General features: G+C 41.2%; 18 protein-coding genes across 23 annotated transcripts in view; 8 read left to right on the top strand and 10 right to left on the bottom strand.

Moving 5' to 3' along the window:
* LOC140281692 (GTPase IMAP family member 7-like) overlaps positions 1-4,723 on the bottom strand; it is a 5,924-nt gene extending 1,201 nt beyond the window's left edge. The window contains exon 1 of the mRNA XM_072376187.1: positions 4,630-4,723. Within this exon, the coding sequence (XP_072232288.1) occupies positions 4,630-4,636 (7 nt within the window). The 5' untranslated portion in view covers positions 4,637-4,723. The remainder of the gene's footprint in view (positions 1-4,629) is intronic.
* A 4,281-nt stretch (positions 4,724-9,004) lies between these two features.
* On the bottom strand, positions 9,005-41,894 carry LOC140281691 (GTPase IMAP family member 8-like). Its single transcript, XM_072376186.1, has 4 exons — positions 41,817-41,894; positions 32,695-33,372; positions 16,388-17,398; positions 9,005-9,111 (listed from the first exon to the last, which is right to left on the bottom strand). The coding sequence occupies exons 1-4, from the start codon at positions 41,821-41,823 to the stop codon at positions 9,005-9,007; spliced, it is 1,803 nt and encodes a 600-aa protein (XP_072232287.1). The 5' UTR covers positions 41,824-41,894.
* Positions 41,895-55,460: 13,566 nt separating this feature from the next.
* Positions 55,461-56,657, top strand: gprin3a (GPRIN family member 3a). Its single transcript, XM_072376185.1, has one exon. It carries the CDS (start codon positions 55,461-55,463, stop codon positions 56,655-56,657), a length of 1,197 nt encoding a protein of 398 aa, XP_072232286.1.
* A 4,312-nt stretch (positions 56,658-60,969) lies between these two features.
* Positions 60,970-68,785, top strand: ppm1ka (protein phosphatase, Mg2+/Mn2+ dependent 1Ka). Its single transcript, XM_072376237.1, has 9 exons — positions 60,970-61,078; positions 62,209-62,384; positions 63,265-63,441; positions 63,615-63,787; positions 63,875-63,975; positions 64,940-65,105; positions 66,701-66,845; positions 66,993-67,127; positions 67,949-68,785. Exons 2-9 carry the CDS (start codon positions 62,277-62,279, stop codon positions 68,078-68,080), a joined length of 1,137 nt encoding a protein of 378 aa, XP_072232338.1. The 5' UTR covers positions 60,970-61,078; positions 62,209-62,276; the 3' UTR covers positions 68,081-68,785.
* Positions 68,786-71,352: 2,567 nt separating this feature from the next.
* On the top strand, positions 71,353-88,706 carry abcg2a (ATP-binding cassette, sub-family G (WHITE), member 2a). Of its 3 annotated transcripts, XM_072376300.1 has the most exons (20): positions 71,353-71,520; positions 72,458-72,518; positions 73,895-73,975; positions 74,061-74,167; positions 78,574-78,633; positions 78,834-78,948; positions 79,254-79,406; positions 79,937-80,094; positions 80,831-80,933; positions 81,052-81,100; positions 81,188-81,286; positions 82,064-82,162; positions 83,102-83,247; positions 83,380-83,462; positions 83,890-83,979; positions 85,214-85,338; positions 85,474-85,628; positions 86,526-86,615; positions 86,761-86,837; positions 88,171-88,706. In XM_072376300.1, exons 3-20 carry the CDS (start codon positions 73,925-73,927, stop codon positions 88,316-88,318), a joined length of 1,908 nt encoding a protein of 635 aa, XP_072232401.1. In that variant the 5' UTR covers positions 71,353-71,520; positions 72,458-72,518; positions 73,895-73,924; the 3' UTR covers positions 88,319-88,706. The 3 variants fall into 3 exon arrangements, with proteins under 3 accessions (XP_072232401.1, XP_072232402.1, XP_072232400.1); XM_072376301.1 differs by lacking the exon at positions 71,353-71,520 and having other exon boundaries at positions 72,106-72,518; positions 82,070-82,162; XM_072376299.1 differs by lacking the exon at positions 71,353-71,520 and having other exon boundaries at positions 72,106-72,518.
* Positions 88,707-95,980: 7,274 nt separating this feature from the next.
* LOC140282192 (uncharacterized) lies at positions 95,981-104,687 on the bottom strand. Its single transcript, XM_072376767.1, has 11 exons — positions 104,515-104,687; positions 104,008-104,230; positions 103,293-103,487; positions 101,545-101,729; positions 101,349-101,461; positions 101,132-101,271; positions 100,139-100,227; positions 98,285-100,042; positions 97,160-97,253; positions 96,918-97,065; positions 95,981-96,160 (listed from the first exon to the last, which is right to left on the bottom strand). Exons 2-11 carry the CDS (start codon positions 104,173-104,175, stop codon positions 96,039-96,041), a joined length of 3,012 nt encoding a protein of 1,003 aa, XP_072232868.1. The 5' UTR covers positions 104,176-104,230; positions 104,515-104,687; the 3' UTR covers positions 95,981-96,038.
* Positions 104,688-107,176: 2,489 nt separating this feature from the next.
* txk (TXK tyrosine kinase) lies at positions 107,177-121,136 on the bottom strand. The gene is made up of 16 exons (XM_072376592.1): positions 120,761-121,136; positions 115,973-116,021; positions 114,505-114,586; positions 114,297-114,422; positions 114,161-114,225; positions 112,991-113,050; positions 112,837-112,891; positions 112,456-112,535; positions 112,202-112,326; positions 112,046-112,120; positions 111,198-111,369; positions 110,884-111,100; positions 109,149-109,213; positions 107,786-107,904; positions 107,543-107,700; positions 107,177-107,296 (listed from the first exon to the last, which is right to left on the bottom strand). The coding sequence occupies exons 1-16, from the start codon at positions 120,771-120,773 to the stop codon at positions 107,225-107,227; spliced, it is 1,533 nt and encodes a 510-aa protein (XP_072232693.1). The 5' UTR covers positions 120,774-121,136; the 3' UTR covers positions 107,177-107,224.
* Positions 121,137-128,511: 7,375 nt separating this feature from the next.
* On the top strand, positions 128,512-141,634 carry tec (tec protein tyrosine kinase). Its single transcript, XM_072376600.1, has 17 exons — positions 128,512-128,694; positions 129,392-129,496; positions 129,981-130,062; positions 130,698-130,826; positions 131,663-131,706; positions 131,805-132,004; positions 133,323-133,388; positions 136,343-136,397; positions 136,958-137,040; positions 137,828-137,961; positions 138,482-138,556; positions 138,646-138,817; positions 139,120-139,336; positions 139,466-139,530; positions 139,623-139,741; positions 139,896-140,053; positions 140,939-141,634. Exons 1-17 carry the CDS (start codon positions 128,557-128,559, stop codon positions 141,020-141,022), a joined length of 1,926 nt encoding a protein of 641 aa, XP_072232701.1. The 5' UTR covers positions 128,512-128,556; the 3' UTR covers positions 141,023-141,634.
* Positions 141,635-144,705: 3,071 nt separating this feature from the next.
* LOC140282165 (tripartite motif-containing protein 16-like) lies at positions 144,706-150,142 on the bottom strand. Its single transcript, XM_072376740.1, has 2 exons — positions 149,791-150,142; positions 144,706-147,258 (listed from the first exon to the last, which is right to left on the bottom strand). The coding sequence occupies exon 2, from the start codon at positions 147,120-147,122 to the stop codon at positions 145,452-145,454; it is 1,671 nt and encodes a 556-aa protein (XP_072232841.1). The 5' UTR covers positions 147,123-147,258; positions 149,791-150,142; the 3' UTR covers positions 144,706-145,451.
* Positions 150,143-151,584: 1,442 nt separating this feature from the next.
* On the top strand, positions 151,585-191,360 carry LOC140281450 (F-box/WD repeat-containing protein 7-like). 2 transcript variants are annotated; one of them, XM_072375882.1, is made up of 14 exons: positions 151,585-151,873; positions 154,138-154,699; positions 179,113-179,195; positions 179,976-180,111; positions 180,908-181,042; positions 181,124-181,247; positions 183,293-183,429; positions 183,522-183,635; positions 185,977-186,158; positions 187,608-187,833; positions 187,931-187,997; positions 188,477-188,620; positions 188,908-189,057; positions 189,145-191,360. In XM_072375882.1, the coding sequence occupies exons 2-14, from the start codon at positions 154,190-154,192 to the stop codon at positions 189,276-189,278; spliced, it is 2,142 nt and encodes a 713-aa protein (XP_072231983.1). In that variant the 5' UTR covers positions 151,585-151,873; positions 154,138-154,189; the 3' UTR covers positions 189,279-191,360. The 2 variants fall into 2 exon arrangements, with proteins under 2 accessions (XP_072231983.1, XP_072231984.1); XM_072375883.1 differs by lacking the exons at positions 151,585-151,873; positions 154,138-154,699 and adding an exon at positions 174,476-174,768.
* Positions 191,361-198,757: 7,397 nt separating this feature from the next.
* LOC140281453 (tripartite motif-containing protein 16-like) lies at positions 198,758-200,676 on the top strand. The gene has a single exon (XM_072375886.1). It carries the CDS (start codon positions 198,917-198,919, stop codon positions 200,609-200,611), a length of 1,695 nt encoding a protein of 564 aa, XP_072231987.1. The 5' UTR covers positions 198,758-198,916; the 3' UTR covers positions 200,612-200,676.
* A 3,629-nt stretch (positions 200,677-204,305) lies between these two features.
* On the bottom strand, positions 204,306-207,487 carry anapc10 (anaphase promoting complex subunit 10). Of its 2 annotated transcripts, none has more exons than XM_072375899.1 (6): positions 207,284-207,487; positions 206,702-206,817; positions 206,355-206,445; positions 206,001-206,121; positions 205,847-205,900; positions 204,306-204,811 (listed from the first exon to the last, which is right to left on the bottom strand). In XM_072375899.1, exons 2-6 carry the CDS (start codon positions 206,814-206,816, stop codon positions 204,632-204,634), a joined length of 561 nt encoding a protein of 186 aa, XP_072232000.1. In that variant the 5' UTR covers position 206,817; positions 207,284-207,487; the 3' UTR covers positions 204,306-204,631. The 2 variants fall into 2 exon arrangements, with proteins under 2 accessions (XP_072232000.1, XP_072232001.1); XM_072375900.1 differs by having other exon boundaries at positions 207,314-207,487.
* Positions 207,488-207,494: 7 nt separating this feature from the next.
* Positions 207,495-215,226, top strand: abce1 (ATP-binding cassette, sub-family E (OABP), member 1). Its single transcript, XM_072375885.1, has 19 exons — positions 207,495-207,608; positions 209,203-209,344; positions 209,427-209,512; positions 209,590-209,687; positions 209,822-209,939; positions 211,216-211,353; positions 211,432-211,501; positions 211,586-211,682; positions 211,778-211,867; positions 211,955-212,076; positions 212,173-212,297; positions 212,637-212,733; positions 212,901-212,960; positions 213,048-213,106; positions 213,186-213,296; positions 214,175-214,317; positions 214,415-214,537; positions 214,621-214,732; positions 214,819-215,226. Exons 2-19 carry the CDS (start codon positions 209,242-209,244, stop codon positions 214,864-214,866), a joined length of 1,800 nt encoding a protein of 599 aa, XP_072231986.1. The 5' UTR covers positions 207,495-207,608; positions 209,203-209,241; the 3' UTR covers positions 214,867-215,226.
* A 1,296-nt stretch (positions 215,227-216,522) lies between these two features.
* otud4 (OTU deubiquitinase 4) lies at positions 216,523-229,898 on the bottom strand. The gene is made up of 21 exons (XM_072375875.1): positions 229,540-229,898; positions 229,148-229,231; positions 227,089-227,139; positions 226,929-226,975; positions 226,330-226,402; positions 225,955-226,036; positions 225,613-225,775; positions 225,405-225,444; positions 225,201-225,303; positions 224,527-224,591; positions 224,349-224,446; positions 224,175-224,269; positions 223,930-224,092; positions 223,362-223,494; positions 222,600-222,656; positions 221,080-221,713; positions 219,692-220,375; positions 219,252-219,292; positions 218,333-218,999; positions 218,091-218,164; positions 216,523-217,766 (listed from the first exon to the last, which is right to left on the bottom strand). Exons 1-21 carry the CDS (start codon positions 229,678-229,680, stop codon positions 217,332-217,334), a joined length of 3,930 nt encoding a protein of 1,309 aa, XP_072231976.1. The 5' UTR covers positions 229,681-229,898; the 3' UTR covers positions 216,523-217,331.
* Positions 229,899-234,997: 5,099 nt separating this feature from the next.
* LOC140281449 (uncharacterized) lies at positions 234,998-252,818 on the bottom strand. The gene is made up of 9 exons (XM_072375881.1): positions 252,565-252,818; positions 250,780-251,280; positions 248,519-248,704; positions 247,707-248,393; positions 246,937-246,997; positions 246,744-246,814; positions 243,234-243,288; positions 241,248-241,433; positions 234,998-240,022 (listed from the first exon to the last, which is right to left on the bottom strand). The coding sequence occupies exons 2-9, from the start codon at positions 251,024-251,026 to the stop codon at positions 239,359-239,361; spliced, it is 2,157 nt and encodes a 718-aa protein (XP_072231982.1). The 5' UTR covers positions 251,027-251,280; positions 252,565-252,818; the 3' UTR covers positions 234,998-239,358.
* Positions 252,819-260,490: 7,672 nt separating this feature from the next.
* LOC140281689 (reelin domain-containing protein 1) lies at positions 260,491-264,086 on the top strand. The gene is made up of 6 exons (XM_072376184.1): positions 260,491-260,698; positions 260,925-261,201; positions 261,324-261,484; positions 261,934-262,016; positions 262,657-262,782; positions 263,574-264,086. The coding sequence occupies exons 1-6, from the start codon at positions 260,491-260,493 to the stop codon at positions 264,084-264,086; spliced, it is 1,368 nt and encodes a 455-aa protein (XP_072232285.1).
* A 1,899-nt stretch (positions 264,087-265,985) lies between these two features.
* Positions 265,986-276,568, bottom strand: slc10a7 (solute carrier family 10 member 7). Of its 2 annotated transcripts, XM_072375893.1 has the most exons (13): positions 276,374-276,568; positions 274,656-274,738; positions 274,433-274,569; positions 273,538-273,613; positions 273,356-273,394; positions 273,226-273,261; positions 272,494-272,577; positions 272,253-272,418; positions 270,837-270,888; positions 270,487-270,560; positions 269,585-269,730; positions 269,401-269,452; positions 265,986-268,674 (listed from the first exon to the last, which is right to left on the bottom strand). In XM_072375893.1, exons 1-12 carry the CDS (start codon positions 276,471-276,473, stop codon positions 269,432-269,434), a joined length of 1,014 nt encoding a protein of 337 aa, XP_072231994.1. In that variant the 5' UTR covers positions 276,474-276,568; the 3' UTR covers positions 265,986-268,674; positions 269,401-269,431. The 2 variants fall into 2 exon arrangements, with proteins under 2 accessions (XP_072231994.1, XP_072231993.1); XM_072375892.1 differs by lacking the exon at positions 269,401-269,452.
* A 618-nt stretch (positions 276,569-277,186) lies between these two features.
* On the bottom strand, positions 277,187-284,764 carry ttc29 (tetratricopeptide repeat domain 29). The gene is made up of 12 exons (XM_072376183.1): positions 284,673-284,764; positions 283,700-283,786; positions 282,200-282,259; positions 281,808-281,971; positions 281,482-281,658; positions 281,176-281,388; positions 280,629-280,745; positions 280,153-280,238; positions 279,207-279,298; positions 278,891-279,014; positions 278,676-278,765; positions 277,187-278,216 (listed from the first exon to the last, which is right to left on the bottom strand). The coding sequence occupies exons 1-12, from the start codon at positions 284,762-284,764 to the stop codon at positions 278,070-278,072; spliced, it is 1,449 nt and encodes a 482-aa protein (XP_072232284.1). The 3' UTR covers positions 277,187-278,069.
* Between the last annotated feature and the right edge of the window lie 1,361 nt (positions 284,765-286,125).

Here is a 286,125-nt window from a genome sequence, read left to right as displayed (position 1 = left end):
ATTATTTTTATTGCTTGTTTTTTCCACACATAGCCACACAAAATAAAACAAACAACAACAAAAGATAAACAAATCAAAATATAATGCCCAAGCCCAGCCTAAGCACATACTCACACACACTCACCTACACATGCACCCCATGGGGGAGTGTTTAAGCCGTGTGTAATTGCAAAACCAAGAAGAATTCAAGTTCATCTTAAATCCAAAATAAAGAGCAAACAAGTTATTTACTGACATATGTCATTCCTAAAGGGAAAAAATATATAATAATACAGACAGATATGTCAAGATATATTATAAATACAGTCAGACTAGGTACAGATATTTCCTCAAGGGTCCCCATGTTACCTCCCATTTATGTTGGCCTTTCACATTATTAGACCGCAGTTTCTCCAAGTGAATGACTGAAACAAGTTCATGTACCCACTTTTTGAAACGTGGTGGAGTTGGTGCCTTCCATTCTTTAAGGAGTACCTAGTAGCTAGTACTTAGCTAGTACCATGCCCATCAACAACACTGGCTGAATGTGTGAAGGCAAAGTTAAGGAGTCCTCTGAACATCCAAAAAGAGCCAAATTCCTATCAGGAGGGATAGTCCTGTAGTAAACTCCAGAAAAAAAGAACAGATCCAAAACAAATTAATGAGTGGACAGTCCCACAATAAATGTGACAGCGTACCATCAGTTAGTTTACATTTATCACACAGTGGGGACACTGAAGAGTAAAATTTATGTAACATGACCTTAGAATAATGGAAACGATGAATCACTTTAAACTGAATTGTGTCTATAATTGATTGACCACCTACAAATACAAGAAAGTACAGCCCAAATGTTGATGAAGAAGCTTTTTCAACCCACACAGAGAAATTTCTTTCTTCAGTGTGCATTATACACATCAAGGGATGGTCCTGGGCAGCGGAGGCAGTGTCCTGAGGAGAGCTGCTCAAACTCTGGGAACAGAGTGTGGGAAGGGTCCCGAAGTATGAGGGGCCGTCAGGGACATTATTCAGAATAACCTCACACACACACGTGAAATGCTCTTACATACACTACTGAAACAATCTCACATAAATAACTGAAAAATTATTTGCTCGAACACACTACTCAAATGCTCTCATACATACAAGTGAAATGCTCTCACACACTCGACTGAAACGCTATCACACACACTACTGAAATGTTCTCAAACACACACACTACTGAAATGTTCTCATACATATAAGTGAAATACTCTCACACACACGACTGAAACGCTATCACACACACACTACTGAAATGTTCTCATACATATAAGTGAAATACTCTCACACACACGACTGAAACGCACTCACACACACGACTGAAACGCACTCACACACACACTACTGAAATGTTCTCATACATATAAGTGAAATACTCTCACACACACGACTGAAACGCACTCACACACACTACTGAAATGCTCTCACACACACACGACTGAAACGCACTCACACACACTACTGAAACGCACTCACACACACACTACTGAAATGTTCTCATACATATAAGTGAAATACTCTCACACACACGACTGAAACGCACTCACACACACACTACTGAAATGTTCTCATACATATAAGTGAAATACTCTCACACACACGACTGAAACGCACTCACACACACGACTGAAACGCACTCACACACACACTACTGAAATGTTCTCATACATATAAGTGAAATACTCTCACACACACGACTGAAACGCACTCACACACACTACTGAAATGCTCTCACACACACACGACTGAAACGCACTCACACACACGACTGAAACGCACTCACACACACACTACTGAAATGTTCTCATACATATAAGTGAAATACTCTCACACACACGACTGAAACGCACTCACACACACTACTGAAATGTTCTCAAACACACACACTACTGAAATGTTCTCATACATATAAGTGAAATACTCTCACACACACGACTGAAACGCACTCACACACACTACTGAAATGTTCTCACACACACACGACTGAAACGCACTCACACACACTACTGAAATGCTCTCACACACACACGACTGAAACGCACTCACACACACTACTGAAATGTTCTCACACACACACTACTGAAATGTTCTCATACATATAAGTGAAATACTCTCACACACACGACTGAAACGCACTCACACACACGACTGAAACGCACTCACACACACTACTGAAATGTTCTCATACATATAAGTGAAATGCTCTCACACACACGACTGAAACGCACTCACACACACTACTGAAATGTTCTCATACATATAAGTGAAATACTCTCATATAATATATAACATATTTCACTATAATGTGTGTGAGGATGTCAGTGTGGTGTGTGAGAGGATTTCAGTAAAACCGGAAGGTCTTGGGTCAGTGCAATTCACGCGTCTTCTAAAGGTCCATTAAATAGGTCCAAAAAGTGGTCACAACTTTCCTTTTTGATAAAGCTTATAGTTAGGGATGGCTCAAGTAATCCTGAAACATCCCATAGTTAAGCTGCTATAGGCTTAGACTGCTGGGGGACCTCATCTGTCACACCTTTCCTCACTTTGCTCTCTTTTTCCCCCTGTTTAATTTCTCAAATGATATTATGTACATGTGACATTATTGTGGTTATTAACTTGTGTTTCCCTGTTCCAACAGGTATCCTTTGAATGGTGTTATGGTGTTTTTTCCCCCTCTTTTCTGTCTTCTCAAACCCCAGCTGGTCGAGGCGGATGGCCACCCTTCCTGAGTCTGGTTCTGCCAGAGGTTTATTCCTGTTAAAAGGGAGTCGTTCCTTTCCACAGTCGCCTCAGGCACGCTCAGGACGGGAGATTGAATGATGACAATCATGATGAGATGACAATTGTTGAAATTTGGCGCTACATAAATAAAACTGAATTGAATTGAATTGAATTGAATTTCAAAAGACAACCTTGTTGAATGTCTTCGTTAAAAGAATGTTCCTACCTTGTGACCATAGAGATACCAGTTAGAAAGAATGTAAGAATTATTTAAATTCATAAGTTTTGGCAGAAAATACTTTTCTTATATATCTATATGTATATATACATACATACACATAGATACCTCCATTAAATTAATCAGAAACACACTCCATACATTATTAATGTGGTAAATTACTATTCTAGGTGGAGACGTCTGGTTTTTAATGAAATATCAACATAGGTGTATAGAGGCCCATTTCCAGCAACTATCACTCCAGTCTTCTAATGGTACATTGTGTTTGCAAATTGTCTACATTTCTACAGATTACCTCAACAAATTAACAGCTAGAATGCCAAAGGTCTGCAATGCTGTAATTGCTGCAAATGGAGCATTCTTTGACAAAAGCACATTTTGAAGAACAAAATGAATATTTAAAAAAAAAATCATTAATTCTAATCTTGTCAAAGTCTTGACTATATTTTCTATCAATTTTGCAACTCATTTGATAAATAAAAGTGAGTTTTCATGGAAAACACAAAATTGTCTGGGTGACCCCAAACTTTTGAACGGTAGTGTATAGGTAAAATAAAATCTTCTGCCAAAACTTAGGAATTTTCATTGTTTTGAATTATTATTTGTTTCATTGGTAACCTGACATGCAGTGGTGCTCACAATATTAACTGTAATGTTTCAGTTTGGACATTTTAGGGGTCTTGAAGGCAAGAGACATGCATACGATGTTCAGCAGGCCCCAAAAGCCTGCAGTGTACAGTCATATCATGTGTTTCTGTGTTTCCAGGTTAGAAAAAATAATGAATGTAAGAATGTAGTCTTACAGGCATTTAATGAGTGCCTGTGACTCACATACCAATAGTTATAGAATGTGACCTTCATGTAAGAGTTTTGAAAGTTAGATGCAGTACCTTTAATGAACCTGGCTAACCAGAAACTCATGGGTGTAACCACAGACTGCCTGCTAGGATACGAGTTGTGTGAGTTTACAGTACATTATCAGTAATAATGTGTTCAGAGAGTTAGTTAAGTTGATATTTGTTACATGCAAGCTTAATGGTGAGATATGTGCATGTGTCGTTCAGCAGATCTGAATAGCCTGCAGTGTGTTCTATGTGAGTAAAGATGTTTAGGCTCACATGCTAACTGCAAAATGTGTGATTAGTGTTTTCACAGACAGCTGGTCTGTGTCTTTGGTTTTTACTTCTGACATGTCAGCCTCTAACTGCCCACCTTTAAGTATTCATGCCTGCTTCAAGTCTTCAACACGCTCCCTGAACAACAGCCCAACAGTGATCTACACTTTATTCCTGCCAGCAAGTGTCTTAAGTTTCCACAGATTTTGGTCCAAATAATTCTTTGGATACAACATTTTTACAGTGTTTTATATATTTGTGTACAGCGTGTACTGTATTTTTCACACATACATTCAGTATGAATGAATGAAGATAAATTCAAACAGAAACATTATTCCATCAATCTTGTATTTTATACGTCATCAACATGAATCTGTTTGATCTACAAACTGTATTTGTGTTATCAGTGCAGCTCAGCTGACATATTGGTGTTGTGCATCTAATGTGTTTGAAAGTTTTTAATTAAAGACATTTTAGCTCTCCATGTTTTCAGTCATTCAATCTACACAAAAAAAATTCATTATCTCTACTCACCTGCCATGATTTTAGAAATCAAAGTGAAAATCTGTTAGAACTTGTTCTCTGCTCCGTTCTCTGCTGTGAGTGTAGCTCATCTGTTCAAATCACTTCCTCGAGATGCAATATATAAAACTAATGCTGTTTTAGAGGCGGAGCTAGTGTCAAACTAGATTTTATGGGCTCTGGTTTGGATTTGTCTTGTTTTTTTTCTGGGTTTTGTTCTATTCTCTTTTCTTGTAGTTTAGTCATGTTTTTTAGTTATGATTTATGTCACATGTTTTATCTTTGTCGGTTTCTGGAATCTGTTGTCTTTCCTTGTTTTCAATCAGGTTTCTTGTTTCACATTTCTCACGCATAGTTTCCTCAGCCTCCACGTTCAGGTCACTCACTCATTGTGTTCAATCTTCTCAGCTGCTACCTTTCAACAATCAGTTCTCTTCAGTATTTAAGCTCTCTGTTCTCTCATAGTCACTGTCAGAACCTTGCTGTTACCACCACTTGTTCCATTTTCATTCGTTTCTGGTTTCTGATTTGTCTTGGTTTTTTTATTTTATCTCCATTTTGTTTTTATGTACTTCTGGTTTGGCCTCACCTTTTGTTTAGGTTTGAAATAAATCAGTTCAGTTTCCTTCAGCCTCTGATCATTTGCTGCATCTGCATTTGGGTCTTTCATAAACACTCTACCTCAAACCATTTCAAATATAAACTATAAACCTACTTTAGCAACCGCCTGCAAAGCTGATATCAGCTTGAAATTACTTTTAAAAGGATGGCTTCAGCACAGCTTCGTTAAAATGGTATTCTCCTGTGTTGAGTGCACGCCCTGTTGCCTGACTTATGTTGCTCTTGCAGATGTGTCTGTGGTGATTAATTTGATCAGTCATTCTGTAATATTTGCTTATCCTTAGCATTTAATCATCTTTAGATCAGCGAGCTGTTGTGTGGTTTCTGTCAAGTACCGTGGGACTCAGGACGCAGATGCAGGGTCGTGTGGTTCCAAGTGGTTTTATTAGGGTGGTAACACCCATACCGAAATCCCGCACTTTCCGACAGCCCACCATTCCGACAAGGCTTTCCGTATAAGGGAATGTGCGGTACTCAACAGGTGAGTCCCTTCTTTCGGTTTATGCTACTTATATGTTTAACACATGTTTACAGATAAGTCTTCGACCCAAAAAAAAACAACACAAAGTCTCGGCAACTGGAGGAGGAGAAGCAGACCGTGGTGGTTTTCAATCACACACTCCAATGCCACTTGTTTCAACTTCCGAAAATTTAATCCAGGAAAAAAAGGCTTACAAACATGGACCGAAATGGCTCCATAATACGCACAAGAATCCAAAAGAAACTAAAGTTAACTACAAGAAAGCAAATAAACAGCATGAAGTGGTCAAAATTGGTTTTACGCATGCCTATGTGCGTCTGTCACATGCGTCTTCGGGCTCCCACGTTGGTTTGTGGATGAAAGCCATATGTTCAGCTGTAATGTCATGTAAAAACAATCTCTACATGACATTTACTCCCAGGTGTGACCAGTTAGGTCCTTAAGATATCAACAGGCTGTATAAAGCCTTGCGCAAAGGCTGTGTGTTTGTGCCAAATGCGCAAAGCCCATCCGCGCTTCCCATAATTGGAGCGAGTACTCATAAATCACGTGAATAATATGAATAAACGTTTTTTACTGCATTTTGTTGTGTTTTATACGTTCTATGCTGTCATTTCTCTCTTCTCCTATTGGCAAGGCAACGCAAAGTGCTCGCAACTGTGTCCTGTGCAGTAGCCGTGATATCTGTAATTGCAATTATTACTTTTGCATATGATGACAGCGTGCAAAAGACGCATTGGCTCTGTGGACAGCTCACTGACACTGTAGTTCTGCTTAATCAGTTTTAGTCTCGCCAGAGTTACATTAATATCTGTAGCTTTATATTTGAAATTCGGGGGGTTTTGATAATAGATTATTAAAGTTTGTTTGCGAGGCTGTGGCCTCTGCATGTGCAGAGTTTGTGCGCCAAACTGTGCGCCGGCATATCATTAGTGCAAAATGTTTTGGGTAAAACATAGGCTATTAAAAGGAACTGTCGGAATGACGGGACGTTTGATAAAAAAATTAAGTGTCGCCATTCCGACAATTGGAGGCCAATGTCGGAATGACGAGATGTCGGAATGGCAGCATGTAACCGTTTTATTATAATAAACAAACACATCACAGCAATGCAGGGCTATGGCAGCGCAAACGAACGGCTATGAAAATCCTAAGCGCTCTCCTCCGTATCTATGGTGATAGAGGAGCGCACCTATGAAAATTACAAAACATAAAATCTCTCCAAACTGGGAGGAAAACAGAAAAGCTATGAACACTAACAAAAGACACAAAAGACACGCTCTCCTAATGAGGTGGAGTAAAACAAAAGTCGCACTCTTTACAAAAACAGAGGCACTGTGAACTGTAACGATAAACTTATAAACTCACCTTCAATGATGGCAACTATGAACGCTCCGCTAATCGGAGGCGGTTATGGAAAGTTACAACCAAAAATCACTCCTTGAAACGGAGGTAAAAAACAAGGCTATGAAACTTACCGTGTTGGACTAAATAAACTAAGGCTACGGAACATGAATAAATTACAAAACAAGACAGCACTGCAGGAGATTTGCTCACTGCAGGCTCGTGGAACTATGGATCATGAGACAAGACAAAGGGCTTGTAATGTAGCTCAAAAGGAGACAACATACTGGCCACGAGACAAAGGAAACGCAGACTATTTGAACACATGAGGGACCAAGGGGAACAGGTGGAAACACTTGGGAATCAGGGAAGACAATGAGACGCATGACACGGGAGGAAGGGAAAGTTACCTGAAACGAGAGGACAAGATTAGTGACTTTTCAAAATAAATCTGGAAATGACGAGCCAAGACATGAAACAGAACGTAAATCGTGACAGTTTCCTCCTATTGTTTTCTTCTGGATTGTTCTCAGTAGGTTTGCTTCTTATCTTTCATCAACCTTTAACCTATTGTTGTTAAGTGAGTGCTTTGCCTCAGGTTTATACTGCAGGTAATTGAATAAGTGTCATGCTGCCTCCTGTGTTGGGTGTTGTGAGTCACTGCCTGATCTGTATGTAACACCCACTAAAATGAAAACTTCCAAATAACTCATTGTCTAATATACCGTGTTATTCATGCCAGGGATCCTGGGCATGTTTTGAGGTCCTTGGTAGCTGGAATGTGACCACCGCTTGTGTTGCTGCAGCTGTGGTTTAGGCTACAGGAATGCTGCTGTTTTGCCCTACATTCATTCTTCGTGCTTTGGATCTTGTTATTTTTCATCAGTGGGGGTTACATGAGTGCCACAGGAAGGGGCTCTATTATAGTTGAAATGGGTACAGCGCCACCTATCGTACAGGGGTATGACATGCTTTTTGCCAGTGATTCGATTTATTTACCGCCATATTTCCAAGGATAATTAACCTTGCTCAGATATGGAGCATAACCCAATTATAGCTATAATCCAGTTAATCTCATGTAGACAATATGCATGTTAGCCTTCTGACTTCATTATTTTTGGCTTGACAGAGCAATCTGAGTTGGTGCGGGTTTTCCTCAATCACTCACGTTGCACTTGGGCGGAGTGCAATAGTCCCTGGTTACACGGCTGAATAGTCCAAGCACTGTTACCGCAACAGGTGACAGGCGCTTTGGCGTGAGCGTACGCACATTGTTTGAGACTGGGATTGGCCTGATTTTAAACCTTTGGAAAGAGGAATGTATTTTTACCCGCCACTCGATTGTTTATTTAACAGATTGACTGGTGTTTTTTTGTGATTTACCCTAAAGTAGTTACCATATTATTTAGTTTTGAATTTGCTTTCTGTTTCACTGTTGGTGGGAGGCCTTTCTTAGCTGTTGATCTCCACAGTATTTAGTGTTGATCAGTAGCTTGAAGGGGCTCCCTGTTATCCCCATTTTATTACAAAGTGTTTTCTTGTTTCAGAGGCAGAGCTCCCAGAGGTGGTGGTCTGGATTTTCTTGTGGCAGCATCTCCTTGTAAAAGTTTCTAATCACCTTTTTAAATAAGGAATATTCCCTGAGTGAAATTCCCAGGATGGCATTGTTGGTCTTGAATTTAGCCTACTTTACTGGAATAGCTGGGCATGTCACACAAGTATTATTATTGTTGGTAGTAGTAGTAGTAGTAGTAGTACTAGTAGTAGTAGTATCATATTATTTTCCAGAGGTTTGCTTACTGGACCTGTTGCCTCCATGACTGACCTCAGATAAGCAGAAGATAAAAGATCAATGTATGTTTTGTAGTATTGTCCGACACTATATTTTTGCGAATGACAGTATTTGCTGAAGCATGACTAATCCTCCTGGAGTACTGTAAATTAAGTGACCAGGGGGTTGGAAGATCCCAAAATCGTAAGGAAGGGCTCCAGCCCTGGCTCCGGCATAAATGTTTGAGCTCTGGCCATGGCATAGCACCTACAGACCCCTGCACAGGAACAGGGACATAGAACAGGGACATCTTAGGAGCGCTAACTTAGACCGCTCCTAAGAAGCTCTTAGCACTAAGAGCTTCTTAGCGAATCTGGGAAACGCGGCCATTGTCTACAGGCTCTGCCTTTGCGCTGGGCAGGAGCTGCAGCAGTGTGGCCCTAACATGGGCTCTGACACTGTCCCAGCAAGAAATGGGATTAACTAGAAATAGCTTGTTGGGTCCAGGTGTGGACACTGTCACAGTCCATATTACCAAGAAGAGGTCCAACCCAAGGAGCAAAAAGGCGTGAAAGACATAGGTGTCAGAACCTAAATGTTTATTATGTACAAACTAAAAGCAGCGCCATGTGCTGGAAACAAAACAAACAAGAAACATAGCTGAGCAGAAACCACAAAAGTACAGGGAGTGCTACAACAGTGATCTGGGGAATAAGGAAAACCAAAGAGCACATACAGTATGCTGGAATGGGTGATTAGGTGAGTGGAAACAGGTTGTAACATAGTGATCAAGTGACAAGACAAAGGCAACTGAGTACATTGAAGGATAATGTCAGGAAACAGCAGAGAAACCAAAATGAAAAACTCGCTTGAACCAAAGACTAAGAATTGAACAGAATTCACATGAAGCAGAAACTAACTAAATGTACAACAGAAACTGAACTAAGTCAAAGAACACCAACAAACCAAGAACAATCCAACTAAACCAGTAAAACAAGTTCAGGAAAACGAAAGCAAACTGAATGAGGGAAAACTATGATGTGATGCTTGTTCACTGTAAAACATTGAAATAACTGATTCTTATGTATCATTCAGGATTTTAAAAACATCCTGAAAAAATATTTTCTACCACATCAGGCCCTATGAGAAAAACTTCAACATTGTTGACCATGATAATAATTATGGACAACAATGTTGTTATATCAATGGAATATGTGATGTAAAACACCAGCTCCACCTTTTCATGCCTTTTTGGGGTAGAGCAAGATTTTCACAAGTCAGAAAAGAGGAACTTTTTTTGTTTGTTTGTAACGGCAACACAGAAACTCCATGAAATGGAGTTACAGAAGTAAAACAATAAACAGTAAGACCTTTGGGTCGAAGACGTGCAAAAACATTAAGCTACAGGAAAAAAAAAATCAGATAAAGATTTGTTTTCAAAAATGTTTATTGACTTTATGAGTGATAAAAAGGATTCTAAGTACAGCAGAATTGTAGCTTAAAAGGTAAAACTGGCAATAATCAGCCAACCTGGGAAAAGCCACATTATCCATATAAAACACCTGGACACTGAAGTTTTTAGTGAACACTTCAGTTAATAAACAGGAGTATGTGTTGACTTGGTTAACCACTGTTTTTAGCTATTAATGAATCATTTGGAAACTTGCTGTCTACGTACAGCAGCAGAATATGTATGAGGAAATGACTCAAAAGAAACTACACAGCCTACGGCATTGTTCCAAGGAATTTATGAAAAGGCTACACCCTATAATAGCTATAATAGGTTAGAGAAGTAGATATGAATGTGGTTTAACTGGTATGGACAACCAAGGAAAAAGAAGGATTTGAATGCCTCAAAATTCTTTCACTTTCACTGTACTGTGATTTTCTGCTGGTTGGCCAGTTGGTTGGTCATTCTCAGACAGTGATGTGAGTCCAACATCTCACCATGAAAAACTGTAACACAAACTGTTAAAAATTTAAAATCTGCTTAAGAATAGATCCTGCAACACAAAAACACCTTGTAGACACGTTAACAGGGTTTCATAAATTGATTCTTTGCAAAATGGGATTTTAAGGGTTAATGCTCTCACCAAACCCAACAAAAGTTTAATCTGTCTGCCTAAAACTGCTGATCTTTTTTCTTAGAGTTTATAGATAATATGATTTCCAACTGTGGAATTGCCTGAAAATAAACTATAACAACAGAATTGAAGAGACTGTGGAACATTATGATGTGTTTGAGCAACAACTGTTTTCTACAGAAGAATCGGATGGAAAAGGCTTTAGCTACAGATTGAATTATTGTCAGCTGAATCAAGTCAAATTAGTTTGTTCTTTTGTAGATGTTACTTACAAAAAATGACAAATTACTGACAGAATACGCACATAACCAAGTGAAAAATATATATAATATAATAATATACATTAGCCTATAGTTTGAGGGTTTGTAGATTTGACATGAAGATAGTCATACACTAAACATGGCATCCAAAATGTGAAATCTTTCATGGGTTTATTGGAACCCCTCATTTGAAAGTCTTTCTCTATTTGACTGACTGAAATGACATCATTATAACTAATGATGTCATTTATGCAAATGTGTTAATCTGCATCACTTGAGAATTTGGCTTATTTATTTACTTATTTATTTATTACTCTTTGGCTCCCCCTACAGTTCTGGGACATAATGCTGCTGTCCTAAAACAAACTTGTTTAAACCCTGTGCATGTGAAGCGTTACACTTGAATTGGTTGTAGATTTTTGTTGATTTGAAGAATGACAGAATAACACTTGCAGAAGCTACAATTAATGTCCAGAGACAAAGTTATCTGTTATTTGTTAATGTTATTCTAAAAAGAACAAAACTGTACAACAGTTTTAGTTCTGATTTTCATTTGTGAAGGATGTGCGTGAGTGCGTATGTGTGTGTGAGTGTGTATGTGTGTGTGAGTGCGTATGTGTGAGTGTGTATGTGTGTGTGAGTACGTATGTGTGTGTGAGTGCGTATGTGTGAGTGCGTGTGTGGCATCAATATATGCGTAACATAATACTTATTGTATCCTTCCTGTTACCTTCAAATTTACTAACATCTTTTACCCTTGGGGTTCAGAAAATTATTAGAGTTAATATTGTTTTCCAAGTTTGAGTGTCCAGTACTTTATGTTTGTTTATTGACTACTTAAATAAATTTAAATTGACTACTTAAATTTTTGGTGTTTTAATGGCTTTATATTATATCTATATTATAAATATATATATTTTTATATCTATATTATTTGGAATGAAAAACAATTTCTGTTATCAAGAATAGTTAGAGACATCGTGGCTGGAAATATTGCCCTTCCAGTTTCAGCAGCCCAAAGGTTTGCTGTTGCTTCACCTTTTGACTTGTACACTCCGGTCAAAATGAGCATCCCAATGTAGGCTTGCAAGTGGGTCACATCCAAGTCTTTCCAACTCTCCCTATATGCGCGGCTATCCTCTAAATTTATCATCTCAAGTACATCCTTTTCGATAGACGGTGTAATGAATAGCTCAAATGCTGATTTTATGTCTTGGACATGGCTGACAGCCTTTCTGGTGGGGCCTGGAACCATTTTGATTACATTAGCAGCACTAAGTCTACCCTGTTGTTCAAGAAGTGAGGAGATAGATCATACTAACTTTCCATTTTTGGAAGGCAGTATGTTTGTTGGTGGTTGAGAGACAGGAGGGTCAACACTGAAGGTATCAGTGACATCGGCGACCTTGAGTGTCATGAAAGGTGCCTAACGAATGAAAAAATAAATGTATTATTATCATTCTCATCAGAAGAAGATGCCTCATAATCAGGGTCCTCCTCAACATCATCCTCTGTCTCCGACACATTCTCATCCACTGTCCTGGTCAAAGAGTTGTGACAACACATCACTGACACAGACCATTTCTGAGAAGACATGCAGTTTGTGAGAGCACACAGAAAACCAAGAAGACTGCTGTGCAAGCTTTTATAAGTTTGCTCTACCCCTCATGTTGTGTGGACTAAAACTGTCTTCACGGGAACCATAAGTTCCCGCCCCCAGCATTGGCAGCTGGGATAGAGTCTGAGCAAATCAAGACTGGTTCCCGCAAGAAAGAGGCTAAAATATGTAGGAACGTGAGAGCAGACAGGTTTCGAAGCTTGAATTCATCGACAATGTTGCAACCTAGCGAGGGAACAGGCAGAGACATAAAAACCCACACGCACACACACACACACACCACAAGGGTTATGTAAGGTTAGGGCCCTAAAACTTTCTGAAGATTAAACAATTGTTTGTTATAGTGTCGTCAATATCATCCAAAAACAACCAGAACCAAGGTGTGTAACTGTTGATATTTCTTATATGTTTTACACGGTGAAAAACAGCTTGGGGTCAAATTGACCCCGAAGAACACTGATGCATACAAGCTGTGTACAGGAAATTCAAAACATATCTTCTTGTTAATTTTATGTTTACCCAGTTGTCCCCAATAAATAAGGAAAAGTCATGAAATATTAAGCAACAAAAAAAAATGATGTCAATAATTTATTTAGAGACGTTAAACATTGAATGGGGTCAAATTGACCCCAAAGGTAATAGAAGGGGTACATTCTATGGTTCTATGAATTGAAAGCATTTTAAAAGGCTGCAAACTTCCAAGATTTTTATGTGAAAACTTTAAAAAAACGACCAAAATTTTGACTGGAAAATATTTCATTTCAATGTCAGCCTGAACCAGACCTGAAGTGGCTGACTGAGGCTTCATCTGGGAGGCAGAGACAATCAGAGTAAGGTTCTAACTTTTGTTTCACTCTCTGACATAACACAGATGTGCGTGCTGCTTTTGTAGTGATGTAATGGTGAGTGAAATTTAAGGGTTGAAAAAAGCTTCTTAGAGTGTCAGTCATGAACACAACAAACGAAAACTCTTTCTCAGTTCCTGGCAGGATTTAGTTCCTGGTTTGGGTTAGAAATCAAAACCAACTGATTTTTGTTAAAAAGCAAAAAATCATCATGGTTCAAACTAAAAAAAACTTTCTTTCTACTTTTTCTCAGACACCATTTTAACACCTCACATGCACCTGCTCTCATGAGCACCAGAGGTCACATGTTCTGTGAATGTAATTGTTATTATAGTTTGTTACTGTCTGCATGACCAAATGACCCATGTAGCTCAGAGCAGTTTCTGCAGTAACTGTGTCCACACTGGACGCTTCTTTTAGCAGATCCAGACATGGAATGTTTTGGGCACTTGTTGATGATTCAAACCTAAATGCTGTGTGTAAGATCCACACAAACAACTGAATAAACACTTAACACAGCACACTGTTTAAACTGTGGTGAATGGGTTTAATTTTGAACAACAAAAAGCTTCATATTAAGAACTGGACTTTTGCTGGATTTTCCTCCACATCAGTTAGAATTGAGCTAGTCTTGGATGTGGAAGTCTCAGGCTGAAAATTGGTCCCACCCTGGCTCTGGCTCAGAATGTCACACCGCACCGTATTCAGTAAAATGCACCATGTTGAAGGTTGTATATTTTCTTCTGCCCATTCTTCATCCATGGCAGAAGCCAGATGCATGTAGCTGATGTGCTGCGACGTTGTTGTGTGACAAAGCCGCAGCACTTCAAACAATCAGAATGGAAAAACCACACAAACAGGAGAAGTTTTCTAATCTTTCCTGCCATGAGCAGAAGATTACTCACATCCAAATACATTTAAATATACATTTAAGTATCTTTGCCCTTGACCTTCTTTGTCCAAAGTTACAAATACTTTTACTGCTGTTTATCCACTGATAGCTTACACAATTATACAAAATCATAGAGTTACAATACAGCCTTTTTCATGTAGCCTAACAGAAATGCTGATCTGAAATCTCTATCAATCACATAGACATTCATATGAGAATAACTTCTGTTCAGATTACAGTACTTTATGTGGCCTAATTGAGCGAGACTATAAGCATGAAATGTATACTGAAGCAGCCTATACAAATGGTGATGTTATCACTTTTATCAACTGAGAAACATCAAGCTCTAGAATAATGACTCTTGGGACCACCAACTGATTTGATTCCATCCAACCTCTTGCTGCATATTCCAGCTGTCAGTCAGATCTGTAAATGTACATAGCTGTCTGTTAACGTTTCATCTGTCCTATGGAGTACTATAAACCATTTTCCTGATAATAACTTTTTTAGAAAGTAAACGATGATTAATTGTTCAAGATACTTTGGAAGGGTTTCAGCTTTTCATGTGTCAACAGAAAATGTGAAGTCGACATCATAGAATTTCATGTAACTGGGTTTGTTTATGTGCCATAAGGACGCTGCCTGCTCTGAAACTGTTGTTTCTTTGCAGAGACCCTGCATACTAACATTCAGGCTTAGTTATTAATGAACATACTCTAAGACAAGCCTTTGAACTCATGTCAGTTCATTTATGATCAGCAGGAAGTATCCAGTGATTTCTGCTCACAGCAAGTTAGATAACAAAGTTCTATCATTACAGCAAATCTTTTTTAACATTACAGTGTTCTACATCTAACTTAAATCCAGCTGAATTTGTATGAAAATAATGTGATTGGTTCACTTTAGAAAATATAAAATAGTTACTCACAAGCCTGCAAAACAGTTCACTCCTTCTACTTTTATGCATTTTTTTTAAAGAAATCCATCAAAATGGACCATTTTGTCCACCCATTGAGCCAAATTAAACCAAAGTCAACTTGACAACAACAGTGGCAAATGAAAAAACAGAAGAGCATTCCTCATCAAAATAGACTAAAATGCCTGAAAACTGATAATGAAGATAATTAAGATCAAAGTAATTACAATACACCAAAGGAATTACAGATGTAATAAGAAAATAAGAGCAGACCAATCAGCTCCTGTGGCGTTTCAGCCTCTGTTTCACAGATATTATGTGTTTATACCAAAGCGAGTAGCACGATTTATTATGCTCCAACTGCCACAAAATTGTTTCACCTAATCTTTATCAGCAAAAGTCTTATAAGAAATATTAACAAATTTACTATATAAATTCCCACATTTAGACAATGAAATCCCAAACCAACAGAGAATAAAAGTTTCACAGAAAGTAAAAGAAGAAAACCAACAAAATATCAAATATCAAACCAACAAAAAATATTTTGAAGAAAAATAAATCCAGTTAAAACTTGATTTCGGGATGTAAGCAACATAAATTAATTGTTTTTCTGTGAAGCTTTCCAATAGTTAAAGTATGTCGTGAATTTCTTGTTGTAAATGTGAACTTTGAAGTTTAAATCCAAAAGATCCTTCTTATAATCAGTTTAATAACATAATCCCATCTTTGTTGTTCTGAGATATTATCTGCTGCTTGCATTCTCTTTTTGATATTGATTTCAATAATTTACCCAAAATAAAAGCTCAGCGGCAGCCTAGTTTAACAGAGCCTGATTGTCCTCCATGCTTTGATATTTAATTACCATAATGTTTTTTATTTATGTTATTTACACTTCCTTGATATTTAGCACCTTTTAATTGGCACTTCAGCACACTTACCAACAGCCTTAGCTGTGTTCTTCACTGCCTCTACAGCCGGGTCCGCTTCATCAGTTTTACGACACCTAAAATAACCAACTGCTGCTGCTGTAAGAGCAGCAGCTCCAGCAGCTCCTGCCACTTTACCAACTCCCAGACCTGAAGCTGCAGCTGCTCCAGCTAACCCTGCTGCTACCCCTCTGATAGCTGGTCTCATAGCTTTCAGTACCAGGGCAACTGTACCAACCATCACAGGCACACCAAGCAGAGATCTGAACCACATTCCTGTAGTAACACCTGCAGCTTTCTTCAGATTATTTGACACAGTTTTCTTTGCTTGACTCTTTCTATCTTCCTGTGACATATGTCCTGATGAAGACTGAAGGCGTCTTTCCTCCTCTTGTATTAGTCCGTTCACTATTTGTAGCATCTCATTGGTGTAGAAACCTCTATTGTTCACCATCTCTGTTATTGTGTTGAGCAGATTTCCCACCTGGATCTGGTTGTTCCTGTATTCATCCTGCTGGTTGTTCTTCCAGTATTTGTTGTCAACCACATGGCAGCGGCCTCCACATTTCTCCAGGAGATCCTGCAGATGCTCATTTCCTCTCACAAACTCTTCAATCTTCATCCCTTTACGGAGCTGATCACCGTGAGTGAAGACGACCACAGCATGTTTGAAAGCTTCCTCATAAAAAGTTTCTTTTATTTCAGAGACAATCTCTTTCTCATGCTTTGTAAATTTCTCCACTTTAAGTAAAATGAGAAAAGCATGAGGGCCAGGGGAGCACTCGATGATGCACTTTAATATCTCAACTTTCAGGTCCTCTTCATTCCTGATATTGTCAAAGAATCCAGGAGTGTCGATCACTGTGATGTTTCTTCCATTAACCTCTCTGGTTGCACTCTGACATTCACTTGTTCCAGAGTTTGCAGAGTCATCCATCTCAAACACTTCCTCTCCAAATATGGCTTCAGCGAAGCTGCTTTTCCCAGCTCCAGTTTTCCCAAGTAGAACGATCCTTAGGTCTGCTGCAAGAAGACAGTAATGATTTCAGATTAGTGCATCTTCAATTAAATACATTATGCACACACACACACACACATGTATATATGCATGAATATACATCAGAGATGGGGATTAGAGTCGTATAACTCGACTCGATTTGCACTTAAAGCTACAGTTGGTAAGATGGAGAAGAGAGCAGACTTAGCTTGAATTTTTTTTATTATTATTATTTTTATTGCTTGTTTTTTCCACACATAGCCACACAAAATAAAACAAACAACAACAAAAGATAAACAAATCAAAATATAATGCCCAAGCCCAGCCTAAGCACATACTTACACACACTCACCTACACATGCACCCCATGGGGGAGTGTTTAAGCCGTGTGTAATTGCAAAACCAAGAAGAATTCAAGTTCATCTTAAATCCAAAATAAAGAGCAAACAAGTTATTTACTGACATATGTCATTCCTAAAGGGAAAAAATATATAATAATACAGACAGATATGTCAAGATATATTATAAATACAGTCAGACTAGGTACAGATATTTCCTCAAGGGTCCCCATGTTACCTCCCATTTATGTTGGCCTTTCACATTATTAGACCGCAGTTTCTCCAAGTGAATGACTGAAACAAGTTCATGTACCCACTTTTTGAAACGTGGTGGAGTTGGTGCCTTCCATTCTTTAAGGAGTACCTAGTAGCTAGTACTTAGCTAGTACCATGCCCATCAACAACACTGGCTGAATGTGTGAAGGCAAAGTTAAGGAGTCCTCTGAACATCCAAAAAGAGCCAAATTCCTATCAGGAGGGATAGTCCTGTAGTAAACTCCAGAAAAAAAGAACAGATCCAAAACAAATTAATGAGTGGACAGTCCCACAATAAATGTGACAGCGTACCATCAGTTAGTTTACATTTAAGAGTAAAATTTATGTAACATGACCTTAGAATAATGGAAACGATGAATCACTTTAAACTGAATTGTGTCTATAATTGATTGACCACCTACAAATACAAGAAAGTACAGCCCAAATGTTGATGAAGAAGCTTTTTCAACCCACACAGAGAAATTTCTTTCTTCAGTGTGCATTATACACATCAAGGGATGGTCCTGGGCAGCGGAGGCAGTGTCCTGAGGAGAGCTGCTCAAACTCTGGGAACAGAGTGTGGGAAGGGTCCCGAAGTATGAGGGGCCGTCAGGGACATTATTCAGAATAACCTCACACACACACGTGAAATGCTCTTACATACACTACTGAAACAATCTCACATAAATAACTGAAAAATTATTTGCTCGAACACACTACTCAAATGCTCTCATACATACAAGTGAAATGCTCTCACACACTCGACTGAAACGCTATCACACACACTACTGAAATGTTCTCAAACACACACACTACTGAAATGTTCTCATACATATAAGTGAAATACTCTCACACACACGACTGAAACGCTATCACACACACTACTGAAATGTTCTCAAACACACACACTACTGAAATGTTCTCATACATATAAGTGAAATACTCTCACACACACGACTGAAACGCACTCACACACACACTACTGAAATGTTCTCATACATATAAGTGAAATACTCTCACACCCACGACTGAAACGCACTCACACACACTACTGAAATGTTCTCACACACACACGACTGAAACGCACTCACACACACTACTGAAATGTTCTCACACACACACTACTGAAATGTTCTCATACATATAAGTGAAATACTCTCACACACACGACTGAAACGCACTCACACACACGACTGAAACGCACTCACACACACACTACTGAAATGTTCTCATACATATAAGTGAAATACTCTCACACACACGACTGAAACGCACTCACACACACTACTGAAATGCTCTCACACACACACGACTGAAACGCACTCACACACACACTACTGAAATGTTCTCATACATATAAGTGAAATACTCTCACACACACGACTGAAACGCACTCACACACACTACTGAAATGTTCTCACACACACACTACTGAAATGTTCTCATACATATAAGTGAAATACTCTCACACACACGACTGAAACGCACTCACACACACTACTGAAATGTTCTCACACACACACGACTGAAACGCACTCACACACACTACTGAAATGCTCTCACACACACACGACTGAAACGCACTCACACACACTACTGAAATGTTCTCACACACACACTACTGAAATGTTCTCATACATATAAGTGAAATACTCTCACACACACGACTGAAACGCACTCACACACACGACTGAAACGCACTCACACACACTACTGAAATGTTCTCATACATATAAGTGAAATGCTCTCACACACACGACTGAAACGCACTCACACACACTACTGAAATGTTCTCATACATATAAGTGAAATACTCTCATATAATATATAACATATTTCACTATAATGTGTGTGAGGATGTCAGTGTGGTGTGTGAGAGGATTTCAGTAAAACCGGAAGGTCTTGGGTCAGTGCAATTCACGCGTCTTCTAAAGGTCCATTAAATAGGTCCAAAAAGTGGTCACAACTTTCCTTTTTGATAAAGCTTATAGTTAGGGATGGCTCAAGTAATCCTGAAACATCCCATAGTTAAGCTGCTATAGGCTTAGACTGCTGGGGGACCTCATCTGTCACACCTTTCCTCACTTTGCTCTCTTTTTCCCCCTGTTTAATTTCTCAAATGATATTATGTACATGTGACATTATTGTGGTTATTAACTTGTGTTTCCCTGTTCCAACAGGTATCCTTTGAATGGTGTTATGGTGTTTTTCCCCCTCTTTTCTGTCTTCTCAAACCCCAGCTGGTCGAGGCGGATGGCCACCCTTCCTGAGTCTGGTTCTGCCAGAGGTTTATTCCTGTTAAAAGGGAGTCGTTCCTTTCCACAGTCGCCACAGGCACGCTCAGGACGGGAGATTGAATGATGACAATCATGATGAGATGACAATTGTTGAAATTTGGCGCTACATAAATAAAACTGAATTGAATTGAATTGAATTGAATTTCAAAAGACAACCTTGTTGAATGTCTTCGTTAAAAGAATGTTCCTACCTTGTGACCATAGAGATACCAGTTAGAAAGAATGTAAGAATTATTTAAATTAATAAGTTTTGGCAGAAAATACTTTTCTTATATATCTATATGTATATATACATACATACACATAGATACCTCCATTAAATTAATCAGAAACACACTCCATACATTATTAATGTGGTAAATTACTATTCTAGGTGGAGACGTCTGGTTTTTAATGAAATATCAACATAGGTGTATAGAGGCCCATTTCCAGCAACTATCACTCCAGTCTTCTAATGGTACATTGTGTTTGCAAATTGTCTACATTTCTACAGATTACCTCAACAAATTAACAGCTAGAATGCCAAAGGTCTGCAATGCTGTAATTGCTACAAATGGAGCATTCTTTGACAAAAGCACATTTTGAAGAACAAAATGAATATTTAAAAAAAAAATCATTAATTCTAATCTTGTCAAAGTCTTGACTATATTTTCTATCAATTTTGCAACTCATTTGATAAATAAAAGTGAGTTTTCATGGAAAACACAAAATTGTCTGGGTGACCCCAAACTTTTGAACGGTAGTGTATAGGTAAAATAAAATCTTCTGCCAAAACTTAGGAATTTTCATTGTTTTGAATTATTATTTGTTTCATTGGTAACCTGACATGCAGTGGTGCTCACAATATTAACTGTAATGTTTCAGTTTGGACATTTTAGGGGTCTTGAAGGCAAGAGACATACATACGATGTTCAGCAGGCCCCAAAAGCCTGCAGTGTACAGTCATATCATGTGTTTCTGTGTTTCCAGGTTAGAAAAAATAATGAATGTAAGAATGTAGTCTTACAGGCATTTAATGAGTGCCTGTGACTCACATACCAATAGTTATAGAATGTGACCTTCATGTAAGAGTTTTGAAAGTTAGATGCAGTACCTTTAATGAACCTGGCTAACCAGAAACTCATGGGTGTAACCACAGACTGCCTGCTAGGATACGAGTTGTGTGAGTTTACAGTACATTATCAGTAATAATGTGTTCAGAGAGTTAGTTAAGTTGATATTTGTTGCATGCAAGCTTAATGGTGAGATATGTGCATGTGTCGTTCAGCAGATCTGAATAGCCTGCAGTGTGTTCTATGTGAGTAAAGATGTTTAGGCTCACATGCTAACTGAAAAATGTGTGATTAGTGTTTTCACAGACAGCTGGTCTGTGTCTTTGGTTTTTCCTTCTGACATGTCAGCCTCTAACTGCCCACCTTTAAGTATTCATGCCTGCTTCCAGTCTTCAACACGCTCCCTGAACAACAGCCCAACAGTGATCTACACTTTATTCCTGCCAGCAAGTGTCTTAAGTTTCCATCGAGTTTAGGTCCAAATGATTCTTTAGATACAACATTTTTACAGTGTTTTTATATATTTGTGTACAGCGTGTACTGTATTTTTCACACATACATTCAGTATGAATGAATGAAGATAAATTCAAACAGAAACATTATTCCATCAATCTTGTATTTTATACATAATCAACGTGAATCTGTTTGATCTACAAACTGTATTTGTGTTATCAGTGCAGCTCAGCTGACATATTGGTGTTGTGCATCTAATGTGTTTGAAAGTTTTTAATTAAAGACATTTTAGCTCTCCATGTTTTCAGTCATTCAATCTACACAAAAAAAAATTAATTATCTCTACTCACCTGCCATGATTTTAGAAATCAAAGTGAAAATCTGTTAGAACTTGTTCTCTGCTCCGTTCTCTGCTGTGAGTGTAGCTCATCTGTTCAAATCACTTCCTCGAGATGCAATATATAAAACTAATGCTGTTTTAGAGGCGGAGCTAGTGTCAAACTAGATTTTATGGGCTCTGGTTTGGATTTGTCTTGTTTTTTTTCTGGGTTTTGTTCTATTCTCTTTTCTTGTAGTTTAGTCATGTTTTTTAGTTATGATTTATGTCACATGTTTTATCTTTGTCGGTTTCTGGAATCTGTTGTCTTTCCTTGTTTTCAATCAGGTTTCTTGTTTCACATTTCTCACGCATAGTTTCCTCAGCCTCCACGTTCAGGTCACTCACTCATTGTGTTCAATCTTCTCAGCTGCTACCTTTCAACAATCAGTTCTCTTCAGTATTTAAGCTCTCTGTTCTCTCATAGTCACTGTCAGAACCTTGCTGTTACCACCACTTGTTCCATTTTCATTCGTTTCTGGTTTCTGATTTGTCTTGGTTTTTTTATTTTATCTCCATTTTGTTTTTATGTACTTCTGGTTTGGCCTCACCCTTTGTTTAGGTTTGAAATAAATCAGTTCAGTTTCCTTCAGCCTCTGATCATTTGCTGCATCTGCATTTGGGTCTTTCATAAACACTCTACCTCAAACCATTTCAAATATAAACTATAAACCTACTTTAGCAACTGCCTGCAAAGCTGATATCAGCTTGAAATTACTTTTAAAAGGATGGCTTCAGCACAGCTTCGTTAAAATGGTATTCTCCTGTGTTGAGTGCACGCCCTGTTGCCTGACTTATGTTGCTCTTGCAGATGTGTCTGTGGTGATTAATTTGATCAGTCATTCTGTAATATTTGCTTATCCTTAGCATTTAATCATCTTTAGATCAGCGAGCTGTTGTGTGGTTTCTGTCAAGTACCGTGGGACTCAGGACGCAGATGCAGGGTCGTGTGGTTCCAAGTGGTTTTATTAGGGTGGTAACACCCATACCGAAATCCCGCACTTTCCGACAGCCCACCATTCCGACAAGGCTTTCCGTATAAGGAAATGTGCGGTACTCAACAGGTGAGTCCCTTCTTTCGGTTTATGCTACTTATATGTTTAACACATGTTTACAGATAAGTCTTCGACCCAAAAAAAAACAACACAAAGTCTCGGCAACTGGAGGAGGAGAAGCAGACCGTGGTGGTTTTCAATCACACACTCCAATGCCACTTGTTTCAACTTCCGAAAATTTAATCCAGGAAAAAAAGGCTTACAAACATGGACCGAAATGGCTCCATAATACGCACAAGAATCCAAAAGAAACTAAAGTTAACTACAAGAAAGCAAATAAACAGCATGAAGTGGTCAAAATTGGTTTTACGCATGCCTATGTGCGTCTGTCACATGCGTCTTCGGGCTCCCACGTTGGTTTGTGGATGAAAGCCATATGTTCAGCTGTAATGTCATGTAAAAACAATCTCTACATGACATTTACTCCCAGGTGTGACCAGTTAGGTCCTTAAGATATCAACAGGCTGTATAAAGCCTTGCGCAAAGGCTGTGTGTTTGTGCCAAATGCGCAAAGCCCATCCGCTCTTCCCATAATTGGAGGGAGTACCCATAAATCACGTGAATAATATGAATAAACGTTTTTTACTGCATTTTGTTGTGTTTTATACGTTCTATGCTGTCATTTCTCTCTTCTCCTATTGGCAAGGCAACGCAAAGTGCTTGCAACTGTGTCCTGTGCAGTAGCCGTGATATCTGTAATTGCAATTATTACTTTTGCATATGATGACAGCGTGCAAAAGACGCATTGGCTCTGTGGACAGCTCACTGACACTGTAGTTCTGCTTAATCAGTTTCAGTCTCGCCAGAGTTACATTAATATCTGTAGCTTTATATTTGAAATTCGGGGGGTTGAACTCACCTTCAATGATGGCAACTATGAACGCTCCGCTAATCGGAGGCGGTTATGAAAAGTTACAACCAAAAATCACTCCTTGAAACGGAGGTAAAAAACAAGGCTATGAAACTTACCGTGTTGGACTAAATAAACTAAGGCTACGGAACATGAATAAATTACAAAACAAGACAGCACTGCAGGAGATTTGCTCACTGCAGGCTCGTGGAACTATGGATCATGAGACAAGACAAATGGCTGGTAATGTAGCTCAAAAGGAGACAACATACTGGCCACGAGAAAAAGGAAACGCAGACTATTGGAACACACGAGGGACCAAGGGGAACAGGTGGAAACACTTGGGAATCAGGGAAGACAATGAGACGCATGACACGGGAGGAAGGGAAAGTTACCTGAAACGAGAGGACAAGATTAGTGACTTTTCAAAATAAAACTGGAAATGACGAGCCAAGACATGAAACAGAACGTAAATCGTGACAGTTTCCTCCTATTGTTTTCTTCTGGATTGTTCTCAGTAGGTTTGCTTCTTATCTTTCATCAACCTTTAACCTATTGTTGTTAAGTGAGTGCTTTGCCTCAGGTTTATACTGCAGGTAATTGAATAAGTGTCATGCTGCCTCCTGTGTTGGGTGTTAGGAGTCACTGCCTGATCTGTATGTAACACCCACTAAAATGAAAACTTCCAAATAACTCATTGTCTAATATACCGTGTTATTCATGCCAGGGATCCTGGGCATGTTTTGAGGTCCTTGGTAGCTGGAATGTGACCACCGCTTGTGTTGCTGCAGCTGTGGTTTAGGCTACAGCAGTGTTTCTCAATTCCAGTCCTCATGACCCACTGCCCTGCATGTTTTCGATGTTTCCCTCCTCCACCACACCTGATTCAAATGATCAGCTCGTCATCAAGCTCTGCAGTGACCTGATAAGGAGCCATTTATTTGAATCAGGTGTGGTGGAGGAGGGAAACATCGAAAACATGCAGGGCAGTGGGTCATGAGGACCGGAATTGAGAAACACTGGGCTACAGGAATGCTGCTGTTTTGCCCTACATTCATTCTTCGTGCTTTGGATCTTGTTATTTTTCATCAGTGGGGGTTACATGAGTGCCACAGGAAGGGGCTCTATTATAGTTGAAATGGGTACAGCGCCACCTATCGTACAGGGGTATGACATGCTTTTTGCCAGTGATTCGATTTATTTACCGCCATATATCCAAGGATAATTAACCTTGCTCAGATATGGAGCATAACCCAATTATAGCTATAATCCAGTTAATCTCATGTAGACCCCGCTGCATGTTAGCCTTCTGACATCATTATTTTTGGCTTGACAGAGCAATCTGAGTTGGTGCGGGTTTTCCTCAATCACTCACGTTGCACTTGGGCGGAGTGCAATAGTCCCTGGTTACACGGCTGAATAGTCCAAGCACTGTTACCGCAACAGGTGACAGGCGCTTTGGCGTGAGCGTACGCACATTGTTTGAGACTGGGATTGGCCTGATTTTAAACCTTTGGAAAGAGGAATGTATTTTTACCCGCCACTCGATTGTTTATTTAACAGATTGACTGGTGTTTTTTTGTGATTTACCCTAAAGTAGTTACCATATTATTTAGTTTTGAATTTACTTTCTGTTTCACTGTTGGTGGGAGGCCTTTCTTAGCTGTTGATCTCCACAGTATTTAGTGTTGATCAGTAGCTTGAAGGGGCTCCCTGTTATCCCCATTTTATTACAAAGTGTTTTCTTGTTTCAGAGGCAGAGCTCCCAGAGGTGGTGGTCTGGATTTTCTTGTGGCAGCATCTCCTTGTAAAAGTTTCTAATCACCTTTTTAAATAAGGAATATTCCCTGAGTGAAATTCCCAGGATGGCATTGTAGGTCTTGAATTTAGCCTACTTTACTGGAATAGCTGGGCATGTCACACAAGTATTATTATTGTTGGTAGTAGTAGTAGTAGTAGTAGTACTAGTAGTAGTAGTATCATATTATTTTCCAGAGGTTTGCTTACTGGACCTGTTGCCTCCATGACTGACCTCAGATAAGCAGAAGATAAAAGATCAATGTATGTTTTGTAGTATTGTCCGACACTATATTTTTGCGAATGACAGTATTTGCTGAAGCATGACTAATCCTCCTGGAGTACTGTAAATTAAGTGACCAGGGGGTTGGAAGATCCCAAAATCGTAAGGAAGGGCTCCAGCCCTGGCTCCGGCATAAATGTTTGAGCTCTGGCCATGGCATAGCACCTACAGACCCCTGCACAGGAACAGGGACATAGAACAGGGACATCTTAGGAGCGCTAACTTAGACCGCTCCTAAGAAGCTCTTAGCACTAAGAGCTTCTTAGCGAATCTGGGAAACGCGGCCATTGTCTACAGGCTCTGCCTTTGCGCTGGGCAGGAGCTGCAGCAGTGTGGCCCTAACATGGGCTCTGACACTGTCCCAGCAAGAAATGGGATTAACTAGAAATAGCTTGTTGGGTCCAGGTGTGGATACTGTCACAGTCCATATTACCAAGAAGAGGTCCAACCCAAGGAGCAAAAAGGCGTGAAAGACATAGGTGTCAGAACCTAAATGTTTATTATGTACAAACTAAAAGCAGCGCCATGTGCTGAAAACAAAACAAACAAGAAACAGAGCTGAGCAGAAACCACAAAAGTACAGGGAATGCTACAACAGTGATCTGGAGAATAAGGAAAACCAAAGAGCACATACAGTATGCTGGAATGGGTGATTAGGTGAGTGGAAACAGGTTGTAACATAGTGATCAAGTGACAAGACAAAGGCAACTGAGTACATTGAAGGATAATGTCAGGAAACAGCAGAGAAACCAAAATGAAAAACTCGCTTGAACCAAAGACTAAGAATTGAACAGAATTCACAAGAAGCAGAAACTAACTAAATGTACAACAGAAACTGAACTAAGTCAAAGAACACCAACAAACCAAGAACAATCCAACTAAACCAGTAAAACAAGTTCAGGAAAACGAAAGCAAACTGAATGAGGGAAAACTATGATGTGATGCTTGTTCACTGTAAAACATTGAAATAACTGATTCTTATGTATCATTCAGGATTTTAAAAACATCCTGAAAAAATATTTTCTACCACATCAGGCCCTATGAGAAAAACTTCAACATTGTTGACCATGATAATAATTATGGACAACAATGTTGTTATATCAATGGAATATGTGATGTAAAACACCAGCTCCACCTTTTCATGCCTTTTTGGGGTAGAGCAAGATTTTCACAAGTCAGAAAAGAGGAACTTTTTTTGTTTGTTTGTAACGGCAACACAGAAACTCCATGAAATGGAGTTACAGAAGTAAAACAATAAACAGTAAGACCTTTGGGTCGAAGACGTGCAAAAACATTAAGCTACAGGAAAAAAAAAATCAGATAAAGATTTGTTTTCAAAAATGTTTATTGACTTTATGAGTGATAAAAAGGATTCTAAGTACAGCAGAATTGTAGCTTAAAAGGTAAAACTGGCAATAATCAGCCAACCTGGGAAAATAAACATTATCCATATAAAACACCTGGACACTGAAGTTTTTAGTGAACACTTCAGTTAATAAACAGGAGTATGTGTTGACTTGGTTAACCACTGTTTTTAGCTATTAATGAATCATTTGGAAACTTGCTGTCTACGTACAGCAGCAGAATATGTATGAGGAAATGACTCAAAAGAAACTACACAGCCTACGGCATTGTTCCAAGGAATTTATGAAAAGGCTACACCCTATAATAGCTTAGAGGTTAGAGAAGTGGATATGAATGTGGTTTAACTGGTATGGACAACCAAGGAAAAAGAAGGATTTGAATGCCTCAAAATTCTTTCACTTTCACTGTACTGTGATTTTCTGCTGGTTGGCCAGTTGGTTGGTCATTCTCAGACAGTGATGTGAGTCCAACATCTCACCATGAAAAACTGTAACACAAACTGTTACAAATTTAAAATCTGCTTAAGAATAGATCCTGCAACACAAAAACACCTTGTAGACACGTTAACAGGGTTTCATAAATTGATTCTTTGCAAAATGGGATTTTAAGGGTTAATGCTCTCACCAAACCCAACAAAAGTTTAATCTGTCTGCCTAAAACTGCTGATCTTTTTTCTTAGAGTTTATAGATAATATGATTTCCAACTGTGGAATTGCCTGAAAATAAACTATAACAACAGAATTGAAGAGACTGTGGAACATTATGATGTGTTTGAGCAACAACTGTTTTCTACAGAAGAATCGGATGGAACAGGCTTTAGCTACAGATTGAATTATTGTCAGCTGAATCAAGTCAAATTAGTTTGTTCTTTTGTAGATGTTACTTACAAAAAATGACAAATTACTGACAGAATACGCACATAACCAAGTGAAAAATATATATAATATAATAATATACATTAGCCTATAGTTTGAGGGTTTGTAGATTTGACATGAAGATAGTCATACACTAAACATGGCATCCAAAATGTGAAATCTTTCATGGGTTTATTGGAACCCCTCATTTGAAAGTCTTTCTCTATTTGACTGACTGAAATGACATCATTATAACTAATGATGTCATTTATGCAAATGTGTTAATCTGCATCACTTGAGAATTTGGCTTATTTATTTACTTATTTATTTATTACTCTTTGGCTCCCCCTACAGTTCTGGGACATAATGCTGCTGTCCTAAAACAAACTTGTTTAAACCCTGTGCATGTGAAGCGTTACACTTGAATTGGTTATAGATTTTTGTTGATTTGAAGAATGACAGAATAACACTTGCAGAAGCTACAATTAATGTCCAGAGACAAAGTTATCTGTTATTTGTTAATGTTATTCTAAAAAGAACAAAACTGTACAACAGTTTGAGTTCTGATTTTCATTTGTGAAGGATGTGTGTGAGTGCGTATGTGTGTGTGAGTGTGTATGTGTGTGTGTGAGTGTGTATGTGTGTGTGAGTGCGTATGTGTGAGTGCGTTTGTGTGTGTGAGTGCGTATGTGTGTGTGAGTGCGTATGTGTGTGTGAGTGCGTATGTGTGTGTGAGTGCGTATGTGTGAGTGCGTTTGTGTGTGTGAGTGCGTATGTGTGTGTGAGTGCGTATGTGTGTGTGAGTGCGTATGTTTGTGTGAGTGCGTTTGTGTGTGTGAGTGCGTATGTGTGTGTGAGTGCGTATGTTTGTGTGAGTGCGTATGTTTGTGTGAGTGCGTATGTGTGTGTGAGTGCGTATGTGTGTGTGAGTGCGTATGTGTGTGTGAGTGCGTATGTGTGTGTGAGTGCGTATGTGTGTGTGAGTGCGTATGTGTGTGTGAGTGCGTATGTGTGTGTGAGTGTGTGGCATCAATATATGCGTAACATAATACTTGTTGTATCCTTCCTGTTACCTTCAAATTTACTAACATCTTTTACCCTTCTGAACCTTCGGGTTCAGAAAATTATTAGAGTTAATATTGTTTTCCAAGTTTGAGTGTCCAGTACTTTATGTTTGTTTATTGACTACTTAAATAAATTTAAATTGACTACTTAAATTTTTGGTGTTTTAATGGCTTTATATTATATCTATATTATAAATATATATATTTTTATATCTATATTATTTGGAATGAAAAACAATTTCTGTTATCAAGAATAGTTAGAGACATCGTGGCTGGAAATATTGCCCTTCCAGTTTCAGCAGCCCAAAGGTTTGCTGTTGCTTCACCTTTTGACTTGTACACTCCGGTCAAAATGAGCATCCCAATGTAGGCTTGCAAGTGGGTCACATCCAAGTCTTTCCAACTCTCCCTATATGCGCGGCTATCCTCTAAATTTATCATCTCAAGTACATCCTTTTCGATAGACGGTGTAATGAATAGCTCAAATGCTGATTTTATGTCTTGGACATGGCTGACAGCCTTTCTGGTGGGGCCTGGAACCATTTTGATTACATTAGCAGCACTAAGTCTACCCTGTTGTTCAAGAAGTGAGGAGATAGATCATACTAACTTTCCATTTTTGGAAGGCAGTATGTTTGTTGGTGGTTGAGAGACAGGAGGGTCAACACTGAAGGTATCAGTGACATCGGCGACCTTGAGTGTCATGAAAGGTGCCTAACAAATGAAAAAATAAATGTATTATTATCATTCTCATCAGAAGAAGATGCCTCATAATCAGGGTCCTCCTCAACATCATCCTCTGTCTCCGACACATTCTCATCCACTGTCCTGGTCAAAGAGTTGTGACAACACATCACTGACACAGACCATTTCTGAGAAGACATGCAGTTTGTGAGAGCACACAGAAAACCAAGAAGACTGCTGTGCAAGCTTTTATAAGTTTGCTCTACCCCTCATGTTGTGTGGACTAAAACTGTCTTCACGGGAACCATAAGTTCCCGCCCCCAGCATTGGCAGCTGGGACAGAGTCTGAGCAAATCAAGACTGGTTCCCGCAAGACAGAGGCTAAAATATGTAGGAACGTGAGAGCAGACAGGTTTCGAAGCTTGAATTCATCAACAATGTTGCAACCTTGCGAGGGAACAGGCAGAGACATAAAAACCCACACGCACACACACACACACACCACAAGGGTTATGTAAGGTTAGGGCCCTAAAACTTTCTGAAGATTAAACAATTGTTTGTTATAGTGTCGTCAATATCATCCAAAAACAACCAGAACCAATGTGTGTAACTGTTGATATTTCTTATATGTTTTACACGGTGAAAAACAGCTTGGGGTCAAATTGACCCCGAAGAACACTGATGCATACAAGCTGTGTACAGGAAATTCAAAACATATCTTCTTGTTAATTTTATGTTTACCCAGTTGTCCCCAATAAATAAGGAAAAGTCATGAAATATTAAGCAACAACAAAAAATTATGTCAATAATTTATTTAGAGACGTTAAACATTGAATGGGGTCAAATTTACCCCAAAGGTAATAGAAGGGGTACATACTATGGTTCTATGAATTGAAAGCATTTTAAAAGGCTGCAAACTTCCAAGATTTTTATATGAAAACTTTAAAAAAACCACCAAAATTATGACTGGAAAATATTTAATTTCAATGTCAGCATGAACCAGACCTGAAGTGGCTGATTGAGGCTTCATCCGGGAGGCAGAGACAATCAGAGTAAGGTTCTAACTTTTGTTTCACTCTCTGACATAACACAGATGTGCGTGCTGCTTTTGTAGTGATGTAATGGTGAGTGAAATTTAAGGGTTGAAAAAAGATACTTAGAGTGTCAGTCATGAACACAACAAACGAAAACTCTTTCTCAGTTCCTGGCAGGATTTAGTTCCTGGTTTGGGTTAGAAATCAAAAACCAACTGATTTTTGTTAAAAAGCAAAAAATCATCATGGTTCAAACTAAAAAACTTTCTTTGTACTTTGTCTCAGACACCATTTTAACACCTCACATGCACCTGCTCTCATGAGCACCAGAGGTCACATGTTCTTTGAATGTAATTGTTATTATAGTCAGTTACTGTCTGCATGACCAAATTACCCATGTAGCCATTTCTGAGAGGAGATCTCCTCTTGATGTGCCCCATTTAGCATTTCATAAAGAGCTAAAACATTCAGAGATGCCCGTAGATGTAATTTTTAATCAGTCTAATAGTTTGTACAAATTACAAGGGAACCTTTTTTACATTTTCAAGAAAAAGGACTTTGTTCACACGGTAAGTGACGAGGATGAAAAACAACTTATAAACTGTCATTTTTTATCAAGCATTTTATTTCCAAATGTAATATGTTAAAGGATACATACATCTAAATTATCAAACAACTTTGTTAGATATTTGCAGAGATGTCAACGATAGCTGCGCAAAGTTCTGTGATGTAACGCAAAGGAAGGTTCAGGTTTTTCACGTTTGCTGAGTTTCTGTGGACCGAAGTGTGTTTGTTCTCCAGTTTGAGAATATGAGAGATTTGGGGTGTTCGCTCTTTCTAACTTCTTCTTAAGGTTAGTGTGTAACCCAAGAGACACTTGTTGCCTGGTAACCACATTAAAGCCAATTAATGTCATAGTTGATGATAGTAAACAGTGAACATTCCATCCGTATGTAACAGAACTCAGAACTCAACACATCAGAATTCTAGAGAACCACAGAGCAGATATTTCAGATCATCATCACTGAGGATCAGTCTCACTGTGACTTTGAGGAGAAAGATACTTATTGCAGTTACAACTTGTACTTTGACAGATCTATGATGGAGTCTTCACGGGAAACATCTTTTTTGGTTGTGGGAACCAAACTTTCCAAAAAACATCAAGCTGAAGAATGAGTCTTGGAACCACCCACTGATTTGATTCCATCCAACCTCTTGCTGCATATTCTAGCTGTCAGTCAGATCTGTAAATGTACATAGCTGTCTGTTAATCTGTGTTATGGAGTACTAAACTATTATCATGATAATTAATACCTTTTTTAGAAAGCAAACAACGATTAATCATTCATGAGACTTTGGAAGGGTTTTAGCTTTTCATGTGTCAACAGAAAATGTGAATTCTGAAATAAGAAACAGAGTTGCACTGTCATGAAAGTACATTTCTCCATTCTCTTGCCCCTTTCCAAATCACTAAGTGACATCTGTCAATAATGCTTCATACATATATGAAGTATATATATATGTCGTTTATATTTTTCTGATCCTGCCGTGTCAGGTTATGCTACACTTCGACATATGTCCTGATGAAGACTGAAAGCGTCTTTCCTCCTCTTGTATTTGTTCGTTCACTCTTTGTAGCATCTCATTGGTGTAGAAACCTCCATTGTTCACCATCTCTGTTATTGTGTTGAGCAGATATCCCACCTGGATCTGGTTGTTCCTGTATTCATCCTGCTGGTTGTTCTTCCAGTATTTGCTGTCAACCACATGGCAGCGGCCTCCACATTTCTCCAGGAGATCCTGCAGATCCTCATTTCCTCTCACAAACTCTCCAATCTTCATCCCTTCAGGGAGCTGATCACCGTGAGTGAAGACGACCACAGCATGTTTGAAAGCTTCCTCATAAAAAGTTTCTTTTATTTCAGAGATAATCTCTTTCTCATGCTTTGTAAATTTCTCCACTTTAAGAAAAATTAGAAAAGCATGAGGGCCAGGGGAGCACTCGGTGATGCACTTTGCTATCTCATCTTTCAGGTCCTCTTCATTCCTGCGATTGTCAAAGAATCCAGGAGTGTCGATCACTGTGATGTTTCTTCCATTAACCTCTCTGGTTGCACTCTGACATTCACTTGTTTCAGACTTTGCAGAGTCATCCATCTCAAACACTTTCTCTCCAAATATGGCTTCAGCAAAGCTGCTTTTCCCAGCTCCAGTTTTCCCAAGTAGAACGACCCTTAGGTCTGCTGGAAGAAGACAGTAATGATTTCAGATTAGTGCATCTTCAATAAAATACATTTATTCACACACAAAAAAAACATATGTATATATACATGTATAAAAAATCTGAAATGGTTGTATCATAAAACTGCTTAATGGCAACATAAAATTATCATGATGCTGTCACTAAATCGTCTGGGTTTGTTTTCATATTTTAATTGAATCTCTTTTAGAGACTGCTGACTCCGATTTTCTTATTGCTTAAGTTTTTTTTTTTATAGACCATGTCTGTGAAAACAGAGAGTGTCCACTTATACACCATCAGAGCAGTATTTGAGCAGATGAAGAAGCTTTTTGAACCCAAACAGAAACATTTCTTTCACATCACCCACCATGATTCCAAATCTGTTCTTGCTCCACTCTGATTGTCGCTCTTCTGTGATGTAAACCATCACTGTGCAATATGTCATCTCTGTCATTTTCAATCAGCAACATTTCTCTGAATGCAAGAATGGAGGCAGTCCTAAATTCATGCATGTGGTTACCGTTTGCTGCAGTTCCTCTGTTTTGTGGTGCAGAGAGCACACATTGGCCTGCATGACTAACAGGAGCACTTCATGTTTACTGTTTTCACTCTTCAGTCTTTCTCTGATTCCAACCTTGATCCTCCCTCTCCTTATTGCCTTCTTTTTGTGGTTATAGTGGTCCCGCAGTATTTCCTGTGCTCTCAATAATAACTGTATTCAACCTACAGAGAAAAATTCATTATCTCTACTCACCCGCCATGATTTTAGAAAAGTGAAAATCTGTTGGAACTTGTTCTCTGCTCCGTTCTCTGCTGTGAGTGTAGCTCGTCTGTTCAAATCACTTCCTCGAGATGCAAGAAGAGGGGAAAAACGTTTTTTTAGAGGTGGAGCTAGTGTCAAACTAGATTTTATGGATTCTGGTTTAGTTTAGTCTTCTTTTTATCTGGGTTTTGTTCTATTCTCTTTTCTTGCTGTTTACTTGTGTTTTTTTGTTATGATTTTTTTTTGTTTTATGTCACATGTTTTATCTTTGTCTATTTCTGGGATCTGTAGTCTTTCCTTGTTTTTATTCATGTAGATTAGATTAAGCTCTCTGTTCTCTCATAGTCATTGTCAGATCCTTACTGTTACAACCACTCGTTCCATTTCCAGTTCTTGTTTCTAGTCTCTGATTTGTCTTGTCTTTTCATGTTTTGTCAGCATTTTGGTTTCCTTTTTTTATTGAAAGAGTATGAGCAAGAGTCTCATGCAAGAATATTTTCGTATTCTTTCTAAATTTCTCTCACTTTTTTCGTAAGAAGGTATCATACAAACACGCCATGTCAGATACAAACGCTCTTAACTTTGGAAAAAGTGTATTTAAGTGCACGTGCACGAGGATAGTAAATTTGCATACTCCACGTCCAAAATAATACCATATAAGGCTATGCTTCCTCTCACCTGTGCCAGGAAGTGTTGAGTCATGAGAAATGGCATCAAGGCGCAAAAATAACAACTTTACGGGCTCTGAGACTGAAGTTCTGCTTTCAGAGATCCAAAAAGGAAAATCTGTCATTTTTAGCAGTGTCAGCAGTGGAATTACGGGAATAATTGCGAAGCAATTACGAGTGCTGTTAATTCCGTGTCACCTGTATTTCGTAATGTCACCGAAATAAATAAGAAATTGTTTAATATGAAAATGGCTTTAAAAAAAAAAACATAACGTTTCGCCATGGCCAGGCGCTCGATGACTGCAACTAAAGCCGTGCAATAAGTTGTTGCTTCATCATGATGGCACATTGATGGGGCGGTCCATGAAGGGAGGTCTTCTGGCACCACACCTTCTGGTCTGCCTGGGCTGGTTCAGGTAGTAGGAGACCCTCGTTCATGGCAACATTGAGCTGTGTAACAGGCGAGGAAAGAACAGATGTCAGGTTGGAGAATATGCAGAGTGATGTCAGAGGTGTGAGTGGGACACTGACAAGAGGTGGTGGATCTGTAAGAAAGAGCAGAGGAAGACAACAGTAGCTGTTGGTTGCAGAGTCACAGCAGACAGGTGGATTGGAGGAAAGGCAGCAGCCATAAGCCCATTTCATATATCAATTCAGGCTTATCTTTGCAAGAAATATATTCTCTTTAACCCCACGTTGTTCCTCCCTGGCAATTCACACATGCCTACACACACACACACACACACACACACATATGTATATACGCATATATACCGTATATATGTGTATACATAGATACATAGATAGATAGGGAGTTAATTTCTTCAGAGGGATGGCAGTGAAAGGCTGTATGACCTGAAAGACAAAGCATTGGATGAGGTTTCATATTTCAGTTTGCATTACAAATAGACCATAAGAGCACCCAAAACACACCTGATCATATGCAGAGTATACACCTAAGACTGCATTATCAAAATACCTGGGGATTATGATGATAGTTATCATTATCATTACAGTTATAACTATCATTATTTCTATTATTGTCCCTATTACTAACCCAGAAGCCTATAACCCGCTGGATTTTCACACAGTGTATTTCCTTGCTTCGGATCTTGTTCATTCTCATGTTAGCCTTCTGACTTCATTATTTTGGGCTTGTTGGAGCAATCTGACTATGTGTGGGTTTTGCTCAATCGCTCACTACTGCACTCAGGTGGAGTGCAAAACTCGCTGGTTACACAGCTGATCAGTCCAGGCACTGTTACTGCAACAGGTGACAGGCACTTTGGCGTGAGAGTGCTTACATTGTGTGAGACTGGGATTGATCTGATTTTTATCCTTTGGAAAGAGAAATTTACTCGATTGTCTATTTAACAGATTGTCTGGTGTTTTATGTGATTTACCTTAAAGTAGTTAATATATAATTTTGTTTACATTTCTTTTAACTTTACTTTCTGTTTCAGAAAATTTCACTAAATTTGTGGTGAATGATGGTGGAGCCAGAAATAGCTGCATTGAGCCTCTTGCATGCTAAGCCAGATTCAGTAACCTACTGGAAGGATAAAAGGTAGCCTGTTGGGTCCAGGTATGGACAGATCCTACTGTCACAGTCCATATTACCAAGAAGAGGTTGTAGATCCAACCCAGGGAGCAAAAAGGCATGAGAGACACAGGTGTCAGAACCTAAATGTTTATTATGTACAAACTAAAAGCAGCGCCATGTGCTGGAAACAAAAAAAAACAAGAAAAAGAGCTGAGATGGAACCACAAAAGTACAGGGAGTGCTACAACAGTGATCTGGACAGAGAATGAGGAAACCAAAGAGCACATACAGTATACTGGAATGTCTATTTATTTATTTTTAAAAAATGAGTGGATTAGGTGAGTGGAAACAGGTTGTAACATAATGATCAAGTGACAAGAAAAAGGCAACTGAGTACATCGAAGGATAATGTCAGGAAACAGCAGAGAAACCAAACTGAAAAACTCGCTTAAATCAAAGACTAAAAATTAAACAGAATTCACAAGAAAAGCAAACTAACTAAATGTACAACAAATACTGGTCTAAGCCAAAGAACACAACAAACCAAGAACAATCCAACTAAACCAGTAAAACAAGTTCAGGAAAAAAAAAAGCACAGCGCTAACTGAATGAGGGAAAATCCACAGACCGTTACAGATAAGAAGTTTGATGTGGGACATGATGTGATGCTTGTTCTCTGTAAAAAAATTAAACGACTGATTCTTATGTATAATCCAGTATTTTAAAAACATCTTTTCATACCGCATCAGGCCCTGTGACAGAACCTTCAACATTGTTGTCCATAATAATAATATTATATTAATGGAATATGTGATGTAAAACACCAGCTCCACCTTTTCATGCCTTTTTGGGGTAGAGCAAGATTTTCACAAGTCAGAAAAAAGCAACTTTTTTTGTTTGTTTTTAATGGCAACACAGAAACTCCATGAAATGGAGTTACAGAAGTAAAACCATGAACAGTAAGATCTTTGGGTCGAAGATTTGCTAAACCAACAAGCTGCAGGAACAAAATAAATTCAGCTAAAGATTTGGTTTTTCAAATGTTGATTAACTTTATGAGTGATAAAAAGGTGTCTAAGTACATCAGAATTGTAGCTTAAAAGGTAAATCAGCGAACCTGTGAAAAGCCAGATTATCCATATAAGAGTTTCTTGGTGAACACTTTAAGACACAATTACTGAACATGAGTATGTGTTGAGTTGTTTAACCACAGTTTTAAGCTAGTAATCAATCATTGGGTGTGTGTGTGTGAGGGGGGGTTTCCAAACAGTGCTGTGAGTTCCACATCTGACCATAAAAAACTATCATGTGCCCTAAGGTCAGTTCAGAATGTTAGAAATTCAAAATCTGCTTAAGAATGTGTGTCCATATTTCCTGTCCCAAAGTTGATGTTTGCTATGTTTTGTCTTTGCTATGTTTCTGTCATAAAGTGTCCTGCAAGTGAATTTGGCTTTTTTATTTATCTATTTATTTATTACTCTTTGGCTCCCCCTACAGTTGTGGGCCATAGTGTTGCTGTCTTAAAACAAACCTGTTTAAACCCTGTGCATGTGAAGCGTTACACTTGAATTTGTTGTAATTTTTTGTTGATTTGAAGAATGACAGAATAACACTTGCAGAAGCTACAATTAATGTCCAGAGACAAGTTAGGATAATATTATTCTAAAAGGAATAAAACTGCACAACAGTTTGGTTTCTGATTTTCATTTGTGAAAGATGTGCACATGATATGTGTGTGTGTGCGTATATATGTGTGTGTGTTTGTGTGTGTGTGTGTGTAACATAATACTTATTGTATATACTACAGTTCTATGAACTGAAAGCATTTTAAAAGGCTGTAAACTTCCAAGATTTCGATGTGAAGTTTTAAAAACTGACCAAAATTTTGACTGGAAAATATTTCATTTCGATGTCAGTCTGAACCAGACCTGAAGTGGCTGACTGAGGCTTCATCTGGGAGGCAGAGACAATCAGAGTAAGGTTCTAACTTTTGTTTCAGTGTCTGCATATCCATCATTATGGGGAAAGAGATGTTTGGTTAAGTGGTCTGTTTGGAAGAAATCATTAAAAAGGATCAAATTAGATAATGTTAAGACTTGACCTAATCTAATCTAAACCCTTGACATGACAGCTGTTTCAGTCCTGGGTTACATTCAGTCATGAACACAAAAAACATGAGCGAAAACTCTTTCTCAGTTCCTGGCAGGATTTAGCTCCTGGTTTGGGTTAGAAATCAAAACCAACTGATTTTTGTTAAAAAGCAAAAAATCATCATGGTTCAAACTAAAAAACTTTCTTTGTACTTTGTCTCAGACACCATTTTAACACCTCACATGCACCTGCTCTCATGAGCACCAGAGGTCACATGTTCTTTGAATGTAATTGTTATTATAGTTTGTTACTGTCTGCATGACCAAATTACCCATGTAGCCATTTCTGAGAGGAGATCTCCTCTTGATGTGCCCCATTTAGCATTTCATAAAGAGCTAAAACATTCAGAGATGCCCGTAGATGTAATTTTTAATCAGTCTAATAGTTTGTACAAATTACAAGGGAACCTTTTTTACATTTTCAAGAAAAAGGACTTTGTTCACACGGTAAGTGACGAGGAAGAAAAACAACTTAAAAACTGTCATTTTTTATCAAGCATTTTATTTCCAAATGTAATATGTTAAAGGATACATACATCTAAATTATCAGACAACTTTGTTAGATATTTGCAGAGATGTCAACGATAGCTGCGCAAAGTTCTGTGATGTAATTCAAAGGAAGGTTCAGGTTTTTCACGTTTGCTGAGTTTCTGTGTGTTTGTTCTCCAGTTTGAGAATATGAGAGATTTGGGGTGTTCGCTCTTTCTTACTTCTTCTTAAGGTTAGTGTGTAACCCAAGAGACACTTGTTGCCTGGTAACCACATTAAAGCCAATTAATGTCATAGTTGATGATAGTAAACAGTGAACATTCCATCCGTATGTAACAGAACTCAGAATTCAACACATCAGAATTCTAGAGAACCACAGAGCAGATATTTCAGATCATCATCACTGAGGATCAGTCTCACTGTGACTTTGAGGAGAAAGATACTTATTGCAGTTACAACTTGTACTTTGACAGATCTATGATGGAGTCTTCACGGGTCTTTTTTGGTTGTGAGAACCAAACTTTCCAAAAAACATCAAGCTGAAGAATGAGTCTTGGAACCACCCACTGATTTGATTCCATCCAACCTCTTGCTGCATATTCTAGCTGTCAGTCAGATCTGTAAATGTACATAGCTGTCTGTTAATCTGTGTTATGGAGTACTAAACTATTATCATGATAATTAATACCTTTTTTAGAAAGCAAACAACGATTAATCATTCATGAGACTTTGGAAGGGTTTTAGCTTTTCATGTGTCAACAGAAAATGTGAATTCTGAAATAAGAAACAGAGTTGCACTGTCATGAAAGTACATTTCTCCATTCTCTTGCCCCTTTCCAAATCACTTAGTGTTTCTGATACACATTCATAGTCAATGCATTTCTCCTGTTTGTCCTTTAAGGTTCGTGTTTTTGGTTACATCTTTCAATAATGCTTCATACATATATGAAATATATATATATGTCGTTTACATTTTTCTGATCCTGCCGTGTCAGGTTATGCTACACTTCGACATATGTCCTGATGAAGACTGAAAGCGTCTTTCCGCCTCTTGTATTTGTCTGTTCACTGCTTGCAGCATCTCATTGGTGTAGAAACCTCTATTGTTCACCATCTCTGTTATTGTGTTGAGCAGATTTCCCACCTGGATCTGGTTGTTCCTGTATTCATCCTGCTGGTTGTTCTTCCAGTATTTGCTGTCAACCACATGGCAGCGGCCTCCACATTTCTCCAGGAGATCCTGCAGATCCTCATTTCCTCTCACAAACTCTTCAATCGTCATCCCTTCAGGGAGCTGATCACCGTGAGTGAAGACGACCACAGCATGTCTGAAAGCTTCCTCAGAAAAAGTTTCTTTTATCTTAGAGATAAGATGTTTCTCGTGCTCCATAAATTTCTCCACTTTAAGTAAAATGAGAAAAGCATGAAGGCCAGGGGAACACTCGGTGATGTACTTTGCTATCTCAGCTTCCAGGTCCTCTTCATTCGTGTGATTGTCAAAGAATCCAGGAGTGTCGATCACTGTGATGTTTCTTCCATTAACCTCTCTGGTTGCACTCTGACATTCACTTGTTCCAGAGTTTGCAGAGTGATTCATCTCAAACACTTTCTCTCCAAGTATGGTTTCACCCAAGCTGCTTTTCCCAGCTCCAGTTTTCCCAACTAGAACGACCCTTAGGTCTGCTGCAAGAAGACAGATTTCAGATTATTATTATTAGATATTATTAGAAAGATTATTTCATCTTCTATTAAATATATTGAACACACACACACACACACACATATTTATATATAAATATGTATATATTTTTCTTCCCTCTCCTTATTGCCTTATTTTCATGAGTATGGTGGTCCGGGAGTGTTTCCTGAGCTCACAATATTAACTGTAATGTTTCAGTTTGGACTGAATGTATCAGTTTGGACTCTTGAAGGCAAGAGACATACATGTGATGTTCAGCAGGCCCTAAAAGCCTGCAGTGTACAGTCACATCGTGCTGATGTGCTTGTGTTTCTGTGTTTCCAGGTGAGCAAAAATGATGGAGGAATGTAAAAATGTAATCTTATTGGTATTTAATGAGTGCCTGTGACTAACATACCAATAGTTATAGAATGTGACCTTCATGTAAGAGTTTTGAAAGTTAGATGCAATACCTTGAATTAACCTGGCTAACCAGTTTAGAGAGTTAGTTAAGTTGATATTTGTTACATGCAAGCTTAATGGTGAGATATGTGCATGTGTAGTTCAGCAGATCTGAATAGCCTGCAGTGTGTTCTATGTGAGTAAAGATGTTTAGGCTCACATGCTAACTGCAAAATGTGTGATTAGTGTTTTCACAGACAGCTGGTCTGTGTCTTTGGTTTTTCCTTCTGACATGTCAGCCTCTAATTGCCCACCTTTAAGTATTCATGCCTGCTTCCAGTCTTCAACACACTCCCTGAACAACAGCCCAACAGTGATCTACACTTTATTCCTGCCAGCAAGTGTCTTAAGTTTCCATCGAGTTTGGGTCCAAATGATTATTTAGATACAACATTTTTAAAGTGTTTTTATATATTTGTGTACAGTGTGTACAATATTTTTCACGCATACATTCAGTATGAATGAATGAAGATAAATTCAAACAGAAACATTATTCCATCAATCTTGTATTTTATACGTCATCAACATGAATCTGTTTGATCTACAAACTGTATTTGTGTTATCAGTGCAGCTCAGCTGACATATTGGTGTTGTGCATCTTATGTGTTTGAAAGTTTTTAATTAAAGACATTTTAGCTCTTCATGTTTTCAGTCATTCAATCTACACAAAAAAATTAATTATCTCTACTCACCCGCCATGATTTTAGAAATCAAAGTGAAAATCTGTTGGAACTTGTTCTCTGCTTCTTTCTCTGCTGTGAGTGTAGCTCATCTGTTATTTAAACCGCTTCCTCGAGATTTAATAACTGAGGAGAAAAATAATACTGTTTTAGAGGTGGAGCTAGTGTCAAACTACATCTGAGAATGTTTTAACACACGGAGACTTGAGATTTCCTCTAAAGCATTACATGTAACATCAGTTCTTAATGGGTTAAAACATTTTCAATCTACAATAGCATTGTTAGGGTTTGTGGATTGTTTGGATCAGTTCACCAATCACTTCTCCTCAGTATTCAAGCTCTCTGTTCTCTCATAGTAATTGTCAGATCCTTACTGTTACAACCACTTGTTCCATTTCCAGTTCTTGTTTCCAGTTTCTAATTAGTCTTGTTTTTTCATGTTTTGTGAGCGTTTGGTTTGTTTTTTTGTACTTCTAGTTTGGCTTCACTTTTTGTTTAGGTTTAAAATAAATCAGTTCAGTTTCCTTCAACCTCCGATCATTTGCTGCGTCTGCATTTTGGTCTTTCACATCTCACACTATCTCAAACCATAACAACTACAAGAGATGTCAGGTTGGAGAATGAGGAGAGTGATGTCAGAGGTGTGAGTGGAGCACTGACAAGAGGTGGTAGAGCTGCCAGAAAGAGCAGAGGAAGACAACAGTAGCTGTTGGTTGCAGAGCCGGAGCAGACAGGTGGGTTGGTGGATGGGCAGCAGCCATAGGCCCATTTCATATATCGATTCTGGCTGATCTGTGCAAGATATTACTGCAATAAATATATTCTCTTTAACCCCTCGCTGTTCCTCCCTGGCAATTCACACATGCCTGCAAACTGTATATTTATATGTATAGATGTATAGATGTATAGATGTATAGATAGATAGATAGATAGATAGATAGATAGATAGATAGATAGATAGATAGATAGATAGATAGATAGATAGATAGATAGATAGATAGATAGATAGATAGATAGATAGATAGATAGATAGATAGATAGATAGATAGATAGATAGATAGATAGATAGATAGATAGATAGATAGATAGATAGATAGATAGATAGATAGATTATTTGATAATTCAGAAGAAGCAGATATGAACTAAATGTACGAGAGAAACTGAACAAAAGGAAAAAACACCAACAAACAAAGAACAATCCAACTAAACCAGTAAAACAAGTTCAGGAAAATGAAAGCCACAACACTAACTGAATTAGGGAAAACCCACAGACCGTTACAGATAAGAAGTTTGATGTGGGACATGATGTGATGCTTGTTTACTGTAAAAAAAATAAACAACTGATTCTCATGTATCATTCTGGACTTTAAAAACATCTTTTCATACCACATCAGGCCCTGTGACAAAACCCTCAACATTGTTGTCCATAATAATAATATTATATCAATGGAATATGTGATGTAAAACACCAGCTCCACCTTTTCATGCCTTTTTTGGTGGGTAGAGCAAGATTTCCACAAGTCAGAAAAATGGAACTTTTTTTTGTTTGTTTTTAACAGCAACACAGAAACTCCATGAAATGGAGTTACAGAAATAAAACAATGAAAAGCAGAGGTGGAAAGTAACAAATTACATTAACTTGCTTTACTAAATCTATCATTTCACTGAAGTATGTTTTATCTCTTTGTTGCCTTCCTCTTAAGGTTTTTTGGGCACATCCAACAAGGAGGAGGCCCCACAGATGTCTGGGTTTCCTTCATGAAGCTGTTGCCTCCCTGACCAACCTCAGATAAGCAGAAGATAATGGATGGATGTTTTGTCGCATTGTTCTTTGTTATATTATAGAGAATGAGAGAACTTCCTGAGGCATGGCTAATCCTCCTGGACCTCCTCAGAGGCTTGGAGTGTAGTGGCCTCCAGCCCTGGCTATTGCATAGTGGCTTGAGCTCAGGCCATAGCATAACACCTACAGACCCCTGCCCAGGAACAAGAACTAGAACAGGACTTATTGGAACATTGTCGGCAGGCTCTGCCTTTGCGCTGAGCAGAGACTGCAGGGGCTGCAGCAGCGTGGACCTTGGCCCTGACATGGGCTCTAATACTGTCCCAGAAAATAATGCTGCTGAAGTCCAGGGAACACAAGACTCATAAAGTAGACCCAACTCCTCTACACCTGCAGTGGGTGCAGTCACATTGTGCTCAATGTGCCGACTGGGAAGCTGAAAGCTGGGAGGCTGGAAGATGAATTGAGTGGAGACAGAACAGGAAGGGGCCTGTAAATTGTCCTTCGGTTCCATTTTTATATTTAAGTTTTCTGCTATCTATGGAACTGATAGCAGTTTGAGCTTGAATGAAAATGTCCTTTCAATTAATGAGTAAAGCAAAAATCTATGGTGACTGTTGGTGGAGCCAGAAATAGCTGCAGCTGATCCTCTTGCATCAAGGTATAATGTCAGGAAACATCAGAGAAACTTAACTGTGAAACTTATTTGAACCAAAGACAAAAAAATTGAAAACAATTCAGAAGAAGCAGATATGAACTAAATGTACGAGAGAAACTGAACCAAAGCAAAGAACACCAACAAGACAAGACAAGATCAATCCAACTAAACCAGTAAAACAAGTTCAGGAAAATGAAAGCCACAACACTAACTGAATTAGGGAAAACCCACTGACTGTTACAGATAAGCAGTTTGATGTGACGCTTGTTCACTGTAAAAAAAATAAACAACTGATTCTTATGTATCATTCTGGATTTTAAAAACATCTTTTCATACCACATCAGGCCCTGTGACACAACTTTCAACATTGTTGTCCATAATAATAATATTATATCAATGGAATATGTGATGTAAAACACCAGCTCCACCTTTTCATGCCTTTTTAGGGTAGAGCAAGATTTTCACAAGTCAGAAATGAGGAACTGTTTCTTGTTTGTTTTTAACGGCAACACAGAAACTCCATGAAATGGAGTTACAGAAATAAAACAATGAACAGTAAGATCTTTGGAACGAAGATGTGCTAAACCAACAAGCTGCAGGAACACAGAAAAATCAGATAAAGATTTGTTTTTAAAAATGTTGATTAACTTTATGAGTGATAAAAAGGATTCTAAGTACATCAGAATTGTAGCTTAAAAGGTAAAACTGGCATAAAATCAGCCAACCTGTGAAAAGCCAGATTATCCATATAAGAGTTTCTTGGTGAACACTTTAAGACACAATTACTGAACATGAGTATGTGTTGAGTTGTTTAAGCACTGTTTTTAGCTATTAATCAATCATTGGGGGTGTGGGGGGTTAAAAGAAAGAGAGCTTTTCCAAACAGTGCTGTGAGTCTAACATCTGACCATGAAAAACTATCATGTGCTCTGAGGTCAGTTCAGAATGTTAGAAATCCAAAATCTACTTAAGAATACGTATCCATATTTCCTGTCCCAAAGTTGATGTTTGCTATGTTTTGTCTTCCTTGTCATAATGTGTCCTGCAATTGATTTTGTCTTGTTTATTTATTTACCAGCTTTTTAACTCTTTGGCTCCCCCTACAGTTGTGGGCCATAGTGTTGCTGTCTTAAAACAAACCTGTTTAAACCCTGTGCATGTGAAGGATTACACTTGAATTGGTTGTAATTCTTTGTTGATTTGAAGAATGACAGATTAACACTTGCAGAAGCTACAATTAATGTCCAGAGACAAGGTAGGATAATATTATTCTAAAAGGAATAAAACTGCACAACAGTTTGGTTTCTGATTTTCATTTGCGAAGCGAAGGATGTGCATATATTGTGTGTGTGTGCGTGTGTGTGTGTGTTTGGCATCAATACTTGTGTAACATAATACTTATTGTATATACTATGGTTCTATGAATTGAAAGCATTTTAAAAGGCAGCAAACTTCCAAGTTTTTTATGTGAAAACAACCAAAATTTTGACTGGAAAATATTTCTTTCTACTTTGTCTCAGACACCATTTTAACACCTCACATGCACCTGCTCTCATGAGCACCAGAGGTCGCATGTTCTTTGAATGTAATTGTTATTATAGTTTCTTACTGTCTGCGTGACCAAATTACCCATGTAGCCATTTCTGAGAGGAAATCTCCTCTTGATGTGCCCCATTTAGCATTTCACAAAAAGCTAAAACATTCAGAGATGCCCGTAGATGTAAGATAAATGATAATGTGACTGCATATTGATTAAAAAGAGCAAAATAACAAAAACACACATTTCAAGTGTTCGGCCACACAGGGGTGCTCTAATGTTACCTATCTGAGGTCTTGGGTGTGAACTTCAGTTCCACTGCAACTCCACCACACACTGTTTTAAAAGCATGACCTCTGCCGGCACGTTGTTCTTTCCCAGAACAAGTCAGGGCTGGAATATCTCCCAGCACTGCAACTGTACTTCCCTTCTCCTCTTCCAGGTCCCAGCAACCCTCAGAGCAGTTTCTGCAGTAACTGTGTCCACACTGGACGCTTCTTTTAGCAGATCCAGACATGTCCAACAGGAATGTTTAGAGCACTTGTTGATGATTCAAATCTAAATGCTGTGTGTAAGATCCACACAAACAACTGAATAAACACTTAACACAGCACACTGTTTAAACTGCAGTGAAATAGTTTCATTTTGAACAACAAAAAGCTTCATATTAACAACTGGACTTTTGTTTGATTTCCTCCACATCAGTTAGAATTGAGCTAGTCTTGGATGTGGAAGTCTCAGGCTGAAAATTGGTCCCACCCTGGCTCTGGCTCAGAATGTCACACCGCAGCGTATTCGGTAACATGCACCATGTTGAAGGTTGTGTGTTCGGTTCTGCCCATTCTTCATCCATGGCAGAAGCCAGATGCATGTAGCTGATGTGCTGCAACGTTGTTGTGTGACAAAGCAGCAGCACTTCAAGCAATCAGAATGGAAAAACCACACAAACAGGAGAACTTTGTTATTTTTTCCTGCCATGTGGAAGAAAAGCAGAAGATTACTCACATCCAAACCCATTTAAATATACATTTAATTGTCTGTGCCCTAAACCTTCTTTGTTTAAAGTTACACTTTGTACAAGTTAGCACTTTTATCAACTGAAAAACATCAAGCTGTAGAATAATGACTCTTGGGACCACCCACTGATTTGATTGCATTAAACCTCTTGCTGCATATCAGTCAGATCTGTAATAACATAGCTGTTTGTTAACATAGCATCTGTGTTATGGAGTATAATAAACCATTTTTCTGATAGTTATTACCTTTTTTAGAAAGCAAACAACAAATAATCGTTCATGAGACTTTGGAAGGGTTTCAGCTTTTCACATGTCAACAGAAAATGTGAAGTCGACATCACATGGCACAGAATTTCATGTAACTGGGTTTGTTTATGTAACATAAGGACGCTGCCTGCTCTGAAACCATTTTTTCTTAGGTTTAGGTGTTAATGCACAAACTCATGTAAAGCGGCAGCCTAATTACGATGGTTCTTTCTGCAGAAACAGGCGCCTCCTGAAGACATGATGGAGGACAATAGCTCTCAAACCTGCAGACTTTCCTGTGTAGCTTCTCATCAGTTGTCTCCAAACATAATGGTGGACATGACAGATGGGGGTAAAAGAGATGTCAGGTTGCAGAATGTGGCACTCACAGGTGTTACAGATGTAAGAAAGTGCAGAGGAAGACAGCAATAGCTGTTGGTTGTAGAGTCACAACAGATGGGTGGGTAAAAACCCATTTCACATATCAATTCAGGCTTATCTCTGCAAAAAATATATGAATCCCGCTCAATGTTTTTATACAGAAAATCCAATGTTTTTCTCCTCTAGGGGAAGAACTCATACACTTGGGTGTAGGTAGAGAGTACGGGGTCTACGGTGACATGGTTAATGTCATCTGAGATAGCAGATGTTGTGTCTGTGACCAGGCCATAGCAGAGTGCATGCAGATGTGGGATTATCTGAGGGAGGAATGTAAACAGCCACCATGTTGATGTGAAAAAAGCTCTCTTTGTCCAACAGCACACAATGTTGGTCATGCTAACATACTCTTCAAAGGTCATAGCAGGTGTACACCACCTAAATGAATAACCTCAATTTTGCTCTGAGGACAGAGGTCTCCCAGCTCCCTCTGTGTGTCATATCTGTCCCAGATTGTATAGACCAACATATTTTGAGACTGATACTGGGTTTCAGTTATTAGCTCCTTACTTAAGACAGTGAAAGTGGCTTTCACAGATGTTCAAGATGTGTAAGACATATGTTGTTGACAAAGTTTCTGTCAACTCAAGAACTGTTTGCTCTAAGGACAGGCGAAAGGACAGAAAGGAGAATGTATTCTTAATAACCAGATGCATAAGAGATCGATCCACTTTTTCACTAGTTATTGACTGTATTTTACACTGATATATGCATTAATGTGTTATAAATGTTAACGTCATTAGGGATAGACAGAAGATTTCCTGATTTTTACTTTATTTTACTGATTTATACTTTATCAAAATTTCTATCACAAACTATAATTTGACACCCTGTTTTTTTAATTTGCATAATCTTTTTTTAGCGATATATGAATGAACCTGGCATGCATATGGTTATGTGAAGTAGACTTTTTCAAATACTACAGTTAGATACGCAGTTTGTCACAGATTACGAAGTGGTTTGTCTCACTTTATGAAATCAAAGCTTCTTCTTTTGGCACAAAGATCACAAAAGGTGTAACATGTCTCCTCTGGACATGATGATGATATTTTCTCCTTGATGTAGATTTTTTTATTTTTTTTTTTAATGAGAAAGCTTTATGGTGTGATATCGCAAGGAGCTGTAGATTGAGCTATTTTTATTTAATTTTTTTAAAGAGAGAGAGACAGGTTACCCAAATTCACCAATGTGGTAGCTGTTTAGGTAGATGACTGTCACGTGGGGGGTACAGGTTGAAAGGTTTTCTAATTGGGCTATCAATAGTGTTTTTTCCAGCTTGAATATATTACCAGGCTGTGCAACCAGGAAATTAAGGTATTCGCTTAGGAGGAAAGTATGCTTATGCATGTCTTTGTTGTCATAGAGTTGCTCTCTTCTTTATAAATCACAAATATTCAGACTGAAACTCAATTCAAGATGTTTTGAAAACATGAACGGTACAGTTTGGGTGTCCCGAGAGAGGAAGTGACCTTGAAAAAATCCCACAAAATCGCAATATACACCGATCAGCCATAATATTAGGACCCCTTACCTAATATAGTGTGCGCTCCTCATCCTGCCAAAAGAGCTCTGACCTGGTAAGACATGGTCAAAGAACATGTGAATGTGTGCTGGAGTGTCTTATAATAGGACCTTAACAAAGGATCCTTTGGGCCTTTTGGAATGTGTATTGGGTTTGCTTTCCATGGATACCACCAGATCCTATCAGATTGTTATCGGGAGAGTTCAGAGGGCAGGAGATCTCCTCAGGCTTTAGCTCTTCCTAAATTGTTTTGTAAATCTCAGCACTTTACTTCTCCCTGTGATGCCATACTGTGGGGAAAAGACTGGTCTGCAGAAAAGTCTAGGTAGGTGTCAAAATGAAATCCATGTAGGTCCCAGAATGCAGGTTTTCCCAGCAGAACATTGCATTGAATCAAGATGAGAAGTGTTGCTCACATTAGCCGTCAGTGGTCGTAATGTTATGGCTTACTGCTGTGCACATCTGCATCAATGGAACCCTCGCACATATACCAGTCATCCTGATGACCCCCACACTATCACAGACGCTGGCTTGGTCCTGGATAGTCTTTCTCATCTTTGGAACATAGAACCAGACGTCAGTGTTAAGTGAAGATGGTTTTCTAAGGAAATCCTGGGCCCATGTGGCTACATCGATCTTGGTGAAATGACATTTTCTCATGCAGTGCTGCCTGAAAGCTCGAAGGTCATCCAGCAGTGGTTTCTGTTCTTAGCCCTTACACACACATCATTGTTTAAGAGTGTTGCTAGTAGAACATTTTAAATCTATTTCTATTTTCTGAAAGGAATGAAGTTCAAAAAATCATTTACTTGGACGTGTGTCCATTAAATAAGGTTTAAAACGGTTAACAAATTAAAAAGTTAGGTTTTATTGCATGAAAATGAGATTATATATGTGTGGCCAAAGAAAAGTGATGCTGGAGGAGGTAACATTACATCACATTTTTGTCACTGAACAAAATACTATAAGCATATTGCACATTTTCCAAGTAGTCTTTCTGTATTGTTGTGCCAGGTCTGCAGGGGGCACAGGCCCACAGGCTCTACCAGTCATGGGGCCCCCTGAGCTCCACCTGCAAAATGTCAATGAGTGAGACACATGCTGACATCCAAGGGCTTCAGCTTTACACTCACAGCAGTGCTCCAGCATAATCTTTGGGTAACTGGATGTTATAGGATGTTTTCCATGAATCTGATCATTTTATTGTCAATTGTAGTTTGTGACACAAACAAAAACTCATTTTCATACATTATATGTATGGAAATCAAAGAAAATAAACAAAGAAATGAAGAACAACAGTAGAACCCTGAGGAGGGGAAAAGTGGTTTAAAGAGGAGGAGCTAAAGGAGGCTACTGATGGAGGGGAGCAACTGAAGAGAAAGGCAGAAAAAGAGAAGGAGGAGCAAAAGTAGCTCTCTGCTCACTCTCTGTCTCCTTTATTCATTTATTCATCAATGTCTCCTCTGAAGCACCAAGGAGAAATAAACAAGGCTGCAGATGCTGCAGATTTATTCATTTTGTCGGCAGGCAGTTGTGACGGGACCTCTGATATCAACCACGCCTCTGTCAGCCAGTACTGGTGTCTGTGGGCTCTGGTAAGGTATGAATAAAACCACTCATAGATTGTTGTGGTATTCCTACGGTAAGTTTCTGTTTTACCCAGCATTGAGATGGCAGTGCTGATTTATTTTTCCCTTAATAGTCATTTAGAAATATGCAGCATGTCTAAACGATGAAGTGGATGGACTGATATTTTAAAAAAGGAGAGAAGAGAAAAGATTATCTAAGTTAAATACCAAACTAAATACAGTCAAAAACAGCCATAAATATGTGGCATCTTTATGAAATTAATATGACTTAATGTGTCAAATTAGGAGCTTAAAATGAATGTGTCAAGCACAGCAGAGAAAAAACTAACACATTCCAAATATAGTTTCCATGTAGTTTGTGTCTTAATAATTAATCAGGTGGTCTGGTGTTGTAATAGTGTGGACCCACTTTGATGTTTATTGGAACATTGATGGGGAAGATATACTTTTGAATATCAATAGATTATCTAATAAAAGAATGATATATAATTGGATACGTGTATTAAATAATAATAATGTGGATAAATCAAATTAAAATGAGTACATGATTAATTGAATAAGTAAATGTAGATAAAAATAAACACGTCTTTCATCATTTAGTAACTAGAAGTTTCATGAAAATTGATGGCACATGGAACAGTGGTTCCACACTAAAACATATGTTAAAGATCATTTAGAGTACCACTTTTTCATATCAGATACTGCTACTGTGTGGGATTTTATAACCATTGAAAAAAGTCAGATATGGAATATTAAATGAGTGTCAAAAAGAACTGTTCTCCTACATCTGCTTAACCAAGAAACAATAAGACTAAGCAGCATCACAGATTTATGTAGGAGGGCTGTAAAGACCTCTTAATGTAATTCTCTTTCCATCCCCGACAAAAGCAAGAACAAATCCCTGTGCTGTGATTGTGAACAACTGTAAAAGATCCCCTTGACCAATCATGCTAAAAATTCCAACCAAGACTGAACACTACTCTTGTTTGGTGCTCATTGGTCTGACAGTCTGGCAGTGCTTGAAATGTGTGTTTTTCATTCTGTAAACTGGTTAATGTCATTGTCTGAATGTTTGTGATTAATCTTGTTTGTCTTAGTAGAAGCAAGCTAGAATTTCAAAATCTTGTGGGTTTTTTTCTCTGTTTTTGATGTTCCTGAAGTGGATGAGGTGATCTGTGTCCTTGGAGCTAAGACACAGCTCCTAACAGAAAGAGACGTTTCTAGTGCACAGTAAATAATATGTTGATGTAGCTCTTCATTTATCCATGTGCCAAACTGCTACATAATGGACAACCGATGCCACCTCTTTTAATTTCCACAAAGTACAGGTCTGCAAGACAGGTCTAGCATCAAATCAGAAGTTCTATAATTGTGTTTGTGACGCTGACCCCAGGAACACTTCCAGACCCAATGTTGGGATGCGAAAGAGTTAAATTTATGAAAAACCCATACTGCCCTGTTGGTGCTTCCATGGAAGGATATAATCTACTGTAGTCACTCCACCTTCATGACATCATGCTGTTATCAAAACTTGTGTCCACAATTTAATCAATTTAATCTCCTGTGTCTCAGGGAAAAATATATGGCTTTATAAATGCCTAATTGCAAACACTGTTGAATCAAACAATAGTTAATGTGTCTTATACGGAAACATTATGCATAAAATTGATATTAGTATTAGTAACCTGTCCAACTGATGATTTATTTCTCTGTTTGTCCAGCCAGGTGCCGACTTTCAATGGAATAATTCTACAAAAACAAATTCTTTCCGATTTTTGTTGGACAGACAGATACCAGCAACATGGCAACACCCCCATATGTTTCAAAACAGAAAAAGGATGCTTTCCAGTTGCAATGTTCGAATCCAGGGATGGTTGAAGTTTCAGATGCCCTTGGGAGCACAGAGTCCAATACCAACTGGGAAGTGGAGCCTAACTTCAACCTCAGCCTTAATTTGACTTCACCAAGCAACCCTCGCATCACCACACAGACCTCAAAGCTGCATGTAGGAAACAAAAAGGATGGTGGGACTAAAGGAGATGGGAAATCTGTGATGAAGGCAGAAGTATCTATGGAAACAAAAATCCTGATGATGTCACCTAGTGCGGGACAGAAGAGCAAAATTCCAGCTTTGTCTCGCTCACCAACAGCTGAAGCAATGATCAACAGTAGTCTGAAATTTCCAGATATCAAACACACCTCAACACTTTGCCTCAAGACACAAACATATAGCAATACAGTGGCAAGTCCAAAGCCACATCAGCTCTATCAGACAGCGTTGGATAGTAGCCCCAGAACAGCAGAAAGAATCCAAACAGAAATACAAAAAATCAAATCTGCAAATGTACATTTGGCACCTGAACCAACAACAAAGAACTCAAACAAAACAACTCTGAATGTAAAAATGCAATTAAGCAGAAAAGAAGAGGGTGGAGAAGAAAATAAGATTGAGACACAATCACTGCAAACTCTGCACCTGCCCATAGGGCCAAAAGTCTACATTCAGAAAAGAGACAGAAACACAATTAGTCCGAAACTGGAAAATCGGAACCCAGCAATGCCAGCCAAGACCAACAAAACAGATCCAATAAACATGACTACCATGTCAAACCAACAAGCCAGGGATGACTCAAAAACTCATGGTTCTAAAATGTCCTCCATAACACCAAACTCACCAAATCAGAGGACAGAAGTGGGACTGCCCAGTGCCAAAACCCCTCAAGTGACCTCCCTTAGTCCAAAACCATCCATGCAAAGGAAGGGCACTAGCGCTACAAACACTTGCACATCAGGGTTCAAGGAGAATCTTGATGGAAAAGATTCAATTACTGGCTCTATATCCAAAACCAGTACAAAATCAAGTACAAACTCTAAACCAACAATCTTGGCCAAGGACAGTCTGGATTACAAATCCAGTTCAAACCCTCAGTCTCAGATGGGCTCCAGATATACTCTGGATTCTAAAAGCAGTTCAGCTTCCAAAACCAGTTTGGACTCCAAGGATAGCTTAGACTATAAAACTGCTCGTAGTTCCAAAGCAAGTCCAAATTCTAAGTCCAGGATGGCTTCCAGAGTCAGCCCAGACATTAAAAATGTTACAGATATCAAAGCAAGCAAAACCCATAAAAATTCTAAGACAGTTGTTGATTCTAAAACTGAATTGCTTTCAAGCAATTATCAAGATCCTAAATCTGTTCCGCACTCTCAAGCCAACTTAAATCTCAAAACAAGTCCATCTGCCAAACCTTGCTTTGATATAAATGAGATTTCCAGTTCTGATTTTGTTTCCAACTCTAAACCTGGACCAACCTGGTCAACCTCTTTGCAGGCTTCTGGTTTTAACCTGGACCTTCCCAAATCTTTTTCCCAATCCCCTATCTCCAGGGGCAACCTCAAGATTTCACCTTCTAGTACTAAGCCTAGACCTGACCCTAAGCCTGGATCACATACTTCCCAGTCTGGACCAGTTCGATCTATTTCAAAATCAGCTCTTGCGAATTTGTCCTCACCTTTGATGCTCTCCCCTAATCTGGTATCAACCAAGCGGAGTCCTGAACCTTGTCTTGGGAAATCTATTGGCTCCAGTTCAGCTGAACCAAACAGAGAGGACTATCGGAGCCCTGATTCTGTTCCAGGTAATTATTGCCATACTTTAAGGTGTTGTTGAAAACTGATATCAGCTGAACAAATTATAACTTGAAGTTGATTATTTGATTAGTTAAATAAGTCATGTTTGCAGAAACAAAAAATATTTCACCCTGCCTCTAAGCACTGTTAATCACTGACACCTCTACAGTTGCTGTTTTTATCAGCCTGCCACTTACTTGACAACCTCCTCTGTAGGGTGGGGCATTGGAAGGCACAGCAGAGAAGAGTTAAGTCCACCTTATTCTCAGGGTTAGCAACATCAACTTTGAGGTCCACTTGCTATTTTTTCAGTTGAGATTGATCTCTCAGATCATAGACAATCAATTTTCAGTCATTCAATAATATAGTAAATTTAAATATCAGCATTGATCATCATAATCACCTAGATCCACAAAGATACCTTTGTCTCGGCTGTTATTCTTGGTGTATATACTGTGGGGGTCTTGGAAGGGTCAACAAATGCTATGCTCCATTTGTCTAAGCCAGTTTGAGTTTGGACCTGAGAATGATGACACTCTGTTCCAGTCAGAGGTCAGAAAACTAGAGGGATTTGCTCATAGTTATGATTTCTGACCAAGCTCGCTAGTTTTCGCAAATCAAGTTAATAACACATTATGCAGTATTTTGCACATAAAAACACTGTGGTGACGTGTTTGCTGGTTGTTGGAAAGTACTAATGGTATGTCTGTGACCAATCTAGCTGGACAAAAACTGACAGATATAGTAATGAATGCTTTTTTATAGAAGCTTTCACCACTTTTTATGAGTGAGAGAACCATCTTGAACTTTAAGGTAAGGGTTGGTAAGGTCCCCCTTCGGCTTTCTGAGTCAGAAATCTAACTTTGGGAGGGGTTTCCATTAATTTTACTGCATGGTTAGAAGGAGATAGCTGCATTTGGTTACGTACACCACTCAGGATCAGTACATCCAATGCACTTGACCTTTTAGGTCAAGATTTTATGGAAAATTGTGGAAGACGACAGACTGTCACATTGAAAGGCTTTGAAAACACTAAGGGAAGATTTTTTTTAAAAAATCATGGAGTCAGAAAGATAAAATGTGTCCTTAGCTTGTCAGTAATTTCTTTGGTAATATTTGTCTCTCACTTCCAGGTGTCATCCCAGGTCTCTTGGCTCCCCTGGCCACCTCCAGCCCTAAATCCAGAAAAGACTCAAAGACTAAGGAAGGATCAAAAACAGAACCTACATCACATGTAGACATGGAAACACACCCCGTCAGTCCATCCCATATGACCTGTCTAACTCTGGGTCTGACCTTTGATTCCATCACCAAAACATCAGCAAAAACAGATACCGTTGATGAAAAAGAACAGTTGAAAGGACCTAAGAGCAAAGTTACTACTTTTGGAGGCTCAGTGTTATCCCATGGAGACGTGACTGACAATACAGGATGGTCGCCTGGAGATAATAAAAGGATATCAGGCACCATGCTGAGCAAACTAGGTCACCTGGGAGAAACAAATACCATCACCGCTGGAAGCAACAACCCATCGTCAAGGGCAACGGGTGCACAGATTGAAAAAGAGGAGAAGAAGCAGGAGTATAGAAAACAGAATGATGGTCTAGGGAGTTCTTTGACACCCCCCCATCATCTTCTTTACCCTTGCACTCATACACCAACCTCCAAAAGGGTTAAAGAGACTGCAACCATGACTGACCTGTCTGAGATACCCCATCCTCACGCAGGAGAGCAGAGAGAGCAGAGAGAGGTGGGTGTTCAGGTAGAGGTAGAGGTGGTTGAACGCTCAGTTTCCACAAGCCCCAGCCTCCACTGGGGTGCTCCCACCTCCTCCCTGACTAGTATCCCCAGCTGTCAGTCAAGTAGTTTGACCTCGCCAACAGTCCCATCGTTGTGCTGCATCCCTTCCTTTCAGCCACCCCTCAAGCACATCTGCAAGATTGACATTGAGCTGCGTAGCCGAGCCCTGCTTCCCTCCTCTGTGGCTGACAAGGCAAGTTCACTCCCTACTTGTCTGCGTACGTTCAGCTTCCAGCAGAATCCCACCCTCATGTCAGAGTTTGGACAAAACCACAGCAAAGATTTTAGCACTCAGAGCATCTGGGAAGATGAAAAGGAAGAAGAGAGATTGGATGAGCATCAGGAAGAAGAACAGGACAAGGATAGAGAGGAGACTGAAAAACCTCAGGAGGTGTTGTGGGATGAGCAGGGGATGACTTGGGAGGTGTATGGTGCTTCTGTGGACCTTGAATCCCTGGGCACAGCTATCCAGTCCCACCTGGAGTCAAAGATTCGAGAGCAGGAGCAACACATTCGGACTCTGAGGAAGTCCATCTGCTCTGAAAGCAGCTTTAGAGGGTACCAGATGAGGAAGAGGAAGAATAAAACAGGAAGGATTCTGGGATGCTGTGGGAAGGCATCCACTGTGACAGACTGAAATCCATCCATAGAGTTCACCCCACTGTTACACATAACTTTAGATCAATCATTCACACACAAACATAGCACATAAAGTGTTTACTGCACTCACTTTTTATGTCCCTCCCCAATACTTAGGTACCATACACCTTACACAAATTGTTTTTCTGATCTCCGTGAACTGACAAAGGAATCTGTTCTAGATTGTAATGAAGTGCTAAATGTATTAACTGTGCTGAGTTCTACGTAGTCCGTCAGTTTAGATTTTGGCCACAAAAAGTTCAGGGATGTATTTATTTTCATCGTGGGCTATATTTAATCTATCTAATATTCAATTTTACAATCTAAGGATTCGTTTCAACAACTTTCCAATCCCTGATGTCCACTAAACATCGACTAAAAGATTATATTTCTGATAAAGAAACTAGATATGTGAAATACAACCATTTAAGAGGTTAAATCAGCTTTTAAGTTGAGTTGAAACTTTATTAATCCTGTTAAGATACATGAAATTACTTCTCCACATTAACCCTCCCTAAACCCAGCACAGGGTCACACACTCAGAGTCAGATGCCATTTTAACTGGAGTAGTGGGCAGCAATTCACAAGCAGATTTTGGGGGGTTCAAGAGCACCTCAGCCATGGCAAGGAAGTGGAGCTGTCAGCTCACCAATCTTCAAGGCCACCTGCAGGTTATTGGACAACCTACTCTACCACAGCCACCTAAATTAGGCTGCGTTGATCAGGAATCTAACCCAAGTCAACTGCTTGGAAGGCAGCTATGCTAACCACCATACCACCAACGCTATCTGTTTTGATACAAATCACCCTAAATTTTGGATTAAGTCATAATAGAATGAGAAAGAATACTAATACTAATACTTGCTTTGGTCCAAACCAGGACATTAGATTAGATAGTATGACCACACCCTGTGTGAATGTGATTGGATTCTTGTTGCAACCCAACTGTTTTTTCCTATGTCCTTACAAATTCCCATTTAGCAAGTTAACTTCATGACATTTTTCAAGAAGGTCAAGAAATAGTGCTTTGGAAAAGATTATAGGAGGTCATTTATTTGACTGTTCGACTGCACCTATGGTTTTAGGAAACACTGAGGAAACACTCAGTAAGGCAAGGCAAGGCAATTTTATTTGTATAGCGCATTTCATACACAAGTGCAACTCAATGTGCTTTACATAGCAGGAAAATAAATGACAGAATAAAAGGATGAAAGGATAAAAAGATAAAAATGTGCAAAGACACCTAAAACAAAGCAAGACAATAAAATAAAACCTTCTGTAAAATTTACTCAGCCGGAACCAGAAGTAGTGCAAGGTAGAATTAATAAAATGCTTTGGTAAAAAAAAGGATAAGACAAGTAAAAAGGAGATATAAACACTCAGGAGTATCTGTAACTCTAACCATTGGCACCCATCATCACATTTCATAGGCCTGACTATGAATCGTTAACAGTCCCATTCCAGATGACCTTGAGGTTCTTGATGGTTGATAGGGAATAAGAAGATTTTTGGGCCCAAACCATTTAGGGATTTGTAGACCAGCAAATTAATTTTAAATTAAACTCTCTCACATAGAGGAAGCCAGTGCAAAGTACAGTACAGCTGAGAGGTGGTATAATTTTGATATTTAACAGGGGTGCATCCCTGTTGTATGTGTCTGTTGGTGTTAATGCGTCCTAACATCCACTGCTTCACTTTCTCAGCATTCACGTTATGCGTGTTCATCAGACAGCAGCAGGAGTCAGTACTTTGGTTCTCTGGTATTCGAGATTCAGTTTTAAGCAGCTGTGCATGTTGACATTGAGCAGAGACTACAGCACCTCTGTTGCTACTAAATATTTGATCCACTTTTTTACCAAACACTGCACAAAGCACTTACCTAGCAGCTCAGAAAGTCTAAAGCACAAAGTTAAGTTATTGTCATTTCCTTTTTTTCTTATACATACTTTTCTTTTTCTTTCCCTTTTCCCTCTTTCTTTTCCTGCCTTCCTTTCCTCTTTCTTTCCTTATACATACTCCCATTTACTTCTTGCTTCCCATTCTTTAATCTTCTTTCCCTGTGCACATTTCTTTTCATTTCCTTTAATTATGCATACTTCCTTTTTTTCTTTCCATACTTTATTTCCTTTTGATTTTCATTCCTAATGCATATTTCCTTTTCTTTTCTTCTTTGTCCTAAATTTCTTTCCCTTTCTACTTACTTTGTCCCCTGCATTTCCTTTCTTAGGTTCTTTTTCTTTTTCCTTCCTTTTGCGTACTTTCTTATTTTTGGATTTGTACTCTATTTTTTCCTCTCATTCGTTTTTCTTGATTTCTTTTTGCATCTTTGTTCATATTCCCCTTTTCCTCATTTAACTTTAATTTCCATTCCCTTCTCTTCTGACTTTTTAATTCCCTAGATTGTTTTTCCTTTCAGCCCTCTTTTCTTTTTCTTCTCCTTTACCTACTTGTCATCCTGTCCTTTTTCATTTTCCTGTCTCATTTCTTCTGTCCATTTCTTTGTTTCTATCTTTTCCTCTTTTTTCTTTTCTCACCTGTTTTTCCTTTGCTTAATTTTTTCTCTCCTTTAGCTTACTTTTCTTTGCTTTGTCCTAATTGTGCTTTTCTTTTATTGTTTTTATTGCCCTCTCTCTGTTCTCTCTTTCATCGTCACTACACTCTGATTAGTTGTCATTACTTAATGCAGTAGCAGGCCTACTCTGTTTGGGGTGGTGACACCACAGATTTTTTACATGAGTCATTTTTAGTTTCACTAGTGTAACATACCTGAATGTAAACAGTTCTCTTTTTCTAATCTTTTTTTGCTTTTATGTGGTCATATTTAAGGCCTCGGTGGGTAAGTTTGTACCACCTATTTCACCCTTTCAGTCTCGTCTTTTCATCACCCTCCACACCTGGCTTTTCTTCTGACTTTGTCATTCTACTCCAAACTCCTTCGTAACTTCTCCTCCTCATCCTACAGAAGAGGGACTCGTGTTGTTGATGGAGCCGGATCTCTTGTTTGAATTATTCAGAAACATTAAAGTCACCCTTATATTAGCAACTCCGTCTCCCATGTTTTATTCAGTTGGTACTTCAGATATAACACGGAGAACATATTCACATTCTACAGTGAGGATGTTTTATTAAAGTGTTGCTGAAAGCCTGTTAAAGCTTAAAGGCTAAAAATCTGCAATGCAATGCAATAGCATTCAGCAATCATACTGTGATTTCTTTGATGAAAAATTAGCAATAACTTTCTATTTATTTCAATGTAAAAAGGTGGCTTTAAAAGATCAGAATCATCAGTATATTGCTGTAAATGCTTGAATAATATATGTCTATTTTTATATGTGATTTAGATAAAGAAAAGAGTTTGTGACTTTGCTCTCATTGTTTGGATGAAAAGAAAAGTGATAAAACAGACAGACAGTGCATGTTACAGTCATTCTGTCTACACATTTACACAAACAACACGATTTAACAATAAATCACTCAAATGGATCAAAGATGAAGTATTTCGTTCACAGTACCCGTGAATACAGAGACACCAACTTCTCATATTGAGTACTGGCCAAGTCCATTGGCCTCGGCCAATGGAGAGCTTTTGGATGTCATTCCTTTGTTTTGGTCCTAACATCTAATGAGGGTGGTAGAACCTCTGTATGCTATATACACAAGTGTGTCTTCCTAAACTCTGTCATGTCAGTGAAGATTTGCAACAAGTGAAGGTCAATAGTATTCTAGAGACATCAAAAGCATCATGAAAGCTAACAGGAAGCATATCACTCAATTTGGAGGCACATGAGAGGCAGAACTATTTAATAAATTAAACTTTTGAGGGTTTTCAATTAAATTTGCAAAGTTTTAGAAATAAATGTAAATAATCAAGTATAATCTACAGAACCATAAAGTCTGTCATTGGAAAGGTCTAAATGCATTCTGAAGTCACTGTCCATGACGTCTCTGCAGTGTTGTCAGCTGGTCAGAAGAGGGAGATGTAGGATCACAGTGAGCAGCACTGAGCCACACTAAACAAGTTACACTGGAGTCAGAATCCTATAAATGTTTGTTCACTTTACATTGAATACACTTTCTGATCTTTTTCATAACACGAGTAAGATATAAACCTGGTTGTTTATCATTTTGTCATAAAGAAAATCAAAATATAAATCTTTTATACGTTGTGTGTTCTTGCAAAGGTACCCAAGTGGAGTTTTATATCAATAGAAACCGGTACACCCTCCACATGCGTTCAGTGCAGACGTCAGGGCTTCTCGTGTTCTGATTGGAGCTGTCAGTCAGTTTAAATCCCTTCGAGCTGCCTGTGAGCCACAGCAGGAGCGCAGCTGATGGCTTGAGGCATCTGCAGATGGAACACCACCTGTTGCCAAGGCAGTAAGCGGGAAAATCACCAGTTGAAGAAAACAAAACAAACAGGTGCGTGGAATTATCACAATAATCTACAACTGATGACTTTCAAGCTTTACTCCCATATGTGGTTTTGGTTTAAATGACAGAGCACAACGATGATATTTATCAAAATATTTAGTCAATTAATTAATTACTTGATTATCCAAAATTGTTTATGAAATTAATAATTGCTCTAATTTGTTGAGACTGTCTTGTTGCAAATTAAGGACTATGGGTTATTAGCTCAAGCGGGCATCATGACCTCTATTAAAATACCTAGGAATAGGAGAGTTGCCTCATTCCAGAATGTGTTTTACCTTTGTTGGTTCTCTTTTGCATTGCATGAAATTGTCCACAAAAAGGGATATTGTACAGCTATATGTTCAAAAATACAAAAACAAGTTCAGGTCTTACCGGAACAAATTTTGTCCAAGGAACGTTAACTTTCAACCTCACTGGTTGGTTTTGGTTAGGCAGTGAAAAGTAGATGTGTGGTAAACTGACTCCCACTCCAAAAATAACCTAATGTGCTCTGATTGGTTAGTTCCAGAGGCTTGATCAGAACGAAAAAAATCATCTCCAGCCATCATCAGTTGAAGTGAACTCAAGTGAATAATAGGCTATGAATCCCGAAGGTAAATTAGATTACTGCAGGATCGTTGTGTTTTGTAGTACCTATGGAGTATTAACAATGATGCTGATGAACTTAAGCAACATTCTTCTTCCTATAATAAGTTCTGAGGGCTGCTGAACAGCTTCCAGATCAGAAGGTGCCTTTTTAAGCTACTTCTTTAGTTTGTTAGAGTCATTTGCCAGGTTTCCACTGCATTTTTTTATTTATATTTAGAAAATGTGACTAAGAACCATTTAATAGAATGGGTAAGAAAAATTTAAAAAGTCAAGGAGGACTACTGAGGTGAAAAAACCCTGTGGTTTTATCTTCGTCAGCTTGTATAGATTATGACTCTGCCTTCACTAAGTACTCAAAGATTCTAAATGTTCCTAAAAGTCACATTTGAGACTGCAAACAAACAGCCTATATGGTAGTTTATTCCTGCGATGTGTCAGTTTCTCACGATTATTGGTACACCTTCGATACTGCTACTTTAAGTTCCTTATTAACTGTAAATTGTTTTCCTCTTTGTCGTTTCTTTCAGAAATCTATTCCCTGGCCAGGTTTTTCTTCCTCTTATAAAATCATCACAACTGTAGAAAGCAGTCAGCCATGTCATCTGCTTTGCTGTTGAATCTGTTGCGATCTGGTCGCTGCTCTATTGCCAGACAAACCCTGCTCACTGTGCGTTCCTCACCGGAAACCTCCACACATGGAAAGGTGATTCTGAATCTATCTATCTAGCTATTATTTTCAAATAACCAATTGCAAAAAAGGGGAAAAAATAGATTTTTGCTACAACTGCCATAGATGACTTGGTGATGGCCTGTATAAAAGTTTTGGCAGTTTGATCTTCTGGAGCATTTAGTTGTGTGTTAACACAATGTCAAGGAGGAAAGACATCAGCTTTGCCCATCAATTTGGGAGGGCTTATAAAGCCATTTCCAAACAATGTAGAGTCTGTTGTTCAGCACTGCTACAGAGCTACATCTCAGACTCTACAGGCCTCAGTTAGCATGTTAAATGTTGAAGCCCATGACAGTACAATTAGAAAAGAACTGAGCAAATACGGCTGGTTTGAAGGGGTTACAGAAAAAAGCCTCTTCTCTCTAAGAAGAACATGGCAGCACAGGTTAGGTTTCCAACGTTGCATCTTTACAAACAACAAGACTTCTGGGGAAAAATGTCCTTTGGATAGATAACCAAAGTAGAAATGTGTCATAATGCACAGCCTTACATTTGGAGAAAAGAAGATGGCAGTCTTTAAGCAGTCTGTCATACATAAACCCATAGGATTTGAAGAGGTTGAACTTTGCTTTTCGCATCACTGGATGTGACTAAAAAAAATGTGTCAGTTTCTTTGCCATGTATACTCCTTCAATCACCCAATTTTTCAAAGGTAACTATTATTTTACATAGTGGAAGGTGGTCTCACATCTCATTTGTCACATAATTTCCCATAATGTTCAAGGCCCACAAGATGCTTTCTATTGGTTTCTATCAATCATTTTTGCAATACAAAATGTCTTTGAACAGGTTTTTACCTAACAGTTGGTACACATCAGACTTAACTTTGTTTTCCTGAATGATTGTCCTTCAGGCAGGCGTATCATTGTTGGGTGTGGTGGGTGTACGGCAGGCCAGTGGCTCAGTTCGATTTGACAGTGACGGCAGCGGTCGGCCAGTGACTTGGGACTCGTTCGGTATTTGGGACAACCGGATAGAAGAACCTATACTGCTCCCTTCCAGTATTAGATATGGGAAACCAATTCCAAAAGTATGTATTTTGATTGATAAATAAGTAGATAGATAATTGTGTGAATCAATGGCATCACAGTGGGATGAAGGGTGGAAAAAAACAGATAATTGGAAGGATAAATACATGAAAGAATGGATTAAAAGACAGAGTACATCATTGGTGTACTTAACACGTTTGTCTTTGTACCTCAGGTCAGTCTGTCTCGGGTCGGGAGTGCATCTGTTTTGGGTCTCAGGAAGCAGAATGAGGATCGTCTCCGTATCGCCCATATTCACGATAACCTGCTGTACTTCGCCGTGTTCGACGGCCATGGTGGCCCACATGCTGCCGACTACTGCTACACCTTCATGGAAAAATTCATCAGGTTGATAATCTATCTTTTTACTGCTGAAATAAGTGCCACAACACACTTAACCACCACATTTACAAATGACTGAATGTTTTCGTACAGAGATGCTCTGGAGGAGGACGATGATCTGGAGAGAGTTTTAAAGAAAGCCTTTTTAGATGCTGACAAGGCTCTGCACATGCATCTCAGCTACTTCAACAATGGTGAGATATGCTTATACAGATGTAGTAAATTTACCCCAGGGTTGCTTTTATTCATAAAATGCTCCATTAGTTGTCAGATACGCATAGTCATAAAAAAAATTAAAGCTGGACGGTTGACTTTCAGGATAAATGAAAGTCAGAAAGTTCAAATGATCCCATTTCTACAGGTTTAGTTCAAATTCCTTGTTATATTTAACGATTGTTGGAGCTACACAAAAAGGCACCAGAAGTCAAAGACAAATCTGGGTCTTGGAACATCTAAAAGCTGCTGATTCAATTACCTTAGGGTACAGCCTGGAGCATAAGGCAACTACACATCAGATAAATCATTCAAGCATTTATATATAGTAAGCAGCATTTTATCATTTATCCTGCAGTGTGAAATTAAGCACCTGGCCTATTCTAGCATATAATGATTGGACTCATTTTATCTAGATTTGAGTGCATGAGCAGCCATCTCAAGATAATATAAAGAAAGAGAAGGTTTGACCTTTTCTTAAAGTCTGAGCTGCAGAAAGTTAGCTTTTACTTTTGATTCAACATCCAAAATCTCTAGGTTTCAGTGGTAGGTAAATCTGAGAGGTATCAACAAAAAAAAAAAAAGTAAAAATACTATGTCTTCCCTAAAATCAACCCAAGCTCTACAAGCATGTAGAATGTAAACAAAAGATGCACTGATTGTTGAATTGTATGAGAAGATTTTGGAAGGGTGTTGACTTTTACAGATTTAAGAGCAGTTAGCAGTTAGTTTCATGACATATCAAATCAACACATATTTATCAGACTACATGGAAACGATGAAAACATACTGCTTCTCATCTGTCATCTCAAAAGATCTCTGCTGCCCTGTAAAAACACAGCAAAGAGTACTTTCTTTTGAGTGCATAGCCATTAGCTTGAGAAGGAATTTCTTTAAGCTACCGCACATTAATTGAAAAATCATGTCTCATATCCTCCTCCCCAGCCTCCTTCCTGACAGCTGGTACCACGGCAACAGTTGCTATGTTACGCGATGGCGTGGAGCTGGTGGTCGGCAGTGTTGGTGACAGTCGGGCAATGTTGTGCAGGAAGGGACGAGCAAACATGCTCACCATCGACCACACACCTGACCGCAAAGACGAGATTCAACGGTACACGTTTCCCTTTAATTGAATTCAATTCAGTTTTATTAGTATAGCGCCGAATTATAATAAATGTATAACAAGGCACTTCAAAGATACAGTCCATTTCAAGTCAGTTATGATCCAATTCACTGTAATACAATCAATGCCAATTGATGTCTCTACTGCACTCGATTTTTTTATTAGTGCTAAAAGGTACACTGCAAAAAGATTCAATAGGTTAGTTACAAAGTGTTTATTCTTATTTTTTGCTACTCTTCAGAACAAGAGAATTGTCAGTGTGGTGGTGGATGCTCACTTTTATCATAAATCCCTGGAGCTCTAGATTGAACAGCAAAGAGGAAAGAGCGCAACAGACAGGTTCAGGTTTCCCAGCAGCAGCCAGTTGGGCCTTTGGTATAAATAGACTCCTAAATGTGTAAAATTGGAAGGACCTCCTATCAGTAGCGGATATAAGAGCAGAGCTGCGGGCCGACAGGTTTGGGATTCCCTTCAGTTAAAAGTAGCCGGTGTTATGTAACAGCAGAGCGAGCCCACATTTAACATCAATCAAACATGCAAACCCTCCGGTGCTCAGTTTCTGCGTATGTGAAACACTGATGCACAAAGTCAAAGACTTAAATTGTCTTTAAATGTCAGTCATTTGGAGCCAGTTCCAGCAGCTGTCATGTTTAAATCATATCTAAATTAAAGGTGGTTGCATCACACCTTTTCTGATGCAACATGAAGCATTTAGTTGATATTCACATCTTCAGGATGTCAAAGTTTTGTAGTTAACACTACGCTGAGCCTTCTGTAAGATTAATTTAAAAAAAAAGGTAACATATGACTAGCTGACTGAAAGAATTTTTTAAAATCTACACTCCCTCTCGGGCTTCCTTTACCCTATGTAACAGCTCCAGAATCTCTTACAGGAAACCAGCTCACCGGAGCCAAACTATTTAGAAACAACAAAAGCTGGCCGGCCTTGTCTGGAGAACTCATGTCATGTAGCTTTGGTTTCATTTTGTTATGAATCCCAAATATTTTGTTTTGCACATGTCACCTCCATCTTCTCTCTCTTGTTAAGCGTAATTTTATGCTGCATTCTTACCGGCTTGTAGATATGCAACCTAACGCCAGTCCCACTGTGTAATGGTCATCCTGAATTTCTGACACTGACAGATTTTTTTTTCCCAGCATTTCTTTGATTGCAACAACACTATCACCCACTTAGCTTCTCAGATGGCACTGTGTGACTTCAGTTTTCAAAAGTCATAGGAAGGATACCACTATGATTATTTTACTTTGGTCAACTTCTGTCTAAGACAGTTCTGTCTCAAAGACTGTAAGCATAAATAGCTTGAGTTGGTTGTTGAACTTGTGTGGAACTGGCAAACATCCGTAAACCTGTTGAGTGTTTCACATCTGCAAGAGTCTATTTTGAATACACACAAGAAACCCATTATAATACACTGTCAATGTGAAAAAATCCAGAAGCATCTGAGAACTAAGGGAAGACTTAAAACACAACTGTGGAGATGGACAAGCGTCTGGTGTAGCCCGATACAGACCCTATACTTTCACCCGACAGTAACTAATCTGTTGTGTGTATCTGTGTTAAGGATCAAGAGGCTGGGTGGTTTCGTGACGTGGAACAGTGTGGGCCAAGCGAATGTTAACGGGCGACTCGCCATGACACGCAGCATTGGAGACTTCCACCTGAAATCCAGTGGTGTGATTGCAGAACCAGAAACACAAAGGCTCATGGTGAATATCAGTGCAATGTCATGTGACCTCTGAGCCTCAAGTCAAGTCAGATGCGTTGGATTTCAGATGTCAGACTTAAACATATTGAATTAGTACATCATAGTACATTATGCCATTGATAATCAGATAATCTGTTTCTCTCCACAGATCCAACATGTCAATGACTCCTTCTTGGCTTTGACCACAGATGGCATCAACTTCCTGCTGAGTGATCAGGAGATCTGTGATGTCATCAGCCAGTGCCAAGACCCCACTGAGGCTGCTGATGTCATCGCTCAGCAGGTAGATATATTCTTCGTTAAAGATATTTGAACACACCGTTATACAGGTGTGCTTGTCATATTTGATGTAAATTTAAGAATTCGTAGAACAAAATCAACAGTAATTGAATTTAATGAACCATTAGTATATGTGATATTTACTGAGGCTACCATGAAGAATGGCTGGAAACCACTAGCGTAAAGGATGACACAGAAAGGTTCATTAAAGTGCCAAATTGAGTGTAAATAAGAGTGGGCCTAATTGTGATCCTTGAGGGACACCTTTATCCATCCATATTGGTTTGCAGCAACAGCAACTTGATGAGATGGAAGTTCCAGATCTAAATGTTGATGAATATTTTCAGTCATCCAGGTCATGGTAATCATACGAGCTTGAATACGGGCAACCTCTCCAAGAAGAAAAGTCCAGTTGACTTAGATCTAAATCATCTAGATTATTCTTTTTATTAAGTTGACATCAGCTGTAAAAGAGAAAACGCTTTTATGAGTTTCCAAAACATATTTTGTCAGAATTGTAAGAACAAGTGGAGAAAGATAAGACTGAGACTACTCTCTGTAGACAGAGACTTAAGATGCCATGAGTTCCTTTGTGTCTGCATCATTCTGGGCATCTACATCTGGTTTGTGTAGAAATGGCTAATAGCATATGAATATTGTCCTTAAAAACTTTTTTTGCACCTTCTATTGGTGTCTTTATCAACCCATTATTTTTACTATTATGAAATTAAACACGTGCGCACCAAACTGTTACACATAAAATTGCAGTATAATAATTGTTTGGACCAGTATGGAAAGCTGGAAATGATGAAATATGTGTTTCAGGCTCTGCAGTACGGCTCGGAGGACAACGCCACTATCGTAATCATCCCGCTTGGAGCCTGGGGGAAACACAAAAGCTCCACTGCCATCTACAGCATGAGCAGGAACTTTGCTTCGAGTGGCCGATGGGCGTAGACAGCACACGCAAAATGACCGAGCTTAACCTGACTTTCACTTGAAGTGCACAAAAAAATCCATTTCTAATTCAGAATTATTCATAAGATCCCAAGATGCTGTGGCCTCACAGTATCACTGCATTAGTTCTCCGTTGACTTGTCAAAAGTGTAAATATAGTGTATAATAAGATATGTTGTACATACAGAGAAATTTCCAACAGTGTTTGTCCAGTTTGTCAGATTTATAATATCATGTGCTTTGCTTTTTGGCAAAACATTTCAATGTCCTAAGTGTTTTTTGCGTCAAAGTGACGGCGGATGTGTTTTCCCTGAATACAAGTAAATTTGATGTCAAATCCCCTAAATGTGAACTTGTCTTTGAAGATCAAGCTCCAATAATTTAAACGAAGACAAATGACAGCAGATTGTTTTTTGATACCAATGTCTAATCTCCCCCAACTGCCCTGACTACTTAGGTCTTCCCCTCCTTTTTGCTGGTTGATTGTTATTCCTGGATCTCTGTAAGGAAATTGGTGGGGTAGGGCCAAGTAGAGGGGGCAACCTTTATATACCATATAAAGGTACAATCACAAAAGTTGTATGGAATATCTAAAACTCTGTCAGATATCTACCTGCATCTGAATGTCGACCACCTCCAGACTTCTGACCTTTGGGCTCTAATTTCTAACCAATGGGAAGAATAAAGTTTGACATGTTAAACTTGGCTTTGTTTCCTTTGCTTTCTTCTGATGTTAAGGTTTGTGTTGACGGTGCAGATTTACTGATGCCGCACTATCAATGGTTATTTTTTTCTTTCAGTTCACATGTAATCAGTCAGGACACCTGTTATAATTTAGCATTACGTGGTGCTCTTATGTAGATGCTGCAGATAAGAGTAGAATCACACTCTTTGTAGGCAGATACAGCATTAAAAGTAGGTGCACCCTGCATGAGGAACAAAGTTTCTAAGTTAAATGAATGTAAAAATAATAAATGACAAGTAAAAATGTGGCATTTCAACTAGACCTGTCATAGTTAACGCGCTAATCGTGACGCAATTAAATTAAAAAAATAACGTTTAATCCCGGCCTTAGCAATTGGCTTCATAAATAGAAGAAAAGTCACTAAGAGTTCAGAGTTCTGAATCTGATGTGTCTAATGACTGATGTTTTTCATTAATTTAACTGTCATTAGGCCCTGTTCTGTTTGTCGTTTGTTGTTTACTACCACTTCAGTTTTAAGACCACATCGTTGTGGCATTTTATGTGCTGTGTTTTTTAAATAGACATGTCAAGTGGGTCTACAATGCCCTTTTTGAATTTGAAAAAAAAGAAGTAAAAGATAAGACATTTTTTCTTTGTGTTTATTTGATTCTAACTGTATTCTTAATATAGAGATTATAAAATTAGACAGCCAACCGTGTTGCAGGGATCTCAGGCTCTGCCAGTATGCGAGCGTTGAGATGATTGAGAATAAATATAGGAACCACAAGGTGACAGAAGGTGCAACCAAACATATACTCACATTAAAAGTTAAGTAAGCACAGTGTAACAAAATACCCCCCAAACACAGGGACACACTGTTACTGGACACTTAAACCCTTGTGATAGATCGCGTGTGTGCTGACCTTCAGGAAATGCCTCGGTGTAAGTAGCCTTGTGAGTGTTGTGTTTTGAACTCGTGGCTATTTTTGTATGGACCAATTTTAGTGTGTGACCTTTACATTGAGGACTTTTTAGGAAAGTGAGGACATTTTGGTCACTCTTCACATCCTAGCAGAACTTTAAGGGACTAGCACTTTGGATTTAAGGTTCGACTGTAAATATGCTGTACTTAAACTGACTTGATTAAAAAAAAAATTGTTGAAATTTTATTTACACTTCTTTTTCTTTTGTGCTTGTCAGCACATCACTGAAGACTTGGTCTATTTGGGGCAGTAAAACAACAACATGATGCTAGAAGAGCAGTTCCTTCTCCTAACATCTGACCATTTAAAACTAAAAATAAACATTCACAGTTCTTGCAAATGTAGATGGTGTTTTATTGCCCTCCAGTGGTCAGATGTCCCAATTACATGTTCATGAATATGTTTAAAAGTCATATTTTAAGAAAAAAAAGCATGTCGCAAATCCATTATTTGTTGTATTTTATGATGACGACTTGATTCGGGCTGAGAGCAGTTCAAACTTTTCCATTTTTGATCATGGCCATGTCTGTTATTAGAAAAAAACTCATATTTTGACTGAGCTTTTTACCTCTGAGTGGTCGTGCTGTAGTTTTGCCGCAGTGAGGGTGAGAAATGCTCTCTTATTAAGGAAGGGAAACAGAGAGAAAAGGTTGGGGTATGCCAAATGAAAATTAATGGCAACAGGTCTTATGGAGGGATGAATCCTCCCCAAAACCCAGACCTCAACATTATTGAAGCAGTGTAGGTTCATCCTGACAGAGAACGGAACAAAAGAGGAAACAAGTGCTTTGGGAAGTCCTTCAAGAAGCCTGGAGAACTATTCCTGAAGACTATTTAAAGCAATGACAAGAAAGCTAGGATTAGAGGGTCCAGGCTGTGTTGGAGAATAAAGGTGTTCAAAGCAAATATTGGCTTTCAAGCTGTTTTTTCTAAATTTTCTGAGTTTCCACGTCTGCACGTGTTTCCATTCTTCGCTGTAAGTGCCTCATGTTTTCCGGGCAACAGTTAAATAAGTGATGGGATGGATCAGGACGTGGCATAGTTTTTGGGTTTTTTTTCTAAGTTGGTTGTGCTCACATAATATCACAGAGCAAAAGTTTTCCAGCAGATGATAAAGAAAAACGGGCTAATAACATCCGGTGGTCTGTTGTGGGGATGTGAGAGTTCCCGTCACTTCGATACGTGAGTAGTGAAAGTCTCTGCGTGGAGAAGGTGTCTGATTTACGTCTTACTCGCATAAGAAATAATGAAAAGTGCGGGCTGAACCGTGGCCAGGTTGATCACCGATCGCCTGGATTTCACGAGTGTCACAATTAAAACGGCAGGGAACAGAGAACGAGCGGATGGATGGGTTTTCTGGTGATTCATTTGGTCATAATTAGATTGAACAGGATGTGAGCGCTTCTGTGACTTCCTGCGCGGCTTAAAAGCGGCTGGAAACTCAGCGTTGCTCTGTCCCCGCCCGCTCCTCTTCTGCTCCGGCCGAGACTGCACTGCTTACCGCAAGAAATCAGCTCGTCCTGCTGGTGTAGGGTTTGGTTTCGAATAGCGGACGGTTTCTGCCCTGTTTTTTCATTTTTTTTTTTTTTATCAGGATCTTTCTAAAGCGTGGCGTTTAAGTCTGACGGTAACGCTACGTGTTTTATGGCGTGCCAGATGTGTGCCAGACTGCTGCGGTGATGGTCATTGTGTTGATTATTTAACCATCACTGATCTAAAGGAAGGACTCCGGACAAGGGAGGGGGGGGGCTGTGCTTCTGAGCAGACGCATGGTGAGAGTATTCTGCTAATTAGAACACAAGCGCATGATTTATTATCATCAACATTTACTTTTAAGCCCCCTGATTGGCTTCAGATGTCCTCTGCTGAAAAGATTTCAGTTCTATTTTCTTATTATTTATATTTAGTAAAACTGTTCACTCTTACAAAGCTCATTACATAAAAAACACAGAGACAGAATGGGCAAAAAAGAACAAAAAAAAAGAAAAAACGTTCAAGCAGTAACAGGGTTTGAAGCTGAGCCCACACCAAGAAGATGGTGGGTTGTCAAAAGTGTCCCTAAAGTTTCAAAATTCTGACCGAACCTTGAGGGTAACTGTGGTTGAAATGGAGTTTATGGCTCACAATTCAGGGCATATCATCCTTTAACTGGGAGATCATGTCAAGTGTCCTTTGGCAATATAACAAATCCCATAAACTGTCTCTCATGTATCATCACTATGTGAGTGTAATACTGTGCTCTGATTGTGCGTTAGAAAATGCGTCTTGTTAGATAAAGCACTGCTGAGAAAGATAAGTGATACTAAGTCAATGTATCTGTTTAATCATAATTTTAACATGAACAAACTGGAGTAACCCAAAGCTCTGGTAGATTTACTTTCAAACAAAGCTTTATTGTTCGGCAAAAATGTTCTGCAGACATGATCACAATGACAAAAAGCCTGTAATAAATTGGTTATGTGAGTATGAAGCATTAAGTAGCTTTACTTTTACTCTTTGCTGTGCTTTTTCTGATGAATGCAGAAGTTTAAGAGGAGTAAGCTGCGGACAGCGTTGCCCTTCTCCCTACTTATCTTATCACGCCTTGGTCATAAAACCAGGCTTACCAAACACACACATGCGCACACTTGCCGTACACTAAACAAACTGTTCTCTCTGTCAAACACACATTGATCTCTGCAGTGTGACTCTCTGCACTCTCCCCCTCAGTGTACTGTGGTTTGGATGTCTGTAAGTGGCCGTTCTCACTGGGATTGACTGACTTAAGCAGGTAAGAAATAACGTATTTGACTTTTTTTAGCAGCCGCTTGCATCTTTTCAAACAGATTTGTCTGAGGTCTAAACTTATGTAATGACTTATGTAATGAGTAGAGGATGGTTTACGCTGAGGGAAAACAGACAATTAGATTTAGCTGCTTTGGGGTTTTGGCATTTTAACACACAAAAAAACCATGAAGCCTTTCGAAGGGGTTTTCACCCACATAAGCCTCAGCTTCAACGTGATTGAAGATTCTAAGGGACTTCTCAAAGGTGAAAGTAATCCTTACCAGAAAAATAAGTATTACTTATTTGTTCAAAAACCAAAATGCAGAGGTTTTTATCAAACTTGATGCACATTTTCTGTTGAATCTGGATGGAAATGCAAACAGACTCTAAAGCTAAAGTACAGGAGCGTGTGGCCAAAAGTTGCCCCCTCATCACTGAAAGCTTTTAATCATTTTAAAAGATATCAGGAATCAACAGGTCTGCTCTTTGAAAAACAACACTGAACATGAACTGTTCATGTAGGAGCTGCATTTTTGGGCATATAACACAGCCTATCTGTAGTTGCCAATAAGCAACGTTGAGATTTGCAGTAATTATTTCTCTTTTCACTTAAAAGTGCAAGTTGTGGTTTAAGAATATCAGTGATTTGAAGTATAAATGTACTTTTTGGAAAGGATATAAATATACAATGGTTCTAGTCCAAAACTGGTGTTTATGTAGCAGAATACTCCTCACTTCCTTAATGTAGTCCGCTTGCAACTGTATTTTTATGTACAAACACATAAAACGTCTTGTTAACGAGCCATCGCCATAGTAACAGTGGGGAGATTGATTTATATTTGTGAATAAACTAAGAAGATATCTGATGTTGCATGACAAAGCCTCTGGATTTCCAGTCCACGTATGAACATTGAAGCTGAAGTCAGAGAAAATTTGAACCTTTAAGTGCATTCTCATAAAACTTTGGTTTCAGTGCCCAAAACTACATCTGTGTTTAGAAAACGGGTGCAGATGCACAGAAAAATCTGCTGTTATCAAATAATGCGGTTTGGGTTCAAATCGTTCTGAATGAATATAATCACAACTAAACTCAAATGGATCACCATGCTCCGCTCCTCCAAGGTTCACGCTCTTTGCATCTTTTTGTAAAAACAGTAAAGCATTACTGTCCAATAATACAACCAAATTAACCTAAAAGCTGCTCTCATTCACATACTGTTCTGTTTCCTTCGTCAGACATGTTTTCTTCTCTGATGTTTACCTGTGAAAATAGCTGGGATTCATTCAGCCACACCACTTGTGCATTTGCAGAAAATCTTTTATTTATTCTAATGATCCACCTTAATGTAAATGAAGTGTTAATATAAAGTGTTTCTCCAGTGCTTTGGGTGCCGGAGGACAGTGAGAAGGATGTCACACACGATGACCGAGACTGGGCTAAATGGAGACTCCAAACACAAGGTAACTTCCTCTTTTCACTCCGGCATTATGCACTTTAGTAACAGAGGATGTCTTGGGGTGAATTAACTACTTTTCAAACCAACAGAAGTATGGCGCCACTGTCAGTTTCCACAATATTTACTACAAAGTGAAACAGAGAAGGGGCTGTTTCTCCCGGAAGACCACGACCAAAGACATCCTCGTTGATCTCAAGTGAGTACACTGTACGCTGTGTCCAAAACGTGGGGTCAGGGGAGCACAATGGACCATTAATCATCTTAGAAGTGTTATGTTTAAATTGATTTCTTAAAGCCCTCATTAGAGTTAAAGAAAGTGAAGAGTAAAGCCAGCTTCTTTGGTGAAAACTAAGAAGACACCAACAGGGACGTTTTGGTTGAGAATAAGTGAAAATGTCTTATCTTGCCATATCTTTGTCAGTTTTGACAGAGCGAAAGGGGAGAAATAACATCTGAAAGTAAAAGAAGCTTCCTTTATTGGCCCACAGAATCTTTATTTTGCCTTGGAAAAAGCATCCAAATATTCTTTCTGCAATGGCATATGTAAGCGAAAGGTCGTTCATCCTGGTGTTTGAGAAGAAATTACACGTGAGAGCTAAGGCTTGAATCAAAGGCTGTATTTCAGAAGGCATTAGAGACGCTTTTCTACGTAGGAGACCATGACACAGCGATAAAATTTCGAAGCCATTTAGCTCCAGCTCCACCACGTGCTTGAGTTACAGCATTTTGAAACTATTTCCTGCTGTTCTATTTAGTTGCCACGACTTAAATGATCAATTGAGGAAATGAAACTGTCGTACTAAGCTGTAGTATCAACTCTTGGTTACGCTTGTGCCACATATCATAGTAAAATTTTGTTTCAGTCAAAAAAAAAACCTTGAACACCGTCTAACACGTCTTAGATCAGCATTCTGTCGTGATGAGATTGTGATTGAGATTTCATTGTGGTGCTGCAAGAGTGGGCTCATCTCACATTTTTTTTACAGAAACACACTTTTACTTACACATTTGGTGTAAAATGGCGTAGGACCATTTGACCCAACCTGTAACAGACTTTATCGTAATATGCAGTCCAAAATACTGACATACTGTTTCTGCTATATTGTTGTACATACGGTACACTCTTCTAGTTCAAAAGCTCCTGCTCCACAAGACATGAGTGGTTTACATAAGACTGGTGTCAGTGTTGTACAGTTTTGTTATATGCAGTCATGGTGCAGTAGTTGCATAAATTCTATTCCTTCCTGAGAAGGTGGGGTATGCCGTCAGTTTGGTAAACCGATGTTCCACAATCTTCATTAACAGTTATTGTGTGTTTGTTCGTCTACGTGCCATCGTTGGCCCACCTGGGAAGCAAACGTGACACGATCAAGCCTGTTCTGGATCAAATGCTCTCACATGTTTTGAGGAAGGAAGTTTCATTGGTGGGGAGACTCAGGTTTCCACTTTGCTTCTGGAACACACACATATGTACATACATAACGTTGTCAGAGGACAATAACTCTGAGCTTAAACCAACAAACAGGCACAGCGGCAGGATGTTGACCTGCCTCGATACCTTTGCAGCTTCACGATGTGAGAAAGTTCAAGTGTTAAAGTCACAGAAGCTTGTTGACTTTGGATTTTAGTAACTTCAAGATAACCACTAGATCTGCAAGCATACTAAAGATGAATCTGGAGCCTACAGTATGTTCCTGTCTTTTAGGATATAAATGAGTGCAAGAGGCAAAAAAATGGGAATTTGTCTGGTATTAAGAGAGAATACTACAACCAGCAGCCAAGAAATTTCCACCTTCTACTCGCGGCATAGTTCTGGTTTCCAGCTGTTCTGCCGTAAAATTGGACAGGTTTAAAACATTTTTGTCCCTACTAGTCATTTAGACGACAATAAAAATTTAAATTACTTCACTTTTCCTTTAAGAACAGTCAATGCAAATGTGCGGCTGTACAAATGGTAATGTTCTTTGGTCCAAAACTGAAACATCTCAACATTTTACTCAGTCAGTCACGATTCTCACAAGATTTGGTGACTGACTTTTCAGCCTTCAGTTGTTTCGACTGAAATGTCTCAAAAACTTAAGGATGGATTTTCTTGATTGTCATGTTGGTCTCTACCATAGTGTTAGTGTTGCTCTTCTCTGATAAATCCAGAACTGAACACTCAGGATAAAGTTCAGTCCAAGCCTTTGCTCCACTGGTGTCAGAACTTACCAGCAAGTCATAGACTCTAAGAACCCATTAAGTCGGATTGACTCCCAAATGAAGGCTTGTATGCTGCAGGGGTCGGTATGCTTATGCCATGGAGAAAAAAAGCATTTTGATTAGTCTTTTGAAAAGAGTGCCTTGGAGTTTTTTCTTCATTTTAGTTCAAATGTTTGCTTTGTGGCTCAATCACCAGCAGGTGATTAGTATTTGATTGTACAGTGTTGTGAAAATAGAATTTTCTATGTGTGTGTGCGTGCGAATGTTATGAAAGCTGTAATCAGTCAAAGGGCACTTTATGTCTCTTTACAAATACTTTATGGTTTGAATTTCCTATTCATAATCTGTAGTGGCTTGTATCTTTGGTAATATACCCCTACGTGTGTAATCATTGACAGAGTTGAAGGTAGGTTCAGCCTGTGCTTTAATGAATCTGTTCTCTTGACAATGAAGCTGGCTGCTGTGACACCTTTCCACGCCGTTCCTTCGTCACCCAAGGTGTATTTCTATCCTCATCTTTATGTGATCGTGAATGTCTTGTCATAGTTCTAGAGCTGGAATTAATTTATTCATATTCATATTCATATTCATATTCATATTTATTCATTTTGTCATGTTTTCAGAGATTTGCTGACAAAATGATATTTGGACAAAGGGAAGTCATCTCCCTGCATATGTCAGAGGCTGTGAAAAGTTCAAATGATGAGTGATTAGTGTTGCACAACAGCAATCAGAATCAGCAAAAAGATTGGAAAAATGTCCATGAAAGGCTGAGAGGTTAAAGTGAAAGAATCGTCCATGGCCGCCATTCTCATTTGGTTTTTAATGTCCAAAACCCGAATGAACATCCTCCAAATGTGGTGAATCTGTCATTTTTGCCAGAGGATTTAATGTGTAAATGAAAAATGAGAGAAGAATTAACTGAGGTTAAAAAGGCGAAAGAGAGAGCCATCATAAAGGAGGAGAGGGAAAAACTGCAGCGTCACGATAGCAATGTATGACTTTGCCGACTGGATGATTTGACATGTTGGTGGGGGGGAGGTGTTGTCATAGTGTTTCAAAACTGCTTCAACTAAGCTGGCACTGCTTTCTCAGTTTGCTGAGGTGGTGGAAAAAAAAAAACGGTTTCAGTTCCTCGAAAAATAACACAACTTGGTGCTAATTATCCGGTTTTAACCTCCCAGTAATGCAGAACTAAAACTGCGTCACCGTTAAGAAACGTGGGAGAAAAAAAACTGAGGAAATGCAGAGATGTGCAGGCAAAAGAAGCACCTCTAAAGAGCGGAAATCATTCTGTTCTTTCAGCAGGAGATCTTCGTCAGTGTCGGCAAAAGATAATTAAATGTTGATCAGAAATGAAAAGTAAAGCTTCTAAATCACCTTTGTTATGTCATCGGTTTGCTTCAGCATATGTGTATGATGTGCCCTTCCATTTAAATGTTTTAAATGTGATAATAACCTGAGTTTTTAGTTGGCAGATTCAAAATTTGTCCAGAGTGACAAATCATTCAACAGTCATTTACTGATATTTCTCCTCTTTTCAATGATCTTGTTCTGTTGCTGAAAGCGGTTTGCATCAGTTGTGTGTCGGGTTAACCGAATGATCCAACAGCCTCAGAATAATCCAGAGTTGAGAATAATTCATGCGACATCCCAAACAGATGAAGTGAAAACCTGACAGATAAGGTTATACAGCGGTATGTTGCAACACAAACAGTTTCTTAGACGATCCTGTTCTGTCACACGTCGTATTTGATTGACGTCGGTTTAGCATTTTGGCTCTGAATTGAAGAAATCTCAGTTTTACGTGTGACTGATACCTCGCCTCCTCTCCCTCTGATGGGAGGGACAAAGATGTGAGAAGTCAAGGAATGTGACAATTCAGAAGTGAGGCAAGGGCTTGGTGATTGCTGTATGGCTGAAGTATGAGCAGGTGACTGGTACTTGACTAAAACGTCTTCTTATAGTGTGAATGTTATGGAAACTCTTAACTGGTCAAAGGGCGCTGTGCGCTCACATGCAGGCAGTTTATAGGCACGCACCGGTATCTTTTGTATTTTACAGTCTGTGTAATCATTGACAGAGTGAAAGGTGGATTCAGCCTGTGGTTCACGTGATGGTGAATTAATAATATATATTAATAATAATATATATAAAATAATATTTTTGGCTTACAAAATATTTCCACCACACTGACCTGACCACAACATGATCATGTGATAAAAGTTGAATTATGTAAAGCTGGATTCAAAGCGAAAGGAGGCACCTTGGAAGAATGTAAACAGGATCGTATTTTTTATTTGTGGGGGGGTCTGGTACTGTACAGTAATATAATGGACACTGTCGCTGTATATGATGATAGCTTTTCCCTGCTGTTAATGTTTCCTCTGTGTTTCTCAGTGGGTTCATGAAACCAGGCCTGAACGCCATCATGGGAGCGACGGGAAGCGGCAAGTCATCGTGAGTGCTGCAAATATGTTTCTTATGAGAGAAAATGTTGAAGACATATGCGAATACGAGTCAAGTTTTCATTCAGATTTAGAAATTCACCAACCATCGCTCATCTGTTAGTGTTAGCAGTTTGTTCATCTCTTAGCTCCCTTGCTGATTCTGTATTTCCAGTCTCTAAACCAGGCTTCCCTGATCTGTTTTTCCTTCAGGTTTCTGGACGTTTTGGCTGCCAGAAAAGACCCTTCGGGCCTGTTAGGAGAAGTCCTGATCGACGGAGCTCCTCAGCCTCCGAACTTCAAGTGTCTGTCTGGATATGTGGTGCAGGTGGGTTCAGCGAGCAGGAAGTCAGGCAGGAAGTGAGACCTGCAGCAGCCAGCCCAGAATTTCTTTGATTCAGGAGCGTTTCCTGGAAGGAAGAGGCTGCCTGCAACAATAAGACCAGCTTCGCCCAAATCTGTTTTAGTCTGATTTAAAAAAAAAAATGTTTTAGAGACTCTGAGGTCATAAATCAGAGGAAAGGAAATGAAATTCAATGTGGAAAGATGTTGTTGAACGAAATGTTCATCCAGGATTGTGTAAATGTTTGAGTTTTTATATGTTAGTTTTAAGCCGCAGCTTCCTGTCTGCAGGACGACGTCGTGATGGGAACTCTCACTGTCCGAGAAAACTTTAGTTTCTCAGCGGCTCTCCGTCTTCCATCAAGCATCACTCAGGAGGAGAAAGAGCAGAAAGTCAACAGGCTGATCCAGGAACTGGGACTGGGAAAGGTGGCTGACTCCAAGGTGAGGAAGAGAGTTCGCAAAAGACAAAGTGAGCACAAAGAAAGAAAAATAGGAGAAAAGATTAGCAACAACATAGGCGGTAACACCGAAAAGGTCAAAGGAGACAGTAAGTTAGTAATTAAAAGAGGATGAGGGACAAAAAAGCCCAAGAACCATGACACAGATACAAAAAAGTTATTTATAAGACAGAAAAGCCATGAGATGAAAACAAAAACATAATGGAAAAAAAAAGAAAAGTAAAAAAAAAGCATGCAAGTTGTACACTGATCATTCCAGAAGGTACAACATAAAAGAATAAAAGGCTAAAAGGAAAGAAACGGTCAAGAAAGGTACATAAAAGATCATGGAAGGCGAGGAGCCACAGACAGAAAATATAACATTAATAAGTAAGTAAATGGTGACGAGGGATGGGATCAAAGACACATGAAAAAATCTAAAACAAAAGGAAAAGGAGAGGTAGGAAAAACACAAAGAATTGAAATGCTGACTGAAAGGGAAGACCATAAAGTGTGATACCTGTTTTTGTGCAGGTTGGCACTCAGCTGATTCGCGGGATCTCCGGTGGGGAGAGGAAGAGGACGAACATCGGCATGGAGTTGATCATCGACCCGTCGGTCCTTTTCCTGGACGAACCCACAACGGGCCTCGACGCCAGCACAGCTAACTCTGTGCTGCTGCTGCTGAAGAGGTGAACACACCCACACATTCGCACTCCTGTCGCTGCGAGCATCCCCGCTAAACCTGATTCTAACACCAGCCCTGAAACCCTAACCCTAACCCATCCTGTGCAAGGTATGTCCCAAAGTCGGCTCAGAAGTTCTCAGTTCCACATCCAAAAACAGCAACTAAAAGATTAAAAATAAATCTGTATTCTCCAAACCTTTTGTCCTTAAGCTACAAATAAGCGCTGTGGACTGTGTTTAACATCAGAGGGTTGCTTACAATTTCTCAACATCTGGCCACTTTTACAATAAAACCTGACAGCATTGACTTTTAGAAGGTCCCAGTTTATTCTGTTTTTACCACCACAGTGACTAGAGACTACATGACGTCTGGGGGATATATTATGCCCTAAAACAGTCCTGGTTGGAAGGTTTTCCTTTTGAGTTTACTGGTACTTTGGGCAATTTTTGACATTTAATTGCTCATATGAAGGAGCACAGAGTACTTTTTTGGTGATACTTCCAACAAAAGCTCGTTTTTTTTTTTTATTCCAGTGATATTAGAACGATGGAACTGTTTTCAATTGCACTCCATGAAATAAAAAAAAAAACCTAAAATGAACCTACAAAACAACTTTTTTGCTAGTGCTTGAACAAATAGGAGTGTATAGGTGACATACAGCAAAGGAAATATCATCCAAAATACTTAAAACATTGAATTTGAGTTAAATCCACGTTTCTTTATCCTTTCCAATTCTGTAGGATGGCGAACAACGGCCGCACCATCATCCTGTCCATCCATCAGCCTCGATACACCATCTACCGCCTGTTTGACAGTCTCACTCTGCTGGTCAGCGGCAAACAGGTCACCACAGCCTCTGTTTTTAGATTTTCAGTGATTTGTTCAGTGATTTTTTTAAATTTTTTATGGAAAGAACCATGTTTATCATTTTAACCGTTGAATGTGTCGTTACAATGGTCAGGTTTACCACGGCCCGGCACAGACAGCTCTGGAGTACTTTTCAGACATCGGTAAGAATGTGAACTTGTGTGACATTTTCAAAGCGATATTGAATATTTGGGGATGTTTTGTAACTCAGCTGGGGAACTGTTTTCAAGGATACACCTGCGAGGCCCACAACAACCCTGCTGACTTCTTCTTGGATGTTATCAACGGAGACTCGACCGCCGTCGTTTACAATAACATGGACGAAGAAGGTGGGTTTGGCGTTTTTCAGGATTCGCAGGAGACGGTGAAAACACTGGACGTTTTCAGCTGAGGCAGTTCGGATTTTGAACAAGATAAACCTTTAGAAATCCCATTGTAGTTGTAGGAAGTTGCAACAACCCTTAGCTTTTCTCCAGCCATGGCCATAGCAGCTGAGGTCCAGCGTTTTGTGAAATCCTCTGGCTTCTCAAAGTGAAAATAGTCACTGGATCCTTCAGCAGAACAAAGCAAAGTAGGAAAAGGTAGGAGGAGTTATCAGGCTGTGACTGATAACAGGAAGGGGAGCAGTTTAAAGCGGACTCTGTGTGTTTAACCACCCTTTTTATAGACCCTTTTATAAAACTTCATTAAGGTCAGTTCAGTTTTTAGGTAATTTCTTTTTGTTCTCCAGATTTCATCATTAGCTCTTCTGTTCTCGTTTACACACTAGGGAGCGCTGCAAAGAGCAGTTCAACTTGATTTCCTATAATCCTATTTAAAACATTGCAGAAAGAAAAAATATTTTTGCTGAATAAAACTGTAGGGAGTGTTCCCTGAGGAAAAAATAATGACGATTATCCAGGCAAACCAACGTTGTCATCTAGATTGCACACAAAAGGCTTGAAATGAAACTGTTTGGCAAAGATTAAATCAAACCAAATCTTGGCAAAGTAGAAATGCAAAGCTCTCCCCTGTTTCTGGGCCCTTCAACCCTCTAATGACTGTCATTCAGACCCTATCATTTGGACTTGGTTATCTGACTTCAATCTTTCTTTGTCCATGACCAGATGCAGACTCCGTGTCGTTGTCCAGAAGAGGAATCGAGGACAAACTGGTGGAGGAGTACAGAAATTGCCAATTCTTCAAACAAACCAAAGCAGAGCTGGGTAAGTACAAAAAGGTTTCAGTTTTAGGTCCAAAACTCCTTTTAAAGTGTGCTGAAGTCTCTACCAATAACATTTTTAAGATTCTTGACACAAAAGAGCAACATCTGAAGTAAAGTCCATCAGATCCCTGCTAGGTGTAGTTAAAAGAAAAATAGAAGACGCGATACGGCCGCACGGCGACACTAAACAAGCATAGAGACAAAGCAACCACAAGGAGACGCCGACAAAATGACCACGAAGAGACACTAATGGAGACAAGAGGTAAAATGATCAGAAAGACACAGAAAGCACCCATAAATACTGTAAAATACAAAAAAGACGAAGATATGTGAAATCAAGGAGATAGAATGACATCAAAGAAGTGCAAAAGACACAAAAAAAAATAGAAACAATAGTAATGTCCTTTGGAGGGGCAAAATTAAACAAAATAAGAACAGACTGTTCATGGCCACAGACATGCACAGAGATGCCAAACACCCACATAAGAGTTGATTTTTGTAAAAGCTGTTAAGCGTAAGAGTGTAGAAATACAGCCGAATTTGTGCTCAAACCACAAATTTTCTGACAGCGCTGAGATTGCAAGCTATCATGTTTTTTTAACTTGACCTCAGCTTAATGTAAGAGAAAAAGTGTCTCAAACGAGATTTTATCTTACTTTTGTAGTCCTTTGAGTGGCAAACACAGTGCTTGCAAAACTGAGCAACCACAGAGACAAAGATAACGGAGACACTGAAAGTGTTTGAATTCAGGTTGTATAATGATAATGATAAACAATTATATTATAATTTGATCATAAATGGTAAAAAAAAACTTCATGGAGATTCAATTTCCTCAAAACTAAGACTTTACGGGACACCTAATGAACATAAACATGAACTGAGGAAAGAACTTGCAGAGATGTTTGCTGTGAACGAATTTGTTGCACCTTCTGTGTCTCAGAAAGGATTGTTCAGGGAAAGCAGGCAACCCCCTCTGCTCGCACCAGAACCATCACCTACAACACCGGTTTCCTGACCCAGTTCAGATGGGTTCTCAAGAGAACAATCCGCAACCTCCTGCTCAACCCTCAGACCTCCATCGCTCAGGTAGGCAAACAGAGCAAGCTGATTGGCCGATATCGGACGCTTAAAGTTTGTAACTGTAACATTCAGTTGTTGTGGTGGCTGCAAATTCACTGTCGTAGCTTGTTTTAATCATTGCATCTTCATGTCGTTCAGGTTGCAGTGACGCTCTTCCTCGCTCTGGTTGTCGGAGCCCTTTTCTTCAACGTCAATGACGATCAGAGTGGCATACAGAACAGGTATCTACTCCTTCATTTACCAGTTGAGCAGCGCTGATACTGTGGGTACCTCTGTTCTTTTTTTTTTATGTTTATTTCACATCATTCGCACATCACAGACAACCTGCAGCCCATGCAAACACGTTTTACAGGACAGGCTAGAAGCCAAATGAGGCTTTTAAAGATACCGCCCCGAAATATCTTTAAAATTCATTCAAACAAGAAGTCTCGCAAACAATAAACAGATCAAATACTTGCTGAAGAACTGAAAGCAGCAGTACACATAACTGTAGACATAGCTGAAATACTGCTAATGGTTACAGTGTGTGCCAGCCAGTGTGTGTAAAAATGGATGTATCACATGTGCTCAAAGTGAATTACGTAATTGAATTTGTTGTGTGCTCGAGTCTGTACTGTGTCAGGTCGTTTACTGGATGGTTGTTTTCAGGGTTGGCGCTCTCTTCTTCATCGTTGTGAATCAGATGTTCAGCTCGCTGTCGGCTGCTGAACTCTTCATCTCAGAGAGGAAACTTTTCACGTGGGTCTGACACACTAACATATGTACACTTATGAGGACATGGTGCAGGTTTTTGGAAACCAGCCCTTTAATGAGTTATTCAAGATTTTTGGAGGTATTTTTTTATGTACCTCTTTAGTCAGGATGAGAAGAACCAGGTCAAATTGACAAAACTTTTTAACAGTGACATTGTGGGGACTTGGTATCCATCTTGGGAAGTCATCTTGGGATTAATCAAGTCAAAGTTAACTATTGAAAGGGATGTGAAACGTCACTAGAATTGTTGAACTTTTACTTTCATTCTGTAGGTTAAAAAAAAAAAGAGGCCAATCTGTGCTCAACATGTGAGTAAACACTGTGGGGACCAGCTGGGGACAGATATCAGGTCCCCACAAGGTCACCAATTAGTAAAAACATTTTTATCCGTGTGTGATTATTATTAGTTAATCTTACAGCGTTAACAAACAGCTGTGGGTATTCTGATTTTAGATTGTGAAGATTAACAATCTTCCTTGTTTACAGTTGGTTTCAGGAATTTGTTTGGGGGGGGCAGCAGCCTCACATTCTTTCCAAGAATTAGATTAGGGAAAATCAATATCAGTGTGTGCTCTTTGTATTGGCATAAATCTGTTTAAACCCCTGCTTTCTATTTCATTTAAGACCCCACAAAGCTCGCTTTTTTTTAGCTCTGCTTTTGCTGTAAGCATGGGCCATATGTTTCAACATCAGTCTCATGTCTTTATGACCTGGTTAGAATAGTGAAATAAAATCCCAGAACCAGAACAACCAGTAGCTTGGCTCTGTTCAAAGGGCAAAATTAGACTTCGTAATGTCTGTGACAACTATTCCCTCGAAGCATTTAAGTTAAAAACGGAGCGTGAACAGCAGTGTGATGGCTCTGAGATTTTGTAATGAGCTTAAACTGTTTGAACAAGAACAGCAAGAAGTAGTCCCAACACCAGCTTCACACACAGTGGTCGGATTGATATCAATGCTCACGTCTCGCTTTGCTGCCCTCTACAGGACAGCAGTGAAATCTACAACATCCTCTGATGAAAACACCTCGTTTTTAAACACTTTGAAGCGAAACACGTGCCAGTTTAACGTTTTTCGTTTAATGATTACACAATAGATACATACATTTGCACAAAAAAAGAAATTCAAACATCCCAGCGATGCATGTCTTTGTTTTGTATGTTTTCATGGAATACTTTTAAATCTTACAACTTTTCAATTGTTTTTTCTTTGCCTGCAGTCATGAGTATATCAGCGGTTACTACAGGGTTTCTGTGTATTTCCTGTGTAAGATCCTGTCTGACATCATCACACTGAGAACCATCCCCGCCATCGTCTTCAGCTGTGTTGCTTACTTCATGATCGGTGTGTAGAAGACAAACAAACCAAAGAAAAAACTATTTCCATATGTACTACTGCTACTTTTGAATGAATCTCTTTTGTTTTGTAGACGTTTTTACAGACTTTGTTAGTTAGGCGCACATTTTTGCCTGTTTGCAGGTCTGAAGGCCACAGTCGCGGCCTTCTTCACCTTCATGTTAACCGTTGCTCTGGTCGCCTACACCGCCACCTCCATGGCCTTCGCGATCTCAGCCGACCAGACGGTGGTGGCCATCGCCAACATCTTCATGACCATCACCTGCGTCTTTATGATGGTGAAACCCGCGCATCTACATAAAACGGCGCACACTAAAGAAGCTATTACTTTATGCTTGTGCAATCCAATTTTCCCTTCAGTCTTCAGCTGAAATCATGATCATCACTCAGATCCAGCAGGGCAGGCAGCATAAATACCCACCTTAGTGTGGCTGACAGGAAAACACTAGTGTTTGGATCCCAAGCAACAACACAGTCTTCAATTGTGAATTGAAGTCTGTGAATATTGATGAAAATGTTTCCTTTTAGGCTGTACGTTAACCAGCAGGTGATTAAAGGCATCTTTTATTCTCTATGACACATTTATTTTATCAAACGTTAAATGACTCAGTAAACGTTGATCGCTCTAATCAATCGTCTCTGCCTGCCAGCAACTTTCAGGGAAATCGAACACTTTGGCCCTTGTAATGAGTGTCGCTGCAGTGTTTTGAACCAACTGACTAATACCGGAGTACAGTGAATTACAATAGTCAAGACAAGCACACATAGACCTGATTTTTGAGATGATCCTAAATCGAAAAAACAGAGCTGAATGTGTTTGCCTTGAGTATCGAAACTGAAGCTGAGATTGCTTCAGCCTGTTCGATGTATTGATTATGGATGTTCCCATATGACGATGTGCTGCTTTTGATGAATGTCTAAAGGAAGCTAAGGACTCTATTGATTGTTACAAACTTCATTCACATCATATAGCAGAGTGTAGTACTCACACAAGAAAAATAAAACCGTCATGGCAATTATTAAAACAACGCTGTTTTTTGTTTTTAGAGATAGACCAGCGCACTTTTGAGTTGTTTTAAAAAGAAGAGGGAGTGGAATACAAGTGAACTGATCTCCATTTTTATCATGCAACCCTCCCATGCGTACTGCCTACTTATTTCTCATATTTTCTGTAGATCTTTGCAGGCTTGTTGGTGAATCTTCCCTCCATCGTCAGCTGGCTTGCTTGGTTAAAATACCTCAGTATACCCAGATACGGCCTCAGTGTAAGTATGCATACCTACATTCTAATTTGCCCTCAATAGATAGTTAATCACCCTGTGGGATGATATCTGGGAATTAAAAGATACACGTTTAAAGCTCGGTGCAACAAGATAATGTTCATGTCGATTGATCTGTCTCCCTCTGCAGGCTCTGCAGGCTAATGAGTTCCCCGGGCTGAATTTCTGCAAGGAGTTGAATAGCTCCTCCATTCCTCCAGGATCCTCGTAAGAAACGCTGACACACTCACAAAAAGCCGAGCAGTGATACTAACGCCTGATGTGGTGTCTCTGGTCCAACAGTAACCGCTACGCAGTGCTGTCAGAGATCAGCAGATTGCCACACTGATTGCTCATCAATGTACACACCAGCATGTGTTGTTCTCCCTCTGAGGTTGTGTTTACCTAATTTACAAATCAGAAACCAAAGAGGCTGTGCTCTCTTTTTCACATGGTTAGTGTTACTTTTTAGATAAATGTTACCCGGTTTGTTAGCTGGTAAGCTACTGTTTATTACGGAAGCTAGGAGCAGCTATGCTTGAAACTGTTTTTTAAATCTCATAATCTCTAGCTATTGAGACGAGGTTTCTCAAGAATAAGGGTTAATATATGTCTTCCAGTCACCACAAACAGTGGGATGCTATTGTCCTACGTTTTGTCTCAATATATCTGAAAATGTGTCATTCAGTGAGCTGTTCAGGTCTGCAGAGGAAGCATACATCACTCCATCACTGTGTCTTTGCCTAACTTCAGCTTCTCCTCAGAAGTGGAAAGTTGACATTTTTTTGCTTTTGCTTTTTTCGTTACTACAGACATCAAATCTCTTTGTACATTATACAGTTCACTAAAGTGAAGAAACAAGTGTGCTAAGAGGAAATATTGACCAAATTAGCAGCAGTTTTAAACAAAATGCAGAGGAACACAGGGAAGTCCGGAATTTATGGAGCGATATATGACGGAGGAATTATGATATATATTCTCAGTATTAACCGGTCAGATATATTTACGTTATATGTTGCGTGTTTTAACATCTTCGACCGTAAAACGCGTGACTTTTAAGCACACCTCGCAGATTTTCCCCTAAAAGCGAGACCGATAGCCTACCAGCTGTCTGTGACCCAGCTGCAGATGTTGGAAATGTAAGTAGCTGTGAATAGTAGAAAGTAGCTGTGCAGTGAAATTGCCAGCAAAGTGTTTTTCAGTTTGATGAGTGGTCTGACCTCTTATATAAGGGTTATTAAGTACTACAGGTTTCTAAACAGGAAGACCCTGAGGAAGAGAGGGGCTAAGTGGAGTCAAGTGGGTCATTCCACACCCTAAAATGATCCATTTGAATAGAGGTGGAAAATACGCTGTACACACTGTACTGTGTCTGTTATTTTGATAAAAGCATGTCACCAACATTTTATTAAGACCTTAGGATATTGTGTCAGCTTATGAAAACAGAGCATACTGTGTTCCCTTTAAAAAAGGTGAATCTGCCAGCCAATCACTGCCCACCTACTTGAACAGTTAAAGCTCTTCTCAGGCTGTCAATAACATAAACTTTGTTTGTCTCCAGCTGCACAGGAGAGGCGTTTCTGGAGGAGCAGGGCGTCGAATACTCCCCCTGGGGCCTCTGGCAGAATCATCTGGCTCTTATTATCATGACCATCTGCTTCCTCATCATCACGTACCTCAAACTGCGCTTCATTAGGAAGTTCACCTAGACCTTTATCATCACCAGAAGTTGTGACAGGAAGCTCTGCAGCAAAAGTGCTACTTAATACTGATTTTCTTTTTTTTTTTCCTTTTTTTTTTTGAAGATATGATTTGTAATTTTACCTCAGTTAGGTCGAGAGTGGCATCCAGTTGATTCATGTGATGAAATGAGCTGGGATCTGTCAGATGACGTGTGTGCAAAATGATATTTCTTATTTCTGAAGATTGTGGAAAAGGAAGTTATTCACTCCGTGTTAATGGCTGTATCGCATTGTGTTGTGTATTATCTAAACTGTATCCTGATTATTGCACTTTAAAAGCTCAGAGCCACGCAAGTGCATCATCATTTTGTATTTATAAATTTGTACAAAATAAAACAGAATTTTCATTTGAAAACCGCTTTTTTTTAATACAAAATATTTATCAGGAGGGAAAAAAAGAAAAGAGAAGCAGCAAATTCTCTGTTAAATCTGTTTTAACAGATATTGTTAGAAAGAGAATGTGTACAGCTGAGCAGAAGTGATCTGGAACAGAAATAGAAACCCAGAGTCCTCCTTAAAGGGATACTCTTTTCTCTTTTTTTGATGGGTTAAGTGTTCTCAATTTGGACCAATCGGGAACAAATCCTGATGGGCGGGCTGAAGCTGAAAGTTACGCAGAGGAGAGTCATGAGAAAAGCTCATTTTTGTCTGTGTGAAAGAACTAAAAAAATTTCAAAGAAGTTTGACCAAATGTGTTATTGTGGTTTTTTACACAGCTTCAACTTCAGCCTCAGACAGTTGTTACGTTGTCATTAAATCTTCTCAATAGCAGAACACCCAGGTTGCGATTCTCTACGGCAACTGGTAATTGTTTGATGCAGAAGTGATTCGGCGTGCTCGAACCACGAAGAAATTTTGTTTTCAATGGTGAAAAATTCCCTCCTCACACGGCCCTCTTCTGAGTAGCTTCTTAGCTTGAGCTCGTCTGTCAGGAAACCATCTGATTTTCCAGCCTGTAAGCACTTTAACCACGTCTACTAAAGAGGAGACTGACACAATTTCAAATATTTGTCTCTAAAGCCATGCAGAACGTATACGTTTGTAGTTGTGACTTAAAGGTTTCAACAGATGAGGAAGATTTATTGACACTGGAAAACTGTTCCAATTCAAGGCTCAATCTCCCTTACCGATTAGTTACTAACAAATTAAAGTTAAAAAGTTACTAAGCTGGGTAGCTGGTAACAGACTAAGAGGTCTGGAAGCAGAGAAGTTCAGGAATGTGTTCAGGAGCAGATCAAACTTCCAGAATGCTGTTAATTGTATATTATATTCATTTTTCTGTCTATGTACTCTGTACAAGTGCATTACTGGCATCAATTTTTAAAAAATATTTTTTTAAACACAGTGGAGTTGATCAGTGTACACTCTGAATCCTCTTTTTGTGCACGTTAAGTGTTTAAGTAAAGGTTCAAACTTGTTAGAAATCGTATATCAAGAAGTACAATAAGCAATCACCTTCTCCAATTACCCAAACACATCTATTGGATTTGTGTTATTTTCTGTTGCGTTTCACCTGAATGGAAGCAAACATGGTTGTTTGAAAGCCTCTCAAGCAGCAGATATGAGTTTACTCCTCATGGTGGAACTAGTGGAAAGCCTTAAATCTTACTAAAGATTCTTCTGTGCGGCACGAACGTCTGTATTAAGTGTAATTTGAATTTATCCGATTTTTTTTTTTGCCTTGCCCACCATCTGCACGAGACTGACTGAAAACAATCAGCCTTTTTGTTCTGGATGTGACTACATGATGGGAGGAGATCACGAATGCGGAGTAATCAGAGTGCTATGGTTGACTGTACAGTGGGTGTGTGCATGTAAACAGACACTCTCATCCATAGCAACCCCTGCTTTAAAGAGCATGAGTCTCAAATGTTAGGAAATACACTTTACTAACATTAGTAATGGGATACAGGCAGAGAGCTGCTTTGTGCTGTTGAATGAGTAACTGTATCCATAAACTGTTTAACATTTATGGAGCAAAGCTCCAACCCAACAGCTGAGGCAACAAAGAAAAGCTGCTTTATCCCCCTCAAATTAAATCAAATGATGGTTTTTTTTTTCACACTAATCCTACAGATGTGTTTGAGTGAATCAGAGAAGGAGGTAGCGTGACGTGCTTCTTCAAATTTCCCTTATTGTGGCGTGCAAATGTTTCTGTGTTCACAGCTGTGGGACATTTGCTGCCTCCATTGATGTCGCGCAAGAATGTCTGCGACAACCTTCCCTTATACAGTGGCCAATTATTTCTGTTGAGTAAATGCTCTTAAATATCATCTTCAAAATACACTTAAAGCACCAAAAACAAGAGAACTCCAAATGCTGAGACACATTTAGGAACAGTATATAACTTTAAAGTTGCTGCTGGTAAAAGTAGTTCTAACGTCTTTAAACTCGTGAGCTTCATCTGTAATAATTCATACTGCTTATGCTACTCAAAAGAAACCGAAACATGTTAACTGAAGTCGTTGAATAGCATAAAATGAAAACTATCAAGTAAAAATAACCTCCTGATTCTGTTATTTCTCAACATAACTGCAATGCAGACTGTGTTCTAGACAATCTGAGTCACATCAAGGTGATGATTTCTCTTTACAGCACACGTGTTTTAGAAATCGCCTTCCTGTAGATCAAACAAAGCTTTGGGGTTTAATGCTCCAGTAATCTGGGCTGGAATATAATTACACAAGTTACTGTTGTGAGGTTTAGCAAGATAGTAACAAGAACATTAAAAAAAAAAAACCTTGTGGGAAACTCCATCACAACTGATGACAAGGCGACAAAAGCTCTCAAAAGCCAGATTTTTTCTGGCTTATTGTTCAACAAACATGAATGTTTCAGAATGTATCATCATGAAACACATTTTGGAACATGGGCCGAATGAAACTGAAGAGTTTGGGAACAGACAAAATAATATATGAGGCCTTGTTAGGGTCGTTTTATCGGAAGTGGAGTGTTTTGTCTGGTTCAAGATGTCAGATGTATATTTCTGTGGTATCCAACCACCAGATTACTCAAATTCTGCAAATGAAATTTCTGCAGTCCTCCCTCATACGAAGCCTCGTCTTTCTGGTGCAAAAAATAAAGAAAACGTTTTGCAATGGATTACCACCCTCTGGTTTTCCGAGTAACCACACCCAACAGAGTAAAACATCTACTCAGTAGAAAGTCAACATGCGGCCTTATCTTTGTCTTCGTTACGATGCAGTTTTGTTTGCAAAATACAGGAAAGTTTCTCTGCTTTTTTGGTGTCATAATGTTCCCTTAAGAGCGACTTTGCACGTTAGTTCCTCTTCTTTCGTAGCAACGCGCCAAACAGAACATGAGCTTATTTTACTGAGAGGTCACCAGGGTCAAGCTGATACTGGAGCTCCCTCTGCTGGACCGCGCAGGAAACAACTTTCACAATCAGATCTTTATGGCTTTATGCCTGAAGCATTTACAGACTGCAGTTTTTTAATTAAAACTGGGTACTGATGTTTGAAATTTCTCCACGGTTGAAAGTAAAACCAACAACTTTATGGTAGAACTGTAGCAACAGTTATGGTGTGTGGTTGGATGGTACCTGCCTTGTTGTTTTGAAAACTTTTCCTTTTCTCCCCTGTGAGCAATGCTCGGAAAGCAAAGCAATGGACCCGCAGTTCAAATCCAGTATGAATGAATCACACAAACCTCAAACACATCCTCACAAATCTTGCCTTGGCAGAGCAAAGAGACACCCCAGGGACCTTCCACAGCACAGCAAATCGAGTATTGTCGTGAGGGGCCTGCAATCAACTCTGGTGACTGAGTTGCATCTGGATTCCACCTCATGTAGCTTGTAGCCCAAAGTTATCGAAGAGGCAGTTCAAAACTAATGTTCAAACATGGGGGAAACCTCGAATTTCAGTATCCCATTCCAGTTAATACATTTAAAATCTGTAAATGCCTCATCTGATGGAATCCAGATGGACCTGTCCAACTGGTCAAAATTCACTGTTATACTCGGCATGAAACTCAGCAAGTTAATAACTTATAGTAATTTACTTATTGTATGACAAATTATCTAACCGTTTCACTACATTATGCGAGGTAGGTATCATTTAATCTTATCCAGACACGACAAAATCCAAGATCCAGACAATTTTAGTATTTTGGATGTTTCCACTTTTATAAAACAACTTGGATATGGATGGAAAAAAAAAGATTGCATCTCATGAAACAAAATGTGGAATAATCTCCAGTAAAGGCTAGAGCTGGAAAACACATACTCTTGTGAAGCAGGGTGCTTCTCTGAGGTTTGATGTTGCTCCTTAAAGCCCCCTTGAAGGAGTGCAGTTTGACACAGAAGCAAGGATTTAGAGGGTTTTACTCTTTCGCAACTCAGAACCACAAACCCTGTCAAAGCTGCTCTGAGTAAATTTTAAAGTCTAGACACTATCCATCCTTTCCCTTCGTTTCCCCTCCCTCCCCACCTGCTTTATTCTTCATCACCTTCCTCTGTCAGTCTGCAGTCTGTCTTCTTCCCTTCTACTCCTTTTACTTTCTCCTGGTCTTCTCTAATTTCCACCTTTTCTCCTCGCATTGCTGTTCCTCCAACAGAAGCCATGCCTCTCAGTTTGACTTCTCTGCACATCATTTTCCTCCTCTGTTTCCTCAGAGTTTACAACATTGGCTTGATCCAAGGTGAGTGCAGAAAAATCTCAACTATTTCCCTCACCACTGATCCATGTTGTTTGTTTGTACTGGATATATGCAGTTCGCAAGAAAACAAACTACGAAAGACGTTGATACAGGGGGCACACGTGCAATTGTCGTAATTTGACCGTTTTTTAAGTTGTTTTTGTTTTTTGGACACATTGTCTTCATGGCAGTTTAGCAAACAAAAGACGGAGTCAGAAGAAAAACACACCTTAGTGGTGTCTTCATGAAATATGCAACAGACTGACAGATCAGATAGCAGCACAGACACCTTAAGACAAACCGATCGGTTGACCTCGGCACTGATAAAGAAGAAGTTCACTGTTGAGTACTGCAAGGTTATCAGGGGGCACAAACTAATTCAGGGCAGTTGAATTAATTAGGGTAATTTGCTTCATTGTCAGTTTTATATCATTTTAACTATCTTAGTCAAAGTCAAATGGAAACACATGCGACGTGAAAAAACTATGCTCAGGGTCTATACATGCAAAACTGAATTTGAAGTTAATGTTCTGGATGTTTCGAACCTGCTTTCAAAGATCAATGGCTCCCGAGTAGCATTAGCTTCCTCTTAATCCCTTAAAATTTCTGTATTACGTTTAATACTTACTAGACACAAAGAAATCACGACTTACCACAGCAGGTTGTGAGGTTAAACTGTAAGAAATGTCTAATAAAAAAGATTAAAGTTATATGTAGGTCGGTCAGGAAACATCTGTAGCTCTGCCTAGTCATAAGCAAACATCTAGAAATTACTATTAGAAAGAGAAAAATAGATAAGTCCAACCACATTTACTTGAAAAAGCAAGATAGTAACAAATGAATTATTAGAGAAAAATAGATAAGTCCAACCACATTTACTTAAAAAAGCAAGATAGTAAGAATTGAATTATTAATTCATGGAGAAATGTGTTGCCATAACCTGGCAAAATCTGTATAATGTAGTAGAAGTCTAAGGTGTGCTTTTTAATGCTGTATAACTTGAAATATTACCAGTTCACATCTTCTATTGCCTGTTTGTGTGTCATGCTCTAAACTCTGATTTTCAGTTCTGATTGCAAGTATCTTGCCAGCATTTAGGGTATATGAGTGTGCCTGGAGAAAACAAGCAAATTTCCTCACTGCTTGATGTTATGGAGTTGATGTCAGGTAAAGGACCAGGGAAGACGGCAGCCATTACACCTCTATGGTAAATGTACAGGTGGACATTGAAATTATGGACATTCTGTCTCTCCTGAAGTCAGAAAGGAAGTTTAGTGCCCATTAGGTCATTTTTCAGGATGATAAAGCATTTTGCCAAAGAGCAAAGAGTGTTCCAACTTTTCGCTGGGAAATAAATCAACATAAATCAAATAAATCAACAACTCAATGACATGACCAACAAACAGTCTGGGAAGACGGAAAATGCACAATACTGAACCTGCCATATATAAATACCATATTGTATTTCTATCTGCTCAGAGGGTGTAGTTTTTAAGTATTTTTCCACACTGAACTCTAACCTCGGTATCTTGTTTTTATGCACATGCTGTGGGATCAGCCTCTAAAATCACTTCTGTCAATTTCTACCCATAACCAAATGTTAAACATCTGCCCACAACTGTTTTTTTTAAAGAAAAAAAACATCTTCTTGTGTTACAGTGTCTCACAAAAGCTGCTGCATATTCATCATTAAATGAAAACACAACTGGATGTATGTGGAAGTTGCTTTTGTAAACTTACCTCTGATTTCTCTCCATTAGCTCAGTCCTTTTCCCCTCTGCCGGGATTTGAGCTTCCAGAGATTGACGGTTCTGCAGTCGATGACACCTGCCGGATTGTCCTTGTCAGCACATCTGATGCAACCAAACCAGCTACTACAACCTCACCCATCACCAGGAAGGTAAGTGCTTGGTCAGCAGGAATAAGCAACATGACCCCAAATAACTTTTAAATGTAATTTTAGATTTGCAAAGAAAATGTGTATTATTTGTTTTTATACATTTTATAAAGTCACAGGCACCTAGAAGCCTCTCAAGGCCTTTAAGCTGATTTAAACGCTCCCGTTACTGGACCTGAGCTGTGAATCTCGCAATGATCTCAGTATTAGTCAGCATTATATCTAATGTCTGTGTTAGACTAATGCAAGAGAAATAAACACAATTTGATATATTCAATGTGATTTTACAGCAGGTGGTGATTACAACCAAAAAGCCAGCTGTACAACCGCTGCCACCACGGAAACCAGCAACCAAAGCGCCAATCAGGACACAGCCAATTGCCGGAGGAGCGATCCCTGCCAGCCACTCCAACCCCACTCTCAGCCTCCTCTACTACCTCCTGGCCAATAGCAGACGTGGTGTGGCTGCTTCTCAGCCAATAGGAGGTTACCGCACGGCGTCCAGTAGCGATGAGTCGGCAGCTGTCTGGAAAATAGGCTCATTTTCTTCAGAGGACTCAAGCGATGAGTCTTGAAATCGTACCATGGGCACATTTTGAGCTGGTTGTTTTTATGCTTCGTGACTTCAGTTTTTAAACCGATTGACTGAAAACAGTTTTCTGGATCATTTTCTCTTTTTAACAAGTCATTGCGTCAGGTTTTTCCCACTAAATATTCGGGGAGATAGAACAGTAGTTGTTGGACCCACCAGTTGTAACGAAGTTTGTGTATTAGTTCACGGCCATTTGCCCAAAATCAACAAAACTCAGTCGGTTGTTTGCTTTCCAAAAACTTCTTTTTCTTTGTCATTCAAAAACATTTGCATTAATACAGTGATTTCTGCAAAACAATTATTCAAACTGTATTTACAATTATGTTGCATCTTTGGTGCTTCAAATGTGTTTTGCATAATGAAACAAACCATCTGTTGTGTGACTAAAAAAGGCTTCATGGTTGTGTTTCACTGTAGATTCACCATCCTTTGGTTGTTTAATCAGAAAAGTACGTTAGAAAGATTTTACAACATACAGAACAGTGTGAATGGAAAGAATGTAAATCAAGAGCATTTCAGAGGCAAAAGCAGAAGTGCATTTATTGCATTTGTTTCTGTGTGTATGTGTCAGAGTCATGCTGCTGTGCTTCTGATGGAGGACTTGGCTGATCTGGATGTTTGTCTTTCCCTTGATCCTTGGAAGTCCCTTTGTTGTGTTTGCCTGAGGATATATCACATGAATGATCACTTCATCTACTATTTCCCACAATTAGATATCGGCTGAAGTAACAATAGATATGGTAGCTTCTATTTTGGACTGACAATTAGAATGTTTGGTACACATATTGCAGAAGAGCCTTTGTATAAAAATCTTTGTAGTTGGTGATGTTTGATGTACCAAATGTAAAATCGTCATAAAACAGAAAATTTAAGTGTTATGCAGTCTGACTGTAATCGTGACCAACTTCTGGTTTATTTCTACTCGGCATGTTTTTTCTCACTGTGGCTGTTTGGGCCACGAGTGTTTCACTGAATTGTTCTTGAAGACAACTTTCCACATCTAAAATGATGTATTCCTGGTTATTTTTTTCATGCACAAAAACATAAAACCTGCACGATGGAGATCCTCTTTTTCAAATCATATGATTTAATGTTTTGAAACACTGCTACCCAAAAGGAATGGCTTCTAATTGCTCCAAACTGATTCGTTATCATTGAGGTATCAACTCTAAATTGAGGCCGGATTCACATTTACGCATTTCAGGCTTTAACAGAAAGGTTTTCTTTCACTGGAGTGATGTCTTGCGTTGCTTAATTCAACTCTGGATCCATTGCTTTTCTTAGTAAGCATAGCTTGCAGTGGAAAACTGAGGATGGTTCAACTTTTCCAAACAGCATCAGCCAATCAAATCACAGATGTGTCCCAAATGTCTGTCCCACAACCCTCAAGCGTTAACGCATTATGTTTGTGTGAATACCTTCTCTTCCTCTGAGCTCCGGCAGCAATGAGCTTCTTAAATCTGGGAAATGGACGTGTGATTTGTTTTTGGCCACAGCACTGCTGTTATTACCAAGGTCACAGTGGTCGGACAGGAAGGAGTTTTCACAGACGAGACTGTTTTCTGACTTCAGGAAAGACAGGATGTCAGTCACTTTGGAGGAGTCATTTCTCTACTCCTACTCTAATAAGTTAGAGACACCAGCTTAAGTCATTCATTACCTGAAAGGTGAAGGACCCTGTGATGTGGCTCGACCCAAACTGCTGAGTCTGTCGACCATAAATGCCACTGTGATGCTTTGGTTTGTCTACACACCTGCAACACACATGGAGAGAACATACTGTACCAACAGGAAGCCGCTGAATCCAGGCCAGAAGGCATGAGAACCAAACAGCACACATAAAAAAACAGTTTGTATTTCATGTCATAATCTCTCACACTGGATGACTGTGCAGTGACATTCTGTGATGAGTCATATTTTCAAGAATTGACACTTCTGAGAAAACACATTACTCGCTCAGTGCATCCCAGCCCCCATTGCACCAGTATCATGTTTTAGCAGGTCTTATTCTCAGCTTTTACAGAAAAACACTGAGTTGAATCAAAGATATTTGTAAAATTCATGGAAAGATTAATTGTATCTTGACTCACAAGACATTACATGTCAGTGCATTCTTCTGTTTGGAAGAAATCGGGTTTACGTTGGGGTTATCAACGCAGAAGTTTGAACTCATTTCTGCATGTGGCTAGAATATCTCAATGATTAACACTTTAATGTACAATACAATTAATTTCAGTGTGGTGAAAAGATCTGATGTGTTTCATAATTGAAGCTAAATTAAAGGTTAAATCCCACTAAATGGCACAGCTGTGCCACATGCTGAAGTAACTATTTACCTGGAGTCTCTTTTTACAAGTGAAGGTAAAATGCAGAAATATTACAGCAAGTTTAGGCTCTATGTAGTCAGAACACAACTCGTATACGGTAGCCTACCAAGTATGTAGGTTGTTTTTCAGATTTTAAGACATAATACGTCAATGATGATACCGAATGGCAATTCCTTGACAGTGAAATTCAAACGCTTCTGCCGCTGAGTGTACAGAGTTTTGATCACTTTGTGCAAAAATCACACAGCATGGTGAATTTGAAGCTAATAGAAGTTGGAAGACTTTTTAGAGTCAAATGATTCTTCCTTCTTCCCAATAAGAAACATAATAAGGGGATTTACATTCTAGACTGGATTTAGAGATTAAATTATAAAATTCAGTGTTTCTTCCTAAAAGGTAGCATTAGGGCTGGAATGGGTCTAATTTCCCACACTAATGTTTCGCGCTGTGAGACCTACCTAAGATTGTGGGTCCCCGGATGGAAACCTGCTCCCCACCTAAGGTGATCGTTGGCAGCTGAGTTGACGACAGAGAGGGAGGAGATGAGAGACGTGGAGGACGGATGGAGGAGGAGAGGAGTGGAAGATGGCGGCGGTGGAGGAGGAAGTGTAGATGACTCAGATACATTGAAATCAAATTCTTTAAGGTCTGTAACATCCATATTGTGAAGGACGAAGCTTCTTGTCAAAGCTTTGTGGTCGGCAGACGTGGCTAAAGTCATATCTGCCATGTTGGATCTATTTGTTTTGTCATTGCTCTCTGGGTTGTCGCTTTTCCTCTTTGTATCTGGACCTAATATAGTTTTTGGAGTCTTGAGAGTCCCTCCTGTCCTCATGTGGTTTCTAAAAGATCCAGGCTTTGTTAGTTTCTGTTTATGTTTAGGAACTTTCAAAGATTTTGCATCCGATTCAAAGTCACTGCTGCTGTTCCCTTTTTCGCCACCTGAGCGTCCAGCAGCCTTCACAGTCTGGTTTATTAACGGCTTACTTGATGGCATAATAGATAAAGGAAAAACTAAATCTTCCTCCTTTTTTGATATTTTAGGCGCTTTCAGAACAGTGGTTCCCACAGATGTCTTTTCATTCAGTGTGGAGGTTGATGTCATTCTGTCTTCTGATGCGATCTTAGTTCTCTGCAAACCAGTGCAGGTCAAGGAGAACTCTGAAGATTTAAGACCTCCACCTAAAGCTTGTGTCATCAGAGAAGGGTTTCCGGTGGCCATCATCAGGCATACGGTTCCCTTCTTCATGTCCTCGTCTTCAGTAAGTTCCTTGTCTTTTGAAAGAGCCTTTGAAGTACAGCCTGTTTTGGACACCAGCGAATTTGCTATTCCTTTAAGTAGGGCAACAGTGTTGTGGGCAGGACTTGTGTCTGTAAAAACTGTGGCTGGCTCTTCTGAAAAATCTGACGTAAGAGTCCTTAAAGGAGTGGTTGGCAAAGTTGAAGTGCTCATGTTTGTTTTTGGACTGCTATTGGGGGTAGATTTGGATGGTGCCAATATGATGCCTGATCGATCAACAGTTGATTCAAAGGCAGCTTTGGAAGATAAATTCAAATTTTGACCATGAGTGGTTGAATTTTTTGACAATTTGGGCACTTTTGAGCTTGACTTTTGAGTGTCCCTGCAACTCTTCCCAAACTCGTGGCTTGGTTCAGATTTAGGTATTGTCCCTAGCTTCCTTGAGTTTTTCTCAGCATCTAAGCCACTATAGTCCGTGTCCTTTATATTTTTCAGATGGTCTTTCCTTGGTTCCGGAGATGCAGCACTTTTATGTTCATTTTTTGCTGCCACTGGGATTTTCTTCTTGTCGCTTGGATCCGATTCAGATAGCAGGGCTTTAGTTGACTTCGAAGTCTCTGCCTCCTTTCTCAGCTCTGCACCAGTGGCTTTTCCTGGTTTACTTTTCATAGCAATGGATGACTGCCCTGCATTGTGGAGACACTTGTTACCCACAGTTTTGGATTGCTTGGACATAACTGGTTCTGAGATATTGTGAATGGTTTTAGACATCTTTAAAGGTTGTTTTCCTTTTATTTTCTCTATCTTTTCCTTGTGTGCTTTCTCATCCATGTCCTCGGGCATTTTCTTGTCCTTGCTCCTGCAGATTTTTTCCTCCCCGTCATCCTTTTCTTGTTTCGGGGTTTTGATTATTTTGGGAAGGGTGGAGTTTTCTCTGTGCTCTTTTTGTATCTTCGCATTTAGCTCATCCAAAAATCTGTGCAGATACAGAGAGAGAAAGATGCTTATTTTTCAGACACATGACAGATAACAAACTATTTTACTTTTCAACACATTTAAAGTAAATAAGTACCTGATGTTAAAAGAGTCTTGTGTGAAGAGAGGATGCTCTAACAGCTCTGAACACTGAGCTCGTCTTTCTGGATCCATCTCTAGACACCTCTGAGAGACAACACAAAGGTATTGTTGTTAAGTGGGAAAGAGTAAAGAGTCTAAGCTTTGGCAGCCATGTTAATCCAACACACTGATGGTTGCAACAAGACAGCGCATCTTCAGGACTGTCTACGATAGCACAGTAACCTGGCACATCGCAGCATGTTGTGCTGTGTGTTTCTTAAATCAATTCAAGAACTTCGACGAGTGGAGAAAAAAGAAGGGGCAGGACCAAAACTGTCAACTGCTGATTAAAAGTACCTAAAAATTATGTCCTTAAGAAATAAGGAAAAATCCAGCAAAGATTTAACACAGGACAGGAAAGATGTGTCTAGAGCCTCAGTTAATCTAATCTACTGTTCACTGAAGCCTCATCGGAACTGGTTTCAATGGAAGGGTGGCTGTCAAGGAGCCAAGAAGAGAAACTGGTAGAAAAGGCTGAGGACCTCATCGTTATTGAGGCAGTGTGGGATCATCTTGACAGAGAATGGAACAAAAGGCAGCCAACATCCAAAGAAGAGCTTAGGAATGTCCTTCAAGAAGCCTGGAGAACTATTCCTGAAGACTACTTAATAAAATAACAAGATAGCTTGTCTAAGGGGGCGTAGGTTGTGTTGAGGAATTGGGTGTCATACCAAATATTGACTTTCAAGCTTATTAGAATTATACAAACTCTGTTCCCTATATACTGTATTTCCATTAATGTTTGCACACGTCTCAATAATAATAATAATAATAATAATAATAATAGGCATGCAAATGCCTTTTGCAAATAAGTTCACATCACCTCACAAATATCACATTCATGGATTTAGATGTTCTATGATCATCTGATTATATGATTTCTATTCTTTCAGTTTATACATGTGCATATTGGCATTTAAGTTGATAAACTTACTAAGCTAAACAGTACCTGAGTCAAGTCCATGGCAGTGGGTGTGACTGTGGGGAAGCGCTGCTGCAGTGGCACCGTGCCTGAAGCTTCAGGCAGTTTGACACCAGAAAAGACAGGATTTCTGTAGAACAGCTCCTGGTGATGAGTCACCAGGTTACCTAAAGCAAGGAAGTCAGAGCAGAGTAAGCATGGGGAAAAGAAGTGGCAACCTAATGATGCTGCTTTAAGTGCTTACCAAAGCACTTCACGATGTGGTATATTTGGTCAAGGTCGGAGTCTCCAGGAAACAGTGGTTGGCCTGTTAACATCTCCATTAACAGACAGCCCACAGCCCACACATCTACTGGTCTACACAGAAAAACAAATCTATCAATAGTTTTAGTCACAGCAGTTTACAGGTAACATCCTTAGGTCAATACACAGATACTTACTTTCCGTACTTGATGTCTCCCACCAGTAGTTCAGGGGCTCTGTACCAACGAGTGGCTACGTAGTCGGTATATATGCTGCCTTCAAAGGGCAATGCCATGGTGCGGGCAAAACCGAAATCACAAAGTTTGACCACACCCCCCTGAGAGATGAGGATGTTCTCTGGTTTGATGTCACGATGGATGACCTGGAATGAGGGAGAGAGAATCCAGATGCAACATAGTCAGAAATCTATTGTGTTTATATATTTACATAACCTATTAACATATGGAACATCAGTTTTGAATAGATTTAACTAAAACTAGCCAGCCCACTTTCACAAATGTGTGTAAAAACTACTTGGGTCCATGCGTCCAGAAATAAGAAAACTGAGATACTAACGTTTTTCATAGCCTGTTGTTGTATGTAAGAAAACATCAAGATGACGTGATGCAACCTGTAACCATTTATTTAATCACATTAAAGCCTAATGATTTGATTTTTATCCATACCTCTAACCATCCATCCATCTATCCATCCATCCATTTTCTAAACCTGCTTCATCCAATTCAGGGTTGTGGGGGGGCTGGAACCTATCCCAGATGCCAGTGGGTGAGAGGCAGGGTACACCCTGAATGGGCTGCCATCACAGGGCCAATCAGAGACAAACAACCACACACACTCACAGTAACTCCTAAGGACAACTTAGAACAACCAGTTAACCCAATATGCACGTTTTTGGCTGGTGGTAGGAAGTCTAACCCTATTTTGATTAATATCTACACGTAAACATGCATTTCTTAATGCCTAACCCTGCCAACCATAATGGACAACATCAAAAAAGTGGAAGGTCGTTACTCCCACTTGGTTGTGTGACCAAGTCTTTGGTCTTTGACAAACATCTAACAGTTGTGCAATATCACGTTACACAATCCGTGTTGCTTAGGTTATCCGACAGAAATAGAGCAGAACAGCACATGATAGGAGGCAGAACTAATCGCAAGCCACTAAAGTAACACCTTTTCTCCTCTTACAATTTCTGTCACTGAATTACTTTAATCACCCTAACGTTTGACTTGAGTATCATTGCATCTGATCAGTTTTGTTTTTGATCAGGTATTTCATTATTAAAAAGGTGGTGTATGTTTATATGATTGACAGCTAGCTGATAGACAGAAAGGTAATTAGCGGGACAAATTAAAACTGTCTAAAGCAGTCAAGATAGACCAGAGACTGGGCTGTATAAAGTCAAAGGATGTGAACTGGCATTTCTTGTTAGGCGTGTTCAGTTCATATTCTCTACTGTACAGCCGCAAGCAGGGGGCAGCTACATCTATTTCTACAACATTTTGGCTTCTGTTCAATGGAAGGAAGTGATTTTGCATGTTTCAAAGGAGTTTTTAGAGAAAGAAGAAGTAAAAAGAGAAAAAAGAATTTACTCTTGGCCAGCAACATCTCTTACAGAGCAGCACCGACATCTCGCTGGTCAGCCATTAAGAGCTGCTTGCCTGGCGGAGTTGGCAGGACTAGGTTGACCAACCATGGCAACGAAGATTAGGATGTTCAAACAAAACAAAAACAGACACACCGATGCAGTGACATGCCTATGCTGGGGTTCTTGTGGAGAAGTAAAGCAGCATCTTTCAAAGTTTGTAAATTTAGGCCAACTCTGAGACTGCCTCAGCATCGGCCCAGCTCTAAAACGCGGTTCGAGACCATCGAGAACGTTCTCAGACAGAGTTAGAGAGAATGTTCTGTCATTTATCCTCACATTTTGCTGGTGGCAGAAGTCAGCAGCTCTGAGGATCTGGTACAAGTACTGCCGGCTGGTGTTCAGGTCCAACCCACTTGGGTTTTGCTCCAGATCGTCCAGAAGTGTCCGGTCCACGAACTCGAACACCAGATACCAGCGGCGGCGGCGCTTCCACACCTCTAGGAGGTTCACCAGGTTGTCGTGACGCAGTTGCTTTATGGTTTGAGAGACAAATGTTTGTGAATGTAAGCAGAACATGGTTTCCCTGTGGTCTTGTTAAGTCATGAGTACGAACACCAAGAACACATCCTTTTGATGTGGTGTTGATCCACCAATAGAGATCCAACCCACTGAAACCTGGACTTTCTATGGCAGGGAAGTTTGAACTCTGTCAAAGAACCTCAGGTCTTAACACCCATCCGTTTCTCCAACATTCAACAAGTAGCACAAGAGAACTAATCATTCTCTCACATCTATCCTTTACCTTGGTAAAAAATATTTTGATCATTTTTTTTTTCATCTTTAAATAAAGAGTCATACTACAACAATAGCAAAACCAGCACTAGAAAACAGCTAAATCCTCAAGTTGTGATGGGTTTGTGTGTCTTGTTATTGCCAGGTTGTGTCTGTGTTATGCTTCACTCAGGTTTCAGTCTCATACAGACTTCCCATGCTTAAGTTACTCCTTGGCTAACTGATTGACTGACTGTGTAATGGATTGATTAACAGGTACCCTGAGCAGCTTGATCTCCCTGAGGGCAATCTTTTTCACCGTCTTGTCCTCATCGGAGTCCATGAATTTCTTGATCGCGACAAGGCGGCCAGAGTCTCGGTGGCGGCACTTCAGCACGGTACCATAACTGCCCTCTCCAACTGGACCCAGAGACTCATAACGCTCCATCACACTCTTACTCTGGTGGGACAGGAAAACCCCTTCAATGTAACCTGTAAATAAACTGACAAATGTAAAGGTTATGACAGAGATTGATCATTCTCAGGAGAGTGAAGCAACCAACTGATTCCCTATAGTAGTTTCACATATAGCCTGATATTTTTTTTTAAACATTTAATAACTTTTGTATGCAAATATTCTAAAATGAATGCAGCCAATCCAGCTGTGAAATAAGATGAAATACAAGGCAGCATAAATGTCCACCTTGATGTTTATTTTTAAATTAAATAAAAACTTGGTGAACAGCTTAGTGAGGTATCGGTAAACTTACAGATGTAGGACACGCACCTATGGATGAGTTGCGCTCGCGCGCACTCTCGCACGCACCGACACACCGACCTGGCAAGTGATCTGCTTTTATCGCTTTAATCTGCGTGCTGACATCCATCAACGTAAACACTGGAGCAACGCCGTCTGCGTCCGTGAGTGCCTCCTTGTGTGAACGTGTCTAAGTCACCGGAGACTACCCGACTCGTGTGTGTGGGTCTGTCACCCAACGCGTTGCCATAGTAACGCCCTCCTGTCGCCTGTTATCGGAAGTTTTTTCTTCTTCCGCTTCTTCTGAAAATGTGTTCAGCGTGCCTGTTTGTGTGGATTTAGCGGAGCGAGTAGAAGTGGGCTCGATCGCCTCTGTCTTATCTCGGCAGACCTCCTGCTGGACTTTTTACGCATCTTTTGAAGGTTTTAATGAATTCAAACGTTTTTGTAAAAGCTCGTATTCAAAGGTTTGTAATTTCTTAAAAGTTCCCTAAAACAAACGTTGTGGTCGGTCATCATTTCAAGTTCTAAAGCTCTGCAAAAAAAAAAAAAAGATTCATGATAAACATGTCTATTTGCTAGTGTCTTATATGCAAATCTACATTTGCTATTGACTACTTTGCTTTATATGATGCAAGCAGTGGAATCTTTTTTGTTTTGTCTTTGAAAGTGTCCTGATGTCTGAACTTTAGATATATATTTTACCCTTAATTCATTTTCTCAAGAAGCTTTGCCTTTTGCCAGTTCAGAGTTGTCCATTCATCCACTTTCTATGCCTGTTCAATCCAACTCCCAGCTGTTGGGCGAGAGGTACACCCTGGACAGGTTTCCAGTTCATCACAGGGCCAAAGTGTGACCTAGGGGCAATTTAAAGTCACCAGTTAACCTAACATGCATGTTTTTGGACAGTGGGGGGAAGCCGGAGTACCTGGAGAGAACCCACGCATTCACGGGGAGAACATGCTAACTCCATGCAGAACGGCCCCAGCTGGGATTCAAACCAGAAACCCTATTCCTGTGATGCTAATCACCACACCACCGTACAGCCCCAGTTCTTCTTAAAATCTTATTAGTCTTGTCATCCTTCAAGGACAAATGTGGGTCATAAGAAAACTGCAGCTGAGTCATCCCTGAGTCAAACATGTTTTGCTGTTTGGGAAAAGATGACTCCAACAGGAGCTCTTTGTCTCCATCTAATGTCGCAATGTTGCCTCTCCTGCTTCCTCCTTGTAGTGTTTAAAGCACATGATGCACCTCCAGAAATATTTCATGTATTCTCATTCAAAGCACATTTGAGCTCATACATCATCCAAAAAGGCTTAATCATAAATACTGATCATAATAAAGGAATAATGTCAGTCATCAATTCTCCTAAGGAATCTTTGACTTGTGTAGGTGCATTATTATACTGTTTTTTTTAGTTTTATCTAAGCATGGAAGCCTGGGCATCCAGGCTGCTGATTATAGTTCCACTTAAGTTTCTATTCATCTCAGGTAGTGTGAGCTTTTATCAGCATACAATGTAAAGAAACCTAGCATATCCCAGCTTTATTTGGAGTATTCTCCTGCCATCAAAACCACAATAAGACCTTCTTAAGAATAAGGCAATAAGGCAGGTGCAAGACATAAGCTGCATACTTCGAAAAAATACAATCGTAAATGTTATACTTATGTTATTGAGACAAAACCTCTTTGGAGCAGTCCAGGTTGCCTTCTATCCAAGCACTGAGGAGCATTCAGGCACAACTTTATAACTTCTGAATAGGTGCAATGGATTACAGATGAGTAAACTATCATCAACATGATAAAACTGCTCCTTCCTTTCTTTGGCAGGGTCTCGTGCTCAGCTAACATGAAGAGTTTCTACTTAAATAACAGAATGGGCAATAGGGAGGTGGTTGCTGTGGACAGATTTGTTAGTAAATGCTGGTTAGTTTCATCTGTGTTCATTTAGATTTTCTTTGTGCAGGAAAGTCCTCGGTTATGAGCACTGGAAGTAAAGCAAATTAAGCAGAATAAATGGAAGTCATGAAAACGCATGTTTATTAAAGCAACGTAGGAGTGAAAATGGATGTACATTTTAAACTGAGCGATACATTTTTCTTCCATCTAATCAAACGAGGGGTGATACAATCAAAAAAAAGCCTTGTTTCATCATTTATTCTCTATCGTAATCATAATTTATCATTTGCAACACAAAAGCTGTCATTTATCAATTCAGTCATGAAAATGCTCTCAAACTAATATCAGAAATGATCTGATGAACTTACCTACATGATCACTTACTACTTTTTTTTTAAATGTGCCTCCATTTTTTGTTTCAAGTGCATTTTCATCCCCGTAAATTTTATCAGCTCATTTTTGGCACCCCTTACACTCACACTATAATAAAAGTATTCCATTGCATAACTCTCTCACAAACTTTTCCATACACACAATTCTGCTACTAGTTTGTGCCACAAATCCATAAATTTATATAAACAATAGTTTAATGTGTGCAAAACTATCTTTACATTCCAAGCAATCTTTTAAATGTATAACCTTACATGCAAGTTGTTATTCTATCAGTGATTGTATAGTAAAGTATAAAATTTTGTTAAAATATATCATAAGATGATTTAAAGCTTCATTTAACGACGAAAACACTTTGATAAAATATATACATATATTTACAACAATAAAATATGGAATGTGTTCAGTCATGAACTGTTTGATAATCAGTATTAAAAGAATATTTGTGCTAATCTGGATTTTCTGCAAGTTTTCTAACTTCATCCAGGAGCTCTGAGAAGGGCGGTCGACCCTGAGCCGTCTACACCACCATCGAAGAAGAAGAGGAAGTTGTGGAGGAAAACAAAGATCAAGGGGTTAACAACAGGTGAAATCATCAAATGTAGCTATACAAGAAACATGCCGCATTTAAAATAACATTTGATTGAACTGATCAGACAATTAAGTCTGATTTGTGTTCATTTAATATCTTCACTTTTCTTGATAATGGATTATTGAACTTTCATGCTCTACAAAGCATGCATTGAGTTAATGGGTGAGCGATTACCTCATGCCAGCAGCGGTACATGATGGCGTACACCAGCTGTGAGGCACGGTGGGGTCGGTACAGCCGGACCCCTCTGGTGATGTCATTCACTACTTCCAAGTTGGAGCGGTTTTCAAACGGAGTACGACCCTCCGAGTATATCTCCCACATCAGCACGCCTGCACACAGATACATACATGTCAGGACTCACTGTTAATAATACCAGAAGTGCCATGGAGTTCTGCTATTGCTATGGGTCTTCACCGAAGGACCAGACGTCTGACTTGCTGCTGTATTTACTGTAGTGAAGAACTTCAGGCGGAGACCACTTTACTGGGAACTTTGCGCCACTGGAGCTGGTGTACTGGTTGTCGAGAACGTATCTGTTAACACAAGCATAGAGTAAAAATACAACTCAAGAGCTCTCGTGGTTTTGGTGTTAAATATTTTGGGGAAATAATGTATTTACTGGAGCTGATTTAAATAAGAAAATTGATACCACTCTTATAATTCTGTAAGTGGGCCTGAGCCAGTAGCCAATTAGCTAGACTGAACTTGGCTTGGCTTAGCTTAGCTTAGCTTAGCTTAGCTTAGCTTAACACTTAGACTGGAAACAGGGAAACAAATTAGATTGACTCTAACAATATCAAAGTTCACCTGAAACTGTCTCTTATACTAACCAATTTTTATATCAAATGTTTATTACAACAATTCAAAACTTGATGCAAGTAATTAGACATTTTATTAAAAAAATAGAGCACTAGAAACTCGTCATGTGGTACAGAAGATGTACACTACTTGTGGCCTGGAAACAGCAGTTATTGAGCTGACAGAATGCGTGAACACTAGCTAGTGCTTATGTTTGAAGCTCGTTATTCAATTTTCTTACACGTTGAGAATGCCTGGTACTGATACTCTGAATGTCTGAGAACGATACTCTGCAGACATTTCAGCCATGAAATGGCAAGCTTTTTTTTTTTACTGAGATGCAGAATTTGAGAAATTATTCATTAATGTGTATCAGAACCATATTTGATACTTATTGCTCAGCCTAAACAGCAAACATGTTCGAAGCTATTTTGTAATTTAGCAATTTTTTTAAATATTTGCTACATTGGGGCCACCATTGCTCAAAAAACTGTTATTTGGCATATTTTATTTAATTGGGGTACTATTACTATTAATTCATTATTAGTCTATTGGAGGTTGTTATACAGTTACACTTGATACAGAAAAATATAATTTTGCATAGATTTGTGTCATCCAGTTTGGATTAGTTACTGTGTTGTGGTGGGAAATTACAACATTTTCTCACACAAAAAATAATAATTCTATCCATCACCTCGGTTTATGCAACACGTAACTGTAAATATTCAGTGTGTAATTAGCACTGCTGCATTCAAGCAGCATCCAGACTGCATCAGCAGCTGTCTGGCCCTACCTCTTCGCGACTGCTCTATATAATATGCTGGGTGAGTCAGTGAACAAGTGGACAAGCCAAACACACCCTTTGTCTTTGTCTTAAAGCAAAGCTAAGCTACCCAGCTGCTGGTTCTGGCTCTGCATGCTTCATATTGTATAAACAAAATTCCTTATGTGGAAATGTGACATAAAGCGGCCTCTTTACCTGGTCATTCCAAAGTCGCTGACCTTCACCACGTTGTGTTCATTAACCAGGCAGTTCCTGGCTGCCTGGATGATAGAAAAATATACAGAAGACAAACATTCAATTCAAAATTGCCCCCAAAGCAACAAAATCTATTGAGCATAAGATTTATCTTTCATTGTGTACATTTTTTAGCCTCATTAAAGTAGCTGAAGTTCACATGTCAAAGCTGCTGAAGTGAAAGCTGAGCTAACTCTTTCTTTTGCTCTTATTTTTACTCCTTTATGATTTAGGTTCGGGCCATTTTTAAGTGGCAGAATTTTCAACTCTCAAAAGGGATTAAAATCATCGCTCTCGTTAGTTTAAAATTCCTGGAATAAAAAGTGGGTAAATTAGCTTCAGTCAATGCTAACAGATAGCCTAAGTCAGTGCAGTCTGCTTTTTAGTTCATTTTTTTGTGGTTTGTTTGATCTAAAGACCGTATGTTATGCTTAATTAGTTATATTATTTGGGGGGTGTACTTGAATAGACTCATGTGTCTTAATATTAAAAAAAAAACCCATCAAAACAGTAGAGGGAATGAGGCAATTGCTTTGTCTTTAGATACATATGCATACACTCTATGAGACGCTCTGCAGTGCTGACAAGACGTGATAAATGACGGCCTTGAAGCAGTACGTGCTGGTCCAAAATCTTGTCTGACTTTTGCCATGCCGGACAACGCCACCTTGTCACATGACATTACTGCCTCACAGGTGCAAGATGACTGCAAGCGGATCAGGTAAGGCTATGCAGCTGCTCTCCACTAGTTGCACCAAGTGGGATTTACCTCCACGATGACACAACTCTGCCTGGATTGACGGAAGGCTTTACTAATGCACATGACACGTGTCAGATTTTTATTCTCAGGAACCACAGATCATTTATTTTACAGTGTTCATCTCAACTTTGAAATAAGAAATTGAAATCGTAAAAATGAAGTGGTTACAAAAGATGAATGCTTCTGAGAAAGCTGTGGGACAGATTTCCTACTCAACTTACCATTAGTTGTCAGTATATCATCATCAGTCTCCCTGTACTGAAAACAAATAATTTAACTCCACACGGGTTGCATGGATGATTCGGACCAGGAAATTTAAAAGGAAAAATCCATTCAAAGAAAAAGCTAAAGAGGTTCTTCTCAGATTTGGAACTGGAAAAGTCACTTTATCTATTCAAATAGACTCCAATTTTATGATGATGAATTATATCTATCCATGTAATAAGTTCTATCGAGATCCAAGCTAACATGCATGTTACTGGATGGTGGGAGGAAGTTGGAGATAACCTACACATACACATGCAAACCAGAAACCACACAGAATATTGGATTTGATGTTGCTATTACTAGGAAAGAAGTACAGAGAGCACTCTTGCTGAACTAATGACCCAACTGGTATTTCCACGAAATCAGTGCAAATGACTCGCAAAGCCATTTTATATTTTATATTTCACATTTCACGCCACCTGCAGTTCTCATTGGCACATAAGGCACCCAAAGGTGCACCTGAACGCACCGTTGTTTAAGACGTGCCAAGTATCAGAAGTAAAGCCTGTGACAAAAATGAGGAGTTTCAGCTGTGTCTTTTGGGGATAAATAACTCTTTGGGTTTTGAAACATTTAACATGCACCAAAAACTATAGAACATCCACAGTGAGGAAAAAAAAAAAAAATTATTTCTAATTTCTTGCTTAAGTCTTTTTTGTGGAGACTCACCAGGTCTCTGTGGATGAAACTATTTGACTCCAGGTACTCCATCCCCTCACAGATGTCTTGGCACATAGACAGAAGCCACGCCTCCTTCAGTGTCCTGCCCCTCTGCCGCAGGAAATTTAGCAGGCAGCCATTCTCCATGAACTCAGCCACAATCAGCAAGGGACGCTGCTGTAAGCAAACGCCATAGAGCTGCACCAGTTTTGGATGGCACAGCCTCCTGACAGAGACAAAAAAAAGTCAAGAGGAGTCCATTTTTCCCCCTCGTTTTTGACTCCATCCAGTTTTTATTTTGCTGATCTTCCCTTTGTACTCACGTCATGACTTTGGCCTCCTCAACAAAGTCCTCCTCGTACATGGCTCCCTCCCGGATGGCCTTGATGGCCACTCTCTGCTGAGCCCTCCACTTGCCAAGTTTCACCACCCCGAACTGGCCACTGCCCAGCTCCTTCATGAAGGTCAGCTCACTGGGATTAATCTCCCACTTCTCTGGAGGAAGAAAGAGGGGAGGGCAAGTGTGGGAAAATCAGAAAAAAGAGACAAGCTTTGTTAAAACCACTTCATTCTTTTATAGTTCTGTTTAACACTGTTGAGCACATTTCTCTACCTTTTGGACACTTACTTTCATGTAAAGTCAGAATGCAACATTTTAAGACTTGAAACCTGCTCAAAGTGCACTCGTAAAAATATGTTTCTGGTTCGTTGTATGTTTATGAGAACATGCAAGCTCAGGCTGCAGACTGCTCTGAATACTCAGTTTACATATCTCCTACTTTTGTGATAAGCTGGCATTAGCTCCTCACAGATTTCTGTAAATGCCTGATGCAGGCGAGATCAAAAAGTACAGACAGTTTTGGTCACAAGAACTGGGTGCTGCCACTCAGCAGTCTTCCAAAAGCTGGTCAATCAGTAGAATGTGGGCTTTTAGGGAGGGGCTTCTTAAAGAAACAGCAACCAAAATCACCTGAAGGGCTACAGCAAAGACCAGAGCCCAAATCAACAAATATTTTATAAACTTTAAATCATACAAAGCTACCTCTATGCCTCTCTTATGATAATAATTCAAAATATTTGTTTCACTTTGCCCAGTTTCAATGGTTTTATTGAGTTATTATTGTTCAACAATACACGGCATAGCTTGAAGTAAAAGTGTCTATGAATTTACCTGAGCTAAATCCAGCTGTGGCTGGTACACACCTTCCCATTGGTCCTATTGCATATCGCAACCTGGTCACAAGGCCTGCAGAAAGACACATTAACTGAAACATGAAGCGTTGAACTGTTGTTGATTTATGCACACATAATGCAAGTCTCTACCTACCTGCTGCGTTGTGTTCGTGGTAATGTATCACATCTGGTATGCAACTGAAGGTATGTTTTTCAGCCAAGAAGTATTGGCCGGTGTCAGTCATTTTGATCTGGTAATGTCTTGCATCTCCATTAGGACTGCACATAGAAATTAAAGTTTTTCATTTTATTACTGTCTGCATATGTGGATCTCCACTGTATTTGTTTTGCAATTCCTAGACAAGCTCATACTTAAACATTGAGACTGCATGTGGCAATATGAATTACCCCAATGTCTTGGTGTAAACTGACACAGTGTAGACTCCCTTTTGACTAGACTCCCGGACTACGAAACCACCCTCTTTGTCCTGGAAATAAAACAAAAAAAACATCAGGAAATAATAGGTATTTGTTAGAATTCTCAATTTTTAGTTTTGTTGCAAAAAATCACATTCTTCTAAATTTCGACTATCAAAGATTTGATGCATTGATTTGCTATATTTGAGCATTTGTTCTATTTTGTCAGAAAAAAAGCAATGAAATTATCAAAGGAATTTATAGTTTTTCTTGAGCTCTACCTACTGCACACATTAAGAGTGTGTATCCCAGCCTTTTTCAGGCATAAACACAATTAAATGCAGATATTGCGATAGATAAATGGGTGAATACCTCCTGCCTTAGCAGCTGCTCTGCTTCTGTCCTGGTGATGTTCTTGCAGTACCATCTCCATGAAGGAAACGATAAAAGATAAAAATTATTAGTTTTTAAATTTCCGATATCACTTAATTGGAGAGAAAAGGGAGGAAAAAAATGTGAGACTCACGAGTTTGCTTCAATTTTGTTTTTTTCCGTCACATAGTTACTGGGGATGAAGCCTTTATTCCTGACAGAAACAATGCAAAAAGGAATGACAGTCTGCTGATTGAAAACATTTCAGGAATGTTTTGAAACTGATAATGTTAACAGTTTTGCAGTATGTACAGACTGAGAAATAACTCTGGCGATGTTGCAAAAATTTAATTCAGTTTCCGTAAATCCCGTGTTTGTATAATACCAGATAATAGTCTTCTGAATACAAGGAAAAGTAGGTGAATTCTGAAACATTGACACCAATATTTTATCTTAAACATGCAGCAGAGTCTAAGAGTACAGCCTGACAACATATTGTGAATCTGCCATGAAAGGAATTACACATGTTACTCATGAGTCATATGAATACTTCAGGAGATCCAAGTTTGTCTCCTTTCTTTACTTTGTAAATTAACCCTTTTTTTCAGTCACTGTTTGGTTGGGTCTAGGCATAAAAATCTATTTGGTGAGACTGATGTATTAAAAAGTAATTAATTAGGGTAAGGGAAACATATCTAATTAGATTAGCTATTTAGCGTTATCCATTAAGCACCAACTGCATAATCAACTGCTTAAAAGATAAGAAGAGAAGCCAGTACAGCAAAGAGGGGACATTCCCTTTGATATCCATTACACCATCCGTTATTATTCCTGCTACAGTCCCAGCATGATGTAACAAACTGTTATTTAGTCTCTAATTTATAGGGAACCTTACACCATTCGTATGCTGGATGTTCTTGGGGAATGTTTAGAAGATTAACCAGAAACGATTTTTTGATAATAACCGTGCACGCTCACACTCCTAGAGACCTAGAGACAACCTAACATGCATGTTTTTGGACGGTGGAGGAGAAGATGCAAACTCCACGCAGAAAGGCCCCAGCTGGGAGTGGAACCAGGTACCTTCTTGCAGTGAGGCGACAGTGCTAACCATCACGCCACTGGTGCAGCCTTCAACAAATGTCATCAACACTAATACTTCTGTTTTTGTGGCTATTTCACATTTTGCTGCAGGTAGAGTAAGATATCTTAGCCGTGAGGACATTAAGTAATCACCTAATTTTTAAGTTTACAGCTTACACATGTCTGAAATGTGTTTAAACTGTGTCTGCTGGGTGATTTGTGTAGTTTTGATTTAACGTACCCGTGTTTGTCCTGCGCTCTCCACCATAGCTGGTCTTGCTTGTGGAGGATGACATACTCCTCCCCCTGTGGACACAACCCATTGCATCAACACACCGCTTAGTTTACGTGTGTCTTTTGTGCCTGCGTGCATGTACCTGTTTGAGCGTGAGGTCAGTGTCCTCCTTGGCAGTGAAGTCGTACATGGCGACGACGTTTAGCAGCCCTTCACCATCCCCACTCTCTGGTGGGGGGAGGGGGAGTTTCTTCCTGGACCTGTCAACCTGAGAGAAGGAGAAAGCGAAACAAAAGTCAATCCCTGGAACTGAATAGCACAGGGATACTCTGAAACACGCTCCATCTTACCGGGCAGGCGCGCCCTGGGTATCGTCTGCTCCGAAAACAAAGAGAAGTTCTGCCCTCCAATTCCAAGTGTGTGCTGATCTCCCTGAAATCAGATCATCATACAATCGATCAGTTTATCTGTCATTTGTTGTATAAAACCTGTCAAATGTTTTTGTTTTACAACTAGAAAAATGTCAACATTTAGATAATCAACTTTTTTTATAAATGGATTATATGTTAGCTTTAGCACAGAGGACAACCATCAAGTTGCATTTACATCAGGCTTTGTTCAATCTGTTTTCATCTGTTTGCTTCCTTGGTACAAATACAGTATATTAATACAGCCAGGCTTCCGATAAAGCTGTCTCAATCATGTTTTTCCGTCCCTCTTATCAGACAGTGAGTCTGACATGTAGGCTGAAAAGTAGCTCATTAAGAGCATGTGTCAACCCACTGTCACCATCAAAGCATGTCAAGACTGCTGGTCTTCTGCTGATAGTTACAGTACTGTCAAAAAGTCTTCAGCCTCCCCACTCAGTGACATTCCAATGTCCTTGTAGTATATCCTTGTGAGGTGTGTCCATAGCCACTCTTTGTGATTATCTGGCTACGGTCCCATTGAGTTCCCGATGAAGACTCTTAACATTGATGCTGTGGAGTTTCAAGCACTCCATGTGTGCAGCATTACAGTCTGGAGTGTCAGTTCTGTCACTCAGTGGATGGTGCTTATCTCCTCGGGTGTCGCTTCCAGTTCCCCTCCTAACTCCACTCATGTATTGAGCCATGTGTTCCTGTTCTGTCCGCTGTGGTCAGCTCTCAAAGTCTGTAAGTGTTGATCTTTGCCTCCATGGGGATACTGCCCCTTACTGCTCTTTGTGTTGTTCATCTTGTAATCAATCAGCTCTATGATCACCACATAACATACCACACCATCCTCTAGCAGACTTGTCAAGAACTGCCCTAGTGTTAAGGTTATCAGGGCTTTGTAATGGGTCTTGGTTCTCATCCTCGGACGGTGGAGATGATTTGTCCTCTCTGACCCGACACCTTGGATCCTCCTTGCTGCAGCATCTTTGTTCCTCATCCATCCTTAGTTGTGGTAGCAGATTCCATTTGGAATATTGAGTCAGAGGTTGTTTAGATGTTGTGTTTCTAAGTATCTATTGGCGCCACATCCTCTGCATATACCCTCTCACAGGGATTGATGGAATAGTAGCATTCCAACAATGTGAGATTCTCCATTCTAGTCCATGAATGAAGACTGAGATGGAGGTCATACCAGGAATAAACCTTGGTCCATCAACATTTAGTGGCACTTTCTAAAGATTTTTTCCTCAGTTCTCTTTTTTTAATGAGATCCAATTTTAGTAGTTAGCCACAGCACTAGGAAATGCTATTTTGTTTCACATCCTCAAATAATCAACAACAATTGCTGTTTTGATCAAATCCATTCAGAAAATGTAAAAGCCCCTTGGGTTTTTAGCATTACCTGGTCTGAACCGAACAGCAGCAGCAGATTACAGAGCGGATGGAGTGATCTGGAGGAGGAAACACATAAGAGGAAGATTTGTTTTAATGGAAAAAGCAAGTAGATCTTACCAACAATAATTTCTCCTCGAGCGGAGACACTACATTCAGTTTTGAAGGAATAGTTTGACATTCTGGGCTGCGATGTCTGAAATTAGGATTTAACGAGATTAGCTCATGTGAGCATAACGAGTTGAAACGAGGAGAAACATAATCTGGCACTTGAACGTATCGGATAACATTATTTATGTCGTGTGAAACTCCTTTTTGCTTCTCAAAGGATGGAGAGCATTCAATGAAGAGGCCACCCAGTACTCTTTTGATTAAAATGGACAAACGCCATTCCTAGGGTTTTTTTGTCATAAGATTGTAGTTGCTTAATTTTGATTCACATTACAGCTTTCAGACCACGTTTAAAATTTTGGTCCGACTGTCATAAAACAGGTGTTCTGCTGCAGTTTTGCTGTTATTCTGATATCGCTCTTTTTTCCCCCCAACTCTGAAACTTTCATAGTAATGGAAATCTCTCAGATAATGATTTAAGTACAGACTTATTCAGATCTTATTTCAATCCATAATGTAGCCTATTTGTATTGAGAGTAAACATACAGTGAGATTTCTGTAAGTTTGGTATTTCATAACACAAACCAACCAAACAAATACCAGACGTCCACGGATATGTTTTTCAGGGCAAAATCAGGTTTGCCCAACATTGCCCTTATTTAGCTTTAAGCAGGATCTTAAACAGGGCATCATTGGTCTACAACTGTATAAATGAATAAAGATGGAGCAACTTTAAATCTTTCTGGAAACAGATTTTAGAAAATGGTTCAGGTGAAATAAACCAATTTTGGTCCATTTGTAAATGGCTGAAACCAGATATTTCATATTAGTAACATCTGCAACTGCCATCGCCATTGTGGTTATCTTAAGTTCCTGCATTAAATAAGGAAAGATGCTCATAGTGTGTGTTAGGGGGACTGGGATAGTGTAGTGGTATGATTGCCACCTTTCGTGAGGGAGACCTGGGTTCAATACCTGCATGAAAGGTACTACCTCCAGTAGGGGTCCTTAGGCAAGACCCCCTTACCCTACCTGGAAGTTGCTTTGGATAAAAGCATCTGCCAAATGCATAAACATAAAGTAATGTAGCATAATGTACTTGTTTCTGTACCTTTAGCTGAGCAGGACATTGCTTGATGTGAAGTCAATAGGCTAACAATTCACGATGTAGCGGTTTGAGCTCTCTCACATTCACTGACTGTACCACCAGCTGTTTAAGTTGAACTTTTTCTTTTTGTGTGTCTCTGCGGTTTTAAGTAGGAGGTCTTTGTCAGGAAGTATAGTTTCCTTTTCTGCAGAATTAACACTCTCCCTGCCTCCACAAGTCTTTGCGCATGTTTCTGTGGACAAATGAGCGAGCGTACGTGTACATGTGTCTTTGTGTCTATGTGGTTATAGAGACAGTGGGCTACTTTACTTCCTGTGTGAGCCTGAGAGAGAAACTCAAATGCCTGTAATGTGATCTAAAGCTGACTTGTATGACTTGTGCTTGTCTGAATGTCCCTTCATTCAAATCAGCCCTGATCCAAACAACAGCACTCCAGAGTTGATGGCATCAGAAGGGACTCTTCTGATGGTTTGTGGTGAACCGACATCCCATTAGCACACTTTCTATGATTTTTCTGTCATGTTTTCAAAACATTTTAGACAGTTGACCTATGACTGTGCTTCCTCTATAAGATACAGTAAATACAACAAATAAATACATCATACAGTGAATACATCAATCAATTAAGATTCTGAAGCCTTTTTTGTATGATATTTACTTTTTGTGGTGCAACGTAATCAACTTAGCTTTGAATTAGTTTTATTTAGAAAAATAGTCTAATCTTACCATCATCTCAACCCATTTTCCAATATAAAACAATGTCTAAGCTGCTTTATTGTGTTCAAATTTACATGAAAATCGGTTTAAATATTATCTTCGTTCTGCAAAATAACACTGCCTTAATAAAAAGATTAAAAAAAAGTTAAAGCACTGTACAAAAATCTAGAGCCATCCTTCATTTCTTGATATTTTGTCTTCAATTTTGAGATTAACATGCTTTATTTTCTTTATTCTGTTTTTTCTTTTAAAGCAGTTTAACACGGACCTATCAATCATTCGAGCACGAAAAAACATCAAACTGGAGGGATGAACCTGTGTTCTGTTCATGCCTCAGCAAGGACCAAATTCAAATTGAATCTTCATGCACTTTGTTGCTATCAGCCTGTCACAATGACACATAATGTATTCCCATGACTTTAGTTGCATAAATGAAAAATGCCAAAGATAATACAGTCTGACAGATATGGAATAGTATTGTTGAACCAACAAGGTGAGTCCCAATAAACTATTAGCTGAAAATTTGGCAAATCTCAGCACTGGGGGCACTGCATCCTTAAAAAAAAATTGCGGAAACTGGACAAGTGGAGGACAAAAGAAGAAGAGGCAGGCCTAAGATTATCTACAGCAGTTTCAGTTTTAGAACGCGGTGTTATTGAGAAATAGAAGGAAATCCAGCAAAGACCTGCCGCAGGACCTAAGAGGCGCTTCTGGACCTTCAGTTGATCCATCTACTGTTCACCGAAGCCCCATGTATGATCTCAGTGGAAGGGTGGCAATCCAGAACCCATTCGTATGGAAGGGAAACAGTGATAAAGGCTAAATGTATGCCAACTGGCACAAAAACTGAACAGAAGACCAGTAGAAAGAGGTGTTATGGAGTGATAACTTCTCTCCAGAACAAAATGCCAAGTAGAACATCTTGGGCATTGTGTCTTGATTTAGTTTTGTGTGACTCTTTAGCAATTTTCTCATCGAAACATCCCTATAGGGTGCTACTGGAACTGTAAACGACCCTGTTATCTGATGCTTGTGAATATAGCACGTGTGCCTGATACTGCCCTAGTTACCTCTTTGTTTTAGCAGGTGCTCGGTGTCCATAATTTGTTTGCATATTGGGAGTGATTTCCCCTGGGAAATACTGATGGTGTTTGTTTTCATGACCTCTTCCTGGTAGAGATTTGAGGACTGAAACTTTGTGTTGTTAAAGAGAGTTTTAATTGAAGGAATGCACACAGGTCTTTAGTTTTCCTTTCACTTTTGGTAGATTTTAAAAACAGAAGTTGAAATATTTCCAACTGAAAAGAAAGGATCTGAAAGCTGTTTGAGTAACATTTTGCAGTTATGTCTTTTCATAACATGGCATTATATTCTTGTTGAGGCTCTGATAATTCAAAAGGTCAAGTACATGATTTTATTTAGGTCATCTACTAGATGAGGTCTACTTTAGTCACAAACCACTCAATTCTTCTCACACTGTACACTGGCAGCACTTTTTGTCACCTTCTGACTGAAAGGCTCCATTTTAGCTTCTGCCTCTTTAAGGCCCTTACCTTTAACTCAGTTTCCTCAGTGTGTCAGTCAGCTATGGTAAAATGTGTGACAGCTACTTATCCTTTGAAGCTCCAAACAAGCCATTATGCAGACATGATTTAGTTGTGTTTAATCGTGATGTTACGAAGTAAAGGAGGGAAAGCTTCAATTGCAAAAACAATGTTTCATAAAGCTCAGAAGGAATGTTTTCTGTGGGTGAGGACAATTCCCTTTGATGTGTACTTTGGACTTCGTAACTCCACAAACCTTTTAAATGTGCAAACAGCTAAATAATATACTGAATCGAGGAAAAAGGTAACATGTATGATATGTCCTTTGTATGGGTCTAAAAGGGAAGCAAGACGGAGGACGTTTAAAGCATTTCGTCCCACCATTGCCATGGGCAATGTTAGATCACTGGCAAAGAAACTTGACCAGAACACAAAGGGAGTGTACAGCTTTAAGAGTGTACAGGCAGACAGAGACTACAAATAGGGCTAAAAGTGTAAAGAAGGTGGGAATGCAGCACTTAATAACACTACATGGTGTAATCCTGGACATGTTACTGAGATTAAGCATTTGTACACCCTGCTTCTGTCTTTGTGGGGAAAAAATGACTAGTGGACTCAATCTAAAACTCTATCATGTAGTCAAACCTTCACACCTGCGTGAGAAACAGAAATGAAACTTGAGCTACTGAACGTTTCTGTAGACCACAGGTGTTACCTTGCACACAAGTGCATCGCCTGCACTAAATATGGAGCTTTAAGCTTACATTTTCACTTTGTCTGCACAGTCAGAAGCACAACAGTAACATGGTGAAATGAAATCTGAAGCCTCTCTGTCCCCTTTGTGCTCTTCTCAATCTGATTTGCCTGATCTGAATGGTTTTAGAGGCAAACACAAAGCCCCAGAGTTCAGGCTCAAGAAATATTGTACTGAAGCTTGAAGGCTGTTACACACGTGTACGTCGCATCTGGTAAATTAATGTGTGTAAGTAGAAAAAAACATGTTTATTTAAAGATAACGCCCTATTCATCAGGAAAGGTTGGGTTTTTTTGTCTTGTTTTATGTATTTGTTTCGTTTGAGTCTCAGTAGTTTATCTTAACTGATGTTCCGCACAAATGTTTGCTCTGTAGATTTGCCTAACGCTGGTTTTGTTTGGTTTGGTTTTGTCTGCATCCTGCCACAATTTTGAAAGTTACAAAGTTCTTGCAGCTCTCATAACCCCATCCTTAAAGCTCTGTGCATTGTGTACGTCCCCCTACCCCCCCACAAAGGATTGATTCGGTATTCTGTCTACAGTTAGTGTGTGAGCAGGTACTTACTTGAGTGAATCATGTCTGTCTTTACGTCTCTTCTGTCTCCTCTGTTCTCCTCCTACTGTTCCTCTTCCTCAGCTCCAGTCTTTCTTCTTCAGTTCGACTTTTTGAGGTCAGCTTCGATTCCTCTGCATCGATGAAGCTGATGTGATGCCACAGGTGGGGAACGACAGAGACGTAGAGGAAGAGAGATAGCGGCAGGTGGGTGGAGGAAGTAAAGACGGCGAAGAAGAGAAGACAAACGAAGATATAAAGAGAACGAAGAGGAGGTTCTATAGCTCATGCTGTTGTCAGCCTTTGGCCACATCAGTCAAGTTTTAAATGTCTGCTTTCAACTGAAATTGCTTATTTGCACACCATTTACAGAGTGGGAGAGAGATAAAGACTATGAAATAGAGAGGAAGTGAAAGAATGACGTGCATGAAACCACAAAGCACCCGTCTGCGAATAAATCCAGGAAGAACACACACATAAAGTAACACTCATCAAGAAACAACAAACTCCTGTTGAACAATCTGATGTTTTAGCTCAAAAGGGGCTTTTTGTTACTGACTAATTATCAGAGTTGGTGGCTCCCTGAACATAACATTCAAACTGACATACAGTCATGTGAAAAGGAAAGTGCCCCCTCTGTCAGCTGTAAGGTTGTATGCATCAGGAGAGAATGAAAATCATCTCGTCCTCACCAGGTCTTAAAATTGATTAAATACTAGTTCAGATTATCAACAAACTAGCCAAAATGCAGAAGCAGTGAGTGAAAAAAACTACACTTTCACAGCTTTTAAAGGAATTTTGTTGGTCTGGAGCATTGAAATGCATGTGTCAACACAATGCAGAGGAGGAAAGACATCAGTTAACTTAGCGAAGCAACTGTTGCGTCCCATTAAGTCTGAGAAGGTCATTTCCAAACTACTTGGAGTAGGGATGCACCAATACCGATACTACATTAAAGTTTTCCAATACTACAGAATCGATACCAGTGTGACAAACTGGCACTAAAATGTGCCAGTTGTATTTGGGCTGAATATGCCTAAAGAAAAGAAAATGTGTTTAATTGTAATAACTGTAATGGCCTTCATTAGTACTGATATCGATACTCGGTGTCAGTAAGTACTTGTACTTGTACTCGGTTTTAAAAAATGCGGTATCGGTGCATCCCAAATTTGGAGTCTATCACTCTACAGTGAGATGAATTAATAAACTACAGCTGTCAATGTTCCCAGGAGTGGACACCCCAGCATGTTCACCCCAAGGTCACACTGTGCAATGTTCAAAGAAACTGTGAAAAACTCAAGAGCTACATCTCAGACTCCGTGGGACTCATTAACGTGTTCAATGTTAACTTTCAGTAGCGTACAATTAGAAAAAGACTCGACAATCATGGCTTGTCTGGAAGAGTTACCAGGAGAAAGAGTTTTATCTTTAAAAAGACCATGGCATAACACAGATCAGCACACACCCCTCATACCAACCGTCAAGCACGGCGATGGAGGGGTGATGATTTGGGCTTGCTTTGCAGCAAATGAGATGACCACGAAAACCTCTGTATACCAAGTCTAAAACAGAATGACTGAAAAAGAAAATAATCAAAATGTTGCAATGGCATAATCCAAAGTCCAGACTTAAACCCAACTGAAATGCTGTGGTGGGACCCTCGGTGAGCTGTGCATAAGTGAATGTCTGCAAACCTCAATGAACCGAAGCAATGTTGTAAAGAAGAGTGCGCCATCAGCCCTCCACACTGATAATGTCACATGGAAATATTCGAATGCAATATTCGAACATACAAGATAAATATGACCAGCATAAAATGTTGTGTAGCCTGTCTCAGATTTGATTTTAGCATGTTGTTTTTATCTTTTCCCTTTATGTCTGTTTCATTTATACCCATTTCACTATAATCAATGTCAATGTTACAATGCTATGGGTCCAAAAGAAAAAAAAACGATCATGGTAAAGAATCCCCTTATGTCTGGCCATCATTTGTCATCAGCCCCCTTATTTCTTCAAGGGCTCTGGTCCTTGCATCCTGACACTACAAACAATGACACGAAGAAAGAAAGCTGATGGAACAAAAGTAGCTTTCCTTGAGACGGAAAGTCTATTTAATGACTGCTTTATCTTAAAAATGACCACCAGCACACTGATGAGAAGGACTGAATCTAGCTGACACCAGAGAGGTTGATGGGGAGTGTATTGGAGCCACAGTTTATTAGAACCTAGTGGCCATCGTTAGAATTGCACAATAAGGCACTTATAAGGCATCAGGTGATGACTATGTTCATTTAAGTCTATCACATATTTAGGCATGCAGTGGATACGGTAAAAACAATGGTTACATATTAACTGTTATTAACTGTGTAGTCAGGAAGTGTTAAGTCTCTGCAAGTCTCTCCTTCAAGAAAAGAACTGAAACCGGGTGCGGAATGGCATGAGGGGAAATAAAAGCAAAAACACAGTCGAGCTGTTCTTTGTCTGAAGCAGTTTAAAGAGCAAGTGTATGAAGTTGGACAATGATTAATTTTGGTTTTATATGAACCCAGAGGTGCGCTAATGTTTCTTTCAGTTATTCCATCTGCCCACACTGTACTGGTTATTGACCCTTGTGGGGACTCGGGTTCAAACACTGCATAAACAGGACTCAACCTAAACTTCCTGAGTGTGTCTAAAGTTACCAAAAAGTTCCGATTTTCCAACAGATTTCTCCTCTGAGAAACAGCACAAACCTGCCCTCACTGTTTATTGCATGGATCTAAAGAAAAAAAACCTCTATAAAAAAATGCCATTGCACAACAATGATGTAAGCGTGAGTGTTCGTTCTGAGGTAAATACAACCATGACAGCGAATTCAGCAAAACGATCAGAAATAAACTGATATTAACTTCTTCCTTCTTTTTTTTTAACAACTATCAGTTTTCCTCATGCGTCTTTGTTCACTTGACACACTGCAGCTCTAAGTGTCTCTGTTTTCAAAAGCCTTCTCACTTTCGAGCCTTTCCCCTAAAACCTCTTCATTTTTACCCAACTGTTATCATTTACCAAAACAAGTTTCTCTAAAGATTTGGTCCCGAGACCAGAGGATGCTCCTGGTGTCACGCGTCGTCCTCAGAAAAGACAGAAGCGAGGCGCAATTTCGCGTCGCAGATGTAAAACATTTTCCACTCTATTTTAGGGACTGATTTGACTACTCAAATGATCTCACACCCTGCTGACCTCTTTCATCACTCTCTCTCTAACTCTCTCTCGGTATCATTCCGGTAGCGCAGTATGAGGAAGTTTCCAAAAGTGTGCACTAACTGGCTTTATGCGCGACTTCGCGTCTCAATCCCGAGCCTCCTGCACTCGGCGACACGAGATAACTGAGAGAAAACTGGATGATGAATCGCGAGGGTAAGAAGCACTTTTGGATCTGTTGTCGCTGACAGCAATATCAGGAAGTTTCGGTAAATTAACTGCTGTTGCGCAAATTCTGTGGCTGAGAAGAAAACCGCGGACCGACGCGACCTGGGGCTCAACCGTGACTTAAAAACAGAGCCTCGGTAAGGACTTGTCGAGTTAGGTGTTGGAAGTATAAAATTACAGTAATGAAGCCTCTGTAACTACACAGAAAGTCCATCAACTAACTATCGCTACGGCTTGGCAAGGACACCAAATGCAATAGTTTAATATGACTGGCTGCACCAGAGAAAGTTAATGTCTGCTTAGTCGAACCAAGGGAATATTTTAGAATATCCGTGAATCTGAAGGTAAACCAAAGGACCTTAAAGCAGGTGAACAAGCTGCGCGTCGACAAGGTGCCGCGAGCGCGCCTGTGTCTCCACTTGTCGGCTGCGTTCACGTTTTGTCGGAAACATTGGCGATAACCGTTAGTTTTTTTTTTACTCCTTCTTTGGACAAATTAAAGACAAACAATGGCACATGTAATGCCATATTGGCACAGTAATTACATTAATCTACGAAGCCAGTCACATTTGGCCTTATCTAATAGTGTGGACTCGGTGTCAGCACAGCTCCTGAAACTCAACAACAAATACATGAGATGTGACCCAACTCTGCATATTCTTTTTATATTTTGGTCCGTATGTCCATTGCAGCGCTTGACCCCTAACCCACTCATACCTTTGGTTTATGTCTGACCCACATAAAACTTGTTATGAAGCCAAAATACCAGAAGTAGCAATGTGTATGCTGTGTGAGCACCACAACATGCTGGCATTGTATATTTCTGCAAATATCTTCCATTTTTTGACCCAATGTTTGCTTTGTGATAACATTTTACTTTGCATGTGTGTTTAATCAGCATGTTGCCTTCCTGCAAAGAGATTCAGAATTTCCATTTTCAACTAAAAAGCTTGGGACTCCTCATAAACTAATTTCTTCTCACTGTCTCTGTAGACATAGCTCACATTGAATCATTCTGGTACATCTGTTAATGTATACATATATGTGAACTTGGATTTATGATTCCGGACCTGAGAAATGGGAGTTTACAACCAGCGCTAGCGCTTTAGCCCCATCCTTAGTCGGCCTCTCTCGACACGCAACTTTTGGCTTATCTTTTTTCAAGTGAGATTCATCACAACCCTGTTTCCTCTACCCCTCTCCTTCCCCCATACGCACAGATGACAGGCGTTGAATGAGGTTCTGAAAAAACCAAGCGGTTGATGGAGTTTCTTCTCTTATTTGGTGACAATATTAGGGATTTACTGGCATAAATGCAGAACAAAATCCAATGAAGACTTGATTAAACGCCTGCACATGTCCTCTCGTAGAGACATTGTAAAGACAGTGTCGAGATTACACATGCAAATCCTGCAGATTCTGCTCAACACCCAGAACTATTAAACAGAAATGCATCTTTGTTCTTATCAGTCAGGCTTATGGACATAGGAATCAAACAACAGAGAACTGGGCTTAAGCTTGCCATCTTGATGTGGGAAACTTGTTCTTCACTTGGGTATTTTCAGTTCATGCTGTTTTCTACTTCTGCTCTACTCTATTCTGGCTGGCAAATACCACTTTGTGGTAACCAGGCAACACACACACTGGTTATATTTACATTTATCTCTAAGCTATGGTAACTAGTTATTTTCAGATAGAGCTCGTTAAGATAAAAATATAAGTCAACTAATACATTGATTTGGCTACTCTTTAGATTAAGATACCCAGCAGTATAGGAAATAAGTAGCTTAAACTGCCATGTTAAAGTGACATATATATTAGTGAGTCAATTATTATACTCTGAAAATATTAGGTATGTGCTTTTGAAATGGGCAATGCTACCTAAAGAGTCTATTTTAGGTACTTTTATGGCTTACTGTTGGATTGAATAACCAATCTAAAGAGCTCTATGAGAGGGTGCTGTCTCTCTCACACTGTGGTATGCTTTCCTATTGTGGGCATTTTTATTAAACTCTAGTTGCTTGTTTTTTTGTTTAATATTCTTACTCATTCATCTGCAGTGCTTCTCTCCTGCCTCTAACCTGCATTCAGACTGGACAAGACTCATGTCTGTGAACTAGCCTGCTTGGAGACGGCCTTTAAGGACAGAAACGTCTTCTGTGTTGACTCAGCAGAACTTTATATGTGCTGAGCGTGGCAGCCAATGGGAAGAACTGTCAGTGTCGCTCTGCTATGATGTGATGATGTCGACGGTCAATATTCATTCCGGTTACGTGTACAGTTGAGTTGAACTGCTGTTACAGCTCAACCTGGCCATTTTTATTCCTTATCCTAGGAGGTGAATGAAGTTATTGACTGAAATATGTCCGGCACTATGTAGTTAAGGGACAGTGTTTTTAAAAAAATAATAAAATCAATGAATTCTACTGCTTCTAACTTTCCCTGTGGGAGATTATCGTAAATGAACGTACACCCGAATGCATCGCATAGATGTTGCCTTTAAGTGACATGAATGGCGATTTGGTCGGATTTTCCTGTGGTTGTAAAATCGTGATTTTATTAGAGCCGAGCGACAGCCAGGAAGTGCATTACCCAACTGAACAGTTAGTTTTAATGGTCTAATTTTTGGTCTTCTGACACATTTAGCTGACCAAAGGAACAGAACGATATGGGAATGACACTCAGCCGGTTTTTTGAAAATATTTTGCAAAAAGCACGTACAGGGCTCCTAGCCTCATTTGATTTGTGTTTACACATCTGGGAGTTATTCATCGCATCTCCTGGATGTGTCGCTCTGGTTTTTGACGAGTTCGATTTCTCACAGCGTCAAGCGAAGTTTGGTTTAGGCTGAACTAACTCAGTTGTTGGATTTTTTTTTCCCCAGAGGTCATGTAAACGTGCTGCAGTTGTCCTTTCACATGTGTGGAGTAAAACATTGACAGGGAGAATGTATGTTTGAAAGCACAAGCTTTTCCCAAAACAAACCATAACTCATATATAGTGTCTTGAAGCGCAACATTTTGATTACTAACTGTAAAATGTAAAAATTCCCCCTGAACTAATTTGAATTACATTTGTACAGTTCTGTTACGTGTATTCAGTTTTTCAACAGCGCAGATCACTTAAGAATTTTAACTGTATTCGTATTTTGTAAACTAGTTCACAGGAAATGCACAAAAAGCAGCGTGTGCACGAGAACTCGGGGCTGGGGGATCTCAAAAGTGCAACTCAATGTTTAACAATCAACAGCCTGTCAATTTACATCGTCTGCTAACTAGCTAATTGGTATCACCTGCTCTTGTTCTGTTTCCTTAACAGAGACAAAATTATCACAAGCAGTTACGATAGCATTTCTAACATTTATTAAGATAACATGGCTGTTGATGTTCGCATCAGAACTGCATCGGACAATATTAAAGGCCCAGTGTTTTCCATGTTGTGACGTGTAGGGTTTTAAATTGCATAAAGTTAATGCACCCTACAGTTAATGCACCCTACAGTTAATGCACCCTACAGTTAATGCACCCTACAGTTAATGCACCCTCCCTTGGTGTGTGTTTTGCCTAAGGTTCCCTAAATTTTCATATTTGTTGCTTGAAAGTCTTGAAATAGATGAAAAACATAGCGGCGAGTCTGACAAATGCCATCAAATGTCAAGTTCAACTGAAAATCAGACAAAACGAAAGCGTGTAAATTCCCTAAAGTGAATGACTGCAGTTTTTCAGAATGCAAGAGGATGTGAAAAATAATGTTCATACAGAAACTAGAATACAATGCCTCAGTCAGTCATTTGGCTGGTCCAGATTTCAGAAGTGGCAACTGCCTGAGCTATGAGTGAGCAGATTTAGGAGACTATTTCTTTTTCTTTTGAAGTCTTTCTGTCATCGGCTGCTGTGTGGGAATGACTTCCCGTCTGTGGCCACACTCATTATACAGATCTGATTCCATATAGACGGAGGCCCACCTCCCTTAATCCGCTCTTTCTTCTGATTGGTTGTCTTTCAGAAGCAGCTGACGTTATCAGCTGTAGCTCCTGCACTCTGTGTGAGTGTGTGTGTGTGAGTGTGTGTGTGTGTGCTCCGCTTCTAGAAGACAACTTTACTTAAACAGAAAATGTTCTCGACTCGATAGTAAAAGAAAAAAAAAAAGCCCTCGTCAAGAGTAGTTTGTGGCGTTAACTTTTGTTTCCGTTTCAGAAATATTTCCCTTTTTTGGAAATTTAGGTCCCTTTTGACACAAGCCTCTAATGTGACGCATATGTTAGATTTGACAAGAAGTGTAGCAGCTCCACTATAGAGTTAAAACGTGGGCATCTCTCCTGTGCTCAGAGCCAGGAGACGCTGACGGAGGACGTAGACGGACGTAGACGGAGGACGTAGACAGACGTAGACGGAGCCAGAATGAGCGCCGAGCTGCTTTTGGAGGAGACACTGATCAAGCGGTCGCAGCAGAAGAAAAGGACTTCGCCGCTGAACTACAAGGAAAGACTGTTTGTCCTCACCAAGAGCAGACTGACGTACTACGATGGAAAGGCAGAGGTCATTGTTCTTTCCTTTTACTTTTTGCTTCTGGTTTTCTATGTTCTTCTCAATCCAGGGTTGTTGTTTCGTTATCATTTCATCATCATCATTGGGTCCTTACGTTTTTACAACAACATACCAAATGTTTACGAGCTTTTAGAGAATCTACAAAAGGCCTCTTGAGTTGGATGAGTGAATCAACGTCTCTGTCGCTGCTGTCAGACACGACTGCTCTCACATTTCACACGCTCGTTCTCACGCAGCGAAAAATAACGTCACAACTTGTATCATTACAGCATTAAAAGAAGGAAGCATCTGGTGAGTCTGCAAAATTGTTTGAGTTTAACCTCGTATAGAAAAATAAAATTTTTGATTCTCAAGCAAATTCAGAGGAAAGAGAAACTTTGATATTTCACACGGAGTTTCCAGTTCACGCTCAGCTTGTTTTACAAGGAGGCCTGGCACACACCCACACATCTGTACAGTGATCGAGAAGGCAGTGATAAGCAAATCAAATACGCTGCTGGAGGAAATGACAGTTTGATTTGGGTTTCTTTTTATAAGAAAGAAAGAAAGAAAGAAAGAAAAAACCTTCTTGATAACTCATCTGATAAGCCGCAGATCAAATACAAAATTGGGTGCGCAAGAGTAAGTCACAAGTCTCATATGTGCAGGAGGGAAAGAGCTTTTTATGACACATTGTTTCCATCAACAGAAGAAGTTTAAGAGGGGCTCGATCGAACTGGCGCGCATCAGATGTGTGGAGATTGTCAAGAACGGATGTGGGAGTATCCCCTGCCAATACAAATACCCTTTTCAGGTACAAATATACACACAAAACCAGAGCTGCATGTTCTGCAGATGCAGCTGCCGCTCGAGTCACTTTAAAATCATTCCTTTTACGGTGTTTAAGGGAGTGCTTGGCTGCAATAAGTGGTACGTGTGCCTTGTGATCTGTCCTAAATTATTCTTCACCCGCAGACCACTTCCGTACCCTTTTTATGCCAATGATTTGGTCAGGTTGCATTGACTCCCCTCTCCCTTGCGCCCTGCTTCTGTTTTTCTTTTTCAATCCGTACAACAACCTTTGTAGTTTTTAGTAAAATGTGCTTTTCGTAATATTTCACAGAGTATTCCAACTTTTCTTTGGAATCAAGGCTCTAGTTAAAAGCCACAAAATGCACCTCTAACCTTGAATGTGCTTCAGATGTCCTTGTTATGCATCACAGTCGAACTAATTTACCGTCCCCTGGAACCTTTTTAGCCAGATTGAAGTTAATTATTGTCTGTCCGTTTGTGTTTAGGTGGTGTACGACACCAACACCCTCTATGTGTTTGCTCCGAGTCAGAACAGCAGATTCCAGTGGGTCCACAGCCTCAAAGAAGGTGCTTTTCTTTTCTTCTTCTTCTTTTTTTTTTTTTTGGTCCAAAAGAAGAAGCTGAGGAGCATGTTCAGGTGGCCTGTGTGAGAGATGATAGTGTCAGGTTTTACATGCCAACTGCAGGAAAGATGTTTTCACACTTTAAACCACAGATCAGTGACTCCTTTTCACATACCAGACTGCAGCCCCCTCTGTTTTCCACTGCTCTGTACGTGAAATGAAATGAGACGTATTTCATCCGCTGTTGCCTGGATTGCACGCTGTTGTTGTTGTTTTTTTTATTCCAAATTCTAACATTCTCCAGCTGCTCAACAGCTTTCACAGAAGAAGCTATCTGTTCAAAATGGGGTGTCATCCTGTCAGACACTGAGATTTAAAATGCGGTGTACTGCAATTTTTACTTTCATGTCAGCACATGCAGGGCGTTTGGTCATAATAAGCAGAAAAGAATGGATTGGAGTCCGTCTGAGTTTATGACTTTCAAGCATTAAACTGTTACGGCTTCTTTCTTCTTTTTTTTTCGGTAAAGAAAATGAGGTAAAAGACACATACCAGGATAACCTCAACAGAAAATGTCAAGCGGGAGCCTCTGCACGAGGAGCGCTCTCATGCTGTTGTGTTGCTGTGTTGTGCATCTAGAGATCAAAGACAACCCGCTGGTCTTCATGAAGTTCCACCCCCAGTTCTGGCTGGAGGGGGTGTGGCTCTGCTGTCGGCAAGCAGAAAAACAGGCACTGGGCTGTGAGGAGTACAACCTGTTTGGAGACAGTAAGACACACACACACACACACCTGTCCCACAACTCTTACCAAAGCGTTGCAACTGCTTGAAACCAAAAGCAAAAACCCCCCACAAAACATACAGCCTCATACTAACTCAACTGTTTCTGTGGCATTGCACGGTCTGACCTTGTGGTGAACTTTCTGGGTCATTCACATTTGGGACAGTTGGTAACTATTTTTGATGTCTTTCCTCCTCGACACTTTGTTAACACACACCTGTATGCTCCAGAACCGGCCAACTGCGAAAAACTTCTGCTTTTATAGAGGTGCTCACGGTCGACGATGATCTTTTAATCAAAGTTTATTTAATCAGCAGCACCTGGCTGCGCCTTAACGTCTTTTTTTTCCTTTCAATAAATAACGGCACGGTGTAATATGTGCTGTTGTTTTGTTTGAGGCTGCACGTTTTGTAATTTTAAGACCTTGTGAGGGCCGAGTGATTTATGATTCTGTCCTGATAAATAAAAGCTTAGAATTGAATTCACGTGTTTGTTCATTAAATCTCTAATTAAAAAAGCCTCCTTGTTTAAAATTTACAATGTAACGGATGGAAAATGCAGATAAAGTGTACCTGAAAAGTCTACCAAGTGCATTAACAATGTATTTGTACTTTGTTACTTATTAAGTCTGAATGTGTAGTTGTAGGAGGAGCCTTATAAAAGGCCACATGTTGTTGCTTTGTTGTTGAGTAAAATCACTTGCTCTTTGTGCACTGATCGGTAACAACGGAATCTAACAACAACGATAAAAGTGAAGATAAGACAGAAAAAGCACATGTTCAAGCTTTCCGCTTGACTTCCAATTTCTGTTCCTCTTTTTCAGTCACCAGAAAACCTTTACCCCCGATTCCTGGAAAGGAAAACAGAGTGAGTAATCCCCAAACACACACGCCTACAGATTCAGAGGTAACACACCTTTTTATTCACATCCAAAACCCACGCGCGCCTCCTCCGTCCTCCCTCAGCGTCGGCCCCCTCCTCCTACCCCAGAGGATTATGAGGACGAAGATCGGGATGAAGACGAGGAGGACGAGGAGGAGGTGGTGGTGGCTCTTTACGACTTCCCGGCGACCGAGCCGCACGACCTGAGTCTGGTGAAAGGAGGCGAGTACGTCGTCCTGGATAAGTGTGACATCAACTGGTACAGAGCGCGCAACGAGCATGGGTGAGTGTGTGAGTGTGTATGAACGATGGGTCGCATCACACAGAGAAAGTTTAGTTTTATCAAATCACAGATCATCGCAGATGCCATTTAACACCTCAGGAGTCACTTTGGTGTGAGGATGGGGGCTTCTTTGTCAAAGCTTGAGTGTAAATTTGGCTCGGAGCTGCCTCTCGGGGCACGTTGTGGAAAATATCTACAGTAGAAAAGCACGTGGCACACCAAACACCGTAGCTGATCGCTGGGAACAAGTCATTCTAAAGCTTCCACTCGGACTCCATAAGCACCCACATTTTTGTTCGTCACGTTTCTCCATCATCTTCAACTGACAAAAACAAAACCGGGCTTTTTCGAAAAAAGGAACGGCCACAACCGGTTCACCGAAAGCAAATGTGAGCACATCCATCAGTTGTAAATAGAAATACACACGGAGACCTTCACAAGACAAATCGAATCTGTATGACAAAGTCGCACCTTTTTCTGACTCGCACTGATCTTGCGGAAGTTCTTCAAAAAAGCTTGTGGGAAATTATTTATCTGCAGCCTGCGAAATTTCAGGTTACACCCAAAAACACGATGTCAGAAAAAAAGAGGTGTCTGGAGGGTGAATTGATCTCGTCCATCTTTCAGTTTCAAAAAGGATGTAGAACATGTGCTTGTGGATGAGCAGAGGGCGTGGCCATCCTACAAACTCAGGCAGTGAAAGCAATGTTCTAATTCTACATGGACGCAGCTGCCTCTGTGAGTCTTCTGTGGAAGCGTCTCGTTTAGATATTCTCTGTGGAGTTCTCATTGCACTCGGCCCGGTCAATATGATCTGGCTTTTAAACTGCTGGCGCCCTTCAACCATTTCAAGTATGATAAAGCAGGGTGTGCCTGGAGAGCAGGCTTCTTTGGGACTGATGAGACAAAGAAATAGTATAGAATAATAATGATGATGACAAGATGGCGACAGGAAAAATCCTGAACATCAAGCTTCGTAACCGTTTCCTACAAAGGAATTTGTGACGTTATGGTGGCTGCGTCCATCTTTTACTTACTATGTGCTGCTTGCAGGGCAAACTAAGGACAGATTTATGCTTTGATTAAAGTGCTTCAAGCAGTATTTGTTTTAATAAAGTCATTTCTTTGTCTGATTAATGATGGTTTAAAGTTGCAGGTTCGCCCAGTTGAACAGATGAATATCTGTTGCTCACTATTTCGCACTGTTGGGAGTTCGATCCCTGATTAGCTGCTGATATGGTTTTTGTGTGTTTCGCCACCTTTATTTCACTGCTTGTGTGTTTCTTTTGTTTCCCGGTGGCTGGTGTGTGTCTCACAGCGAGGAAGGCTACATCCCAAGTAACTATGTGACAGAGAAGGAGTCCGGAAACCTGGTGCAGTATGTGTAAGTCTGTTAATCATTTTCACTCGTTGAAGAGTTAATCTTCAATTCAAACGTCTGCAACCGGCACACTTTAAGATAAACTGTCACTGATCTTCTGTCAGTGGCCGACTGAGCTGCAAGTCCAACATCTCATAGGTTTTTATGTGTGCTGAGTGAGGATGATCAGACAAATCTCAGCTTAACAGCTGTGTTAGCGTCTTTTAAATGTGTCGTAACACAGAGTCCGAGCATTCCCCCCACATCCTCCAAGGCATTTATTCTTAGCAGCCGTGCAGGAAAGCCCGGACTGTGCTTCTAATTGATGTGCTCAGCAATAATTGCAGACACAAAAGCGCACAAACACGCATTCACTTGCCAGGTTGACTTTTGAGACTCTTGAGGCGAAGCAAGGGCATTGACACCTCCTCTCCTCTGATTGGTCTGTGGAATTTAACCTCCCATGCCCAAGTTTAAAATTCGTATGCATCATTAATTTTCCCTCAGCTATTCGGCTTGAGTGGGACCTGATAAGCATACAAGCTGAGCACTGTGTTTGAACAGGATGTGGTTTTATGTGAAAACGTGCCTTCTCATGCCGATTACAGATCTACTTTATGGAATCCCTCATCGTTGAGGACCCTCAAAATCATCGGCATCGATAAAAGACTTATCTATCGAGCCCCAGTTCCTGTTGAAAAAACAGGAAGTGGTGTCATTTATTGCTTTATCTCTACCAAAGCCGTTGACATCACTTTAAAATATCCCCACAGCCACGATTAGATCAGCTACTAAAACTTGTAATGCTGGTCTTTGTCTTCAGTCATCACAACTGTTCTCCAACTACTACTAATGCCACCGCAGCTCCTACTGCTTACCCAGCACCATGACAACAGCTGGACACAATATTACTGCACTTCGTGCTAGTAATGCAAAAATTGAATGTAGAGCTGCTACTGTTCCAGGCTTTTCAGGTGCTCTTTGTACTAGAGCTGCATTTAACTTGAACTACTGACGGCTCTTTCTGCTGTGTGCAATTGCTCCAGTTAATACTGCTGCCATCACCAAGTGGACCTGCTGGACTGAAGTGTGGCACGAGAGATTGACCAATCAGAGGAGAGGTGTCGAAAGACTCTGACCCCAAGTCTCCAAAGTCAACCTGATGAGGGAGTGTTTGCGTTGAACGGCTGCCAGAATTTAGGGAGGGTTCGGTCACAACTCTTGAGTTTCCTCTTAAAATGAGCATTTAAATTCCACAAGAGGAGGGGTAGTCCTCTGAGAGGAATGTTCTTTGTACCCACACAGATGGGATAATGCCAGACCAGCATTTACAACCCCAGCTCTCGGTTTGTGCTGAAATAAGCAAGTTCTTCCCTGAAGAATGCGTCATCTGGATGGAAGCATATTCTGCTGTAAAACCTGTACATTCCCACCAGCATTAATCATACTTTTTACAGATATGCAAGTTGCCAGTTCCATAGGAACTAATCCCCCCGATATGTGCTGATAACGAGCCGGGTGGTCCCTGGCAACTGTCACATATCCTTCTATATAACGTCCTAGATACGGTAGCAGTCCATCTTTGCTGAGACTATACAAGCTTCTGTGTTGTGTCCACAGGCTTCAAAAGCCAATGAGAGTCAGTGTTGCAGGAAAGTGGCTTTTTCTGCCGAGCTCACACTGAGCCAAGCTGTAAATTTGCTTGTTGAGGGCCGAAGCGTCGAATACAGAATGCACTTCCAAAAGCAAAGCGATGCCGTTTGCGGGTATGACTTTATATGGCCAACATGGACTGTGTGGAGCCATGCTTCCATAGAGCATATGCCTCTAAAAAAAGCTTTTAAACAGTCATTTCTTGTGCGACTGTTGTCAAATGTGGACTCGGATTCAGTAAGTCACCAGGCTGTAAAAAAAAAAAAAAGGAACAAAAGAAATTAGATCAAAAGAAAATTATTTTCTTCAGTGTCTTCAAACATTTCTAAGTCCCAGTAACACTTAGAATGATTCTAACTGTTGACAGTCAGCACGATTTCATGCACCGTTGAGTCAGACTTAATTGAACCAATGTCCTTGTTTCAGTATACATTCACAGAGACTGGTTCAGAGTGATTCAACCCCAAACGTACTTACTGACATATTAGCTTTCAAAGGAGGAGAGCATCAATATGGGTTTTCATAGCCAACGCCCGACCCAGCGTTCAATTTAATAGTAGACAAATCTAGGCTTAATCTAGGCTTAATCTAGGCTGTTCAAAGAACTTTTGATAGGCAGCTTGTCATGTGGCAGGAACTTTAGAATTTTACTGTGTAATCCATGACCACGTGCACTTTTCTAACCGTAACTATTTCTTTAACATTTAACCCCTAACCATGAGCAGGTGGGGGGGTAAAGTAGAAAATGAAGTCATCGTGGAATTAGAAAAGCAAACGGACTCCGGCGAACGTTGTGCCGAACGGGATTTGAACCAGCAGCATGTCGAAGGTTGAAAGAGTTAAAAGAGTCGAGAGTGGCAGCTCTCAGCATCAGTAGTCCTGAGGGTTTGCGTGGCATCGGTAGCTTAAGAGGGGCTGTGTCGCAGTACAGAGTAGGGAAGCAAAACCGAATGACTGCCATGAGATCGTCTTGCTGAGTCGGTCGTTCGGGGGGTTTTGACTTTTTTAATCTGATGAAACACAATATTGTGGTTAAACAAGCATTCATACACAGATATACCTGCGCTGTCTCTTTTTTCCCTCTGTAGATGCATTCTACCGTCTCTCTCGTGTGCACTCGTGTTGAATTTTAAAAAATGCCGCATGCATTTCTTTTTCCCCATAAAGAGCCCCATTAAATCACTTTTGGCTGATACGGAACATTCAGGGTGAGTCGTTAGTATTAATCGGTTCATTTTTAGTCCGAAAGAACATCTGCGAGGGACATTTTGCAACGTCGCACATTAAAGTCTCGTGCTTTACAGATGTGTGTTTATGTGTTTCAGGTGGTACAGTAAACAGGTCAACAGGAACAAGGCAGAGGAGCTGCTGAGGAAAGAGGTTAGTCCCTCGTTTCTTTTTTGTCTTTCTTCGCTCCTCGTATAACCACCTCTTTGATGCTAAACTCACTCTCGTCACGAGTCCTTCCACTTTCCTTTAATCCCTCCGATCGTAGACTCTCTTCTTCTCTCATTTAGTGCCATGTTCCTACAGTGTAAAATGAAGAGAAACAACACGGGAGGGATTCCCTGCCTTCCCCTCTTTTGCAGCCGTGTTTCTCCTCTCAACTCTCAAATAAAGAAAAGGACTTGGATATTAATGAGAAACCTTACAAAGCAGGGGATTTTTCCACAAATACTAAAAATTCGAAAATATGAAAGGTGTTCTACAACAAAAATAAGCTGCAACTATCATTATTTCCAGAACTATCCAGATTCATGGTCTGGGCTCATCTTAGATGAGGTTTTCAGGATTTAAGCATCGTGCTGTAGACCCTTAATCTGCAACTGACCATAAAGCCAACATATATATATATTAAAATACACACAGATATGTTTAGAAATCTTATGTCATTCTCAGCTTGTCTCTCAGTCTTTGTGTCTCTGCGTCGCCCCCTGCAGGACAAAGAAGGAGCCTTCATCGTCAGAGACTCCAGCACCCCTGGAACGTACACAGTGTCTCTCTATGTCAAGTCTATCGCAGGGTAATGTGCGTCCGTGTGAGTCCTGTCGTGTCAGATTTGGCGTTGAAATCCGTGTTACTGTTATGGGCGGAGCTGCCACAAAGACTGCAGGTTTTTTTAAATGTTTTTTTTTTCTTGCGGACGGCCTTTTATAGCGATTAGAAATAAGGGAATGCCAAACAGAAATTGCGGGAAACTAAGTTAAATCAGTTTTTTGCTGTAAGCGCGCTTTTCTGTTAAAATAGCAGCTTTTCCCATCATGTACACTCGCCATTTTTCTGTTCTGCTGTGGATTAAGCCTGTCCCATTGTGTCTTACCTCTTCTATTAATACCAGGATGAGTTGGATTGGATTTAGACTAGGTTTAGACTTATTTCACATTGGTTTTGGATCAGTATTGCTCTTGTTTTTTTTCCTGTCTAGGCTGTTTTTTGTCATCCTTTTTTTTTTTACCGGTTCGGATTGCTTGTTTTTTATTATCAATCTCATAAGTCTTTTAAAAGAGAACTTTTCCCATTTCTCCCGTGGTGTCGGGCTGTCCTCCGTGTCTCTTTGTGGTATCTCCGACTGACTCCATGAATCAGAAGTCAGCCCTCCAAGTGGGTCGAGCCGGATCCGCTGCAAAAGTTGTGTCTTTGAGTCGATGTCATGTTTCAGAATAAATTTAGATCTTTTTTTTTGTTCATTTTGCAGATCTGATGTGTTTGAGAGTGTGCCAATTAATCTTCCTGTTGAGTAAACAAAAGAATAAAAACTCGGCATTCTTTCATGCTGTAAAAGCTGAGTTGTTATATTGTCGTGTCTGTAGGGAGGGGAGCGCCGCTATAAAACATTATCACATCAAAGAGACGCAAGCCTTCCCCAGGCTGTTTTATCTGGCGGAAAAACACCTGTTCAGCACCATCCCTGAACTGATCGAGTACCACAAACACAACGCAGCAGGTAACACACACACACCGTTAGCAGGGAGACTTCATTCATTCATATGTTGCCATATATTCACTTAAGCATGTGCAAACGTACAGTAAATAGAACAGGCAGAAGATAAGACAAAAATAGAGTTTGTACAATTCTAATGTGCTTGAAAGTCAGTATTTGTTATCAGCATCTTATTCTCCAACACAGCCTGAACCCTCTTAGACAAGCTTTGTTGTCATGTCTTTAAGTAGTCTTAAGGAATAGTTCTCCAGGCTTCTTGAAGGACATCCCAACGCTCTTAAACTTGCAGGCTGGAGATAAAAGAGGCTGAAATGTGGCATTAATTAAGCAGAGGATAACAAAAAAATGGGTTATAATGTTTCCATAGTGTGGTTTATCACTACAAATGAGCTTATCCTAGCTGTCACTAAGCGAGAGGCGGGGTACACCCTGGACAGGTCGCCAGTCCATCACAGGGCCACACGGAGCTAAACGAGACCGTCCACGCTTGTGTAAATCTGATCTTTCTTCACGTCTGTTTCAGGTCTGGTTGCCAGGCTGAGGTATCCTGTAGGAAAACAAGACAAGTCCGCTCCGTCCACTGCTGGCTTCAGTTATGGTGAGGTGCAACGGTTGAGTGCATTTTTTCCCCTTCCCCTAAACTGCCTCTACATTCTCCGCCTTGCCTCTGAAATATTTCCCCTCCAGAGAAGTGGGAGATCAACCCAAGCGAGCTGACTTTCATGAAGGAGCTGGGCAGCGGTTATTTCGGCCAGGTTAGACTCGGAAAGTGGCGGGCTCAGCACAAAGTCGCCATCAAGGCCATCAGGGAGGGGGCCATGTACGAGGAGGACTTCATCGAGGAGGCCAGGGTCATGATGTAAGGAGGCAGAGAAGGAAGGGAGGGAGGGAGGCGTGATTGGAAAGAAATGGAGAGAAGAAATAAATAGGGATCCTAAACATCAGTCACCAACAGGTGGAGGCTGCAAAAACTAACACAAATTATGAGGTGACAGATCAACTAAAACTTTGAATTTGAATATGCCAAAGGTTGCTGCTAAGATTTCCCAAGTCAAAGTGACAGAAATGAGGAAAAATTGAAAAATGGAATGAAAACACTTGGAAATTTACAACCAACAATTATTTATCAAAATGATTGAGTGAGTGACTGGGTTTTTCCAGGAAACTGTCCCACCCTAAGCTGGTGCAGCTGTACGGGGTGTGCACCCAGCGCCAGCCCATTTATATCGTCACAGAGTTCATGGAGCACGGCTGCCTGCTAAACTACCTCAGGCAGCGGCGGGGCAGCTTCAGCCAGGGGTCCCTGCTGAGTATCTGCCTGGACGTCTGCGAGGGCATGGAGCACCTGGAGGCCAACGGCTTCATCCACAGAGACCTGGTAACGTCACGTTTGTCGGCCCTCCGTAGATTCTGATCCTACCTGTGCACCACGGAAGTTTTGTATCTCAGCAGTAAGGTGATCGCATTGTAAATATTCCTTCTAGTTACCTTTTTTTGTCTTTTTAAGGCTGCCAGAAACTGCCTGGTGAACGACGCTCTGGTGGTTAAGGTGTCAGACTTCGGCATGGCCAGGTACGCGTTTGACTCGACTTTGCTTATGACTTGCATGGGGTGAGTTGGCACAAACGTTATGCTTTATTGTCACTTAAATGCTGCCCACGCAGATATGTGTTGGATGACCAGTACACCAGCTCATCGGGCGCCAAGTTTCCTGTAAAGTGGTCGCCCCCTGAAGTCTTCAACTTCTGCAAATACAGCAGCAAGTCGGACATCTGGTCCTACGGTGAGCTCACGTTAATGTCAAGCCATCCACAGATAACAGAATTCAGTATAAGTCTTTGTCAGCCTCAGGTCTGCTGGAGCACAATGCGAGTTTAGTTTCGACACCTTCTACCAGAGAGGTTGCTCTCATACAACCTGCATATGTTTGTGTGCAGGTGTTTTGATGTGGGAGGTGTTCACAGAGGGGCGTATGCCATTTGAGCAGAGTCCCAATCACGAAGTGGTCACCTTAGTGTCCCAGGGTCACCGCCTCTACAGGCCCAAAATGGCCACGTCCGCCTTGTATGACATCATGCAGATGTGTTGGCACGAGGTGAGAAAACAAACGTTTGTTTCCGTTTTACCTTGAGATATGTGTGACGGAGGTTTCATGTGTTATTTATCCGAGGGCATTTTTGTTTTTTGATAATAATAATAATACATTTTCAATCCAAATTCCACTTTTTTTGTCCCATTTTCACATCAACTCTTGAGTTTTTACTTGTAAAATGACAACTTTATGACATTTAACATCAGTTTTTTTTTTCATGTAAATTCACAATGAGATTTTTTAATCACTTTTGTTTTAATTAAATGGTGCTTTTCACTGCATTCTTTCCTTTTAACTATTATAATATTACATTTATGAATCTGACTGGGCTGCCGTTTTGAGCACAAAGATTGATTTAAACATTGCATCTGGTCATAACCCTCATTTAATCCCGAGTATTTTAATGCACTTTCAGCCCAAGCAGTACAGTCTTTATAATTTATAAATCACACATACGGCTGTGAATATGTAAGCTGCCGAACTGGAGCCTCTGAATTATGCTAAATTCCCAGAAAATTTGAGTTGGATCTATTATTTAGGAATTACAGCTTTGAGTACTCCACGGTCAGAACATGCCCAAGAATTAGAAGCAGAATTAAGTGGTGCATTGTTAAATCGTGCAATTTACAATCTCACACCAAGAATTCAACCCGGATTTCAACCAGTGAGCACACCACTGGTTGAAAGATGATACACTGGTCAATACTCTATAGTTCGGCAGTTTCTAACATTAGTGTAGCAGAGATAACTCCTCAGTTCAGTAAAATACATTTGTTTCTTGAAGCAAGCATTGTTTAACGCACCCAATATGTTTCCTTGCAAATCTCTGAAATTGCTTTACTTCGAAAAGAACTGTATCTCGAAAGAAACGCGTCTCTCTGTTTGCAGAGACCAGAGGAGCGCCCAGCTTTCTCTAAGCTTTGTCTCAGGCTCTCTGACGTACTGGAGGAGGACATGCTGCCACCGACCTGACCACTCGCCCTCTTCCACCTCCACTCCAGCTGTGGCAGCCACGTAAGCTGCCATCTATGGCTGCAGGATCCTGCCATTGTTGAGGCAGCTGTGGGAATGACAGCAATCTGGAAAGTAATTGTGCTTTTTGCTTCTGGAACTGACGAATCAAATGGACGGTTGGAGACCAGCTGAACTCTGCTTATCCACCAATCGCGTCCGCTTATCACTTTCGATCACAGCTGCACTGTCCGGTGAACACTGATGGCTGCGTTCACTTCAGAATGATGAACGTGAGCTGACGACAACTGACGCAGAGAAACGATGAGCTCACGTTAGACACGCTAGAATGTGTCTCCTGAACTTTCCGTCTGCATGAATGTTTCCAGGAGCTTCTGGATCCATCACTGACGGAAGGGGAAAGAAACCCTCATTTCATTAAGCCTAATTTCCACTCAGTTGTATGAATTTTTTCCTGCAACAGGTAACAAATCTCACCAGGTCACGTGTCTATTTTTTGGGGGGGTTATCTGTTGCTGATCTGTTTTTGCGACATTGCTAAAATCTAATCATTTCCCTTTTTTTTTCCTTTTTAATTTCATCAAAGCGAATCTATGACAAACAATTTTACCAAGATGGAAAATATTCGCCTACAGTTGTACGAAAATTAAAGTATACTCTCTTTCGGTTCCTCTTTCCATTCTGTTCAATTCTACATATCATACATACATATTTTGGGAGTTTGCTGGTCTGGAGCATTCAGGTGTGTGTTAATACAAGTCCATGGAAGAAAGACATAAGCACTGATTGTGGAGAAACAATTGTTGCTGCCCATTAATCTGGGAAGGGTAATAAGGTCACTTCCTAACAATGTCAAGTCCGTCATTCAAGAATCAGACCACAAACCACAAGACTTCTAGAATAATGTCCTGTGGAAAGAGGGATCAAAGTGGAGATGTTTGGTCATAATGCACAGCACCATGTTAGTTAGAAACCAAACAGCATATCAGCACAAACACCTCAAACCAGCTGTCAAGCACAGTGGTGGAGGGCCGATGACTTGACACCTGGTCCTGTGGCTGACCACCTGGTCATTGTGGTCAACTCATCTGTTGATTGAGTGATTCTACAGTCAAATATCTGTCCGACAGCTAAAGTTTGCTGAAGCCGGGTCGTGCGACAGGACGATTCCAAGCAAAGCAGCAAACAAAAAAAGAGAAAAGAATAAAGGTGTAGCGATGGTCCAGTCAAAGTCCAGACCTCAACATGATTGAATTTCTATGGTGGGACATTCAGAGAGCTGTGCATAAACGAACGTCTGCAAACCAAAGTTAAGGTAACTGAATCATCAGACGTGCAGTTTTTCACACACTGCTTCTGCATTTGGATTAAATGTGACTGTATTAGAACCACCCAATTGTTTGTGGGTTTTTTTTTTTTTAAGTTTTGATGTGTAAAACCATGACTTCCTGTTCTCTGTTGACACAAACTACTCAATATATATTATTCATCACAAAATACCACAACCACCCATCACATATGGGGAAGTACGTCTTGGTTCTTCTTTTGAATTTAGACAGTCGGACTTATTCTTTTCAAAGGTGGTGAGTTGAAAGTCCCTCACATGAGCATCTTACTATTCTTTTTAAGTTGGAATAGGCACCCTTCACAAATTCAAAGGGAGCACACTGTCAGGACCCCGTAAAGTAATGAAATCCATGTGCTCAATAAAAACAGAATTGGTCTGAAAATACTGTTTATACTGAAACCCCAGAATCCAAAATGATAAGAACGTAAATATTTCACCGGTTGCCAAAGCAGATGTAAATTATCTAAATGTTCACGTGCAAAAAAGTACTTTTTTTAATTAATGTTAAAACAGTTGTTTTTTTTTTAATTAAATGTTTTCTAACACACTATACATATGTATAGTTGCCTCCAACTGGAGTTACCTCCAGCTGAAGAGAGCTCTTTGGTTTCTTTCTGACTAATACTGAAGTTTAAACCTATATAAATCAAACTGAATTGAATTCCTATTCAATCAAGGCTGGAGAGAAACGAGAAGGGGTCAGCTAATAACATTTTGATGATTTTCTCTGCCTGTCACCGTAACTGGCAATTTTATTCTTTGCAGCTTGAGAATGAAAATGCTGACAAGATTATTACAACATTATGGATCCAACAGAACACTTGACAGGGGTCATATATTTCCATGCTCTTACGCATTCACCAGAGTGGACAAACTGTCTACTTTTACTCTGACCAACGTTGTTCCACAGGCAGCAACGTTCAATAAGGGAAGCTGGAACAAAATGGAGATGTACATCAACTTTGTTATGGAAAAGTATTGTATCAATAGTAGAGGTGTCACTGAAGCCTTTGTGGTGACTGGAGCACAAGCCAGCACCAGGACACAGTGTCCTCTAAAAGCAACCGTTACCAAATTTTACCCAGAAATCAAAGAATGCCGCCCGCCCTCCATTTCAACCATCCCTCTACCTCCTAATTTACCATGTGGCTCAGGCAGATCCACACCTTGTCCACCGCCTTCATCATCTGCCCATCCTCCATCTGGTCTTCACACATCAGCATTTGCTTCTTCCCATTCAAAGATCCCATGGCATATTTTCCCATGTTTTCTGGTTCACCTGCAGTAAAAATGATGGATTTTTGTGGCGCTGCTTAAGCCAGCTCTGCACTTGTGAGCTTAATCAGTGTACCGATCTTTCCGACAGCCACCGCCACCACAGCAAGTCAAATTCCTCCTGTCAGGTGTCAATGCAGAACAAAATAAGTGTGATACGCACCTGATAAAAGTAGGTAATGGTTGTGTTGTCTCATCGTTGTGCACAGCTGTAAGAAATGAGTCACCAATATAATATCTGTATCTGTTGGCGAGTTTTACAGCTCTTCTATCGTTTCAGAAGCAGTTTAACAACTTTCAAACAAATGAAAAGGCTTATAGACAGCTTTTAAATGTAGAACTGGAATGTAGAAATGCTTCATCCAAAGACAAGTTTTTTTAAATAGTTAATTTTTGATTGTACAACAGAGATCAGCAGGTTTCATTCATACTAGTTGAAGTTGGAATCTATGCAAATTTTTCAAAATGGTATTTGTGAATTAATAAGATCACTTGTATTAATCAATTGTAATTTAATAATTTTTCAATTTAAGAACCACCAAGAATACATCTACAATCACCGGTTGCCAGATGGGCTGCTTAAACACAATACCCATCGAGAAATGGGAGGCACACGGAGGGAGAAAGGCTGTTTGTTGGTAAAAACAACACAAAGCATTTCTTCACTCATTCTGATCAGTGTGCTGATCAATTTAATGTTGATCAATTTAGCGTTTTTCCCCAATAAGCTTTCAAGTATCACTGTAGGAACTACAACTGCGTTAGCACACCCTTGATCATTTGCTGCTAAATGCCAACATTTTGATAAACTTCGCTCCAAATAAACTCTCCTGAAGAGTTACTGGTAGCTTCATCGTCAGAATTGCAGTCATTTGCCTCTCAGCTTTGCTCCACATGAAACACTTTAAATCTTTCATTTAGAGACGACTTGTTCTGAATGTGAAATCAGCAGCTCAGGCATACAAGAATTCAACAAAGTAACACGTAGAGACAGTTTTTAACATTGGCATCTGCTTGAATTTTATTATTCAAAATAATAAAATACAAAAAAAGGCTACAACATAAACACTGATAAATGTCTTCTATTTCTGTTCACATATTCAGGAATAGAAATCTGTAGGACCTCCAAAGCCCTAATTGTGATTCTTGCTTAAACACAAAATTAACCAAACAAATCTCAGTCTTTCTGTGTTTAAACAACTCCGGGCCAATATCAAATCCTCCTTTTCACTGAAATATGTGGGAAAAATTGCCTATAAACCACTGGATGTTATGTTTCCGACAACCAACTTCATAATACCTGCTAATCCTATTTCAGGGTCAATTGTAGCACTGTAACGGCTCTCCTCGCAGAGCAATATTCCAATAATTGACCTCAATCTAAACAAGACAACAGTTGGATTATGATGTATACAAGTTAAAAACAGGATATCCCATTAACATTGCATTCATATGTAGCAGACATCCTTAGAGTCACAACTGAGCCACCCCTGAAATGTCAACATATAATTCTAGTACAAACGCCACTTCATAGGCTTCTAATTTAACTCAAAATCACCTTTAAAATACTCCTTATAGTCCATAAAACATTTAACGGTTTGGTGCTCCAGTAAAACCCTGACTTGCTCCCTGCATATAACTCAATCACACAGAATCTGATATACCAAGTGTCACTTATTTGTTACCAGTGTCTGGTTTGTAGATGCAACCAGATAGACCATTTACTCATTTCTGTACAGCTTTCAGTTGTGTCTCTCTGATATGAAGAAGTGCAACGACGGTGTCTCACTGGTACATGACTTCGGACTATTTCAGTTTGATTAACTCAGCTGTGTCTCCGTCAGAGTAAAACAGAAGTCCAGCGTAGAGCGGCTGAGTGAAAGTGGTCTGGACTCTGTGGATCAGAGTCATGGTGTCAGAGACGCTGTAGAAAGACAGAACACCTGCTCTGTGGTCCAGATACACTCCGACTCTGAAGAACTGAAGACCCGAAAGCGGCGTTTTAACATTGTTGTGCCAAAATGTGTAACTGTTTTTGTCACAACATAATGCCCAGGATTTGTCATTGCACCCCAATAAACACTCATTTAGGCGCCCTGCTCTTCTGATATTCTTATATGTGACTGCCACACGAACTCCTCCCCGTCTTGACTCCACCTCCCAGTAACAACGTCCGCTAAGACTCTCTCTACCCAGAACCTGATGCCAAGCAGTGAATCTGTCTGGATGACTGGAATAAGACTGTTCTTGTTTCATATATGTTGCTTTTCTGTTCTCCTCAGATAGCAACAGATGCGCGTATGCTGTGTCTGGATCCAGTGTGATTTCACATGAATATTTTAGGAATCCAGCTCTGGTCGTTGGTTCTGGTTCTGGCAGTAAAACATCCACTTCGGACACGGTCAGTGAGATGTTTGTCCACTGCTCTCTCAGAACGTCCTGTAGTTTCTCTCTGAGCTCTGACACAGCTGCTGTCACATCCTCAAAGTACCTCAGAGGACGAACTTTGATGCTGGATGAGTGTGTAGACTCCCTGAGTGCAGACAGTGAGGGGTAGCTGTGTAGAAACTGGTTGTGATCCTCTGTGTGTGAGAGCTGCTCCAGCTCGGTGTCTTTCCTCTTCAGCTCAGAGATCTCCTGCTTCAGCTTCCTCTGAAGCTCTTTGACTCGACTCACTTCAGTTTCCTGCTGGGATCTGAGCTGCTGCTTCACATCAGAGCTTCTTTTCTGGATGAGACGGATCAGCTCAGTGAAGATCTTCTCACTGTCCTCCACTGCTTGATCAGCAGAGCCGTCGATGGCCTCCACCTCCTGTTGGAGCAGCTTCACATCTTTCTCTCGGTCCTGGATTCTCTGCTGGATTTGTTGTCGACTCCCCTCGAGCTCCTTCTGCTTCTCGGTCCTTTCTGCTTCCATTGGGACTGTTTCATGGTCTTTATGTTCATCCATTGAGCAGAGATAACAGATACTCTGCTGATCAGTACGGCAGAAAATCTTCATCACCTCATCGTGACGAGAGCAGATGTTCTGCTGGAGCTTCTCAGAGGGGTCGACCAGCTTGTGTTTTTCAAAAGCAGGAGATTCATAATGAAGCTTAAGGTGTTTCTCACAGTAAGACGCCAGACAGACCAAACAGCACTTGATGGCTTTCAGCTTCCTCCCAGTGCAGACATCACAGGCCACATCTTCAGGTCCAGCATAGCAGTGAACATCTGGAGAAGTCTGTAGTCCAGCCTTCTTCAGCTCCTCCACTAAGTCTGCTAACATGATGTTTTTCATCAAGACAGGCCTCGGTATGAAGGTCTGCCCACACTGAGGGCAGCCGTGGATTTCCTTCTGGTCCTCTCTATCCCAGTAGGTTTTAATACAGTCCATGCAGTAGCTGTGTCCACAGGGAACAGTCACCGGATCCTTCAGTAGATCCAGACAGATGGAACATGCGATGGATTCTTCCAAGTGAGCTTCTTTCTGCTCCATTTCACCTCTGAGTGGCAACAGCTGAGTTAATCTTTGTTTTTAAGTTGAACTAGTTTAACCTCTGATCTAAATAATATGTGTTTCTGCAGGGTCCTGTCAGCTCTGGCACTTCACCACTCGTCTTCAAACTGCAGATCTAAGGGAGAAGAACAATATTAAATGGTTATTACATGAACCATGGAACTTTGTTTTAACTTTTCGGTTTTAAAAAGAAATTTGATCCCTTTTTTCTTCATGACATCACCATAAAACCATTGGAATAATTCCTGGCTCATAGATACAACTCTATAGAACCCCTAAAACAAAGGAGAAGCAGCTGCCTGACAATGTACCATTGTTAAACAAACTGTGTGCCAATCAGAACAGGTTTTAGAGAGACAGAAGCTGTAACAAAGGTTTGTGTTTATCTGACCTAGCTTCACCATTTCTTGCTCCAGTTCCCTCAAAGATTGACCAAAACATACCAGTAGTTCAGAGAACCAGCATTTGCAAAGAGCATTTGTCGTCTATCATAACCGGAAAGAATTCTAAAAAAAAAAAAAGGTATAAAGCTGATTTGTTTGCTGTTAGCATGCTAATGCTAAGTGGCTACCTAGGGTACCCTGTATTCCAAACACATTTGTCAGCTGGAACTTTCAACAGTTAAGGTGAAGCTTACATTGCATCTTATTTTGGCCGAGTTATCTTACGGTAGGAGTTCATTAATTTGCTGTAACACTCCATTCAAACCAATTCAACCTACTGAAGAATGATAATGCAGTGCAACTGAGGGTGATCAGAACATTTTACAGGACATTTCTGCTTGCCAATCTCAACCTCCTGAAAGGTCAATTTAAATCAACAGATAGAAGATTCTCTCCGGGATTGCACAAGGATCCGTTCTTGGGCCACATTTCTTTTATATTCCCCCTTGATGAATAGGTACTCTTTAGGGGTCCAGAGCAAAGAACTGCTTAGGTCAGGGGCTGGTGGCAGGTTATGGAGACCAACAGAACTAACTTAAAGGCTATGACCACAATGCTTAAAAATTCAGTGGCAGGATACCCGCTAGTCTGCTTAATTGGAGAGAGATTTTAACATGGACGTGCTATCAAATAAGCAGTGTAAGAGCTACTAATTTTCCAGCTGTTTAATATTTTAATTTTGCCAGTCGCGTTTGTGAACACTGTCCAATGCACAACACGGGATAGCATTCATAACAATGGGAAGAAAGCTGACCATGACCAAGCCTCTTTTGTATCTTAAAGATCTCATAGTTAGCTTTTTTCCTAATGTAGTACTTTGCTCCCAGACAGCAGAATTGTTTGTGGTTATCAGAGTTTCTCCATCTTATCTTCCCTCGCTTAAAAATGTTCCTTTTTGATAAAACTCATAGTTGGTGCTGGCGTGAGTGACCCTGAAACTTCTCTGTAGTTATGCTGCTGTAGGCCAAGACTGCTGAACTCTCAGCAATGCACTCTCCACCCTCCTACCTTTGTATGCATGTAGATGCCGTTATTGTTATAATTGTTTGTTTCTGGTTCTGTCCCCTCAACCCCCAACCGGGTGAGGCACATGGCCGGTCTGGTTCTGCTTGAGGTGTCTTCCTATTAAAAAGGGAGTTTTCCTCCCCAATGTTGCCTGCCAGCACATGCATACTCAGTACAGGGAATTCAATTCAAGTCTGCACGACATCTACAGGGTATTGTATCCGAGCATACCAGTATGCCGTTGTTATATGGCCAACCAGCTGGATCAGAAACATTTGTTTGGTGGCCTGCATTACATAAAAAGTTATATTTCTGGGAAGTTGCATTACAAGCAGGAAAGTTACACAATGGACTACAACATTACACAGCTTTGTTTTTCCCCAGTCGAATGGGATCATTTTCCCAATTTCATGCAGAAAATGCCGCTTAGTGTTCTCGAGACAGGGCCGGGATCAGAAAGGGATGAGGACGAACAATGAAGAGGCCAGAGGTACGCGAGCCAAAGGGTCAGGGGTCAGAGGACTGTTGAGGAAACAGGATGCTGCACACCTAGAGGGACGTTGATTAGCTTCCATGAACTGAAGGAATATGCCACAATGTGACTTCTGCATGCCTGATAACGATGAGCTGCTCCTTTTTATGCTAAATAACCACATAATTCACAGCAGAACGTAAATGTGTTGGCTGACTAGCTACACATATCCTGCTGCATGATTTCCTCCTGAGAAACAACATCAGAGAAGGCAGTCAAGCTTTTCTCCCGCAGTTTTACAAGCGTTTGGCTGAAACTGGATGCATTTACATGATGGATATTCATGTAAATATGAACTCAAGTCGGGAGTTAAAGGTAAAAGTAACAGTAGATTGTCACAAAAGATATATAATTAACAATATCAGAATAAAATGCATTGGGGATTAAAAGCAGCATTCCTGTGTTGTAAGAAATACATGATGCATTGGTAACATTCCTGATTATCCTAATTTTTCGGATTTGAAGGATTGTTTATTTCAAATAACAAAGTATTTTAAACTATAAATGCACAGGGGAAAGTCAACTGGCTGTTGAAAGGAAATCCTTTTAGAAGGCCCGATTTAAACCACGACCCACAAAAGTATAAAAAGTAAAACAGTGCCTCCTGGTGGACATATCGGGAAAAGTAAAACAGGGATAAGAATGACCAAATCTTTGAAAAACATACCGGCAGAGGAAACTGTAAGATAGATTTGTCAGCCTCCAGGTCAGTCCTGCACATATGTCCTCTGTAACGTAGAAAAATAAAAGGATTCAGAAGGAATTTTTTTTAAATGTATAAAAAAAATTCAAAAGAGGAGCTGCAAAGATATGAGTCACGTGATCCTAGGTTTTAAACAAAAGGCCCCGCGAGGGTACTCAGTTTAAAATAAAAGATTTTCTGAAAAGAAAAAGAAAACTGTCAAAAACAACAAAAATCTGCCAAGTGCGGCATAAGATTTGCTGTGAAGGGTGCAACGAAAGTGCGCAGATTACCAAAAGAAACACCAACTATTCAGCCAGCAGCGTCTGTCCGCAGCACTCACCGTGTCCAACAACACTGGGGTGTGGGGGAGGAAAACACGGAATCCCAGGAAGTACATAAAGGCGAAGATGCTGAATTTTTTCCCCCGCCCCTCTCCTTCATTTTCCCGTCTTTGCCAGGTGATAAACGGCTTGATTCGCTTTAAAACACAGAGGATCGGAGTTAAGTCAATTCATGCTTTATTGTGTTATTTATTACAGACTCAAGGTTGAGAATGCACATTACATAGTTGTAATAATTAACATTTACTAATGTACGCACACCACCTTTTTCAATTAATTTATTCTTTACAGGGCTGGTGGTGTGTTTTGTGATCATTAGGATTCATTATCAGCAGCCGCCAAAGAGACGCTTTCTCGGTGGTACCGCATGCTGAATCAAAATCTGACAGTATGGTTTGACAGAGTCTATAATTCGAATCAGTTTGACCTAAATCCCTGAAACCACAGGATGAAATTAACCCATTACAAAACCACTGCGTTTTACACAGCTGAAAACACTGTTTTACCACTCTGCTAACCTTTGTCAGCCTTCATATTAATACAAACAAAAAAATTCGACCCCTCGTTTCCTTTCCTTAATAAGTCTCCTTGACGGCCACTCTTCCATTTATGATGAGGCTTCAGTGAACAGTGGAGGATCAACTGAATGTGCAGCTGCATCTCTCAGGTCTTTCCTTGATTTTTTAAAATATTTTTTGTTAACGGACATCACTCTTAGATGCTATTCATCAGCTGCAGATTTTTTTTTTTTAGGCCTTCGACTTATTTTTTCCGCTCTACACGTCCAGTTACTCATATTTTAAGGACACATCACAAACCAAGCTGAGATATGTCACGTTTCCAGCTTACAGCTCTTTGGGAATCACCCAGTTAACGCAAAAATACTTTTTCATGGCTGTCAAAATGTGTAATCTTTGCATTTTCTTGAAGAGTCATTTAAGAAACTAAGAAAGATGGAAACAAATTATGCATCTTTGCAACAGGCTGCTTGCAACAAAGCCTCCCTAGGTACAGTTTAAGAAAATCAAAATAATCGAAACATGGCTTTCATGTTCATCCATGAAGCAGATACAGATACTGAATCTGAAGAGCTTTGAGAGGGGATAACATTATTATGTCCAAATCACACAGCACTGTACAGCTGTCCTGAGCCCAGCTTAATTTATTCATATTTTGCTGCCAAGCAGCCAGACTTTCGTACAATCTGAGTTTTTTTTTTCTTCAGACATTGGCTGCTTTGTCCTCCTTTGTCGTTTTCATTTTAGTTTTTTTAGTCATCTGATCTATGGATCATTAAAGCATAAACATGGCACCCAACTATAATAAGAAAATTTGTGTCATCACGATATCGCAAAGAAAAATGAAAGAGGAAGAATGGATAGAATTTGGTTAGTGATTAAAAAAAATACATTAAATTTTTTTTTTTTTTTTTTAAATCCGTGGCGCGCACACAACACACTTGACGTCATCAAAAGGCGCCAAACAAAGACCCATGTGCAAGAGAAGAATAGAGTGTAGTGGTTAAAGTTAATTTTCTTTCCGATATGAGACAATGGACGTGAAAACATTTCAAATGTTGAAGCCAGGTGCAAAGTCGCTTTGTTCGTGTTGGAGTTGAAAACGCGGAGCATCACGCGGACAGAAGAGTTGATCAAGACGGGAGCATTAAAAAAAGGAAACCCGGTGTTTAACATGTAAGTCCGGTGAAGCCTGCATTATTTAAAGTAAGTATTCCCTTTTTGTGATTTGTTTTAGCAACATTAGGGTTCCCCGTTGATATAAGTGATAGTATAAGAGGTGCATTTGTCTCAGTGGTCGGTTAACTGAGTGGATATACACTACGGTTAGTTGGCTTTAAATATCGTAAATGAGAGGATTTACAGATAAATACTGAATTGGTTCGACTAGTTCAGAGCTGATATGAACTGTGAAGGTGATACGGCGGGGAATTGAACAAAAGCAGGAGCTGTGTGAGGTTTTTGTTTGTTTTTGCCTCACGTCCTGACTCGGTAGTTGTAGCAAGTGTCTGACATCCTTACAGAGCCTTAGTTAACGGTTCACCTGTGGAACACAACGGTCATGTGCGATTTGAAGGAGACGCTGTTTAACTCAGGCACAGAGGCGTGATTCTGGATATTAACGGACAATTAAAAACAAGCAAACAACAGAATAAGAATTCAAAAACAATAGCGGAAGATATGTGGTACTCACATAAACGGTGATAGTTTATTCCTTTTACTGAAGTCTGTCTGGTTTGATCCGCAGGTGCTGTCCCGACTCCAGTTAGTTAAATGTAATGGAATAGACCACATTTGTGTTCCAGAATCAGAATGGGTTTGGAGGAGTGCGACTGTCAGAAGGTGCGAACAAAATGCAAGTTTAAACCAAGCTTTTTGGGTACCTGTGGGGTGACGCACGAGACTGCAGCAGGTGCTCTGGAACACCTGCGTGGCTCATTAGTAATCAGCCAGAAACGGCTCCATACCGCCACCAACCACAAGAGGACTCACAGGGCTCCTGAAACAGAGCCCCAGTACAAACTGTGGAATATCAGACAGCCTAACCTCTGCTAAACGGAAGGGTTAAGCCAAGGGGGGTCAGAACGCTCTCACTTTGGAGAATCAGGAGAGATTCCTTACTGCTGAGCCGAGTTAAACCAGTGTTAAGACCAGGAAGAACAGAGGAGCGAATTATTGCCACCCAAAATAACCCAAACCTCTACGTTGCAGATTTTTTTTTCACCTATTCGCTTTAGCGTCAGACAGTTATTTATGCTAAAGAGCGTCCTTGCTGTGGCACAATCTGTGGTTTGGGTGTTGAGATGAGTGTGCAGTTCTGCGACGCTAAACCAACCATGTCACAGTAACAGGGCAAAATTCCACGATATAGCTAGATATGACATTTCGCGGTTTGAATTGTTTTTGATTGTGAAAAGTCACGCTTTTGTTGTTCCTGGACCGAGTAGCTATGAGCTTGGCTCGCATGTCAGAATCTCACAGATTCTCCAACCTGAGAGTGCTCCATCTGCGCTCTGAAAACTCACAAGTTCTCCACACGACCTCATTTGAATGACCCAAACTATTCCTTTAATCAGCAAGGATCATGCTTTTTATCTGATGCACCTCTTGCAATTTCATCAGCTATTGAGGTTGATGGTGTCATAGGATCCTCGTCAGTCATAAATCATTAGCCTCCCAGGTGTTTGCCTCAGTAGAGACTGTAGTAATCAACTTGGTGCCCTTGCTGGCTGTGATAGAAAGCTTTCAGGCCATAAAGTGCTTCCCAGGTGACTGCATATGGAGCTGAAAACCAGTCATGGAACAATGAAAGAGGTCGCCAAATCTGATAAATCATCCGCTCTTTCCATCACGGGGACGGTGCGTGTGCATTGTTTAGCTTTGGAACATATGGCGGCGGAAGGTGTTTGATGATGGCAGGCCTGCTGAGGCGGTGTTTTACTGGACAATGTACTGCTGGGAAACCGTGGCTCACTCTGGTGCTCATGCTAATTTTCGATGGGGATGCTGCTCTCTGTGCTACAAAAGGGACCACTTTTAAGATTTTTTTTTGGTCAGAAATACACATTTACGAACCACAGCGTCTCACACGGAGGCTTTGACACCGACTGTAAAACATGTTTACAAAAAGAGAGTAAGAATTATTGATTTGTTTTTTCTTATACGACTACCTTGTTTCTGCATATTACAAGACACATTTGACAGCCATTTCTCAACGGATCAGAACTGTTCTGGCAGAATGAGGGGGACTTATCCAATGGGTTATAGACTCAACATAGAGCTCTTTGGGGAAATTAGCAATGAAATTAGAAATTAGAAATGAAAAAAAATTCATATTAAATATTGTTACTCCCTGAGAATCCTTATTAGTGACTTGATAGTTCATTGAAGTCTAGTGTTTCCACAGGGAGCAATGCTGAATAAATGGTTGTTATTGATGGTTTTGTTAATAATGTCTTGTGTCTCTTCAGGATGCCTCTGTGCTGGTTGAAAAAATAAAGAGGTAACAGGAGTGGAGACAAGATGGAGGGAGGAGGACTTTGGAAAAGGAAAGAGGGGGAGGATGAGGAGAGGACGCTGGAGCACGAAGAAAGAGGAAGAGGAGATGATGACAAATCAATTGGAACTAAATCAAACAGGAGAGTAGACGAGGAGAAAGAGATAGAAATGATGAAGGCTACCTCGAGAGGCAAAGTCCAAAGGGACCTGATGGATGAACACGCGCCCATCTCAGCTGCCTCCTTTTCCTTCCTCTCCTCATCTGTGTGCCAAGGAAGAGAAGGATGCGAGGAGGAAGATGAGGTCAGAGTCTCCATAGTTACCATTGAGGACGAGTCCTGTCCATCGGAGCCTTTTGGCACCGCCCATCTCCAATCAGCCAATCACATTGTAAGAACAGAGGATGAAGGAGACAAGAAAGAGGTGGAGATGGGGGGAGTGAAGGAAGCGAAGGAGGAGGAGGAGGCAAACAGGGAGGGAAGAGTGGAGGAGAGTGCAGAGGTGACGTCACCTTCAGCTCACCTGCAACACCAGGTAGGACTCCCCTGATGATAATAAACAGTAATAACACAGATATATGTGACGTGTGCATCATGTGTCGTAATACTTTGAGGTAAACACAGTGTGTCCTGACTAAATAACTGAGTTTAACTGGAGCCTAATTAATTGATTAAATTACCCTGTAGAACACACAGTAGTTAATGGATGATTCCGGTTCATTTTAACTTCCTTATTTCCCAACAAAAAGTCCATTTTGGATCTATCGGTCATGCTCACTTTGCTCTCTCCACCTCCGCTGTGGAAATACTTTGAAATGAATAGTCAGCAAAAACTGGATGTCTGACTCGCCAGTTTCCATCTGCTTGGCGGAAGACGCCACGTTCCACCCACCTCAGGTCATGTCGACAGTACGTGAGAGAAAATATCACTCGTACAACCATCTAGTGATGAAACGTGTTTTTTCTTGGACTTATTGTTTGTGATACAGAGGTAGGCCGTTTCCTTTTCTGTGAAATACTTCAATGCTAAAATACTTTAATAAGACTCCGGCACCGTTATCAACTCTTTACAGTTTTTAGGTACATTTATGTGATGTTTTGCATTTGTTGTTTTTTTTTTTTTTGTAATTTTACTTTATTGCTGTATTATCATTTGAACTATTTCTGGAGTCGGCCAGCAGGTGGCGACAGTCCACAGCTTATCTCCTCACAGAAACAACCTCGACACCTGGCCTTGTGTGTTCTGTATACACACACACACAGACCTTAATATTCTTGGTGTTTCAGGGGCCATTGTGTCTCCCGTCTTGTTGAGTTCATAAACAAACTAAATGTCAAAATGTCATCTGTGTGTGTGTTTGTGTGTGTGTGTGACAGGCTGACTGTGTGAGAAAGTGTGCCATTCTTTATATCTTAAAAATGCAAAGTCGTAAAGGGTTAAAAAGTGAAAGTGTGCAAAAACTCAGCTTCAGTCTGAACCTCACTAGCATTCAGACAATACCCTGTGACATTAAAGAGTTTGGACACACCCACCCATTCATCTTAAAAGCGTGGGTGCCTGCAGACTCTTAACTTGTACTTTGCATTATGGCTGAGCACAGTCAGCCATTCATATGCTCTCATTGCTTGCTCATTGGTGATGTGTTTATTTCTGCGGCTCTTGATCCCTCACCAAGTGGCATAATTAAAAGCCTTCTTCGGAGAAGATGTGGAGAACTTGCCTCGGGCCTCTTATTAAGGCAGCACGAATGGCTGTAATGGTATCTGTAGCATGTTTTACTCTGTAGAAGTATGAGTTTCTTTTTTTAAAGCCTAAACATGCTCAAGAACTCATAAAAAAATCCCGTCCAGCCCAGGGAATACAAAAAAAAATCCATATTTTATGGGTCTTTTGCATCGGTGGGGTGCAGTGGCTCAATAGCGTGGTATTGTGGTAGCTTCTACACTACATTTAATGGAAAATGTATGAAAGTTGATACATGCATATAAAGAAGCTTGACAATTGAATACATTGAATATAAGTAAACAATAAAACCTTGAACTCAATACTAAAATATCATTGATAAGCTTTGATTAATTGATCAAAATGATATGACTTTAGGTAAAAGCTTCAGTATAAAGAAATATTTGTAACCACTGAGTTCCTCAGTTCTGAAACCAGTATCAAATATCACACCCGGGTTTTTTACATGTGGCTTCACATTGGGTTTGAAGCCATCAGATCCACATAGGAAGCACCACCGGCACCACTGGGTCCAAAGAGCATTACTTTAGTTTTGTTCTCATCAAAATCCAAAAAGTTCACGATGATCCAAGTTTTAATCTCAGAAACATACAGCGGTTTTAGTGAGGAGAAGAGAAAAGCTGCATTTCAGATGCAGGTAAAGCTGAGTGTCGTCAGCGTAACTATGAAATGAGACGCTGCATTTCTTTGGATTGGAGCCACAGGAGGGTAGAGGCTACAAATGTATAACAAAAATGACTATAACTAAGACGTTTGTTAAAAACGAGAGGATAGATGAGAATAGAAATGAATATATAAACACATCTTGTCAGTTTCAGAGCAAAGTCACTGCACCTCAGTCTGGATACGTCAGATAAATATCAGCCGCTGATATAAACCAAGTATTTGTACAAAGATACCAAGGCAGTCTCAAAGGCTGAATGGGAGGTTCGGAGACTAAAACCACAAATTTTATCTTGTTGTGCAAGAAATCCACCGTCTGCCTCTCAAGTTGTTTCAGTGAAGTAGGAACAGTGAGTGTTGTGCCAAAAATGTGTCCCTCAATCTGAATAATGGCCGTCATTGTCTGGTTTTTATTTATTTATTTTCCCTGGCAACAATTGTCACGTGAAGCTGTTTTTGAATTGACTTCTGGCGTTAAAAAAACTCTTAAACGTGACTCGCCTGAACTTGCGAAACCCTGCTTTAAATCACTCAAAGTACATTGGACAGTTTTAAGAGCTTGTCGTAGCAGATGGAGAGCCTGGTTAAGTGTGGGTGCGGAGCGATCTATCACAGTATCAGCAGCACAAAAAATGAGATTTGGTAATTGGCTGATTATTGGTTCTAAAGGCCCTCTGAGTCTGTCATCACATCCCTCTTTTCCTTTTCCTCCGATCTCTTTATCTAAATCACCAAACACCCCAGGAGGTGTGAAGATTGGGTCAAATCATGGAGAGAAGCTACAATACTCTGCAGTCTTGACAATGTCTCAACAGGACAACCTGTCCTTGAGTTAAGCTTTTAGGTTTTTGTAAATCTGTCACTAACGAAAACCACAACCACCCGAGGCAGCAGAGAAGAATAACCGAACATCAGCTAATCATCAGGTATCTTGTCGCGCTTACGGTCACAAACAAACTAACTTCTAACCCTCAGATTTCATATATAGAGAGGCAACGCACACATAGGACTGTGCAGCAGTCAGCATTCCTCAGATTCCTCTCACAATTGTGGGGATCATGGGATATGAAGTCTGTCCCCGCTGGGACTGTTATCTTAGCCCATAGACATCCCAATAAGCGTGATGGGAAACCTGATGAGGAGTTCTGGAGTTTTCCCTCTGATCGCCAGAAGCCACCTTGCGTTTTTTATTAAATTGAAAGCACACGAAAGCAGATTTTCAAGGATCAGATTAGGCGACGGACTGAGCGTGCGTGTCTGTATGTGTGTGGACCTATCTGAGAAGTGAGAGAATTTTAGACTTCTTAGCATTAATGTTGAGGGTACATTTAGGATCAGGTTTAAGTTGGGGTTTGGCATTTAGGTTTGATGCTAAAGGGGCTCAAAGGTGCGCTATATCAGAGAGGGTCCTCATTAATATAGTTATTAAATGTGTTTGAGTGCGTGCAACTGAAAGAAAAACTGGGGCACTAATCTGGTGAGAAAGGTTTCTAATCTAAGAGGGTTTTTTTTTTTCTGGATTACCACACATATAGGAGATTAACACACACACACACACATAGAGGTATTAGATTAATACTGTCTAATGCTCTGTTTAGAGAGTTTATCTTTGTTTCAGATCAGTTTAGTGCGTGCGTGCGTGTGTGTGTAAGCAAAGTCAGTCCATTTGTTAATTCATTCCTATGTTAGACTCTCTCAGAGACACATGACACACACACACACATCATACTAGGATCAGATGACCGGTGTGAATAGAAGCACATTAGAGCTGCAATGGCATTTCTGGTATGCGAAAACACACTTTTCTTCTCATTCCCTCTTACGGTATCCTAACTGAGGCGTCTCGTTTGAACTCTGCGTTTTGTGGAAGTCAGGAGGAAGGACGAACCCAATCGTGTCACGGTTTGTTTCCTGTCAGACGAGGTCACGCTTTTATGTCCATGTTAAAGAGCAGGAAGTGTCCATTTTCAAGTCCCGGTCATGGTCTCGCGCAGAGAAACAGCTGTGGCAAAGGTTTACCGAGAGTTTCGTGTCATAAATGCGGCTCAGGAGTTTACCACAGCGACAGACGAGACTGTGGGTCGTAGCCTCGGCCCACGTTCAGGGCGATAGGCAGGTTGTCACACCCTTCCTCTCTGAGGAACTTATCGCATCGTATTCATAGGTTTCATGGAAAAATCTCTGCTGCCCATCCTGAATACACGGAGGAAAAAAACTGCAGAAATCAGGTTTTAAACAGAACAGAACTTGTAATAACTTTTTGTGGTTGGGTAAGATTTATTCATAATGTTTTTGAACAAATGGCAAGTAACATACAGGTGAACAGGTAAGAGTATGAGGCAGCTACTCCTGGGAGCACACACTTGTATTACTATTTAAGATTTGAGGACGAAATCTCCTTCATCCGGAGGAATGCCAGCGTGTTTTCCTCAGATATTCTCATGCGCAGCCCTCCAGAACATCTCTGGAAACTTTCAGAGCTGCACCGGATGCGTAAAAGGGAATTTATCAGTCAGGTTTCCATTCACAAGCAAAGAAATCTGAGGTGAAAAAAAGAAGAGGGAAATGAAATGAATGTTTCCATTGACTGGTTTTATGCATATAAACAAGGCAGTGTAGTGTCACTGGAGCTTATCAGGAAACTAACCTCAGGGGGGAAAACAAACAACGATAGTTTTGGATATTCATAAGAAGAAAATTGAGAGAGCACCTCCCCAGGAACAAGTTTAATCTCTCTGATCTAAGGTATTCTATCCTGTCTGGGAAGTTATTGGTCCGTAACGTGTGTTTAGTCTTTGTCGGCTCAATCCGGAAACAGCTAACGAGTCACTTTTAATCTCTGCCAGGTCAGACCTGATTCAAAAGGTCGTTTCCATTTCCCTTGGGCATCAAAACATCTTTGAAACAGTATTAGTGTTACTGTGTTGTTTCCGTTCACTTTTTAATTCTTATTTTCTTTTGATTAAAGGGATATCTTCTAAATTCTCATTAGAAACTGCAATGGAAACCAGGCTAATGGTATCAATCACTACCACCTCTACAGTTATCATAGCCTGTTAGTATGACAGACTCTTCTACTGGCAGGGTTTTCAATGCCGAGCTGAAGCACAGCAGAGAGGGAGGGGGAGGGGTCAGCAAGTTGCTTTACTTCATATTTTCAAGCTAAAATTAAGCTTTGCTTTACAGCAATCTAGCTGCAGTGGCACTAATGTAAACAGTGTGGGAGGGTTGTTGTATTGGAATGCAGCTGATGTCTCAGCTGTGAAAGGCCTTAATGTAGAGGTTCTCACAGTCTCCATAGTTGTAAGGATCAAAGATCTGTCTAATTCTAAGTCAGCCTGATAAGATAAAATAGGGTTTTACTGCTTGGGTAAATTCCAGTAAAGATCAATTATTGGTGTAAAGCTTTGAAGCATATAAAGCAATTATTGTACATTTAATGACTTTTCTGCTTTGTCTTACAGCGTCTCTATTATTACATGACAGCTTGTTCACACCATAACAGATCCTTAATTAATCATTTTCAGATAAATGTGGAAGTCTGTTTCCCAATGACTTTGCCTTGTGCTGTGGTTTATTTGCAAAATGAAGCACTCTTATCTTTTTTCTCTTCTGTGTCAGAGTTTCTCCTATTGTGCTCATTTCCTGATGTCTTTTCTCGTACACATTCTCTCCGTTTGAATCTCTTTCTTTAGCTCATACACACCTTAACACACCCTCATACCATCTCAACGTGTGTGCGCATGAGGTCACATTCCAGCGTCGGGCGGCATTCCGGCCAGTCAGGTCCAGCGCACCAATCTAGCAGAGTCAACGCACTTCACACACATACGTTCAGAGACACATTCTTTGGGCTGCAGTAGCATTCCTGAAGTCTTCTGCTTGTCAGCAGGACGGTGATTTGAACCTACGACCTTCCGGTTACAGTCCAGTCTCTTTACAGCGAGCGGACTTTGCCACCGAAAAACAACCTGATGTGACATGAGCATGTCATACATGGTCTTTTTCAACTCACCTGAGTCAATGAATGTAAGGGTGTAGATGATCATTTACAACTAAGACAAATGCTTAAGCTTTCAAAGCTTTTACTGAACACTGGCAACAGTTTGGAGTTTCCAGAAGCCCCTCAAGTTGTAGGAAGTTGTGTTTGAATTAACTTTAATGGTCAACTTAGGTGTTTATGGGCAAAGTTTACATCCTTGACTGAGCATCTTGAATCAGGTATACCTTGCAAGCTAAAACATGTAAAACGAGATAAAGAATTGCCTTTATATATCTCGCACATCTCTGCATTCTTTCTCCTCTGTCCAGCTCATCTATTACAGGCTTTAGTCAACTGACATTTGCATCCTTACGCTTCTTGGACACTTCAGTGAGTCATGGTGGACCCTGAGGCGCATTTAAAGTTTGGGGATGTTTCAGCCCCATGATATTCATTCTTAAATAGCACACAGACCCAAATATGGGGAACACGTTCAATGCCTCTAGGCATTAAAGATCCTCTGTTTGTTTTCTGTTGACATGAATTGATCCCCAATTTGGCTTTTTGAATTTTTTCCTTTTTCAAAGCTCGGCAGTAGATAAGGCACATTCAAAAACATAAAACGGTGCGCAGACACGGTACGAAGATGAGTTTAAAATTACTTAGTTGACTTTACTATTTAGTAGGGGTATGACGAGATCTTGTGCTATGAGATCTCGCGAGATTAAACTCAATATTTCTCGTCACGTTAAAAATCTGTCTTGCAAAATTTGTGAGCTATCCAAACTTCTATTTGTGACCTGTGGGGGCAGTAATGCGCCTTTGCTATGTCGAGCCTGCCAGAACCTAAAGAAGGAGAAGGAAAAGAAGAGGGGGGGAGGTTGAAGCAGCAAGCAGCCAGAATGACGTTGGAAAATATCGGTATTACCATTGAAGATAATCGTTTGTTTGGCAGTTTGTTTTGGGTACGCGGTGGAAATGATAAATGGCGGCAAGCATAGTATGAAAATAATGCCGTACACCGCGGGAATTTAGTTTAAATTTGTGGAAGAAGTTTTATTAAAAGCTCATGCTTACATCATGCATGTAAAGAGTTATAATGAAACATTTCAAAATGCATGTGCAACTCAGTTAGATAAAAGTCTGTTGGTCCAGTCATATATTTTGTCACAGAAGTTTTCTTAAAATCTTGTCTCGTCTCGTGAGCTGTGTGTCGTCACACCCCTACAATACAGCATTCAGTAACTTCAGCAAGTGTTCAGATGGGAAAAAAATCTCAAATGCAAAGTATTATCAGATGATGTGAAGATATTCGCAGATATGAGATGGCCCAAAACTCTATAAAAACTGCTCTCCGGAGGAAAATATTGCAGGAGAAATGAAGGAAACACATTTACATGTCAGAGCTTTATAGAAATATTTCTGCAAATATTTGAGGCTTTAACAAGATGAATGAGTAGCTGTGAGGGAAGATGTTATTGGCCCAACCACAGACAAAGCCTTGATATTGTTTTTCAGGAATGCAGTGGTTTTAGTAGCATGGGGAGGTTTAGATTTTCTACAATTAGCGAGCATCTTGTATATTGGTGTATAGAATTTTTTATAGCCCTGGTGTTTAGGTAAAAAAAAAACAGTAGGGAGCTCATTAGCAAGGATTCCTATGCAAAAATGTGTTCCTTGTTGCATGTAGAGGGCTTTAAACTATAGTCAGAGCTACAATTTGGGGAATAACAGGATAACACTTTGTGCTTACGGGGATGTAACTTCCCATTAATTTCCCCAGAGGTTTGTGAGGAAGATGATACCATCGAAGGCTGAACAATGCTGTTCGGATCGTTGGTTGCGCACATCCTCAGAGGTTAACACCGTACATACATAGGATGCAATATGGTGGTGATTGGCTGAGCAAACGTGACCTGATATCCAACATCTGTGTGATGGTAATATGCTTAATAAACAGGCCAGTACTGAACAGCTACTCGGACCACGCAGCTGGTCGCCTACATGAAGTTAAAAGCCGTGCATATTTCTGGCCGTAATCTAATAAAGTTTAACGTTTCTTAAGATTAAAGGACCAGTCAACCAAAGTAATTGTAAGACTATAACATTTTAAGGAGTTCTTGAAAATGTTTTATGGGGGCTGTTTTTAGTTTTTTTTATATATATATATATGTTTGAATAAAGACAATATTTTACAGGTTTTAACCATTTAGTTTCAGCATTATGATCTTGTAGTATTAGCTGGCATTAATGTGTCTGTGTCATGTGTCTAAATGCATCTTTAAGTTTTCATAAAAGCTGCTGAGGAAAGTGCTGACGCACCACGACCAAACACAGGACTGGCGTCACTCTTCCAGTCTCGTATGAAGACGGTGTTGCTGTGAAATGCGGCAGCCAAAGCCCAAATCATGCTTCTGTTTCTTTCATTTTTGTTTCATCACTCTTGTCTTCTCGGACTGCACCATCACCATAGTAACCAGACAGAGACGTGCTCTGATTGCTTGGTCATTGCTCCGGTGACCCTGTGTGTGCGTGCGAGAGAGTGAGTTCAGGACACAACGAGGAACAGGTGCTCTGCTGTCCCAACTCCTCTCTCAGCGTTTTAAGTGCGTAAGGCGACACCTGAAGAAAGCCAGTAAAACCTTCAATCTTGTGTTGTTCTCGCACTCACCCGCTCTGTTTTTTCCCCCTCACACAGTTCCAGTTGTTATCCTCCCATTCAGTTTTTCTCTAAATCCTGCATTTTTCATTCATATGGGACATCGTTCCTAACTTCAAGCTTCAATTTTGACTTTTCTCCCCCCAAAAAAACAGTGTGAGATGCACATCGTCGTCAATGTTTTTGATCTTTTATGGACACTTAAGGCCTCGTTATTTATGCAAGTCTGTGTCTGTTACCCTTTTTTTCTTTTTTAGGCTTTTACCGATGCACCAACTTGTCAACTTCAGTTGAAAGTAAATCAGTTTTTACACTATTTTGTTTTTACACGACATTTTACAAGAGCTTGTGTGTCTGTGAAAGCTTTTTTAAAATAAAGTTGATAACTAAGATAGAAAAATCAGTCAGTGTTCCCTTCTTTTTTCCTCCTGTCTTTGTCTCCCTCCATCCTCCTGCCGTGATTGCTAACGTGGTTGGATCTCAATTTCACCTCTGAGAATGACTGGAGCTTAGAGACACACACACAGCTACTCATTAAAATATACATGAGCAGAAAGTCCCTTAATTCCCCGCAACACCACCGGCATTCATTATTGATGAACACACAAACGCGCGCACACAGCACTCTGCAGCGGCATTGTTTGTTGTCTTTATTAACCACATGTTGTTCGCTGCATTGCACCTCTGTAATTTGTCCCACTGGAAACAAAAGAGCAAGACGGCTTGTTAGCTTGCTAACCACAGTTTCTGTTGTGCTGACCATCGCAGTCTTAGCTACCAATGTAGATTGTCTGTGCTGTAGCTACTTCAGGCTTTTATTTTGTATGTGGGAAAAGAAAATGTGAGCCTAAAATATATCGAATCACTCTTAGAATAAACATTAAAAGTAGGCGATAAAACTATCAAATTGTAAGGCAACTGCACTGATTTCTTTAAATTCATTTTCTTGTTTCTCTGTAGGTCGTGTGAAGTTCCTGTTTGCGCTGTTTGTCTATCTGAATGTTTTCTTCATAAACAGGATGTTTGCAATAAGTTAGAGTGCAGATGGCTCAGAGGAGGCCGTCTGGTGGGACGGCACGTGCTCCAGCAGGATTAAGAAGGCAGTCCTGCGCATGGCTCCCACAGGACACACCAAACAATCCCAGAAAACCACGAAGAAGAAACTGTTGCTGGGGTGGCCGCTTTGATCGCATTAGTTACTGCAAATAGGTCGATCATTTCAGCAAGTGAAAGTTTCGAGTTACTTGGTCACAGAACAGCCAGACGCTCGACTTCTTAAGTTTCCAACAAGCATAAAGTCAGTTGTGTTTCTTCTCCCAGCGACAGTGCGTGTTGTCTGTGATGTGGGGATTTTCATAAACTTTAACTTCAGCATGAATGTAAAGTGCTTTACAGAGCAAAAGTTATAAGTATAAAATCAGAAAGTTAAAGATACAAACAGAAGGTTTAGGAGTAATTCCAATAAGTAAAATACCGCATACTAATAGAAATGTTGCATAACAGATCAGGGAAATGAAACTGAACAAACTACAACACAAAGCCAGCAGTTCTGGATCAATACTCCGGCTCATGTTTTGGAAAATCTCACTTTTTGAAGGCAAAAAGCTGTTCTGATCTGCAGATATTAGGCAAAAAGTCTCGCTTCTTCACTGTAGAAGAAAACTAGCTGAGACTTGGTCCAGCCGGTCTGAATCCAAAGACGTGGAGTTTCACCAGCTAATGAAAGGGCGGCAGAATGACCTCAGCCATTTCCAGGTGTATTTCAGGATGTCAGTGGACTAGTTTAATACCCTGCAGGCAATACTGGAACCTGTTCTAACTAGCCTGATGCTCTCTACATTGTTCTTTATGTAGATTGTCATAAAGTGCTAAGAGCCTGGAAATGAAGCGAATCTGTTTGCCAGATGTCATTTTGGATGGTGACATTTGCATGAAAGGTGTCTTCTCAGCAGTCAAACAATTCTCAAAAGGCTTTTGACTGATGTGAAATAACACAGAACCCCTTCCGAAATGTTATTTGAAATGAAATAGCCGAAAGCACGATGGTGTTTTGGTCGGTTCATCTGAACTCAAAGAAAGATGTTGAAATCTTTGCAAAGCCCGACCAATGACACACTCTTGACCCTTTGACGGCCTCGCCGTTGATTGATTGTGTTGTACTGGAGATGCCGAGAATGAACTGAGTGTAATCGAGACAGAGCTCTGTTGTACTTTACTCAGCTTCTACTGTACTCTACTCAGAACATCTCCAGAGAACAATACGAAACATCATCTGCTGAAAATCAATCTTTCACACATTCCTCTGATCCTCTCTCAGCCTTTCTTTATTGATTCTTCACACACTTGTAGGATAATCCAGCTAATACACACACACACTCGCTGTCTCTCTCACACATAAACACACACCATCTGCCTCAGTCTTTGAAGTGTGTATACATGCACGAGTGTCTTTGAAGTGGTTTTTCTGTTTCCAGAGTCAGTATTCAGCTCCGTGGATAAAACACACACAAATACACAGTCACTCCTCCGCTTCACACACCAAAAGGCTTGTAGCCACACTTCAGTATTCAACAGTCTTGCATTTTCAAGCTAAGTTTTGTCTTGCTGCTTTTTTTCATAAAACCGGTGGGAATTTCAGGAGATTTTTTTGGTAAAACGGTACTACTTTCAGAGTGGTGTGTAGGTAGAGTGCAGAGGAGGCAGGGCATGACACAATAAGTACTCTGTGGAAATTAGTGTTTTGTTTACAGCTCATTGAGAATGAGTGATGAAACTCCCTAACAACTGTCTTCGGGTTGACATCAACAGAATATGTGTTTGGAGAAGAATCCAGGATCAGTGAGCAGAGCGGAAAGCATCGTACCGGTCAGCTGAAAAGACCACGAAGCAGTAATTCCTATCAGCAAAAATGCTGGCTGTTAATGCTTTAGAGAGGACGAGCTGCTGTAGTCACACATGGTCCGACTGTCATTTTCCAGAGTTTTAGCTCCGTAGGTTCCTGGGGGATCTGGGTGTTCTCAAATGCTGTCCCTCCAGAGTATGTTAAGACAAAGTGAGGGACGGGCGAACATGGCTTAGGTGGAAATTGAAAGGATGGATAAAGCCATGCAGAAGTTGACCTATTTGCTTGGGTAAAAAAAGATTAATTTAAACTTTGGTTGTCGTATCAGGGAATTACATGTATATATATATATATTTTAAGCTGGGACTGATGCACTTTCTTTGCTTATTGCGTCGTGTGGAAGTATGGAGGCAGAAAAGGACGGTAAAGTCCATCTGCTTCTGATGCACCTCTGAACCGACAAGGAGGCAAAAATGCAAAACTGAAGCGGATCAGCCCCACATCACTGTGTCCCTACACACACATCAAGCCGGCATTGTGGATCTCCTCACTCTAACCAGCGGTGCTTTTCTCGCTCAGCCGGTTCCACGATGCCGGCTTGGTGCATGTAGGGACACAGCGATGTGGGGCTGATCCGCTTCAGTTTGTCACGTGCAAATTAAAAAGAGGAACAGCAGCAGGTTTACGAAGAGGTCTCTTTTTTTTTTTTTGCACCGATAAGGCGCATCCCATGTTCGAAAGAGGCTAAAGAAAACTGCAAAAACAACAATCTACTGAAATGCTGGGACTGTCTCATCTTTCGCTGTTCAGGACTGAAAACCATCAAACAAGAAATGGTACAGAGGCTGATGGGGTGAACTTCAAAACCAAAGCCGCACCGTGCTGTTTGGCTTCAAATGTTAATGGTTTCAGGCACGTAAGACAACAAAAAGTTTAAAAAATAACAACTTCAAGAGGCAATATATTGACCATATCTCGTGATTCATTTCATTTGGGAAACTATAACTATTATTAAATATCGGTCTAAGCCCACAAACTAAAGACCCTCGATATGAGGCCTCACAGGGATCATAGCCCACTTAATATTAAATTGTACTCAATTAATTGTTGGATTTATTCTTTTTATGTATCTTAAGAGAAATTACTCATTTTTATGTCCAGTGACCAATAAACTAAAGCTGCAAGAAGAAGTTGTGATATTGAAAAAACAGTATGTCATGATACTTTATGGCATTTCCCCAGGGAAAGGGAAGCGTGAGCCCTTTTTGGCCACAGATTACATTGGTTTACAGCACAAAAAACACAAGATTACATTGGTTTACAGCACAAAAAACACAAGAAGATATGATGAACAGCAACACAATGATTTAAGAATAACTGAGCCAAGATGCAGAAGCAGTGTGTGAAAAACTAAGTACACCTGTGCTGTTTTTGTAAGAATCAAGTGGAGTAACTGCCAGGTGCTGCTGATCAGATGCACTTCATTAACTGATCATCAGCAAGTGTGAGTACCTCTTTGTTTCTACAGTCAGAGAGAACATTTAACTGTCATTTGGCCAAACGAGACAAAGGAGATACTGGTCATAATCCACAGCACCACATTTGGAAAAATCCAAACGCAGCATATCAGCACAGACACCTCATACCAACTGATTTGGGCTTGTTTTGCAGCCACAGGACCTGGGCACCCTTTAGTCATTGAATCAACCATGAACTCCTCTGTATACCAAAGTATTTGAGAGTCAAATGTGAGGCCATGTGGTCGAAACTGGGTCATCAACAGGACAACGATCGCAAACACAGCAGCAGATCTACACCAGAATGACTGAAAAAGAGAGGCATCAAGGTGTTGCAATGGTCCAGTCAAAGTCCTGAATCAACCTGCTGTGTTGAAACCTAAAGAAAGACACGGCATTCCGCAGTTTTTGTGAAATAAAAAGGATGAGGTGCAACAAGTCAGGTGTTGTTCTTCATCTGGGGTTGTTTTTAGACCAGATGGAAACAAACCCGCATCATATCCTGACACATAAAGCCCTAGAATTGATGGACGGTGTACTTTGTGATTGAAACCCTAGATTGGTGAAGGTAAAACACATTTTTCCCCCCCACAGACCACCGTGTAAAACAGTTTACAGGACATCTTTGATCACAAACAAGGTCAGATTTTACTCTTTCAGTCTTGTTCACTAATTCCCGGAGAACACATCACCACATTTAGCTCCACTGCCTGCCGTCACAGTCTGCGCTGCTTTATTCTCTCCACGGACCGCTGCCACCGCTTTCCTCCAGCTATCATCAATCAGCTGATAACCTCCAGCCCATTTCACAGGGATTCTCCACCCCTGCTGCTACGTAACAGCACGCCAAGTGGAACGCAGCTTCTTAAAATGGACACACACACTCTCTCGAGTCCTAAACTGTGGGAAAGAGTCTGTTTTAATGCAGAACACACACATGAGTTTCAGGTTTTACAAGGCCATCAGAGGGAGAGACGCTGTGGGTCTGCATACCAGAGAGGGAGGGGGGGGTGACCTTTTAAAGCTTTGAACAGGCTGGAGGGAAACACAGATGAAGAGGAGATGGAGACTTGTGCTTTTTATCATCGATAGATACTTTGTTTTTTTATCTTCTTCAGGGCACTGCACAGTATCCTCTGTCACTGTATCTTACTTCAGACTCAGTCACGATGAGATGAGAGCTGTCTGTGGTCCACATGATCTGTTGCAGGACTCCTTTGTCTTCTTGCTGATGCAGATGGTCCTTTCCGGTGTCTTTAAGGATCACTTCTTCATCAGGAAACGGTACATTTGGGGGTCCTCAACACGTTTCTACATACTGGAAAAAAAATAAAAAGAGGATAAATGTTGGCCCTTTTGTACCCTGATTCGGTCTCCTGTTTGGTATTCAGCAATAATCTCCCTAACATATTCAGTTTATTTTCACTGAATTATTGTGAAAAAACAGATGAGCTGAGGACGAATTCGAAGCAAATTGGAAACAGAAAGAGGGACATGTTGAAATCATATTTATGACAATGCAGAAACAGAGGGATGGAGGAGGAGGAGAAAGACAGGAATTAGTAACAGCCGTAAGGGGAAAAGAAAAGTGTTAGTACAGGAAGGATCTGAGAGAAGGAAATCAAAAGCAGAGGAGGGAAGATGGAGGGAAAGGAAGGAGAAATGAAGGAGGGTGGAGCAATAGAAGGCAGCACAGAGCACTGGAACCGATCACTCAGTGATATAGAAAGAGACAGATTTACTTGATTCACTTGAGGCAAATATTGCCACAAACCCAAGTCCAAAAAAGTTGGGAGGCTGTGTAAAATGTATCATAAACCAAATATAGTTCCACAAGCCAACACAGAAAACACATCAAATGTTGAAAGTGAGAAATTTCATAAAGAATATTAGCTCACCTGGAGTTTGACGGCAGCAGCAGCACGTCTCAGAAATCTTCCTTTAACAGCAGTCTTTAAACATCTGGAACCGAGGAGACCAGTTGTTGGAGCTTTGGGAGAGGAATATTATCCCATTATTCCCTGAGTTCTGGACCCTCTTTGGCATATATTGCATTTTATGATGCACTAAATGCTTTGAGCTGGTGAAAGGTGTGTAATGCAGACGGTTCCGTCCAGCACCCGGACTCTTCTGATATGAAGCCAGGCTGTTGGAATAAATGGGGTTTACTGCTGGTAAACGCTCCCCCCTGCATGTATACTGGAACAAGGGCCATGCGGTCTGTGTCAAATGCACATTTAGGAGAATATAATTATGGAGAATGTTATGTATACAATATTAAATGATTTAATGTACAGTTTCTGTATTTATTATTATTATAACTTTTCACTTCAGTAGTTTGCAGACATTTAAACAGGGTAAACCCAGATACTAATACCCCGGCAGCAGAAGTTCCTAACTTGCAGTAAGAGTGCACACATCAGCGGTTTCTTAGCTTTTCTGTTGTGTATGCAAGCACATTCTTGTTGGGTCCAACAAGCGAAATACTCGTAAGCTTTTAATCTTTCCAAAAGTTGTGACGTCTTGCGAAGCGTTGATGGGGAGCTCTTTCTGTTTGCTTAAGCTCATTACAAACTGCAGCGTCCTTTGTCATGTTTCATATGTTTGGATTCGCTTTGCAGAGGTTTACAAAAAGACTCGGTGTGCCCTGTCTTTAAATCAAACCTCTCTTGTGTGAATCAGAGCGACGTGCCATACTTTGCGGTTCTTATAAACAAGCCCAACAATCTCAAGGTGATACAAATCTGGGGATTACACCGAATGCAGGGGGAAATGAGGCGGTGTTGTCAGTCTGGTGCCGCAAGCTCAGGGGCTGCAGGTAAAGACAGGAAATGAGGGAGAGAAGGCAAGAAGATGGGCTGAACAGGTGAGGGAAATTGGGGGTTGTTGGATGTTTTGTCTCTCCAGGCCGAGGGTGAAGGTTCAACCTCCCTAATTACCTCCCCCCCTTCACCTCCCGACGCTCCCTAATGAGTGTGTATTGGTGTGGGGCTGTGGGAGTTTTGCTGTGTCGACCTGTAGGTCAGTCAGCTCTGAGAAAGCTGTGACATCCAACCCTCCCCTGCTGGGTGTGCCACTGAGAGTGTTTGTGAAAATCACTGTTTGTGTGGGTGAATTTATGGGTGAACAATTCTACCTGTTGTTGGTCTCGCCTTTCTTCTTTTCAAAGTGCGGTGATGTCGTCGGCTCACCACTTTTAGACACTGAAAAGTCTCAACCACAGGATGGGTTAACGGGGATTTGGATTTGTCACAGCTTATCTCATTTTAACACTGCCTTGGGGTGGTTTTACACTTCTAGTTCAGTTTCCTGGCCCGGAACAAAGTGGAAGTTAGTCAAGTTTGGGTAAAGATGTTAAAAGTGACGGAGCTAGAACCCCCCCCCCCCCCCCCCCCCCCCGGAGGCAGCCGGATCAGGAGCAAAACACCTTTAGTAATCCAATGAACACAAAGCACTGCGAGGCAGGAGCACCAAGACAACAAACTTCAAAGCAGAAATCTGAACACGAGGAAAAAGCAGCGCGAGAAACGGGACTGAGCTGAAACAATAGGTGGAGGAACACACACAATAGAGTGGCATCGAACAAAGAAAACCGAGAACTATACATACAGAGGAAGACAATGACAGCCAAGACGCATGTTTGGCATCCAGCGAATTAAAACCTGGTGTGAAAAAAGGACCAAAGTAGCAACAACAGCGTACACAACGGAGAGAGCTCCACCATTTCACTGACTTTCGCTGTACGTCAGGATAAAGGGCTTGTTGGATTGAGTTAGTATTATGTTAGAATTTTTAACAGCTGAGATGTGTGAAAGGAGTCAAACTGATGACAACAGTTGGAATCACAGATTCTAACTAAGTTTCAGATGATGCTACGGTACAAAAATCTCATTTCTATATTATGGAAAACCTTCAAATGCTGATATCGGCCTCAGAAGCGTGTCGCTCTGGTTGTTCCTCTTGTTTCTGCTTTGCTCCCCTGTGGCTGCAGTGTTGTTTAAAGCGGACACTGAAGCGTCTCAATTAGTTATCGATCGGAGCCGATTGATCTGTGGAGATCGCTGACAGACTTGCAGCCGTGTTGGGGGTTTCCTACCAGGCTCGTAAAGCAATGACAGTGTTATTTCTGCTGTTGAGGCTTCGATGAAAGTCCACCTAAAAGCACAGAATGTGTGATTTACTCTCAACGTGACATCATATCCAGATGTTTCCCGCTGCGCCGCGGGAGTTTGACTGGAGGAAACATTTCACATTCATTAGGCCTGTCAGTATATTGTCAATTTCTGCATTATTGTCATTTTTCACCTTTTCTCCTCTAACTTCACTTCAAAGCTGGAGCTAAAAGAGGCCGTTTAAAGGTTCTTAGAAGTTACAGGTAGGTATAACAACTGCTGTCCAAAAGCCCCCTTAGAAAGAGTTCACTGACCTATGATTGGCCACAGTTCCCAAAGTGTTGACACGAAGAAAGATGGGGGACCTGCTCTTTAAGTCATAAGAACAATGAAAAGGTTCCTGCGGTGTGAAAGAGCCTAAAGGAAAGGTGAACACCAACCATGTGACTGCATTTACAAAACACCAAAGGACACTGCCGCTTCGACTTTGTGGTCTTTTGACTCATCTTTCGTCGTCACAGGAATTAGGCAGACTTGATTGTCAGGATTATTAAACATGGAGGACAACATTTTAGGCCAAGTTATCGCTACAAGAGTTTAACCCTGATTTTCATGTTGCAGACAGATGTTGGAGGTCCCAGAAAAATGGCCCCATAACTGAGGAAAAGTGATGGTTCAATCGGCAGTCATCAATCACGATGTTTGAGTAGGTCGAAGATGTGATTTTAGAGGGAGAAACTACTTTCTGTGTGCATTGAAACGTTAGAGACTTGTCTGCATGGCAGCAGGAACTGTTTGACAAAGATTAATTAGGTTTAAGTCTGGGGAAATACCTTGTAATGTGTGACCCCCTGTCACAGATCAGCTGTATAGTCTGAACACAACCTTAAAGGTCTCAAACACAAGCAAAGCACTTTGTGTGGTGCGAACAATACAATGATCTGGTGACACAGGAAATCTTGTTGTCTGAGCTTGGCTTTAGTTGGTCTGGGTGACATCTATAATCTGCACCCCGGTGCTGAGTTATGCAGCTCTTTGCTAGAGTCAGTCACTGAGGTTATATGAGTGCCATCGGATCGGATTAATGGCTACATTACAATCAGATTGAGTTATTCAGTTCATGTAGACACCTTAATCTGACAAAAACGGATCGGATCGGGTTACTCACGATCGAATTAAGGTCCCGAGATAACTCGATCCAAATGTACACTGAACATGCATGTAGACGACAGTGGATCGGATCGAGCGTTCAGCGTTTTTCCCGCGATCGTCACCCGGAAGTCGAAGGAGTCAATATTACTGTTGTTGTCGCCGTTGTCGGAATGAAATGCATGGAGAATGCATCGTGATGGAGATTGTGCATCGCGTTTGTGCCATAACCATGCTGATCACAAACTAAATGTAGAGGGACGTAGCTTCATCTTGCTCTTCGTTCGCCATCTTTCTCGAATGCCTGAGTTTTGTTGTTGGTGGTGAAGACGTCAACAGGAAGTGGCTTTATTAGTGATAGTTGAAATAGGTACAGCGCCACCTATCGTACTGGGGTATGACATGCTTTGTGCCAGTGATTCGATTAATTCACCGCCATATATCCAAGGATAATTACCCTCAGATAAGGAGCATAACCCAATTATAGCTATAATAGAGTTAATCTCATCATGTAAACCCAGTGAGTGCTGCCCGAAGCATCAATTCTTTTCAAAGTGAAGATTTTTTTTTAAATCCCGTTCATAGTTTGCACTCAACAAACTGAGGTTAACTTTGATGATTGTGTAATGAGCATTTGTTGGAAACCATAGCAACTATGGTGCCTCTATGTTGGTTTTACTGACGTTTTCCTTGGCTTTCATTGCCTTGTACTGCAACGTCATATTGAGAAACAAATCTACTTCATGGTTTGTCTACACAAATGTCTCCCAAGTTTTCGCTCAATGGCTCATTCATGCTCAACGTTAAATACGCAGATACTTACGAACAGAGCCTTCTGTCCGTCCCCTGCGTTCATTTTGTGCGTATTATGGTCCGTTCGGCATCCCATCTGCAGCCCCCACCTCTGTTCTCTAACATTTTCCTCCATGCATGAATGAAAATGATACTGATCTCTTGCCAGCTATTCTCACAAGCATATTTGTCACTGTACACTGGCAAAGATCTATAGAAAAGATAAGGACAACTGTGGACTTTCTCTACAAAACGCTCGTCTTCAAAACTTTCAGCCATCTTTACCGCCACTGACCTTATGACCTTTCGTTCAGTTAGATTAGGCCTTACACTGCCTTATGGTCACTTATATTTTCCAGTGTTCATCTTTTGGGATGTGCACACAGGACGCTGCAAACAAACGCAGGCTTGGCGAGACAAAAACGCTTATCCGTTATTAAAAGCAAGTATATTACTGGCCATAGCCTGGTAAAATGGTTCAGTTGTTGCCTAAAGACAATGTGACTGTGAGAAATTCTTGAAAATGTTATTTTTTTTTTGTTTTAGAAACGATATGACAAAAGTTGTGACTATGATAAAGAATCCTAACTGTTAATATCGTTAATGACCGTTGATAGTACACCGAAATATTTGATGATAGCCTTCTACGCTTAATAACAGAGGTCAAAAACCACAATTATGTGTCACTAAATGAGTTGAAACCATTCCACGGTTGTTTTTTAGTAGTAGTTAATCGCGGACTGTACGTAACTCTCCTGCATGACACACTCAGCGCGCGGCTCCACCCCTCCCTCCGTAGCACGAGGCACGGAGAGGCATGTCCCTGCGTGTTCCTGCTGGAGGTCGAGCGACACAGAGGCAGAGAGAGAGAGAGAGCAGGTCAGTCAGTGGATCCCGCAGCAGCAGCAGCAGTAGCGCGAGCTCAGCGCGGACTCCTACATTTTTTTTTTTTAACCTCTCATCGATACCCCGATTTGAGCCGATGGATCTGTGACGTCACGGACGGTCGGATTTTCCTCGCTTGTGGACCTGTTCTTCAGAACTTGTTGTGATTTCGTGTGCTTCTCGGTTCTCTGGGAGGGTCGGACGTACCGGCGCAGCAGCCATGGGTTTCTACGGCACCTTGAAGCTCATCTTCTACAAAGTGAGTATTGATTGACAGGCGCGTGAGCGGCTGCGGTGTGCTCAGTTTTTGGTCAGAGCTGTCACGCAGAAACTGAAGGTTGTCAGGCGCGTGCACAGCCGGGATGACAAGGCGTTTCCCCCCCCACCCCCCGACAGAGAAATGCCTCGTTGGCGCGTGCGTGCGTCGGTGCGCGTGCGTGTGTGGACCACTGCGGAACCGGGAGAGGGAGAGACATCTCATTTTTGTGTCTTCTTCGTCTCTCTCTCTCTCTCCTTCCTCCACCCACCTTTTTCTTCCCTTGATTCGATTATTGGTTATTGATCACTGTTGCTGCCTCTCAGTCTGTTTCAGTGTTTGGACTTTGAGCCTCAGCGGTTCAGCAGAAACTGCAACAAACTGGAGAATGTACCATGAACTGAACATGAGGCCATGTTGTCCAATGTTGCTCATTTCATTTGTGACTAATCGGTGAAACTAATTGCAGTCAATCTTGCTTTGAGTATGCAGCGGTTGATCATCATTACAGCCTCAAGATGCTGGATTAAAACCGAAAAAAAAGACATTTTTTTTGCTCCTAAACTGCTGTAATGTTGGTCAAATCTCAAAGAAGACGCAATGTTATTAAACTAAACTTCAATATCTTATGCTTGGTAACCTTTTCTGATCCAAATCACAGCAATCAATTTGAAAGATAACAATCAATAATCATGGTATTGTTCACATGCGCACAATAACACTCAAAACCCTCTTTCTCGCTTCACACTACAAAAATAAAAGAAACCGTGTAAAATACAAAGTAATTTGTGGATTTTTTTTAAGGTAAAGTCGGTTCAAGTCAGTCTTAACTTTGTGATTGAGCACTCAGTCGGAGTAAATAATGTTAGTTCATCTTTAAATATGGTTCTGAACAGCTAATGCTATCAAAAGTCTGTATACCTTCAGGTAAAAAATTGGTTTGATTCAACAAAAACCAGGCTAAATGCTACGATTGGATGCTTGGTTCCTGTTTTAAGCTTTAAAATTGAAACCTTGGGAAAAAAGGGGACATTTCTACTCACCAGAGGAGGGACAGGGCAAATTACAACAGCTATAATCTGCATTGTTTGGGTCAAACCTCAACAAAATGAACTGGAATCTAGTTCGACTTGATTATCTGTTGCTTGTTTACCGGCGCTCCTGGGAAGCACGAGATTAAAAGCTGGGAAATGTGACATTTCTGCGTCCCTCCTCTGTGAAAATATAAATAAAGGAGGTGAGTTTCCCACTGCAGCCACGGAGACTCCAGTGTTCTAAACAAATTGGGTTTATTACAGTGGATAAGGAGTCATAACACAGGGTTCAAATGACATAGATTATGCCTGTAGAGTCAATCCACATCATTAAAAACTTGAATATGTGGCTTAAGTTAGAAACCGTTGAAATCTTCCCGATTTGGCTCCCAAATGTAGCATAAACGTCCAAAACTCATCAAAGCTACAGACCCCCTGAATAAATTTAAGTGTCTTATCTTTTCATCCTCACTCAATATAGAAACAAGTTATGACAGGTCTGTCAAACTAAAGGTTTTGGTGCTTTCAGAGTGTTATTACAGGTGAAAAAACGGTCAATTGCAATCAATCTTAAGCCTGCAATGCTTTTAGCTTTACACTACAAGATTAAACCCTTGAAAATAAGATAAATTTGCTCACAAGAGAGGGACGTAAGCCCCTGTAATCTGCCGTGGGTCAAACCTCGACACAGAAGCAAGTAGAAGATGCTCAGCGCCATCGCTTAATGCTTATTTATGCTTTTCTGCAGCAGAGCACACGATTGAACTCGTGAAAATGTGACTTGTGCTCGCAGAGTACAGCACCAGATTAAACCTGTGAAAACGGAGAAAAGATATCAGAAAAGAAATGACAAAATGCAATTAATTATGCATCACGAACCCCCAAAAAAAGCTCAGCAGGAGCAGATGTTTGTCTGTTTTTACAGTGTGAAAGCATAAATAGCAGAAAATACAACAAAAACATATTAAATACATAACAAAAATGCAGTTTCTGTTGCTTTGGCATCATTATAGCTTTAAACTGAAAGAAGAAAATCTCAGAAACTGACACACAGGGCTTCTTAGGGCCAATTTTTGTGATCGAACAGCAAAAACGTAACCCTTTCATGCACTAATTATGAAAGCCTCAGTCAAGATTTTTTTATTTATCTTTAGGCATAAAAATAACTACTTTTATTTCAATTTGTACACCAATTATTTAAGGAGTTACTGAAATGTCACATGGAATGGACATTGAGGAACACTGAGGAACAGAAACAGAAAACGTGATGCCTTCATGTCCACTTTAGTGGCCTGTGTGCAACTTTGACAAAAACAAAACATTTATTTTGATTAAAAAAAAGTTTTTATTTCCGTCCACTCAAGTGGACATCGTGCATGAAAGGGTTAAGTATCTTGTGCCGTTAGCTTCAAACTGTAATAACAAAAGCAAAGAAATGCCACGTGTTGCCACCATACACAGAATAGGTTTCAGGTCACCAGATTTGTTCTACTGATACTCGTGGAGTCAACATAAGTGACTGTGGCGTAACTGCGGCGATGCTACAGCTCCACACTGTAGTGGAGCCCGATGTGGACATTTTTCAAGGCTATAACACACAGATGTGTGTTTCACCGGCACGCAGCAGAACTGAGCCGTTCTGTTTTTTAACAAGAACCACATTCCTTTGGTCTTCACCACAAAGTGAAGTTTTTCTTTGCTGGCCCAACAACCTCCTCACAGATGCCACATCTGTTGATAAAAGCCGGCGACACGGAGTCAGAAAAGCAGATTAGAAGGTGAGGCTGTGAATGAATGAAACGCTCTTTCTTCACTGACAAATCTACAGGCTGAAAACATCCAGGAAGGAGGACACACACACACATAAGCTGCCCTCTTTGTGTGTGTGTGTGTTTCAGCCCGTTAGCTCGTGCTCTTATTTTAGACCAACGCTGCACCGGCGACATTCCTCCGATTTTCTGCATTCCTGCATTCATTCACTGCGAGAGAGACACAGAGGAAAGAGATAGAAGGCTGATTCAGACCTCCGGCTTGGTTCCCTCGCAGCGTGGTTCAGCAGAGGGCTGCAGTTTATCTGCATCTCCTCGTTAGTGGGGACTCTGCCGCATACGTTGGGTCTTTTTCTGACCTCAGGGACGTCCCGGGAGCCCGCCACCGTGTGCAGAAGCACCTTGTGATTTACAGTCCCATATGAATGACTTGATAATGTCAGAGAGGATTATGCGAATGCGATTCGGGGCATGAAACCCGATTGGACTGATCAGACATACGTGTTTGTTCCATTTCATTTCCTGGTAAAGTTGGGGTTTTTTGAGTGTTTGTTTTTTTTCCTCATTGAGATTGAACCCAAAAGGTTAGAAAGTGTTTGATTAGGAAAATAAACCCATATGATGAAGAATAACTCGACTTCACAGAAACTTCTCGTTTCATTATTGACTGTTGTGTAAAGAAAATATGGTTCCAGCCTCCTAAAATGTGAGAGTTTGATCCTTTTCCTTATCAGTTAGAGTAATAACATTATTTCTGGGTTTTGGACAAATCACTTTGGGATGAGGGGGAACTGGAACTGGAACGAGCTTTTCACAATAAAACCACAGTGTAACCATGTCTCATTCTTAATAGATTTATAATTGTATTCTATTGATAAAGTAAATAATTGAAGTGTTTTTAAAGTTTCTCACATTTTTAAAGCTCGTTTTTCTGTTTTTCAAAAGGTGCCTCATTCGCTTCATCCAATGGACGCATAGCAGTTAATAAACACTTTACTTAAAAGTTAGCTTTAGCCTTTTCAGAACATATAATCACTAAAAGTGTCACATATATTTGTTTTTGAGTAAGACCTCGCAGCTGTTGAGTATTTTGTGTTGTTATCATCCACTTCTAGAGCTCCATTTATCCATCTCTTGTACCACGGATGGGTTTTCATACTGTTTGGCACTGTTTTTGTTCAGTTCATTCATTTAATGGGATTAAAACGTCCTGATCGCTTCAAGTTACTCAGAGAATGGTCTTTAGATGTCGTTTGTTTTGCTGCTGTGAATTTCAGCTTTATAATTAGCTTTAGCTACATACATTTCATTTCCGTGGACAGGTGTTATGGTGACTTCGGTCCTTTTTAGATGCAAAGACGTGTTCATCTGAAGTGGTTTGTTGTGAGGAAAGACAGGGTCAGATTAAACTGTACACCACTTACCCAACAACCTTCCTGATAAACCCCTCGAAATGTTTTTGTAGTTCATTCGGTTGTTTTCCAATATGGAGGATTGTCAGCATCTCTGAGCTTTTGTTTCGCTCTTTGTGTTTCCACGTTCAGATGAAAAGGAAGCTGGACCACGGTCCAGACGGCCGGCCATTCCCTTCAGGGAAGAAACACTGCAAAGGCAGCGGGTATCTCAGGTAAGATGTTCAGCTCATCAGCAAGTATCTCCAGACTTTAATTAAACATGTTTGAAGACGCTGGCACAACTTTGGAGTTTTTTGGTTTTTTTCCAGCGTGAGGTTCCATCTGTTGGTGGAAACGCAGCGAGATTAAAACTGGTTTTAAAGCATGAACATTAGATTTTCTTGTGTTTTGAGACGGAGCCGTTCGTTTTCAAAGACTCTACAAGTTGACCTTCATGGCCCTTGTTGCACCTCCAAAAAGGACTAACTAAATACTGACTTTAGAGCAGGTCTTTCCCATCTTTGGTAGTCATGGTAATAGAAGGCTAGGAGGGGTGTATTTAGTTAGTTGCGGTTGTCTCTACAGCTACATGTCTCTACAGCCTCCACATTGCACAAAACAAAGCAATGCGGCAAGTATCGTTAACCACCTGTTACCCACTTTGAAAGTAGGCTATTAGGACAGCAGATAGCAACTTGGGTAAAGCTAACCATTAATAAAGATAATCGAATTAGCAAAAAAAAGGCCTTCAATTGCAAATGCTAACGATGTGTTCTGTTTCAACAAACAAGTCAGAATTTTTAGATTCCCGTAGAAATTTCAGCCTCTGCACTTAGCAAGTCAGTTCACCAACTTGGAAAGTCTAAAGTATTACTTACCCCGCGGCTAACCTGGTTAACCTGGAGAGCAAAGCTCACTGGTTTTCTGTCTTTTAAACTGGGTTTTAGTCAGAGGTGATGTGGCTTCCAGTTGCAACATCCAAACATCCAGTTTTTTTCTGTCTTTCTCTGCAGTCCCGCCAGTCTGGTTCAGGCCACGCCCACCACGTTCGGGGACCTGCGGCTGGCCAATGGGCACTCGGCTCAGAGGCGGCGCGTCACTTCTGGTCCGCCTCCCTCCGGCCTGCAGGACTGGCTTCACACCTTCCAGGTGAGCAGTGGGTGTGCGATAACTGCAGAGGTTCAGTGCTCTCCTCCCTTCACTCATAAGCAAGAACACAATGGTTTTATCATATTTCGAGTCAGATAATGGCATAAGTGTGTGGGGTTTTTTTCTTAGAAATGTCTAATCTGTGGATAAGTTGTGGAAACAGAATCCAGTTTGGATTAATTTCACCAAGTTTTTGGCACCTTCAGAAAAGCTGATATAATCAGGCTTTCAATAGCAACCTACTAACTTCCTATTGAATAGTATATTCACCAACATGTAGAAATTGTGGTGTAATTAGCTAATTTACATTCATGTTCTACAATAGTTAGTCTGGAGAAACTAACATGACTCACCAGGACAAGAGTTAATTCACCACCGCTCCTGTCCTGCAGCGCTGTGAAATGCAGCCGCATTTCGTCATGTTCGGCATTTGGTGTGTGTGTGTGTGTGTGTGTGTGTGTGTGTAAATGCATTCTCTGCTTTCTTTACATGAACAGAGCGGCAGCAGAGTGCTGCCTCCAAGCTGTCCTTATTCAGCTAAAAAAAGAAACACAAGGACAAATGTGTACATAAAAAGATGCTTATGCTCACACATTCAAATGAAAAAAAAGCTTTTGTAGCTTCGGGAAGAAGATCAAACCATGTCAGAGAGTCTGAAACGTTGAAGGAGACACATAGAAAGAAATGAAGGACAGTAACGGACGCTACTTACAGCCTGTATTTCCATATATGTTTGTAATAAATCACTTTTCCTGTTTTCCCTGCTCCACCTCCCCTTTCCTCTCCCTTCCTGCAGACGTGGAGCGGCCCCGAGAGGCTCTTGGCTCTGGACGAGTTGATCGACAGGTGCGAGACCAGTCAGGTGAAGCACATGATGCAGGTCATCGAGCCTCAGTTCCAGAGAGACTTCATATCGCTGCTGCCCAAAGAGGTACAGCCAAAAAAAAAGAAAACTCGACCACGATCGGTCCGCAGATTGGCCGTTTTAACGTTGTGTTTATTATGGTTGCAGCTTGCCCTATATGTGCTGACCTTCCTGGCTCCCAAAGACCTGCTGCAGGCTGCTCAGACCTGCAGGTACTGGAGGATCCTGGCCGAGGACAACCTGCTGTGGAGGGAAAAGTGCCACGAGGAAGGTAAATAACAACACATTTTTCTCCTGTTACACAAGCCAACGGTCACTGAGCTAAACTCGCTTAATTTCTTGTTCCGTTTTGTCTCACAGCTGTCTCTTAACTGTTTTAATCATAGAAGAAATGATTGATTTAAATCATTCTTCCATCATAATGGGAACACTGTAATGCTTTAATGACTTTATGTGAATTATTCTGGAAAACAGAAAGGTGGTGGGGATTTCATCTTTCATTCTTCTCCACATCATAGTTATTAAAAGCAAGGAAAATGAATTGTTTAAATGTCTAGATTAACGGACATAGAAGTTTGGGCTGCAGCAAACAATTATTTAGATACTTTAATCATAAATATGCCAAACTGAGCTTACTGAAGTCCAAAACTGTATAGTCCAATGTCTGTAGCCTGAATCCTAAAAATAATCTATTTATCATTGTGTAATATGGGGGAGATCAATAGATTTTTACATGTTACAGCTTGTAAAGATTACCTGAATCATGAAGTCTGTGCATTTCCATAACAGGGAGATAAAATTTCACTGAAAATATAATTGAATGAATGAATGTAATGAAGGAGGATGGTAAAGTAGTTTCATTTTGTGGGTGGTTAAGTACCTCTAAAGCTCTGGCCAGTAGCAGATTGTCATTAATCTTACTGTGAAATGATGTAAAACTGCTGGTTTTCTTTGCAACTTTTTTCGTATGGCACCCGAGCAGAGCCCCCGCAGGTGTGTTTTCACAGGGGAAGCATGAAAAAAAAACGAATTCAAACCGAGGGATGAACTCACTGGATGTAAAGTGCTTTTTGACCCGAGCGTAACATGCAAATACAGCTACACACAGTCTGTCACTCTTCATTCATTCAGCGCAATGCAGTGGCTGAGTGAGTGTGTGTGTGTGCGTGTGTGTGTGTGTGTGCGTGCGCGCGTCTGGGCGTTCTGCCAGTCTGCCGAGATTCACTGCCAGCACTCAGCAGCCATACCAATGAGGCTACCTAACGTTAGCATCACACCACAGCCATACTAATGAAGCCAGCGTTAACTGCAGCTCACCAGCTTCATAAATAAGCCTAATTATTAACCCTCCTGCTATACCAGTGGGAACAATGCTGGAGTTAGCAAGAAGTCAGTGAGAATACAAATGCAGCTAGCCTTCATTAGTGGTGCCCCACTTACATACTAATGACATTAGCATTTATGTTCACTTACAGGACGAGCTAACAGCTAAAAACAGAATAGAAACTGGTCTGTACACAGTATGGAAAGCTGCAGTTGAGACAGTAGGCCAACATCATAAGAATAAAGCTAAACTGCAGTCAAAGGTCAGAGGTTAGAGCTATTAATGTTCACTTACATGACAGTCATTCCTAATCCAACTTTAGATCAATATCAAATTATGTACAACCTGCGGATAATTATTTTAGCTGTCGTAGCAATGAGCTCATTTTTGCGAACTTCTTATTTAAATTACAACAGCTAAATCAGTGTTAGCTCATATTACAGTCATGTTTCCTGGTAGATTCAAAGCTACAAGCTAATATTAGCTTATATCACTGGAATTAAGCTATTGCCTCGTTAGATTCAAGTAATACACTTCCTGCTTGTAGCTGACACTGATTTTACCAAACGAAATAAGTTTAAGCTGGCTAATTGCTAATATTTTACTGGTTTTATATTTGTAGATGTAGCTACCGTAACTCTGGAGTCCTATGAAATTACAGCAGGTGGCCCTGTTGTGGTTTTTCTGTTGTAAATTTGAATGTGACAGTACATATACATGATAATAAATAAACCAAATGGTGCTAGTCCTACTAAAATAGGACTTTTGATAGCCTGTACATGGAAGCATGTTTTACAGCTGTTGGACAGGAGATATTTGGACAGATCTCCTGTTAATTTATACGTCATATTTAGTTGCGGCAACACTGGATTTCACCCGAGTAAATCTGCTGTAACTTGTGTGATTTTTCATTGCAGCGCGGCTGTTTTTTATGCTACATTCAGACCAGTCGAAGCAGTCTCTGATCTAAGCTTTTTCTTCTTTTGTCTCAGGTATATCAGAGTATGTGTCATACCGTAGCAGAGAGTGTGTACGACCAAGTGCTGCAGTCAGCCCATGGAAGTCGGCCTACATCAGACAACATCGCATCGAGACCAACTGGAGGAAGGGGGACACGCGGGAACCCATGGTAGACTTTTACACGCACGCCAACTTTGCCGAGCATATCTGATGTGTAAACGCAGACTGTGGGGGTCGTGAAACCTGTCGAATTCTCCGTAGGTGCTGAAAGGTCACGACGATCACGTGATTACCTGCCTGCAGTTCAGCGGCGACCTGATTGTGAGCGGCTCCGATGACAACACGCTCAAAGTGTGGTCAGCCATCACCGGCAAGGTAGGATGCAGCGGCAGAGGCACGCGTGTGGAGTTTATGAACCGCCACTTTCTGCTGCTTCAGCCGCAAACACAGTTTCACGTTTGTGTCCCCACAGAAGAATAAAAACGGTGCATGCGTTCATTTTGGGGATCTGTTTGGTTTTATAGCAGCTAAATGGCAGGCAGGCTTTGTTTGTTGCATTCTTGATCGAAGTTTAACAGAGGCATTAATGTAGGCCAACATGCCTCTAATATGACACTGCAAAGCTTATATGGCAGAACAGAGAAGAAAAGAACACACTAGAAGGCAGGCGGACCAGTCGTATTAGTCAGGGTGTGTTCCTGAAATGCTGTTTAAACACAGAGACACACTAAAGCACCCTCACACAGCCTGGGGCGGCTTTGTTTGAATGCACAGCTTATACGGTGCACTATATATATGTGAAAAGAAGAGAACAAAGCCACGTGTTTTATTGACTGGTTAGCAATATGCTTGCTTAACATAAATGAGTTGGGTTTAGGTTGGTTTAATGATTTGGTTTGAGGGAAATTCAAGCACAAAGAATAATAACTTGTTTCCACACAATTCTTTGGTTTTCCCTCTATAAGGAAGTCTGTTTGGGTTGGGTCAACATGACGTCTTAGAGTTGATTAAACTTATTTACGAGGGCTGAGTCTCAGTTTAAACGGTAAGGTTGGACCTGTTTTCATTCATTTAACATGACTGACAGGAGTAACATTCACAAAATATTTGTTCAAGATTTAATAATGTTTTAATGAAGATTATGTTGACTCAGCACATATGTATTTAGTGGACTTAATGCTTAAAGGAAGCCATCTTTTTTTTTTTTTTTTTTTTAATATGGAGCTGTGACACCAGCATCCAGCTCATAAACTGCTGTCATTTATTTTCCACTATTATTCCGAGGCCGGTTAAGCTTTGCGAGAGGTCAGGAGCGAATGATGTCGACACTCAGAAAAACACATGGACTCTGCGCGTTTATCTGGTTTCGGTTGAACATTCTTGAACCCGACACACCTGTTCTCTCTTCCGTCTAGACCTGCCTGCGTGTGTGCTTATGTTTCGTTGAATCTGTTTGCACAGTGGCACTACAGGGACCTTTGTCCTTGTTGGAAACGTAAAGGCAAGTCCTCAGGCTGTAGCTCATTAGAATTCATGGCGAGTTTTAATTTAGAGTCAGTCTTAAGTTAATGTATGTGTGTAGGGGAGAGTGGAGTTGCCTTCTGCAGAGAGAAAAACACACACCCTCAACCGTAGCCTGCGGGGATGAGGTGTGCGCTTCATCGTCTGGTCTCTGTGAAACTGAAAAGCGTCCTGATTCATAGCAGCGCCATGATGAGGACGTGGCGGCTCGGGCGCAGCAGACAGTCGTGTTTTGACAAAAAGCGTTTGCGGTTTGGAGGCTGCAGTATCCTCCTCCGTCTCCGCAACAGTTGCCAAGGCAAAGTTTTCCCCACTGTTGCCGCGGCAACCACCACGACAACACCTTCAAGGTGAAACCGTCTTTTTCCCTGTGCGTGCGTGCGTGTGCGTCCTTCAATAGTAGCTGTGAAAGTGGAATAAATATTGACACGCATGCACTCGCAGACCTGCAAAGAATGTGAGAGATGCTCGGAAAACAAGACGAGAGCAGCGAATTGACCGCTTTGTGTGAGTGACGTGAGTTTGTCATTCGTGATTTATTCCTTTTCGAGGCAGAGTTGGGAGAAAATCTTGAATGGTCACGCTCAGAAACAAGTTAGCGTGCAGCATTGAGTGAGGGTTAATGCTGTTAAGTGGAAAGATTGGACTTTAGAGCGACAGAAAAAGGTCACGTGGTGCTCGGAGTCCATATTTAACCTTAACATCGTGGTAAGAACATAAGTGGATGTGGTGTTGCAGCCATCGTGCCTTGTGTTTACTATACAAGCCTGCAGGGTCAGGGTCCGTCCTCTACAGGTTCAGCAACAATATATGTCCTCAAAATGAGGTCAGCTGATTTCAGGAATAACCTGAATGAGCTGGTTTTTCCCAGTTGTAGAATTCTATTATTCCTCGATGGGACGGACACATTTGAAAATGACAGTGTCAGGATTCCTCAGACTCGGATGATGAAAGAGTGGTTCAGGGAGCACGAGACCTCATTTTCACACATTGACTGGTCACCACAGAATCCAGGCCTCAACCTCACTGAGAGTTTTTGGGCTGTGCCAGAGAAGTGATCCAGCTCTCCTGTAATCTGTGCCAGAGCTTTCGTAAAAACAAACAAACCAAAAAAATGCTTCAATCGTGTACAGAAATGAAAAGCTGGAAACTTTGTTGGAATATTCTGACATCCTTTTTCGTCTCTGTGTCTCAGTGTCTGCGCACATTGACGGGTCACACCGGCGGCGTGTGGTGCAGTCAGATGGCCGTTGCCACGGTGATCAGCGGCTCCACCGACCGGACGCTGCGTGTGTGGGACGCCGAGAGCGGCGAGTGTGTGCACACGCTGTACGGACACACATCCACCGTGCGCTGCATGCATCTCCATGGCAACCGGTAATACACTTTTTTTCCCCCTGTCACACAGACACACACTCCAGGAACACCAAACTTTATCTCCATGACAACCAACACGTACACGTATGCATGTTTTGTACTGACCTCTTGTTTCCGTAGTGATGTACGACTGTTTGTAATGGTCATGCACACACAAATACATCCGGAGCCAACACATTAGAACTCATCTACACACACTCACACACACATTCACACGCTTACACAGGGGACAGATATTATTAATTTATACAACTCTACAATACAGGCGTGTGTGCAGAGACAGATAACGCATGAGCACACACTCATTTACATGAGTGTAATAAATTCACACGCACACACGGCATTATTAATGCATGCTAACATCTGTAAAAACACACACACACACACTCTCGGGTGACGAGAGCAGCCACTTTTAATGTCACGTGAAAAAGAAAAAAGAAGCTAAATACAGGCTCAGATCAACATGCATTCCGTGTCATTGTCATGGTTTAAAATTAAATCCGAATGCAGAGGAAGCGTGTGAAAAACGACACCCCGTGAATCAACGCTCGAACCACCGTTGGTAGCAGTAACATAAAAGAATAGTTTCCTATATGATGACATTGGTCTCCCACATCGTTGTGGAGGAATTTTGGTCCATTCTTTACAACGTGACTTCAGTTCATGGAGGTTTGCAGCACTGATTTATACACAGCTGGTTTAAGGTCCCACCACAGTGTTTCAGTCAGGCTGAGGTCTGGACTTTGACTGGACCATTGCAACACCTTGATTCTTTTCATTTGTCAGACATTCCGTTGTAGATTTGCTGCTGTGTTTGGGATCATTGTCCTGTTGAATGACCCAATTTCAGCCAAGCTTTAGCTGCCTGACAGATGGCCTCACATCTGACTCTAGAATAGTTTGAATGGCGCCCAGGTCCTGTGGCTGCACAACAGCCTCAAAAGGCGGTGCTGTGCGTTATGACCAAACAGCTTCATGGCAACAGGTTCTAGAAGACTTGCGGTTTTGTTCAGATGCAACTTTACCAACCTAAGAGACATTTCCCCCATCAACCCTAGTTTTTCTAACACCTGAGTCCAGTAAACTGCTCACAATTCATCAAGTGCATTTAATCAGGGACTAATTACCTCTTAATCCTTATGGAAGCAGGATTTAGTTGATTTTTTTAAAGTATTTTGTAAGAGTAAGGGAGCAGATCACTCTTTATCATGTCCTGATACATAAAGCGCTAGAATTGAAAGAGGGTTTGCTTTGCCATTGCACACAAACAGATGAGAACGAAAGCGTAGGAACACCATCAAGAGCCGTACTAACACACATCCAGAAAAACGTATTAACAAAAGTCTCATCACACAAAGTGGAGCGGTTTTGAAGCTGAGCCTGTTACTAAGACGCTGAGCTGACGTGATTGGCCGACACTGCAGTGATGTCATGCACTGTGTTCGTCAGGGTGGTGTCGGGCTCCCGGGACACGACGCTGCGCGTGTGGGACGTTTCGACGGGCCGCTGCGAGCACGTGCTGACGGGCCACGTGGCGGCCGTGCGCTGCGTGCAGTACGACGGCCGCCGCGTGGTGTCGGGCGGCTACGACTACATGGTGAAGGTGTGGGACCCCGAGACGGAGGTGTGTCTGCACACGCTGCAGGGACACACCAACAGAGTGTACTCGCTGCAGGTAAACACATCGGTGACAGCTGTGCAGGTCATTTTAGCATCTTTCAGCTCCTCGTTTTGGTTTTTAAGTGGGTCTGTTTGTTACTTTTTCTTTCCAGTTCGACGGTGTGTTTGTGGTGAGCGGCTCATTAGACACTTCCATCAGAGTCTGGGATGCAGAGACAGGTAGAGTCACTCAGTAAAGTATGAAGATGTGACACTAACTGTATCCACTTCTTGAAGCCGTTATGACTATTTAAGCTTGGAAAGCTCGATGATGCTCACTGAAACGTTCTCAGCCTCTGAATCATATCATGATGGGTTAAACTCAACTGAACCAATTGAACAGATGGAAACGGTTCAATTTGTTTGCAGTAATATACTAAAATAAGTGTTTCCAGTATAATCCACTTTATTGCTGGTTGCATTGTTAAGATATTAAAGAGAATTATCATCAGATGTAGTTAAAACTTCAAAGTAAATCTGCTCTAACCACTTACCATTTTGACTACCTGCTGCCCCCTAGTGGTCGTTCATCCAAAACAACACTGTGTGAAATTAGCTGCACCAACAAATCATCATCATAGAAAAGAAAAGAAATGATGGTTTAAGTACTAAGGTGAAGAGGACTTGCACTAACCCAGACTCAAATGTGTCATCTGCAGGTGGGTGTGTCCACACACTGACCGGCCACCAGTCGCTGACCAGCGGCATGGAGCTGCGTGACAACGTCTTGGTGTCCGGGAACGCCGACTCCACTGTGCGAGTGTGGGACATCAGAACAGGACAGTGTCTCCACACGCTGCAAGGTGAGATAAACATATGTGTCCCGCTGAGAGCAGCTATCAGAGCAAACAAAGAGCAGCATGAAGGTGACAGTCCCTGCATGGCTGTGTGCTGACTCAGCAATGCAACTCTAAAAGCAGGATACAAAGTTTGACAAGCGCCGCATGCTTAATTACAGATAACTGTGCAGCGAGAGGCCACCCTGCATGGCGTCATTGACATCATTTCTACAAATAACCTGAAACTAATTACCTGAAAAGGCATCATGGTTAGGGTGAGAGGTCACAGTACGGTGATGTGTTTCCTACAGGACCCAACAAGCACCAGTCAGCGGTGACGTGCCTTCAGTTCTGCAGAGGTCTGGTTCTGTCCAGCTCCGACGACGGGACGGTCAAACTGTGGGACCTGCGGACTGGAGCCTGGCTGCGGGATGTGGTGGCGCTGGAAAGCCGAGGATCAGGTGAGGACCTCAGCCCGGCACGTCTCGCCCCAAACTGCTGACTCGCACCCGATGCTAAACCAATCACGGTCCTCTGATTCTCAACAGGTGGCGTGGTGTGGCGAATCAGAGCGTCCGACACCCGGCTGGTGTGTGCCGCCGGCAGCAGGAACGGCACCGAGGAAACCAAGCTGCTCGTGTTGGACTTCGACCTGGACGACAAGAGGAAGGAGACAGATTGAGGAGGATCATTAAAGAAGGACGCGACAGGAAAGCGCAAAATAAAGGGGGGAGGGGGGGTATTTTTTTCAAATAAAAAGCTGCAGAAGCTCTTACTTTTTTTGACCAAAGTCCTGACTGGATCGGGGTTTCCTCCCATCAGTCGGACAGACCGGTGTGAATGTTCCAACACGCGCTGATGGGTTGGCAGAGAAGAAGAAGACGACCTGGAAACTCAACATGGACGACCGAAGAGAACGGGCCGTGGGGTGCTGGGTGTTTCTATGGCAACGTGTGAATGTCGGACAGACCGTTGGATTGATTTCGAACAAAAAAATTGACTCCGAGAGGGAATTTCAAAGTTTTGAATGTAGCCGATGGGAGAAGAGAGACGAGGGCATTCACTTTTTTTTATTTGCTGCTGAACCAACGAGAGGCTGACAGTGATGTTCAAATCTACCAAATCTTTATGGCCAGAGAGATGAGCAACTTTTAGAGGCATCGGAGACGAGCAGTTTGGGGTTTTTTTTGTTTTTTTTTTCAGCCGATGCCAATAGAGCCTCACCTTCAGTCAGTATTGTTTTCAAACTTGAGTCGTTTTGTCCGTCTGAGACCGAATCGTTCGCCTCCGCTGCCTCTGCTCGCCGTGTTTTGTCCTCCAAGACTGTTACACGAGCGGTGGTTGGGGCAAAAAACATAGCTGGAGCCAGCAGTGCAGGAAACGCTGGTGGCGTTTGAGTCTAGTTTGTTTTCCCATCATGCAAAGAGGGAAGGACCAACTTAGAAACCACACCTGGAGCCTCACACCTGCAACAGCTGGACCATTTTAAACATTCGTCTTTCGAGCTTTACAGCAAATTCATTTAAAGATGAGAAGAGGACAAAATTATTTTGAGTTGCTTGTCACCCAAAAAAAAGCCCACAAATCTGCTGCATGTTTAATCGCTCACAGACCCAAATGTTTGGGATTCGTGGGGGAGTTTTCCTCGTAATGCTGCTAAAAGTTGAAGTAAATGAGGAAAACGTGGCAGAGACATTTTAATGACACACAGACTTGACCGTCAGTGCGTCTTAGCTTCAGTTTTGAAAGTTAAGCTCACCAGGAATCCCTTCCAAAGCCTCGTAAAAGCAGCAGAAATGTTTCACATCCCCACCATCGCACATTTTCAAGCCTGTTAAACGTCCACGGGAAAACAATCCGGTTTGTTCATCTGCAGTGGCATCGAACATCAGAAGTGGGCGGGTGCCACTGACATTTGAAAGTGCAACTGAACTCCGGGGTTCACTGAACGCTAAATTGCTCGTAATTCTTTGAAGTATTTGTCACTTCCTCCTGAAAGTTCAATAAATCCACCTGAAGCTGAGGATCTAAAATCAAAGCAGCTGTAAATGAACCAGAAAAACTCTTAAACCTGCCTTATATGCAGCCTTTTCAATGAGGAGATGGGCTACTATTTGTTCAACGGTTCACAGGTTTTTCAGCAGTATTACAAAACATCGCCAAGTCTCTTTAATGTTGACACTAAGCGAATGGTGGTCCAAAGTGATCAGATTTGCTCCAAATTTACAGCCGATTTGGAGGACTTGAAAAGCAGAATCTCTCAAACGTCACTACACTATGTTTGAATTCAAATTGCATTGAATCACAGCATTAAATATTTAACTTCTTTTATTATTTATATGGTTTGAATCGCTCTTTCATTGCTTCCAGAGACGTTCTGTAAATCATCTCGTCATATTTTTCCTCAGCTAATGAAACGGATTAAAAAAAAAAAAAAGAAAGAAAAAGATAAATAATTTAAAACGGTTCCTGGTCGCAGATATTAATCCGACAAAGCCGTTGTTGCCAGGCAACACTCCCAGCCAGTAGGCAGAGATTTTCGGCGATATCTCCCTCGGCAACAAGTGGTATTTGAGGCAGCAGAGCTGACCTTTTGCAGGTGTGAGGCTCTCCGACAGTGTAATCATGTAAAATAGTGTAAATACATAGAGGATGTACATATTGAGCTTTTTTTTTTATAAGAAAACCAGAAAATATTGTCTTGGTGGAATGAAAAGAGGACTGGATGGATGGCTATGAATCAATAAAGAGGAGTTTTTATAAAGAGCTGCCTGGTTGTCTTGTTTATATCCGTTTTTAAAGAAGAATACTTTAGTGTGATGCTGATTCCTGTGTTTTAAGGCCATTTTCTGCTTATAGCCAAAGTCTGCTCTCGTGTCCAATTACCATTACATCTATAAAATGTACTCTATTTGGTATTATAGCCCATTTTGACGATAAAAGTTGGAATTTGTCCTATATGCAGACACTGCTTTGTATTTACAACACAGTCATTTATTAAGTATTGGCTGCAAAGTCTTTTCAAAATGAATCGTACATCACCGAGGCTCATCTACTGGCACGGTAACGACAGAAAGGTAATCATTTCCAGAAAAACTGTTTTAGGTTCTGCATTTGATGTGAGTGGATGCGGAATGATTTTTGGTCAAGGAGCCTTCATAACTTCTGTTTTTAATCGAAAATCTATGACTGTGGTTGGGCAAACGGCGCTGGGTTTCGTGGGGAATTTAACAGACTGCAGCTGTTATTCTTGCCGGTTTTCATCTTTACAGATGTCCTCAGAAAAGAGATTTTCTTGAGAATGAGACATCAGTTTTGGCTAATGATACAAATAAACAGTTAACTAATCATCCTTTCAGTTCACTAATTTAATAATCATGTAGTAAATGGTGAGTTATTCAAATAAACACCAGTTAGCCTAATCAGACAAACATTATGGTCGGTTTGTTGAAAAAAAAAACCATTTTAAAACCAGATGGTTTCCAAGAAACTTTAAAACTTTCCAATAAAACCTTTTTGTCTCTCAGCCTCTCATGAAACTAGAACATTAAAATAAAAGACATTTGAGAGCTTAAACCTTCAATAATGGATGTAGATGGACTTTTTCTTCATGGTTTTTTTTTTTAGAATCATAATTCGTGCATAAATATGAAGACGATGGTGTAACGCATCACCTCAGGCCTGATGGGTAACGTGCAGATGTTGCATCAGGTCTAAATGGGTAACTATGGACAGAGTGACTCTTTCGTGAGCTTTACTGAAAAAACTACTAAATAAAACAAGTGTCATATGTAACGAATAAATCAAGATGCCTTATACAATGATTTGATAATGTATCAACAAGTTGAACAGCTTAATGAGATGATCCCTAATGCCAATGTGTTTTGAGAGGATCAGTCTCAAACAGATGGCTGATCTAGTCATAGGACTAATGCAGCAAAACCTAAGCAACAAAGTCAAAAGGCACAACGATCTATCGTGACTCTAAGACATGAAGATTCGTCAGAGTGAAAACATTTCAAAGACATTTTTGAGTGCTAAAGCTTCAAAAGCTGTGACGAAACACAGGTGAAAACCTGTAATGGGTCGGTTTCAGTACCGGGCCGTGCAGGTGTTGCACCTGTTCGATACTCATTTGTCCTTTAAAAATACTGAGTGGGGAACTGACAGCCTATCAAAAGGGGCGGCTGTAGCTCAGGAGGAAGAGCAGTCACCCACCAATCGGAAGGTCGGTGGTTACATGTCCAGGATACATGTCGAAGTGTCCTTGGGCAAGACACTGAACCCCACGTTGCCCCCCCAGTGTATCATTGGGGGTATGAATGTGTGTGAATGCTTAGAAAAAAGCACGTAGTTATGAATCTTAAGACGTGCTATATGAATGTGTGTGACTGGGGTGAATGAGGCATGTAGTGAAGCGCTTTGAGTGGTCAGCTAGACTAGAAAAGTCCATTTAACATTTACCATTTACCTGCCACTCCTATGAAGATACACTCTAATCGCCAGCGTGAACTGATGCGTTTGGATCTTTCTTTTGTCAGAAACCCCAATATCACAGATCCATGCAGAGGGTAGCCTACAGCATTAGTTTTTAATGTGATTATCTTTGCCTATAATCTTTTTCTAAACCTAAATAGGTACTTTTGGTGCCTAAACCTAACAAAACTGAGACTGGCAACAACTCTTGTTTCTCGGTCTCATGATTTTCCTCCACCCCCTCACCTGCCTGCTAATGACAGCCTTGTTGGTAAGTAAACACCCCAGAATGTTGTTTACTTTGACGGAACATCAGTTTTTGATGCCCTGGGAATGAGAGTTGGCTCCACAAACAGGTCTGAAGAGTTCTCTCTTCAGCAGACAACCTTATTCGAGTGACCAACATATGACTTCAGCAGTGAAAAATCTCACACTGAAGCCCACAATACGGCTTCAAAGAGACAAGCAGAACATTGCTGTGCTTTCAGACAGCTCCACCCCAGAAAACGTTGATCTGTGAACGTGAATCACAAGGAAACTGTCAGCATCAGTTTGCGTGAACTAAACCTATGAAAATCAAGCATACCTGACTGGAATGTAGAACTAACACGTATAATAGGTTCTCTATTGGCTGAGGGGAAAGAAAAGACAGGTCAGACAGGTCTTCATGCTGGGACTGCAGCAAAAAGACATTCTTGTACAAGGGCTAGAATATTAAAAACCTTTTGCCTTACGCTCACGCAGGCAACTGGCTCCTTTGTCAGTTTAAGTTTCCACATACTGTGCAGTATACTGTGTTCCATCAGGGAGGACACCTGCAAACTCTGCCCATATAGAACTTCCACATTGAAGGATTTAACCAACGACCATGGAGACAATAAAGGAGATCAGAATTGGCTTGATGTGAAAATCACGACATAAAAAGTGACAGCTGCAACACTGCGTGAGATTTAGGATCCTAAATCAAGCACATCGAATCCCCTACATTGTCTTGAATGGTCACTTTTTCATATAGCGTCTTGCACATGCATGGCGTTGATTTCAAAGGAGGTTCTAAACCAGGCAACCATCATAAACGATTAGTTAAAAAGAGCACACTCTGAACATTTTTTGTTAAAGTGAAATATCTGCATGTGTGTTTCTCACTGTGAAGCACAGAGGAGGAGCTATGATGGTGTGTGGGTGTCGTGGCGACCACGACGCCCTGCAGCTACACACTTTTCCATTTTGCCATAACACAGACGGGTAATATCTTTTGTAAGTAATCTTCTCAATATCCTGCTGAAAGTTTAACAAGAACGGCTCCGATATCCATTCAGCAGACAACTTCTTCCGTGGCTCCACGCTGTTTGCGTCAAGCTAAAAAAAAACACATAACCGAGTTGGAGGTTTTTAAAACAGAAGATTCTGAAAATTAGCAGTCTTCCTAATAGGAGCTTTTTGGAGGTAAAATGCTTCCTTAGAGGTAAACTCAGACCCTGGTTTCTCCCATTTTAAGGCAGGTGTGGTTTTAAATTCTGGGGCAACAAATCTCTGCGGAAATAATCAAGCTTGAACTGAGACCAACCCATTTAACAGCCTTGCGCTAACTGACAAAACGCTTTGTTTAATGCAACTTAGCACTGCTCAGTTGACATGAACTTCAGAGTTAAAGTTTCTGCTCACAAGCAGCTTAATAGTATGGTGTTCATTTCATTCAAAATCAGCCATTTAAAGAAGACTTCCTGCTTTTTCCTTATTTTAACACCACAATGAACTCCAACTTTAAACCTCCGTCTTCCTACACGTTTCCTGTCTGAACCACACAGCAGAGCTTTGTGCTGCTGCTCCGGTATGTGGGAGTCTGTGGGAGAGCAAAGCCGATAACATTATGCAACAAGAATGGGCCTCGACATCCAGAACAAGTAGCAAACAACAACACGTAGGAGGTGTGTGTGTATGGTCTCTGAGCTTCATTAATAAAATAATATCCTCCACATCCTGTTTAGCTGCTCGTTTGTGTTCAACATGTCTGAATCCTTTTCTTTCTGCTTTCAACAAACACGATTTTATGGATTTTCTATTGTTATGACACGCAGCCAATAAAATACACTAAACACGAGTGAGATCAATGTGCAATGAGTTTTTATAGCAGCCTGATAGTAAAGAGCTTCTGCGGAATGTGAACAGGAATCCAATCATCTAAACATAAGGGAGGGGAGGGGAAAAGAAGGGGGAAATTAAACAAGAAAAGAAACTGAGCAAAAGAAATTAGCGAAGAGTCGTGGAATCAAAATGAAGGGAACGGAAAAGGAAACGGAGGAAATTAATGCAAGCAAAAGAGAAGGCGTGAAAAAAAACATGAGATGGAAATGAGGAAAAAGAAAATGAAGGAAATTAAAAAGGAAGACAAAGAGTAGGAAAAAGGCAAAGTTAGGAGGGAAGGAGAAACAAGGGCAAAAGAGCAGGGGGAAAGGAAGGAGTGGCAAAGAAGACAAAAAAAAAATGAAGAAAATGAAAGTGGCAAAGGCAAGGAAAGTTACAGGCAAAGGGTAACTGGCGCAAACATAAAATGGGGATAGAAGAAAGGAAAGGAAAAGAAGGACAGAAACAAGACAGAAAAATGGGAAGATAAGGGGTGTAAGAAAAGGAAGGCTAAGGAAAATTAAGGGAAGAATGAAAAGATAGAAGAGGTCAAAAGCTGAAGAGATCACATCCGGGGATAGCAAAGCTGAAGGTAAATTAAAAATTAAGAAAAGAGGAAGAGAACTGAAAAAAAGGAAAGGAAAACTGAAGGAAAGACAGGAAAGTAAGTAAAAATCAATGTATAAAGAGAAAAGGTGGAGAGGAAAGAAGAGTGAGTGAAAGAAACTGAGGAAATGGAATTAGACCAAAGAAAAGAAAATAACCTGCGGTAAAGCTGGCAAATGCATTTCTTTCTTTATTTCTAACATGCAGTTTTAGCTCCTCACCAAGCACACATTTATTTCCACTTGACACTACCAGTGTGTTTTATGATCCACCCAGAGGAGACTTTCTATTGTGCTGTCAGAAAGCATGCGAAGTCTCATGGGTAATAGATGAGAAATGTTTTTCCAGCTGCCTTTCTGCAGGTTAGCTGCACAAATACACAGGCATACACACACACCCTAGATTTATACTGCCAAAAAAAAAAAAGTTTATTCTCGACAAGCTGAAAACCTGGACGCACACTCACACATACTATGATCTTTGTACAGCTGCGAGGACAGTAGTGCTCCACCTACAAAACAATCACAACTCACACATGTAACCACAGCCAAGAGCTACCATTTGGGATAGATTAAGGCAGAAAACAAGAACAAGTATTGTTGAAGTTCTTCCGAGATAGAACTCGCTGAATAAAAACAAGGGTCTTTGGAGAGATGCCAGAGTTGCTTGTTTTTTCCTCACCAGGTAATTCAGCCAACCGATAAAGAAGCAAATCGTTGCTACATAATGGGTGGAGGGCATTTGGGATGGTTGCTATCTCCAACTTGACCACTATATGTCAGAATATGTTACATACATTTATTTTCAGTTTCAATTACTCTTGTGAAAAGATGCATTTTAGCCCCAAACAAGAACATTTACAAGCCCAAATTCACTATTTTAGATTTACAACCCTAACCAAGTAGTTTTAATTCCTGACAAGTTTTTATTTCTTTATCTTAATGAAGTAGTTTGTATTCCTTATCCTAACCATGTATTTTTGATTCCTAAACTTAACCACAAAGTTGTGATTCCTAACCCTAACCATGTAGTTTTGCTTGCTAACCCTATCAAAATTGTTAAGATTTGCTAACCCTTATCAAGTAGTCATGATTAATGACCTAAACCAAGTATTACGATACATATACAATGAGTGAAATGATATTGAAAACTTGGAAATTGTCACGTTTTAAGTTTTCTTTTGTCATGTTTTCAGGTTTTTGCCATGTTTCTAGGTTAATTTCTTGTCATGTTTTTTCCCCTGTCACTTAGCTTCACTCAAGTCACCTGTTTTCTGTTTCACAGCTGCACCTCGTCACCAATCACCTTCCCCAGTATTTAGTTTCCAGGTTCACTCACAGTCATTGCGAAATCCTCACCTTTCCTCACGTCTTTTCAGGTCAGGTTTTTGCCCCACGTTATTAATTCAAATAACTATCCTATAGTTTAGAGTAGGACTCCTAAATAATATATTCAGGTGGGCCAGATTATCAGACCAAAAAAATTAACAGGGCCAGAAATTGTCTTTGACCAGTAACTAGAAGTTAAAACTCGAATACATCAATAGATAACAGAAAACAAATGTATGTTTTGAAAAAATAACCAAAGTGTATTATTTTTTTTCTTTTGAATTTAGTCAGCTCTGACAAAGGCAAATTAAAAATGCACAAAATCAAATGTATATTTTTAGAGGTAATTTTTTTTTGGGCAGATGTCACACTTAATTTTGTCATCATTTAATACCTCATCTAGGACCGCGAGCATGCAGTCATTCACTGTTTCCAAGTCTGCAAATGACCTTTTCTTCCTTGCCAATATCCACGAAACGCGAAGGGATGCCGCTGTAGCTCCTTCTTGGGCTGTGCATGACCATGCTATGGTTGTACAGCTCCTGTTGTAACATCCGCATTTTAGCAGTCCTCTCCTGTGATCCCTCAGGAAAGTCTGGTGTTTCTTGATGTGGTGCCTCCGCATCTTTTAACACCGCCATGCACTCATTACATATCAAATTTACGGTTAAATCTACAGTTTTCGTTTTCAATTTTTTTGGGGTGGAAAAAGGCATACTCGTAGAACACCAATTCTACTCGTACAACTTCAAAACAGAACAATGTGCTCCATTATGGTATTAATGTTGCTAGGTAACCCAGTGCTGCATTCATAGTCCGTACTACTGTAGGAATTTATTCCATCAATGTAGAAATGTCTGAAGTGCTTCTGATTTTTATATATTAATTAATTTATTCTGCCAGAACGATATGCTGGGCCACATGGAATTTGGTTCTGGGCCCTATATGGTCCGCCATTTGAAGAGGCCTGGTTTAGAGCATGCCCTGTGATGGACTGGCAACTTGTCCAGGGTGTACCCTGCCTCTTGCCAAATGACAGCTGGAATAGCCTCCCTAAATATAGTTTACCAACAAGGAAATGAAATAAAGAAACTAATGTACTTATTATGAAATATGCCACTGAATGCCATCACAGCTTTTGGTACAGTTTAAAGATGTCAAACCCCAGGAGCCCAGTTGATATTCAGACCTCAGACGCGAGCTTAGTGTTTTTAATAAAAGCAGCTATACTTTGATGGTGTAAACGTTCAAGAAAACAGAAAAGTTAATCATAAAATCTCAGGATACAAACCCAGAGATGCCAAGACCGAAATTCTCGTTGTGTAAAAAAGAAGTTAAACGCACAGTGTCTGCTTCAAACCACTCCTTTTCCTAGAACTACCCAATATCTAACTGCCCCTCCTTCCTGCAATAAAACAGAGAGATCCACCCTGTCCACATATAATTTTATTCCCTCCTTCTCATATCTACAAGCCAGGGTAGGGGATGCTCTGTAGCCTTGGCTGGCAAGTCGCTCATGAGAGGGAAAACTCCGACAAGAAAACCAATGCTGAAGACGGATGTACTGGGCCCCTGGCGCATAATGGCAGTACAACACAACTACGTTATTGAAACTAACAAGACAACAACAACATACCTACAAGCTGGGTGTGACCAAACTGTGCTACCATAGAAGAGGAGACACACCTCATTGACACGTCATTCTGAAGCCAGATCTGTTTAGATCAGATCTAGTTTTAGGTAAAAGGAAGTGATACTTACAAAGTCATTGTTACAGAGAATTGAAATGGCGCAGAGAGTAGTTCAGCTGGACCGAGAAACTTTCTCTTGTTTGATCTGTGTGGATGTACTGAAGGATCCGGTGACTATTCCCTGTGGACACAGCTACTGCATGAACTGTATTAAAACCCACTGGGATGAAGAGGAGAAGAAAGGAAACAACACCTGCCCTCAGTGTAGGAAGACCTTCAAAGCGAGGTCTGTCCTGGTGAAAAACACCATGTTAGAAGCGTTGGTAGAGAAGATGAAGAAGGCTGGACTCCAAGCTGCTCCAGCTGATCACTGCTATGCTGGACCTGAAGATGTGGCCTGTGATGTCTGCACTGGGAGGAAGCTGAAAGCCATCAAGTCCTGTCTGGTATGTTTGGTTTCTTACTGTGAGAAACACCTCCAACCTCACTATGATGCTCCACCATTACAGAAACACAAGCTAGTTCATCCTTCCAAGCAACTCCAGCAGAACATCTGCTCTCGTCACGATGAGGTGATGAAGATTTTCTGTCGTACTGATCAGCAGAGTATCTGTTATCTCTGCTCAATGGATGAACATAAAGGACATGAAACGGTCCCAGCAGCAGCAGAAAGGACTGAGAAGCAGAAGGAGCTGGAGGGGAGTCGACAACAAATCCAGCAGAGAATCCAGGACCGAGAGAAAGATGTGAAGCTGCTCCAACAGGAGGTGGAGGCCATCGACGGCTCTGCTGATCAAGCAGTGGAGGACAGTGAGAAGATCTTCACTGAGCTGATCCGTCTCATCCAGAAAAGAAGCTCTGATGTGAAGCAGCAGCTCAGATCCCAGCAGGAAACTGAAGTGAGTCGAGTCAAAGAGCTTCAGAGGAAGCTGAAGCAGGAGATCTCTGAGCTGAAGAGGAAAGACACCGAGCTGGAGCAGCTCTCACACACAGAGGATCACAACCAGTTTCTACACAGCTACCCCTCACTGTCTGCACTCAGGGAGTCTACACACTCATCCAGCATCAAAGTTCGTCCTCTGAGGTACTTTGAGGATGTGACAGCAGCTGTGTCAGAGCTCAGAGAGAAACTACAGGACGTTCTGAGAGAGCAGTGGACAAACATCTCACTGACCGTGTCTAAAGTGGATGTTTTACTGCCAGAACCAGAACCAAAGACCAGAGCTGACTTCTTAAAATATTCACGAGAAATCACACTGGATCCAAACACAGCAAACATGTATCTGTTGCTATCTGAGGAGAACAGAAGGGCAACATTAACGAAACAACAACAGTCTTATTCGATCCATCCAGACAGATTCACCTATTATTTTCAGGTCCTGAGTAAAGAGAGTCTGACTGGACGTTGTTACTGGGAGGTGGAGTGGAGAGGGAGGGGAGTTGAGATCGCTGTCGCGTACAAGAATATCAGCAGAGAAGGGAAGTCATATGAATGTGCGTTTGGATTCAATGACAAATCCTGGTCTTTACGCTGTGACACAAAGAGTTATACGCTGCGCTCCAGGAAAGTCCAAACTCCAGTCTCAGGTCCTCTGTCCTCCAGAGTCGGAGTGTATCTGGACCACAGAGCAGGTGTTCTGTCTTTCTACAGCGTCTCTGACACCATGACTCTGATCCACAGAGTCCAGACCACTTTCACTCAGCCGCTCCACGCTGGGTTGCAGTTTTATTACTACTTATTCTCCTATCCCGGTGGAGACAATGCTGAGCTCATCCAACCGAAAGATTGAAACCGCAAATGTTATTTTTATTCAAAATGATGCTGAGACAAGGCGATGTAAAATGAAATGATTCATTTTGGAAAAGGTTTGATTTAACTGTAACCATTTAAGATTTTTTTATTTCCTCTCTCCACTGCTTTTAGCTATGCAACTTTAGGATTTATATGTGATTTTCTGTAAAAACAAATCTAAATGAGTTACCCTTTGAAATGAATGGATGGAAATTTACTCTGGCTACATCGTTTATGGCAAATGTCTCATATTGGAGCCTTCCAAGCCGACTGCCTCACATTTTTCCAGCCCCATCGACTCAAATGCAAAATCAGAGTAAGAGTTTCAGAGAAAACTTACTTTATTTATTACTTTACATGCCTGTAATCCAATTCTCTGCAATCAGAAACAAAAATGTCACACGGCTGTGTGCGTGAAAGCCTTGTGGTGCTTATAGTAGCTGAACCACGCTAGTGGGGATCATGATTCTTCCCTACTTTGCAGGGTGTGAGTTAAGCAAATTATCGCTCAATCAGAATGGGTTTCATTGGATTATGATCAAAATGAATTGAACTCCAATTGGCTTGAATTGGACTATATTATCTAAGTGCCTTGAGATGACATTTGTTGTAATTTGGCGTTATATAATTATATATATATATATAAATATATATAATAAATATATATATTTTAATTGGAGGACCAGAGTTGGTCCACAGTGGGCTTGTCCTTATTGTCTAGCATCGTTTCGGAGACAATTAGATTTACTTACATCAATTTCCAGCCGACTTTCCCTGACTTTAATCCAGTCTCAACCTTAAATGTATTGATTCATACTATGGGATTTTTTTTTTTTCGTCTCAGAAAGACAGGCGATCTTCCTATAACACGATAAAGCACAAGAACCCCCTAAGGTCCATGCTAGAAAAATAAATAAAAAAGCATTTTGTGGTGCTTCACTGCCTGCTACTCCAGCTCAGAGCCTTTTCTCCATTTTACTTCAATGCTGTACACACCCAAAGCAGCCTGCTCCCCCACAGATACTCATAACTGCCTGGTGTGTGTTTGTAACCCATATTTCATTTCTTTTTACTGCACACCGAGGGCTGATTGATTATGTATGTTCAGGCTGTAGCGCTGCACTGTTCCTTCCTCTCTTAAAGTCACCATCACTCACGGAAATGCACCGTCGGACCCTAAAGATGGAAAAAATAACAGGAGCTCCTGCACAATTTAACAGTGCAACTATATGCAGCACATTCAGCTGCGTGAGCCGAGTCTCTCTGTGCTGAACACCATCACCCTGTTGTGTTCCTGTTATTTCTGTATTATTCTGTCCTCTCTGCTGTGCCCATAAGAAGAGGGAGGGTTGTGTTTGTGCTCTTAGTGAGATGAAAGCAGTCCGATGTTTGTGTGCTTTATACCGCACGCTGCCCACAGCAATTACATTAACAGTCCACGCGCACACAGAGCCGTGACTCCTACACTTGTGAGGACCTTCACTGACATAAAGCATCTCTTTACCAACTTACACTGCTGCGAATCTAATCCCAACCTGAGGCAAAGTCAGCCTCACGCAGCCCTTTAACTGTCTCGGTTCTGGCTTATTATACAAAAACCTAATGCAAAATAACCTCTCACAGAACCAGGTTTAACAGTATAAAATTATCAGGATTCATGTGAGATCAAGTCACAAACAAATGTATTTGAATACAGTCGATACTGCATTCGAGTCATGATTCTCTTTTGGTATCCAACACTGCAGCTGCCACAGTGTAGCAGCTCTTGACCTCGCTGATAAACGGGACCCAAACAAAGAAATGGATCCATTTATCAGCAGGTCACAATCACCTTGTGCTGGAATGCAAAGAACTGGTCCAACTTCCTGGTTCTGGGCTGTGCCTCCATCTGGTTAACGAGGCATTAAACCTGCAGTTTGTCTGATGCCCAGCAGGAGGCGACATCTCGAGGTGCAAGAGAAATCTGAGCCCACAGAAGTCAATGACAACATGACCCTACCTCTCACTTGACTGGTGACATCTATACACATTATCTTCCTGAGTTTATGTTCTTAATGAAAAAGCTTAATTCCTCAACAGAGCGGTGTTGATTCTGTTAATTAATGTCTTGTGTAGAGGAAAATAGTCCCTACTTTCTGCTGTCCCTCACAAGTGGGAGATCAGCTCCTCAATTAATGTCACTTTTAACCTTCTTGTGCTTCATACACAAAGTGTGAAACAAACGTGGAGGCCTATAGGTTGGCTTTAAGCTTTCCAACAAGCATAAAGTTCGCTTGTTTTATTCTGGCCCTGAAGAAAAAAGGCTGAAATGATCCGTAAACACCCTCATGGTGATGCGCCATCAAAATGGACCGAAGCAAAGTGGAAAACTGGTCACACTAATCTACACTAAACTTAAATTATTCTAGCGAATCATGGACACTTTATCCTCCGGACTAAAGAGGGGAGAAACCATTCAGCTTTTCATCAGCTCAAAATCCTGCATCTCTGATGGTATAGGGGGGCATCGGTGCCTGTGATGTACAGACTGCTGTTTTTACTTTCATGTTACAGTGTCCCAACAGTTGTGGAATATGGATTGTTAGTCACATTCCATGACTGGATGTGGGAAGTGAACATTAGAGATGCTGAAAGGTGGAAGGTGTCACTTGTTGAGAGAGAAAAGCTAGCTGTTTTGTTTACAGTTTTTATGCTAAGCTAAGCTAAGCTAAGCTAAACAGCCACTGGCTGTCCATCTTTGGACAGAGGAATCCTTTGAGTGGCCCTCTCATCAACAGCAACACGTTCAAAGGACAAATGTTTCCCAAAATGTCAGCTGTTACCATTTCAGAACAGCTGTCTGAGCTGTCAACACCTACATCCTTCGGTTTCCCTTTACGTACAAAGCGGAGAAAGTGGAAAGATTTCATCTATCTTTATGTACGGTCTATAGTTCAAACCCAAAAGCTTAGTTCCTGCTCAAAACCACAGATTCTGAAGCACAAAAAGCCACTTTTCTACGGGCACACTGCATTTAAAAGGACCATTAAAAAGCAGAGTTATACTTATACGGGTTTTGTGAGGCTTATACCAATGTTAAGATAGTAAAGAAATTCCTATTTGAACATCTATATCGGGCCCGTATGTTAGATTTATCTTGAAAAGGGAAATTACGGCTTCTTTGTTTGTCAGCTTCAAGTCAGAAATGTACCACCTGGCTCTGCCCCACCGTGACGCGTCCTCTGCTGCATGTACTGCACTCAGTGTTGTCAACAATGGCGTCAGAGCTGCCCTGCAGGACAAACTATGACATGACACAATTTCAGAATTACCCATATCTACTTTTACAGCTTTATATCATGTAGAAACACTGCTCGAATCGGCACGTCAGCAAATATATACATTGATTCCTGATACACACACACCACACCCACTATCAAATGGCAACTTGTTCCAGACTCATGGTGCATCAGGGTAACATCATGCCTGTTACTTACTGTACAAACCTGTGCAAGGCGGTATGATCTGGGGTCACTTCTCTTGGTCTCTGAGAGAGCAAACAAGAACCAAACCAGCTCTCTGTTGTTTAGGATTAAGCGAATACATAACAGCTGAGGGAAGAAATTATTACTGTAACAATTAGCAAATATAAACAAGCGAATTAGCTCCTTAAGCTTCGTTTCCTGTTTCACACAGCAACACAAGTCACAGTCTGCTACCGAAATATTTAATTCAGTGTTACGTAACAAATCCAGGAGAAGCGTTGGCACAAAAGTTGAAGGTTTACAAAGAAGATCTAAGTTTAGGACCAAGTTCTCACCAAGCCACCGTGTGCTTACTGAGTAAACTCCCGCATTCCGTATATATTTCAATTTAAAAACATCAGAACTTAATTCTATCTGGTTGGTAACCAGCGTGCGATCGATCGATTCAGTCCGTCTGCGTCTCGTCACAGTTTTCAATGAGCAGCAGTTCCAGATGTCCATCACCTCTCATCCTATTTGCAATTCCCAAACTTCCTGGTCATGCGTCAGTCCGATCACCTGATCGTGCGGTACATCATGAAATCCACAGTGGTGCATCGTGGGAACTTGCCGATGGAACTCTCCTCCACTGGCGTGTACACTTTGATCTGCCGCATGTGTGTGTCTCTGCCGTTCTGGTGGTTGGCCAGCACCGCGATCTGGATCATGAAGGTGCTGATTGGCTCGTTTGTCCGCTGAAAGACACATACAGACGCACGCTTAAGCCGCTTTTCACTACAGTTGCTTGTGACAACACATTAAAATGTGACACAGTGGATGTGTTCGGCCCTCAAGTCACTCTGTCCGTCACATCATCTAAAACAACAGTCTGTGATTTATAGTACAAACCAATAAGTATTCCATAGAATGAAACTTGTGATACTTTGGGTGACTTTTTTTTTTGTTTTTTTGTTTTTTTGCTCCCCGACTTCAACCTTTAAGGCAGCGTCAAGTCGTGTTGGCCATGAAGTCAGCCACAGTGGAACTCAAAGGCACCTGTTGTGCCTGGATCACAGCATCGGAACAGTGAGGCAACACTGCCACCAACAGGTCAAACTTTAAATTACACATCTGCACAATTTTCATCCAACAGAAACAAAACATTCGATGCTGTGCAACACTCGAGCCACGCTTCATTTCTTCACGTACTGCCAAACATAGGCTGCCTTTTGTTCCATTCTGTCGAGCTGATCCCACACTGCCTCAATAATGTTGAGGTCCGGGCTCTGGGGAGGATTCATCCCTCCATAAGACCTGTTGCCACTGATTTTCTGTCCACTTCTTGTATCAATTGGCACACCTCAGCCTTTTCTCCCTTTTTCTCTTCCCTAAGAATGGCTTCTTGAGGCTTCAATGAACAGTAGATGGATCGACTGAAGGTCCAGATGCATCTCTTAGCTCCTGTGTCAGGTATTTGATGGATTTTTTACTTATTTCGTAAGGACATCATAGAAGTTTTTTTCTAGTACTAAAGCAGCCACAGAAATGTCGTGGTTATTCTGATCAACGTCATTATAGATGGCAAAAATCAACCCCAATATTCTTCTAAAAATACTCCTCAATCTAACTTCAATTTGTGACTTTTTCAGGTTTTTAAATGACCAGACCAGGAGAACTGTTAGGATGCATCTCGGTCAAAAGGGGGGGCGCAATTATGAGATGAGGTTGGGCTGTAATTTGCCTATGTGTTATTCAAGCGGTCAGAAGAACTACGTCAGTCTGTATTTCACCTGATTCAATAGCGAGATGTGAATCCAACCGCTGGGCTCCACCATCTCCAGCTGCTGCAGAGACAAAAGGTGACAGACAAGGAGTTTCTGAGAGGTTCCGGAACTTCAGACGGCCGACTTTCTGAGCGTGCTCAGCAATTTATTAAAGAGTTACCCGGATTTCTTGAAGATTGTGGAAGTTGTTTCCCACTCTGACGGAGATCTTACTCGGGGTGTAACTCTCGTCGGACTTATAATCGGCATAAATACACAGCATCTTCACCGTTGTCCTCCTCCTAAACACAGCACATCAGATACTGTATTACAGACTATCAACTCTCAGGGATACAGGAGCATCTCCACTGAAGCACAACACGTGACACAGATATACTGAGCAGCGTAACAGCAAATGACAAGAAAACAAAATGAGCATCGTGTGCCAATAAAAACACAGGATCCTCCAAATTTCCTAAAAGTTACATATTTTCTAAATTCCATATATTCTTGCACTGAAATAAGTTCATGTTACCTGAACTGTATGTTGACCAGGTGAGGCTGAGACCCATCCGACTGCCAGTAGGTCTCCAGGTTGTCATCCCTGAGCTGATCCACTCCAAAGCCTGCATACAGGGTGGTTGTTACCACACTCGACTCATCACGCTGTATTTATAGTCAATGTGAATGAGAAAGTATACACTCTCTCTCGATTTGGTGAAATATATACTGGCACAGCGTAATATGTCATGTTTCACTAATTTGAGGTTGTGTTTATCTCATTTTTTTTTATCTGCCAAGGACTAAACGATTTGCTGTTATGTCCCGGGGCACTTTCTTCTGCACATGACACAGAGCGCATTTCTAAGTTCAGAGGTTTACCGGGTTTACAGGAGGAGAGGGACCACACCGCCTGGGAGCCGATCTCCCGGACCGTCCCAGTCCGCTCCAACTGCTTCGGGTCGGCACCTGGCGGCGTCTTGCTCGGGGTGGCCATTCTGTAACCATTGGAACAATGGCTGGCAATGGTTGGTTCTTTGGTGACATTTTGACATTTATTTACATTCAAACAGTCGTTCAGAAAGTCTGTTCTAAGACAGCGGGAAAATTAGAGATTCTCTGAGGAAAATGCGGCATTTCAGTGACACAACTAGCATCCTATTAAGCCAGAATAGAAGATACATTACTTGACAGTTTTGAGGCTGATATTTAACGTCGAACCACCGAACTGCATGAACTATTTAATAAAAAACTAACCGTGGGATTAGGGTTTCAATAACATGACACCAGATCTTTGTCTAAACGTAGGAAACGTCCACATACGACTAAATATTAAACAAACATTCTAATGGTGTTCGGTGGGGCGCGAGAGCTAGCTGCTAGCAACTAATATTTTCACATAGTTAACAGTGTTAAAACCCCTAAAGCTTAGGTATTTATAGGGAGGATGAAAGCACAACTTACAAGAAGCGTTAATAGTAGCCTCACGTGTGCCGTGTAAACACATCTGATGTGGGTTTGTCTGAAACAAATGTAGTTTTAACTTCGTTATGTTGTGCTGTCACATCCACTTCGAATCTCCCACTTTTGATTGTCCATGTCGCTTTTTAATGACGTAAACAGCGTCAAGTCGCGAGTAGTGTGCGTGTCTCCCGCCATCTTTCCAGCCGGCTTCTAGGAGAGAAACACGTTGCTGGAAAAAAAAAGAAGTTTCAACCCCGATTATTTATCTCGAAACGTTACCTCTCGCCAGTTTTATTCTAAAGCGGGACACGGGAGCCGAAGAGGGGTGAGTTTTTGATTTGTCACCCCGGATTTAGCTACGTCTTCTGTTTGTATTACCATAGAAACAAGAGGTGTTCACCGCCCGAGCAGCTGTCAGAGTGCAGGGCCTCCGTTTATGTCCTATAACGTGAGGCTAACAGCTAACTGCTAGCGCTCCCAAGTGATAGCACGTATCGGTACGTCCTTACATTCTCTTTAAAGAAGTCGATTAATTGATCTGAATACGCAATTTGGACCCCTTGCTATTCAGACAACGAAGTTTACCCCACACAGCTTCTTTTACTGGTGGAGACCCCCCGAAAAGATTGCATTTCCTCATTTAACGCAAGGATAATGCTCCAGACTACATTTATTAATCGTCCGAATAAAGATTATCGTTATCAGCAAAGCTGGGAGGAATATAATTGGTCAAAATTCAATATCTTGTGTAAATCTGATAGACTAATTTATGATTTTGGCGTGTGTATATCTCTCACACGAGCAGGTTATTTGAGGGCACATGCGGATTCGGGGCTGCTCGCCACCGCCCGTCACGTTGCGTTTCATTGTGGTGGGAGACTGAATGAAAACCCAAAGACATTACGGTAAATATGAGTGAGATTTGTTGCAAACGACGATGGATGCCTCTTCCAATTCTGTCGAACGGCTGGAGGCCTTTAAGTCGCACAGCGCTGGCCATATGCTGGTGTGACGCTATTCCTCCGTGAAATACCGCAAGGCGCAGATTGGACCGGTGTATCGTCGAGTTTTGTATCCCGTCAGATTCAGTGTGACCAGAAATGCCACTTATTGGTATTTACATATAGTCACAGATTATGTTACGGTATATCTAGCTGAATTTCGATGTTTTGACCTTACAGATAGGGTCTCTCGGTTTAAAGCTGTGATAACACTTTGGTGTAAAGGTAAGTCACGTGCCAGTCTGTGGCCAAGAGATTGTTCACATTATTTTTCAGTGTAGCAGAACCTTCAAATCACACGTCTATCAAAATGCATGAGCTTTGTTTCTGTGTTATGGCACCACCATGTTTGAATGTAAGCAGTTATGGAGATGAACCCAAACCGTTACATTACAGTGTTTGTGTCAGCTGGAAATCCTGATCTGGTCACACAACATGGTGCTGCACCAGACTGTTCACAGACCTCTAGAAGCTGGAAGCGAAAATCCACTCAGCCGGGGTCAGAATTAAAAGCAGGATCGCTTCAAATTCGGGTACGGTCAGACTCAGGAGTTGCTGGTTCAGGGCTGTGGTTGTAGATCTGTGGCCTTCCATTGTTGGATGCACCTGCTGTGGGTTTTTGTTCAGAGCTGAATGTGTTGTTTCAGCAGAGTGTGGATCCAGGTTAAAGCCTGATAACTTTCTCTACTTTTTAACTATTATTAGATAGCTTTAGTTTCATGCAGAAGCGTCTTTAAGCTTCTTTCCGACATTTGTGTTCCTTTCCCTCTGCCTTCAACTCTCCTTAACACTCGACTTTGATGTGGAAAGGGGGGGTTTTCATGTCACTCATTGAGGAATCTTCCTCAGCAAAGAATTTTGTCATAATTAACCACACGAGTAACGAATTTCCACCTTCCTGTTCGTTGCATCTTTCAGCTCCGCAGGTGCAAGCGGCCATCATTCCAGCCCTCCATCATGGCGGATAAGAACACCAGAATCGCCATTGTCAATCACGACAAATGCAAACCTAAGAAATGTCGTCAGGAGTGCAAGAAGAGCTGCCCCGTGGTCCGTATGGGTGAGTCTCTGGGCATGTGGGCCAATCGCACGATCAGACGGCGCAGAATACAGAGGCCAGATTGCTGTGTGTTTGTTTGCAGGTAAACTATGTATCGAGGTGACTCCTCAGAGTAAGATTGTGTGGATCTCCGAGTCTCTTTGTATAGGCTGCGGCATCTGCATCAAGGTAAGAAAGGAATGAGTGTCGTAGCCTTGTTTTTTGTGTTCGGGTCGGTTTTCCCTCACACTGTTGTCTCGCTGTAGAAATGTCCGTTCGGAGCATTGTCCATCGTCAACCTTCCCAGCAATTTGGAGAAAGAAACCACACACAGATACTGCGCCAACTCCTTCAAACTGCACAGGTACGCAGCTTCAAGTCTTACCGACGTTTGATTTCATGTTTATGTGCATTTCAGAAGCCTGTTTTTCTTTCGTTGCATGTAAATGTGTTTTATAGAATAACTGTGATACTGAGGTGTGTGTATGTGTGTTTCAGGCTGCCTATTCCCAGGCCCGGGGAGGTGCTGGGGCTGGTGGGGACCAACGGTATTGGCAAGTCCACAGCTCTGAAGATCCTGGCTGGAAAACAGAAACCCAACCTGGGCAAGTTTGATGTGAGTGTTTCCACAGAAGGCGTTCGGTGTGTTTGATGCCGCTGTGCTGAGGAGATAACGTTCGGGTGTGGCTTTCTTTTTGTCTGCTGGTTTTATCAGCTGAAGGTTGAGTTGTGCTCATGCTCAAGCTCCAGTCTCCAAACTGGGGGGGGGGGACAGATTCACGTTATCAAGCTTTTCTTTGAAGTAGAAATCCTTTTGAAAGAAACATTAAAGGTTTAAATCGAGTCTAATGTGGTTCGATTGAGTCGTGTGAGCTGATTAACTGCGGACAAAGGTCAAAATGATCCTGCAGTTCACCAAAGAATATTCAAGTGTTTGCAGTATAAACGCATTTTCGGATACTTGCATTTAGTGGAGCGTTTCATTAGCTTCTGTTTGATAAATATTGACTGCTGCCTCCTTCGCTGCAGTTTCACTCCTGTTGTCATCTTCAGAGGTGTTCGGTTAGTAAATCTGTTCCTTTAAACGACCATAACCTTCAGATTATGTTACAAATGCGTAACGTTACTTTTTAACTTTAACGTTCTTGGTTGTTGATGGGAGGTGGGGGACTTTTTGTCACAGTTTGCCATCAGATATGAATTCTTTGGCACCATGATAGTTGCTGGTCAGTGAATACAGTTTGCACTTGGATAAGACATAAGAGGTTTGGCACCGCTGATCTCAAATCATGGGAATAGTCTAACAGAACCGTGTTCCTGCACGTCTGCACCTCACACACCAAAGAGTTATTTTGCATGTTGCAGGGCCACCGTTGGGCTTCACTCGCTCGTTAAAGCCAAAGAGGATCAGACAAGTTAACCAACTGATGAACATACGCTTCGAAAAAGAAGACTCTGTATAAGTGATCTCAGATGATTGCAATAATTTTAAACTCAAACCAGCTGTAAGACCCATCCATCATATGGATATATGAGTTAACCAGTGCTTATTCTTCTGTTTCGGGCTTTAAATGGCATTGATACCAACATATTCGCCTCCTCTAGTCACAGAGTTTATGAGGTGAAATACAGCAAAGAGTGGAATGTCACACATTTCCTGTACCGCTATCTCTGTAGCCCAGCATTGGCAAGGAAAACAAGTTTTCTGATTTGACACCTCATAATTTGCCGTTTTTGTCTCCATTTGGTATTGAGTTAAAAAAAAATCTATTGCTGTGACAGTCCTTTGTGACTTGGGCTGTTTTTTGTATTTTCTTGCGTAGTTCTTTTGAAATTTGTTGTCCAGTTTACGTAATTTAAACACTGGGTTGATCTGTGTTAACCCGCCCCAGAATCCCCCAGACTGGCAGGAGATCCTGACCTACTTCAGAGGTTCTGAGCTGCAGAACTACTTCACCAAAATCCTGGAGGACGACCTGCGCGCTATCGTCAAGCCGCAGTACGTCGACCAAATCCCAAAAACCGTCAAGGTTAGTGACTCCAGCTGGACTCCTTTTTAACTTACCTCTGCATTGGAGCTGGTTGTAATAGCTGATCTCTGCCTGCAGGGGTCAGTAGGGGCCATCCTGAGCAGGAAGGATGACACAGACACACAGACCATTGTCTGCAAACAGCTAGGTATAAACACTGTTCATGTGGAGTTGTTGTTTTTTTACACAACAAACCAATAAAAACCCAAACATGAATTCTGTCTGTGGGCAGATCTGACTCACCTGCGGGAGAGAAATGTGGAAGATCTGTCTGGAGGAGAGCTGCAGAGGTTCGCCTGCGCCGTCGTCTGCATCCAGAGGGCCGACATGTAAGCACTCCGACGTTATAGCCTTGCTTTTACTGGAACCTCAGAGCTGAGCTCGCAGGCTAACAACCATGTTTTCTGCTCTTCTTCTTCTGCAGTTTTATGTTTGACGAACCGTCCAGTTACCTGGATGTTAAACAGAGGTTGAAGGCTGCCATCACCATCCGTTCGCTCATTACCCCGGACAGGTGAGGACTGAACCCTGCAAAATAAAACGGTTTAGATGTTCTTCACCTGTTTTTTGTTGTTGTTCATAACTCTCTTGTGTGTTTCAGGTACATCATTGTAGTGGAGCACGACCTGAGTGTGTTGGACTACTTGTCGGACTTCATCTGCTGTCTGTATGGAGTCCCCAGTGCCTACGGAGTTGTCACCATGCCCTTCAGCGTCCGAGAAGGTGAAACTCAAACACACGTGCAACATTATGCGACATAAAAGCTGGGGAAGTATGACACCAACACTCATTCTCTGTGCTTCACTTCTGCGCCTCCAGGTATCAACATATTCCTGGACGGTTACGTTCCTACAGAAAATCTCAGGTTTCGTGAGACCTCATTGGTCTTCAAGGTGGCTGAAACAGCCAATGAGGAGGAGGTGAAGAGACTCAGGCATTACCAGGTTTGTATCTACTCGGGTTTCCACTCATGTATTACGTCCCGGTGCTTTTTTATGTCCTTCTTAACCGAAGTCTTGGTGTAAATCCCGGACAAGCCCCCAAAGTCTACTTAAGTCTTAATGAGCCTTAACTTTCTCCTTCACTTCCTCAGTCTTCTCAACCATCGCTTGTGTAGACTTGTGATTTCTACTCATGTTTTTCATCAAGAATCTTTTTATGTCCTCAAAAAATCTCTTTCCTCTAATTGTGGATGAAGAAGTCATTTAAAACAGGGAAGGGGCTTGAAGGGATTTTAAGAGACGATTCTGTGTAACACGACCTCTTTCTGTGCCGATGTTCAGTATCCAGAAATGGGGAAGACGATGGGCGAGTTCACGCTGGATATCAAAAGCGGGGAATTCACAGACTCTGAGATCATGGTGATGCTGGGAGAGAACGGTAAGCCGAGTGACAAACTGAGGCAGTTCTGTGCTTTCTGCCAGCTTTAGAAAAACTGGAGCTACAATAGCAACGTTTCTTTGCTTGTCTCGAGTGCTCAGCCAGACCAACTTAACCTTTACTACTGCCATGTTTTTTAAAATTGATGGCGTTGTTCGTATCTGCAGGCACGGGGAAAACGACCTTCATCAGGATGCTGGCTGGAGGACTCAAACCCGACGGAGGAGGTGAGCATCACACACACACACACACACACACACACACACTAACCTGTAGATACAGGCGCAGCTCTCTGACCTGCATCGTCTTTTCAGGCGAGATTCCCATCCTGAACGTCAGCTACAAGCCTCAGACAATCAGCCCCAAGTTTAAGGTAAAGATTTCAGCAGTGTTGAATACATTTGGAAAAGTTGTGTCTTTATTTCAGAGGATTGAAATGTTTTTGTGTGCAGGGCAGCGTCAGAGCTCTGCTGCACGAGAAGGTCAGAGACGCCTACACGCACCCGCAGTTCATCACTGACGTCATGAAGCCGCTGCAGATCGAGAGCATCATAGACCAGGATGTAAGTGGCACTCACTCCTGGGGTTAGCTGTCAGCAGGACGGCATGCTTAGAGTTCAGATACTCGTCGGTATCTCTGCTGCAACGTTTCCTCTAATTCCAAACAGGTTTTTTTCCCCAAAAAGACTGAAATGCGACACGTTCATTGACGAGGCCGCTGTGGTGCACCTGTGGTTGTTCAGGGAGACATTACAAGGCATGACACCGTGTAAAGAAATATGAGGGGATGAGTCAAATGGCTCCTCTGGTATTTTAAGTATGAGATCCTGACAGCATGAGCAACAAAAGCAAGAAGTTCCACAGTATCGGGGTCTTATATTGGCAGCTCCGAAATGTGTTTTTCAAACAAGATACAGAATATTTGTAGCATTCGATGAATACTTAAGTGAAAATAATGATCTAAATATCTGCAGTCTTCTGAATACATGCGACAAAATAAAGTTCCTTTAGAGAAGTTTAAGCTCAGCCAAAAAAAACAAAGTAAAAGTAAATAAATGCTCCCACATCTGTGAGCCTAAACATGCTCAGTTAATTAGTCACGTTATCCGCCTCAGCAGCATATTGAGGCGACTATTTATATCACAGCTGTAGGACACACCAGCTCCCATAGATGGCTGCAAACTGCCGTCCTCCTCCAGGACATATTTGTCTCATTACACGCTGTAGCTTTAAGTGAATTGAACAGAGCAACAGTTTGTTCCTTGAAAATCTCAAATAACTTCCTCCAAGTTCTATTAGTCTATACTATTTCATCACCAGATGCAAAATCCAGACTCGCGGCACAAAGCGGTTCTAATAATAGCGTTTTGTTGGGGAAGCGCCGTCTGTTTGAGACGTAATGGGGACACTGTGATTAACCTCCTCCGTGGTCCACCTGCAGGTGCAGAACCTTTCTGGCGGAGAGCTGCAGAGAGTCGCTCTCACGCTGTGTTTGGGGAAGCCGGCTGACGTTTACCTGATCGACGAACCCTCGGCCTACCTGGACTCGGAGCAGAGGTTGATGGCCGCCAGAGTCATCAAGAGGTGCCAGACTTTCCTCCCTCCCTGTTTGTCTGTCCTGATTTTTCTGTCACACAAAGCAAAAACAGCCAATTGTGCCTCGGTGCGTCTTACCTCGCAGGTACATCCTCCACGCCAAGAAGACCGCGTTCGTGGTGGAGCACGACTTCATCATGGCGACGTACCTGGCCGACCGAGTCATCGTGTTCGACGGCATTCCCTCCAAGATGACGGCCGCCAACACGTAAGGCTCGCCGCACGTTTGGAGCTCCGGCGAGTTTGGAGCTCGGCGTGGTTTAAAAACCCGGCTTTGTTTTTCTCTCTCAGGCCTCAGAGTCTGCTGGCCGGGATGAACCGCTTCCTGTCGCTGCTGGAGATCACGTTCAGGAGAGACCCCAACAACTTCAGACCCCGAATCAACAAGCTCAACTCCATCAAGGTACGGATACAGATGGTCTCGCCTCACACGGCAGGAGAGAGGAAAAGAATTCCATCTGAATACTGAACTTTCCTCTTGTTTTTAAGGACACGGAACAGAAGAAAAGCGGGAACTATTTCTTCCTGGACGACTAAAGCCGCCGTCCCATGCGACCAACTGCGAGCTCCCGGCTGCTGCGCGACGCCTGCCCGCCGCGTCGCCTCGCCGTCTGCAGCCAGAGCGCGTTCATCAAAACCAGCGGATGTGTTCAAATCGTTGAGAAATCACAAAAATAAAACCCCCATCAGCCTTCATGTACCGGGCTGCGTTCAATTGCCAGCAATGTTGTGACGTGTAAAAATGATGAAGTGCACTGCTTCCTGTGTCTGTTGGCCCGACCGCGTGGGCTGAAGTCACGGGGGGGGGGGGGCGATATTGTGGAACATTTAAGCAGCATATTTTAACACTCAAGCATTTACAGCAAAGTGATAATAAACTGATGCTTCCTGACCTGACACGGCCTCCCTGCTCTTTTCTTTAAAGTTCAGAGATGGAGTCGAACCTTTAAGAGTCATTAACTGTGCCAGCCACAATTAAAACATGCTACCAGCTTAAGGAAACAACTTTGCTCTATTTTCAAGCTTGTTTTAAATAATATAAAGCACGGTGAGGTGGAATTCCACCATTTGATAGTAGTTCACCAACACAATAGTGTGTGAAAAAAAATGTAAGCCACCCCTCATTTCAAATATTGATTTGCTTTCAAGCAGCCAGACTTCCTGAAGGCATTTGAAAAAGCAGCCAGTGTCTAAAGATTCCAGACTTTCTTTGGGTTGTGAAGCCAAAATGATCATTTTGCACTGTTCGATTTTTTTGTTAGATGATATTCTCAGGCACTTGATCACGAGCAGCCTGGCACAAATTTACCCTATCCAATGTTGGATTAAGTGTTAAAAACAACAGTCCAAAGGACATAAAATAGAATTTTATGTGTCAACAAGGCGATTTCCAAAGAGCTATTAGCTGAAAACTTAGCATTTGTAACGAGACGTGCAGCTTTTCCATGGTGGATTTGAGGAAAGTGAATGAGAAGTCGCAGGATGAACTGTACCTGAAAGGGACGTCTTTAAGAAAACATGAAAATACAGCAAAGATCTGAGAGATGCATCTTAGATGCTTCTTTAGTTGATATCCCTCCTGTTAACTGAAGCCTCATCAGAAATGGTCTCCATGGACGTGTGGCTGTCATGGAGCTGTTATTAAGGAAGGGAAACGGGGAGAAAAGGCTGAGCTATGCCAAATGACACAAGAAGTGGACTGAAAAACAGTAGCAACAGGTCTTATGGAGGCATGAATCCTTCTCAGAGCCCGGACCTCAACATTGCTGAAGATCTTGGCAAACAACAGAATGAAAGGTCATTAGAAGGTCATTTCAAGCTCAGAATTGTACAAACTTGTTATTTTCCTAACCTACTGTATTTGCATTTGACTCCATTAGTGTTTGAGATGCCATAAATATGCATCTCGCACAATTTGCCCGTTAAAAACAGGCATTTGTAACTTAAAAAACGAGCCTCGGTGTCGTTTCCTCTGCAGAATGTGTGCAGCTTCAACCTACCGAAAGCATTCAACTCAGCAAACCCTTCCTGCTCTGTGAAAGAAAGCCTCGAGAGCTCATTTGGCAGCTTTGGACAAAATATTCTGCCTTCAATCCTTCATACTGCTTCACACACCGGCAGAATACACAACTAATTTAAGCAGAGAACCAACGAGTAATCTCAACCAAAGTTTTATTTATTCAACCACTTAGAAAAAAAAAAAAGCAAACAAAAAAACCCAACATATGCTCTGTACAGTAGTGTTTCTCAGAAAATAAAAGTAAAAGATTTAAACGTAAGGCACTGAATCTAGAGGTAAATTCATCTGGAGTTAAGGGAGAAATGAGGACAAGAAAAACCAGCAGCACAACGCACACACACACACACAAACAGCATACACACACGCAGCTTTGAATAAAACCTGAGCCCCCCCCCCCAAACGCAAACATACCACCCTTAAAGCTAACGCCCCGGCGCCGTCACCCTTTTTGTCGACCCGTTTTCAGCTCAGAGAACATTCTCGCCGCTGTTCTCTTCCAAGCGCTGCAGTGCATTTAGGCGACGGAGACTTAGACATTCTACCGCTTATTTACAGGAAAACAGTTTTGGGAATCATTTTTGCCCAAAGAGACAAGCAGCTGTGCTTTCCCGGCGATGCATCTTAGATTTATTATTTTTTCCTTCTTTATAAACCGACTGTCCACACATTTCAAGCGTGTTACCGTCTCCCGTCAGCAACGGGGTTTTATTGTTCGTCAGTCTGAGCTCCATGTTTGTTAAATCCATACATTCAAACTGCTCAGAAATGCAAACTCCAGTTTTAGCATGCTAGCTAGGCTAATAGGCTGGCTAAATTGAACAAAAACCTGGATTGTGCTGTGATTTTTTAGGGAAGTGTCCGCAGCTGCTGACTCAACGTAAGGAACCAACATTCAGATCTCAAGTGTGACGGTGAGAGAAAAAAACCATAAGGATAAAAATAAAAATAAATCACCGTCCTCTGTTGTTTTATAGGCTAACAGCTAGTATCCCCTCCCCCGACCCCGCATCCTGTAGGAACTAAACGGAACAGAGTTTAGGCCCTCTCCTGCATCGCCATGTCTTCTCCTCTGTGCCCCCCTCCCTGCATCATGGCCTCCCCTCCCTCTTCCTCCTCCTCCTCGTCCTCTGTAGCTCTTCCTCTGCCCCATGTGGTTCATGGCTGGCTGTCTGAATCCCTCCATCTCCTCGAAGTCGTCCTCAGTGCTGCAGGCCACAGACATAGGCTCCCCCATGGTAAAGGGTGGCGGGTAACCCACGTGGCTGGCCTCTGGACCCAGAGGGACGTACGGTTTTGTGCTGTTGAACTGTTTTCGGTGACCCCGGTAACTTGATGGAGAGCCAGGGCTGCTCCCGGGCTTCATGGTTGCCCCGGCGACAGAGGAATCCTTCATTTCAGTGTCTGCAATCAGTGCACGCTGAGACAGACGGACAAGGTTATTACTACACCATTCAACGGCTTCATGAACTGATGTTAATGTTGGGACTAAATACTTGAACTAACACATTTAAGAGTTGGCTGTTAGATATGAAGGTCTGGGTAAGTCGGGGAAGGAGAATACAGAATGTCAAAGAAGGGTTCCCCACATGTACAATCAAGTTGAAGTTTGGGCAGTTTGCTGGTCTGGGGCAGCATTTTAAGATCTGCTAGAGATCTTTTATTAAATGTGCTCATATGTAAAACCTAAGAATCGAAAGAGTTATCTTTTCTTATGCATAGCTGTAGAAAGTGTGTGCCATACTATTTGTTTATTGTCGAGTGGCGGGTCCACCAGCAGCACCATTCTGGTTGTACCATCTTCTGCCTCCTTCAGGGCTGTAAGAAGAAAAAAAAAAAAGAAAAATCTATCAAAAGCTGCTGAGAGATTTGCACGTTATGACCTCTGGAAGGAAAAAAAAAATACAACTACTTCATATTTAAAGACTCCATCACCCAGAAACCCAGTACGGTGTGGATATTTTAGAATAAAAGCTGTTTGCTTACCATAATTGGGAGAAACGACTATTCTTCTGTTGTTAGCGTTAGCAACATTAGCAGCACCAGGACTGTCCAGGGGACCCAGGACTCTGACGTGCCCGTAGCCAGGCATTTGGTCCCCATTGGTGGGCTGAAGTGGCTCCATCACCCCCTGTGTCACCTGGAGCTCTTCAGGGGTGGATGAAGACTGATATCCCAGAGCAAAGGGGGGGTACTGAGGCGTAGCTGAGGGGTACATAGAGTGAACTGGGCCTTGTCCTGGGTGGTAACCCTGAGATGAAGGTGGGGGACCAGAGTATGGAGGAGGAGGGGAGGGATACCCAACAGGAAAGCTGGAGTTTCTCGGTGGAGGCATCTGTTGCCATGGTATCGAGGGGGTGGGCATCCTGTGGGGCGGAGGCTGGGGGACCGCTTGGTAACCGGCCTGACTGAAGGCAGGTTCACTGGGGTTGGGCGGTTCCGCGATTGAAGTCTGGCTGTCGTACTGAGAGGGCACCGACACTGAAGTTGGAGGATACTGGGGGGGCATGCAAGCTTCCTGCTGCCTGGCTGGGGGGTTGGACGGAGGGTATTGGGGGGGCGGGGAGTGGGAGGAGGGCTTGGGGTGCATAGTGTGGGTCTGCTGCAGGGGGAGGAGGTATAAATAGGGGGCAAACATGGGCATGGAGTAGGCCTGAATGAAAGCAGAGCAGAAGCAGAGTTAAATATCCGTTTCTCAGCCGTTATTAAAACTTTATGGTTTTAAGCAAAACCTCAAGATCTGAAACTTTGCCATTTATCCACACACAAAAACGGTTAAATATTTAAGTAGTTTAAAAGCTGTCCGTCAACATAGGCTTCTGAAACGTGTCATAAAAACAAATGGCGGAGTTGCTTTGCGGCTCGTCTCTACACCAACAGAAGAGAGCTCAAGCTTTCATCTTACCTTGACACCCAAGTTGAAGAAAAACCTCAAGATGTTAACATCTGCAGAGGACAAAAGAACGCATTATATATCGGCAAATATCTTTTTTTGCAACCCCATTTTTAGGAATGTGGCTAGAATATGGTGTGGAGCCGTAGTTAGAAAGTTGATCCATCACCAAAAACTCATCTGAGACATAAAAACCAACAGCTTATAGGGCACCTCTAACCCTCTGGAAGCGTGTTATTATGAAGGAAGGAATCCAGTATCGGGACAACTGATTCCTAAACTAAAGAGGGAACATAACTTGTTGTTGTTGGGAGACATTTTTCAGATAAGTCACAGTTACTCATCCTATTCAAAGCTCATCTTCGCACTCCAAAACTGCACATTTTTGCATTTCTGACAGTGAAAATAACTTCTAATCTACTGATCTGTATAAAACACTGCGTCCGGCTCACCTTGAGGCAGGTCATCGCCAGATTTGCCGTAGGAGTAGGAAGGAACCGTAGCCATTTCGCCTTTCTCTCCTTGTGGGAACCCGGGGTACAGGGGGTCTTGATAGATCTGGGACATCTGCTGCAGGGGAACGATGGACTGAAGGTAAGGAACTGGAGGCACAGACTGTGGATGAGAGGGCTGAGTGGGAGGCTGAGAAGGAGACTGGGGCTTCGGAGGTGGAGGGGCCGGAGCCTCAGATTGGGTCTGGGTGTTGGCGGACTCGACACTGGAAAGGGTTGTGGAGGCAGAGAGAGAAAGGGAAGGATGAGGGACTTGGTAGGGGTGAGGGGGCTGGACGAGAGGGTGGGAAGCTCCTGGAAGTGGAATATGGGCCCCCTCAGACTGCGGCTGGAGGAGTGTTTGTGGCTCAGAGGCCACCTCGGTGTGGGACTGTGGTCGGTGCTGAGGGACAGTGGACCGGGCCTCTGTCTGCATCTGAGGCATCGTGACTTGGCTTTGTGAGAGAGAAGCTCGCCTTTCAGGATGGATCTCTGATACAGAGTGCTGCACTTCTTTCTCAGCCTGGGATGTGGGGACCTGGTACAGGTTTTGCGGCACAGAGTCTTGAGGGAGCATCTGGGTCAGAGCCGTCTGACTTTGGACAGTTTCAGAAGCCAGGATTCCTTCAGTTTTAGGCAAAGAATCTGAAAAAAATATGAGTAACGTGAAGACAAAGTAACTAAATCCAACACACAATTTCCTGGATATACTCAACAATCACAAAGATAATTCATAAACAGGAGGACATCTTTTGGGGAGGCCTATTCAGTTATGTTTCCGAAATCAAACTTTTATTGTGCTCATGCTTGATTAAATATGGCTCAGTGTGGTTTCTGAACATACAAGACATTAAAATGACCTGCATCCAAAGGAGGAGCAGACATACGAAGACTAGAAAACAATAAAAGCTCCCGTGAGTCAGTTTCTCTGTGTTTAAGGAGGTAATATTTGCCGTGAAATCTTTCAGTGTTGCCCATCTTTGCACTGTACAGGTGGGAAAAGAAAAGAAAAGAAAAGATGTGTTGTGATTATGCAGCAGCATGATCACGTTTATTTGACCCCACTGCAGCAGTTGTTTGATGATAGTTCCAACTGGGAAAGGCAGAGGCAACCAGACTTCCAAACTACAGCAAATCAGATCCAAGCATCTTTGATCCAAAGTCTTCATGAGGTCTTAAGAGGTCTTAAGAGGGCGATTTATTGCCAATTTGTCATGATTTTGGCAGCCTTACCCACATTACGACTCCTCTATTAAAAGTTTAATTAAAGACAAAGCATCAAGCTGTACATATAAGTTCTGTGATAATACTGATTGGAAACATCTTGAAGGTATGAGCTGATTTCTTACTTGTAGGCTGAGCTGTTGGAGTCTCTTTGACTTGAACAGAAGGAGGAATAAGGGAGGATGAGGAGGGTGGACTGGGGGAGTGAGGTAGAGAGGCGATGGGTGAGAATGAGCGTGGGAAAACCTGCGCGGCTGTGGGAGATGGAGCGATAGGGGCTATGAAGGTTGGTGGCGAAACAGAGGAGGAGGGTGGTGGGGAAGGAGCAAACGTGGGAAGAGAGGAAGAGGATAAAGTGGAGTGTGCTGGAGGTGATGAAGCAGCTGGGAGAAAAGGGGTGACAAAGGACGGGTGGCTGGTGGGGGACAGGATGGGTTTAAAGCTCAGGGTGGCGGCAGGTGGAGGAGAAGCTGGTGCAGCAGCAGCTGAGGCATAGGACGGTGCATTTGTTTTAGCAGCAGAGGTGGGTGACAGGCTGGAGGCGGGGCCTGATGCCGCGGAGGCCGTGTTTACGCTGGGCAGCGAAGCTTTAAGAGGATTCAGGGAAGCAGAGTTAGAGTTCGCAGACAGAGCAGCAGGGGGTTTTGCAGCAGGAAGGGTGGGACTGGTGGATGTAGTACTGTTTGTACTGGGAGCGGACGAAGCAGAGGGGGCTGCAACAGGTGGGCTGGAGGGGCCAATGTCTTCAACTGGACTTTTCTATTTAACAAAAGAAAAAGAAAAGAGGAAAACGTAAAGGACAGAACATGAATTATTAAAGATGAAACAACTTTCAGGTTTGTCTCCATGAGGATTAAGCTCTCTTCATGAGGCTAATGCTATTCTGCGTAATTTACCTGTGAATAAACACACTAAAGTCAAAGCACAGCATGCCTCATACAAGTCAGATTTGTACTGAAGTCGCTTATTACAGTGAGTCAGTCTGTCTGCCGTCTCTTTAGATAAAAAACACTAAACAAGTCCAGAAAACACTGTGTTGCTGTGCGATAAGGTCAGATTTCAAACTGCTACAGTTTCCCGGACAGAGGAACTTGCTCAGGAAAAAGTATTGCAATAAATCCCCATTTATGCTCCAGATTATACATCCTAAACCTCTGTCTCTTCATCGCTCATCTTAAGATATTAAAATGCAACAGAGAATTGCTGTATTTGCTCTTTGGGACATTAAAGCGATGTGTGAGGAAACAAAAATGGAGAAAAATGCAACAATTAGTCGTCACCAAATGGAAACCCAGTGCTATCAATTTAAAGTCCCTACTTTAAAGATTTTAAACTTTTTAACATGTCGATAAGTTGCTTTTGTGTTACACAACATGAGCAAACAGACTATTGGGAGGAAGCAGCTGAGGTAAGTTAGAACAAGAAGGAACTAGCAAGAAGCTATTTTGCCTCTTCCTGGTTAAACGGGAGCCAACCTCAAAAGCTACTGACACGGAAGCTAATGGAGCTCTCAGCTGACGGGTTAGCTGCCTTCGAGGTCATTACAAACTGCTGCTTCAATGTTCATCAATCACTCAAACGTCTTATCAGTATCTGGAACAATCCACATACAACCTCCCCCAACTTGTGGATGATGTGAACTCACCGTTTTGTTTCTCAGAGAGCGTCTCGTCTCTCCTCCCTTCTTTCTTGCTCCTTCACACTGGTGAGGGGAGAAAACATATTCATGGGACTTAGTAAAACTGAAAGACTGTCTCAACAAGCTCTCAGCTGGAGATCAACGAGGCTGGCTGATTATTTCCAATAATTATGCACCAAGTCGAGCTACAGTTGCGGTTCAACTTAATGGCACGATGTCAGTGTCAGTTTATATGCACAAGAGTGGGCTCAAGGTACCTGCTGGGCTGGGAGAAAACGTTCCAGAACATCGTACGTGTAAGAAAAGCAACAATCACTATGCAGTCGTTACTTAAATGGCGATTTTGGCAGATGTTATAGAAGATACGGTTGTAAAATTAGGATTTTATTTGTGCAGAGCAACAGTCTGGAAGTGACCACGGATTAACACAATTAGTCCTGATGGGCCGATTTTCAGTGAGTTTCTGACACGTCTGAAACTTTAATGCTTTTATAAAATGATGCACATTTTTCATTATGTTTTTTGTTTTTTTTGTTGCATGTGCAAAGTGTGTAGGAAATTCATAATGCAATTATCTGGGTGTGTTAAGTTTAATTTTGAGACGTTTCACTCAAACTGGGAAAATTCCTGTTCTGAAGTAGGAGCTCAAAAAAAAAAAAAAAAGCACTTTTAATGCCGCAGGTCCTCTGGTCCAGGCCCAGAAAATGAGATTTTCACTCTTAATCCGTCAGTGTAATCTAGCGTCGTTATCGGTGCGTCTGAACTCACCCCGAGGGCCGGGAAGCTTTGCTCGTCTCTGAGCTCGATCTCGAAGGACTCCATGTTCATCTCCTCCACCTCTTTGGCCAAATGCTGCTTCTCAGTTAGACTGAGAGCAGACTCTGTTGTGCTCATTGACCTCCTGTAGAAACACACATTACCCGTTTAAAAAGATCATAGATGTCTTCAGACAGCAACTTTGTACCTACATTATCAACAGAAATGAGCTTAAGTTTTAAGAGCTGTGAAAACATCAGCATAGTTTGCAGGTTCAGCAGCTCAGTGAGGCGTTTAAAGACACTAAAATGCTTGGAAAAAGACATTTCTAGAGATTCCATGAAATTCCCCTGTGGACATTTAATAACAACTAACCATGTCAAAACAAAAGGATGCAATAACAAATATAAATTAAGAAAGAAGGATGTTAATCTGGTTGTTATGTTCTAATAAAATGTTGTGAATTTAAAAAACGGACATCCTGAAACCAGTCAGAAGTGGCTCAGGTGGTTTATCACAACAACATAAATAATAATAAAGTCCAGTTCCAGCTTCTTGAGGACTATGACCACACACTGACCTGATGCTTTTCCCCCCTCCCTGCTCCTGTATTGTGGCCTGGGGATGCCACGAGTTCTGCTTCTGCAGGCGCCCACTGGAACCCGCGGCAGTTTCCTGGGAAACAGAGGCGGGTGCTGGGATGGATCTCCCTCTTCCTCTCCCTTTAGCCCTCTCCTCCCACTCTGAAACAAACACACTTCACAGTTCATGCTTGCGTATCCATTACTGGACACAGCAAAGCCGACAGAGGTGTGTGTGCCCCACCTCCGTGTCCGTTGCTGAGCCTCTTCTCACGGTTGACCACGGTGCTCCAGCTGGTCTCGCTGCTGGGAGGGCGGAGGTTCCACAGAGGGACCTGTCTGCACCCAAAACCAACTGGTGACAAGTCTGTACGACAGCCGTGGCTGAGTGATGCGGGCGTTTAGTAAAGGGACCTACTTTTTGCCCACGTCTTCGATGTGAACCGTCACCAGGCCGTTAGCAGACGCCACCTCTTTGATGGTGGCGTTGTAGCTGCGTCCCTTGCCCTCGCGAACCTGCAGGTCACGCACAGATTACATTAAAAACACTTCAGTTGACTGAGTTCGACTTAAAAGCAACAAAAGTGCGCACACACTTGGCAGCGATCTCCTACGGTAAACTGCATCCCAGCAGCGATGCCGTAGTCCATCTTCTGTTGGGCTAAAAAAAGAAAAGAAAAAGACTTTAAATTTCCCGTTTTTTGTTCCCATCAACATGTGTACGTTGGTCTTAAAGTCATTTCTGTGTCTAACTCATGATTTAATCCGACATGAGCTTAATCAGAGCTCCAAAGACTTTAAATTGAAGATACGATGAGACGCGGCTGTGTACAGAATCTGATCTCAGTTTATTTTATCGTCTCCCTACAGAATACATTCCTTTCCTCATAAGCAGGACCTGCAACACCTGCTCTACAGTCAGAGATAAACACAATCATCATACCCATTCAGAGATGCACTTCTTTGATGGCAAATGCATGTCTGTGTGTATCTGAATGAACACCCTGGGAGTTCGGTTAAACCACCATAACTGTACTCTTACTGTTAGTTCAGCTCTTATTAACACAGAGGCTGTTGCTGAGCCTAAATATGAGCACACACTCCTTGATCTTCATGTAGTCCATCCCATCCTCCTCTTTTTAAGCTGTACAATACCTCTAAAGTGCACAATGAGCGTTCCATCTGAGACGTCTTACAAAAGCTGGGACTTTTTGAGTGAATCAGAAAAATTAACAGACACAGACAGTGTGTGCGTTTTTGCGGCCGTCACCTCTTTTGCTCTTGTGCCAGACGTCGTACTCCACGTTCCTGAGCAGAGTCGGGTTCAGAGAGCGTTTCACCCTCTCCGGCAGCTGCCGACCACGGCCCCGCCCCTTTAGAGACACACACGCGCGCAGACACGTTTCTGAGTGACGTTTTTTTGCTCCAGATGAGCAGGAATGTATGGGCGTGTGAAAACATTTGCGTGCGTTACCCTGTAGCTCTGTCTCGAGGAAGTTGGTCCATTTTCCACCCTGCATCACAAAAGGCATGTGAGCCTATTCAAGTGGTTCTACTCCTTTTAATTGTCATGCAAGAAAAATCTCTTGAATAATAAAAGTCATTAAGACTGCGAGTGATTAGAATAATAACAGAGCTTCTGAGAAACAGAAGAGCTGACAGTAGGTGGTCGTGCTTCCTACCACAGCGGCTCTTCCGCGTCCACGTCGGAGTCATCGCTGCTCGCACAAGCAGCCATGCTGTCGTCACTCAGGAGATCGTGCGGTCGGCCGACGCGCTGACACAGTTGCAGGGATCTCCGGTCCACCTGAAACACCCTTTCATACAGCAGCTCGTAGAGGATGGCTGCGGAAGACATGCAGATTCTAGCTGAGTAAGGAGCTGTGAGGTCAGCTTTCCCATCTTAACATCAGTCTACAACCTGCTGGCCACCTGAGCTGCCCCTCCTCCTGTTTCTTTTCCTAAATCTCTGCTTCTTGATCCTTCTCACTCAATACTAAATACTCATGAAGTTTGACACTTACACTGACAGAGGGCGGCGCTCTTAATGTGGCTTACAGGGTAAACGCTGTCGTAGTGATTTCCGTTCAGGAAACACAACTGCACCTGAAAAATATACATTCATAGTCGATTAAAAATCACAATGCAACAGACTTCCGGCTAATTTCAGACTTGATGTTTGACACCTGCCCGCATTCTTTGGGTGTTTGTGCCCGTGAACCCGTAATCTGTTAATCCATGATGTTTGATTTCTTTCTTTTGTTTTTCAGAACCAAATACTAAAGAAAATAAGTAAGTAAGTCAGTAGAACTCCAAACACACAAAGATAATACACTGGTAACTCAGTGTGGGGTCGTAAGGAGGGAAACATTCAGCCCAAAGGATGTGATCGCTCTCACCTGCTCCTTGAAGTTGTTGTCTGTGATTTTGACAGGTGGTTTGCCAGGCTCCTGAAATATCAGAAAATCCCTCCTACAACAAAACGAAAGCAAAGAGGGGGGTTAAATGTGGGCGTTTCCTAAAGACAAAGCCCTGATGCCTCATCAGCAACTGCTTCCGAGCTCGGGAACAGAAAACAGAAAGCCTGAAACTGTGCACAAAGATGAGTTCCCTCCCTTTATTTTAAAATTTATTTTTAATTCATCCTATTTGTGACAAGCCCGTGAGCCTCTGGCACAAATATTTGTATGAAGTTTGGAAAAAAAAAAGCTCAAGCATCGTTTCCATTTGAAAAATCAATAACGATAAAGACCAACAGCAGCAGACTGAGTCACAGGATTGTGAGCGCTGCCAAGTAACAACAGCGAGAAGCAACAACCAACATTTTCAAAAATAACTCAAATGCAAGGATTAACAGGAGAGGCATTAGATACTTTATTTCACAGAAATGCGAGTTTTGGGTAATAGTTTGAGCTAAAAAAATAAATAATTAAAAAAAAAAAAGAAAGTATGTCACAGCATTGTTTAGGATCTCGTGTTCATTCAACATTTTACTTACTTGTAGATGACAGCCAGCGCATTTATCTCAACTTCTCCCACCCATTGCTGAAACAGAGGACGCCACCGTTCTCGTCAGATTTCGTTCATTCACCCACAAACGGATGCAGCGTTAAAACAAGAAACAGGCTGAAGCCTACTAATGACAGACTGAGGTTCACCTGCGGGTCCTGAAGCTTGCAGAGGTACTCCGAGAAGTCGCCCTCGATAAACTGTAACAGACGAGACGTCGGTGAGCTCACGGTGAAAGAGGCACAGAAGAACGGGACATCCCAGCTCAGATGTACAGACACAGAGTTCAGAATTAAAACAAGCTGAGAGCTGATTTTGTAGAGAAGTCAAAATCTTTCCGTAAAAGTTCTTTCTTCAGATTAATCAGCCTGAATTCGACAGAAACATGAAAACAAAAACACCCAAGAGCTAAAACTTTTGTCCGTTTTATTGAATAAATTAACTTGTGTGATAAAATATAAACTTTTACTTAAAGCATCTTAAAGTTTTGGTTTTTTTTGTTGGTCATTTCTTGTTTTTAACTCCACAGACTGAGCTGACACGACATCTGGTGAGTGTGGGCTGCATTGTGAAAATCCTTTCCTGTTTTTCAAGTAACTGTCAATTATTGTGATGTAATCTAACACTGCAGTCATGAGGACTTCCTGCTTTATTGTGACAGCAAAATCAACATCAACACAAGCCTCACTTCGCCGTATCAACCAAACGACTCATCCAAAACAAAAGAAAAACTTTGGGCCAACTCTGAACAAAATCTGTGGCGTTTGTAAAGGTTTCATTCATCACAACCAGATAACCGTCAACATGAAACTGTGACACCGCGTGAGGAAATTAAATCTTCCCCTTCAGACGCTTATAAGCGGAGGTTAACACAGGTTAACAAGACTCGTGTCTAAAAGTAGTCGCCCCGCGAGTCACATTTAGCCACCTGTGCACACAGATCAGACTGAAGGCAGCTGGCTCACAGTCTGGCTTTGCGAGACCCTGAAAAGCATTCTGGGAGATGCGGTCCTGCTGCAAAGCCATTATGTCACCGCCATTAAAGCACAGACGAGTTTTGCTTTCAGTTCTTCCCATTTTTGTTACCCATTCATGAAACCAAAACGTGCACAATCATTCCACGCTAACATATATTTCTAATATATATATATATATATATATATATATATATATATATATATTTCTAATATTTACAACTTTTAGATTTCAATGATCCCCAAAAATCAATGATCCACTTCAGCAACATTTCCACCTAGTTCCAGGACCCGGTGATTCTCAGAGGAAAGCTTGGAACACCTCTAATCTAATTCGTCTGTCCACACACTTTTGTGTCTTGATGCATGCGATTGGGACTAAGCTGGACAAACATGCTTCATTTGAACCAAACATTGTCATGTTCCATTTTAAAAGGGGAAATACTACAAAAATAATAATAATTTTAAAAAAAGCACATTTTGCTCACAAAACTTACAGGAAGTAACAGCGGAAATCATCGTCTGCCGGGACTTTGTTTCATGTTTTTCAGATCAGGAAAGGCAGATGAAAAATTACTAAAGTTGACTTGATTTATCCTATATGGGATGCAAGGACTTCAAGTAAGATTTTGTCATGCCAATGAACAATTGGGTTACTTTGCAATCCTGCCTGTTTTACCCTGTTTTAATAGCCTGGACCAGTTCAACGCGTAACTCGCAACAAAACTGTGCCCAAAAAGATGGATCAGTACCTACTGTCTGTTGCTAACCTCCGGATGAGACAAATATAAGTAGGTAGGTATTCATAAATCACTAGTACGGTATTTCCTATCGGTTTTGAGGTGTGGTATTCTGAGTATAAGACGTTACCTGTGTGCAAGTGTCAGCTCTGAGGCTATTCACCGTTTACTCCATTTTAAAGTTATGTGCTACAACAGGCATCAAGTGTAATCTGTGTCTTAATTTGCAATGGCATGATGACACATAGTTGTACCGTGCTATAAAAATGAGACACACCTCTGGGGTGATCCGAGCTGCAAAATAGTGCATTAGAGTGCAGTAAAACTCCACTCATGTGATGTTTTTCACCGAAGCATTTTCAGATATTTTAAAGGAGCACCTCGGGAAACAGGGCATAAGACATCTTTAAACAAAAAACAACAAAACACAAACTGGTTCCAAACGGGACACGAAAGCTGTTTGGTGCTGGTTAAAAAGCTCAAACTGCACATACCGCCTCGTAGCTGTCTCTGTTCTGCTTGAGAAACTCAACACATTTGGCCCGAACTTCGGTGTGAAGGCTTTGGCAATGCAGCACCTAAACGGGGTCAAAGGTTAATATAAAGAGAAACATCAAATACCACACTCCTGGCATATTAAAGGGAAAGAAATATCCCATTCACTTCGTGCGAATACACAGCGATGCGAAGAGAAACACGTTAGGGTTAGGTCCGTTTGCAAACGTCCAATGTCAAAGTGTTTCAAGTTATACAGTTCCGAAAGCTTGCTAGCGCTCATTAGCGCAACAACTGGATCAACTGGACCTTCCTCACCTGTGACACTAAGCTAGCTAGAGAGAAAAAAACATCTTTACGCAAGACTTTTCCTTTCATTTTCCCTCTTTACCTGCTCAGCAACAGCCCGAAACAAGCACGACCCGTCTTTGGCGATCTTCTTCCGATGCAAACCAATTGATTTCAAGTAGTTATCCATCAATTTCTCTGCACCCCTTTCCTCATTACTCTGCATGTTTCCGCCGCTGTCCATGCTAGCGGGGCTAACCGCTAAAGCTCGTTGGTGAAATGACGGTTTGAACGGTCAGTGCAGGAAACTTTTACTCTAAACACTGCAAATATCGCGACCGAAGAGAGTTGAAAGCAGACATATGCGACTTAAACGCTGTCAGACAGAACTATGGCGGCTGCTCCTGCCCCTGCTACCAGTTTCGTTTCACGGGAAGTGTTGTTCCTCTCGCAGAGAGCATTCCTGCGTCTAACTGCTGGAAAGTGAAAGTTTGTCTCGCAGTTTAGCAGCGGAGCTAACAGCTAACAACACGCCCCCTTCTGCTTCGCTGCATGAAGTTTCACACAGTGTTAGACGGCACTTCCTGTTTATCACAAAGTAAAAGTCAAACGCGTCAGTTTATTAGGTTAAAACAAGCAAATGGGTAATTTTTCAAAATAAAACTAGACAACGTAATGAAACCTGACACAAAAACTCGAATATTGGTTAAAAACCTCCCTGACATTCGACTGAAAACAAAGACACGATCGGATTTCAATCACGTAATAAATAAAATACAAACACATCAAGTGTATGCTTTACCAAGAGTGCTGCAATTGCACTAAATACTGTAAAAAGCCTCACTTACCCCACGTGGTGCATCAGAGCTGCACAATAACAGGGACACCGGAAATTGGGCTTCATAGAATAAAAGTTTCCCAAAGCTCCCAACAGTCTCGCCTAAATTCATTATCAATACTTCACATTTGACGTATAAGAGAATCAGAAATGTCCTTCTATGATTTCAGGCTGCTTGACCCAGTGCAGCGTAAAAGTCAGAAAATAGGAGATAAAGGTAGAAATCTGTGTGTATATTGGTGTCAGTTGCCCACTATTTTTCTGTTTTAGATCATATATTCGTGTTTAACAAAAGAAAACAAAAGGAAATGCGTATGTTCATGAGGTGAAATGTCCCACTTTTTCCCTGACAGAACTATTCCTGAAGATTACTTTAGGAAACAACAAGAAAGCCCAACTAATAGGGTTCAGGGCTGAAGAATAAAGGTTTCGGCAACAAGTATATATCCTTTTCCAGGCATAATAAAGAAAGAAAGGATGAGAAAGGATGGGTGGCTTGAGACATTTGCACATTGTGCATATCATCAATACACTTTTTACTTTTTATGAAGCACAGCATGACACTGAAGGGTCACCACCGGAAAACAAGGAGGTCTGTGTCTATCAGGCCTCTGAACATGTCAAGCTTTAATAATACATGCAACAACAGGGGAGGAGTAAAGGAGGGAATTTATCTTTAATCATTATCATTTAAAGGTATCAACCCCTCTCTCCTTTTTGTGATTTTCTGTATCCTTCATCAGTCCCGTCTCCCATATCCTCGCTCTCTTTCCGTCACTTGCGGCAGCATTGATTTTCTGTCTTGAGTGTTCAGTGCTGGGAGGCAGAGAGAGGGACCAGGTGTTGGTTGACGCTGTGTGTGTTTGCAATGTAGCCACTGATCTAGGTTCAACTTCTCTCTTTTTTTTCTTCAGTACACGCACTCTGTTAGTCATTATCAAGTCTTATTTAGTCATCATGTTCATGACAGTTGAGATCCTCACACGTATATTCTGTTGATGCTCAACTCCAGCAGCAGGGGGCGTCACACCTTCAGCTCTTTGAGCTAATGTGTACACGGAAACCTCTTTCAGTCACTGCTATTTTATGTATTACCATTAAAGGATAAATTCAAAAACGTTGTTGGTCTCTTAAAAGAACAAGGTTCTTTATTTTTTTTCAACCGGACCCATTCTCTGTTATCACGATCTCTGCGGGTTGTGCCAACTTCGTGCTCTCCGTTCCCATTGTGGAGATTCAGGGAAACAAGGAGTAAAACAAATGATTGGCACACCTACTCATTCAAAATGAATGGTAAAGTGTGTCCAAAACTTGCACTGTGTAGCAATATCTTTGACCTAGAAGGACAACATCAAAGTTTAGAAAAAAAAAAAACGTGTCCAGTACTTTAATTGTGATTACATAATCAAAAAAGTGAACAAAAAGACATGGGTCAGCTGTTCTCTGTGCATTAAGATTCTTTGATTAAGTGAAAGTAAAACGCCGGAGTCAAAACAAGGAGAAGTCCCAAATTCACAACTCAGCTTCAGTACAAAAAAAAAAAGAGTCTATTAAGAAAAAGCCTTATGCTTATAGGTCCAATGTGTAAGATGTAGAGATATCTCGTGGCTTTAACAGCAAACTGAACGCAAGTGAATACCCCAAGCTTACCACCAAATAACAGTGGCTGTGAAAAACAACAAAAATTGCTTGTTCTAAGGTGAGGAAAGCACAGCAATTCTCATTTCCATGCAATTCAACACTAATCAAAATGCAGAAGGGCTCATTTTTTATACACTTCATATCACAATATTGGATTATAGTTATGATTGCGTACATCATTTAACTGTTGCAACAGGAGCTAATTTTGATGATTTTATAGACTGCTGGGCATTTTAATCTATAATTGATGTGGCCTTCCAGGGAATGCTAATGAGGATGTGCAGTGAGCCTCATAACATAGAAACAAACAGGCTAAAAACCTTTTTTGCAAACTCATGTCATATGTCTCAATGAGCAGCTGCTTTTAGCCCACAACACACAGCTTGTTTAAGCCAAAGCTGCAGCATCTTGACCTTAAAAGGTACTGATATGGGTTGGTGGGGTATTGCAGCAGGGTTTGACACAGAGGTGAAATGACGTCTGTGAGGAAGGGAGAACCAGCATGACTGCATACACCGCATAATGCTGTTCTGTGTCACACTTCTGATTGTTAACTGTATGCTGGCATGACACAGGCTCTGGTTTGTTTAGCGTGAATGAGCAAAGTCAAGCAAAACCCACATAATGAGACGGTTTTTGTCACAATGTTACAGCAGAATCTCAGGCAGAAGAGGCATCTAAGAATAGCCATCTTCCACCGTTCTGTATGAAATACAAAAACTTTTTTTTTTCCAACTCATTTCTTTCATTACAATTTTGTGCGGTTTGCAATAAAAACCATTAACATACTGAACATGACAAATACAAGCAAGAGAGGATTGGTAGCATGCTCACAGCACTGCTGTGACTCAGTGATAAAACTAATAAACTATTTCAAATCAAAGTGCAAATCCACCACCATTAAAAAGCAGCATTCAAAATGGCAAAACTGTGAAAATGAGACAAATGTATGAAAAGTTAAACATTATCCCAATTGAAATAAGATAAATTACACCAATAAAACAAAACACTTTTTTAAAGACATGTCTTTTATGTATTTATCGCAATGTTGATGAGTCATGCTAGCCTCACAAAACTGCTATAGCATTTCTGCAAACCATTGGATGGTACAAAATACAACTGAATATTCCGTTTTGTAAAGAACTATACTTTTATAAGAGTAAGACAAGAGACTTGAAACCACTCTTGTTTTTTGCTAAGTAAAAGGAGGGTTAGCTTAGCTTAGCACAGCTACTCTTGGTCTTGCCCAACATCCACCAAGTAACACCTCTAAAACTAACTAATTAACACATTAGGTTTTTTTTTGGGGGGGGGGGGGGGGTATAAATCTTTATTAAAGCTGTACATGTACTGTCATGTTGTAATTATGGGCAATAGGCTTTTAGTTTTTAAATTCAAATAGTTTTGTGGATTAAACTACATGTTAATTAATGAGCTATTGAAGCTGTTAATGGATTTTGAGACATTTATTTTTCTTCTCCAGCTTTGTCTTTTGTAACAAGCATGAGAGTGGTTTAATTTGGTCTCTTGTAACCCCCTTAAAATAAATAGAAAAGAACATTTCCTTCACAGTCAATTTGGCCTTGTTTGGATGGAACCCTGCTAACTATTGAAAACACACCAGTCTTTATGCTATGGGGTGTCAGTTTTTTTCTTGTAAGGTTCTGTTCATATTTAGCACAAACATGCATCCTGAGTGATCCGATCACAAATGTAACAGACTATTTGTGATGTTACAGATCTCACTAATGGACTCGTCAGCTGTTTGTTGAAGTGGGTGATCGTGCAACGATTGGAAAGTTAATATTCTTTTAAAGTGATTGATGTAAAGTATTTTACAGCACAATGACCAGAGCAACTGAAATCAACAGCAAAACAACATAATACCAAAAATTGTTTCTAGATTGCAGTTGCATCATTTCAAATTTGCTGGTAGCTGTGCCTAAGTTTTCATGTATAACATTCCATTTGGGTAGAAACAATCTTGATCTTGGCACGCAACCAGTTATGTACATCCTAAAAAATAAACAAAACATACACATGCTGAAATACTTTAAGCCAGTGGCACTGACACCAGTTGCTATGAAGTACCTTGAAAAACTGGTGCTTTAACTACACTGGTAACAGACACTGTCAACCCCCAACAATGGAGCTACCATCCCAACACATAAGTGTAAATAATTGGATGAATGCTAATACCAAATGTGAACGAGGCCAAACTCTCAGTAAGAGTGAAAGAAAACATACTTTACAAGATGTCAGATAATAAAGAATCTTTGGCCCAAATATGACCCACGTATGTTGTTTTTCAATGGGTCACATTTGGCCATGAATGATTGAGTTGATTGTGACTGTGGTATTTGTGATGTAACCGAAACATGCCACACTGGGCTGCATTGGGCTCTACCAAGACTTGCCATGACCCAGATCAATTGCGCAACATCTGGCCAATGCAACACTTGCTGTAACTTAAGTTATACCTGGTTTATGGCCTTTTTGGCCATGTATCTGAGCCATAAGAGCCAAATGCAGCCCAGGTTAGGCCTAAATCAATATAGTGTAAGAGTTGTAGCAGTAAGGCGGGTTTGTACCTGTATTTATACGTTGTAAAAAAAAAGACAAATCAGTGGTACATGTTTGCACTTTTAACTGACATCCTTTCCCTTCTCTCTCCACTCACCAGCTCCTCTTCCTCTAATGCCATTTGCTAAAATCTAATAATGACCTTTGTGCAGGGCAGAGTGCAACCTTCGCGCTGCGTGACGATTTGCCGAGCCCAGAGCTGCTCCTGCTCGCTGCTGTGGAGACCTACAACATGCCAGGTAGCCATAGCAACGGGCGAGGAGGGGCCAGAACCCATGGCGACTGACACTTATCCTCCCACTCGTGTTGTGAGTGACCTTCATCCCTGGTTTCTCTCTGATATTCTCAGTTTTTTGTCTCTGTGAAACAAACTTGCATGATTTTGTGTCTCTGCAATGGATAATAGGCCTTTATAATTTTACACAGCAGTAGTGAGCAGTGTTTCTATCCGGCCATCTTATGAAATCACTGCAGCAGCGAACAGGTTAGACTCCTCCAACACCCACTACTGCACAGTAACATGATCTTTCTTCAAGTGCATGCGGGCACATTTTGACCAGAGAAGATGAGGGAGCAGAGGTGCATCAGATGAAATTAAACTTTATTGATTATTGCAGCAGCACACAGTAACAGGATACAGCAGAGAGAAAAAAGAAAACAAACGGAAAGTAAAGGTAAACGACAAAGAGAGATGAACATGGGTCTTAGAAGGTGGGGAGCTTTTAGTATTTCATGCTTCTTGGAGTGAAAATAAAGTGTTAAAATGAAACATGCACGCAGAAATCTGCTCTCAGGCTCTGCAGAGTCTAGCACCATTGATTGAATTTCATACAAAAAAAAAAAACATGAGCAGGTCTTTCTCAGAGCTGCGACATTAATGGGTGGCTGCGTTAGTCCTTTCACCACATAACTTCCCATCTGCAGGATTGTGAGGACCACATTTAATGACACACATTACCTCCACTGCACATGCGCAGGCGCTAAACTGTGCGAGAAAAACATGAATAAAGAGTAAATTTGAAAAGTCAGATTACATCTCATAAATCTGCAATAAACCACAACAACAAAAACAATAGGTCTCGTCTGGACTTTTTGAGCTAGTAAGGGAGCAAACACCAGTTCTGACTCACTTGAATGAAATCTTTGCCTGTTAGCAGGGAAGATAAGTTGATGACTTGAGGGTGAACAGTGTCACTTCAAGCTTAAAATAAGTCGGAACTATTCGTCGTCACAAGCTTGTTTCTAAAAAACGTTGGGATGCTGTGTTAAGAAAAAAAAGAAGAAGGGAAAAACTAAATAGAACGACAAATCATTTAAACCCTGTATTTCTTAAAAAAGTACAAAACCAACACACCAAATGTTAAAATTGAAAAAATACATCTTTTTATCGTTGTAATTTTGCATCCTTGTTTGTTACCCAGTGTCATGACAGAACGTATAATATCCACATTGGTCCATAGCGCAAAAATGTTGCAGGTTCGCAAGAAAAAAATAAAGAAAAAAATAAAAATAAAAGCTAAGTTCTTTTCATACCATCATATTGTCCCTAGAGAGATACAGCTTAAGTTTGGATTCATCAGTACGTCAATGTTTTACATCTCTACGTGTCCCTAGTCAATTACATCAGTTTTCCACAGCTTGCTGGAGTGTATTTGGCCACAAACGCTTTTAAAGCGACACGAAAGAAGTTTGTGAACCTTAAAACTATATCCCTCTGACTCGATGGGCATCGTTATGGACATTCCCGGGCATAAAAACTGCCCTATAGCACCCAAAGGCTGAGATAGAGCAGTTTCCGACTTCAAATTCCAGCCCTGCACCACACTGTTTTGCTTTCTGGGCTTTGGATGGCGTCTTTGTTGCCTCTTCAACATGACAACAAGTTTGTGTGTATGGCTGTACATGTGCAGGGCTCACACGGAGATTTTTTTCATGACAGTGGTGTTACATCCTAGTACTGTAGGGGAGGCCAAAGGGCGAAAAAACCTGCCAAAAGTCTCTAGTGCTGCTTAAAAAGGAAGAAGGATATGGCGGAAGGTGACAAAATACAGACCTTTGGGATGTTCGTGCTAGAGATTGCTGGTTTGAGACTCATGCTTTCCTCCTACTCGCAGTTCCTAACTTTTCTACTGCACTCTCACCCGTGAATTGTTAGATGTTAAAAGTACACTGTTAGGGTTAGAACTAATATACATGGTTGGATCTGCATGTTAAGAATCTACAGTTAGACAGATTATGGGTTGAACATTACTTTTATATTTGTGTCACATGAATGCTGTCCAACAGAAAACAAGAGCCCGAGGATATGTTACCATCTCACAATTCACAACTATGGATTGTGACACAATTTCAGACAAGCGGACAAATGTACATATTACACGTTTTCTTTTTCTTTTAAGTCAGGGCCATAAGTAAATATGCTATAAGATATACAGCAATTAGTCTCCTCAAGAGACTAAATGCTTCCCAGAAGCTAGTTTCCACGTTAGATATGTTGTCTTACCATTATTTTCAGTTAAATGTGGGGTTTCGGTGACATGCAAGGCATTGCATTCTGGTTTTGTTTACATTTTACACAGCCTCCCAACTTTCTTGAAAACAAAGCTAAAAATTGAGATTTTTATTTGTGACAATGCAGCATTTAATCAGCTTGAACAAGAAAAAGCTAAAGCTGTCGTAAGGTTCCCATGTTTCCTTCCTTTCGTCAACACTTTGCTGGGTATGCAGCATTTGAGCTCTATGAAAAACTGGATATCATGGTAATTATGGTTACGCCAATAAGACATTAATCTGTGAAGCACAGAAGGCAGCAGAACACTGCCTTTCAGCCTGGACTCACTCTGTTCAGGTTTTTGTCTCATTTCTTGTGTGAAACTCCTTGCTGGTGGCTCAAACGATTAAATTCAAACGAACAAACAAGCAAACAAAGCAGCAATACTGAGGGTCTCATCAAGTTCTCGAAAACGTAGCTTTGGGTTGTCGTTATCTTCAAACTACAGGTGTTTGTTGCCCTCTATAGGAAGGGAGGAGAAAAAATTTTCAACATGATTTTAAATCTATGACATGAATAAGATATTTGTGCACATAAGCTTGTTTTTCTCTCTATAACACCTCTACAGCTCTATAATTCATTCAATTATTATATTTCAAATACATGTGTGACACTTTATTGAGCTCTGCCAGCCACGGATCTGCTGCTAGAACTGGAAAACGCCATGAAACCTGGATCTCTGGACTGAATCTACTTAGCTGTAGGTTCCAGGTTTAGTGAGGAGAGGTAAAAAAAAATGGCTTAAATGTTCTTAACTGATTCTCTGTTTTAGTTTCTGGCAAACTATATTATAGTGCACCTTAAAGACCCTTTAGACTCCTCTGATCCCTGTGTGGTTTTGTAAACACAAATACATTATCAATATACAACACAAATATTAAAAATTTAATCACTGTCCTCCAGAAGCGATGCACCCTTAAAAATCCTAAGAGACAGCTGACTGATGCTCCTTTAGGAGGCTAACTTCAATCAATAAAACTTGATCATAACATAACTGAGAAATTAATGACAACAAATCAATCACTGAGTTATTTCTTAAGCACTTTAGGATTACTCTTGAAAGCAGATTTGATTCCAAATCAAAATCCACCACTTCTGTGCATGCCAATCTGCTCATGTCACTGCAGGAGATTAGACTGGTGCAATTCAAATAAGATGTAAATGTTACTAAACTCAAAACAAATTTATGTTCCTTCAGGAAGAAGTGTCACACCATAACTCATACTTATTTAGTACATCTTTTTCTGAACAAATACCTGCAAATACCTCATAAATCTCGGCTGTACCTCATGTTTAACGCTAATTAGCTAAACTTAGCAAATTAAGCTAATGCTATGTTTGGTTAGCCTCGAAAGTAGGAACTTGGGAGTACTGGCTGGTTGGCACTGATGTCACATCTTAGTTAACCTTGTTTCAGTGGCAAGTCTGAAAACCATCACGATATGCTCGTTGTGCTTACCGACCAGACTAGCTATTATTAGCAAAGCAAGCTAATAGCAGCATATCAAGCTGCATTTTGCAAATATAAACACATCGACAGTACTCCTGGTAGTACTATGCGACAGATATAACGAGACATAAGCTGATAGAAATGCCAGAAAAGCATTTACTATTGCAGATATCGCCACTTAACTTTTATGCGCAGGGTAGCCATGTTGGATTTTGGGTTCGAAGCTTGAGAAGTTTCTTCAAATTTCAAAATCAGACACATAACGTTCAGGGGATTTCCCTTTGAGTTTCTCTTACTGGAAAAATGGAAAATCCTATTTCCAAATTCAAACAGAACACGTCACAGAATGCTGAATAGGGCCAACATATCTGTTAGCATGTTAGGATTGTCATTGTGGGGCTGTTTCCATCCTAAAGGTGGCTTTTAGCTCTATGAACTACTGTGTCAAAACTCAGCCTCAAAGATCTTTTTTTAAAAAAAGGGTCAAAATAGAATTTTTAAGGTCAGGGTTTCTGGAGGACGAGAAAGACAGGCAATAAATATGTCACACGGTTAAATAGCTTAGAGTTCAGTGCTTATACGATGGGCTAAAGCAGGCAGGAATGCAGCAAAAATCACGAGCATGATGCAAAAGTTGAATAAATACAAAACGTTCCTTATCTGTGTGTTTTCAGTGCACTGAGTATTACAGTAGCAGTTTGACATTCTCATACATAGTGCTGAGTGACAGTACCTTGGATACATTACAGAGCTTTACATCCATCACTTTAATAGTCCAGAGGATGGATTGAAGAGGAGAGGGGATGAAGGGGCGGGAAAGGAAGAGGAAAGAAAAGGACGAAGAGGAAAAGAAAAGCCTTTACAAAGAAGTTGTCAGGCCGAGGTAACCAAGGAAAGAGTGTTTAGTGGAGAAGGACGAAGTGGAGGAGGAGGAGAACGAAGGTGAGCGTGGCTTCAGAGAGATGAGCGTTGTGATGGGGAGGAGCGGAGATAAATCCCTCCATCCTGTGCGGTCGGAGAGCGACAGCTGAAAAGGAGGAAGAGAGGAGGAGGAAGAGGCGGCGGCAGTGTGTGTGCTGGGCGGTAAATGCAGCCGCTGAACATGCTTGCTCGTACGGTGATTGTCTCTGTGCACGTACGACCGGTGCGTGTGCACCTCGCCTGGCGCATCGGCTGCTGCGTTCCCGTTCACGTGTGCGCCGTGTTTCACCTTGCAGTGCAGCCGCAGACTGTCCCGCCGCTTGGCGCTGTAGGGGCACAGGTCGCAGGTGAACGGCCGCTCCCCTGTGTGCACGCGCACGTGCTCAACCAGCTTGTTGGCTGTCCGCGTCAGGTGGCCGCACCGGTCGCACCGGTACTGGTTGCCTTGGCGATGACCCTGGAAATGAACCAGCAGCTCCTGTTGCTCTGGAAACGACCTCTGGCAGATACGGCAGCGATGCTCAGAGGTGCTCTTCTCCGGCTGGGTTGCTACGACAACTGCCAGAGCACCGCTGGAGGCGGCAGGAAGGGTGACGGGGCATCTGGAAGTCAGGAGGGGTGGGGGGTGGTATTGAAGACACGCAAATACACGCGCGCGCGCACACACACAGACAAACACACACATTACATGACAAAAGAAAAAAAACACCAAAAAAAAAAAACAGAGCACACACACCAAAAGTAAAGAGAACATAAAACACTGCAGACTGTTTAAATGACACAGTACAAATGTTTTTATTATCAATAACTTCTGACTTCCAAACTCACGTCGAGCTAATTTAAAATAATCATATTAAAGTGGTCTCATGTAATACACACACACTGAAGGATGAGGTTTCATTTATTCATTTCCAACAAAAATTTAGAGAATAGTGGCATTTCTTAGAATAGCTTGCATTGTAACACGACACAGCCACATAATCAACACCAAAAACTGTCATTACAAACACAAGACACTCCTCTTATAGGATTTTAGAATATTTTCTCTATGAAAACATGCCGTTTTTTTGGTCGTTTTTGTCTTTTGTGACACATCGATTCAATACAAAAATGATTACATACACTGGTTGAACAGGATGCACCTCCTTATATTGGGTTTGAGTGCTTAACGTATTTTATTGAACTCCTAATGAGATTTCAAAATAACTGAACTACTAAACCGGTGTAAGCTCTCTTGAATGAATGACTCCATTCCCCAGAGACTTAAGGAAGTAAAGTTGCAGTACGTAAAGACATAAACACGTGAGAAAGTCATAAACTTGTGAGACCAAGTTGTGAAAGTTTGAGAACAAAAGCATAGGTTTTGAGAAAAGAACAACATCCTAAAGTCCAACATCCTAACATTTTTTTTAAAAAACCCAAACAAAGATGTCAAGTATACAATCACAGAAAAGATCAAATATTCATACCTGAAACAAAATCTGGGGCAATTTTACTTGGAAAACGACATCATAAATTTGACCATTACAGTGTGCGACGTTTAGTGATCTGTTGGTAGAGATGCCCCTCTGCTGTGCTACTACAGGAGCCCAGAGGTGACAAACAAAGCAGGGGCTCAAGTGTGGGGTCTTTTGAGTTTTTTTTTTTTTCTACAGCCACACTCATCAGGAGAGGGTGAGGTGGAGGAAATGATGCTGATAGATGTGACTACATCCTGCACTTGCTTTAGGTCGGCTTTCTGAGCATATAACGACAGTGACGTGTGCCACGAGGGCTCTTACAGGCCGAACATCTTCTACAGACAAAACACTTTAAAAGTAAACCCACCTCATCTCTCCCGTGTCCCCCCGTATGTGCGTGCCCACGTGGGCCCTCATCTCTGCTTCCTGATTGGTCGAGTGGTCGCAAACGCAGCAGTGCAGCGAGAAGGAGCCCTGCTCCCATTGGCGGTGCTCCGTCATGTGACTCTGGAAAAGGGCGTGACCCTCGGTCTCAAAGCCGCACACGTGACACCTGAAGGAGGACGGAACAACACGAGGGACCAACTGTGTTGTCAGTAGCCATGGTAACAGAGACCTGCTTTATACATCCAGCCTTGAATAAAGGCCTTGCTGCTGCTGCTGCTGCTATTGCTGATGTTTTATATGCCTTATTTCATTTTATTTCCCCCTTTCAAAGCAAATAAAACAGCATATTTCTCACATTGTGCCAAAGTCAAGCTGTTGCAGTTATTAACTAAAAAAAATCCCCCGGAACGCAAGAAAATCAGATTAGAAAGCTCTAATTTTTATGAATACACACTGTTATTTACAGTAAACAAACTTTGCCCATGCTTTATGACATATCCACTGTGGCAAAAACAGAATCCAGATGCTTGAGTCTTGGTTTTTTTTATACACCTGAAATAACTGTATTTGGATAAGAGGGTGAAGCTGAACAGAGATGGTATTTTCAGTGAATTCAGCTAACAAAACCAAAATGACTTAACAAAAAATGAATAAATTTGCTGATATTCTGTGAGAGAAGTTGGCATCTCTTAATGTATTGGAATAGGAGACGCTTTAGATCCTAGTGGCCACTGGTGGTATTGCATTTGAAGCCACTTCCAGATAACCACGTTCATCTTTTATATACGGTAGACCGGTTTATGAGCAACGTCTTCAGAGAGCTACGCACGCAACTGAAGGGCAGAAAGCATTGATCTGCCCTTCAGTTTGTTTGGCAGAAGCTGTGCTCCTAAACAGATGTCACAAGTTGGTAAACTTTACCTGTCACACGACTAAACGCGTCAGAAATCAGTCCAATAAGACTACGCGTCAATGGTCGCTCTGCTGTAATAAAAATCTGATTTTATCTCAGGTAACTCATAGGCAACACCTGAGGGGTGAATTCAGCTGTACTCACGCATAAGATGATCTCCAACAGAGAAAGCTCGAAGCAACTGAATGTCTTAAAGGTTTTTCTCAGAACGTCTGCAGTGTTGTGGCGTTAGTATGTCACTATTCATGGTCTCGGGTTCTGACAAGTTACGAGGGTGCTGGCCAACATTAAGCAACGGGCCGGATAACAGTCAGTGGGGTTACGTGAGCGCCATTGGATCGGATTAATGGCTCCATTACAATAAGATTGAGTTATTCAGTTCATGTAGACACCTTAATCTGACAAAAAAATGGATCGGATCGGGTTACTCGCGATCGAATTAAGACCCTGAGATAACTCGACGTGCATGTAGACGACAATCCTCTCGGATTGAGCGTTCTGCGCATGCTTGAGACTTCGTCACCCGGAAGTCGAAGGAGACGATATTACTGTTGTTGTTGTCGCCAGGATGGAGAATGCACCGTTGTGCATCGTGTTTGTGCCATAACCATGCTGATGTAATGTAGAGGGACGTGGCTTCATCTTGCTCTTCGTTCGCCATCTTTCTCGAATGCCTTAGTTTTGTTGTTGGTGGTGAAGACGTCAACAGGAAGTGGCTCTATTAGTGATAGTTGAAATAGGTACAGCACTACCTATCATACTGGGGTATGACATGCTTTGTGCCAGTGATTCGATTCGTTCACCGCCATATATCCAAGGATAATTACCCTCAGATAAGGAGCATAGCCCAACTATAGCTATAATCGAGTTAATCTCATCATGTAAACCCATTGACTGTGACTTCGCTAAGGGGCAAACGCACCTATTTCACATTTTTGAGTCTTCTGTTAGAACCCTAAAACAGGCTACTTAGGCCTAAATTTTAATATTCAGGCTGAATGAGGAATACACTCAAGTAGGAGAAGAAAAAAAAAAGAAAAAAGAGTGTCTTACCTGTAGAAGTAAGAGCCACCTGTGGTTTGATGTCTGCTGAGGTTGGTTTGGGTTTCTGTGGAGGGTGGGGAGAAAAGGATAAGGGGGTTTATAATTTTGCTAACTGATTCGCGAAATAAATCAACAAATGATGAGGCCCTCTGGAAGTGATTCGAGTTAAACTTCTCAGTGAGTGCAGAATGCGTCATTTAACTTCCCTTCCATCTTTATTATACAGCCAACGGGCAATCTGGTGGAAGCATAAATCCATAACACAAACAAAAGCAGTGCACCGGAAGACAGTCATTAAAAACTAATAATAATAACAATACGGGAAACTAAAAACCCTGCAGGCGAACTAAATGCTCCAATTTCCTGAAAGTATTTATCAGGAAGTGTCAGTGCAAGGTTGATTGTGCTGGTTAAAACTCATAACCTGTAGCCCGCAGTGGCCAGACGTTGGAATAACATTAATAGCGCAGAGGATGTTGATTATCAAACTCCCGTCTGAACCTGCATCGCAACAAGTTTCAGATTTAACACTTGTGGAAGGTGTGAGGCATGGCGTCTCTGCAGGGCTCAGAAGGTGAAGTGTTAGGTTTATTTTTTAATGCCTTGTAAAGGTCACGTAAAATGCCATTGAATGTCCCATTTTACGGCCATATCATAAAACACGAAAGCAAACAAACTGGGCCAAATTGGCCTGCGGCTGTTGGAACACATGCTTCTTTAATTACTGCGTTTCGAAAAAAAAAAAAAAAACGTGCAAATATCACGCCTACAATGACTCAAAGCCTTTTTCCCTCAGTAATCTTCATTTGTCACCACAGCAATCAAACAGCTCCTATAGCTGCTAACGAGCGTCCCGCATGTCTCCACTGGGACTTTGGACCGCTCGTCTTCTGCAGTGACTTTCGAGGTTGGAAAAAAATCTGATTTCAACAAGATTTCGGCATGGGTCTGCGTCGTTTCAGGCTTCGCTGTGAATATGCAGTATTATTGGTGGAGCATGAGAAAAAATGGCTGGTAGAGGACAAAAAAAGACTTCTAAGTCCCTCTGAGGTATCAGGACATAGTGAAATAATCTGGTCCTTACCAGGTTTTAATATTAGATGCCGTAATTACAACCTCAGATGAACACATGACATATTACTCCGTGTCCTTCCAAGTCCACTCTTACTGCTTAAAAGAGGATGAATAGCGGCCAGGTGCTGTTAATAAAATGCACATGATTAATTGAATACTTCGTTTTTTCACACACTGCTGCTGCATTTTGGCTTAGATTTTGCTCAATAAATAAAGACTATGTCATTTGTCATTTGAAGTTGCATTTAGCCCCTTTTATGACCTGGTGATGACCACATCCTTTTTCATTATGTCAGTAAGCCTCGAGTGTGAACTTCTCTTTCTCTACACCGCCATGTTGTGCAACAGTGTGAGGAAATAATTTCCCATAAAAACTCCCATCCATCCATTTTCTATACCTGCTAAATCTAATTTAGGGTCGCATAGGGGCTGGAGCCTATCCCAGCTGTCACTGGGCGAGATGCGGCGTACACCCTGGACACATGCACGCTCACACTCATTCCTAGGGACAATTTAGAGTCGACAATTACCCTGACATGCATGCTTTTGGACTGTAGGAGGAAGCCTCTGCTGGAAAACGGAACACTTCCCCATGCGTAACAGTCAGCGAGCCACAGCTCTCCGATTAAAGCACTTAGAGGCGGACTAACTCATGTAAGATTGAGGATGTCCCCGGCCGTTTCCAATAATGCCACCGGAGAGCAGCTTCGGTTAAAGATGCTGCCGTAGTTTGGGGAGTTGTCGTCCTTCCAGCTTGAGACGATTCCCCGCTGTGCCGCTTTTCACTGGAACTTTACTTGGATCAGTGTTTCTGCCCGTCGGCTCCCTTTTATTCCTTCCTCCCTGACAGACGGCGGCATTTTCCATTCCTGCGTGTTACGCCGGCACTGGCAGGCAAGCACGCCGATGATGAGCAGAACACACAGCGGCTCAGTACGTGATTAAAACCAAACTGTCCCAGGAGACAGTTATCAACATTGGGAGATCTACGCCTCTTCGAGCAGAACAGCTGAGCATTCGTTCCTTCTCTCACACTTACAGTTTTATGATCTGTCCGGTGATACTCCGCTGTACCTGTGTGTGTGTAAACACACGCTTTGTTCACCAGATGTTTCCGCTTTCTGAAGAGTTTCCACGACGTATCATCGTCATCAATCACTTCCTGAAAAATAAGGCTACTTAAAAGCGAAGGATCAGCAGGATGGGATCGTTGGGACAGAGTCATGAAAGGTGATAAAACTGACTGGTTATCTGCCGTCCTGTTTCTTTATACGCCGCATTTCAATTTAGGTTTCCATTTCAGTAAATCACTGCACCGATTTCCTGTTTTCCTGGCAGGCGAAGAAGAAATGAGGGGTTGCTCAAAGCATTTGCACAGTACTGCATTTTGTGCTAAACTCTGGAGGTGGAAGTCCGGCTGTCTCTGTGTGACCCTGTGATGGACTGGCGACCTGTCCAGGGTCTACCCCGCCTCTCGCCCAATGACAGCTGGGATAGGCTCCAGCCATATTCAGACACAATTTCTGATGTGTTTAGCCATCTGGACATTTTTTTTTTTTTAAATGTGCGAATGAATAAGAGCTTTATTGGGAATTCGACTGTAAAATGCAAAAAGACGGACCTTCGGAGCACGTACAGAACGCTTTGGCCCATTTCAGTTGAGCTGAGCGTATGATTCGATCCGCAACGGCATCATCTGAGTGCGTCGGTCCAGTTTCAAAGGATTGATCACGCACAACTTTGGTCAAGCTAACGCGTTTACGTGCCTTTTTTAAGCCTGCTTTTGGTCAGACTAACGCAATGACTGGACTCCGGATCAATCGCTGAGGGGTTTCGACTAAACGTTCCATCACTTCAACGACTCCCTGACATGTTTTCTAATAGATAAACACTATTACAGAACAGGTTGAATCAGACTTAAGAGCGTAATTTTATACAGTAAAACAAAAAAAAAAAAAAAAAAAAAGAGAGAGAGAAAAGTGTCATGTCCCCTTATGGTGACGAAACAGCTCTGACCTATCAGATCTGGGACCTCTAGGGGTGTCATGTGACATGTAGTTTCAGGACATGAGTCCTGGGGAGCTCGGTGGTGTGGTTAATACTGGGCATTTAGTTCCTCAAGCTGCTTCCGAGCACTTTTTGCCCTCTTTTACGTCAAACTGTCATTCTAAGCGATCTGCTGCTCTTACCCACATCCACATGAATGTCAAAAACCAAGGAGAACACCGCTTTGCAACCAGATGACACCATAAGTGGGGCATTTATATTCATGGTAAACTGGCGCGATATATGTATGAACATAACGATGGGAAAATGAGCTGATGAAATGTAAATGACTGATGTGAACAAAATGACGGAAATCATTTGATGAACAATGAGCGGCGTCGCACAGGCCTCAGCTCCTCTCTCTGAACTAAACATGCCAAGACATGTACAGTTTATTACCATCCGGAGATGCTTGGGAGGTCGATAGAAGGGAAGAGCGGAGTTGGTCCACGTTTGCCTTGAAAACAGGACTACAGAGAGGGCAACACACACAAACACAGAGCCACGCACACACACAGGATATCGTCAGGACAGGCTGAGGTCAAAGTGCCCACATGAGATTGTTGATTGGTGGCAGGAAGTGTGCCGCTACCTAATTCTGATGGGCGGAGTCGTCCTCTCCACCTGCTGACTGTTGGACTTACCGACCCTCTCTGCAGACACACAACAGGAAAAGTCATTCTGCTGCTACAGCAGCACAAACACGAGAGCACAATGTGTCGAATCAAAGCCAAGCGATGAGCCAAAAAACATGGAACAGAGATACGGCAGCTCTACAGCTTTTTGAACTTCCTCAGCTGTCAAGCACAGGCTACTGTAATCCTTTCTTTTTATCAAGTTTAATCTGAGTGTAGCGCATGGCTTGTCCTAAATTAAGACATTTTCCTCCATCACAACAAACACAAATTGCACACCTGTTCCCGCACGTTGCGAATCCAGATAACTTCTTTTCAGCTTTGGCTACAATGTTTCTTTTAAAGGGAAATTTTGTGCTCTTCTCTGTTTTCTGGCGCCTCATAATATCAGATGACATCAGCGTGAATCCTGTTATTTTTTCATGGCAACCTTCAACAGGAGCAGCACACCCACAAAGTAAAGACAGTAAAGCTCACAAGCACTGGCTACTGACTCCAACAGGCCTGCAGAAGTTGGCCAATCAGAAGAAAGTGGGCTTTAAGGGAGGAGGGGCTTTAACAGGTTGCAGCTAAAACAGCTAATTTCAGACAGAATGTGAACTGAGGGGCTAAAAGACTAGCATAGGCCAGAAATCATGGCGAGTTTCTCTGTCAAAATCCCAATATGAAAAAATACAGACCTGAAAATGAGCATAATGGGTCCTCGACAAAGTGTGGGTTTGGTTACCTGAGAGCTGGTGCAGCAGCGTAGACGCCAGGTTCACCGACATGTCCTGCCACAGCACTGCTCTGAGGCACTGGTCGGCCATCTTGGCTCCAGAGGTGAACTGGTCCTCCATCTTAGCTCCAAAGAACAGCTGCTCCTCCATCTTTGCTCCAGAAAGAACCTGGGCTGTCATCTTGACTCCAGAGACGAGCTGGTTCTCCATCATGACCCCTGAGGGAAAGTGGTCCTCCATCTTGATTTCAGGGAGAAAACTGTTGCTCATCTTAGCCCCAGAGAAAGGCCTCTCTGCAGTTTTGGTTTTGATGGGAAGCTGATCCTTGACTCCAGTCAGAAGGTGGCTGCCAATCTCGACTGCAGAAACACTGTGGTCCTCTATTTTTACTCGATACTGAAACTTGTTAGCTCCAGAAGCGGCGCCGACTGTCGCTTTAGAGGCAGATTGGCAGCTTCCAACACAAAATCTATCCTCTGCTTTAACGCCAAGGAGACAGTGGTCTGCCATTTTGGCTCCAGGGTGCAACTGGTCAGCCATGTTGTTTCCAGATAGCCCCCGGTCTTCTGTTTTAAGTGTGAAGAGATGTCGGCTCCCCATCTCTGCGACTGGTAGGTTTTGGGCCACAGTGTCAACTTCCATTAGCTCTTCTTCCTCCTTAAGCCTCAACATGTGGCCGTTCACTTCCTGTCGCTCTGTAAAAGTTCGGTTAATTTGTATTTTTTTAGGTGGTCTTAAATTTTATGAACAAAAGAGAACTAGCGTACTCAGGTTTTAGCTACGGTCATAAATCAAATGTTTCTTTTTGGATTATCTGTACCTGCTAGTTTCCTGAGCATGTCTGAAGCCAGCGTGTCCGTGGCTGTGTTGCCGTCAGGTGTGTGTGTCAGGGATGGCGGCTCGGGACTCGCCCCCGGGCCGTCTGGTGAGAGTGCGACGCCTGGTTCGTCCTGCTGCTCCACCTCCTCTTGGCTCCCAGAATGCATCTGGGCTTTCTGTGTGGCCTCTATAGAAAGAAAGAGAGGCAAAAGGTGCCGAATTTGAGTTGAACGTAAAGCAGAATTACCTCCACTCTTTTTGTTTCAGGCTTTCCCCCCATGGTCTCAAGCTTTGCTCGCAGCTTTGGGTAAAAACGTAACCACATTTAATCTAGATAGTGTTTTGGACTAGCTTCTCTTTAACCTGTAGAAGTTTCTGTGTAAGTTGATATCTCTGACTAGAATGTAGACATTGCTGTCCTGGAAAGAGTGTTCCTTATGCTTTAGATGCAGGCTTGTCCTGGTAAAGAGGTTGTTTATTTTCACCAACATAAAGGTCTTTGCACTGGACAAGCATACAAAAAGCCACTCAGCTTGTGTTTGGGTCTTTTATCAGAACATTATATTTAACGGATTCAAACATTTGTGTCGTGTGATATGGGACAGCAGAGTCCGAGAAGCCCCACAGGGATATGCGACAGACACAGCATCCCAGTGGACTTCAAACCCAACAACACCCTCAGGCACAAAAACTCGTTCAACCCGCTGAGAAAATCGCAAACACTACTGTGTTTTATAGATGGATGCAGACACTGTCCAGACCTCCTAGCTCCATCCATCCAATTTCGCTTAATCCGTCGGTTGGGTCGCGGGGGGGCTGGAGTCTATCCCAGCGATCATCGGGCGAGAGGACCTCCTATCTATGATGCTTTAAACTAAAAAAATTCACATTTGGAGACCTCTCTTCACTGATTTTCAGCCTAGCTCCGGTGTCATTTGGCATATTCAGCCTTTTTCTCCCTGTTTTCCTTCCTGAAGAATGGTTTCCTGACAGCCATGGAGGAACAGGGTGAGGAGCTCAGTCATCTGGGAGGGGCTAAGACTAACGTTGCTGCTCCTACACACTGAAAGGAGCCAGTTGAGGTGGTTTGGGCATCTGGTCAGGATAATTTTGACTTCCAGATTGTTTCTGGAATCTCCCAAGATGGCGGCCTCTGGGAAGACATCGGACTCTCTGGCTTGGAAACGCTTTGGAGTCCACCTGGAAGAACTGGAGGAAGTGTCCGGAGAGAGGTCTGGGAATCTCGGCCTGGACTGTTGCCCCTATGTTCCGGTCGCGGATACCACCGACTTTACCATGCAGGGACGTGACTTTACCACCAGCCGTGGTAAAAAAAAATTGATAAATGGATGGCACTTCTGATGAGGCTTCGCTGAACTGGATCATCTGAAGGACAAGATGTATCTCTCAGGTCCTGTGTCCGGTCTTTTTTTTTTCTTTCAGATGCTCTTCATCTGCTCAAGACAGTTACTTTTAGGCCTGCCTCGTCTTAATTTGTCCTCCACTTGTCCAGTTTCCTCAAATATTTTCCGGACACACTGCACACTATGCTGACATATGCCAGGTTTTCAGCTAAAAGTTCTTTGAGAACCACCAAAAACGCTATTTTCTGTCTGTCAAACTACGTTACCTTTGGCATTTTTCATAGATGCAACGAAGGAAATGGGAACAAACAACGTGTCTTTGCGACAGGCTGCTGGCGACAAAGTGCCTAAAGATTCAGTTTAAAAATCGGTTATTTTGCCAAGCTGCCGGTTATGCGTCGACACAACACTGGTTCATCTCCTGGACCGGACTGAAAATGATTCAAAGCGCAGCCAAAACTTTGAAAGGCCTTCAGGAAGCCTGGAGAACTATTGTGCAAGACCATGTTAAAAGATTCCATGAAAGTCTGGACGTTCAGAGGCAACATATGAATCGTGTCAGTTTCTGAAATGAATCACACACGGGTGCCTTATGCCAGCCTTTGAGTGCTGTTCGAGGTAATTAAACCCTGTCAGTACACAGTATTTCTGAACATTATGTTGAAAAACTGCTGCAACAAAGACACATTATGTGTTTGTGTGTGTGTTCACATGCAAATTTGTGTCAGTAACAAAGTCACTGTCGATAATTTGGGTATAAAGGTCGCATTTGAAGCAAATTTACGTGGTGTTTTCATAAAGATAGTCACTGATTGATTGCGTCACCACTCAAGTCTGCGGTGTCACCGATAAAATCGGAGCAAATGAACACAAAGTGTGTCATGTGTGCGCGTGTTACCTGACAGCCTGATGAGGAGGTCAGACGCCATCTTGGTGCTGACATCAGGGCTGAACAGAGAGGTGGCTGTTGGGAAAGGACTTGAACCTGCGGCCTGCGTGTCCGGCGTGCGATCTGCGTGTGCGTCAGACACACCGAGCGAGCGAGCATCAACGCTGGCGTGCGTCTTTGTGTGTGCGCTTGCAGGGTGTGTGTGTCGTTTGGCTGCATCAGAGGGAGGCTGCAACACACTCGACCCACGCTTCATTTTCCAGCGTGTTCGTGTGTGTGTGTGTGTGTGTGTGTTTGGAAAAAAAAAAAAACAAGAGTCAAAACTCAGAAAGAGAGGAGAGCAAGAGAGAAGGAAGAGGAGGAAGAAGAGGAGGAGGAAGGCAGTGTTGCTAAAATAAGACGAGTGTGTTTTCTAACATATGGAAGTGAGGAGAGCATGGTAGAGAAATAAGGGAGATTGCAGAGGGAGGATTTGCTTTTCACACTGAGCTGTTGCTGGCTCTCTGTGACCTGAAAGACAGAGAAAGAGACGGATGGAGGGAAACGAGGTGAATGAGGGGAGAGGAGAGAAAGACGATGGATTGAGGGAGGAAGAGAGGAGAGGGACAGAGCAGCAAGGATGAAGGGCGGGAGAGGACAAGGGAGAGAAAGAGAAAGGGAGGAGAAGAAGAGGAACATGAACAAAGTGAATCTGTGAATGAATAAATTATTGAATGGATAAGGCCTAATAATAAGGGGATAAATCACTCCTGTTATCGCCATGGTAACAAACCGGCTGTGTCATCTCATGCCCTGACCTTACTGATGACAAAACAATCATCAATTATGATCAATAATTGTCAATAACCACTTCAACCTGCCAGCATCTGTTAGTCCTGATCACTTCATGCTCTGAAATGTATATAACTGGAGTTATATAGAGGGGAGGGGGGGGGGTAAGATTTCATCTACAGTTGAGATGAGACCTTATTAACAGATTTTAACATGTTTTACATTGTTTCAGGGGGACATCAAAATAATATATAGTACACGCAAATTACTGATAAGAGAAAAGATCAAAATCAGGTGATCAACTGAAAACAATATGAAAATAAAAATGTGAAAAGCAAAAAAATGGACAGAAGATAAAATCTATTTAAATCAAATTAAATTAAACAGGCAGGGTATTTATCGCCTCGGTTTTCTCACTACCCTCGACCCCGTTTTGTTCAGCCTCTCGCCCCTGTCTCTAGGCGACACCATGCGGGCTGCTGCCGCTGCATCCGGCAGGGGACAGAGAAATCACCGGGCACCAATTTCTCCATAACCCCCACCCCCACCCCTCCTCCTCCTCCTCCTGTCCCCGCGGTGTCGGTCGGTCGGTCGGTGTCAGAACTCCCGGAGCCCCGCTGTTAGCTAGTTACCTCTCCCTCCCACTGCAACATGGCTGAACGGCAGTCCGACACCCCGCCACACCGAGTCAGAAAGTCATTTCCCGGTGTGGGATGTCGGGGCGCTATTTGGTGCCGCTGAAACTGCCTATTAGGACATTTTCAACGGTTTTCCCTCGCGCTGTCTCCTGTTACCGGGAACAAGGGCAGGTGTCAAGAGCCCAACCGTTACCCCTCCACCTCCGCTCCCCCCACCCCCCCCCCCCACCCCTCTCATCTCCCGCAACATGGCTGAACGGTAACCCGACCTCACAAGACCTCTAAAGTCAATTTTCACGGGTCAGTTAGCATCATTACCCGGTCAAAGCTGACACCAACCCGCCCCGGGACAAGATGATTCGCACATCTTCGCTCCGTGACTTACCGGTACCAGGGGGGCAGGTGGCGGCGGCGGCGCTGGTGGTGCAGTCCGGGGCATAGCCTATATATAGACTATAGATCTCTCCCATGTAAAATTCCTCTTTCTTTCTTTTGTCACCTTAGCCCTCCGCGGTTTCTCCTCTTGTTTCCGCATCCACGGTGTGAAAGTAAAACAAAAATGATACCAGCGAGGAGATGATCCGTCTCCTCCCCGAGCCCGAGGATGACGGGTCGGTCACCGAGCAGGGCAGATGGAGGTTTCCGCCTCCTCTCTTTCTCTCTGTGTGTGAGAGTGTGTATGTTTGTGTGCGCGAGAGAGATGCATGGCAAAAACGAATCCGATTGATATTTTAACCCTGGGTTCTTCCAGCGCGTTGCTCCGATAGAAAACCCACCAAGTTCTACTTTTTAAAGCAAACGGTTTTCTGTTGATGAACGACAGACTTTCCAGATCTTTGTCGAGCAGCAATATGTTCCGCCTATAGCCTGTTACCGTTTTGGTACCAGCCGTGGTTCAATGGACCGTGCTCTTTATGCCCGTACTTGTTGCAAATGTAGCAACAGCCGAAGGTTTACTCATATGGCCGTGAAAGTGATAGTATTCAAGGTAGTGGAAGTATTAAGGTTCAGAGAGGCTGTAACACTACTTTGAATATCACAGTGAAAACCAACTCATAGAATTAGACAGCTAAATAGAAATATGAAGCAACATTAGCCATTTACTTTAGTAGTTCTACTGATTCTTGTTGGGGCAGTAGTAGCATCAGAGGTTGTTCCATACTAATATCATTATATAATTGTTAGAATACTCTATGCTACAGCCAACTGTATTAAAAGAGGGTTCCAATAGTTTAATTAATTGGTATTGTAGAAGCTAATTGTAACAGATTTACAGCCCATGCAAAATTATTAATCCACCCTGGCATTCTTCCTTTTTTACAACCTGTATTTTTAAACAATCCTAAACAATTAAATTTAAATTAAAAGTGTTGGATGCATAGGTATGCACCCTCCTAAATAAGATCTGCTGTTACCAGTTACCTTCAGAAATCCCATAATTAGATAAGGTTACCCATGTGCAGTCTAAGTTTCAAATGATCTCTGCATATATATGCACCTGTTTTGAAATGCCAGAGTCTGGGACACCACTAATCAAGCGGAACCACCAAGCAAGGGACGCCATGAAGACCAAACAGGTCAGAGACAATGTTGTGGAGAGGAACTAATCAGTAAAAAGTGCCACAAAGAGCACCATTACATGCATCATCACAAAATGGGAAGAACAGAGCACCGCGACAAACATGTCACCAGAGGGACATTTAACAAAACCGGGCAAAGAGGGCATCAGGAGCTGGAAAACCCAACAGTGTATCTTTACAGAAGAGTGGCCAACAAAAAAAGCCATTGCTTACAGAAAGAGACTCCTCAAACATATGGAAAATGGTCCTCGGGTCAGAAAAAGCGGACATTTTTGACCTTTAGGGATAACGCAATGTCTGGTGCAAGCAGACACTGGGAGAATACATGTTTTCACAAGCCCTGGGAAACTGCTCAGAATTGAGGGGATGATAGATGGTACTAAATATTTGGAGATTCCTGTCAGTCTTTCACAGATTTTGTCGTGGTGTAGAAGCTAATTTGGACAGAGGTTCTCCCACTGGACAATGACCTTTGGCACACTGCTAAAGCAACACTTGAGTGGTTTAAGGGGAAATGTTCTAATGTGCTAGTCAAAGCCCGGACCTCGGTGCCATTGAGAATCTATGGCATGATGTAAAGATTGCAGCGGAACCTGCCCGACTTGAAGGAGCTGGAACAGTTTTGCTTGAATCCATACACATTTTTTTTTGTTTTTTTATCTCTTCACCAATTTAACTATATTTGTATTTAAAAAAAAAAAACAGCTGCAGTTTGTACAACAAATAAGTTCTGAAAACTTCCACAGTTGTTGTTATTTAGCTGATTCATATAAGGTGGATTTAATGCAGAATTTGATCAGCTGAATGAACGATATTTTTTGTTATATTCACTGAAACTGTCACCACTCCCTGACAGTAATATGTTCAATTAATAAACCGAGGGAAAAAAAGTTCTTCCGTTTTTCTCTTCGAGTCTTTCATGTGACTTATGAGACTCCACGGTGCCTGAGTGAATACGAACAAGTTCCAGTCAAGAAGCGTGTCAATTGACACAGTTGCCCTGGTTACTTGCCTCTTCTTGTAGAGAGAGACTTTTGAGGCAGAGCTGTAGCACAGCAGAGAGGGAGGGGTAGTTGCATTAATTCAAATTTTCAAGCCCGGCCCTCACGAGATCCTCGACCTCTTCTCTTTCGAGTTCTTTATGCGAAGATATTCACACCCAAACTGGAGGACAGGTTGCGGGAATCGCTTTAACACGTAGAGGCCTGTTTTTCAGGGGCTCAAACTGACTGACAGTGTCTGGAAGGAACACAGTCCCAGGCTGAATCGTGTATTCCTCCACCTGAACATGTGGTGTCAGTCACTGAGGATGCTCTGCGCTTTTATGCTCAGTGTCGAGTGTGTTCATGGATGGGAGGCCAGAGCCGATGAATCTCTGCAGCTCTGATGGCTTAGTGAAGAGATTTTCTCTTGGTCTAGGTTGTGCCCAAATCCCTGTGTGCTGACTTGTTCCCACCTGTGACAAGGCAATGGATGGTTGTGCTGTGCGCATATTTAAGCTCTCTTCAAACTTAAATCCGGTTTTCAACTGTTTTAACACGTCCGTATGGTGTTTCTATCATATCATAGGAGGAAGATGAATATGTGACTGATAGCCTAGAAATCCATTCACACTCTAAGGCATTTCATTTTGGTCACCATTTACTAATTATCATACAGAGGATCTCTGGCCGTTTCACATTTAATATCTATGTTCTTGTAAATGCTGTCCTGAAATTGATTTTGCGCCGTGTGATCTCGGGGAGTCAGTATGATTGTTTGGCAGTTATTGCTGCGGCTCACATCAAGTTAAATATGTAAAAAAAAAAAAAAAGAGCTCTAGTGTGTGTGTGTGTGTGTGTGTGTGTGTGTGTGTAGATTGTTGTCAGTTTCACTGTTCACTATGCTGGAGATCATTTATTCACAGTTCAATTCCCTTCAGATTTGACTGGTGCTCTTTTAATTACATCATCTGGTTATGGCCTCTTCTTCTGCTGTTCTGGCTGGAGAACTGGAGCTTAAAAAGTCATTAATGATGGCATATTAGTTTGTTTTGGAAGGAAACACCAAGCTATTTTGAAATAATTGCATTAAGATTTTAAATGAATTTGCCAGTTTGAGTCTTTTTTCACTAACTTTGTCTCTCCCTCTATTCTGGCTGAGGAATCGGCCCCACTTACCACGTATCTCGATGAACTAACACCTAATAATCAAATATTAATTGTGGTTTGAAGAGATATCACATTTTCTTATGCAGATTTGACAATTTGGTTTAAAAAAACTTTGAATCGTTTGCCATCTTGAGATTCCTTCCACACTCTGACCAACTCTTAACTTCTTCAGTCTGGCTGTCTCTTCAGACTGTCTTTGGTAATTGCTGGCTTAAACATTCCGTCCCAGGACAAGCAGATGAACAACATCATAAAAGATTTTCTGTTAGAAAAGGGAGCATTTATGGTATGCTTCTCTTAAGGAATTACTTAGCCATGAACAAAACGTTCATCTCTGATCTGTAATGTATTAATGGCTGTTTACTCAAGTCGCTGAGATGTTTCTGAACCAAAAATAGGCATCAGACTTGGTTCCATTAAATGGTTTGGGGTAAATAAATTAGCCTGCCTAGTGTCAGAGGGTTGTGGTACAGGCCCAGGGAGAAATGGAAAAGATGGCTTAAGAAATTTGTTTCAAACTGTGGTTATTCTTTTGTATTCGTGAGTATTTGCCATGTATACTTATTAGAGGCAGAGACAGAGAATTGACTGAATTAATCTGCAAGAGGGTTCCCATGGCTCTCTATGCACCCACAATTAAAGAAAACAAAACAAAACAGAGAAGCAGCACAAACTGCCCCAATCAAACATAAAACCACACATTCAAACCGTCAGGGCTCCAACTGCACCAAACATAAGGGACCAATTCTGCGAACTTGCTGCTTGGGACTTGATCTGGAACAAGTACTGTTGGTATTAGAGAGGCATTTGACATACTTGTTGTGGCTGTGAAAAGTACTGAAATGACTGTGGGAACGATGATAACAGAGTGTAACAATAGTAAATGTGACATAAGTGCTGTATTTTGTGGTCAAAAACCGCAGTATTACATGCATGGGGTGCATAGGACACAAGAGTGCAATATCTGGTTCCAACCTGCAGGGGGAAACAAAGTCAGCTGTTTGTCTGTCTGTTATCTTTCCAGAGATACTTGATAAGGAATCACCTTGAAAAAGTGAGATGGAAAATTTGAAACCAGCTTCCATTGGGCAGGATACACCCTGGAGAGGTTGCCAGTTGATCACAGGTCCCAGACAACTAGTATTTGTCTTAAATATGGTTCAAATTTTTACATCTTTTCATACTTATTCTTTTCTAACTAGCTAGTCCCTCTGAGATTAGACTCTATTATGAAAGAAACACATTAATAACCTTCACTAAAAACACAATTTCTCCTTCAGACATTTCGCTATCTACAATAAAACTGCCAACCAAATCATTTTTATTCCCCTTAAACTCTAAATATTCTCAACTGAAGAGATTTCAAGTTGCTTCTTTTATCTTGGTGGCAGGTTGTTTTAGGCAGGATCAATATCCTTCTGTTGGAAAAATACTGAAAACGGAAGATTTGACCAGAATTTTGGAAAATGATATTCTGCTGCAACACAGCAGCCCTGCTCTGCTTACCCTCATCATATTTAGCTTTCAGCCTCACTGGCAAAAGCACACGTTTTAAACACTGACCCACCATCACATCAACAAGTGGACACGTTCATCACTTGTTACACATTTTCCTATCTTCATAATCATACCTATTTTATTCCTATATGAATAAGTCAAACGTAAACCCTGTAATTGTCATGATCAGAATATTTTGATTTTATGCTGAATTTGCAGAATGTGTTTATGTGCTTTTCTGATTTAGTGGCCCAAATGTTTGTGTTTTCTGCACCTGCGAAAAATTAAATCGGAAAGCTAATTGGGTAAAACTGCTTTCACCTTTTTATGCTCCTTATACATGGAACGAGCTGTAAAATTTCATCATCTTAGAGAAACTCAATCCCCTCTTTAAATACTTTTAAATGTGTTTTAAGAACTGTCCATAAGGAAACACATTGTTGTTTTACATGGAGGAGAAATGTGTTAGTTTGTATGATCCTCTGTTTTTTCTTTCTTCTTTTTTTTGTAACCATTCTGTCAGCTTAACATATTGTGAATTTACATTTGAAATTGATTTTTTTTTTTATCATGTGAAATTTTTCTATCTTGTACCTTGAAAATATTTTCCATTTTTCTAGTTAGATAAGAGAGCCATTGAAGAAAGATCTAAAAAACAAAGTTACATTCAAATGAAACAGACAGATCCTGTGAGCTCTACCTTTGTAAATAATCAGCAGCCCTCAACTGGAGTGAGATGTGCACTTGCCATAATGAAAAGATCAATAGAAGTTTCTGGGAGATCCTGGTAGGGAGGCAGCTACAGCTGGTGTACATCCTGTTAGTGTGGTGAGGTGATGGTGTGTTTAATCCCATAGAGTTAGGTCCACTAGAAAAGAGTTACATTTCATATCGTGTAAAACTGAAGCAAAAACTCTACTAAAGTTCTACATAAATTCCCTTTTGTGTTTATGTTAAGTCTGTTGAGTATCTATAAACCTATGCATGTTAGAAACAGTAACACAAAGAAATAGAAATACATTAGATGATATAACTCTATAAATGCGTAGCTGGGTTTTATCTTTTTTAAATTTTCTTCACTTAGAATACATCTTTGGCAAATCTGTGTGTGACAATGAAAATAAAGGGAAGCTAAAAGTGTTAACAGTAAATTGAAAATGAAATGCTAGCAGCACTGAGGCCACAGTTACTAAGCTATGTGAGCTAAATGCTAACTAGCGAGCTCTTAGTTGACCACATACTTGTGTTTAGTTTCATGTTTGTGTGAACATATCAATTGCCTCCAGTGTTCTGTGTTTGTTTGAAGCATCAGTATGCATGGCCTCAAAAGAGACAACACATACATCAACAATACGGCATTTAAGAGGCAGCAGTAACCAGATTTTGGGATTCATCAGAGCCAGCAACAATGATGAAAACTTTTGAAGACAAGCCTATAGACGAATCAACACTTAGCCACAGCTGTATTATGTGAGAGCATCTTGGAAGACAAGTTTGAAACTTGAAGAAATAAAAGAAAACAAGTACAAAACTCTACTCCATGGCTGAAAATATTGGGATAACATAGAAGGAATGGTGCCTTTTGTGAGATTTGCCAGTCACTGGTCCGATGCGACCAGTTTTCTACAAAAATATACTAATATGTTTGCGAATAAGTTATGATATAGGTTTATGTGATGTCAGCTGATATTTACTTTATTTTTACTGTAACAACAAAAAGGCTTGAGCGATTTATGATTAAAACAGTCTGCATGCTAACATGCAGATGTTCAGCAGTAAAACACTTCACAGTAGATAACTGCATAATAATTTGTTGCTTTTAGTTTATTTATTAATTTATTTAAACTTAATTTTTGTGTATTTATACACAAAAAAAATAAAATGATCAGGACTGGCTCAACTGAATTGATTTTCCAGATGTTTGGTTATTTAAAATAGTTGCAGTGTTATATATATATATATATATATATATATATATATATATATACATATATAGGGTATTTTCTGAAGCTGTCAACAACATAAAAGCCTTCCCCCCATTCTTCAAATGTCAAAACTGACATAAAAATCCTCAAATAATTTAACTCAGAAAACAACCTGTATGTCTACTGGATCTGGTTCTATGCATCTCCCTCCTCCCTCCACATCCTGGTACCCCAAATCTCTTTGTATTTCAGGGTCATCCTTACACACTTTAGGGAATCAGTCACAGCTCTATGTTGGGATTCCGACGCTCCAGGAGATTTCAAAGCTTGATAACACAACTGAGTGGCACTGAACTGACTCGCAGTGAAGTGAAGAAGTTGGAGATTTTTATGACATCCTGAAGATCACTGCTCTGTAAAGGTGAGGATGTGCCGGCACAAAACTGATCCATGCTGCTGCTGCACCATCATCCACTCATCTGTAATTTCATAATTTCAGATTTATTCAATGTAAGGTACTGATCCAAAAAAATATTCTGCTTGAGAGTGACAACAATGACAACGTTTATTGTCTGGTTATTTAGAAATTTGTCCGTAGTCCTCGTTCAACAAGTAAACCCATTTTCCTCTAATTTCTGTCCAGTCTAATCCTACATTTGTGTTAAAATCAAATAGATTTACAACATCAAGAATTAATCTATCATTTTCTATAATCAGTACTGTTTACATCAGCATGAAAAACACTGAAGAAGATCTGATTGTATTTTCTGTTTCTCTTATCGACAATAAAAAAAGTGTTAATTTGTTGGGGAACTAGTAATACATATGTCTAAAGCTGCTTCTGCATTTTGACTTTTTGTTAAATGAATAATGAGATAGTGTAATCTGTCATTTTTTGTGCCAGCTGTAGTTTTGCATCTCACAGATTTTTGTTGTTTATTTATCTACTCACTTTGGTCATTTTACATATCTTTGCTGTCACTGCTTGTCTTTAACTTTGTCTCGTTTTGCTATTTTTTTTCTCCCATGCATGTATGTTTTTTTTATTTCTAGATATCTACATTTTTTGCATGTATTCAGACCAAACTGCCAGTCTGATGTCTCTTAATGTTTTGATTGAATTGACTGAAAAGTATTATGTTTGTTTGCGTATTTAGTGATGTCGTCCATCCTCCTATTTTGCTGGTTGTCTTTGGTCTTGTGCTCGCTGGCCCCACCCACTATGTCTTTCTCCCATGGTGCAAGCCATGCTGCCTGTCTGGAGATGATTCCTGGTCACATACGTGCTCATCCCTTGGACCCGCAGCACAGCTATGTCTCTGTCTACACATCCACCTCATCGTACCACCCTGGACAGTTTATAACAGGTACTACTTGACCATAATTTAACTCATGGATTAGACAAGTAAAACTGCTAGGTTATAATCTAGAATGTTGAATCACTAATTGTTAAGAGAACTTACTTAACTTGTCATAAGTTTACAAGTGTGTGTTGCTTTTTTTTTTTTACAAATTAATTTAATGAAATAGTCCTAATTGCAGTTTATGGTCATGCTTTTTAAATGTTTTGTCGTCTTCATCAATCCATGTCAGTGACTGTTCGAAGCTCTCGGGATTTCATGGGTTTCCTGCTTCAGGCTCGCAGTGTTGGGGATAGGAAAAGTAGGGCTGGAAGAAGTGCTAGAATGAGAACTACAAGACTGGGCCCTCTTCTGGTGGGTGGCTCTTGGATCCTAACTCCCCCGGGTACCCACACCCTGCACTGCCTCTCAGAGGGCGACACTGTAACACACTCTGACAAACACCGGAAGAGATACCTCTCATTTGTGTGGAGGGCTCCTGTTATACCAGTGGGAGACCTACGGTTTCAGTAAGGCCGCCACTATCTACTAGCACAATGTCATTAAGAAAGCCATTATTTTAAATGAATGTTTATTATTGCTTTAGTTAATATATTCAATGGTGCACATACCTCTGTGTCCTCTATTCTAGCATCACTGTGGTACAATCCTACTTTGTGTACTGGGCTGGAATTGAGTCTGCAGTGGTGCGTGATGCAAGTCATAGAGGTTGGAGAGGCAGTAATACCACAGCAGTGGATGAACTGAGCACAATTTTTGCAGTTCAGGAGGAAAAAGTTACTGACCTGCCAGGTAGGCAAAATTCTGTGATAAGCTGTGAAATGCAACTGTAGATTAAGACAAGACAGCAACTAGGAATCTTATACACCAATCCTACTAGCAAGAATGAAAAACCGAGGGGTAGGGCAAAGGGTGGGAATTAAGATTGGGGCTTTATCTTTCCATCAGCACATTGCAATAACTGCTATCATCACGTCTCTTTCCTTTTTGTCTCTCAGCTGTCAGAGCCCAGAAAGCATCAAAAAAACAAATTAACAGGACAGCTAGTTCTGCTACTACCCCAGAAACAATCAGAGGAACTGATATTCACAAATCTCTGATAACACTGACAAAAGTCAATCACCCAGTAGTGGATTTGAACAGCTCCTTGAATTTAACAAGTCATGCAGAAAGTGAAACCAAGATTTCGACTTCGGGATCTCCTCAAAGTAACACCCGTACAACTCCGGCATCCCTTTCAGGTGGGTCAGAAGAGACGGTCATTGATCCAGTTTCTCCTACTAAGGACCCCCTTTCTTTCACATCCACCACTTCCTCGGCTGACGTAAGAAGAATGGATGCTACCGCCACGGTTTTTCCAAACATCACAGTACAAAACTCAACCAACTGTCATTCCCTGCTAAATTGTCTTGTTCCCCTCTTTCCACTAAATGATGCAGAAGTGGAAAGGAAAGAGCTTCAGATAAACTCTCAAGAACCAAAACAGAATGCTAATCTGGAAAATAAAGCCACAACATTAACTGCAACCACTACAACTACACGGTTGATCAGTCACAGCGTTGACAATACAAATACCCCAGGATCCACTTACAGCAATCCAAGAGGGTGGATTCAGGAGCAAAAAAGTTCAGCAAAGTTTGAGACCCAGAACAAATCAGAGGAACTCCACGGGACTATCCTAACCGAGTCCCAAATGAGTACAATAAAAACTAAAATAGGTCCACACTTCCAAACTTATTCATCAAAGCCAGTTCTTCCACACAAGTTTTCAAACCTTGAGCCTTTTTCGGCTTCATCCATTTCTCAGGACAATCCTCAGTCTCACAAAACTGTAAGTCAGCCTGAAAACATTTCATCTGAACCCAAAAGTACCTCAAAACACACTAGTTCGCCTCAAACAACCACACAACTGAGCAGCCCTCTTGAACCTCAGTCTCTTAGCAGCATTCACCAACTCCTGCCAGAAACTACCTCAACTCAAACTCAGGCTCAATCAAGCCTTGTCCAGACAGGCCTGTCCCAATTTGAGACACATCCGCAAGTTTCAAGAACCCCTCCTCAATCGCAGTCCCGGCTCCTTTTCCAAACTGGTAAGACTTTAAATCTATCACCAGTGACTCCTCGGCCCATCCTCTCTCTATCCTTCACGTCAAGGTTTGACCCAGTCCTCCCTCTGGAAAAAGATCTCAAGTCTCAAGCAAATACCAAAAGCATGAGCCCAGTCATTGGTTTTGTTCCCTCAGCCACTCCTTCACCTTCTTTTTCAAGTTCCTCCAACCTTGACCCATCAACTTTTCACACTTCCTATATTGTTCATCCCGGAGCTACAACTCCTCTGCATCAATCTGGAGGCTCAACCCTGGTATCCTTAAGGTCAACATTGACCATCCATTCCACTTCCTCCTCTTTAAAGAACCAACCCAAAACAGCCCCAGCTTTTTCTCCTCTCCCCTCTCCTTATCCAATTTCCACACCTCCTCATTTATCCTCTACCCAGCCTTCCTCTTCCTCCTCTCTGCCATCTCTCTTCACTTCTTCTACCATTTATTCCACAAAGTCCTCCAACTATCCATCATCAACTCCCTTGTCTTCAATCCCAAAATCTAACTCTTCTTTGTGTGTAAGAAGTTCTAACTGCTCCTCACCTTCTTCTACCACAGAGTCCCTTGCTCTGTCCTCCTCATCAGCAACTTCCATTTTATTAGCTTCTTCGTCAATTTCACCTCCACTCTCTTTCTCATCCACCTCTACCTCAACGTCTTCCTCCAACATAGAGGATTTCACATCTCCTGTTATCTCATCTGTCACTTCCCCTCATTCAGGACCTTCCCCAGCTCTCCATCTAAATACACCCCTGAAATCCTTGGTACCCTCTCAAAAGATCACTCCAGGCCAAACATTACTAATCCAAACACACATTCCACCCTTTAATCCAGAGCCAGATCTTAATGTATCATCACCAAGAACAGTTGTTCATCCAAACCCCAAACCCTATCCAAACCTCAGGGTAAATCATGGACAGGAGTTTAAACCTAACATTCCGAGCACCGATATCAAACCAAAGCGTCCCTCCAATCCCCCCGAAACTCCAGAAAAGGAAGGGAAGTATCCAGACATTATCCCCAGACACAGTACCTGGGAGTTGGGCATACTGCTAGGCTGCTCAGCTGGCTTAGGCATGGTGCTGATGGTCGGAGTAAGATACATGTACCGGCAGGCATGTGGCAGACGGACAGAAGTGACCCTAAATGACAGGGAGAGGGAGTATGGGAGAGGAGAGAGAGGGCTGATCCAAGTCCAGGAGTGTGGAGATTTGGTTAGAGTCCGAAAAATCAGAGAGAATAGTTTTGTGCTTTTGACTGAGTATGATGTTCTGGCATCACCTGGAAACTGAAATACTGTTCGACAACAAACAATGTTAGATGCAAAGCATTTTTTTTTTAACAGAAGCTGCTGAGAGGGCAAGAATGATCATTGCATAGAAATTATAGGAAGCGTACATCAGCGTAAAGCGCTTTAACAGCTGATTTAACAATAATGTGCTTGTGAAAGAATTCTGGCAAATGTGCATATATAAGTCATGTGATTTTTGCATGCCAAACCTGTTTGGCATTAGAATAATTAAATCTTTTGTTTATATACCAAGTTTTTCACATCTCCCAAAAGTATCATTAACACTCATAGTCCAGGTCCAGCACTGACGCCTCCATGGTAGAAGGTGTTAAGAGTATCCTTCGTGGGATAGACTCAAACAGAGAGAATTTGACATCATGGATTATTTCATTTTCATGACAGAGAAATATTCATGATTATAGTTTGTTGGTCAGTTCGTAACAGTGGTCAAGGTTAAAATGTTTTGTTTTGTAGACATTACCTATACAGTAAATAGCATGCCCCTTAAATTACATGCATGTAATTTCTGTGCATTTTAAGATTTTGGTGTATCATCTCCTTGCCAAAATGTGTATGTAGGCCCTTGGTGGGTGATAAATGAACTGAAAACCTGGGCCCTTATGGGACTGTCCATGGGTTCCATAACATGCCAATGTTAAAGGCCCACATTGGTTTAGCTTGAGAAAGGGTTAGCAAATGGAAATAGCTAGAAAAAAAAAAAAGGCAGCTTATCGAGAACCACTTACATCAACAGCAGGGGTAAGCGTTTGCCAACAGAAATTGGACTCTTTTGTGTTTAACAAAGGAAAAGCAAAAAACATGTGTCCCACCCAGCGCCCTGTGAAATCCTGCAACCCACAGAGGCAGTTACCGTGGGGCCAGTATACCTGTGGACAAACCCATATAGGGCCTATTTTTCAGCTACTTTATTTTGACACGTTTTTGGTTGTAAGTTACAAGTGATGTAATTAGGGTAAATGTTCTGAATAGGGGGTGACATACTTCGACAATACATGGAGTGTGATTAATTTTGGCATTACCACCAAGTTATCCATTTTTGGTCCTCAGAGGCTTCATCCTTGTTGCTGCTACTTAGAAAAACCTGCAGCTACATCTTATTGAGCATGTGTTATTCAACCTTGAATTAAAACCTTTAAAGTCTGACACGAAAATGTGAACTTCAGGGCAAAATTTGAATTATTCATGTCCTTTTTGATTCATCCACTTTTGTGCTTTAGAGTGTAATGCTGTTGCCCAGAGTCTATATCTTCCAGGAAGCATGATTAAATAATCAGAGAATTTTACTGGTGGACATCTATACAGGAGATTTTGAATGCATTTGTTCATGTGGCCACTAGAGGCCACACTAACTCAAAGAAAGTGTCAATGTAGGTCATTAAACCTGCTGCAGAAAACCCTTAAATGTGAGATTATTCTAGAGGAATAGGAAATAACAGATTTTTAAAAAAAATTCCCCACTAATTTAAGCTGAAGAAAATGTTCATGGCTAGATTTTTAGAATATTCTAGAGACTTCTGCCTCTGACACGATGGGAACTAAAAGTACAACCAATGTTGAAATGCGCTGTAGTATGAGTGTAAACATAGTGACACAAGGGGCTGTTTAACTGAACATTTACATGTAATTTGTGTAAATAAAGGACTTGTTGCCTCCGTACGCCGACAGGTGTAAGCAACTCGTCAACAAGTCAAACTGCTAATCACCAACATTGATATCATGCTGTCATACGAGTGCATTACATAATAAAGTATATTTTCAGTATGGTATAGTGTGTATTATTTCACTTTAGCTCGTGCAGTTTGAGGCTTTAGCAAAAGCAATGCTGTGTTTTTAAAGGTTCGTCTGTTAAATGTAAAACAAGATCGCAATAAAGCACTGGCAGAATTTTAGCAGTTTTATTTTATCCATGGTTCTTCCAAATGATGTGATAGAGGAGCCATCTGTCCTGAAAAAGTCAGGTCAGTGAAATTAATGAGCTGCCAACTTCTCCCATTTGGTCAGTAAACGAACTCAAGGATTTATTCCCAACAGTATCCAGCCCCGGGCACAAATTAAGTGCTCATTAGTAACGTTTGAAATGTAAAAGAGAAGAGAAACAGTCTCGGGTTACTGCAATTTCAGGTATTACATAACAAGAAAGACAAAAAAAAAAAAGTACAAGAAAAACTAGATCCGGAAATATCCCATCACAATATTTCTCCCGCAAAGAAATGAAACGGGCATAGAAAACCAGACATGGCATTTGTGCCCTGAAAGCTTCATCATTCTTTACAAGAAAAGCATTTAATTGTAATTTGAAACATGTAACAATGTGAGTCAAAAGTGGACAATCTGATACAATTTGTTTCTGTAAGTTAAACACGGGGTATCTTTCTCTAAGTTAATCTGAAAGTGGCTTTTAGATACAAAGCACGTTGCTTATTTCAGCAACACAACCCCACAGTTTGCACGTGTCACAACACACGCATGGCTCTACTGTAACAAAAAAAAAAAGTCTGGGTATTGAATTGACCTGCCGGTCCAGACTTATAAAACTGTTCAGTTTCAACATCTGATATATTGTCTTTATATGAAGACCAAAATCGTTGGATTCTACACAGCATCGCTACTTATTTGGAATCGAGAGTTTGGGCATTTAGAAGTTAAAAGGCACATGACATACGTTCAAAAGAATGTCAGCATTACAGTGAAAATGTCAACCAACTGACTGCTAACATCCTCTCAGAGGGTCCCTGTTAGTTAGAAACCTGCGGTGTTACCATCTGATCCTGCAGCTCCCCGAAGCTTTAAAGAGGTGTTGGTATTACGCCACAAAAAGCTCAGGAAATACAAGCGGCGTACGTCGTATTAAGTGGGAAACAAAGTTGGGAGCTGAGCAGCCAACGAACAGGATATTTCCCTCGGAAGTTGGTGGAGAAAAATCCAATTATTCCTCAATCAGATTTTTTTTTAAACAAGTGCTAGGAATTTTCAAGATCTTTGCAATCTTAGAAGATGATATGTTGGCTTTGTACACAGTTGTTTCTGGAGGCTTAACACTTTGATGAAGGTTTCGTGGAAGAAAAACCAAAGCACCCCCGTCATGGCAGCACTTGACCTCACCTCTCAAAACACATCTTAGATGCTCATCAGTTAAACATGCCTTCTTTGTCAGTATCCCCGGACCTGTATTGTGCTCATAGAAAAACTGGCTGCCTGGTGATGGCCTGAGGATGGAAAAGCTTCTCTGGTTTATCTCAAGCCAATGTTTCCCCCAAAATGTGTCCATAATGGCTCCACAGATCATGCCATTTCAGTATTCTCCATTTTCCTTGTAGAAAGGACTGACACAAAAGGTTGTTAGCAACTCGTTAGCCCTGTACTGAACACATTTCCCAGGGACTCGGGGGTGGCAGAAGAATTTCTCTTCTCAATGAAGAGAAATCCAAGTGCAGGCGCCATCAGAAATTATTAAAAAACATCTGAATGATACAAAGCTGAGACCAGAGAATGATTGACAGAAATACTGCTTAAGTGCTCCTGAGTAAAGTGTTTTGTTTTTTTTCTCGTTTTTTTTAAAAACGGGCTTCAGTTTGGTTAATTCTACGAGTCTGACTTTTAAAAAAAATAAAAAATAAATAAAATACTGTACTGTAGTTGTCATAGGAATACTGCAGCTCCAGCTCTGACAATCACCCAACTTATCAATGTGCTGAATGATCAGTTCTTGACTTTTTTTTTGTTTTTGTGCTGTTTCACCAATTTAAACCTTTTTTCCTGCACTTTCCTGCAGCATGAGAGGAGTTTTGACATCAAATGCCAGCTAACCTCCTTCTTGGTCCAACTTGAACACATCTGCATACTTTGTTCAAATACAAACGATATGGAGAGGAATTGTAGCGAGAAATAACATCAGGGCATAAACCTGTTAAAAAAAAAAAAGAAAAAAAAAAGGAAACCCTTGCTTGATAACTCCCCACCGTAAAGTTCACATCATTTAGAGAGATCGCTCATAAACTCAACACCATCTTCTCCTTCCTGCTCCTCGTAAACCAAAGCAATCTAAACTGCTGTCAACGCACCGCACACTCCGTGTCGGATAATCCAGCGCAGAATTAAACATAAATGTATCAAATCCGGACACTTTCTGGCAGTGACAGCTGCAAGAGCCACAGTAGAAAAACATCATAAATAAAGGAATGATCCCGGTTAGTCCACACTTCAGAGTCCTGCTGGCAGGCACAGTTTTTCAAAGCAAACGCTCACCTTTTGTTAAAAAGAAAAAGAAAAAAAAAAGTCCTCCTTATCCCGAAAATGATCAGTGTACACCGTAGAAAAATAAAACACAGCATTTCTTTTAAATATAAAACAGTATCTGCAAATATGATGCAAATGTGAGTTTTTGTTATCGTAGAAACGGAGAAAATGGAGGCAGGCGGATAAATCTTGCTTCCGCCGCGATGAGGTCTCTGTTGACTGGTAACAATAAGGCACTTTAGACGACCGTATCCCTCCACCGCTTTGCATCAGCACCATTAACGCGGTGGAAGATCTCGTCAGATGGGCTGGAGGGCCGAGAGCTTCACCACCTAAAGAGAGAAAAGAGGCGGAAAGTGTCAGATGGAAAATATTCAGACCGAACAGAGCTCCAAACTCAGTGCTGAGATGCGCAGGAAGGGAATCCACCACCAAAAGGGAAGGTTAAAAAAAAAAGATTTAAGAGGAGAATGTTAGAGCAGAGTGTCACATGGTGATGAATCAATTTTCATTCGCATAACTCAACGAAAAGAGATGGTATGAAGTGAAACAAAGATGCAACAAATGAGTCGACGTCCCACCAGTGAAGATAAAACAACACAGGTGCTGAATCACAGTGAACAGCTGCTTTGTTTGAGTCCAGCCGTCCAGCACTTATGCACTTCGTTTTTCTGCCAGCAGACGGCGATGTCGTTTTTGAAAAAACTCGAGTTCTGAAGAAGTTTGGACTTGTGCGTTTATCTGTACCCTTCATTTCACGTAAGTGACGTGAAATAAACCTAAATATGAATATGTGGAAGCTCATTTATACCATTAAAATTAATAAAGCAAATAAATGATAAAGTAGTTAAAGAAATGTTTAAGATATATTAATTATATTAAAATGAATTGTATCTACAGAAAGTCATCAGTTAAACTGTGACAGAAAACTCAGGAGCCTGCTGGACACACTGGACAAGTTGTATATAACAGAAAATGATTTGCTCATAAAACAGGATCGATTACTTCCCAATTAAGTCAACGAGTGGATTTTTTGTTTCGAGTCAGTGCTTACTCACTTATGGCAGATAGAAGTGTTGGAATGTGGCCCTATCTCAACAACAGACTAGACTGTCAGAAAGAAGAAAACAAGGTGAGGAGGTTAGTGTTGGGATGCAGCCGCTGTTTCAGGGAGATGGAGGGAGTTTACGGTCCGTGAAACAGAATAACTCAGCCTACAAAGTGTTGTGTCTGTACATGTACCTTCTGCCTGCTGGTCATCCAGCTCCGGATGGTCGGCACGAGGATGGAGCCGAGCAGTATCTGAGCTGGATGGTAGATCAGTAATGGGACTGAAATCAGAGACAGGTGCTCGTAGCCTTCAAACACAATCTTCAACATGGGGATACCTGGAGGGAAACAAACCGGACGGCTTGAGTCAAACGTCCAAAGATTTCGGATGAAAACTTACAGACAAATCATTCATCACCATGTTTGTTGCCCATCTCTGCAGCACAGACAAATGAGGAGACTGAACAAAGACATACGAACACCCTCTTCTTCTTCATCTCTTTCATTTCACCTCTTAATCGTTTAAACACGATTTGTTATTTTAGCACCTGTGTAATCCCAAAAAAAACGTCCTTTTGACTTTGGTTGCATGCATTTCTATGGTGGTCTATGCCCTCAGAGCAGCGAAGCAGTGAAAAGAAGGAAGGTCACACAAATAAGCAACGTGGCACCTTCCTGCAGGGTCGTGCCGAGGTGTAGTTGTCTTCCACTGATTCACTCCTTGGCTCTTACATTTGCAGCCCAAAGTGCTCGACCAGCACAGATTTCCACTCTATGCAGTGGACATGAATGTCTAATAAGGAACTAATGGACTTAAAAAGGTTACGGCCTCCATGTCATCCATTAATTTCTCATAACGTGGGGCACTCTATTGGGCACCATCCCTTAAATATTGTAAATGGAAGAAGTTGCAGAAGTTGCTATCAGTATGATGCAGTCCTCTTATTTGAGCTTCGGTCAAAAAGATCACGAATGAAACAATTTTAAAACTCTGAGCTGAAGCAGATGCTCACTTCAACTCAAACTTTATGCAACGGTGTTGACACAACTTTAATGTGTAAAGGTTTCTCTTTGACATGCAGCCAGAATCCTACCCAGAGTGAGAGACTTGTGAGTGGAGCAGAACATGATGGCGACTGTGTCAGCAGGGCTGAATCTTGAGCTGGACCTGCAGGGAAAAAACGGGTAGATAAAACCGCCATCTTTGGCTTTCTGGGTCAGGTTTATGTTTCCGCTCCCACTTGCTAGCTGTGACTACTAACTTCTGCTCATATGTTGCAAATAAGGTCATCTTTATACTCAGATCAATTGGAATTTTTAAACTAAAGAAAAAGAGCAGAGTAACTTCACCACGGGACATTCAAAGGTTTCTTCTTTGTTATGAAAGTAAAGTAGAGAAACAGAGGAGGGTGTGAAGTAGGGAGTTATGGGGGAGGAGACTCACCTGGTAGAAAAGGCAAATGTGAGCAGCATGAAGCTGACCTGGATGGAGAAGACTGCAGCAGACAACAAGAGAGGAAGGTTTCACCCTGGTGTTAGACTACATCCCACAGTTTAAAACTCTTTAGGGCAACGTCTTTTTCTCGCTTGGTTTAACTTAAAAAAAAAAAAAAAGACACTTGACTGTTTTTTACATCACCTCGTGGATAAAAGAATAAAGTAGAAACTAATGAATAATAAATAATTAAGTCAATTGATTAAAGTGTAATTCAAAGTAAATAAACAGGGGCTGGAATACAACATTGAATTAATACAGTTGGAAATTGAAGGAGACCAATTAATTTATTTCACACTCCCACAATTATAGCATAAATTAGTGTTTGGCTTTGGTTTAGTAACATTTTATTGGTGTATTGATTGATCAGTGGAGTCATTTATATATTTTTATACAGATTTCAGATTACGGCCATACATTGATGCCAGATGGAGGGACGTTGTTGAGGTAAAGAATGTGTCTACGGCCGCTGATGGAACAAAAACAAAGAACCAATTAAAAACTTACTGTTTATTATTAGTAAAAAAGGCATATTTGTCCATAATTCAAAGTTATTAAGTTGAATTACAAATAATTTTTATGCGCATCTGTAAAATTTATGCTGATGCATCATCCACGGCCCGCTTCATACTAACGTTTTAGGATATTTTGGCGTGTAGTGCCGAGTTTGAAAGGAGACAAACTTCCACGAAGAAGTGCTTCTTCAGTGAGTTTGAGAGTGACTGGAAGTACTTAATAACTTAATTGCATTTAGCCATTTCCTGAAAATAAACAGCCATGGGGACATTTCCTCATTTCATTGCCCGTTTCCCTCTAAATGAGATCACAATTCACAAAATGGCCACCATGCTGTGGGGAGATTAAACACTGGCAAAAAGAAATGGCAAACTTTGAGCTAATAAATTAAGAGATAAGTAGGGTCTTTTGCTGAGAAACGTGTTTTCATTTGATGAGTCATCCTTGGTGGCAACAGCCAAAGTTTTCAGGCTTTAGACACTGGATATCCACATGATGGATAACATTATCTGGATACATTTTCATCCATATTTCACAAAACCCTGCTAAAATGTGACTGATAAATACTCTAACTACAGGAGGAAACTAGAGAGCTTCCAGCGCCAACAAAGATTAGACTTCTATACACTCTGACTTGCAGCCACTAGAGTCGCCACCTACTGGCTACTAGAAAGAACAGCAGATTTAATGTGCTTCCATGTTGATTTCACACACAAAGAGTAGGACGTGAGACCATTATCTGAGACTTATTATCAGCAGGTACATGGGACTTTAATACAAGTCACAGGTAGAAAAACACATCAATTTAAAATGGTTTTCAATTAAATGTGATATTATGTGTGTACTGACTGATGAGGACGACCAGCAGCAGGCTGGTGGGGTCCAGCTCGATGTTGGGGTTGCTGAAGGTGTCGCAGAAGGTGGTGTAGATGATCATCAAGAGGACGGCGCTGCTGATGGCGCCAAATGGAGGCTTTTGCCTGTCCAGGAACTCCCTGAGGAAACTACGGCACACCTGCACACAGGCAAAGAAAAAGCTTACAGAGAAGCCGACAGACTCGGTCAGCGCGGCCCAAAAAAAACTTCCTACCTGACCCAGGATCAGAGGCACGACAACGGTCACGAAGAGCTGAGAGAAGATGGAGGAGAAGGGAACGGAGGATGAGGAACCGAGCTGGAGGAGAAGAAGGAACGAATGAGACAAATGAAATGAAGCATTTTGTGAAGACGCTCTGAAGGATGTCTATGCTGCCACTGCCAGTCGAGACACTTTTGACACTTCAAAACTTTGTTTTAAAAGTTTCAAAAGTCAATTTTCTGCATATATTACAGGGTTCAGAGTGTGTGACATCATCACACGTTAACCTGAACCTTCCGGGAACAGCCCCCTCTCTAAAGAAAAACAAAAACAAAACACAGATGTATTCAAGTCAGCTTAATTCGAACTGTGCTTTTTCTAGAATTATCGAGGAGACACAAGAATAGCAGAATAGTGACGGTTGAGGAAGAAATCTGTACAAAGTCATACAAAGATTGCTTGTGATATGAAAGAGGGATCACTTTGAGTGGTTTTGCTGTCCCAACAACTCCAGCAGAGTGAGATTTCTTCTCTCCAGCTGTGAGTTGATATGTTTTTCAAAATCATATCAATAATTAAATCTCGCAAACATCAAGTCTTCAGGATTTAGTCAGACTCAGTATTGGAGATGCCTAATTTGATCTGATCACCCAAAACTCAACTGAGACATCCCTGAAGTGGCTCAAACTCTTGCACGGTATGTATATATATATATATATATTTTAGAAAAGTGTATCGACTTACAAACAACAGCAGCAGCACTGGGGTCACTACGATGCCCTGCGGGACACACAGATGTGATTACAGCTCAGGATCACATTCACGTTTATCTTGACCTGCATTTAACCAGGTCCAGTTCAGACCAGCGTCTCACCAGAAAGCTTCCAAACGCCGAGTTGAAGATGGCAGCAGCCTGCACACACACACAGAAAGCAATCAGTCACCACGGAAACATCAACATGCCGACGAACTGCTCATCGCTTCTGTCAAACACTGGAAGATAATGACATGCTGAGTGTGTGTGTGTGTGTGTGTGTGTGTGTGTGTGTGTGTTACCTCGTTGCCTCCGACAGCCTTGGTGAGAATAACGGCAGAGGACACCGGAGGGGGCATGCAGCTGACAGTCTGTAACCTAGGCAACGGTAACAAGATGAAGAGGAAGGATGATGAAACAGGTGTGACTCACTTCCTGCCTCCTCCACATGCAGATGCCATGAAAAAGATGCAAGGGGGGAGGACCTCGCTTGGTGTTATTGACATGTTTGAATAATGTTAGCGACCATTTAACAGCAGACAGTTAACAGGACATGAGGGAGAACTGAAAACAGTGTTCTAATGTTTGTGAAGGGCAGGAGGCGTTTCACGCCCTTCCAGCCGCAGCTGGTCTCCTCCTCCTTCTCCTCCTCCTCCTCATCATCATTAACAGTAACGCCGGGGCTTTTCTCTCACAACTTAACAGGTACATCCTGCATCCACGTCTGTAGCAGGAAAACTTTGCTACTGGATCCCTGGACATTTTCATTTGGTCACCTAAAAACAAACAGGAGCCCCAACCTAAACCTGAGACAAACCTGAGCCTTAAAACCAAGACTGAATGTCTGGTCTAATACCCCAAAACTGGGCCTCACAACATCACACACACACACACACACACACACACACACACACACACACACACACACACACACACACACACACACACACACACACACACACACACACACACACACACACACACACACACACACACACACACACACACACACACACACACACACACACACACACACACACACACACACACACACACACACACACACACACTACACTGAGCATTGCCTGTAATAACTGTGAAAGCGGGTCTTAGTATTCATCCATAAGGCTCCCTTCAGGTACCGTCAGACTGAGCTGAACAAAGGACAGCATTCATACACACATAGGCAGGTCCTACCCTCTGAGCAGCCATTGGTCGATGGCGGTCAGGGCGAGCACCCTGAGCAGCAGCCAGACAGCGAGCGGGAAGAAGATCAGCGTGAACGACTGAACAAACAGGTGGAGGCGGACGTGCAGCAGCGCGCTCGTCAGCTCCTAACAGAAAGACAGAGAGAGAATCAGACCTGAAAAAAAAAAAAACTTCTTCCGACTGCACCTGAACACATCAGAGAGTTTCTCACCTCCGTTTTCAGCGACAGGCCGCTGTTGAAGAAGATGAGAGAGACTGCGACGTAGGCTATGGTGAACTCTGGCTTTAACGGACCTGGCACAGAGACGGAGGGAGAATTTTTACACCAATAACCATGGTAACAAGCTAACCTGGCTGATGCCCAACTTCAACATCACGTTAGAGACACATTAAATGGAACCGAAATGAATAATGAACTCCAAAAAGGGAGACTGGTTTCACAGTGGCTGCCCTTATTAGGCCTACTGATTACTGACATTCCTAAATACAATTCCACAAAATCTTACATATTATTACATATAAAAAACATAAAGAAACTGGCGGATATGACTTTATAAAGAGAAAGAGTATTTAGGTCATTCGGAATTTTTAGTATGAGATTGGCTCATGAGCTGCTTTAGGTTTCCAAAGGCTGTTTAATCAACATACCATCATCCATCCGTTCATCTCTACACGAGACTTGATATGATACAGTTCATCCACAGCTTTTTCAGTAAGCAGTTTTTGTTCCGTTTGTCACACCAGAACCGCAACACCTGATAAAACAGATGTAATCTCCTTGTTTTCACTGATGAGCGACACAGTTTTCTATTTGGTCAAGTCGACTGAGTCGTGGTGCAATCCATGGCTAAAGATGGCTAAAGATGGGGATGGAAATCAGGCTAGTGCATGTGCGTACAGTGTCAAGATGACTGAGATGCATAAAAAAAAGAGTGACGCGAACGACAAGAAATACGCAAAGAAGGCAAGTGAGTAAGAAAATAACAGAAAAAAGGCAAAATCAGAGGGAAGATGCACAAACAGGACAGTGGCTGTGCAAAAGATAAAGAAAAGTAGCCATTAAGAGAGGCACAGGGCGTTTTAGTCCCATAGGATGAAAATAAAACGTTGTTTCAAATGATGACCTATGATACAAGAAGAAACCAGAGCATTTTATGATCTGCTGTCCATGAAGCTGAGAGATGATATGAATCCCTAAAGAAATAACGTTAAGGCTACATTACTGTGAACGTTTGTGCTATTCGTGTTTGTCTACATTATTTCAGAAGAAATAACTTCAGAAGAAAGAGGTGATATTTGGTGATGCGCCAGTCTACTGCTTGTTAGCTGCCTTTAATCCAAACAGTAAGCAGTAGCAACTAATCTACGGGTGAGATATGAAGGTGTGACTGATGTGCCACTTATCAGGTCGGATAACAGCTGGGTTTTATTACCACGGAGATTAACTCCTTTCATCTTAGAGACAACTCTCCCGTTTTCCGCCTGTTCTCACATCATATACGAGCAGTGTCAGCTGGTGTCCCATGAAAAAAACAAAAAAACAACTCACTGAATTCTGAAGATGCGAAAGGAGAGCGCGCATGGTGCGTTCAAGTGTGTTGACTTTACTGCTTAATGCAACGTGTCACTCCAGGTATGATACGACGAAACCCACAGAACACGTCTAGTGCACGTAATACACTCAGTCTTTACGTGGAACTTTTGGTCCGGTGAGCTTTTAAGCCCAGCACTCTTCATCCTGTCACGATTTTAAACAAAGTTCACGCCTTAAAACGATGAGAGTTTATCTCTACAGCATTAAGTGTTACTCTGAAGGTGAAGAGTAAAAAAAAAAGAGATGTACAGCCCGCTGTACAGTAAACGCATCATTCCACGGCACAACAGAGAATTTCAGCGGGGTTTAAGCTGTGGTTAAACTCTAACTCTCACCTCCTTTGACACCGACGCTGGGCTGCAATTTGGCCGACAAGATGACCAACAGTATCCCGATGATGAACCACTCCTTCCGTAGCCTCGCCAGGAGGCCCATGTTTCAACTCTCGGGACTCACTCGCCGGCCACCCCGCCGGCCCTCCTGTCACAGCAGCTTGGGCTGAAGTTTCTGCAACTCTGCAGCTTCTTCCCTGGAGGGTTTTGTCAGAAAAAAAACAAGCAGAACAACCGAAGCTTCTTCCGGACACGTGGGTCGTAGCGCAGCCGTAATTACTGAATGAAGGGCGCAATACATTTCTGGTTTCTCAATTACCGTAACACCCATAAAAGCACAGTGACTATACGGTATGCACACCATACAAGAAAAAAGTGGCGTAATATTTTCGTATTTAGGACACAGGATACAAATAATCTATTCGGAAATTTAGGGGCCCTGTAACTTTGTGTTAACAAACATAACCACTTGAGTTAATAACCTGACACATAAACTAATTATTCATGAAGCGATATGAACAGAGAAGGATGGTTTAATCAGTGAGAGGTAGTGGTTGTTATTAACAGTAGGTTTGCAACAATACTTGAATTTCAAATTCAATATCAATAGCAAGGAAAATACTCAATACAAGTTATCTTTTTCTGTACCATTTGGTCGAAACCAGAAAAAAACTTCTGCTTTATTTTAAAGGAGAAATACCATAGGACAAAGTACTTTATGTGAAAAAACATCATCTGGTTTATTTCAAACGCAGAGGAAATTAAAAGAAAAAAAAAGGAAAATGTGTCCCTTTAAGATAAAACGTCAAGGTGAACTTTTGGATGATGTCTCGATGTCACTAATTCCAGCGACTTCCTGCAAAGTGCCAGTCCCTTGCCACGAAACAGGAAGTTGCTGTTACTTAATGTGGTATAATCCTGTACCAGCCATAGTTCTCACTACTGATGACAAGCCCCACATAAACACATTTGCTATCACTGTGCTAGATACAGAGAGTTAGACTGAGGTCACAAGTACCCCAACATTTAAACAAACTTGACATCATTTACAGAGGAAGGCATCCGATTCTAGCAGTTAAGCAGTTTTTGAGCGGAGGCTCGAAAAACTCGAGGGGAAGTCTGGAAAAGAAACTGAAACTGTCCACTAAAACCTTTAATTTCTCAGCTGGCCAACATGTGAGATGTGCTCACATTGTGATTGGAGGTGTAATGGCTTTGAAATCTCCTGGGGAAGAGAAGTCAAGGTGTTGATGCTGAACGCCACCATGTCTGTGATGTTTTCTTCGCAGTTCAATATAGATGGCTTCTCTCAAACCAGGTATACTGCTGGATGAACACCGCCAGCTCTCCCAGCTGCATTGAACTGTATATGAGATCCTCCAAAAGTACAAATTTGCCTTCAAATATCAAAACTTTACAGCCCAGCTTTGGTGTAAGTCAATTTTAATGACAAAGGTGTTTATACAAGATTCTGTTTAGTCATTAATTTGACAGTTGATGAGGTGATAAAATGTCACCGTGTGACACAGAATGAATGAGAAGTGCCAGTAGTCTATATATCTTTTTACTTACTGTAAAATGTTAATCATTGCTAATAGGAGCAGTTCAGTTCTGCGTGTTTGTCTACACTCTGCACAACAAGCTGTTGGATGTTTGTCTCATCTGATGTCAGAAAGAGTCAGAACCAGGCAGCAGCGCTTTACTTTGCAGGGTCTGCACTCAGGTCCTGGTGTCCCCTGGTCTCCTTCCAGGCCACCAGCCGTTTCAATGCAGTAGATGAGGCCGACTCCATGTCATAGCTGTATTTCCTGATCAAAGGCACAGCACACGTGCTGCCCACCATCACCTGACAGAGACAACAGACAGAAGAACAGCTGTGAACTCATCTGGAGGGACAACAAAGGTTGTTGTGGGCGACGGTGGACAAAGTCTGACTTCACAGCAGACATTTTTCCTCATCATAGTAAAAATCAATAAAATAAAATGCACAAGGAGCTAATGAGGAGAACAATAGCTCCACTATGGTTATTTTTCACAGTGATGATAACAATATTATACATTACCACCGTATCTGAGTGTCACCCATCACAGATTAAAATAAATCGGCATCCCGTGTTTATGAAGTGATAACGAGGCTTTAAAGTTCCACACCGCGTCTAAAGGTTTAAAAGGTGAACAATGCTTTCTGGTTCGCCAGATTCATTGAGTTCTGTGGATCTATAAGCAATTCAAAATGAATTCCTGTCATGAAGCCGTTCAGCTGTCTCCAGAGTTTTGGACGGAAACGACCTTTAAAAAGACTCACCTGGGCTTTCTGCAGCAGAGCTAAGTCTCCTGTGTGACAGGCGACTTCATAACCCTGCAGGAAGTAGTCGTACGCTCTGACATACTGACTCTACAGGGGAAGAGAGCGGCAGTGCTTAGTGCTTTCACAGTGTGAAATGAAACTTCTTCAGCTGCCAACTGCTCAGTTTCATTCGTTAAAAGAGACTGAACACAGTGTGTGTACATCTTTGATACCGTGTTATAGTAGATGTTTCCGAGAGTCAGACAGATATCTGCCAGCTTGTTCTGCAGTCCGCTGCTTCGAGAGATGTCTGCTGACTTCTCAAGACACTGAAGAGTCTCATCTATTTTCCCCTCGCTGTCAGACGCACACACACACACAAAAAAAAAATATCTGACTGACACAGACTGATAAACACACACATCTAAATTCATAGATGTTGAAAAAGACCCAGATGTACATAACAGGACAAAACGGACATGGAAGAATACAAACTAAAGACTAGTTTACAATGTGTTTGTTTGTGTGTGTGTGTGTGTGTGTGTGTACCTCTCTAAAGACTTGGCCATAGCCTTATAGGTCTTTACCAGTCCTTCTGCATCCTCCAATGAGCTGTAGATCTTTATACAGGTGTTGAAGAACTGGAAACACACTATTTTATTACTCTTCTTCTATGGTTCAATTACAGTTAACTACCTTTATGAAAAGACAAAGACAGAACATTTAGCTCTATGGAACAATGTCTGCTGCTTAACTTTTGGTCAGGAGGCCATTGGAAAATAGATTTTTATTCCAAAGAGCTTTTGCTTCTGGTTAAATAAATATTTGAATGAATGAATGCTCTCTGTGCTCTCTAAAACCTTTAATAACTTTCAAGGTAAACCTTCACATCACAGTTTGTGAGTTAATTCTCGGTCCATTAAAGGTCCATGCTGCTGTATCAGGCCTTTAAGGGACAAAAACAAAGAAGCAACCATCATTCAGCTCTGCAAGACCTTTAAAGGGACAGCGTGTAATAAATACTGACATCTAAAGGACAAGTTGGAGATGGTAACCATCTTTCATGCTGTCCACTTCCTACCAAGCAACAAATTGCATCTATATTGGTGGGCAAAAAGGAAGTAGAAAAGGAAAGAAAAAGAAAACAAGGCTGAGTTCTTGCATTATCCTTTACTTCTCAAGTGTGTACCCTTAAACTCCTCACAAGGCAGTATCACCGAGCACTGATTCAGTAAAATCTTGACTTAAACCCACATGACAGGTCACGATGAACCCAAACGCGGATTAATGCACTCCTGAAAATAGCAAATACGTGACATTGTTCAAAGCAACACTGATTTTTTAAAAAGACATTCTCATGGAAAGCAGCAGATTTGTGCGCTGCATTTTCAGCTTGAACCAACATGCTTGAATAGAATCAGAAATGATAACCATGTTCACACACAGTATCTTGGTTTGGGTTGACAGCTGATGAAGTCATAAAGCTCATATTTACTTGTTTGGCTTTGTCTTGGTCTCCTGAACTCTGATAGGTCAGTCCGAGTCGAAAGACTGCCTCCCCTTCAATCAGTTTGTTTTCACCTGAAACAAATAAGAACAGCTATCATAACGCATTTTAATGTTCTGTATTTCAGCCCCACCTGCTGGTTCTGTCCTGTCTTTTTTTTTTCTTCGGACTTTTCCAAACTTGTGGGCCACAACAATCTACATTCATTCTAATCTGTATTTGCATTCCAATGTATTATTAATCATTACTGCCCGCAGGAAACCTTTTACATATTTAATTATGCAGCAAAGTGGCTCTGATGATATCTGCTGGTTTGTCAATCAGGACTAAAATATCACAGAATGACGATTAAATACCTACAAACTAATGATAATCTTAAAAAAATGACCCATCAGCTTCAGTAAGAGGAGATGGATCAGCTGAAGGTTCAGATTGATCTCTTAGTTCCCGTGTCAGGTCTTTACCGGATTGTTTTCCTATTTGTCTGTCTCTCTCATGCTGTAGTCTGTAAGGTCGCCTGCGTTGGGTTTCTTTTAGGTGAGCAAAGTTGATCGTTTCGGACTTTCTTCCTGATCTGGTAACTTGTTTGTTTTCAGAGATTTGTTAGCACGGATCATCTCTATCACACAGTTTGTGATCATTCTGCTTGTTTAGTGTCTCCATTAGAAATGTGACACCATGGCCTTTATTGAGGTTGAGTGCAGGTAAATTTAAGGAGGTCATGTGACTCCACTTTGAGCACAAGTGTGGAATCACAGAGCTCTTAGCTGTGCATTATTAGTCTGTGAAAAGTTGACATTTTGGAGGGAGCATTGAGTTTTCAGCATGTTTCTTTTGTTCTCTACTTCTTCTGTTATTGTAAATCTCTCAGGACAAAACCACCAACTCTACCTAAATTTAGTGTAGATGCCTTATGAGTCAGTATGTTTCTGTGAATTTATTAGTCATCTTCTCACTTACACCTACAGCCTTCCGATATGTACTTTCAGTATGGACGCTGCTTCTACCTACACTCTGCGGCCATGCTGCAAGCCTTGTGGAGCAGCTTCAAGGCCATGTTGTAGTCTGCAGCAGCCATTGGAGCGTCAGCCAGCCAGCTGTAGATCTTCCCCAGCACTTGGCAGGCCCGGAGCCTCAGTGACAGACCGGACGAGTCCAACCAGCCTCCGTCCTCCGCCTGTTTCAGGCAAAGCTCCGCCTGCTGCCTCGCCTGCTCCAGATCATCTGCAAAAGAAGGGCACCAAAAGTTTGTATTTTCTCAGTTCGCATCTTGTTTTATTCTCCAGGTGTTTGGAGAATACTGCGGATGCTGTTCACCTTGCTGCACGTAGATGTCAGCCAGGCAGGCCAGGGCCTCTGTGGCCGGTCTGGACCTTCCTCCGTGCTCTCTGTCTGCACAGCTGTGGTAGAAGTACAAACTGACCCAGACATCCTCTGGAGCAGAGAAGTACCGGCCCAAAAGCAGACGCTCCTCACACGCAATTGTCCAGGAGCCTGGAAACAATAACCTCTAACCTTAATTATTCCAAAGAAATGCATAAGCCCACCTATCAAACTAACCTGAAATCTAAACCTGATTCTCACCTGAACCCTGATTTCCTTTACTAAATGAGAGCTGGCTGAAATGGAAACACATTGCGTACCTGTCCTTTCAGCCTGCTCGGCCCTGCTCAGGTGCAGCTTCATGGTCTCCAGTTTGTCCTGTTGTTCCTCCAGTGGTGGAGTCAGACTACTGGCTGATTCTAGTTCAGGCGTCACCCTCCGATCCTGATCCAAGCACAGCAGAGAGAAGACCTCTGAGAACGACCTGAAAGAGAGTTTTAAAAAAAAAAAAACTAAAAAAACATGTTAATAGTTGCTGAGTGTTCACAAGACCGTGGTTTGGGAGAGTTTGGGATCAAGTGAACACATGAAACGGTTCAGAGTTTTCACTATATTGTCTGGTTCCACTCAAAAACATGTAGCTGAAGGTTCTGCAAAAAAAAAAAAACAGGAACAAATATCTATCTATTCAAATTGACAGAGAACGATATACCTGTGGTAGCCATCTTGCAGCAGCTCCACACAGATGTACTGCTTTGGACTGTTTCTGAACCTGAGGCGAGAATGAAGGAAGAACACCAAACATTAAGTGTACGAGAAGCAGGTTGTTGATGTTAAGCGGGAATGATAAGAAAAGCAGGTGTCAGGGATGATGTGACTTAGAAAAGAAAAAGAGCACTGACAATTGTGCACAGCAGGTGGCAGCAGAGGACACGCAGATCTTTCTTCACAGCCATTCAGAGACCTTGCTTTCTGATCCATAAAGCTTTCAACAAAACAAACCGTTTAAGGATTTAACGCACTGTTTGACCAAAGATGGTGTCAGGTCACAAGCTGTCATGCAGAGCTGCGTTTTGTTCCCCAGTCGGATTTACAAATGAGTTTGGTGTAATATTCTTCACAAAGTTTGGAAAGGTGGAGTGCTTCAGTGCTTCAGTTCTGCCTTCATGACCTGAATCTGATCTGCACAGGAGGCTGTCAAATGAATACTTCAGTCAAAAACTTGAATCCACCTATGCAGTCATTTTAAATCGATACATGAGGCCAAACTTTTGAGAGGTGCTGTACATGTCTAAGTTGCTCTTGTTGCACTGATCAAACTCCTAAAACTGAAATGTTTTCATCAAATATTTATGGGGTTTTTTTTCATGAAACTGTACCCTTCAAAATATGCTTGTAATCTATTACTAAACACATTTGTATACTCTATTACTTGTATTGCACTACTTATTACAATTACTTGTTTTTTTCCCCCCTTGGGAATTAACAGATATCTTTTATTGCCATCACAGTCACTTGTTTTTATTGTCACCTTCCAAATGCTCAGAAGAGAGCTGCGTGGAAAAAACAGAGGGTCATGATGTCATCATGTGTGCATTTACAGGACAGTTTCCACGGTTTTCAAAATCCTAGTATCTGATTGTAAAAGGTATTACATGTCTGTTTCTGCTACAGACAAAATGGACAATGTGCTGCTTCCTGGCGGTGGTGCAGCAGGTAGTAAGGAGGCCACTCAAAATAGGTTAACTGAGCTGACAACAGTGCTTTTCCCTGTTTTTTCTCTGTCTGTGTTTGTTACTTTGTTTTTGAGATGCAGCTGCATCATGTCATGTAAGCTGAAGAGCTGCTAATGCTCATGAGTAGCTTGCATCGTTTTCTGTTGTTGCCAGATTCAGTTATTCTCTTCCGACTCTCGCACCCTGCGAACTGAGATCTGTCTATCTTAATTATTTATTGAGAAGCGTTAGTTACTGCACTCTAACCGACTCAATTAAAGTGTCTGACACATTACTACGGAGGAGGGGGGGCAGTATGCTCGTAGGCCGAGATGAGCTGAGATGGAATTATTGTATGTAGGCTAGGTAAAGAAGGAGGAGAAAGGATTTGGTTTTTCTTTGGTTTGCAGGGGTTCTCATTAGCCCACTGGCTCTCCAGGTCTGTGCGCCAAGACGGGGGAACACCTGGACCTGGTTACCATGGAAACTGAACTTACAGGGCAATGTCTTTCTTGGACAAGAGTGGAGGCGATTCATCCGAAACCCCGCTGGTTCTGAAGAACGCCTTTGGCAGTCTCCTCCTGCTGAACACACACACACACACACACACACACACAGACAAGATTATATCTTGATTCGCGTTCTTTTTCAGAGGATGTGAAGCCAAGTCTGCGTCCCAAAACTGAGTGACTCACAGTACTGTGAGAGAGAGGCCAAAAACGCTCCCACAATATGAGCTTGTGTGATCTGATTTATTTACTCACAAAATGAGCGATACATACACACACACATCATTAATAAGTCAAAATGCAAGTTGATAAGTCCTGACCTTCTTTATGTAATACATTATACGTGTAATGTACAGTACAGCGTATAAAGTATTGTATTTAACTGCCATTTCTACATTCATCTCAGCAGTCCCTGCCATCTTGCATCTTTACTTACTTTACTTTTCAATCTTGACCTGTTATTTCTTGCCTGTATATGCTTTCTCATGGCATGTGATAAACAATCATATGTTTATGAGTGCATATCTGACTCCTCTTGAACCTCTGTGAGTTTTGTGCCACGACAGAGAGACATTTGACATCAGGTCGGATTCGGCCAAAAAAAACTTTCAAACACATTCAGTCCAGATTCTCTTAAAAAAAAAAAAAAAGAAAGTTGAGTTTTTCTTTGAGAGTTTACTCTCCATTATGTTTATCTTATGGCTGTTTAAACATGAATAAAATTTCTCTGGCTAGCGCACTCACATGGGCTCCTATCTCCTTTTTATAGTCGGGGTTCATGGACTTTCTCTGAGTCATTGAATCCTCACTTTTGAATCCTCCTGTTTTTTTAGGTTGTTACAGATGTTTTGAGCCATTTTTGATTTAGCTACCATAAACTTTTATGAGAAAAGGCTTCTCCTCATGTGTCACTTTCTGTCTGTATGACTTCTTTGTTTTAAATCCCATGGCTGTGCGCTACCTGAGCTGAGGACTTCTCTGAGAATTGTTGCTATTCGTCTTAATTTCTGGTAGAAGCAGCTCATGGGGTCGGGGTGCTTCAGCTGCATTCATCTTCACCTGTCAAGTCACAGAACAGTATTTCATATTTTAATAACGCACAGAGAGGCTATATAAAACTGTTTTTCATTGTTTATGCTAATTGCTTGCATGTGCGACATTGTACTGCTGAACTATTAATCCACTATGAACCCTAATCCACTGAAGAAGTGGTTGAAAGCTAAAGGAAATATCAGTGAGAGAGACTCTAAATTGTTATACTTCTGTCAAACAGCAGCTGCAGAAGTCTACAGAACAACACAACTGTACGTCTGAAATAACACTGAAAAAGGATGCTCGTGACACTAGAAGTCACATAAAAATCCAGAAAGTGAGCTGGAATATCGATTAACTGGACCAAACACCGGATAATATTCAATACTGAAACTCTAAAAGACATCAGCAGGCTTATTTTGGAGCTGAGCAATATTGTTATCATCACCTATGGCGTTATATGTTAGATACCCGTCTACCGCATGTGACGCTACTACAACAAAAAAATGTTAACAACAAATCATGAAAAACCGACGTAAATACGTGTCATTATGAAGCTCTGCATGTCCTCATAGCTTAAAAAAAGTTTTTTTTTCAACGACACCGACGTACTGTGTAAAGAAAACACAGACAAAGGGATAAAAACAGAAAGACGAACATACCGCACAACTTTTCTTTAAAAGCTTCAACCGTAGCCAAAGTTCGAGTTGCGTCGTCACCATGGCAACGGCAGCAGGTCCGCATTCCAACAGAAGGTGCTGCAGAAGTGGAGCGTTCATGTCTGGTTCCATTCAGAAAAATAGCTGTTTGTTTCAGTTAAAAGCACGAGGGGGGACTCGCTAACGTGACAGGACGCATGACAAGCCCATTTGTTCTCTTCTTTTTTTTGGTGACTTTTACTTTTGTTGAACAAATCTGAAGTAGAATATGAACAAAAAAAAAAAACACCCACTCTCACATTTATCATTGATTTGAATTAAATTAAATGACCAACCTAATTTCCAGAAACGTTCATAAATCTTCTGGAATGCAATACCAACTTACATCTAGAATTTGATTTGTTTGACCTTTATTTAATAGGAAAGTATTTCAGTGTCTTCAGTGAGCGACTTCACTGCGGTTAGATATTATGACAAACTTACATTCTGATGCCAGCATCACAACCAAAGACAGAAAAGTTTTTAGAAAGTACAAGTAACACATTTCTGAAAGTTGCTAGAACAAGAAGATCAACTGGTGACAGATAAGAGTGTCAAGACTGGGTATAAAATGAGCATTCGCCAAAGGCTTGATCCTTCCAAACAAGATGGGTCATGGCTAGAATAATATTTCTCAATACAAAATAGTAAATAACTCTGGTCTTTCAACATCTATAGAGCATA

This window comes from Leuresthes tenuis, unplaced genomic scaffold (assembly GCF_036924035.1).
Source record: "Leuresthes tenuis unplaced genomic scaffold, fLeuTen1.0.hap1 SCAF_22, whole genome shotgun sequence".
NCBI lineage: Eukaryota > Metazoa > Chordata > Actinopteri > Atheriniformes > Atherinopsidae > Leuresthes > Leuresthes tenuis.
Note: the sequence above shows the minus strand (reverse complement) of the source record. Positions and strands in the feature narration are given on the sequence as shown.

Coding starts and splice junctions, on each gene's coding strand:
- LOC140281691 (XM_072376186.1), bottom strand. Junction 17,399..32,694: donor ATCAGGACATATGTCGAAGT/GTAGCATAACCT, acceptor GTCTTCTTGCAG/CAGACCTAAGGATCGTTCTA. Junction 9,112..16,387: donor GAACACAGCTAAGGCTGTTG/GTAAGTGTGCTG, acceptor GTTCCTGTGCAG/GGGTCTGTAGGTGCTATGCC.
- gprin3a (XM_072376185.1), top strand. CDS start 55,461: ATGGAAACACACCCCGTCAGTCCATCCCATATGACCTGTCTAACTCTG.
- ppm1ka (XM_072376237.1), top strand. CDS start 62,277: ATGTCATCTGCTTTGCTGTTGAATCTGTTGCGATCTGGTCGCTGCTCT. Junction 63,442..63,614: donor ATGGGAAACCAATTCCAAAA/GTATGTATTTTG, acceptor TTTGTACCTCAG/GTCAGTCTGTCTCGGGTCGG. Junction 63,788..63,874: donor TTCATGGAAAAATTCATCAG/GTTGATAATCTA, acceptor GTTTTCGTACAG/AGATGCTCTGGAGGAGGACG.
- abcg2a (XM_072376300.1), top strand. CDS start 73,925: ATGTCACACACGATGACCGAGACTGGGCTAAATGGAGACTCCAAACAC. Junction 83,463..83,889: donor CAGAGTGGCATACAGAACAG/GTATCTACTCCT, acceptor GGTTGTTTTCAG/GGTTGGCGCTCTCTTCTTCA. Junction 85,629..86,525: donor TCACCTGCGTCTTTATGATG/GTGAAACCCGCG, acceptor TATTTTCTGTAG/ATCTTTGCAGGCTTGTTGGT.
- LOC140282192 (XM_072376767.1), bottom strand. CDS start 104,175: ATGGAGCGTTATGAGTCTCTGGGTCCAGTTGGAGAGGGCAGTTATGGT. Junction 97,254..98,284: donor CCGGGGACCCACAATCTTAG/GTAGGTCTCACA, acceptor TGTGTGTTGCAG/GTGTGTAGACAAACCAAAGC. Junction 97,066..97,159: donor CAGGGTCCTTCACCTTTCAG/GTAATGAATGAC, acceptor TCTTTCCTGAAG/TCAGAAAACAGTCTCGTCTG.
- txk (XM_072376592.1), bottom strand. Junction 112,892..112,990: donor AACAAAATTGAAGCAAACTC/GTGAGTCTCACA, acceptor TCCTTCATGGAG/ATGGTACTGCAAGAACATCA. Junction 107,297..107,542: donor TGTACCGCTGCTGGCATGAG/GTAATCGCTCAC, acceptor ATGGTGGTGTAG/ACGGCTCAGGGTCGACCGCC.
- tec (XM_072376600.1), top strand. CDS start 128,557: ATGAGCGCCGAGCTGCTTTTGGAGGAGACACTGATCAAGCGGTCGCAG. Junction 133,389..136,342: donor GGAAACCTGGTGCAGTATGT/GTAAGTCTGTTA, acceptor TATGTGTTTCAG/GTGGTACAGTAAACAGGTCA. Junction 138,557..138,645: donor CACTGCTGGCTTCAGTTATG/GTGAGGTGCAAC, acceptor TTTCCCCTCCAG/AGAAGTGGGAGATCAACCCA.
- LOC140282165 (XM_072376740.1), bottom strand. CDS start 147,122: ATGGAGCAGAAAGAAGCTCACTTGGAAGAATCCATCGCATGTTCCATC.
- LOC140281450 (XM_072375882.1), top strand. CDS start 154,190: ATGGAGGGAGGAGGACTTTGGAAAAGGAAAGAGGGGGAGGATGAGGAG. Junction 154,700..179,112: donor CAGCTCACCTGCAACACCAG/GTAGGACTCCCC, acceptor TTCCACGTTCAG/ATGAAAAGGAAGCTGGACCA. Junction 186,159..187,607: donor ATGCATCTCCATGGCAACCG/GTAATACACTTT, acceptor TGTGTTCGTCAG/GGTGGTGTCGGGCTCCCGGG.
- LOC140281453 (XM_072375886.1), top strand. CDS start 198,917: ATGGCGCAGAGAGTAGTTCAGCTGGACCGAGAAACTTTCTCTTGTTTG.
- anapc10 (XM_072375899.1), bottom strand. CDS start 206,816: ATGGCCACCCCGAGCAAGACGCCGCCAGGTGCCGACCCGAAGCAGTTG. Junction 206,122..206,354: donor CTGGTCAACATACAGTTCAG/GTAACATGAACT, acceptor TGCTGTGTTTAG/GAGGAGGACAACGGTGAAGA. Junction 204,812..205,846: donor ACATCTCGCTATTGAATCAG/GTGAAATACAGA, acceptor TGTGTCTTTCAG/CGGACAAACGAGCCAATCAG.
- abce1 (XM_072375885.1), top strand. CDS start 209,242: ATGGCGGATAAGAACACCAGAATCGCCATTGTCAATCACGACAAATGC. Junction 211,502..211,585: donor CATTGTCTGCAAACAGCTAG/GTATAAACACTG, acceptor GTCTGTGGGCAG/ATCTGACTCACCTGCGGGAG. Junction 214,538..214,620: donor AAGATGACGGCCGCCAACAC/GTAAGGCTCGCC, acceptor TTTCTCTCTCAG/GCCTCAGAGTCTGCTGGCCG.
- otud4 (XM_072375875.1), bottom strand. CDS start 229,680: ATGGACAGCGGCGGAAACATGCAGAGTAATGAGGAAAGGGGTGCAGAG. Junction 220,376..221,079: donor TCCAACAGCTCAGCCTACAA/GTAAGAAATCAG, acceptor TATTTTTTTCAG/ATTCTTTGCCTAAAACTGAA. Junction 219,293..219,691: donor TGGCGATGACCTGCCTCAAG/GTGAGCCGGACG, acceptor TGTCCTCTGCAG/ATGTTAACATCTTGAGGTTT.
- LOC140281449 (XM_072375881.1), bottom strand. CDS start 251,026: ATGAAGCGTGGGTCGAGTGTGTTGCAGCCTCCCTCTGATGCAGCCAAA. Junction 248,705..250,779: donor CCTCCTCATCAGGCTGTCAG/GTAACACGCGCA, acceptor TTCTTTCTATAG/AGGCCACACAGAAAGCCCAG. Junction 246,998..247,706: donor GCTGCTGCACCAGCTCTCAG/GTAACCAAACCC, acceptor GTGTGTCTGCAG/AGAGGGTCGGTAAGTCCAAC.
- LOC140281689 (XM_072376184.1), top strand. CDS start 260,491: ATGTCGTCCATCCTCCTATTTTGCTGGTTGTCTTTGGTCTTGTGCTCG. Junction 260,699..260,924: donor CCCTGGACAGTTTATAACAG/GTACTACTTGAC, acceptor AATCCATGTCAG/TGACTGTTCGAAGCTCTCGG. Junction 262,783..263,573: donor CCGGCTCCTTTTCCAAACTG/GTAAGACTTTAA, acceptor CCCTCTCAAAAG/ATCACTCCAGGCCAAACATT.
- slc10a7 (XM_072375892.1), bottom strand. CDS start 276,473: ATGGGCCTCCTGGCGAGGCTACGGAAGGAGTGGTTCATCATCGGGATA. Junction 273,614..274,432: donor GACCAATGGCTGCTCAGAGG/GTAGGACCTGCC, acceptor ACCGTTGCCTAG/GTTACAGACTGTCAGCTGCA. Junction 273,262..273,355: donor CGGCGTTTGGAAGCTTTCTG/GTGAGACGCTGG, acceptor TGTGTCCCGCAG/GGCATCGTAGTGACCCCAGT.
- ttc29 (XM_072376183.1), bottom strand. CDS start 284,764: ATGAATGCAGCTGAAGCACCCCGACCCCATGAGCTGCTTCTACCAGAA. Junction 283,787..284,672: donor CAGAGAAGTCCTCAGCTCAG/GTAGCGCACAGC, acceptor GTGTGTGTTCAG/CAGGAGGAGACTGCCAAAGG. Junction 278,766..278,890: donor GAAACATCTACTATAACACG/GTATCAAAGATG, acceptor CTTCCCCTGTAG/AGTCAGTATGTCAGAGCGTA.